The sequence below is a fragment of the Brugia malayi genome, assembly GCF_000002995.4.
Source record: "Brugia malayi strain FR3 genome assembly, contig: Bm_v4_Chr2_contig_001, whole genome shotgun sequence".
Lineage (NCBI taxonomy): Eukaryota > Metazoa > Nematoda > Chromadorea > Rhabditida > Onchocercidae > Brugia > Brugia malayi.
Genome location: NW_025062476.1, coordinates 1,316,295 through 1,557,160, shown reverse-complemented (window position 1 = coordinate 1,557,160; position 240,866 = coordinate 1,316,295). Strand labels below are relative to the sequence as shown.

General features: G+C 26.2%; 28 protein-coding genes, 2 non-coding genes and 2 further genes across 37 annotated transcripts; 14 read left to right on the top strand and 18 right to left on the bottom strand.

Annotated features, from left to right (window-relative positions):
* Positions 1-7,908: 7,908 nt before the first annotated feature.
* On the top strand, positions 7,909-8,058 carry Bm16862. Its single transcript, XR_006228122.1, has one exon. The product of XR_006228122.1 is annotated as a pre-microRNA Bm16862 (primary transcript).
* Bm15542 lies at positions 7,914-8,061 on the bottom strand. The gene has a single exon (XR_006227931.1). The product of XR_006227931.1 is annotated as a pre-microRNA Bm15542 (primary transcript).
* Positions 8,062-11,701: 3,640 nt separating this feature from the next.
* On the top strand, positions 11,702-17,188 carry Bm8857 (Protein kinase domain containing protein; the record flags this gene model as incomplete). Its single annotated transcript, XM_043078087.1, has 12 exons — positions 11,702-11,857; positions 12,261-12,516; positions 13,051-13,187; positions 13,481-13,576; positions 14,152-14,345; positions 14,561-14,644; positions 15,005-15,077; positions 15,253-15,382; positions 15,592-15,739; positions 15,958-16,101; positions 16,387-16,516; positions 16,952-17,188. 12 exons carry the CDS (start codon positions 11,702-11,704, stop codon positions 17,186-17,188), a joined length of 1,785 nt encoding a protein of 594 aa, XP_042934021.1.
* A 4,797-nt stretch (positions 17,189-21,985) lies between these two features.
* Positions 21,986-27,487, bottom strand: Bma-snt-1 (the record flags this gene model as incomplete). Of its 2 annotated transcripts, XM_043078085.1 has the most annotated exons (10): positions 21,986-22,177; positions 22,897-23,030; positions 23,185-23,302; positions 23,414-23,587; positions 23,749-23,916; positions 24,725-24,778; positions 25,040-25,114; positions 25,269-25,447; positions 25,958-26,070; positions 27,330-27,487. In XM_043078085.1, 10 exons carry the CDS (start codon positions 27,485-27,487, stop codon positions 21,986-21,988), a joined length of 1,365 nt encoding a protein of 454 aa, XP_042934019.1. The 2 variants fall into 2 exon arrangements, with proteins under 2 accessions (XP_042934019.1, XP_042934020.1); XM_043078086.1 differs by lacking the exons at positions 25,269-25,447; positions 25,958-26,070; positions 27,330-27,487 and having other exon boundaries at positions 25,040-25,081.
* A 7,798-nt stretch (positions 27,488-35,285) lies between these two features.
* Positions 35,286-36,820, bottom strand: Bm17474 (Uncharacterized protein; the record flags this gene model as incomplete). The annotated part of the gene is made up of 3 exons (XM_043078084.1): positions 35,286-35,425; positions 35,848-35,997; positions 36,697-36,820. 3 exons carry the CDS (start codon positions 36,818-36,820, stop codon positions 35,286-35,288), a joined length of 414 nt encoding a protein of 137 aa, XP_042934018.1.
* Positions 36,821-39,398: 2,578 nt separating this feature from the next.
* Bm1114 (Uncharacterized protein) lies at positions 39,399-44,264 on the bottom strand (the record flags this gene model as incomplete). Its single annotated transcript, XM_043078083.1, has 13 exons — positions 39,399-39,551; positions 39,889-39,977; positions 40,388-40,511; positions 40,992-41,114; positions 41,514-41,650; positions 41,739-41,855; positions 42,025-42,133; positions 42,475-42,584; positions 42,727-42,897; positions 43,173-43,271; positions 43,431-43,501; positions 43,776-43,920; positions 44,186-44,264. 13 exons carry the CDS (start codon positions 44,262-44,264, stop codon positions 39,399-39,401), a joined length of 1,527 nt encoding a protein of 508 aa, XP_042934017.1.
* A 3,424-nt stretch (positions 44,265-47,688) lies between these two features.
* Bma-ttr-31 (Uncharacterized protein) lies at positions 47,689-49,160 on the top strand (the record flags this gene model as incomplete). The annotated part of the gene is made up of 3 exons (XM_043078082.1): positions 47,689-47,866; positions 48,352-48,485; positions 49,023-49,160. The coding sequence occupies 3 exons, from the start codon at positions 47,689-47,691 to the stop codon at positions 49,158-49,160; spliced, it is 450 nt and encodes a 149-aa protein (XP_042934016.1).
* Positions 49,161-50,728: 1,568 nt separating this feature from the next.
* On the bottom strand, positions 50,729-62,018 carry Bma-cog-1 (Cell wall integrity and stress response component 2 precursor, putative; the record flags this gene model as incomplete). 2 transcript variants are annotated; one of them, XM_043078080.1, is made up of 8 exons in its annotated part: positions 50,729-50,872; positions 54,583-54,684; positions 54,977-55,149; positions 60,562-60,664; positions 60,854-61,040; positions 61,237-61,308; positions 61,507-61,781; positions 61,965-62,018. In XM_043078080.1, 8 exons carry the CDS (start codon positions 62,016-62,018, stop codon positions 50,729-50,731), a joined length of 1,110 nt encoding a protein of 369 aa, XP_042934014.1. The 2 variants fall into 2 exon arrangements, with proteins under 2 accessions (XP_042934014.1, XP_042934015.1); XM_043078081.1 differs by lacking the exons at positions 60,562-60,664; positions 60,854-61,040; positions 61,237-61,308; positions 61,507-61,781; positions 61,965-62,018 and having other exon boundaries at positions 54,977-55,045.
* A 21,018-nt stretch (positions 62,019-83,036) lies between these two features.
* On the bottom strand, positions 83,037-86,359 carry Bm9013 (Uncharacterized protein; the record flags this gene model as incomplete). Its single annotated transcript, XM_001896010.2, has 7 exons — positions 83,037-83,216; positions 83,411-83,530; positions 84,589-84,725; positions 84,898-84,994; positions 85,493-85,663; positions 85,780-85,840; positions 86,316-86,359. The coding sequence occupies 7 exons, from the start codon at positions 86,357-86,359 to the stop codon at positions 83,037-83,039; spliced, it is 810 nt and encodes a 269-aa protein (XP_001896045.2).
* Positions 86,360-88,813: 2,454 nt separating this feature from the next.
* Positions 88,814-93,987, bottom strand: Bm9012 (mbt repeat family protein; the record flags this gene model as incomplete). The annotated part of the gene is made up of 16 exons (XM_001896011.2): positions 88,814-88,963; positions 89,206-89,306; positions 89,501-89,554; positions 89,669-89,854; positions 90,193-90,396; positions 90,528-90,618; positions 90,704-90,774; positions 90,869-90,977; positions 91,140-91,279; positions 91,453-91,524; positions 91,793-92,048; positions 92,268-92,412; positions 92,674-92,803; positions 93,008-93,170; positions 93,258-93,353; positions 93,856-93,987. 16 exons carry the CDS (start codon positions 93,985-93,987, stop codon positions 88,814-88,816), a joined length of 2,100 nt encoding a protein of 699 aa, XP_001896046.2.
* A 1,745-nt stretch (positions 93,988-95,732) lies between these two features.
* Bm9011 (Uncharacterized protein) lies at positions 95,733-99,805 on the top strand (the record flags this gene model as incomplete). Its single annotated transcript, XM_001896012.2, has 10 exons — positions 95,733-95,793; positions 96,462-96,694; positions 96,861-97,005; positions 97,202-97,386; positions 97,737-97,971; positions 98,229-98,448; positions 98,594-98,726; positions 98,885-99,113; positions 99,429-99,473; positions 99,651-99,805. 10 exons carry the CDS (start codon positions 95,733-95,735, stop codon positions 99,803-99,805), a joined length of 1,641 nt encoding a protein of 546 aa, XP_001896047.2.
* A 3,889-nt stretch (positions 99,806-103,694) lies between these two features.
* Positions 103,695-107,315, top strand: Bma-lin-54 (Tesmin/TSO1-like CXC domain containing protein; the record flags this gene model as incomplete). Of its 2 annotated transcripts, none has more annotated exons than XM_043078079.1 (10): positions 103,695-103,814; positions 104,249-104,321; positions 104,479-104,573; positions 104,722-104,829; positions 105,155-105,244; positions 105,457-105,617; positions 105,828-106,030; positions 106,259-106,359; positions 106,696-106,907; positions 107,117-107,315. In XM_043078079.1, 10 exons carry the CDS (start codon positions 103,695-103,697, stop codon positions 107,313-107,315), a joined length of 1,362 nt encoding a protein of 453 aa, XP_042934013.1. The 2 variants fall into 2 exon arrangements, with proteins under 2 accessions (XP_042934013.1, XP_001896048.1); XM_001896013.1 differs by having other exon boundaries at positions 105,409-105,617.
* Positions 107,316-110,508: 3,193 nt separating this feature from the next.
* On the top strand, positions 110,509-119,771 carry Bma-ptr-6 (Patched family protein; the record flags this gene model as incomplete). 2 transcript variants are annotated; one of them, XM_043078078.1, is made up of 17 exons in its annotated part: positions 110,509-110,739; positions 111,092-111,334; positions 111,499-111,687; positions 112,764-112,898; positions 113,184-113,340; positions 113,607-113,756; positions 114,393-114,458; positions 114,801-114,985; positions 115,633-115,789; positions 116,103-116,265; positions 116,451-116,526; positions 116,615-116,737; positions 117,024-117,265; positions 117,798-117,996; positions 118,268-118,403; positions 118,921-119,106; positions 119,509-119,771. In XM_043078078.1, 17 exons carry the CDS (start codon positions 110,509-110,511, stop codon positions 119,769-119,771), a joined length of 2,901 nt encoding a protein of 966 aa, XP_042934012.1. The 2 variants fall into 2 exon arrangements, with proteins under 2 accessions (XP_042934012.1, XP_001896049.2); XM_001896014.2 differs by lacking the exons at positions 115,633-115,789; positions 116,103-116,265; positions 116,451-116,526.
* Bm14566 lies at positions 112,108-112,180 on the top strand. The gene has a single exon. It is a non-coding gene; the product is annotated as a tRNA-Lys (tRNA).
* On the bottom strand, positions 112,507-112,579 carry Bm14564. The gene has a single exon. It is a non-coding gene; the product is annotated as a tRNA-Val (tRNA).
* A 1,277-nt stretch (positions 119,772-121,048) lies between the features above and the next one.
* Bm17472 (Uncharacterized protein) lies at positions 121,049-123,368 on the bottom strand (the record flags this gene model as incomplete). The annotated part of the gene is made up of 5 exons (XM_001896015.1): positions 121,049-121,320; positions 121,559-121,825; positions 122,111-122,377; positions 122,644-122,874; positions 122,939-123,368. 5 exons carry the CDS (start codon positions 123,366-123,368, stop codon positions 121,049-121,051), a joined length of 1,467 nt encoding a protein of 488 aa, XP_001896050.1.
* A 4,699-nt stretch (positions 123,369-128,067) lies between these two features.
* Positions 128,068-131,187, bottom strand: Bm17471 (Uncharacterized protein; the record flags this gene model as incomplete). Its single annotated transcript, XM_043078077.1, has 5 exons — positions 128,068-128,339; positions 128,779-129,045; positions 129,349-129,615; positions 130,428-130,667; positions 130,731-131,187. The coding sequence occupies 5 exons, from the start codon at positions 131,185-131,187 to the stop codon at positions 128,068-128,070; spliced, it is 1,503 nt and encodes a 500-aa protein (XP_042934011.1).
* Positions 131,188-136,002: 4,815 nt separating this feature from the next.
* Bm17470 (Uncharacterized protein) lies at positions 136,003-138,287 on the top strand (the record flags this gene model as incomplete). Its single annotated transcript, XM_043078076.1, has 5 exons — positions 136,003-136,414; positions 136,479-136,718; positions 136,985-137,251; positions 137,537-137,803; positions 138,016-138,287. 5 exons carry the CDS (start codon positions 136,003-136,005, stop codon positions 138,285-138,287), a joined length of 1,458 nt encoding a protein of 485 aa, XP_042934010.1.
* Positions 138,288-141,395: 3,108 nt separating this feature from the next.
* Bm6337 lies at positions 141,396-143,526 on the bottom strand (the record flags this gene model as incomplete). The annotated part of the gene is made up of 5 exons (XM_043078075.1): positions 141,396-141,667; positions 141,896-142,162; positions 142,420-142,689; positions 142,956-143,186; positions 143,250-143,526. The coding sequence occupies 5 exons, from the start codon at positions 143,524-143,526 to the stop codon at positions 141,396-141,398; spliced, it is 1,317 nt and encodes a 438-aa protein (XP_042934009.1).
* A 2,680-nt stretch (positions 143,527-146,206) lies between these two features.
* Bm17469 (Uncharacterized protein) lies at positions 146,207-148,821 on the bottom strand (the record flags this gene model as incomplete). Its single annotated transcript, XM_043078074.1, has 5 exons — positions 146,207-146,478; positions 146,776-147,042; positions 147,453-147,719; positions 148,055-148,300; positions 148,365-148,821. 5 exons carry the CDS (start codon positions 148,819-148,821, stop codon positions 146,207-146,209), a joined length of 1,509 nt encoding a protein of 502 aa, XP_042934008.1.
* Positions 148,822-153,630: 4,809 nt separating this feature from the next.
* Positions 153,631-156,411, top strand: Bm17468 (Uncharacterized protein; the record flags this gene model as incomplete). Its single annotated transcript, XM_001897241.2, has 6 exons — positions 153,631-154,042; positions 154,106-154,279; positions 154,544-154,810; positions 155,099-155,365; positions 155,602-155,868; positions 156,140-156,411. The coding sequence occupies 6 exons, from the start codon at positions 153,631-153,633 to the stop codon at positions 156,409-156,411; spliced, it is 1,659 nt and encodes a 552-aa protein (XP_001897276.1).
* A 3,135-nt stretch (positions 156,412-159,546) lies between these two features.
* Positions 159,547-161,926, bottom strand: Bm17467 (Uncharacterized protein; the record flags this gene model as incomplete). Its single annotated transcript, XM_001896018.1, has 5 exons — positions 159,547-159,818; positions 160,047-160,313; positions 160,571-160,840; positions 161,176-161,415; positions 161,479-161,926. The coding sequence occupies 5 exons, from the start codon at positions 161,924-161,926 to the stop codon at positions 159,547-159,549; spliced, it is 1,497 nt and encodes a 498-aa protein (XP_001896053.1).
* Positions 161,927-164,528: 2,602 nt separating this feature from the next.
* Positions 164,529-167,236, bottom strand: Bm17466 (Uncharacterized protein; the record flags this gene model as incomplete). The annotated part of the gene is made up of 6 exons (XM_043078073.1): positions 164,529-164,800; positions 165,104-165,370; positions 165,609-165,875; positions 166,130-166,399; positions 166,666-166,896; positions 166,960-167,236. The coding sequence occupies 6 exons, from the start codon at positions 167,234-167,236 to the stop codon at positions 164,529-164,531; spliced, it is 1,584 nt and encodes a 527-aa protein (XP_042934007.1).
* A 5,644-nt stretch (positions 167,237-172,880) lies between these two features.
* Bm17465 (Uncharacterized protein) lies at positions 172,881-175,165 on the top strand (the record flags this gene model as incomplete). Its single annotated transcript, XM_043078072.1, has 5 exons — positions 172,881-173,292; positions 173,357-173,596; positions 173,863-174,129; positions 174,415-174,681; positions 174,894-175,165. 5 exons carry the CDS (start codon positions 172,881-172,883, stop codon positions 175,163-175,165), a joined length of 1,458 nt encoding a protein of 485 aa, XP_042934006.1.
* A 3,136-nt stretch (positions 175,166-178,301) lies between these two features.
* Bm17464 (Uncharacterized protein) lies at positions 178,302-180,910 on the bottom strand (the record flags this gene model as incomplete). The annotated part of the gene is made up of 5 exons (XM_043078071.1): positions 178,302-178,573; positions 178,871-179,137; positions 179,548-179,814; positions 180,150-180,389; positions 180,454-180,910. The coding sequence occupies 5 exons, from the start codon at positions 180,908-180,910 to the stop codon at positions 178,302-178,304; spliced, it is 1,503 nt and encodes a 500-aa protein (XP_042934005.1).
* Positions 180,911-185,723: 4,813 nt separating this feature from the next.
* On the top strand, positions 185,724-188,008 carry Bm17463 (Uncharacterized protein; the record flags this gene model as incomplete). Its single annotated transcript, XM_043078070.1, has 5 exons — positions 185,724-186,135; positions 186,200-186,439; positions 186,706-186,972; positions 187,258-187,524; positions 187,737-188,008. 5 exons carry the CDS (start codon positions 185,724-185,726, stop codon positions 188,006-188,008), a joined length of 1,458 nt encoding a protein of 485 aa, XP_042934004.1.
* Positions 188,009-191,144: 3,136 nt separating this feature from the next.
* On the bottom strand, positions 191,145-192,398 carry Bm10640 (Uncharacterized protein; the record flags this gene model as incomplete). 2 transcript variants are annotated; one of them, XM_043078068.1, is made up of 3 exons in its annotated part: positions 191,145-191,416; positions 191,683-191,922; positions 191,987-192,398. In XM_043078068.1, 3 exons carry the CDS (start codon positions 192,396-192,398, stop codon positions 191,145-191,147), a joined length of 924 nt encoding a protein of 307 aa, XP_042934002.1. The 2 variants fall into 2 exon arrangements, with proteins under 2 accessions (XP_042934002.1, XP_042934003.1); XM_043078069.1 differs by lacking the exon at positions 191,145-191,416 and having other exon boundaries at positions 191,648-191,922.
* Positions 192,399-199,974: 7,576 nt separating this feature from the next.
* On the bottom strand, positions 199,975-201,047 carry Bma-dct-9 (Uncharacterized protein; the record flags this gene model as incomplete). Its single annotated transcript, XM_001897236.2, has 3 exons — positions 199,975-200,084; positions 200,324-200,582; positions 200,904-201,047. 3 exons carry the CDS (start codon positions 201,045-201,047, stop codon positions 199,975-199,977), a joined length of 513 nt encoding a protein of 170 aa, XP_001897271.1.
* Positions 201,048-202,709: 1,662 nt separating this feature from the next.
* Bma-cars-1.2 (Uncharacterized protein) lies at positions 202,710-207,764 on the top strand (the record flags this gene model as incomplete). The annotated part of the gene is made up of 17 exons (XM_001897235.2): positions 202,710-202,758; positions 203,179-203,294; positions 203,381-203,547; positions 203,684-203,843; positions 203,977-204,161; positions 204,261-204,411; positions 204,646-204,786; positions 204,877-204,958; positions 205,057-205,178; positions 205,443-205,636; positions 205,739-205,844; positions 205,953-206,114; positions 206,382-206,509; positions 206,628-206,760; positions 206,876-207,025; positions 207,170-207,385; positions 207,720-207,764. 17 exons carry the CDS (start codon positions 202,710-202,712, stop codon positions 207,762-207,764), a joined length of 2,307 nt encoding a protein of 768 aa, XP_001897270.2.
* A 1,953-nt stretch (positions 207,765-209,717) lies between these two features.
* On the top strand, positions 209,718-211,605 carry Bma-tpi-1 (triosephosphate isomerase, putative; the record flags this gene model as incomplete). Its single annotated transcript, XM_001897234.2, has 5 exons — positions 209,718-209,768; positions 210,131-210,280; positions 210,445-210,663; positions 210,841-211,045; positions 211,487-211,605. 5 exons carry the CDS (start codon positions 209,718-209,720, stop codon positions 211,603-211,605), a joined length of 744 nt encoding a protein of 247 aa, XP_001897269.1.
* A 755-nt stretch (positions 211,606-212,360) lies between these two features.
* Positions 212,361-216,922, top strand: Bma-cyn-16 (cyclophilin-type peptidyl-prolyl cis-trans isomerase-16, Bmcyp-16; the record flags this gene model as incomplete). Its single annotated transcript, XM_043078067.1, has 11 exons — positions 212,361-212,402; positions 212,692-212,901; positions 213,155-213,298; positions 213,540-213,733; positions 214,432-214,501; positions 215,318-215,419; positions 215,561-215,727; positions 215,840-215,925; positions 216,207-216,316; positions 216,399-216,556; positions 216,778-216,922. The coding sequence occupies 11 exons, from the start codon at positions 212,361-212,363 to the stop codon at positions 216,920-216,922; spliced, it is 1,428 nt and encodes a 475-aa protein (XP_042934001.1).
* A 1,483-nt stretch (positions 216,923-218,405) lies between these two features.
* On the bottom strand, positions 218,406-228,915 carry Bma-ltd-1 (LIM domain containing protein; the record flags this gene model as incomplete). Its single annotated transcript, XM_043078066.1, has 15 exons — positions 218,406-218,487; positions 219,132-219,293; positions 219,666-219,823; positions 220,725-220,929; positions 221,520-221,602; positions 221,823-221,978; positions 223,326-223,416; positions 223,752-223,916; positions 224,329-224,418; positions 225,504-225,724; positions 226,953-227,042; positions 227,122-227,175; positions 227,407-227,523; positions 227,952-228,158; positions 228,745-228,915. 15 exons carry the CDS (start codon positions 228,913-228,915, stop codon positions 218,406-218,408), a joined length of 2,052 nt encoding a protein of 683 aa, XP_042934000.1.
* Between the last annotated feature and the right edge of the window lie 11,951 nt (positions 228,916-240,866).

Sequence of the window (240,866 nt, the reverse complement as noted above, 5' to 3'; positions counted from 1 at the left end):
GATAAAATGAAATTATCAAGTTGGGAAAAAATATTTTAAAAAAAAAAGTGACAAATATTTATAGATCTTTTAATTGGTACAAAATATTTATTTATTTTTTTCTTTTTAGCATTTAAAGTAAAATTAAAGGATTAAAATGGAAATTAAAAAGAGATAATATTATTTGAGCAATAAATAATTGATTTGATTTGATTAATTCAAAGTAATTTATGTTGAAAGTGCAATGATTGCAATAAAAAAATTAAAAAAAAAAAAAAAAAAAAAGAAAATTAGGAAAAAGTTAAAGAAGCGGAACATACGTTATCACTAAACTCTGCAATTTACCTTGAAAAACTGATTAAAAAAAAAAAAAAAAATGATTTATTACAGTTAATGATAAAACTATTGAACGAAGAAAAAGTAAGTAAATTAATTATATTCGTACGAGAAAAAAAAAATGAGGAAGTAATGATATTTCTGGTTTCAATTATTTTATCGATGGTATATCAGTGCGGAAATGATAAGATCAGAAATCAGCCAAATGATAGAAAGATTTTTAAATAATTTTAGAAGATATAAAACAAATGATTGAAGAGGGAACAATGATTATTAGTTTGATTGTTATTATCAGAACAGATAACAACAAAAAATAATTTATCAGATTATAAAATATGAAATTTCGATTGATTAAAAGAAAATATTAATTTGTATTTTTTAAAAATTTTTTTTAATTTAGTTTTCTATTATTACAATACAATATAATATGATTAGTAATAATAATAATGATAATAATAACAAAAGAGTTGGGAAAATATCTGAAAATTAATAGTAAAAACAATGACAATAATGATGGTGATAGTGATAATGATAATAGGTATGATAGTAATAATGATAGTGATAGTGATAATGATAATGAGTATACTGTTGCGAATAGAAAAAGTAAATAATATATGCAATAGTAATAAAACAATTATAATTCTTCAAGTTATTTGGTATGAAACTGAAACAGTCAAATCTCAGAAACTCAAAACATTTGATAAGTTATAAAAATAATATATTTATTCATATTAACATTAATTAGTATTAATTAATTAACAAATAACATAATTCAATAATAACAATAATGATAATGACAATGATATAATAATAATAATAATGATAATAATAATAATAATAATAATAATGGTAATAATAATAATAATAATATTAATAATAATGGTAATAATAATAAGAACAATGATAGTAATAATGACAGTGATAATGATAATGATAATGAGTTTACTGTTACGAATAGAAAAAGTAAATAATAGTAAAAAAAGAAAAAGTAATTAATATCGTTCAAATTGTTTTTTTTTTTTTCTAAAAGGAATTGTTTGTTTATTGTAAATATTTTTGCCATCTCACTGACATCTTCAATCATTTAATTTACACAAAATGTTAAAATCCATTAAATGTATTTCATGTTTTACCAAAAAATTTAAATATATTTCAAAACAATAAATTGTAAACAATAAACAATAAATTCTCTCACTGCTAAGAGAATTTATTAGAATTACAATGGAAATTCTCTGCAATCACTCTGCTACAGCTATTATTATGTGTGTTTCTTTAAATTTTCAAAAGCAAACGAAAATGAAAAATTCTATTATTTTGTATGAAAAAAGAAAGAGGAGAGAGAGAGAGAGGGAGAGGGAGAGAGAGAGAGAAAGAAAGAAAAAAAAAGTGAAATATTTGTTGATGAAGCATAAAGCAGATGTTTGTTTTATTTAAAGATTAAAAAATATCACATTTATCAATTTTCTACTTTTTTTTGTAAAATTATTTAGATTTTTTGTTAGTGAAAAAAAAAAAAACTTATGCAAATTTTTACAAATATAATAATTAAAGAATGAAATTTTAGATAAAATATAAAATATAAATAGTAGGAATAGCTATTAATTGAATTTTTTGTACAGATATGAAATAGATTTGATAAGAATGATATGATAAGATGAATTTAATTTATATTAGCAAAATTAGTTTTTTTTTTTTTTTTTCATGGATGATAAATTTAAGCAAGTAATAAAATGAAACTAAAAAAAGAAAAGAACTGATGAATAAAAGTGATAAAATTGAATATTTTAATTTAAATTTTTTTTCCATTGAACAAAATAAATCTAAAATTGAAATAAAAAAAATTAAAAATATAAAATTTTAAAAAATTTAAGGTGAAATAATCATAATAATTATTAAAAATTGCTTGTAAAGAAAAAAAAATTTTTTTTTTTTTTTTTTTTACACATATAATTTATTAAATGGTTCATTTTAATTTATTCATCGATTATTTCAAATAAAATCCTGAAAAATTGAAATTTTATATTTCTCTTTCTCTCTCTCTCTCTCTCTCTCCCTCGTTCAGTGATAAGCGTTATCTTTCATTTATTATTTTCTATGATAAATAATTTGTAATCATATAACATATATCAAACAGACGTAACGAAACGAACAGTTTATGGAATAGAAAGTTTGTTTTGAACAAAAAGCAAAAAGAAAGAGAGAGAGAGAGAGAGAGAGATGAACGATGAGATATCATTGATAGACAGATAATGTGTCACCATCTGTCCACATAAGTAGCCATTGGTCATTGGTCACATCAAACATCCTTCCGCATCATTACCTTTCTTCTTTCCACTACTTTTATTATTTCATTTATTTCTCTTCCAGACTATTCGATATTTCTTACTACTATTACTTATATGTTTGTCTGTATCTATGTTTACGTGTATGTTTGTTTACGTGTATGTGTGTATGTGTGTGTGTGTGTATGTGTGTATGTGTATGTTTATATAAGGAGAAATAAGAGGAATGGACGGTGTACACAGGTAGATAGGTGCATATCATCAGAATTGGCCATTTTATAAGATTGCCATCGTTTGCTAATATTTATTCTTTCAAATACTTTTCCAACAAACTTTTAAAATAATTTACTGAGAGAAAAAAAAAAAATTTAGATAAAAAACGATTTATTTCATTTCTGAAAATTTTTTTTTTCCTAAAATTTGAAATTAAAATTAAAATTTGAAGTTTATTATTTCACTAACACTTAAGTTAAATGATTGTCCTCGTTGTGTTTTCTATTGCTTTTTTACTTTTGGATTTGTTCAAAAAATAATATTTTCCTAAAATTTGAAGTTTATTATTTTATTCTAATTTGTTATCCATTTATTTCTTTTCAAAAAAATTTTTTTTTTCAAAATTTTGGAATTAAAACTTGAAGTTTAGTATTACTTTAATGATTATCTTTGTTATGTTTTCTATTGGTTTTTTTTTTTTTTGTTTGCTTTTTTGCTTTTGGATTTGTTAAAAAATAATATTTTACTCTAATTTATTATCATTTTCATTACTTTGAGTTAATTAAAAAATCATCATCGTTTGCTAATATTCATTCTTTCAAATACTTTCTAACAAACAGTAACAAACTTTTGAAATAATTTACGAGATGGAAAAAGAAAAATAAGATGAAAAGTTGATAGAAATCGATTATTTATTTCTTTTCAAAATTGTTTGTTTCTAAAATTTGAAATTAAAATTTGAACTTCGTTATTTTATTTTATTACTTTCATTACACTCAGTTAAATGACTATTAGAGATTGATTATCTACTTCTTTTCAGAATTGTTTTTTTTTTTTCTAAAATTTGAAATTAAAATTTAATATTTGTTATTTTAATTTATTATCATTTTCATTACTTTGAATTAACTGGTTATCTCTGGTTTTTGTTTTCTTCTGTTCTTTTTTTTTTTTTTAAAATTTTTTTGAAAATAATATACGTAATAATACTTTTTAAGCTTTAGTGAATATAATAAAATTCTTTTCAAAAGATTTAACAGAAATATTCTCGAATACATAGGTAGATTTAACAGAAATATTCTCGAATACATAGGTAAGTATAGATCAATTAATTTATAAGAATATTCTTAATGTTGACTGCAAATCCAATAAAAATTTCTTTTAAATTACTTTAAAATTTGAATTGAACTGATAGAAATTTAACAAAGAGAACAAATTTTACAATTTATAACGCTTAATATGATCGTTATGATACAAATTAAATTAAAATAATTAGTATTAATATTAATTGTTCATCTAATTATCTTAAACAATTAATTTGTCTAATTTTATTTTAAAAGTTTTTGTCCCAAATAGATTTTTTAGCAGATCATTACTAAATTACATTGAACAATTCAAATTAGTAATGAAGAAGAAAATGTGTCACTGTACGATGTTAATTAATGCAAATATAAAAGAGAGAGCAATGATGGACGTTCATTTGTTTGTTATCACTGTTAAGAAAGTAAGCGAGTTTTTATCATCGATAGATTAGTGATATTGTGATAACATTGCATTGATAATCAGAGGACATTCTGAATGATTCATGGATGGAAGACTTGGCCACTAAGAGAAGTTAGTATATTGTTTGATGTCATTGCATTGATAATCAGAGGACATTCTGAATGATTCATGGATGGAAGACTTGGCCACTAAGAGAAGTTAGTATATTGTTTGATGTCATTGCATTGATAATCAGAGGACATTCTGAATGATTCATGGATGGAAGACTTGGCCACTAAGAGAAGTTAGTATATTGTTTGATGTCATTGCATTGATAATCAGAGGACATTCTGAATGATTCATGGATGGAAGACTTGGCCACTAAAAGAAGTTAGTATATTGTTTGATGTCATTGCATTGATAATCAGAGGACATTCTGAATGATTCATGGATGGAAGACTTGGCCACTAAGAGAAGTTAGTATATTGTTTGATGTCATTGCATTGATAATCAGAGGACATTCTGAATGATTCATGGATGGAAGACTTGGCCACTAAAAAAAAAAAAAAAAAACTTCGAATAAATATTTTTTCAAAGTTCTTTCTTTATATATAAATTCATTTAGATGTTTTCCTCCATTTATTATCAGTAATTTTTTTAAAAACAATGTGATAAGAGCACTCACCAGATTTTTTGTTAATTTAATATATATATATATTTTACGTGTAAATAATACATATTACCTTTAATAGAACTGTAAGTAACGTACGTACGTGTAAACATTTTTATACAATTTAATTGTAAACAATTTATGTTCAATTAATTTATCTATGAATAAACTTCAATTGCATTTAAATGTTTCAATTATCGCCGAAATCGTTTTTTATGAGTTAATAGAAATATTTATGTCACCTCAAAATTTCTTTTTTCTTTTTTTTTGTTGTTATCGAAATTAAATTAAAGTGATAATTATCGAAATAATTACTGAAATAGTACCATTAATTAAGGTAATACTATTTCAAATATACATTTCATAGTTTTTGTATAAGAGAGAATTTATTAACAAAAAGTTTTTTTTTAATTTAGGAAATTAGCAAGAAAGAAAAAATTTTATGAAAAATAAGAAATACAAGAAAAAAGAAAAAGAGAAAATAAAGGAGGAAAATTGCTATGGAAAATAAAAAGTGAAATTTTAACATTTTCGTTTTGACATTTATACAAATCAGTTTTTTGCATATCATAAAAGTAAATTTTGATAATTTAAAAATCTATTAACTTAAATAATTTCAAAATGTTATTTAAGTAAATCTTTAACAAATGCAGCGATGATGCATTTTTCATAGTAATTCCAAAATTATCCATCAGAATTTAATTACCCAATTACTCAAATATTTGCATATTAAATTTCATAAATACTTAAAATTCACTATCCAACCTGATTATCTCTTCCTGATTCGTTGTGTTATTTTCAGGAATGAAAAATGAAACATTGGATAAAATTCAGAATACATAAATGATTAGTAACTGCAAATGATGGATCTAAAGAGTTTAGCTCGTTAAAAATGCTATTATTATAGGGTCATAGGTCACAAGGTCACTCAGATTAACAACTTTATCCTCTTTCTTTCGTTGTCACTCGAAATGCTAAAATTGATTGATTTCATCATATTCATAATTTATTATTTCAGAAATCAAAACGAGTTTGCATGCTATCTTTTCTTTTATGCTTTCCGGTTTTATAAATTTTTTGTGCAAATTATTTTCCGGTTTTCTGGATGGGATTTTCTCCTGGAATTCTTGTTTTATCACAACACTATCTCATTTCACTTTTCATTTTTATGATTATCGTCATTTTATATCACCAAAAATGCATTTATTTATTATCATTTTCTTTCCTCCTCCTCCCCCCCACCAAAAAAAAAAACTTACATTTCAAGAAATGAAATAATTCTCTCTCTCCCTCTCTTTAATTCCAAGCTTTCAAGAAATGAAATAATTCTCTCTCTCCCTCTCTTTAATTCCAAGCTTTCAAGAAATGAAATAATTCTCTCTCTCTCCCTTTTTTTAATTTAAGCTTTCAAGAAATGAAATAATTCTCTCTCTCTCTCTCTCTCTCTCTCTCTCTCTTTAATTCTAAGCTTTCAAGAAATGAAATAATTCTCTCTCTCTCTCCCTCTCTTTAATTCCAAGCTTTCAAGAAATGAAATAATTCTCTCTCTCTCTCTCCCTCTTTTTAATTCTAAGCTTTCAAGAAATGAAATAATTCTTTCTCTCTCTCCCTTTTTTTAATTTAAGCTTTCAAGAAATGAAATAATTCTCTCTCTCTCCCTTTTTTTAATTTAAGCTTTCAAGAAATGAAATAATTCTCCTCTCTCTCTCTCTCTCTCTCTCTCTCTCTCTTTAATTCTAAGCTAAACTATAAATTTGTGATTAATTTAGAACTGATAAATTAAGAATTAAATTTATAAAATAAGATCAAAATCAAAAAAAAAAATATGAATAAATATAATCCTATATGATTAATTTAAAACAAACATACTTTTTTTTTTTTTTTTTTTTGGCTAGTTAGCATTAAAAAAATTTGCATAAAAAAAAAAGAGGAAAAATGTAGATTGATAATGATTATTCATAAAATTTAATTTTTTTTTTTTCAATTATTATTAAATTTAAAAAAGAATCCTTCCTGTCATATTTTATTTATTATATTTTCTTTTTTTTTTATCACTGATTCATCCATTTTATTATCATTCCTTTAAACTATTCAAATATCAACATATCTCTCTATGTGCTATATAAAAGCGTTTGTTTAATTTTTATTGTTGAATTATTTATTTCTAAAATTTTACAATCAAAATTTCAACAATTTTTTTTTTGATTCATTCTAAAATTAAATAATTTATTTTTTCTTTACTCTTTTTTTTTTTTCAAGCAATTATTTGACAAACATATTGTCAAATGTTAGTAATAATTTGATGTTAAAAAGATAAATGAAATGTAAGAAACAGGAAAGTTAGGAATAATTTTTTTTTTTTTTTTTTATTTCAAATTATTTTTGCTAAATATTTCAAATGAATTTGAATGTTCGAACAAATTTTCAAATTTTATCACTATTACTTTTCTCGAGACTACTCAATCATTCGATGTTTCTTGTAATTTAAGTTATTGTTATTTTTAAATACAAAATAAGAATATAAAGTAAATATAAAGTAAGAAAGAGTCTTGAAATGATTTCTAATTGAATTTTTAAATATAAAGTAAGAAAAAGTCTTGAAATGATTTCTAATTGAATTTTTAAATATAAAGTAAGAATATAAAGTAAATATAAAGTAAGAAAAGAGTCATGAAATAATTTCTAATTGAAGCATTAATTTTAATTCATACATATAAAATTTGTCATTTTAGAGTTTAAATAATTTTTGTAATTTTTTTTTTTTTTATCAATAAATTAAACCAAAAACGATATTATTGGTATAAAAAAAGAATAAAGTTTATTTAGTTGACAAAATATTGTCACATGAGAAGGAGAAATCATTCAATTACAACATTTTTTATACCTTTACAATAAATAAATGAACACATTTTTTTTTTTTTGATTGCTAAAATCATTTCATTCGTCCTTTCTTTCCTTTTCCGTTTTTTTCTCCCTCTCCCTCTCTCTCTCTCTTATTTTTGCAAAAAAGTTATTCAAACTGTAAATTTAAACAATCATGAAAAATGTATAAACAAAATAGAGAGAGAGAGAGAGGGGGAGGGGGAGAGGGAGAAAAGGAGAAAGAGAGAAGACTTCCTCTCTTTTCACTTTTTACTGTCCACACACAAATTTGTCACCCCATTCTCCCGCTTTACCCAATTTTCTCTTCTTTGCTTGTTGATGATATTCTACAAAAATAGGTCAATTTGGTTTATTGTTTTATCTTTTGCTACTATTTCAAATTAACAAGTAATAATCTTCCTTATTTTTTAAAAAAAAAAAAAGAATTAACAGGTAATAAATAGATAATTAACAGGTAATAAATAGATAATTAACAGGTAATAAATAGATAATTAACCGTGTGTTTTTCTTTATTTTTTCTTTTTTGTTTTGTTTTTCAATTCTTTTTTTTTTTTTAGTGTTCTATTAAGAGTGGCAAAAGAATGAAATAGAAGAAAATGAGAAATAAATAAGTAAATTTTGGATTAAATTTTTCAAATCATTTCTAATTGTTTAATTTATGTTTATTTTCCTTTGTCAATATTTTATCTAATTTTTCTTCTTTTATTTCTTTCCTCTAATTACTCTTTCATTTTAATTGACACATTTGTTTTACATATTTTTGTATAAAAATGTTAATAATATCTTGTATTTTGTTTATTTTTCCATAATATAAAATAAAAATATCACATATAAAAAGTTATTGTTTTTCATTCTTTCTCTCTCTCTCTCTCTTTCTCTCTCTTTTATTTTTATTATTTATTATTACATTAAATTAGTTTACTGTCAACTATATATTGAATTTCTCAATTTCAAATATTAGTTTAATTTATGTACATTTTAACCTTTAAATTTTTAATCAATGAAATTCATTGATTACAAAATATAAACAAACTATTGAAATTGAATGATTTACAAACACAGTACCCCAACTTTTAATTATAAAATGATAATTGTGCAATGCTTTCCAGTAAACTAGTTTTCAGTAAACTTTCATCACTTCAATTCATTTTTTCCCTCCCTCCCTCCCTCCCTCCCTCTCTCCCACCTTTTTTTCATTATTATTATTACTACCAATACCAACTTTCCTTTTCCTATCCATTTTAATATTTCAAAAAAGTTTTAGATTAGATTAAAAAAAATTTTGAAATTATCGTTATCATTCTAATATTACACTTATTTTAGCATTTATTATGATAATTTATAAGCGAATAAAAAATTGAAAAATTAGCAAAGAATGATAAGCGAGCATAAATGATAACTAATTGTAATTTTTTTTTAATTGAAAGACAATCTAATAATCTTTTCATTATCATAATCATTTCACATTTATTGCATTAATTTTCACTGATTTATTGTGACATGTAAATGAGTTGCGGTATACGTCATTGATGTCATTGTCACGTAACATATCACGTGACATCAACTGATCATATCGTTATGTTTAGCTAAGGATAACTTATTCTTATCACAACTTATCACAATATCATCTCAATCGTAGGTTAGTTTACTTATCACAGTATTATCCCAACCATAGGTCAATTAACTTATCACAGTACCACCCCAATCACAGATTAATTTACTTATCACAGTATCACTTCAATCATAGGTTAATTAACTTATCACAATATCACTCCAATCATAGGTTAATTAACTTATCACAATATCACTTCAATCATAGGTTAATTAACTTATCACAGTATCACTTCAATCATAGGTTAATTAACTTATCACAGTATCACTTCAATCATAGGTTAATTAACTTATCACAGTATCACTTCAATCATAGGTTAATTAACTTATCACAGTATCACCCCAATCACAGATTAGTTTACTTATCACCTTATCATCCGTAACCTTTATCAAATCATACATTTCCATCTCTTTTCATCTAACATTCTTTCCAATCTTTTGTTCAATATCTTTACCAATGTCAGAGTGATTTTCCCTTCTTTTCTTCTCATCATTTCCTCTAAATGTTCCATTTCCAAATTGCATCAATGAATTAAATTTAAAAAAAAAAAAAAAAAAAAATTGAAATGAATTCGTCTTTTTTTTTCCTAAGGTATTTCTTTATGCTAGTAAAGATGACATTAATCTTCATTATATAATTTTTTTTCAAATATTTTAAACTTACTGCCAATATTAATAGAGTATGTATATCTTTCTACATTATATTGGCAATGCAATTTCAGGATGATTTCAGGATACATAACGTTTGTCTTTCATTAACGTACAACGTGATATTTCTTCCTTTATACTTTTCTATCTATAATCTATAATTTCTACCTTTTTCTTCACGCTTTCACGTATACGTCATTCAAAACGTGTCACGAAACACGCAATTGAATGTGTTCAAGACGAATCACGAAGCACGCAAGACGTGTCACGAAAACATGCAATTAGACATATTCAAGACGTGTCACGAAAACATGAAATTGGACATATTCAAGACGTGTTACGAAACACGCAATCGGACATATTCAAGACGTGTTACGAAACACGCAATCGGACGTATTCAAAACGTGTTGCGAAACACGCAATCGGACATATTCAAGACGTGTTACGAAACACGCAATCGGACGTATTCAAAACGTGTTGCGAAACACGCAATTGGACGTATTCAAGACGTGTTACGAAACACGCAATTGGATGTATTCAAGACGCATCACGAAGCACGCAAGACGTGTCACGAAAACATGCAATTAGACATATTCAAGACGTGTTACGAAACACGCAATCGGACGTATTCAAGACGTATTACGAAACACGCAACTGGACTGCGTTACATATTGTCTCATTTGGGATTGTGTAATGTTGCATTCATTTGAGATTATCTCATTTTGCGCGTTATATGGTATTGCGTCATATTGCATGTGATAAGTTCCGTTATCTCACGTTGCGCGTTATCCGTCATTTACGATTACGTGATCTAAGAATGCGTTGCGTAACTTTTTTTTTTTTTTGTGTGGGGGGGGGTAATATCACAGAGTATGATTTTTCATACGATTTATCACATAGAGTCATAGATTTATTTCATAAACATTTCAATTTTAACTAACATTTCATTTTTGATGAAAAAAATGCATACTTTTCTAATTTTGTCAGCGATAATTTCATCTTTCCTTCATAGATTTTTTATCATATTTGATAATGAGATGAAAAGTGATTAATTAAGAAAAAAAAAAAATTAAAATACAAATGATAAATTAAGCCTATTTTTATTAGCCTTTATATAGATTATTTTTGTAACCTTAATAGTATTTACGCTGATACAAAGTGAGAAAAGTTTGGAATTTTAGTAAAAATTAGAAATATATTAGCGAGAAAAAAGAAAAAGAAAAAAATTTGTCCTTTTTCGCCATCTGAATAATCATAAAACATTTAAAAAAAAAAAAAAAGCATTGAGTGTCATCTTTGTATCAAATCTAAATCATTGCTCTCCGTTCTAATCTCATTTTTCCATCTCTCTTTTTCTCATAAATGTGCTAATAATACATGAGAAAAAAAAAATTTATTCCGTTAAAATCAATGATTATAGTGAAAATTGTATCTATTCTCTTTGAGTGTATTATTGATGCATTGTTTTTTGCGCAATTTAATTTTCTCTTCATTAATTCTTTCTAATCATTAATTTCTCTTTCGTTTTGTTTATGCAATTAATTCGTCAATGCCATTTTTGGATGTAATTTATACTTAATGATCTAAAAAATTTCAGTATATGGCACCAAAATTGGAACAATTAGGCCCATGTACTTCAAATGGTAATCAAAATAATGAATGTACGGATGATACATCAGCTGCACAAATTTTGCCAGGTATTTTATACGAACCAAACAGTTTTCATCACTATATACCAACACTTTATCTTGGTAAGGTAAGTTAAATTTTTTCTTTCATACCATTAAAATTAAATGATACTTTTATAATATTTGTTAAAAAAAAAAAGAGTGAGAATCCTTCTCTACCTTATTTATAGTATAAAAAAAAAAAGTGAGTGCTTTATCTATTTAATTTACTACTATTATAATTATAATCTATTATTTTAATTTTTGTATTCTAAGAAATATAATTAGCAAACATTTTATCCATTACTTGCTATTCGTTTCTCTTTTTTTAAAAAACAAATCTTTCTTTTTTTTTTTTTTTTTTTTTTTTTATAATTATGCTACCATTTTGTTTTTAACTTTACTATTATTAGTTGAATCATTCGATAGAATGCAAAATTTGAATTTTATAAATGAAAACTTGCAAACGATGATGATTTGCACTATTTTGAGGGAGGTTTTGCGCGTTGTTATGCAGCAAAGGATTCATCAACTAAGATGGAAGTAGCACTAAAAATTGTTCCGAAAAGTCGTCTCACTAAGCATTCAAAACTGGAAAAGATGCGCAAAGAGATAGTAATCCATAAGTCATTGAACCATCCAAATGTGGTCAAATTTTTGAGTTTTTTCGAAGATAACATCAACGTCTATATGGTGCTTGAACTTTGTCACAACGGAACTCTCCTTTGTCGCATTCAAAATGCACCTGGTTTGTTGCCCTCTTTGATTTTTTCTTTTTTTTTTTTTTTTTTCTTTATAAAAGCAATAGAGAAAACTATTATTTCATATCATTTCATCCTGTATTTTGGAGTTAGTCAAACGATTTGATCTGAAATTCTAGCACATTCTAAACATTATTGAGTATTCACTTATTTTCATTATGATTTGAAAAAAGTTAAAGCAATGAGATGACCTAAAGAAACTGTTGTTATTAGTAGTCCAAATATTTGATCTCTGTAATTAATCATAGTACCGAGACGAAAGGAAAGAAATGCATCTTAATTGGAGAATAGATTTTTTTTGTGGAATTTTGAGATTCTGCAATCAAAGTTTGTTAGCTATAAAAGTTTTTTAATCTTCTTAGAATAATGTCATTAATAACATAAAATCGAAAAGTCATCGACAGTTGAGCTGTGCTGTCCAATTAATCTCACTTATTCAAACAAGGTAAACACATTTGCTCCTTACATCCTTTCTCGTTTTTCTTTTCCTCGTGTTTCTCATCTATATTTCATCGTTCTAGGAGGGCAATTGAGGGATAACAGTGCCCGATCGTATTTATTGCAAATTGTTGACGCTGTCACATATTTACATGAAGAAATTGGCATTTTACATCGTGATCTGAAGCCTGGCAATATTCTCCTTTGCAGTAATGATCAGGTAATTTATCATTTTACTAGTTTTTAATTTAAACATTTTTCGGATGTCATGTACTGAAAAAACCTTGCTTAGCTATTTCATCTACATTTTATGTCAAGTTTGATTCATGAACCGATTGTTTAAGGAAATGAACTTGTCTGTTCTGAAAGTCTCATTTTTTTTTTTTTCGAAGTTTTATTAGGAAGTTGGTTTGAGTTATTGGATCATAAATCTGCTTTTTCTCTTCTTCCTTCCCTGATGAAATTTCTTGCTTGTCCAAAAACTCAGTTTGGTTTCAGAAATTTAAATTACAGGTCAAATTGGCAGATTTTGGTTTGGCATTGAAATTAGATGATTTACCTTATTCCTCGATGAATGTTTGCGGGACACCAAATTATCTTTCACCTCAGGTATGCATCTGTTTTTTTTTTTTTATTTTAAAAGTATTGGCTTCTTTCTTTCGTTCCCTTTCTTTTGCAACATCTTTTGAAACTAATCAATGATATCATTTTTTATATGAGAATTTCTCCTCTATTCCATTCATTATCTTTTCTATACGAAGTTTGTTATCAATTTCTTCCTGTTTCTTATGTCACTTATCAGTTCCGCATTTTAAGAACAGTAAACGAACCTGAATTTTCTTTTTTTTTTTCTAATTTCAACAATGTCATCAAACATTTCCGGTAATTTTTTGTTTTTTTTTTTTTTCGATAGCATTACTATTTCTGGTCAACTTTGTGATCATGATTATTAAAGAGATGAGTGAGTTCATATTTCATACTTAAATCTCCAAATTAATGGATAATCTTCAGGACCATATCATCTCTATTAATGGTCAATATCATTATCATTAAGATGCGTTTTGTTCATTTGACGTTTAATGATCTTTTTAGTGAGACTTAAATTTATTGAAAATTCCATCAAATTAAAAAAAAAAAAAATCTGAGAAAAAAGATGAGATGAATGAAAAATATAAATTTTTCAGGTACTTAAACAAGAAGGCCATTCAAAAGAATCAGAAGCGTGGTCCATTGGTTGTATACTGTATTGCATGTTGGTCGGTAAACCGCCATTTGAGGCTGATACATTAGAAAAAACTTATGTCAAAATAGCATCCGGCGACTATTCTTTTCCGCTTAAACCGAAAATTTGCATTTGTGCCGAAGATCTCATTTCGAAGTAAATGATATACTGATATATATAGAGAGAGAGAGAGAAAGATACAGAGACAGTTTTCTTACTTATTGATATTTGCTTCGGTTTATATTTTTTTCGATAATTATTAGAGATTATTCAGATTATTGAATGATATTAGTGAAAAGTAAAAAAAAAAATCATTGAATCTTCTTGAAAAATCATCAAATGATTATCTTTTTTTTTTTTTCACTTTTCAGGTTGCTTACGTTAGATGCAATGGCTCGAATGAAAGTAACTGCTATCAAATCTCATCCATACTTTGGCAACAGAGATATTGCGGGGTTAGTTTGCTAACTTTAAAATTTGCATTAAAATTGACGGCGATAATTGGTGTAAGCTTTAATGTACTTTTCAATCGATGCCAAACTATCTTTTATCCGACTTTAAACAGCTGCTAGAAGAGAAAAGAGACTGGTTTTTGTTTCTATAAATTTTTTCTAAATGAAGCAAAATATGAATTTTGACTGGCAAAAAAGTCATATGTGATAGAAATAACACAAATAAGCGCTTAAAATGTTCTTGCATTAAAAGATAGCTAATTTTCTATTGAACGACTTTTATCTGCTACAATAAGATAGTTCAGGTTTTTCGGTTGGCAGTGGTCACTCGAATGCTTTTAATGTTAATAAAGAATATTTTAGAAAAAATGAACCATACTCAGCAAAAACGAAAGAGAATAACATATTTCAATTGTCTAAGAAAAATTTTAATCAAGTATGTTGCTACATGTTTTTGTTCTTTCCGATAGTTCCTAATTTTTCTAGCATAAATACTTTTGTATAAGACTATTAAAAGTAATTATGACTTTTCTCTAATAAGTCCTCATTTTGCAATTCTTATTTTGCCAATGGAATTCTTGATTTTTTCATTTTGTATTGAGAAATTGCAGGGATTTGGAGGAGGTTGCAGCATTGGTGATTCTGGAATTGGCTCCGAAGGATGCTTAAATGCTCGGTCACCACGATCGGTTTCTGATTGTAAAGTTTTGTACAAGCAATTGCTACTTGGCTATTACACTGGTATTATTATACTTATTGTCTAAGTACCACTGTGTATTTTTTTTTTCTTTTTTTGTTTTATACAAGTTATATGAAAAAAGTGATTAACATCATTTTTTAAAATTCTTTTACTTATACATATATGTCAGACTTAATTTTTCATATGCTCATAATAAATGTTGATATTCGACAAGAACTAATTTTTTCGACTATAATTAATTTTGTTTTAGTATCCGATGAAGTGTCTCATTTGCTAGATTTTCAATTGAATATGGTAAGCAAATGGATGGATTATACTAATAAATACGGTTTTAGTTGTACTCTCAGCGATGGTACTTATTGTACTCTTTTTATCGATAATTCTTCTCTTTCACGCAGGCATTTTTTTTTTTTACATTCTTATGACTAAAAGAATTCCATTAGTAATAAATCAAGTATAATCATTAAGATTTGATCATTCATATATTCATTAAGATAAGATCATTTCATATCATTTTTCACCAAACATCAGTATGAATATTGTGATAAAGATAGCTATATCTTAATGAATTCATTTGTTTTAATTTTTTCAGTTTTCAATTTTTTTTTTCTTTTAGGCGTGCTGCAGAAAATGAAGCTGGGCGTTATTTGATGATAAGTGATACAGGTCAGGATCCTTGGTCTTTTTTTGAATGGACTACTTTGCATACTATCAATAATGAACGACTGAAAAAAAAAATCCGTATTGTGGAACTTTTTAGGTTGCATTATTGTCATTTTTTTTTTCTTTTAGATAAATTTGTTGTGGAAATTTGTTAGAATAATACTAGTGAGGAAAAAAAATTGCCTTATCATATCAGAGGATTCAATATATTCATATCAAAAAGTATATTTCCCTCAATTAGTATTGATTTCATTCCATCTACATTTTATATTCTTATCACTTATCACTTGTTATGTTTCCATTCTTCTACTGATGAATCAGATGTTGATCAGTTTATCCTAACTTCGATATTTTCATTTTTTTTTTTTTTTATCACTTACAGTGATTATATGGATAAGGAGCTTCAGCCAGTATATGAACATAGCAATATTCGGCAACAGTTAGATGCTTTAGTTTATCAAAAACGACATGGTGGAGTGCTAGTGATGTTTCTTGCTTTAGGAACAATTCAGGTAAATTTTACAAATTACTTTTACACTGTTTATCGAAGTTTTATTAACTCTAAGATTAATTTGACATATGTAAGTAATACATAAACTAATTCTCTTTACTAAGCTACTTCTACTTCTATTTAGGAATAAACGAAGACTTATATAGTTTTTTTTTTTTTATTTGTGATAGAATTTTTTTTTCATGAAAGTGAATTTTCTTCCTAATTTTTCAAAAAAAATCTTAGTATTCATTTTTTTTTTCTTTTTTTTTAGCTTAATCATAAAAGCAAAGTAAGCTTATTAGATAAACATAACATTGATCATATTGATGATATACATTCGCATTTTACTATTTGTTCACAGTTAGAAAAATATAAGTTCTAACATTTTATTGTACTTTTTTCTTTTTTTCTATTATAATGTAAAAATAATAATTCATTTTTTTTTTTTTTCTAGATTAATTTTTTGGAATCACATGAAAAACTAGTCATTAATCGAGATGAGCATGGCCGTTTATTGCTTACGGTGATCGAACAATGTGTTGATTTTCATACATATCAGCTGCTTCCTTACGCCTCAACATCAAATCGCACAAACTGTCAAAAAGTTCAGCAACTGCTTAATAAAGCTTTTCGACTTTTGGAAGGCGAGAAAGCATTGTTGCAAGGATCTTACTGTGCTACCCAGTGTTAGCTTCAATTTTCTGAAACTATAACCGAGATTGATCTTTAGTGATAATCTCCCTGAATCTTTTCGAGATTGATCTTTAGTGATAATCTCCGTGAATCTTTTCGCTAGAAATATAGATGCAGTAATCGGAAACGAGTCTCTCTCTCTCTCTGTCTTATATACATATACCTTTCTCTGTCAAGCGTTTTCCATTTTCTGTTTTCACCTTTCAGTTCATTCTCGACTATTTTTGATTGCATCAGTAAGTGTTTTTCTTTGCTAAGGGATGGATTTACTACTGCTATCACGACCAAGAAAATTTTGTAGGATTTCCGGTGTTATTCAAGTTCGAAGTTTACAATTTCTCGCTTTATTATCACACTTTAATGTTAAGCCAAACATTAAGTTAAACTTCACTCATTTGTAGTTCTAAAGCACATTCAATTTTTGACCTTCCCTTTTGTGTTTACTTTTGTCCCTGCATATTCCTTTTTTTTTTTTTCTGGAATCATATTTTAGCATTATTTTATTGTACGAAAATTATTCCCTCTTTACAATAGATTCTTATTGTTTACCTTCCATTCTTTGTTATTATTTTGACTAGAATTATTGATTTCTTTCTTTAAATTTTTATGCAATCATGCATGCACAAATAGCTGCCATTCGAGATTTTGGACAATGTTTGATGAACGAGAATGACCGACGAATCGCAAAAGCTGAATCAACTTTTCTTGTTTTCTATTTTCCTCTGCGATTTTTGTTTTTTGTCGTTTTTCATGAATTTATTCAATTTCTTATTTTCATTCCATCCATTTTATATCACTATTCATTTCTATCCTTCTAATGACATTCCGATGTTTCCGTGTATCTTTTCTGTTCAGGGATTTTTCATAGATGTAAATATTGACTTAGTAGATGAGGTAATTTTAATATTTGAGAGATTTAAAAATAAAAAAGAAAAAAAAATGAGTGACAAGAACTGATTGAAATAAAATAACATTGAAAAGAACAGTTTTTTTTTTTTGGTTTCATAGCTATCCCGTGACCTTTATTCTCGATAAAGGTATACGGTATACACTGCAATAGAATCTTTTATAACTTCTTATCCCTTATTCCAAGCATCATTTCATATACGTGTATGACATTTGGTTACATACGTGGACTGCCTTCACTTTTTTTTTTTTTTTTGTGTTATTTTAACGTCTAACATAGATTTCTTTGTTTCTTCTGTTTTCATTTTTTTCAATTTTTTTTTTTTTTTGTTCTCATTTGTCTATTTTTTTTTCTTTTTTTTTTTGGTATTTAGTTTGGTTTATTCTGACGAATAAAAATACAGTTAAAATTCTTGGTATTATTACATATAAACAAATGCAAAGGCTTGAATAATATACATTTGTGACAGTCATTGAATATAGGAAATGTCGGTGACAATTATTAATCGTTTCATTTACAAAATAGCAAGCTTTGAAATTTTTTTTATGAATGAATGAATAATGAGATGATAAGATTTTAGGTTGAACAATGAATGAACTGATAAAGTCAATTTTAGCATATATGACAGGTCAATTTAGCATCTGTGACAGGTCAACTTTAGCATCTATGACAGGTCAACTTTAGCATCTATGACAGGTCAACTTTAGCATCTATGACAGGTCAACTTTAGCATCTATGACAGGTCAACTTTAGCATCTATGACAGGTCAACATTAGTATCTGTGACAGGTCAATTTAGCATCTATGACAGGTCAACATTAGCATCTGTGACAGGTCAATTTAGCATCTGTGACAGGTCAACTTTAGCATCTATGATAGGTCAATTTAGCATCTATAACTTTGCACCTATCAATGAATGATGTTAGATGCCTTTTTAAATGTTTTTTTAATTTGACATTATGACATATGGAATAGGTAAGTTTTGACATATATATATATATATGCATTTTAAATTAACCTAAATTCTATATTGATATCACTGATAGCTTAGCTAAAAAGTTGAAAATTTTATTTTCAGATGAATAATTAATGAATTTTATAATTTTACATTACTTTTAATTTAGTGTTATACAACTATTAATGTTATATAATATCAATAGCATCTTATTGTATAAATTTTATTTAGGTATTAAATAAATTAATGCATTTATACCTGAAAACATTTTAATAATTCAATTATTATTCTCAATTATTCTATCTTAAATTTCGAATTTTTCAATCAATTTCAAGCAGATAGCAAAGATTGCTCGAATTTCTAATTCTTTTATTTTATCATATCTAAGAATTAGTAAAGTAGTATTGTAATATTATGATATTGTAACGGAAATTTTGATAAGATAAAACTTCTTTCATTTAAATTTGATCCAAACAACCTAATATATTGTACCATTTTTTTTTTTTATTTTTTAAACGAGAAATTCTGCATAACAGAACTAATAATAAAAGTATTAAAAAGTAAAGTAATACTGAAAATAAAACTAATAATAAAAGTTATTAAAAAGTAAAGTATTACTATTATCTAGTATGAAAACAGAACTGATAATAAAAGTATTGAAAAGTAGAGTATTATTTAGAACTGATAATAAAAGTATTAAAAAGTAAAGTATTACTATTATCTAATATGAAAACAGAACTGATAATAAAAGTATTGAAAAGTGAAGTATTACTATTATCTTCTTCTTATTTATTGAAAAAAAAAATCGCAAATAACATTTGAATGTTTAATATACTTTTAGTCTAATAAACACAATTTTTATAGATCATTTGTTGAGAGTTGCTGCTATCATTGTTAATCGAAACAAATTTTATAGTAAATATAAATAAATTTACAATAGTGAGATTATTATTTGTTGTTGTATAAAATATTAGTATAATTATGATGCACAATAAATAATACATTGTTTACTATTTACAAAATGAAAATAAAATAAAATGGTAGGAAAAAAAAAAAAAAAGAAAGACAGACAGTATCAATACAAATTCTATGCAATTATTATAATTAATTAATTAGTTGATAACTATTGATAATAATAAAATTACTGATAATAGTTAATGCTACTAGAATTGGAAATGATAATAGAATGATAATAGCAAAAGGTTTATTTAGTTTTAAAAAACTTTAAGCTATATGATTGATTTCAGAGTTTATCAAAAAAAAAAAAAGAAGAAAAAAAACTTCGAAATAATTAACATCAAATAAATCATACAAATATTTGAAATTAAAAAAAAATACTACTGGTAAAAGCAACAATTTTTATAACTTTATTAAAATTTAAAAATTATTTCATATACAGTATTAAACAATGAAAACTTTTAGATATTAAACAAATAATTGAAATCATTTTTTTTTTTTTTTTTTTTAAACTTTTACTTCATCAAAATAAATACTTTATACCAATTTTTGTTGTGCTATTTTTGCAAATTTTATAAAAATATATCAGAAAGGATTTTTATGATAAAAAAAAAAAAAAAAACATAGCAATATTGATTAATTGAAATAAAAAAAAAAGTTTGGTAAAAATACTAATTTAAATATTTGAAATTTCAAAAAATCCGTTTTTTTTTCTTTCAAATATTTAATTTTACTTTCATTAATTTACTTTACAAATTTTCTGCACAAGATCAATCCTATAAGTTTTTCTTTACTTTACTTTACTTTACTTTACTTTACTTTACTTTACTTTATGATTATTGAAAGGAAGATATGTTAAAATTTAAAATAAATTGTTTCATGAATTTAAACTATGACATATTTGACTTAATGATGTCACATCAAGCAAATTAATAAAACTGTCTGTTGACATATATGTCACGTGTTTAGCTTCTATCTCATATGACATTTTCAAAATTTTTTAAAAAAAAAGAAAAAGGAAAGAGAAAAAAAAAAAATCTTTCTATCAGATTTCAAATAATTCTGTTAAAAAAATCAGTTTAAATTTACATTTTATATCCCTTCCTAAACTTTGTCAATAATTTATTTTTTAAATTTTTTGAGAAAAAAAAAAAAACCTTTTGACATGCTCTATTTTTTGTAAAATTTTAAAAAATTAACTTTTAAAGTAAGTTAAAAAAGGAAATTTGATATTAATATTTAACACATTTTTAAGAGAAAAAATTTTTCAGGAAGAGGTATAAGTAATAATTACAAATAATTGAAGGATAAAAATTTTTTAATATATAAATAGAATCTTATAATTGATCATTTCAAAAAAAAGAAAAATAGATGCAATTTGTAAAATAAAAAAGCAAAAAAATGAAAGGGTTAGAGGGAGAGAGAGAGAAAGAGAGAGAAAATGAAAAATAAAAAAGTTTTATTATCACAAAAACTTAAAGTGTATGAGAAGAGGAAAATAGGAATTTTTAACACAAATAATTTAACAGTTTGAACCCGAAATTTTCAAAACAATAATTTTTATTATTTTAATAAATGAATAATAAAATAATTAATTTTTCATAGTTATTTTAACAAATTTAGTGTGCAATATTAATTGATTTCTGCACAAATAAATAAATAAATTTTGTTTTTAAAGTTTAAAAAAAAAAATCAACCAACTATTCTATATATTATTTTATAAATGAAATTTTTCCGAAAATAATGAATGCATTATTAAAAAAAAAAAAATCGAATATGATTAATCGATTTGACACTAAAATATTTATATTTACAATTTCTACATGAATTATTGAAAATAGAATATTATTTTAGCATTTCCGGAAACACATTAAAACCAAAGAATTGTTGATTCTTTGAAAAGATGAAGAAGAAGAATTGTTCCGGAAGCGTTGTACCGGAAAAAAAAAAGACGATTACAAAAAGCTAAATCGAATTTTAAGATTTTTCAGGCTCTTCTACAGGTCCTAAAGTATGCCATTGAGCAATAGGTCTACGTGGACTGGCTAACATATCCATCCAATGTCGTAATTCGGCACCTGTTGCTGAACAGCCTAGTATACAACGGCCAATTGCATCATTAGAGCCAAGCTTATCATAATCCATCACAGTTATCATTAATGATACCTTCTGCAATAATTTTATTACTGCTAAAAATTTTTGATGAGATAGAGAGAGAAAGAAAGAGAAATTTTTTGATATTAATTTTAATTTAGATACTATCAAAAGATTTAAATTGAATAATATTTGAAAAGAAATAAATTGGATTGCCTAAATGTTATGAATAGTTTTTCAAAAAAGAAAAAAGAAATCTATTAGTGTTAAAATTTTGAATTGAATAGAAAAAATAAATGCATGAGAGAGAGAGAGAGAGAGAGAGGGAGATAGAAATTTTTTGAAACTAATTTTAATTTAGATATTATCAAAAAATTTAAATTGAATAATATTTAAAGAGAGATAGATTGAAGAGGAAAAAAAAAATGTAAGAAATAATATTGCTCAATTTTATGCGTAATTTTTTCATAACTATAATTTTTCAAAAAAAATTTTTTAATAATTTAAAAACAACAACAACAAAGCAATGTATTTAAATTTAACTTAGTTTATTTACATTTAACTTAGTTATATTTAAATTTAACTTAGTTATTTCAACTTTATACATACTTCATGGTATTATCAAATAATAGGTTAATATCTATTCGCATCCTTTTTTTTTTTTTCTTTTTTTCTAAATTAGAAATTAAAAAAAAAAAATCTAAAATAGAAATTAAAAAAAAATATATAAATTAGAAATCAAGAAATTAAAAATTTCCACTTATATAGTATTTATTTCAAGAGAATTTATCCACCTGAATTTGCTCGAATGGTACTTCAAATGAGAATGATTCATTGTAGTAAGGATTTAGAGTACATTTTTTAATGCTTGTTTTCTTCTTTTTCAATCTTTTTCCACCTTGTAGCAATACTATTTTCACATATGGATCTAAAATATATCTGAATTTAAACCATTTAAAATTATTAGCACAATTTAAATTATATCTTCAAATCATTTAATTCACACATTTTTCAATCATTTGAAAATTAGAAAATAAAACTGAAAATAAATGATTTATCACTTTTAAATGATATAAGCTTACCTGATAATCCACCAACATCCATTTTTTTCAAATTCTTTGCTTCCAAGATAACAACCGTAAGCTTACCAGCTGTTGGTACATACCTCAATGAAAAGCAAATATCGCCCAAACTTTTATCCTATAATAAAAAAAAAAAGTTAAATTTATACTAATATTTACTTAAATTATTAATATTCAAATAAAAAAATGTGTGATAAATGATAACTGATAAGAATAATGTAAAACAAACTGCTTCTTTATCATCAGGTGGTGGTGCAATATCTTTCCATTCCTCAATCACTTGGCCAAGATCTATTTTACCAAGTGGTATCAACACTTGGCCAATTTGATCATGTTTCGAGAAACGATCAAAATCATAAACAGCAAAAACCAATGTTTTTGATGCTATTTCAACAAATGGTACCTTAAAAATAACTAAGTAATAATTATCATTTCAAATTAATTTTATTTTAATTTGTTAATTTTTTTTTTTTTTTTTTTTTTTTTGCGAAAAGTAGGCTAAAAGTAAATTAATTTTGTTAATTTTATGAAAAAGAAACTAAAAAGTAAAACAAAATATAATACCTTGAATATAAATGTTTCATTAAAAACAGGATTGAGAGTTTTACGATGTACTTTCGTCTCCACTTTCTTCTTTTTTTCCGGTAAAAGATATAATTTCACATAAGGATCTGATGTTCCACTCATATCCATTCCTGGTAAATCCTCGGCTTGTATCACTGTCACAGCTAACTAAAAATTTCACATGGATATTAGTAATAGAATTTAAATTTAAATCAATAAAATATTTTTTTCTTTTTGGACTACAAAAATGAATTCACTATAATTATTAGTTTTTTTTTTTTTTTTTGAATTACTTTAAATAGAACAATATTTTATTTTTTTTTTTTGTAATAGCATTATTTAAAATGCATTTTGAAATTTAAAATTTAACTTATGTTTTGCACTGATATCAGTAATAGAATTTAAATTTAAATCAACAAAATGTTTTGTTTTTGGACTACAAAAATGGATTCACTATAATTATTAGTTTTTCTTTTTTGAATTATTTTAAATAAAATAATATTTTATTTTTTTTTTTTGTAATAGCATTATTTAAAATGCATTTTGAAATTTAAAATTTAACTTATGTTTTGCACTGATATTAGTAATAGAATTTAAATTTAAATCAACAAAATATTTTTTTTTTTTTGGACTACAAAAATGGATTCACTATAATTACTAGTTTTTTTTTGAATTATTTTAAATAAAATAATATTTTACATTTTTTGTAATAGCATTATTTGCATACCATTATATTTATCTAATTAAATGCATTTTGAAATTTAAAATTTAACTTATTTTTATTTAATGAAACTTAAATAGTATGAAAAATTTTTCAATGGTTAATTAGTAATCAAAAAAGATTGAATAGTATTGGATTAAAATTTATATGCAAAATATTTATAGCACTGACAGTTTCTATTAAAATTAGTTGTAAGTACAAATTATTTACATAAAATTTAATATCAGTTTATAAATTTAAAACTTTCAAAAATACCTGATTTTGTTGAAAGTCATAGTCGAGCTTATACTGTAATCTTCCAAGTTTTACCTGAATAGGTAAATAATAAAATAATTTGTATTATTTTGTAGAATTCTTTTGGTTTAAGCATCATTTCTCATTCTCGTCGAATGAAAAAAAAAAACTTTTCAGAGTAAAAAAAAAATTAATAATTTGTTTAAAAGAAATTATTCAAAGTTAGGAAAAATTATTTAACAAAAAAATTGATAATAATAAATGAAATGGAATGAAATGAAACTTAAACTAAACTAAAAAATCATTTAAAAAAAAAGTTTAAAAAAACTTAATTACTTCTTCTTTTTCCTCTGCTTGCTCTTTCTCATTTTGTTCCATATTTTCTTCCAATTGTTCTAAATCCGTTGTCAACTAAAATGGAAACATTTACTCAAATATTTCATTTAAAAAAAAAAAAAAAAAGGAAAAAAAATAGAAATAATTCAAAATTTAAACAAATACAGCAAAAAAGTTTATTTCAAATTTAATCTTTTATTAGTAAAAAATTGATAACAAAATTTTTTGCCTTATTTTTATCAATAGTGATAAGATCAGCGCCTTTTCCACCAAAAAATCCTTTCAATCCTTTTTGTTTTTTTTCGCCATGTCGTTTCTTTCCAAATAATTTGCGTATCAGAAAGAATGCACAGCACAAAATTAATGCAAGGCAAATTATGCCAAAAAAAACGAAAACCCATTCTGATACTAAAACAATTATTGAAATTTAAAAATTTAAAAAAAAAATATCTTACAAAAAAAAAAAAAAAAAAAAGAAAAGTAAAAAAGGTACACACAATTTTTATATTTTATTTCATTGGCAAACATTTTTTTTTCCTTATCAAAAAGCACAAATTTTGAATGTTTATCAACAATAATTTATATTATTTATAGGAAACAATAACAATTTATATGAATAATAATAATAATAATAATAATAATAATAATAATAATAATTCATTCTATTACTTATTTTATACCAGAAAAAAAAAAAAAAAAATTGTGCAAATATTTGAAATTAATTTAAAAGTGCAAAAGCTAAAGCTAAAGCTAACTTATATGTATGCCATTCTGCAGATGGTTCTAATCCATATGATAGCCTTAAGATATTTTCACTAATATTTCCAAAACTTTAAATTACTTTAATTTTTTATTCATTTATTTTTTATTCCCACATGTAAAGTAAAAATTAAAATATTAAAAAAAAAAAAAACGAACAACCAGTTTTTGCCATCATTTTTTTCCGAGTAATATCAGAAAGTGTTTTAGCTTTATCACCAACAAAATTTACCACCGCATCTTTTAATGATTCTTTATTTGTTGTTAATTGTCTGTAAAAATTATTTTTATTAATTATTTAAATTATCATTAAAGTAAATATATGATAAATGAGAATTGTTCAAAATACTTTCAAAAAAAAAAAAAATCTTTTTTTTTATTTACATATTAAAAAAAATTTTGTTAGCATAGATGAATTTTATGAATAATTCAATGAGAAAAAAAAAAAAAAGAATTTTAAATTATAATGTTGAGCAGATGCTCAATCATTATATGATTTTAATATTTGAATAACCTATTCAGAAAGATTTTTTGAACCAATAAAAATGTTTATTGATAATTCAAGTAAACAATATTTCTTATCTTTTATGATAAAGTGGTGTTGCGATTAGTATTATTAGAGAGTGGTAAATAATTTTTTTTTTAGCACTCATTGTTTTCAATTAATTATAGGTAGTTCATTTCATTTAGAAATAGGTGGAAGAATGAGTGAAAGGGAATATTGAAGTAGGGGTAAGGTAGGGGTTAATTTCGAGAGTGGAAGAGGATATTGAAATAACGGAAAGTAGGGTTAATTTCGAGAGTGGAAGAGGATATTGAAATAACGGAAGGTAGGGGTTAATTTCCGGGAGTGGAAGAGGAAATTTAAGTAAGGGCAAGGTAGGGGTTAATTTCGAGAGTGGAAGAGGATATTGAAATAACGGTAAGGTAGGGGTTAATTTCGAGAGTGGAAGAGGATATTGAAGTGACGGTAAGATAGGGGTTAATTTAGAGAGTGGAAGAGGATATTTAAGTAAGAAAGGATAAGGTGGAGGTTAATTTCGGGATTATACCTTTGAAATTCATGTTAAAATGAAATAGATTTTTAAACATAGTCGTTGTTTTTATGAGAACTTGTGAAATTTTTTTTAAATTAAATCTTCAATCAAAATCTTAAGGTTAAATGATTACTGTTTAAGTTTGGTAACATTAAGGAATCATGATAAAACTAGAAAGAGAGATACTGAAATGCAACATTATTGATTGACTTTTTTAAAATTATTTCAGATTAAAATTATTTTTTAAAATTATTTCAGAAAAGATTATAATATTACATCTTATTACATTGTTCTAAAATTGATTGAAAAAGCAATTTGAGCTTATAAAAATTTCAAAAAATATTGTGAAATATTTCAAATTTTCTCATATAACTTTTCAAATATTTCAAATATTCTCATATAATTAGGAATCATTTCTTTATTCCTTAATGGATCATCTTTTTTTTTTTTTTTTTTTGAAATTAAAATTTAAATTGAAAATAAGCTAAGCTTACGGAATCGTTCCTGTGCTTGTTCGAGCAGCTCTAGTAGATGCAATTGTCGTGGCGGTAATAGTCGATGATACTATCATCATCGGCTCATCAGATGGCTCATGCTCCATGCTAAGCTCATGGCTAAACTCTGATTCATCACTCAAATCGATCTTCACCATTTCCTTTTCTTAGTCCTTTTACTCATTCACCAGTATATTTTCTATATATTAATGTAATTTTAAAATTATTGAAAAAAAAAAAAAAAAAAAATCGATAAATCAAATTGTGTTCAATCAAATTTTAAAGTACAATTTAAAAATAAAATATTAATTAATAGTACCTTCTATTCATACATCAATATATTTTCTACATATAAATTTAATTGAACATATTTATAACTATAAAATTATTGAAATTTTAACTTTAAAAATGTAACTTTAAAATTTTTTTAAAAAAAAAATCGATAAATCAAATTGTGTTCAATCAAATTTTAAAGTAAAACTACAACAGCAATAGAATTTCATTATATTTCATGTCATTATTTATGGTTTTTTTTTTTTTTTGTTGTTGTTAATAAATTTAACAAAGAATTACCAAAGATTTTATCATTTCGTTTGATCGAGATCATAGCGAGATCAAAATTAATAAATGATTGGAATGTTAAATTTTTTTTTTTTTTTTTTAAATTTATTAATCAAATTTTTGATTATTTATTAATTTTATACTAAATTATCTCTAAACTGTTATTTCTTTTGTTATACTAATTCTACATTTGTTATTTATAATAAACTATATCAAATGTTATAAATTAATGTGAAATTTTAAAAAACAAAACAAAACAAAAGAGAGGGAGAGAGAGAGAAGAGGCGGAATAAATAAATTTTTTTGTGAGAGAAAAGGGAAAAGAAAACAATATACAGAGAGAGAAAGAGAGAGAGAGGGAGAGAGAGGGTAAGTGTTATTGGCCTATATTTAAAGGACTGATTGATTACATAAAACAAAAACAAAAAACAAAAAACAAAAAACAAAAAAGGAAGAAAATCATTTATTTGTTATACTGAAATTAATGAATGAAATGACGAATTCAAATTATTACTTTGTTAACAAAAAAAAAAAAAAAAAAAATGTCACATTAATTTATTTCATCAAAAACTAAAATAATTTCAGTCAATTTTCATTTAATTCATTTATTGATTTAATCTAACTTTTCATTTACTTATTTACAATTATTTAACCAAAATAATAGCATACAGTAGCAGAAATAATATTTTTAAAATAATATTACAAGATTAAAATGAACTTTTTTTTGTGAAAAAAAAAATTAATTGTAATAATTTCTTCTAATAGTAAAATATCAAATTGAAATGGTTTAAAGATTAGTTTTGAAATTAGTTTTATTTGCCACTTCAATGTATATTCAAATATATTCTGAATACAGTAATTATCTATTTCAAGTGAAATAAATGTTACAGAAAATATAAACTTATATAAATCTCTCTCTCCCTCTCTCCCTCTCCCTCTCTCTCCCTCTTCTCTCTCTCTCATAGTAAACAATGTAATCTAAGAATTTGAAATATATGTCAATAAATTAATCTTAGCTATATTAAAATTATGAATATGTATGCTTAAAAATGTGATATGATCGAATTATAAAATTTTAACAATACTTTTAGCTTTTTATAACTGATTGAAATGAACTTTAAATATTCAATTTCATATAAGAATTGAAAAAAAGAAATGAAAAGTATCTTTCAAAAAAAAAAAATTGAAATTATAATAAGAGATGATTACAATTTGATGCATTTTGTTTATTATTCAAAGAGAGAGAGAGAGAGAGAGGGAATATATCTCTGTATGATAATATTTTGAAGAGAAATTGAATTGAGCAATTTCAGTGATGTGAGTGAAAAATAAAAATAAAAAAAATAATGATCGAATATTTTCAATAAGCAAAATTTTTGCTTCATTTTATTTTTTCCCTTATTTTCATTGAAAAAGAAAAGAAAAGGAAAGAAAGAAAGTTATTGTTGAAATGTTAAGTTTAAAAAAAGTTTAAAATTAAATTTAGATGAAAAAAATGATAGAATTAATTGAACAATTTGGTAGTAATTATTAAAATTGCAAATTTATTCATATAAAATTTCTAAAAATTTTCAACTATAATTGTAAATGGTCGAGAAAAATTCTCACCTAATTTATAGCTGTGACAATTTTTTCTTTTTTAAACTATCTAAATGACATTATCAGATAATTATATGTAAAATTATTTGCTCATTTCAATGCTAAATGTAAACATTTATATCATTTTTCTAGAATATATCAATTAATGCTAATATTTCAGAAAGTTAATATCTAATTATTGTCTTAAATTTTTTGCTAAATTTAAAAAAAAAAATTTTTTTTTGCCTTTTTTTATGAAAAAAAAAAAAAAAAAAAATGTGATAAATTCATGGAAATCAGAATTGATTTCATAAATTTAATTTATGCAATCAAATTGAATTTGCAAGAAATATAGGCCAAAAACAGAGAAAATAATAAGTTAAAGCTTTAAATAAATAATAAGCCTAGATGATAGCACGTGTGCAATAGCTTAAATATAAAGCATTTGATCGGTAGAATATATAAAAGATTTAAACAATAAATTTATAGCAATGAAAAAGGATAGATGAAATAGAGATGAGAGATGCAAAAATATACATTTCTAGTTTGGCCATTAGTTTTGATAGTCTTCTCTCTAGCATTTATGAGCCTAGTCCTAGTTTCCTTTTGCTAGCACACAGACAAATAGAAGAGACTAATGCTGAATGTAGAGCAAACAAGCCTGAATACCCTTAACGATTACTAGGCTTTTTACTTTATAGATGAAAAATGCATTCATATTGACTAATCTTTCTTCATCTTTTTCTCTAGCTTTGGCCAAGCTATTTTCTGTCTTGCAATTTATAAAAATCGAAGTAAACGAGAGAAGCCAGAAAACCTAAGCTATTATGCAAAAAGAGCTGTACATCTGTAGCCAAGGCAAGCTTAGGCTTTTTAACCAGAGAGAATTGATGAAAGTTTAGATAAAAAGAAGAAGGAACAAAGAAAACGAAAAATTAGTTTTAGTTTTTTAATCAAAATGAAATAACGAAAAGAAATAAACGAAATTTTACAAAACTTTTTTTTTTTTTTTTTTTTGAGGACAAATGAGCACATAATGCATAGATTTTCTACAATCGATCCAAGCGGCATTGTTAAATATTTTCAAAATTCAGTAAACAAAAATGTTTGCATACTTATTGGACTCTTTTTTTTTTTTTTAAAACTGAAAGCAAAAAGAAAAAAAGAAAAGCGAAAAGAAATAACACTTTTAATAATAGCTATAGCAGAATGATTAAAGAGAATTTTGTTTTTAATTTCAATAAATTCTCCTAGTATGGATTGAAATATGTTTAAATTCTTTGATAAAATATGAAATAAATTTAATAGATTTTAAGATTTGAGTAAATTAAATGATTGATGATGTCAGTAATGATGGCAAAAGTTATTTGTAAACAAAAATAATTTCTTTTTAGAAAAAAAAAAAAAAAAAAAACAAGTTGAAGGAAGTTTTTTACTTTTTCTTTGAACGAACTTTTCTTACAATTATTTACTTTTTTCTATTCGCAATATTATACTCATTATCATTATCATTATCACTATGATTATCATTATTATTGTTATTATTTATTATTATAGTAATAAAAATACACGCAATTATCATTGCTAGAATAACTATAAAAATACAATTCTATTAACATCATCATCATCATCATCATCATCGTCATCATTGTTATTATAATTATGAAATTATAACTTAAGTTTGAGAAATGTTTGCACCTACAATAAAAAATAAGTAAAATTGCATGAGTGACGTAAATCTTTCACGTAATCTGAACGTACGTCGGTTGAGAGGTGCAATTTTGATTTATCTTAAACAAAAATCGATTATTGATAGACATGTAATAGCGATAAACTTACGAATTTAAAATTTAGAAAAATCTTACGAATTTAGGAAAGAAAATAAATTTAGTGTATTTCGATTAAATTAAAATCATAAGCTGTCAACAGCTAATTGTTATGAATTAATCATTAATAATAAAATAATTTGGATGAAGATAAGTGCTTCTAAATGAATAAATTAATGCAAATAAATTATAGGAAAAAATAAAATTTATAAAATTTTAATCTATAATTTTATCATTTTATTCCGAAAAAAAATTTAATTAGTAAATAGCTTTAATTACTAAAATATTTTCTTATCAAAAAAAAAAAAAAATTACTACAAAAATATTAACTATAATTTGTTGTTAATTCTGTTCCTCTTTGTAATGTATCAATAAAAAAGTGTCAAAATTTATTTTAATTTCATCTTACATCCATTTCACTTCTTTTCATAATTGTTATTGGATAAACTTTGCAAGAAAACAAATTGAAATTTTTGAAAATGCATTACATTTATTTTTATAGCAAACATAAAAACAATGCAATGAATTTCTCCATTTCATTGTAAAATTAAATCACTTAAAATTAAATATACATTTTCTTCTCTCATCCAAAAATTGATTAGTTAAATTTAACATGCCCATATCGATTTTTAAATTTTAGCTTTTTTTTTAGCTTTATAAAAAAATCAGATATATTGAGAATTTCTATTACTAATATTGGAAATTTCTTTAAATACTGCTGCAAAAAGCAATAAAAATTTCCATTTCAAAAAATATAAATTTTGAAATATAAAATATATCATTGATGAGCTAATTGAAAGAATATTAATTGTTAATGGAAATTTTAAATTGTAATTGAAAAATGAATGAATAATTTTGAAATTATGCCTTTTTCTTCTCTTTCATTTAACAAATTTCGAAGTTCGTTGTTAAATGCCATCAGTGATGTGAGCAATGATTATAAAAAATAAACACCAAATTTGCATAATTTGCCATTTAATTTAAAAAAAAAAAAATTATTAATTCCATTCACACAGTATTTTTATTATCACATTGTTATATTTGCTATCACATTTGTGATATAACTCTAATATCAGGTCAATATCTGTAATTGATATCTCATGACCTTTAGTAAGGAATGACCTTATCTGTTGTTTCCTGATCCATGAAATGTACTGACCTGAAAATCTATAAAGTCTTTTTTTTTTGGGAGAGAAAAAGTTGACTCATTATTTTGTCACAAATTTTTTTATTAAAATTATAGCCTGAAGTCGTCGTCAATAATAATAATTAATAATAATTAATAATAATAATTAATGATAATAAATAATTAATAATAATAGGAATTCAGATATGTTAAAAAAGCAATAAATCTTATTATTGTATGAAAAATAAGATATGAAACTTTTAAATAATACTATTTGATTCTGACTTACTTTTTTTTTTTTTAAATCGAAATTTTTTTATATATTTTTTGATAAGAAACTTTTTTAATTTGCATAAAATTTAACTATAATAGTGGGTAAACATATAAAATATATATTTATAAGTTTGAAATATGCATAGAGAGAGATTCACTCTTTGATAGAAAGAGAGATTCACTAGAAAGAGATTCACTCTATGACCTCTGACCTTGATCATTATCATAAAATTTCATTTTAACATTAATAGCTGCTTTATCATTACATATCAATAAACTTTTCATTGCAATACTTTGTTATCTTCCAATTTTTACGAATCGAAAAATAATAATAATAGTAGTAGTAGTAGTAGTAGCTCATAATTCATTTACAATTTTTATACTTTAAACTAAAATTTCGATTAAATTCAATCAACAAAGTTTTATTTTCATTCTAAAGATAATAACAAATTATTGTAATTTCTCTCTTAATAGTTACTTCTATTAAAAAAAGAGGGAGGAAAGATTACATTATTCAAATTTGAAATTTAGCAAAAGATTAATTATTCTCCCGGGAATTACCAGTGCATAATTTTAGACAGATCTTAGCTATCACTCGAAATGCTAGTTAAAATAACTTTTTTTTTCTTTTCTATCAAAATTAAAAAAAGAAATTGCAAAAGAATTTTTATTAAAAAAATATTTTATATATACAAATTGTTAAAGTGATAAAAAAAGAAAGAAAAAAAAATGACATAAAAATTTTTTATTTATAAAATATTTATGAATAAAATTTCTTTGTAATTTTGATACTTTTAATTAATTAAAAGAATTAAATTGGTGAAAAAAAAAAGTTTTTGAATTTATATGAAAAAAATTTTATTATCGAAATTATTGAAATTAAGTGGAAAAGTGTAACTTTTTGAGAAATCATTCGTAACAATAATAATAAAATTAATTTATTATGCAAAAAATTTTTTTTGTAGAAAAAAAAAAAAATGAACAAAATATTTTCTATTTGTCCATTTGTCTTTGATAAAATTTTAATTGTTTTAATTGGGAAAATCAAATTTATCACTTTGTTATCACCAAAATAACGATACTATCATCCAACAGTAGTTTATTCACAAAATATTTTACACTTTTTTTTTTTTCGGAATAGAATAAATAATATTAGAGTGTAATTCTGATGAAATGAAATACAGAATATATCAACACTTTATAATTAATAAAAGAAAATAATAAATTGTGAGATATGAAATAATTTTCTTAACAATAATATTTAGAAATTATTCCAAGGATAGAATAACAAATGAAAAAAAAAGTGAAATATTCCGGAAAATCGGAATATTAAATCAGTAAATCATATTATATCATAATACATTTTACAGGATAAAAATTTTTAAAATGCAAAATGTATTTGTAAATAATACTGCAAATTTGGAATTCTATATAATTTCGGAAATGTGTTCTATGGAAAAAAATCATTATATTATTTAGAGTGATTACAAATTATTCAATTAATTGCAAATCGTAATTAATTAAATTCGAATTAAAATCTAGTCACTCTATCAGTTACAAAAATTAAACTTAAATCTTTGGATGCGCATTTGTCATTTGCATAAATTCGAACATTCTTTTTCGAATAAAAGTTTTCAAATATAATAATTACAGATGAAAAATGAAATTAAAAAATTAATTATATTAACAAATTTTATTATTTTTAATATCAAAGAATTTGATTTGATCATAAAAATATTTATATGATTGATTGATTACGATGACAAGAAAAGTCATCGATCGTTCATTTTCATTTGAATAATTAAATTGCATAATATGAAATAAGAGAAGTAATAAGGAGAAATGAAATGGGAAAAAAAAAAGTGAAAAAGAATAAAAATGAAATTTTTAAAAAAAAATCAAAATTATTTCAAAAATTCCTAAATTCTCCTGAAAACTTCTTCTTATCATATTTATGCAATAAGTCAAAAAACAAAAAGAAAAATGAAAAAAAAAGTTATTTCAATAACTGATATAAATCAAATAAATATAAGTAAAAATTAAAAAAAAAAAAGAAATTAATTTTAGCAATTTAAAGTTTTACCTTTTTCTTTTTTTTTTTTTTCTATCAAAAATTTAACAAAGTTTAGCTAAATTATTCTTTGATAAGATTTCATTGTGTTAAATTTTGAATTAATTATTACGATTTCTTAAGAAAATCAAGAATGATCTTTATTTTTTTTTTCTTTTGATATTATATTCAAATATTTTTAAACTAATTGATAAACACGATGAAATCTTATTGGAGACAAAATATCCGACATCCTGCATTTATCAAATTTACTAAATTTCATTGTTGTTCTTATCACTTTCCTGATATTATTTTGAATGCAAAATGTTATCACTATAATGTTAATACTGATTGCAACGAATAAAAGAAACGTATTGTCAATAATGATCCATTGAGATCCATCCATTTGGTAAACAATTAAATCAGCAAAATAAATAAATAAATAAAAGTTGAAATTGTTTTCTGAGACCTTAGCAGGATTATTTTGATAAATATTACTCTTAATATAGTCGTCTTTCAATCAGAATAAGTTTCATCGTTTTTCATTTGCCATATTTATTTCTTTTGTTCGACTTTATTGAATTAATATTTAACATTGTTGTTAACACTGTCGATTTTGAATTTTGTGGAAGAATTGATTTCATCGTAGTATCATTATTTATGGATGAAATTTTTGATGAATCTGCAAAATATGTACATTTAGCTATGATCAATAAGCAAATATCGATAAATAACAAACAACAAAAAGCTTTAAGCATATGCAAATTTGTATAATTAAAGTCATCCTTCTACTCTATTTGCTAAAGTAATACTTACGGGTATCCTTCTACTCTATTTGCTAAAGTAATACTTACGGGTTATTTCATTCCTGGCAAAGTCATCCTTCTACTCTATTTGCTAAAGTAATACTTACAGGTATTTCATCTCTGGCAAAGTCATCCTTCTACTCTATTTGCTAAAGTAATACTTACAGGTATTTCATCTCTGGCAAAGTCATCCTTCTACTCTATTTGCTAAAGTAATACTTACGAGTTACTTCATTTCTGGCATTTTTTCCCTACCATTTCATTTTTCATAATTGTTTTAAATATTATTGAAACGAACCATTTAATTGTTGTTCATACATTTTTTCATTGATTTCATCAGAATGTTTTGTTGAAATACTTTTTATAAGTAAATTAATTAGCAAATTATTCCACATTTCATGCGGTTCTTTCTTCATCTCTAGTTTTCCATCAATAATTCGACGTCCATCTGCAAAAAAAAAAAAAAAAAATTTTCATTCATTTATCATTTGAATGAAAAATTGATAAATTGATCAGTTCTATTCGTTATCAATTAGATACTGATAATTCACGCTATCAATTAGATACTGATAATTTATGTTATTAATTAGATACTGATAATTTATGTTATTAATTAGATACTGATAATTTATGCTAATATTCTTTAATATATACATATAAAATGATTCGTATGTGATAACAAATCATTCGTTTTTTTTTTTCTTTTTTGCATTATTAATCATATTTAATTCGTTTAGCTTTTCAATCAAATTTAAATTAATATTATTTTTTTTTCTTTTTTTGCATTATTAATCATATTTAATTCGTTTTAGCTTTTCAATCAAATTTAAATTAATATTAAAGTTCCTTCGTCGAAAAATCACTTAATTTAGCTTTTCAATCAAATTTAAATTAATATTAAAGTTCCTTCGTCGAAAAATCACTTAATTTAGCTTTTCAATCAGATTTAAATTAATATTAAAGTTCCTTCGTCGAAAAATCACTTAATTTAGCTTTTCAATTAAATTTAAATTAGCATTAAAAAAAAATTCCTTCGTTTCATTTTTATTGTTATTAAAATGAAAAGAATTTTGAATAATTAAAAAAAAAAAACATTAAATTTCTTTTCAATTATGAATCATTTTAAAATGCATAAAAATATTTTAACCATTTCTATAGGAAACTGTTGGTTTATTCTTGCATTGTCCAAAAAATGTAAAACTATTGTGCGTTTTCTTTGGTTGTGCGTAGAAATCAACACATTCACTAGGTAAATTCACCAAACCCAACATTGTTCAATTGATCGATTTGTTATTTGTTGACAAGGATATAAAATATTTTCTAAAAATGTGAAATTTAAAAAAATATATCACAAATTTATTAAAATGAAATAGCAACAGAAATTTTAATATATATTGCAATGGAAAGAAAAGGAAGAGAATGAGAAAGATGAATAATTTCAAATGTTTTAAAAAATATATTTATTTGTATAAATTACTAAAATTACTTATTTGTATAAATTACTAATTACTAAATTATTTAGTATATACTAATTACTATATTACTTATTTGTATAAAATACTAAATACTAAATTATTTATTTGTATAAATTACTAATTAATAAATAATAATTGTCACATCTATCTAAATGAGAAAGATGAATAATTTCAAATGTTTTAAAAAATATATTTATTTGTATAAATTACTAAATTACTTACTTGTATGAATTACTAATTACTAAATTACTTATTTGTACAAATTACTAATTACCATATAAACCAACTTGAAAACTGTCAAATGCATAGAATATTGAAGTTTTTGCCTATAAGCTACAATAAATTAGTAATAATCATACTCTATAAATATATCAAGACTTCATCACTTATAAATGTTAACACTTTGATTTACAAGGATGGGTAAAAGTTTACCTTAGAAATATCAATCACAAATTACCTGCATCAATGGATTGATGGATTGAAAATAAGGAAGTAAAAATTGTGAAGTAGTGAAAGCAAACAAACAAAAAAAAAAAAATTACAATAATGATGAAAAGTTAAAGATTTTTGATGATAGAAATGTGAAAAAGAATAAACGATGATCAAAATGTATTAATCGTGTGCGACACAAAATTGTGTCACCAACCAACTTACTTTGTCATCGCTTTGTGTCACCAACTTACTTTATCATCAATTCTTTTTATAGTGCATTGAAAAAAAAAAAAAAAAAAGTATAACTGAGTGTCCGCTAAAGAACAGCCATTTATTTCTTCTCTAATCGAATTTGTATTGCGGAATCTCTGGAATGTATCTGCTTACCAACCACCTGTTTTCTTCTTTTGCTCTGAATTGAATTTGTTAAAAATAAAATAAGACGTCATCATCAAACACCTTTGCATGTTGGGTAAGGTAATAACATAATCATACAGTATTCCTTCCTTCATTATCAATTGACCGATCAATATAGTTCATCTGAAATTGAGTATTTAAAATGATGATAGAAAAGAAAGAAACAAAAGAAAAAAAAAATTGTATGAAATTTCAACCCTCTTTACATCTATCTTTCTATGTATGAAACACCATGCATTTCTTTCTTTTTTTTTTTTTTTGCTTTCTGAGCAAAATGTCATCAACTTAAACTATCCATAAAATTGAATACCAATTCAATTATTTCGCGAAAACTCGTTAATTAGGAATTTTTCTTTTCTTTTTTTTTTTTTTTTTTTTTTTGTCAAAAAAGAAACATATTTTCGTCCTTTTTCAAGAGGAATTTTTTTGAGCAAACAAAACAAAACAATCTATTCTCTTCTCTAGCTGTCGCATTCCTTTACCGTAACAATATTTATTTACCCTTTCTTTTCATTCTTGCTATAAAAATTTGACTAATTTTCATTTTCACTTTTTTCTTTTTTTTTTTTTTAAACAAAAATTTTTGCAAACGTATAATTTTATGGTTTAACACTTTGCAGGATTTATGAATTCATTTAAATTTATATCAAACTTTTAAATATTAAATTAAGCAAAATGTGTAATATATGACTGAGCACTCTCGACTTGTATATTCTAGTATATTATGAATGAGTCGAGAATAGTTTTGAGTATTCCCAATTTGTATTCATCGTATCTATTTTTTCAAATTTTCAGCTATGATTCTTGAAAACATCGATATATGACTATGGAAGAAGAGGAAAGAGAAGAAGAAAAGAAGAAAGGAAAGAAAAATTTTACTATTCATTTCATACGTCATCTTCTTTTTTGCTTTTTTGTAATGGAAATGAAAGTACAATTTTTTTCATCGTAATTAATTATATATTTTATTATTATTATTATTTGTTCATAAGCAATTGACCATCATAGTGTGAAATAATCCGTCTAAGCAAGGTGAAATTCAAGAATTCGAATTTGAATTTTTTTTTCAAAAATACCGATTTTTTAATTATTCCTAGTAGATAGTGGCATCATCAAAGTTTTATTTCACACAAATAAAGTAAGCAAAAAAACAAAACAAAAAACACTACCCGAAAGAATGAGAATACATAAATTAACTGCAAATGATAATAGGATAAATATAGCTGCCAATGATGAATCAATTTCATTTTTCATGCTAACACCATTTAGTGGAAGACAACTATCTGAAATTAATAATTCTCTGATATTAAAAATAAAAAATTTTGCAGGTGTATTAATTTTAAGAGACACTTCCAACAAAGTCCTAATATGCAACGTAACTAAAGTGAAAATTTCTCATTCATTCAGTCAAATTAAAGTTAATCTAAACGTAAATATTCCATCTTTGATTTTAATGATGAAAAAAGGATGTGCATTATGAATATCCATAGTTAAATTTGATAAACTAATATATGCTTCAATTCATTTAAATAATTTTAAATTCAACCACAAATTTCGCACCATATTTTGTAAGTGTGAAGTTATGATAAGGTTGAGATTGCTGTAAAGATTCTGCGTGACAAGATGAATGACGATAGGTGACAATACGAATTATACCATTTGCATTTGACGAGTAAATCTAAACATGGATATGCAAAAAATAAAAAAAAGAATAAAATTCATATGATTTATAAAGTAATGAAATATATTATAAAAGAGTAAACTTTAAAAATGCCACTCTATGTTCTAAGTAACATTAAGTTAGCATGAAAAAAAATAAAAACAACAAATGAGAAACGATAAATTTAGGATAATACTTCATTCGTTTATAGTCACCACAGTGTCACCTCCAAAAACGGAAAACATTCAGGAATATGAGGGAAAGAACTGTTCCCGAAATTTCGGGAATTTCAATCTTAACAAAAAAGCATCGAGTGTACAAAAATAAAACTAAAGTTTTAAATATGAATGCTTACATGACACAGAAGCTCGGAAGAGATCGATCTTCTGCTTACGATATATTGCATTCCGTTTTCTTGCCAGTGACCGATACAGAAGAATTTCTCTATAATGAAATATTTTAACAATTTAATTTAATTTTAACAAAATATGAATTTTTGTTTTTTTTTTTTTTTTTTTTTTTTTTTAACATTCTTGTATGCTGTGCTACATTTTATCTATCAATCACTAATCCGGAAAATTTTAATTTCAATAAAGCACTGACTGTATCAATTAGCATCTCAAAGAATTCCAATCAATTTAACAGTTTAATTCATTTCTTGAATTTCAAGTAGTTACATATATTCAATACCATAAGTTATGTGATTATGTACTGCATTACAATAATGAAACTCAATAATTTCTTAATTTTTTTCTGTTTTTAAAAATTTTTGGCAGAGGGAGAAAGAGAGAGAGAGAAAAAAAAAAGATGTAGCAATTTATGTTCAAATGATTTCAAAAATAAGAAATCTATACCGAATGAAGTATTACTACAATTGAGATGCATAATTAATTCATAATCATAAGTGCAACCAAATTGTGCAACAGAATTCGTACATGACTGAATGAAATGTTGTCGATTGAATGGACAACGAACTGTCTAAAATAATATATGTTATATGCAAATTAACAAAATATTTTAAATCTTTTTCATATCATATACTATACAAGGCGATAGCATGATCCAGTGATCAGATAGCATGATCCAGTGATCAGATAGCATGATCAAGTGATCAGGCAGTATAATCCAGTGATCAGACAGTATGATCCAGTGATCAGATAGTATGATCAAGTGATCAGGCAGTATAATCCAGTGATCAGACAGTATGATCCAGTGATCAGATAGTATGATCAAGTGATCAGGTAGTATAATCAAGTGATCAGATAATATGATCCAGTGGTCAGATAGCACGATCAAGTGATCAGATAGTATAATCAAATGATCAGATAGCGTGATCAAATGATCAGATAGCATGATCCAGTGATCTAGCATGATCCAGTGATAAATCAATCATTATTCTTTCAACAAGCACATATTTATATCCAATGTAATGACATTATTTATAATTATTTAAATAACCTTAGCATCCACAAGAGCCATTGTGTCAATAGAATATTCGTTGATAAATTTACATGATACAGGCATCTTCCTCATTACTTTATCATATGTAATTTCTATGATATTCTTATGTCTTCGTTTCATCTGCAATTATACATTCAATTTATTACTCTTCTCATTGAAGGAAATTACATTTGTAAGTTGCAAGATTAGACACTTACATCAAAATTATTTAATAATAAATAATTTTAATTTTCTTTTTCCAAGTTCGAATTCAAATACCAGCATCATTCCCTTTTCACTTCTATGAACGATGGGATAATATTTTTCATAGCACAACAAACAATTCATATCATCATAACGTAGCGACTCGGGGAATTCTAGCCAAACCAAGTGGAATTGATGATTGGTTATTACGCTGGTCTGTACTGGTTGTCATAGTGTGATGTATTGCTCCGGTCGCTATGAAAAAGCTCGTCTCTACGATTATATTGATAAGAAATGATAAGAAATAATTGATAAGGAATGAATTGATATTTATACTTCAATGCATTGATATGTGTTAGTGCATTGTTGTGTACTTTTATATACTACCATCTTGTAAACATTTCCAATATTTTCCATTTGTAAACATTGTGATATCGTATAATTCATTCCATTTATCACTTCGATCCATTTATCTAAATTCCCTATTCATTCATTAATAAGCTTGTAGCAGTGTTAGTGCTTAGATTCTATAGAAGAAACGAAAAACCGGAATGTGCTTACCGGAATAGAAATCATTTATTGAACCGGTTGTCATTGATATCCATTTATGCTTACTGGATGAATTATAGTTACGTCTCAGAAATGTTGGAAAGTGACATTGTGACTTGAAAGATGGACCTCAAGAAATCAAGAAATGTTCCAATTAATTTCCTTATCTTCAAATTTTACACTTATAATTTTGATATTTTTGAAGTTTTGATTTTAATTTTTTTTTCACTTAAAAAAAATTTAGAATTTTTTTAAAAGAATGAAACTAGAACAGCTAGAAAAGTACTAATTAAACTACCTTGATGATATTCAATTCTAGTTCCAGCATTTGTAAGATCTGTTAATTCATTGCAGCTAGAATCAGCTGATATACCCATACGACCACCAAATGTTGTTTTCTGATGTATCTAAAATAAATTTTTGCTAAATTATTTCAGATGAAAAAAGTTGAAACATTCCTGCATGAATTTTTGCTAATATTTAAAAAAAAAAAAAATATGAAAATATAAATAAGTAATTGCTTAATGCTATGATAAGATTTAATTTTAAATTTCAGTTTGAAAATGAACTGAAATTTTTTGATTAATTAATTTGCTCATTTCTCTTCCAAACAAAAATTCTTGATATGCTATCAATTAGTATTTTAATAATAAAAATTTCATTATTTTGATTGCAAATATTTTACAAACAATACTTTTTCAAAAATTTTTTTTTGAAAAAAAAAAAAAAAATAATCATAAATCATTACAAGACATCGAAAGATTATATTTGATCCTGTAATCGAAGAATTAATTATACGTACAGCAAAGAATTCAATTCCAAATGAATTCCAATGTGCTATGCATTCTAATTCATCTTCTAAAATACAAAGAATCATAAAAATTGAAAAATCAAAAATATTATTTGTTATTTTTATATCAATGCTTCTTTTTTTTTTTTTTTACTTAAAAATTATTAGCTAAATAATTTGCTTTAATATTATAATGCATTATTAACTTGCCATGACTTTCATGATTTGGTAATTCCGGACATGCTTCATACCGAAAACGATATTTTCCATGTTCTGAACAAATATTTACAGATGAAATTCTCGAAGTGCATGAACCATCTTGAATTGTATATGTAAAATTGAAAGGTGGCTCAAATGGACATTGTTCCGATTTTGCATCATCTGATAAATAATGATGATTAAGTGTCATCGAAGTAAATTTTAATAATAACTGAAAAATAAAAATAGAAAAAAAAAGTTTTTCTAAAACAAAAATTTATTTACATTCATCAATAATCATTTAGAATGAGGTAAAATTGGTATTAATTTGATATTTTAACATTAAATATTAATCATTATATTGTTGTGTAGTAAATGAATTCTTGTAAAAAAAAAAAAAGGAAAAAGTTAGCATTCAGAAATTATAATTGCAAAAATTTTTTAAATTTAAATGTTACTTCGAAAAAGCGTTTTCATCGGTGTATCACCACGAAATGCAAATCTGCAGATATTATCGATATTATCACTACTACTTTCATATTGCTTAATGCATTCACCTTTAATATTTATCATTTTAATAAAATTAATAAATGATAAATTAAGATTTCATTTATATTTAGTGATAAAGTAAAATTACTAACTGATAAAAATGATTTAAAAAAAAAAAAAAAAAAAAAAAAAAAAAAAAAAAAAAAAAAAAAAAAAACGAAACTTACTTTGTTTGTACTGTAAAATATTAGGATGTACATTAAAAATTGCAACACAACGATAGCAAATATCATCATTTCTGTAAAAAAAAAAATTTTTGTTCCAATCAATTATAAAAATTAAAATACAATTTTAATTAATTCTTTTTTTTAAATCAATTATCACTAAAAAAAGAAAAATAAAGAAACAAATTTGTAAAAGTTTTTAGAGGAATAAAAAAGAAATTAAAATATAAAATTTTAATTAATTCTTTTTTTTTTGACAATTTTTATTAGAAAAACAAAACAAAAAAAAAAAAAAAAAAAAAAAAGCAAAACTAAGCAATCAAAAATTGATTTATTAATAATACTAACAGTTCAAGTCGAAAAATATAATTGTATTGATTTGATGAGCTAACAATGCAATAACCCAAAGTATCCATCCAAGTTTCATTAAGCTGTAACAATGCTCTACGTCCATTCAGATGATAAGTTGCATTCCATTTCAAACGACATCCATCTAAAATATTATAAATCCTTCTATTATTCTCTCTCTCTCCCTCTCTCTCTCTCTCTTTCTTTCTCTCTTATAAAGTTATTTATGTAATAAACTTGGAACAAAAGCAATATAAAAAGCAAATCAATTCTTTTATTCCTATTTATCATTAATCTCTCAAATGATAACATATCAGTAATACGTGAAATCCGAGTAATCTAATAATTTCAATGCATTATTTATAAAATAAAATTAATAAATCAAATTATTTTCCCAAAGAAAAACTTACCATTTTTGATAATCAAAGTCAGGGAAGTGACAATAAAAATCAAAAGAAATATCAGAAATTGTAATTCATATGTGATCATATCTGATTAAGATGTTAGCATTGAATGAAAAAATACATAAAACCATATCAGTGATAAGTCTTGATAGTTTGTTATCATTATCAGTGAATATTGCTGACTAAAATTAGATTTGAATTTAATACAGAGGGTTTACAGCAAAGTGATGGTTGTGTATGATATTGTGATAAGATCAGAGAGATCTCAATATCCGACAGATAATAAACTCTTTTTTTTTTTCTCTCTTATAAACCATTGTATTATCATGCATCGATTATTTTTTTAAAAAAAAAGAAAAAAAAAAGTCTTTTCAATTTTATAAATAATTAATTTTTCAAGTTGAATTGTATGTGAGAAGTAATTAAATAGAGTAATTTTTGTCATTTTGAACAATTCATTAATGGAATTCAAAGAAAATAGTTTGAAACAAATATGAAAGTACAGAAAAATCATTTCATCGTGAAAATAAAATAAAGTAGCAAATAAAAAATAAAAAACGATGAAATTATCGGTTGACAGAGTGACAGTGAAAGGCAAAAAGGATATATGCGACACTATTATTCAAGGTCATCAGAATAGTACTTTAAAGTGATAAATTTCAATTTAGTTTTATTTGAATTTTTTATTATTATTGAATGAATAAACTATCTAATTAGCAGAATAAAATAAGTGAAAAATAGAGTGAAATGGTTAAAAGAGGAAAAAGACATATCTCGTTGATAGCACTAAAAAAAAAAAAAAGGAAGGAAAATGTGAAAAGGAAGAAGTCAATATTGACAAGAGCGCAAAGCACATGCGCCAATCGAAGAAGGATGAATGATGTTAAGGTACGAAGAGCTGAAAAATGTACTAAAAGATGACAATGACAAAGATAATATTGGTGACAATGATACTAACAAATGATTGATTGATAATTTACTAATCAAAAATTTAATTAATTAATTAATTAATTACAATTGATTAATTAATAAAGTTATGATGAATGGATAAAAACTTTAGTTGAAATTATTAATGAATTTTTTCAAGCATCGAATAGGATAAATTCGTATTCATAGTTTATTTATTGATCGACTAAATGCTTTAAAATTTTTACTATTTTAAATATTTTATGATTTATAATGAATATAATTGATGTGAAAAAAAAAAAAAAAAAAAAAAAAAAAGAACAAAAAACTGAATTATGGTCATATTAAGAAATAATATAATTGATAGAATTTATCAAAATTTTTTTCAAAATTCAAAACTTATCAAAATTTTTTATCAAGATTTGAAATTTTTAACAATATTTTTTAACAAAATTTTTGTTAAAAAAAAAACAATTTTTGCATCATCTATCAACTTTTTCTTTTCTTAATTTATTTTTGTTCTTTAATGTGGAAATAATTTTTGAAAATTATTTTAAATCAGAAGTCTTAATAATTCAGAACAGTTATAAGTAATACTTGTACTTATCATAAAATTTGAATTCTTCAACAAGAATTATTCATTTTCAACAAAAGAAGGACGCCAATTAATTTAATTCAATCATTTTCTTTTCAAAATTTTCAATACTTTTTATGCAAAAAGTTACAAACTTCTTTTCTTCTAATATTCCAATTTATCAATATAAATGGAAGAAAAAAAATTGATGTAATATGGAAATAAAAAATAAAAGTAAAAGTAATGAAATAAAAATAAAAAAGAAAAAAACAAACAAACAAACAAACAAACAAACGATACAATGAATAATAATGCCTAATCTAATTGAAAAATGATTGTAAAATGAAATGTTTTATAATGAATTTTGAGTAAAAATTCAAATTATTAGACAGATTAGATAAATTTCAAATTTTTTAAAATTTCAAAATTAGATAGATAAATTTCAAATTATTAGACTAAAATTGAGCAAAATTTCAAAATTAGACAAATCGATTTATTAGTTTTTTTTTTTTTTTTTTCTGGAAATTTATTGCTTTCAAATATTTTGATAAAGTGATAAATTTGAAAATTTTATTTTCTTCCCTTTAATTTCTTCTTATTGATTCAAAATTGATACATATATATTAATTTTTTTGCTCCTTTCTTCCTTTTTTTTTTTTTTTTTTAATTCTTCTTCTAAATGACAAAATGAGAATAACAACAGGTAATAACAGGTTTTTTCATCTTTTCCTGATTCATTCATAAGAGAGAAGTTTGATCACTTCGTTGGTCTATCTGTAACCGATTACTAGCAAAGGTAACGATTCATTCAACTTCCTCCCTCCCTCCCTCTCTCTCTCTCTCTCTCTCTCATATTAAACTTTCTTTGTATTTATATATATATTTTTCTATTTTGCTATTTTTTTATTTATTTAAAATGAGACTGAATTCATTTTATATGATGTTATTTATGTAAAATTCCAAACAAATTCATTAATAAATTATTTTACACTTTTTTTTTGCTCATATGTTTGTCATTTTAAATATTATGATTAAACTTTTTTTTTTAAAAAAAAAAAAAAACAAAAAGCAAAAGTTTATTTTAGCAGATTTCATGAACTATAAACGTTTTTCAATTTACTATTAGTTTTTCAATTTTACAAACTTAAAGAAATATTTGAAATTGTCATTTATGTGAGCAAAAACTTTACTATAAGAATAAAAATTTAATAAATAATTTTATTAATTTATTGACTTTTTATTTATAAAATCGCATATATATATTTATTAATTTAACTTTTTGTTTAAAAAATTGAATATATATATTTATTAATTTAACTTTTTTTTTATAAAATTGCATATATATATTAATTTAACTTTTTTTTAAAAAAATTGAACATATATTTATTAATTTAACTTTTTTTTTATAAAATTGCATATATATATTTATTAATTTAGCTTTTTCTTTATAAGATTGCATATATATATTTATTAATTTAACTTTTTGTTTAAAAATTGAATATATATATTTATTAATTTAACTTTTTTTTATAAATTGCATATATATATTAATTTAACTTTTTTTTAAAAAAATTGAACATATATTTATTAATTTAACTTTTTTTTATAAAATTGCATATATATATTTATTAATTTAGCTTTTTCTTTATAAGATTGCATATATATATTTATTAATTTAACTTTTTGTTTAAAAATTGAATATATATATTTATTAATTTAACTTTTTTTTATAAAATTGCATATATATATTAATTTAACTTTTTTTTAAAAAATTGAACATATATTTATTAATTTAACTTTTTTTTATAAAATTGCATATATATATTTATTAATTTAGCTTTTTCTTTATAAGATTGCATATATATATTTATTAATTTAACTTTTTGTTTAAAAAATTGAATATATATATTTATTAATTTAACTTTTTTTAAAAAAATTGAATATATATTTATTAATTTAACTTTTTGTTTATAAAATTGCATATATATATTTATATTTATGTGAAGTAATTTTATTTAAATATTTTAGTATGAATTCTTCCACTTTACTACTATTACTAGCACTACTACTAGTAGTATCATTACCTGTGGCAAAATTAGCTAGCTTATTTCATCCTGGTACCGAGCAAAGTGTAGCTGTAAAAGGTAAATTATTGTGCAACGGTGAACCAGCTGCTAATATAAAAGTTAAACTCTACGATGTTGATGGTTTGTTTTTTATTTTTAGAAAAATTTAAGTGAAATTTTAGTATAATTCAAAAAAAAAAAAAATAAACATTTGCTTCTTTCACTTTTCAATTTATTATGATAGCTTCCTTAACTTACTGGAAATATTCCTATTTATTCCAGTCTATTAATCATTCATAATTATTAATTTCTAAGTTTTATAAATTTAATATATTCGTAGGATTGATAATAATAATATATTTGGTTTGCAATTAAGCTGTTTTTTAATATTTTTAATTAATTAATTTCTTTTTTTTTTTTTTTTGTAATTCAGTATTTATTGTTTTTTATGAATATATTATAATTCAGTATTTGTGTTTTTTATGAAATTCAAATTCTAATATAATTTTTTTACATGAAATTTATAAAATTCAAATTTATGAATATTTTTTATTTTTGAAATTCTAATATTTTTTCTAATATTTATGTATACATATTTTTTAATATTTATAAAATTTAAATTGTAGTTGGCTTAGACGATCTAATGGCTCAAGGAAGAACTGATAAAAATGGTGAATTTTCATTAAATGGTACAGAAACTGAAATTACACCAATTGATCCTAAATTAAATATTTATCACAATTGCAATGATGGACATAAGGTTAAATATATTTTATTTAAAAAATTTTTCAAAAAAAAAAAAAACAAAAATTTTTCTTGAATTAATTATTTTATTAATATTTGATCTTTTAACTTTTCGAATTTACATCACTGATAATCTGGTGATCTTCTGATAATGCTTATCAGAAAGGAAATTTCTCGAAAATTTTATAAATCAAAAATGATCCCTTTAATTTGCCAAATAGTATATGCATAGATCACTTATTGATTGGTGAGTAATATTTTGTGGAAGTTTCAAATTCATAAGTTTGACACATTTTTTTTTTTTTGAATTGCCAAATATTTGATAAGCAAAATTTATATTTCACACTGTGATAATGCTAAAGAATATTGAAAAATGATAAGAAAAATGATTAAGTGAGAAATTGATGATTAAAATGATAACTTCTAGAAGATGATAATATTATTTCATTTAAATATACAAATGCCATAAGAAAGTATTCTCATTTATTTTAATAATTCTCTAAAAGTTTCTAGAAAGTATAAATTATTTGCGATAAATTTCAATTAATTGCAGGATTGTTCACGAAAAGTATCAATTAAAATTCCAAAAAGTTCCATTGTTGAAGGTGAGAAAGCAGGTGAAGCATTTGATATTGGTGTTCTTAATTTATCCAGTAAATTTCCTGGTGAAACACGTGACTGTATTAATTAATATTGTTTAGTTTTATTTCATAAAATAAGTTATCACATCAAATGATAACTATTTTAGTAAGGTTTGATTCAAATTATTCATCAAATAATGTTCATTTTTCAGGTTTTATTCATTATAAATTTCATCTTCTATTGTTAATTATGATTTTTGATCTTAAATTTAACAAAAAAGGATTCTTTTTTTTTTTGATACAAATACATCGTTTTAAATGTAAATATTACTTAATTCAACATTACCACTTCAATATTTTTTGACGATGTTAAAACAGAAAATTTGAGAATGAATTGTTACATTTTTGTTTTCCTGAAAACAACTGAACCCAGAAAATAACAGAAAATTTTAATACTGTTTTCAACTATTCATAACACAAAGACTTCTTTATTTCTAATTTTTTGTATATTTGAAACACCTGTAATAATAACACTAAAATAAATTTCTAATTTTTTGCATTACTTTCTTATTGCACAATTAAACTGTCACATTTCTTTTTTTTAGCAATTATTTTAAAGGTATATATAAATAAATAAATAAATATATATACCTGTTTATAAGATATCACGAAATTAAAATTATAAATAATGCCAGGCTGTAGATTTTTTTCAATAAGGCATACTTATGACAAAAAAGTGACAAAAAAAAAAATTCGTAAAATTTTAAAAGATTTTTTGTAAAATTGATTAAAGTTAGATGTGAAAAATTTTGCTCTGAATTTAATATATATTTTCTAGGTGTTTTCTTTTTCTTTCATTTTTACAATCAAATTCTATTTTATTGGAAGTGTAATTCATTCCCTACAGCTATAAGTGATAAATTAATTACTTTAAAACAAAAAAAAAAAAAAAAAAAGAAGCATAGCACAAAGAAAACATGAAAAAAGGTAAGCTCTTGAGCGTATAAAATTAAGAAAAAAAAATATTTTTGTATAGTAATTTTTTTTTTTTTTTTTTTTGTATATACAAAAAATGAATGGTAATTAAATTGAAAAAAATTTAGTAATGAAACGAAAATAATTTCATTTAACTTAGATATTTGCATTTGAATACAAAAAGAAAAAAAAAAACAGAAAAAGAAAACACAACCACGGATAGACCCACGTGAAATACGTAAATTCATTGAAATTTTTCATCAAATAAATCTAATAAAAACTTGACGATTGATTATAGAACACACAATTAAAGAATGATGATAATATGCAAATTAGCGATTAGCATCGAGATCAGAGATCATATACTACAATAATTCATTCATTTGATCAAATAAATCAGTATGAAATATTACTTTTTTTTTTTTTTTTTGTATGTATGTATGTTTGCATGTGTGTGTGTGTGTGTATGTGTGTATGTTTGTAGGACACATACAACCAAAAGATTATTTGACATGATGGGATATAATGAAAATGAGGGAATTGAACAAAAATGAAGAAATTGAAAGATTTTAAAATTAATTTTCCAAGTTAAAATTGATCTTTGTAATATTGAAAATACGAAATTTATTTGTTCAACTATCCACTGATTCATCTATCAAACAATTAAACGATGAAAAAAGTAAATTTGTAATAGATACGTGTTTCAACGTGACGGTGATAGAAACGATGCTAAACCACGTAGCTGCTGTGAACGTCCCGTCGAATCAAGCGTTTCACCTCGTTTCACTAATGCATTATCTGCTGCTTCTTTTTTCCGCCACTTTGTACGTCGATTTTGAAACCACACCTGAAATTGTAACCTCTATAAATTATGTCATTAAGATGTCAACAGTGATGTGTAAAACAGGTGGTAATTAATAACCAACCGAGTGGTACCAAAAAAAAAAAAACTAATCAAAAACGTTTTTCTAAAATTTTAAGTTATCTTTCAAACTGATAAAGTTTGTATGATTAGTTATCATCAAAGTACCATGATACTAAATAGTTGAGAAAAAAAAAAAGCACAAAATCAAAAATTTACAAAAAAAAGAATTTTAAAATTGATTTCCCAGTAATAATATTATAAATAAATGTAATACAGTTTTAAGTGATGATTTTATCTTTTTTTTAAAGTTTATTTTATGAAAGATGATAAATTTAAATGAAATGTGATGAAAAAAAAAAACGATCTAAGATGAGATGTAAGCATTTTTAATACTTCATTTTTTCTCTCTCCTCTCCTCCCTCTCTCTCGTTTTTTTTTTTTTTTTTTTCATTTTTAACTGAAAACATTTTCCTATCTTCAAAAAGTCTATTTGTGGAACGGCAAAAGATTACAATTACATTACCATCTAATGGGTAAGTCATCAAATTCAAAATTAAATTTTACTCATGAGACTCAAAATGGGAAACTATGAATAGCAATCTACAATTTCTTTTTTCTTCTTATTTTCTAATATTATTATTTTCATAATTCTCAATGTCTATGTATAAATAATTTTTAAAATTCAATCAAAAAAAAAAAAAAAAATTTTCAGATTTTTAAGTGAATTTAAATGAAAAATGAAAAATATTTCTATTAATTTTTTTTTTTTTTTTTACGGATTATAAAATATAATTATTATATATGTATGCTTATATCATTTCACTATCAAACATTTATTCCAACAAAATACTAATTTAAAATAGATCATAGCTTAAGATTAAATTTAAAAAAAAAAAAAAAAAAAAAGGAAAACTAATTTGGTCATATAATGTCTGTGTTTACCGTAATCCATAAGTGAGCATCATTTTACAGGGCTAATTGTTATTTATTAGTAATTCAGCCTTATTGCTTCAATTTGAATTAATTTTTTCTTTTTTGAAATTCAAAATGGATATATTTAAGAATAAATACTTCCATTTATAATCTATAATTAGACAAAAAAGCCATAAAAACTAACAAATTAAGAAATGATATTTGATATTTTATGCTATTCTATCTGCTTAATTTTCTATCAAGAAGAAATGAAATATTAAAATAATAAAAATTATTGTAAATCAAAAAAAAAAAAAAACAAATAAAATTAAATATTCAATCATTTATTTATTTACTTTTCTTTGCTAGTTTTTAAACTATATGGTATAGTGATTATATTGACATTATAAAATATTTGATAATATCAAATGATAAGATAAGCTAATTAATTGTAATTAATCAGCACAAAATTAAAATATTGAAAGATTAATTAATTCTAAGATAACATACAAAATAGCAATTGTCACATTGTTCATGAATAAACTTGTAAAGATTTTAAGGCGCAAAAATACTTCTCTCATTTATATGTATTTTCTTGCTCATCAAACCAATTTCACTTTTATAAAATTATTTTTCCTTTTATTCGAAAAAATTGAAAAATTTAAAAAAAAAAAAAAAAAAAAAAATTAATTGATTACTAGTAATTTAGCTTTAATGTGTTGGGAAAAAAAAAATTTCTTCAAAATTGAAATGAAAACTTTTTTTTAAGGTTGATTCTTTATTTTTTCTAAATTATTTAATCATTGTATGAAAATTTGCATAGCACATAAGTAATTCCCTCTTTTCTTTTGCTCATTTATCTCAATCCCTTCCCTTCCTTTCATTTCATTTGATTCATTTCATTTTATTCATTACTTTTCAGGATGTTGCAATAAAATACATATGTCCGTATATAACGGAAGAAAAGAAGAAAGAAGAAAGAAGAGAGAGAGAGAGAGAGAGGGAGAGAGGGAGGGAGAAAGGAATTGTCGGTGCTTTTCCTTTTTACCTTTATTTCTTCTATTCAAGCAACATAGCAAATTTAATAGATAACGTATCGCACAAACATCACACCAAAGAGGAGAAAGGGAAGATGATACGATGATTGAATGAATGAATGAATGATTAAATGAATGAATGAATGAATGAATGAATGAATGATTGAATGAATGAATGGTGAATGGAGCACCGAATTATGATCGAGTTGTTGATTGAATTGAATTGAACTGAATTTGCAATAAATTGTTCTATCTCTTTCGCATCTAAACAATCCCACTAACTGTTGAATATTATTGTTATATTATTATTATTATCGTATTATTATTACTGTTATTATTATTATTACTGTTACTATTACTATTATTATCATATTATTATTATTATTACTGTTACTATTACTATTATTATCATATTATTATTATTATTACTGTTATTATTACTATTATTATCATATTATTATTATTACTGTTATTGTTATTATTGCTATTATTGTTATTATTATATTATTATTATTATTATTATTATTATTAAATAATATCATTAGATAATTGTTAAATGTGTTTAAATCCCCTTTTTTTTTTCATGAAAATTATAATTCAATTTCATTATTTCAAACTAAAATTATTAGTGATATTGTTAAATTGATCAATAAAACTAGTAGCAACAACAAACTCTTTTCCATATTTTCAATTATTTGATTTATGATGAAAATTATGTAAATTTCAAATTTACCTCAAAGCATCTAAATGGGTTGAAAAAAAAATATATAAATAAATGAAATATGTCAATAGTATTTCGGTGCAAGAGAGGATAAATATTGAGAGGGAGAGAGAGAGAGAGAGACTGTTATTATTGGAAGTAAGTTATATTTTTCTTATAACCAAGCTAGGTTAACTTTTTTTTTTTAATATTTTTTAGAAATTAGTTTAACTTTTTAAACTAACTACACGGTTAGTTATCTTTCGGTTGTACATATTTGATTAAATCGTAAGTATTGAGCTAAAATTATAAAAACTAATGCTAATAATAATAAGTTAATAAAGACATTGTTATGTTACTCAAAAACTTGTTATCATCTTCAAGTTTTTTCAAGTTTTTGCAAATATTTTAAATCAAATATTATTTTCCAGCATGAAATTATAGAGATAACAAAATGTCGAGAGCTTATTGTATTATAATTAATCATTCTTTCATTGATATCTTCCGGCATATGATACTAATTTATGCAAGCATCTGTTTATGTATAGACAGATGTATTTATTAAGATGCAACAATTGATGGAATATAAATTTATGAAATTCACTTTCTTCTCGAAGATTAATCTATCATTTTTACATAATTTGTAAATTCTATCAATTCTTTTTCTTTCTAATACAGTTTCTTCACCATACATTTAATGAAACTTTTATCAATTAATAATATATTAGCTATGAGAGAGAGAGAGAGAGAGAGAGAGATGATATTAGGATTATTTGAATTAGATTAAAATGCTTTAAATAATTATTCATAATCCTATGGGAAAAAAAAAAAATTCATTTCAATGACAAAAATATTTCTATCTTATAGTCAATTTGGAACATATAATTATTGATAAGAGTTTCATTTCGTAAATATCAAATAAAAAAAATACAACTTTTTTTTTTATTGGTCAAAAAGAAAAAAGCTAAAAATGTTTGATCATTTTCATTTTGTGAAATTTAGCTATTAAATTAAAAATGGTATTAATGAAAAAATAGTCTTACTTTCACTTGACTTTCGCTCATGCTTAGCTCTTGAGCAAGTTGAGCTCGATCTGATCCGGCTAAATATTTCGTTTGCTCGAATTTCTTCTCTAGCATGAAAATCTTTAAAAAAAAAAAAAAAGAAAGAATAAATAAATAAGAAAATAAATTAGCATGGAGTATAATCAATCATTGTGAATTATATGCAAAAGCCTAGACTAATTATCTGATATACCTGAATGAATTAATGAAAGAATTAGACTAAACAAGGAAATAGAAAATGAAATTTTTGGAATTTATAAGAAGTATTTACGAGAGCAAAAATCAACATCGATCATTTACAATGATTTAAAAATTTTAAATGATTTAAAATTTTAATTTAAAAAGTTATCATAAAAGTATGAAAGAAACTCACCTGATGACCAGTAAATGTAGGCCTTGATTGTTTCTTATTCAATGATAATGAATTTGGTGATAAACACATGGAATTTGATACCGGAGTTGCTGGCAAACGAACAACATCGGATGCTGTAGAGCTGTTTGATGTTGTTGGAAGTTGAAAGAGGCCAAATGGACCTGGCCTAGTTACTGAAATTATTGAAAAATATGTTGGATTTAAGTTTGAAGTAATTTTACAATACTGTAAAACAATGTTGAAAAAAAAAAGAAATTAAAATTATATAGAATTTATATGAAATTTAAATAAACAAGTGAAAAGTTTATAGTTATAAATAAATTAAGATAACTGAATTGAAATTTTATAGATTCAAATTTGACTTTTTTATATGCCAAGAATTGGATATTGTAAATTTTATGTGCTCTTTTTTAGAAGTGATTAGTTTATTCACTTGTTGTTGTTTTCAAATAATTTACTTATAAATATATTAATATATATATATATAATTGTTAATTTTTGTAATATATAATTGGAAGTTAATTAATTTTGTTTTTTTATCAAAATAATTTGTTGCGCTATTAAATGTGAAATTTGATGCTTTGTTTAAATGATATACGACAACATTGATGACATATTGTGTGGAATGCTTTGATTGAGCCGAAAAATCATGTAATTAATTAATCTATTTTTAAACGAAGCAAATTACTCAATCCATAATGATAAAATATTTTGCGTTTGAATGATTGATTGATTGATTAATTGTTCTAAGCAACAAAATTAATTGCAAATGAGTTATTCGCAAAATTTCTTGCGTTAATTTAAAAGTAAACTTTAAAATTTATCACAAATTTAGCAAACATATGTTGCGTTTCCCTCAAAATCATTTAAATAATTATCTTCGATGAAATATGAGAATACAAAAGAGAAAGAATGCGCAATATTGCCATCATTTCCATTCCCTATCATCCATTAAAATATTCTTAAATCTAAAAGAGACCGCACGACGAATAGTCATAAGTCTGAAAGTCTGATCAAATAAAAATAGCATTCAAAAATGTGCAATAAAAATTATTTGCATCAATTATTTCTTTGCTTTTTGTAATTATTATGTGAATTCCGGATAATCAACCATTTACTTTTCTCATCCGGTTTATTTACTCATTTATACAGCAATAATTTGATATTTTACTTTTATCACATGTTAAATTAATCTCATCTTCAATCATTCGAATATGTTTATACTATATGCTATGCTAACTGATTTACATATTGATCAAACGATTTACTAATCTAATATATTTTCCGTTTTCACTAATAAAATCAAATTAAATTTAAAATGAATTTAAATTCGTTTTAAATTTTAATTTTAACATTTTAAATGTTAGTGTTAATTACAATCGACATCAATGTTCCATTTTGAACAAATTAAATAATCCATTTTATGTACGGGAAAGAAACGATTAGCAGGTTGTTTTTGTTAAAATAAATTTAAATTTCTGGAAGGATGCTGAAGATGACATAAATGTTAAATCGAAAAAAATAACGAGAAATATATGCAAATGAAATGAAATGAAATGAAATGCAATTAAATTATGAATGAATGAATGAATGAGAATAATTTTATTTACTTACTTACAATCATGTTTTTGACAGCCATTTTCATTTCCTAATTAATTGAGAACGATTAATAAAAAAATCATTTTTCTTTTTTTTTTTTTTTTTTAAATCATTATATCATATTACTAAATTTTTCTTTTCAAAAAAAGAAAAAGAACGAAAAGATTTAAAATAATTAACTTTAGCTATAAATTATTGATGAAATCATTGAAATAATTTGAAAAGCCTTTCATTACACAGTACTGTAACATGTTATTAATATTTTGCTCTTTTTCTTTCATTTTTTTTTTCTGTGAAAATTTTTATCAAAAATTTCCCATTGTTTTTTTTTTTTTTTTTAATTTTTGATTTATTTTAAAAGATCAAAAATTAAAAAGTAATATTTTGCTGAAAATATTTGTAAATTATTCAATATAGCTAACTATTTTTTCTTTTTTTTAATGGTCAAAATTTTTGACCATTATAAATTCCCTTTTCTGCTTCAATCTGGAAATTGTATATATGGAAACAAAAATTGAATGCCAATGTCATTTTTGTGATCAATTTTGCATGAAATCATTTCGATTATGCCATAAAAGAAAGCAGAAAAAGTTACACAGGTTGAAGTTACCCGCGGGTTGTCTAAGAGAAAGTCCCCTGCTGCTTTTGCCCTCTATTACTACTACTATTGCATCCATTAATTCTACATCATATCAAACATCATTAGATTTGTAAACGATCAATTTGCTCAAAAATCAAAAATCAAGCCCGCCATCATTCAAGTTGATTTTTGAAAACTAAAATTAATAATATCACCTAGCTTCGCTTATCAGCTAAATCAATTTAATCAATAGTTTAATTATAACTTATTACTAATTACTAATAATAATAATTTTTTCTTTTGGACTTCTTTTTTTTTTTCAGAAACTTTTATTTCCTCATATTTTCTAAATATTTTATAATTAGTGTTTTCAAAATGCAAAAATTAAAAAACAAGAATTATATGGAAAAAAAAAATGATCATTAAAATATTTTCCCTGACAATGACGAAAGCATATTTCTCATATTTTTTTTTTTTTTAAAAAAAAAAAAGATGTACAGAATTTATTAGATTGCTAAATTATTTTAGTTTTGAAAGCTTCAATTACAGAATATTGATGTGCACATTAAGGATGTAATATTTATAATTGCTGAGAAAAGTTCCGGAAATTGCCACCTTATAGAGAAAGCAGTAAATCATCATTATATATGCACAAAATAGTCAATTTTAATTAATTTTTAAACTTCAAGAGCAAAGACTCTTTTTTACCTTCCTAAATATATTTATTTTATCTATCATTAATAGTATTTCAAGACAAACATTATAATAAATGGATGAATTAAAAAAAAAAAAAAAAAAAAAAATGAAAGCACAGTAGCGAAATAAAAAAAAAAAAGAATTAAATATCTAAATTTGAAATTTAAAATAATTTTTTATATTAAATTTTGAAACGAATCTTACCAATCGATAAGTTTTTTTTTTCTTTTTTCTTTTCAAAATTAAAATAATTTCTGGATGGAATATTTTTCATATGTGTGTGTATTTTTTTTCTTTCATCCACTTAAAGCTAAAATGTAATATTGAATTTAAAAATGTGGAATTAGGCCAACCAATAATCATATATCAAATTATAATTTATCGAATATTCTCACCACAGATCTGATTGATATGCTTTTTTTTTTTTTAAGTATTGTCCATCAGGTGAGCCCATCAGATGATATTGAAATATTAAAGTAATCATTCCATCTACAATTTATTGCATCCATAAGAATTATTATCATTTCATAAAATTTTTTCATAATAAGCTCGTTTTCCTTTTTTTTTCTTTTTCTTTTTTACAGACTTTTTTAAAAATTAACAGTGAAATTATAATCAGTTAGTGGTTGTTAACGGTAATTTGTTGATTTGCAATAAGTCAATGAGCAATTGTAAACGGACGTAAATGATTTTCCCGCATCTGTCCTACCCTATTCTTACCTTTACCCCTACTCTACCCTACCCTTTGCACTGCTCTGTCTTTGTTCTACCCTACCCTACCCTATCTATCTTTCATCTTCTTAACGCATCTTTTCTTCTCCTTCGCTTTTTATTAAAAAAAAAAATTTTCACAATTTATTGTTAAATATTTCTTTCCCATCAGATAGATATATTGAAAAGAGTGTTGAAAGAAAATGAAAAACGATTAATAATATATGCTTTGCAAGCGAAAAAAAAAGTGAAAAGGTGAGAAATGTAAATAGCACATACGTTACGTCATGTCACGTCACGTCATATCACGTAATATTACGCTATATCATTCCCTCTTACACTCACTTTAATAACATTTCTACAATTTTATAAAAGTATCATCATCTGTTGTTACCAAAAATCTTATTGGGTCGACGGACAGACTCCATCTAAAAACACAACGAAAATATCACACTCATACAAAGAGAGAGAGAGAGGGAGAGAGGAAGAGAGAGAGAAGAATTACTGCGAGAAAGAGAGAAGAGAAAAGAAGAGAGAACAAACATACATACATAAAATATTTGATCAAAGTTTTCGGTGTACTGTATTTCAGTTAGCACTTGCATTCTGTAATGCTTTATAGGAATGATTGCTTATGAAAAAATTTAAATGAAATGAAAAGAGAACATCTCATTAAGTTAATTAAGTTAATGAGATGATAATTGAAAGAGAAAAAGTATAAAAGTTAGGTAGAATAATTCAATGATAGGTAAATTAATTCATTAATTGATAGAAAAATTATCATCTGAAATAGATGCAAATTTGATACATTTTGAAATTTTAACTTTGTTAATGAATTTATGCTTATAAGTAAATGTTTTGCAAAAATTTTCTCGTTTAACTTTTATGTAGATCAACGATTTCTTTGTATTTATCTATATTTTCAACACTTAGAAATATATTAAAAACTTAAAAAATTTTTTGAAATTTTATCAAAAAAAAAAAAAAAAAACTTTATTTATATGGTTTTCTTTCTTTTTTTTTTTTTTTTTCTAAGATACATTTAATATTGAATTATTGAACTATTTTAATTGTATCTTTTGCTAAAATTTAGCTTATAAACTGGGTTATACGTTTGTTTTACTACAGCCATTAATTTAAATATATGACAAGATATAATTACTTCTAATTATCTCCACATAAATTTTAGCTTCGCAGATCATTTACATCGCTTTATTTAGCATATATTTGACATTTTTTTTTTCTTCTCATTTTATCCTAATCATTAGAAAATTATTCAATTTTAAAAAGAGACACAATGAATTTGCAAAATAATTACTACGCATATTGGCTAATTAAAGAAGAAAGACAATTAGAATATATCAATTTTAGCAAATTAATTTTTAATGAATAATTTAGTAATGCTCATTCATCTATTTACAGCAAATATAAACATACCAAATTAACATATTTAATAATTTGATATATGTATCTACTCATCAAACTTAGTCATTCAGTTAGAAACATCTGCTGTCATCTTTTAACGATTCCATCATCATCATTCAAATCCTCTCTCACATTTCCTTTTTTCTTCTTTCTCCCTCTCTCTCTCTCTCTTTCTCTCATCTTTTATAAATTAAATTAAAAAGGTTTAGGTATTCAGAAGAAAATTTTCTCTTAAATATTCAGATTTTTAACTCTTCAAAAAAATGCTAATGAGCGATTAGGAAATCGATTAAATTGAAAACTTGCTGAGCACTAATCAAACTTTCAAACAGTTTAATTGCCAACACTTTGAAATCACAAATCAATTTTTCAAAATGCTAAATTTTGAAGAAAAGTTACGATAAGATTCTGAAGATGAAAAAATTCATTTCGAAGAACTTTTGTTTTGAAAAAAAAAAAAATGATTAAGATATATAAGGGATTGAAAACTTGCAGAAGTGGTTACTATTGAAATTTACTAAATAATTTATTTAAGATCCAGAAGAAAAAATGCAGATAAAAATGATAAATGTACCAGTATCGGATGGTGCTACCATGATATGCAGGGGATGGTGATGCGGTATCACTGGTGCAGCAGCTGTCATCGATGTACCAAGAATATATGATAAATAGGCGTTCTGAAATTAGTTTAATTTAAACTAATTAAATACAGCATAAAATGAAAGATGGGAATTTTTGTTATAAATTGTCAAATTAATAATTTCAAATATATAAAATTAATTGATTTCATAAAGGATAGTATAATACTATAACACTGTAGCCACAAAAATTATACATGAAATAAAAAGAAATTATTATTTATTAACTTGAATCTGTTGAACTTGTGATAAATCTTGTCCATCAGCGCCAACAGCAGCAGCGGCAATAGCATTAGCAAATGAATTTGAATCTATTAATGAATTAGCTGCATGAGGAATTGTAAAAGCTGATGGTCCAGCTGCGAAAAAATGTGGCCAAGTGACAGTACGTCCAAATTCAGCCAAATCAGTACATCTGAATTAGCTGTGAATGGAGGAAAAAAAAAAACAGAAAACTACTTTTGAGGAAGTCATTTTCAAATGTTTTCAGAGCAATATTACTTTAATTTTTGTTTATATTTGTTTATTTATTTATTTATTTTTGGTGGTAAAAGCTTTTGCTTTAGTGAAAGAGAAGAATTTTTAGTTAATTTTAATTTGATCAAACTAACCGACTGCCATCATCATCAGTGGAATGACAGCGACCAATTGCTCCATTATCATCATCACTTGCTGATGAACTGCTGCAAATGAAAAACGATATCTAATTGAATTATTATCATTTGTCAAATTTATAAATTTCTGGTTAAAAAAAAAAAAAAGGAAGAAAAAAATCCAAAATAAACAGCTAATATTTATCATTAAAAATGATAAAAAAATCAATACTGTAATAAAAAAAAAAAAAATATATTTAATTCAACTAATCTAAAATAATTTCAAACCTGGCACGACTGCTACTTGGTTCTTTCTTTTCCAACAATTTCGTTATACTATAAGCATTATTTTTATTTTTGATACTGGTAGTAGTGCTATTAGTTTTATCCTGATTGCTTGTACTTCGAAATCGTTTCATTTCACAAACTTCTTCCGATTGTTTATTTTCTGGACTGGATGGTGATGTTGATTTACGTTGACGAGTATGTTGCACTGTTGCTAATACTGATGAAGTTGATGATGATGCCGATGATGATGATGATGATAATGATGATGATGAACCCTAAAAAATTTTTAAATTTGAAACAAATTACGAATAATATTGAATTCTTTAAAATTTTCATAGTTTTACAAAAAAGAAAAGAAAAGAAAAAGAAAAAAAAAATTGTTATAATGAATTTATGTGTTATCATGATAATAAAATTGATAATAAAATTGATGATAAATTAAATTTTTAAATAATTACCAATGTTTTGGTTGCAACAACCGAACTTGTAGCATCCGAAAAAAATGAATTCATTGAATGATACTTGATGAAATATACTGAAAAAGGCAAGCAAGCGATTACTGTAGAGAAATTGTAAAGAAATATAATGTTAAACGTTCGTGATGGTAAACTATTGAAAACCTAATTAGAATCATAGATCACTAAATTACCGGAAAAGAGAAAGGGAGAGAGAGAGAGAGAGAGAGAAACTGTCAAATCGATTTTATTTCAGTAAGTCTCAAAATTAAAAATAATTTAAAAATTTCAAACAGGAATAAGAAATTAAAGTTTAATAATTAAACATAAACATTATTGATGAAGATGTCTAGTAGTTACATTTTAAATAGATAAATTTCAAATTCTTAAAAGCTACAGTACAGTTTATTTTAATAGGAGAATGCTGAAATAGTAATTAAAATTTAAAAAAAAAAAACGTTAAAAAAGTATGATTTGAATAAATTTTTTTCTTTTTTTTTTTTTTTTTAATCTCGTAGCTTTTAGTTTTTCTTTTAGTTTTGATTTTTTATAAAACTATCAGTATTTCAAGAAGAATTAAAGAAATCGTTTGGGAAATTTAATATACTTTTTTGGAATCTTACAGTTCATAAATCACTACTGTAAATGATTTCTGCATAAAAATTATTTCATAAATTATAAACATCATCAAATTCCTCATTTCTAGGATTTTAAATTAATGAAGAGTAATATGAAATCATATTTTTTTGTACTTTTCAAATACATAAAAAGATTTTGCAAGTGATAATTTCAAATTAGCAAAAATATCCGTCGGAGGTGGAAACAGTTTATTAAATTAATCAAAAGTGATAACAAAGTTTCTCGAAGAGTAAGTATCGATGAGAAAATTGTTCATTCATTTCCTATAATAAAAAGAAAAAAGAAAGAAACATGAAAATTTTGTCATATATTTAATCATTAATAAGAATTTACCCTTACTTTAAGTATGAATTAAATATAAAATATTATTATAATAAATGAGAAGATGAATTAAATAATGAGAAGGAATAAAAATAGGAACTAAAAATTTGAGTAAATGTTAAAATAACAATTAAGATGAAAACTTATAATGAATGATAATAATAATATATTTAAGAAATATTATCATTGAAAAATATCAGAAATATTCTCATTTCAAATTTAATTTTATTGAAATGCTAAAAATATACCAAATAAATTTCACAAAATTTATTCTTTATCATTTCAAATCATTTTAACAATATCAATGAATCGAATACAGATGAGATCAACAATTTTCATCTGTTTCAAAAAAATAAAAAATTAACAAAATAACATTTGAATGTAATAATAAGAGTAATTACAATTCAAAACTTTTCCATCTTACTTTACTTTACTTTTCTTCCATCTTACTTTATTTTACTTTACTTACTTTACTTTTCTTCCATCTTACTTTACCTTACTTTACTTTTCTTCCATCTTAATTTATTTTACTTTACTTTTCTTCCATCTTACTTTATTTTACTTTACCTACTTTACTTTTCTTCCATCTTACTTTACTTTACTTCTCTTCCATCTTACTTTACTTTACTTTACTTCTCTTCCATCTTACTTTACTTTACCTTATTTTACTTTACTTACTTTACTTTTCTTCCAACTTACTCTACTTTCTAAAAAAAAAAAAAGAAATTAGTTTCTATGAGCAAATATAAATTCAATGAATTGCTACATCTTTTCTATTTTCTCATCATGCAAAATGGGCGTTACTTTTTGATGAAGTAGCAGCAAAAAAAAAAAAAAAAAAAAAAAAAAGAGAAAAAAAACGAGGTATATGGTAAGTTGTTTCTGTTCATCAATAAATGACTTTTAAAAATGTATGATTACTCTCGAAAATGTATCATTTTTATCGATTGAATATTTGAATGAGCAAAAACAATTTTTCAAAACAAAAGAAAACAAAAATTCAAAATTTCACCAAATAATATTTCTTTCGAATTGAAAAAAAAATTTGATTTTAATGATAAAAAAAAAAAAAAATTGAAAAGAAAAAGTTTAAATTTTTAATTTAATCAAAACAAAAAAGAAAAAAAGAAAAATAATATTAAAGATTGAACAAAGAAGTGATAAATAGTAGTAATGATTGGCTTTATTTTTTATTTGTAATGGACACTTTTTTCTCACATTTTAGCTAAAAATAGAAAAAAAAAAAAAAAGATGGCATAGTCTTTTATTAAATAATTATTATTTTCCCATTGATACCAAAAAAAAAGGAAAAAAAAAAGAAAAATAAAAAAAGATAAGCAAATTTTTTATTGGTAAGTCTAAATCAAAATTTATCCATCCATTATCATTTTTCACCTGTAAGAGAACATAAAATAATGCAATTTAATGCTTATTGCAATATGACAATTTATTTTATTAAAATTTTCACATCAAAAAATAGCCATTAAAATATGCCAAGAGAAAAAGAAGCTTAGCTTCTTAAAAGTAATTGCTTAATGGATTCAAATTGACTAGGTGATAAACAGAATAAGCAGGTAAATGAAGATGAGAAAAGGGAGAGGGAGAGGGAGAAAAATGGAGAGAGGGATGACAAGTGCAACATTGAATAGATCAAATCTAATTGAATAAATTTATATTTTTATTAGGTAACAAAGAAAGGAATGATGAAAACGAAAAACGTTTGATGGAAAATAGTGAATGAAAAGCTTTATTATGGTAGGTAGTTATTGCTTTGTGTTAAATGAAAACACGAAGAAAGCAAAGCAATGAAAAGAAAGGGGAAAAGAAGGAAGAGAAAAATTAGAAGGGAAATGTATATTTCTTAAAAAAAAAAGAAAAAAAAAAAACGAAGACATTCTTATTAACAATTACTTTGTAAGTGATTTCTTTTTTTTTTTTTTTTTTTTTAAGATTTACTTTATTTTTTCCAAACTAATTGTTTAATTATTTTTTTTATTAATTTTCAACAGTAAAATAATATGTATGCATTTTAATTGCTTCCTGTTTTTTTGTTTTCTTTTTTGCATCATTTATCTTCTCTTTTTATGAAGTGTTTCTTGTGAAATATTTGTTTATCTAAATTTATACTTCTTTATATCTAATCTTTTCTAATTATAATATGAGCATATTTTGAATATTTAAAATGATTTGAAAAATAAAAATGAATTTAATAAATGCATTTTTATAGTAAAATGAAAGAAAAGTATCAATTTAATGTAAATATTCAAATTAGACAGAAATGATTGTATAATATAAATTGATAGATGAAATTTGCATATGATCGAATATGCATTATAAGATTAACTGTGTCCACTTCTCTAATTGTCAACACATCTATCATTTTCAATGAATTAAATTTAGTTATAAAAAAAGAAGAGAGATAATTAAAAGATAAGATCACATATAATTTAAATAATAGATTTTGTCACATTTTTAGCACTACTGTAATCAGTATACTGATATTTCAGATTAATTAATCACTATAATCCTGATATTTTCTTAGAAAAGAAAGAATAAAAAAAAAAAAACAAAAACACATATAATACTTTTATTGAAGAAAATTGAAGAAAAAAGTAGAAGCATATTTTTACAAGGAACAAATTGCGCCCATTAAATACTTTATCCTTAATTAATAAATTCAATGCAATATTTTGAAATTCAATGCAAAATCAATTTATTCAATATTTTGAGTAAACATAAAATCAATTTTTAGTGAAAAATAGATAAATGTTAATTTTAAAAATAACATTTTTCAATTTCCTCCTAGTGATGGCTGTATAATTTGACTTGAAAATGGTTCAATTTTGAATAAAAACATGAAAAAAAATTGAGAAATTTTATTAAAAAAACAAACAAACAGAAATGACAACAAAAATTTGCTTATCAATGTAAGCTATCTTTTGCCGGAAAGAAAAAGAAAAAAAAGATGAAAAAGACCGGATTAAATTCAACTGATACATTATGCAGTAGAGCAAAGCATTAATCAAATAAGCAACTCAGATTTTTCGGATTAATTTTTTCCAACAAAAGGAATTTTTGAAAAAGGATAATTATATTTCGAGGTATATTGCTAAGTGGATTATTATCTGTGTATGTGTGTGTGTGTATGTATGTGAATGTTTGTATGTTTGTGTATGTATATGTATGTATGTGTATGTCCTTCTACATACATTGATGAAATGATGGAACAAAATAAACTGTGAACAAATCAACTGGACAGCAAAATATAATCATTGTTGACAGTATGAACGATCGGCAAATCATCGTATTAAAAATTTTCATTTGTGTTAAAATTTTATGATTGGAAAAATTTAATTCCTTTTGCATCTTTTCGTCCCCCCTCTCCTGTCCCCCCTCTCCTGTCCCCTCTACCCCCTCCCCCTTTTGCTCAGTTATTTTGATGGAACTGGTCAAAATTGCACAGCATGCCAATAACAGCGCAGATAGCAATTAAAAATAAAAAAAACACTAATCAAATTCTTTTAACCTAAAATCAATTTATTTTTTTTTTTTTTTTTTTTTTAGTAATTTTTGATAATATTAATGATTGCTTTTATTATCACTATTATTATTATTATGATTATAATTATTTCTATACAATATTGTATTATTGAAAGGAAAGAATTTCTTTTTTTTTTAATTTAAAAGTTGATTAAATGCCATTATTGTTAACTCTTATAGAAATCAATTTTTGACATCAAAAATAATTTCTGATGAAAATTATATTATTGCACAGATGGAAAAAGTGCAAATTATTGATTCTTCGTATACTGTTTACTGATGCTTATGTCCTACGGAAATTAATCAGTAATCTGTGATAAAAATGATTACTGCATTTTAAATAATTTAATTATGCAAAAAAAAAAAAAAAATTACTTTTGTTAAAACTTACTTTAAAAATTTTTAAGTATAACTCAATATGAAATAAGCAATATAGCTGGTGACAAGAAAATTTTTGACTGGAAAAAAAAAAGAAAGAACACTGATCGAATGATAATAAGCTTTGAAGTACAATTAAGCAATTATTGATGAAATATTTTAGCTTGCATATTTTCAACATTATAATTTTATCACTACTTTGCTATATCTCATCACTAAATTTTATCATTTGACAAGAAGTTTGAGAATGATAAGGTGGAAATCATTTTGGAAAACATACATTTTAGCATTTTATCACTACTTTACAATATCTCATCACTAAATTTTATCATTTGACAAAAAGTTTGAGAATGATAAGGTGGAAATCATTTTGGAAAACATACATTTTAGCATTTTATCACTACTTTACAATATCTCATCACTAAATTTTATCATTTGACAAAAAGTTTGAGAATGATAAGATGAAAATTTGTGGAAATCATTTTGGAAAATGTACCATTTTAGCAAACGTCACCATCACAAATAGCAGCACCATTCATACAATTTGATGAGAATCGATTCCTAATGCAAATAATAATCGAAATATAACAGAATCGAATCTTCTACGACTTTTCAACAGGAGAAAGGGCACTGTTTACATATCATAACTTTAGTTTATCATATCAAATTTTTCTTCCTTCAACTACAGCATAACCTTTTCTTTTCCTATCACTTAGGAAATGCTTCATTTTAATTGCATTTATTTTATCAATTCAATCAGCAAAATTATGGATAATCAACAAAATTAAAAAAAAAAAAAATTTTTTTCTCTTTTTTCCTAAAATACTAGGATGAATAGATGAATAGCTTTTGAATATCTGATACTAATGAAAATAGAGGATATGATGGAATGTAGAAAGTTAACTTTTTTTTGCTTCGTCGTGAAGATCAAATGAATTAAAGCAACGTAACAATTAAATAAGAGATAAATTTGACAGATCATTTTCAATTTCTTTTTTAGAATATTCTTAATTAACCTTTATATTATAGCCAAAAGATACAAGCATTGACTGTAAGCCTAGATAAACTTAAAAAAATTAAATGATGAATAATTGTTACGATCTTGCTATATTAATTACTTTTAACTGATAACTTTTTTTAAGCACTTGTGCGAGGTTCTAGGCACAACCGATTATATTATCTTTCTTAGATAAATTCTAATACTAAAATAACTTTTAGATATGAAATATACCAAAATGAAGGAAGGAAGTCAAAATGAGATAAATGATACTATTGATCAGTTACAGCGAATTAAAAGTGTAGCAGATTTTGTTAAAAAAGAATCACAAAATAACCAATCGATCGATCAATTAATCAATCAATCGATAAATCATCAACCGTTTATTAAATATATCAAAAAAGAGCTCATCTTGAAATGGTGTAAAATTTTCAGATTGAATGTAAAATATGATATATTGAATTGAACCAGATAGGTTGACACGGACGATGACAATAATAATATTAATATCAGTTGATTATCACACCCTTATTGTTATTATTGTTGCTATTATTGTTATTGTTGTTGTTGTTGTTGTTGATGATAATGATAAGGTTGATAGCGATGTATGAAGAAGAAAGTATGCATCAACTTAGCACCACATAAAGGTGGAGCTTACTTTTTTCAGTGGAACCAATGAAAATGCTAAGCTTGTTGCATCACCGCTTCTCTCTCGATACCACCTTTCGAGAATCTGTATCTTCTCTCTCTCCCTCTCTCTCTCTCTCTTTTTTTTTATTGACAATAAGCACAGAATAAAAGCTATTGAATAATTTTTGATTTAAATTTCAAAAATCTTTGACAATCAGTCATGAAATTGAAGAAATTCCAAAAATAGTTTTATGAAATGAAAAATAAATTTCAAAAATTTTTAAAGACGATAAAATTTCACTTAATTTTTCATAAAGAAAAAAAAAAAGGGTAAAATCAATAATTCAGGAAGAAGATTTTATATCCGAATGAAGTAAGGAGAATAATGAGAAAACTTGCATAAACATTTTCTTCTTTACTGTTATTTTACCCGCAACAATTAATTCTACCCATAAATTTCAGTTTATAGGTATAAAGATTACATCTTCTCATCTTGAAATGGTGTAAAATTTTCAGATCATTTCTCAAAGTGCATAATAGTTTAATTTAATCTTTTTGTGAGCAAATTAGCTGCACTACTTAATTTTCTGTCTATTTCGTAGGCTTCTTAATTACTTAAATAATTACTAATTTAGAAAAAGTAAAAAAATATTATAGGGGAAATTCCAATTATCAATAATTGCCAAAAGTATGATCTTAATAAATATGTTAATTTTATTATTTTCACCTCAACTTTTGGTAAAATATTTTTCCGAATTGAACCTCCGAATTATAACAAGATTAAAATGATAATTAATGTAAGTGAAAAAGAAATTTAAAAAAAAAAATTTTTTTTCAATTCATTCCATAATTTTTGTTTAAAATATACAAAAAAAATTCAGTATTATGTTGACATATCTGAAAGATTGTTATAAAGTAATATGAAAGAAATGTTTGATTATTATTTTATCAATTTAAATTATTTTGCCAAAATTGAATCTAAACTTACAGCAAAATTCAAAATGACATGGAAATTAAAAAAAAAAAAAAAAGGAGGAAATTTCAATTTATTTTATAATTGCCAATAAGATTAACGCAGAAAACATAATCTAAGTTATAATTATCAGTATATTTTCTAATGATTAAATATTTTTGTTGTAATTAGTGAAATTCATTAAGAAAGTGTAACAATATCGCTGCTATTAAAAGTATGAAGTGATGATTTTAGCTAATTCAAATTAAAATTAAGCTAGCTAACAGATTTGAAATTTAAATTCAATTATCCATTAATACTTCACTCATCATTTTCAATTCTAATCAAATCACTTTTTTATGCACAAAATTTAGGAAAAAAGAATTTAATTTCCTTGATTAAAAATTTTTTCTCATTCGTTTTAAAATGCAAATTTTACAAAGTCAAGAAAAATCAATTGAATTTCATAGATATAAGGAAAAAAAAAAAACAATTATACAACAATATCTCTGCATTTATTGCTGTAAAAAATAATGATAATCACAATGAAACAATGATTTAATGAAAATTCATCACAAAATTTATTTCATTGTCAAGCTAATCTATCATGAAATTCAATTGAAATGATAATTCAAATATCCATAATTTAGTTTTACTTAATGTTATAAGATGCTATTCATTGTACTAAAAGAAATAGGATTAAAACATAGAAATGAATTGTAAACAAATTGGAAAAGAGCTGTAAATAACAAATAATTATCGGCTAGTACAATTTGTTGATAATTACGACAACTGCTCTTGAATTTATTGAAGAAATTTAAAATATTTTTGAAAAACTGCAACCATATTTTATCTATCAATGTTTAATTATTGAAAATCAATTTAATAACTTTTAACTTTTCTTTTTTTTTTTTTTTTTAATTTTTAGTACTGAAAAATGTATTACTCAAAAGAAATAACAATAATCAGTTTATGAAAGATGAAAAATAAATATACTTTTAATAACATTTCAAAAAATGCATTCTAAAAAAGGATTAATTACAATATCGATAGTTACTATTGCAATCAAATATTATCTAATGCTTCTTTTTCTTCTTCTTTTTTTGTCGTATGATTTTTTTGGTATTTTACCAAAACTTGTAATTTCATTAATGAAATTTTCGGATACCAAAAAGAAATGTGAACAGAAGAAAAGAATGTTAACTTTTTTTTAAAAAAATAAATAAACTAATTAATTACATTTGATGAGATTTATTTGTTGCTAGCAATAATAAAGCAAAACGAAGGAAGAAGACGACGAAAAGAAACTGAAATTGGAAGGATGGACAATTTAAGGAATGAAAAATTGCATGAAGCTATCTATATTAACTTGGCTATTAACAATAGCGTAATCAACACAAATCAACCAATCAACCATCCAATTGGTACCAATAAACATTTTATGATGATGATGATGATGGTGATGATGATGATGGTGATGATGAATAAGTTTCATAAATGCAAATCTATGAATGTATGAATACTTTGCATTCAATGATAATTGGATAAAATTTAAATGAACACTAATGAATGAATAAATGAATAATGAGCTATTTCTAATTTTCTAATTTAACACTTTAATAATGAATATTTCATTGAAAGGTTGAAATCGATGATATTTTGCTCATTGAAATTGAATAAGATTAATGAATGTGCTTAACTGATAAACTAATCATTAAATTAGCATCATTTAGTAAAATTTAATGTAAATGAGAATATGTTTAAATTTTTCAAATTAAAATCACACAAAACAAAAATCAATATGCTATCAAATGTATTGCAACTAATTAAAGTAATTAATTTGCAAAAAAAAAAAACAAAAAGAATTTGATAAAAAGAAAAAAAATTTTTGAAATTATTAATGTCTCTATAGCATTACTAATTGTTACAATTATTATAAATGACATTTTCATTTCTTTTTTTTTAATTTGTCAGAAGTTGATTTAATTATTTGTTATGCAAAAATGATGAATTAGGCAAATAAATTCTAAAATCTAACAGGCGGAGTTTACAAGGTTTGCAAAAAGGATAAAAGTGGAATAAAATGAGGGTAATACTACTACTTAATCCTATTCAAACTATTTGGGAATAATAATAATAATAGTAATAATGATGCAAAAAGGTTTACCGAACGTACACCTTCAAATTCGATTATTTTCATTTACATATTTTATTCATCAATGAACAATTGGAATAAAATAAAGGAAAGAAGAAGAAAAAAAAAAAAAAGAGAAAGAAAACACGATCCTCTGATTTGAATGATAATTACGGATTATCTCTTTGACCTATACATCATTTCTTCATTTTTATTTCATTTTATTTTTTCTAATATCAAAGAAAAAAAAGAGGAAAAAGTGAGATTAGTTAAGATGAAAAAAGGTATTATTTATTTTACCGACAGACTAAAAAATAACAATTGCATCAAACAATTACAATATGTAAATCTACTACGAGTAACATTATGATTTTCTTCTTAAGAAACATCTTATTATTTTTCTTTTTTTTTTTCTCACTTAACTTTTTTTTCTTTTTTTTTTTTGAATGCTATAAATTATCTGAAAAGGTTGTTGAACTGTCAAGTACTTTCTTCTACAAATCTCTTTTTTTTTTTTGTTGATTATCTATCGTATATGACTCCTTTTTTTTTTTCATTTATTTAATATAGCATTTTTTTTTTGTTGTTGTTAATTTTGACAATTATAAAATTAAAAATTAATCATTTTATAAAATGTACAAGATAAATTATGATTTAATTATTAAATTTAATATTTATATTTTAACAAACAAGCAAACAACATTAAATTTGGTAAAATTAGAAATACAAAAATAAAAAAATAATTTAAATTTAGAAGATATTTGAAAAAGATGAATATAAGCAAATTTATGTTATATGTTAATTCTTTAATAAATCAAATATACCTCTCATAACTGAGAGAGAGAGAGAGGGAGAGAGAGAGGGAAAGAGAGAGTAATAGGTGAAAATTGCAATAACGATTAGGATAACTTTATCGATGGCATATTCATTTTCATGCTGTGCTTCATGCACTACTAATTCAATCAAAATACTTTTTATATCCTACTGTGAAAATATTTGAAGATGTCAACTGTATGCAAATTAAAAATGAAAAATGAAATGATTTTTATTTTTGCTAAATAACATTAATTGTTTTTCATTCTTTCTCTCTTTTCTTTTTTGGTATATAAATTTATAAATTTAATATTAATATATTTTCAACATATTATCATTTTTTCATTTTTTTTGTAATTATTATCTATCGATCTATTCCTCTTATCTCTAATTTTCCTTCATTTATTCATTTATTCATTAAGCTGTGTTCACATTTCGGCACATTTTTTTTTTGTTAAGGTTAAGCGGTTTCCCGTCAGAAACAATTCTGATACCAAAATGCTCGTTAACAAATATTAGTTTCTTCTTTTGCGCTTTTTTCTCATCTATTATGTCATTCATTTTTTTTTTTTATTGCTCCACAAAAAATAAACAAAAAAAAAAGAAAAAAAAAGAAAAGAAAAGAAGCATTTTCGGGATCCTTCTGATGCAATCTAATGCTTTCGTTATTTCATATCAATTAGTGACTTTAAAAAAGAAAAAAAAAAACGAAAAAGCGAAACTCCTCTTTCCTTTTCCTTACTTTTTTTTTTCACTGTCTTTTTCTAGATGATAAATATATTAAAAAGACAATGTCACTACAAGCCTATCAAATGTCATAGATTATGTGTCAACAAGATAAGATCAGATTATCTTCATTACATGAAATTAATTTGTGATAATTTTAACAATGATCGATGTAAAATTGAAATTGAAACATGAATCGGAATGTAACAAAAGTTATAATAATAATAGTTATAATAAAAATAAAGTTACATTAATAAATCAAGATAAAGTTATGATAATAATAATAGTTATAATAAACAAAAGTTATAATAAAGATATGTTAGCGCAAAATCAATGTATGTAAATTTATTTGAAGCATAAATTGAATCTAATAATTCAAACAAAAACAGCTACATGGATAATAAATCAATTTAAAAAAAAAAAAAGGAATTTAAAAATACTGGAAATGTTAATTTATGCAAAAATGTATATGAATCTGATTAATTAAATCCTTCATCAGCATAATTTCATTTTCAAAAAGTGAAAAAAAAAAAAAAAAAAAAAACGAAATAACTTAACAATAACAAGTTCATTGTTCAATATAATTGATTTATTATTAAAAATAAAATATTTATAATTGAAAAAAAAAAAAAAAAAAAAAAAAAAAAAAACAAAATAAAATAAAATAAAAAAAAAATATTTTGTTATATTTCTGCTAAAATGAAATAAAAAATTATTATTATTATTATTATTTCTAAACTATGATAATAAATCTTATTTTAAGATTAACAATTGCTATAAGTTTTGTTATTATATTACTGCAATTCATTAAAGCAGTTGTCATTTATATGTCCTAATCTAATGAGATAACAACTGTTATCAAAAATTAATGTCATTATTATTATTATTTTTTTTTTTTTATTGTTGTACTAATTATTATTTTCTATTTGTATAAAATTAGTATACTGTGGCAAAAAAAAAAAAAAAAAAGGAAAAAGTATGTATTGAATTAACGAACGGAAACGAGTTTGGTTATATTTAATGGTAATGCAATCAGAAAATTTTCAATTTTAACAATAAACGATGATGATGGCACGCGTTTTGCTATGTCCTTGCTGTACTTCCAAGGTGACAAGTTACCGTATCAAATTGGTGACAAAATAAGAGAGAGAAAAAAAAAAAACGAAGAAAATCCATGTTACAGTCGATATTGTGACTATTTATATCTAGACATAAAAATCTTGTCTTAATTAAAAATAATTTCTAGTGAAGATTATTTATATTATTTTCTAGTAAAGATTATTTATATTACTTTCTAGTAAAGATTATTTATATTACTTTTTAGTAAAGACTATTTATATTACTTTCTAGTAAAGATTATTTATATTACTTTTTAGTAAAGATTATTTATATTACTTTTTAGTAAAGATTATTTATATTACTTTCTAGTAAAGATTATTTAGTAAAAATGAAAATTTCATAAATAGAAAAATATTAGTTATATCATATTAGTCATTCATTAATTTTATTTATTTTATCAGTAAGTTATTAAATTAAGCTTAAAATAAGTCTAACTTCATTTATGTAAAATATCATCAAAATGCTAAACCTTTATTTCTAATTTTATGTAATTAAATAATCAATAATTAAATGTGAAAAAAAAAAGGAAAAAAGAAAGGAAAATTGATATTGCTATTATCGGCTTAATGAAATTAATGCTATCGGAATGAGATAAAATTATGGCGCAATTAAAGTAGCGGTGAAAAGAAGAGAGGAAAAGAAGAAGTAAGGAAAGCATTGGAAGTGTAAAGTCACACCTTTACAATGTAACAAGAACAGATATCTAATCGGAATCTGTTGACCGCTGGAAGACATGTAATCAATTAAACCGACAAATGTTAATTAGCCGACTGATATAATCAGTTACTTTTTAATTCCTTTCAGTATAAATAATTTCTATCTTTAAACATACCGTAGTATTAGGTGTAACAAATGATGACAGTAATCCAGTACAGTTTCTAAGGATATGAATTTATAGTAAAAAAAATTAAATGGATTGAAAGAGTAAATTATTAATTAGTGATGTAAAACTTGCATTAATTTATCTTTTATATAAATAAAAATAAAATAAACTGTTTAATTATATAAGTAATATTTGCCTATAATACATATTAAAATTTAATATTTTAAAGCTCAAGGAAACTAACCAATATCCATATTTAAATGATAGTAATTCATGCAAAACGGACAAGTGATTTCCGGTGGACATTACTTTTAGCAATAAAATGTCGCCTCATTTTTTTTTTTTTCTATAACAACAACAAAAAAAAACAATGAAAAAAAAAAAGGAAATGAAAAAGTTGACATTAGAAACAAGAAGTTGGCATCAACTATTTGTCCGGTTGGACGGACGGAGACAAGGAGAGAAAGTTTATCCTGAAAAAAAAAAAAAAATGCGGTATTATATTTGAATGATTTGTTGTACTGATGTGATGGGCACCCGAGCGTGTAATGAGTATTCAGAAAGTGTCCTGCACTGTTCACAACATTACTACTACTATTGCCATTTAAAAGTTATATTCTCACTTTTTTCCCGAAAAATCTTTCCGGTTATAAAATTTCAATAAAACGCTGAAGGTAAACGCTGAAATAGTTCGATGCAATAATAGTAATAATAGTTGTAATAATGATAATAATAACAATAATAAATAATAATAACAATAATAATAGTAATAATAATTAATAATAATAATTAATAATAATAACAACTTCAATCCTTAATCGATGTAATATCACGCGAATGACGAATGAAAGTCCTGATCAGGTATATAAAATTAAAGGTATTGTTCAATTCATCCTATTTAAATATCACCAAAAGACCTGATCAGGTATATAAAATTAAAAGTATTGTTCAATTCATCCTATTTAAATATTACAAAAAAACCTGATCAGGTAACATTATGGTACTATGATGAATGTACATATATCAGAAGAGTGATTCGTTCTACAGATACTTAGTTACTACTCCCTATTAAAAGAAATGCTCCTAAAAAAAAACAAATTTATCGAATTTTCCTTCTTTCTACTATCTTTAACTCTTCTCACAATTTTTTTGATTTAATTAATTTTAAAACAGTATATTCGTAATTATCATTTTTGAAAAATAGAAGCCTCTAAGAACAATGAAACGATCGTTAGCAGCACTTTTTCAAAGCACTGTGTTGATTGATTTGAATGGAAATAGAAGAGAGAAAGTTGGTAATGAATCTCTGTAGAGAGAGAGAGAGAGAGAGGGAGAGGGAGAGAGAGAAAACGAATGATTGGAACCCCCCGTTGATGGGAATTTTGATGAAAATGTACTTAGAATTAGCTGTGATATCTGTTCTGTTCACCTTACTTTCATCTAATCAATTACTTACCTTTTTTCTTTTAGGTTGTAACTTTTTTATTTCCTCTCTGAACTTATTCAATTTTTAGATTCGGCAAGAAGTATGAAAAAAAGAAATGTTTGTTAAATTAAATTAGAAATTTACCACTTAGATAGTATTTGTTGACAAATCAAATTATGATAATAAGCAAGTTTAAAAAAGTTCAAAAACTTAGTTTTTTTTTTGATGTTTTTAGTCCATTTTTTTGTTGTAAAATTCATAAATTCAAATTAACAAACAATTTTAATACTGAGCAATTTGTAATTTTTATTTTGATTCAAAATATTATTGTTACAAATAATTTATAAAATTAAAAAAAAAAAAAAAAAAGAAGAACCAATATTCATATAATTAATTCATAATCGAATTTTAATTTATTTGCTAAAACGAATCTATTTGAGGGACAATACTGAAATAGGAGGAAAGTATCTTTCGATAGTTTGTTGCAAAACGAAAACAATTAATTTACAGCCTTTTGTTTGATTTTGTTTAGACCAAAGTTAAGAAATGTCAAATTATAATATCATCAATGAAAAGGATGGTAAAGGTTATTTGTTTATTAGGGAACGGAATTTTTTGGTTTTCAAACAAAAAGCAAAAAATAAAATCAAAAAAAAAAAGAAGGTGAAGCATCCCGTTACGAATAATAATTGATTAAAAAAAAAAAGAGGAATCTAAACAAGGAAAACAATAATGGGTTAAGAGGGGACAAATTTTGATAATGATTCCGAATTGATTCACCTCAAATTTCATTTCATCCTAAGAGAAATCCTTCTTTTTTTTTTTTTTTTTGCTTTACTTTGTTTTGCTTTTCTAATGAAAATGTTCCGGAAAAGTTTCCGGAACACTTTCATTGCACTAAAAATAAGACAAATATCAGAAAACGATATACCATCATCCATCATACAATTGAAAAATATTGGATGTTCAAATTACATTAGCACTTAGTAATTATAAATTATGATAATTAGTGAAACATAATTTCTATGCTGGTTCCGCATCGTATCCGTATCCGTCAGCGGAATTATCCTTTCTTCTTCTTTCTTTTTTTTTTTTGCAGCTAACAATTGATAGAAATGCATTGTTAAAAGAAATTCATTTTGCAACACAGTAATATTCTGATTTAAAAAAGAAAAAAAAAATTTTTTTTCCTTTGACTAATATATTTAAAATTTTTTTTTCATCAATCAATCAATATGTGATCTCCCATCATTGAAAGTGTCATCGACTTGTAATATATCAATCTATTTCTTGTCATCTGTTTATGATTAAATTATTTCGATGGAACATAAGAATACTTTACTTTAAGTGATCCAATAAAAGGATTTATACTTTACAGTATGCGTTACGAAAAAAAAAAAAAAAAAAAAAGACATTGATGAATTTGGAATATTTACGATAGAAGTTTTTGTTATTTTAACTGGAAAAATTTTCTTTCCTTCAAATAATTCAAGAGAAAGAAAATTTTGAATTACCCGATGAAAGGCTTAATAAAAAGAGTAATGAGCTTTAATTTCTTCTTTTTTGCAATAAATGGAAAAAATGTGATAGGCTATTTTTAATCAGTTGAAAAGGTGAAAAAAAAAAAAAAAAAATGGTAGTATCAAATTTAAGAAGAGTGCATAGGAAGTAGGACGATATGACTAATAAAACTGTCTGAAATTTAATTTTCTTTCTAGCACCCCAACTGATCACATCAATCAATCAACAACAGTACAACATGGCACAGGATTACGCCTCACCTCAGTGAGGTTGATTCATTTTAACATTTTCTCATTCAACAATGGAAATTCCACAATTTGTTATCTACAAATTCAACCACCAATGAATTTCATTTGCTTAATATGTAGCTATATCAAAAAGTTTGTATTGTAGAATAATAGCTAATTTTAATTCTATGAAATTACAATAAACATCATATCAAATAAGTAAGCTTAATTAGAATTTGCTAATTATCAGTAGACAAAATAATAAATTTAAAAATTAAATGATCTAGATGGAAACTGAACGATCTAGCTCGAATATCGAATATCAATGCTAGAAATATCAAAAGCATTCAATTATTTAATACATCTAAATTTAACTATTTAATTTATTTATTATTATACTTTTCACTAACTTTTTTTTTTTCTTCAGTGACAGTATAATTCTATTTAGTAGTTATGTTCAAATTATAAACTTTATGCTTTAACATTATTAAATCTATTTTTTTTTTATACTTAATGTTACAGGAAATGATATAATATTATTACTATTTTTTCTCACTTTCTAGAAAGCATCAAGATCAAGATTAATCGAATTAATTTACTGAGCGATTCACAATAAACTTATCAAAATAAAGACTTATCAAGAAAAAAATTTATCAATCTATCAATTAAAAAATAAAATTTTCAAATTCAAATCATTTACATTTAAAGAAAATAAGAAAATTTCAGGAAATGAAAAAAAATAAGAAGGAAAAAAAAAAAAAAAAGGAAATTGTAGTACTTCTTCCATTTATTATTTATTTTTTAGCTATTACTGTATAATGTTGAAATTGATACTGTAATACGATAACCAAAAAATAGTATAAAATAAAAAAAAAAAAAAAATGAGACTATATTATTGTTACAAAAATGTGTCCAATCAACTATTTCACACATTTATTCAAGCAAAACCATATATGTATTGGATACAGTCCATTAATTTCATGTGCAGGTGCAAACAATACATTTGCATATTTTTCCTTTTTTTTTTTTTTTTTTTTTTTTTGGTTTAAAAAAAAAAAATAATTATTTGAAGATGTCAAAGAAAATAGAATCGTAAAGAGAAATGAGTAGTATGATATGATCTATAAAGATAGGAAATATAAACATAATACACATTAACTATAAAATGTAATGAGACTTCTTGCAGGCACACACGTGTTTTCATCACATCACAAATAGCGGAAATTCAGCTCATCCTGTCATAATTTGAATTGTTGCTATTGCTATTGCTGTTGTATTTTATTATTAGCTAATCATTTGAATTGAATTTTTAAAAAAAAAAAAAAAAAAAATGAATAATTAGAAATGGATGAAAAAAGAAAAACATTTCCATACTTTATTTTCTTTTTTTTTTTTTTTTTTCAAATAATATAAGCATAATTTTTAAAAGCAAATAAAAAAAAAGTTTTTTTTTGTATTAAATATATCAATTGAAAGAATTGAAAATATTTGACAATTTTATCCACCCAAATATTATTGTGTAAAGAAAAGAAAAGAAAAGAAAAAAGCAAAAAAAAAACTTTTAACTTAATATTTTCAATAACATACAAAAGTATTTAAATTTTTTAAAAGTTAAAATTTTTTCTTATTTTTTCATAATCAGTAAAAATTGACTATTTTTGGAAATTGTTTAATGCTTACTATGATTAAAAGTCAAATGATTATCAGATGTAGAAATGATTTTTGTATCTGCTTTCATCGCATAATTGAAAATTTATACATTGGAACTTTTACTTAATCATCTTTAAACTTTCATTTTTTTTTTTTTTTTTTGTATTTCGAATGTTGCATAATCTGATTAAAATTTATCAAGAATGATAATTTTTGAAATTTAATAACTAGTTGATCATAGCCGATTATCTATTGTTTATTATTTTTTTTTTGATCTCTCTTATCAGCAATTGATTTATTTGTTATTCAAGTTTATAGGTTCAAAATTGAGAAAATTAAAGAAATACATTGATAAATTAATCGCTTTAATAAAAGGAAGTAACAGTGCTTTTATTCTTACATATATTGGAAAATGAAGATATTTTTTAATAGAATTATCAACAATTATTAGAATTGTGATAGTTATAATCTAAAAAAAAAAGAAAATTTTTTTTTTTTTTTTTCTAAAGAGAAAATGCGCATTTTGTGAGCGAAAAATGAGATGCTAAAATGATAGTTAAAACCATAGGGAATAATGATAATAATAATAGCTAATGATGAATGATCCTCTTTCAACAATAATAATAAATAATACAAAATTTTTATGAGGTGCAATTTATGATTGAAATGATGAGAGTTAAAAGTTATTCCATAAATTCTCATTTCTTCTCATTACATTCTTATATTGGTTATATAGTATGAAAGAAATGAGAAGATAGACAAGAAAAATATGGTGAAAAATTTTTCCTGGCCAGATGTGCCATTACCGCCCGCTATTGCCGTTGCTAATTGCCGCTACTGCTTACCGCTGTTGATTATTTTAACTTGAATTGATGAGAAAAAGAGAAATGCGAAAAAGAATGCTCAATTTATATGATTAGCTTTAAGGAATTCAGGAAAAAAAAAAAAGGAAGGAAGGAAGGAAGGAAGGAAAAAGGAAAAATTACGGCTGCAACGGAAAGCTCATCAAATAATGAATGACCTATTAGCACCAAAAATTACACTTCTTTTTTTTTTTTTTTTTCCTCTCCCTCCGATATGGGATGATAAACAAACAGTATGATGTTTATTTCATTAATGATAATGATCATATCCGACTTTTTATCCTCTCTCTCTCTTTCCTTCGTTCTTCTTTTACCTCTCATTTGATCATCATTCCTGAATATATTTCATCCGGATTAATTCTATGGCAAAATTTCCAAGCCTTTATATGTTTACAATTGTTTGTAAATAGTTCAATATTTCAAGAAAGTAATCACATCGAGAAAAAAAAATGGAAGAATATATAAATATAATTTTTCTTTTTTTTTTTCATATAAATCTCATTAAATAAAAGATAGTTAAATGATAACAAATTTTTGTTAAATTATTTCATTGCAAATCAAAAAAATGGATTAAATAATGTTAAAAGTAATATTTCTAGAAATGTTACTGTAATCTAAAAGTGCTCTTTTGTGTAAGATTGGAATGTATCGTAATGCAATAAAAATAATGCAAAAATGATATGGAACAAATAATAAGTATCATAAAATGCTGCAACAATTACAATGGCTAATAGCAATTAGTGTAGAAAAAAAAAAAGGAAGAAAAAAAAGAGAGAGAGAGAGAGAAAAAAAAAGAAAAAGCATCTTTTTAAGGTAAGATACATTGAGAATAATAGCAAATACTTATTATATTAATGGTATAACAATGGCCATCCTAATTGTGTCATTTCAATAATAGACGCCAAAAAGTCTAGCTAACATTTTATGATTGTATGGTATGATGTTATGGTACGGCAGAATAACGGATCCGGATATGCTAATTTGTATTGTATTGTAACAGAGAGAGCAAAAAAGAAAACGAAAAAATGAAGAAGAAGGAAGAAGGAAGAAGGAAAAGCTTGAAACTTTTAACAAAAGGATACGGCAATGTAAACGATTAGTAATAAGGAGAAAAAAAAAAAAATATTACCGATAAGATGATGATTTATCGAAATAGGAATGAATGTCATTTCAGTTAGTGCTATCGATAATAATATTAATTAATAAATGAAAAGCTAATGTTGATGGATAGAATAGAAATTGGTTGTTAGAATTATATGAGCTAGAAAAACAGAAAAACGGATGATAAAGTCGAGATCAGAAAAAGAAGAAAAAAAAAAGAAAAAAAACGGATGATAAAATTGAAAAGAGAAAAAACGGAAGATAAAATTCTGTATAGATTATTATTGTTTGTGCATCACAATGTATAAACAACAACAGATAAGCATAACATTTGCAAATGAGAAAAAAATAAGTTTAATGTTTATTTTCACTATAAGATTAAATTGATCGCATTTTTCTTGAAAGGTTTACTTCATTTTTATATTTCATTTTTTTATTTTTTGGAAATATTTCTAGCAAGAAGAAATTGAAAAGGAAAATAGAAAGTTAAAAGAGAAAGAGAAGAGAGAGAGAGAATAGATCACTTTTATGGATATCATCATTATTGCTAAAACATAAAAGGGAATGCAAAAATTTCGAGAATAAATAAAATAATAAGATAATTACGCAAATATTTGTTAAATTTTAATCTGTCCTAAGTAAAGAGTAGCAGAATAGATCTACAGTAAGACTAAAATGCATAAATAAAATACACCCTGTATTTGTTTTTTTATGTCAATTTCATGTTGATAAAATTAGTCATCGTGTAGTTCAACGATAGCTATAGCTATTTCAACAATATAAATTAACGAGAGAGAGAGAGAGAGAGAGAAAGAGAAAGAAAGAAAAAACAAATATTTCTAAGTTATATTTTTGAAGTAAAAAAAAAACAAGCCACAGTTTACGAAAATGTATTTTTTAGTGTTAGATGATGATGCACCAAAACTGATTTGAAATTCAATAGAGCAAACGAATAATCAAAATTTTATTCATTGCTTATTAATAAGTGAAAGATTAGGGACAAAAGATTAAAAATATCCATTTTCGGATCATCGATAGTTATGTGATCGATATAGTCCCAATCATTCCAATATTATTTAGCTAATATTTCATATGGATGATTTTATTATCGTTTTATCAATCTGTAAAAATTTTTATTTCAATTATTAATTTTATGATTTCCTACATAACAAATTTTTTTGAAAGAATTTTTTTTTTTAAATGAGCATATATTATTTAAACTAGTAAAATAGAAAATGTAAGGCTGAGTACCTCTAAAATTCGACGAAGTTTTTGAGCTTGATGAATCAAATTTGCAATATCCTTTTCATCGGTTAAACTTGTCGGTGCGATTATTTTGCATATCTTTCGTAAATCATCCAAATTTGTTATAACTTTGTTCAACTCATTAATTGCCTAGAAATGAGAATTTGAATACACAAATATTGATGCTCATATTTCTTTCAAATAGATTTAAAATTTAAATTTTTGTCAATTTATTATGTATGAAATAGTATATTGATGGTATCATACATTAAATTAAATAATTTTCGATTTAATATGAAGCAGGTAATTCTGAAAGAATGAAATTTGCGATAGAATTAACCAACAAGAGGAAGTGTTTTCAAATCTTCCACTGACCAACGTTCCTTTACCGGAGCTATCATTTTACGGCTTTGTAAACGGGCAAGTTTAGCTAACGTTAATATGTTAATATCGATGATACGACACTAAAATTGAGGAAAAATTATGATCTTGCTTTAATGGCTTAAAGTTAATTTCAATGTTCAATGTTAATTTGAAACATAATGAAATTTAATACGATGTACATTAACAAGAATTACTTTAACAATCTGAGTTTGAGCAAATATTGGTAATTTTAATTTCATCGTTTCAAAACATTTCAAGTTATACGTCAACTTCGTCAGTAAAAGCAAGATTTTAAATAGTCTTATGTTAAAGGCTGGTCAATTGATGCTGTCAATTAAATCTAACTTGAAATAGCAGATATTTTAGATATAACTAATTACGCAGTAATTACGGATACAGTAATTTTGGATATAGTAGGATACAGTAATTTTAAATATAGGGTCAAAAATCAATTTAAAAATTAATTGGAAGCTTTCAATTTGAGATCAATTTAATTTAAATTAATTGGATCAATTTAAAAATTAATTGGAAGCTTTCAATTTGAGATAAACTGATTTATAATAAACCATACTTCTTCCAAATACATAATGTAGCATAGCATCGAAGAATTTTTGTTACAAAAATATGAGTGCAGAAAAAACAAAAAATAAAAATATGAATGTAGACAAGCCAAGCATTTCAATGAAATATTTGTTTGGTTTTTTTTTATTTTTTTTTATTTTTTTTTTTTATTTTGCATTCATATTTTATACTTACATACTATTTCTTGTTAGCATCTATCAAGTCTATTGCTTATTTACTTGAAATTTAGAATGGAAGTTTTCCTGTTACTAAAGCCTAAAGCTCCTAAAAATTGATATTTCGTTGGATTTTTGAAAACTTTAAAATTTATAGGAATGTCAGATTTATTTGGCCAATAAATGATTTAATCAATAAGTGAATTCATTTTATGACTTTGTTAATCTTTTAATGATATATTTACACCTATTTCATATTATTATTTAATGATGCCAGATAAAACTATTTGATCATAAAGTTCTCAAAAATTTTAGAAAAGATTTTTTCAATTAACACAATTGCAAAGATAAGAATAAGTAATTATATATGAGTAAGAAATAAATTAACTTAAATGATAAACCTTCTCGAGTAAACTTTTATGCTCCTTACGATTATCATTTATACCACTTATCACTTTTATACTTTCCGAAAATTTACTCGCCACATTATTGATTGCTTTTTGCTGCTTCTGCAATTGAACTGATAGCTGATAAAGATCTGAAAGTATCAATTCCTTTAACACTCTCTCGGATATTATCAATATTTTATAAAAGGTTACTGATAAAATTTTTTTTTAGTAAAATTTCAAAAATTTCACATTCTTTAATTGTTCATCTCAGTATAAGCTGTACATTTTTTTATGCCAAATAAGAAAATTGAAGTTACCCACTGTTTTCAAGAGTATCGGTCTCAGTAATCCAAGACTTCGTGAAATTTTCCGTACAGCAACCGATTTCATTATTAACTTCATTAGTAATCTGATCAAACTAAAGAATTAAGATTTCTTTTTTCTTTCATTAAACTACCTGTTAAATTTCATGTTTACTACTGAATAAATCAATAAAATTGATTAGCATTATTTAATTCCAATTATCATGCAATATACAAAGAGAGGAGAATAACAAACATATTCAACTCTGAATTTGGGTTACGTATCATCAAAAAAAAAAAACAATCAAAACTTCAAATAAGTAGAATAAATTTAAATTTATTTATTTAGTAAAGAATAGTAACACAAAATATTATTAAGATCTCATAACTATGTGTAAGTAAGAAAGAAATCAAAGTAATATCCGGGTATATGTATAATCAGCATATCACTATGGGTATCAAATTATCAAAGTTATGAAGATCAAATTCCTATAGCAGCAAAGCAATTTAAATATACCATCAAATTTACACAATATGTTTAACATTTTAAATGTTTTTTTTTTTTTTTTTTTTTATAAACATTTTAAATTTTCAATCAATCAAGAATTAATTACAGTTTCTATAGTGGAATTAATTCGATCTGCTGCAGCATCGAGCTCTCTCATACAGACAACTGCTTGTCGGACGTTACGTGATCGCGTGGAATTCATAAGTTTCTCATAATACGATGCCACTGTTATCATTTTCCAGAGTTCTAGCTGCTTTGATCGCTTTTGAGACTTATCCTAAAATAAATTTCAATTCAATTCAATTCATCATGAAGCTACTTATTTTTGAAATTTTACACTCTCTATAAAAATGTTTCTTTTTCTCACTTGCTACTTCAAATTTCATCACTAACCGGATGTAACGTTTTTTTAAATTCGATTCTAACTATGCTTGGATCATAATCTCGAATATCGCTGAAATTTTTTGTTTTTTTTTTTTTTTTTTTTATGATAATAATATGCATAAAAAAAGTTTTTAAAATAAATGAAAGAAAAAATCATAATTGTAAATCGAATTCGGAGAATAATTTTACTGAAAATTTGAGAATTGTTGTATTAACAATTCTAATTTGACCTTTTCAGCTTCCTTTTTGAACTACTTTACTCAAATTTTGAAAAGCAATAGAAAAAAGAGTAAACTTAACATTCTATAAATTTAAAAAGAAAACAGAGCGAAACATAATCTCATACTCTCTTACTTTTAAAGCTAATCGAAATAAAATAAAATTTGATTAAAAATGACATAAATAGGAATGCTGATCATTAAATCTTAATTCTCTCCTAATTAAAAAAAACTCTAACATAAGGAATAAAAATAAAAATGAAAAAAAAAAAAATTAATGAGATACAGATAGGAACTAAAAATTAGAACATTAAATGATTGCAGTACCGCTTCTCACGAAGTGGCTGTAATGGTGCATTATGTGCTATCATATTAACAACCAATGCATATGTCTTCAAAATTTCTTTAAATTTATAAAATATATTCATTTTATTATGCATTTTCAATGCACACAAATTTGCATAAAATTTAGTTGAATAATTTGTTTTGATTTGTTAATTTTAAAATCTGAAACTGAATCAGTAATAGTAGATGAACCCATCCATCATAGCACTTTTTCATCACGTAAATTATGCTAAAATCATGAAAAGATACTTTGATATTATTTACATTTTCTTATCATTCATTTTTCTATTTTGGAAATTATTAAATTGAACGGAAGACACAACAATAATTTTCACTCAAAAGCAGAAAAAGTTAACTTTCAGCAAAAGACCATAAGCAATTTTGAAAAAAGCTACTCCTCCCTAAATCAAGCGATAGAAATTGCATTTTAAAATTTGTTTCATCTCAAAAATATGAAAAATCGATAACTTCTACCACCACCAAAAGTGCAATTATTTTTTTTTAAAACAGCACACTATCTCTGATAACTTGTTATACTTCTGAAAATCACATAACTTTACAACCAAAACAAATACACATAAAATGCGGCATACACCGAGTAAGTTAGATCACGATGACTGATAAAACTACTGGTCTTAGAAAAAAAAAAAAAAAAAAATTAGCTCCAGGATGATTATGTAGTTATCATATAAAACTTTGAAATGTAATGTAACGCTAGAGTTTCAAATGAAAATTTTTTAATGAATGAGAATCAATTGTGATTTGATAGTGTAGGGAAGGACATCAATGACAAATGATCACACTCACAATTCGAGAAATTTTGCTTACATAAATGAAAATTAGTGTGACGTTAATAGTAAGTAACATATTAGATGCAATTAATGTTGAACTGTTTATTTTGTGTTCATTCTTAATTTGTAGTGATTTTCAATAGTTGAAGACCGAGTCTATCGTAAAAAAAGTGATCTAATACGTCAAACACACATGTGCAGTTGGTTCTGTGTCATAGCAGTTGACATTCCATTGTGTTTCCATTATGCTTAGATATTATCTTACCATTATTTTACGATGATCGAGATATTTAGTAAATTTGAAAACCATATATATTATTATGTCAGATATGGAATTTAAATATTTCTCTAGAAACTGCTCTAAAAATTCTCGTGTTCGTGCCATTTCTTGGAAGCAAAAGACAAATAATACGGCTTAATACTGGACATCATTTGTTAAAATTTAATTTCATTGAATATCAACATATAATAAAAGTATTAACAAACAATTTATACTGATTCTGCAATAAGGATAACAAGAATGAAATCACTCAGGTCGTTCCTATCATAAAAGCCATCAAACCTGATGATTAAACCAAGTGAAAGAAAGAGTGAATGCTAGTGTGAAATAAACCCGACAACAAATGAATGAGTACTGTTCAGAGACAATGAAATAATACATAAAAGGATCTGAGCGTCATATAAGAAGGAAAAATAGAAGTGATAGGATGAAACCTTGGAGAATAAACCTGAAATTGTAATACATATATCAATATCAAATTTCTAACACTCGATCCACAAAATTAAAAAAAAAAAAAATACATAACATTTAAAAGAATAAATTAATACTTCATGGTTATGAGAAAACACAACACAAAAGATGAAAACTTCAAATAAAAAGAATGTTATCTCCAGAACCTTACAAAGATGGATTTATTGGTTCATGTGCTGCTCAAATTTCTACAAACAAACCAAATTATAACAGTTTAGATGAGCAGCAAAAGTTGAAATATAACAGTTTAAGTATGCAGAATACTGATTTCTCTTGAGAGCTGTGTGCACTATACATTCATTGTTCTAAATAAGTGGATCTCTTCAAGAAGTGAAAAGTTACGAGTTGACTATTGCACAAGCATATCAATTCTTCATTACTGATGATCATGAATCAGAATTAAAGATAGATGTGAAAGCACAGAAGAATAAATGCCTTTCAAATTTCAACTTCTCAAAAAATTGAGAAAACTGTAGATAAGGAAATAGTTAGCGATCTGACTTTGCATTTTAATTTCCAAAACACAAAGCCACAGAAAACCTTCAGTTACCTAATTTAGAAAAACAAAAATAGATATGAGGTCAAACCATTCGAGAGAATAAAACAGATGCAGCTCTACATCGACCATGTTAACTCTTAAATGTATAAAAGTCATAAGAGGAAAACAACAATTTTAAAAATTAATTGTTCTAGAAACAGCGGAGTAACCATGTTTTAGAAACATGTAACCATTTCTAGAAAAAAATCTGTTCTAGAAACATGGTTACTCCAGCTTCCTGACGGCTTGCCAAAATTAATCCATACATAACCAAATCGTTTAATTAACCTCCGAACATGAGGTATCTATTGTAAAACCAGATATGAGGTATCTTTCGTACTACAAAATGGAACAGAATCCTCCAATATAGACCAAAAATGACAATGGAAAAAGATAATACTTATTTTGTACTGTGATTAGTTGTTCGGCATGCTTTACGCTTTAGTGATTCAATATATGATACCATTTTCAAAGCCGGACCAAATGGCATTTCCAGATGACGTATTAGCAGCTCAGTTGTTAGCAGGATTAAAGCTTTGCCATCAATTTGCTGAAAAAAAAATTAATTACACCACTCATTCAACTTCGAAGCCATGTCATTATATCATTCTTAATAAATATACGTACCGTATAAAAGATAAGCAACGACTTACTGAGCTTATTTGTATAATAATTGAAATCCTGTCGTATAACAAATGAATTCATTTTTAAACAGATTTTAGCGAATAAAAAAATCGGTAATATATTCCAGATAGTAAATCTAATTTCTTCATAAGAAAAAAAAAAAATCACATTTTGCAAAAATTTCTCGGCAATATTTGCATCGAACATATTTTCAACTTCATTTGCAACACGCTGCATAGACCATTCTGTTAAATCCGAGTACTGGTGACCTAAGAAAAATTGGTGGCAATCTTTTTATAATTAGAGCATAACCAACCTATAGCTTTTTTCTTCTTTTTTTTTTTTTCTGATCGCACTTCATTTTTCAAAGTTATATAAGTGTCAAGATGTTTTAAACCGAGAATGATGATAAAATTTCACTTCCAAAATTTGTTAAACGAATGCTGTATGAAAACCAACTAACCTTCGTAGTCTTCAGAATCATCACTTTCAGTACCGTATTTCAGCACTCCACCACCTATAATAACAAAACTTCAAACTACGTACTAGCAGTTAAAATAAAAAAACAATCGGATTACACAGTACACAATTTTCTTTTGATAGAAAACAAAAATATCAAAAATACACTAACCTGCGGTGGTACTAACAACTACATCATCACTTTGACAAGAGCATAATGAGCAGCAGATCGGCTCCTCAGTCAAAAAATTGCGGCATACGTTTAATTTTGAAATAAAAGTATGCAAATAATCCCATGCAGAGGCAAGAGTCTTCACTGTTGGTATAGCGCGTACGTGGGTCACGTTATGGATTTCAGCTAAAATTTTTAATGCAAGGATAAAAAAAAAAAAGCAAAAAGAATAGGTGTAGCTAGCTATGAAACAATACAATGATTCCCAACTACCCAGTTGTTCTATGCAATTCTGATTAGGGAAGTGGAATAACTGTCAACCAAACTCAAAGAATACTCATGAATCATAATAATAATCCTATCACTGTTTTTTCTTTCTCCGACTTCTACTCATCTCTTCGTCTCTTCGATTCAGTTAACAGCAAGAATGTGAGCCTAGTGATTTCAACAATACCTATAGTCAAAATGTACAAATCACAGAGGGGAACTGGAAAAAAGTATAAAATTTCATTACATCATCTTACCAGTAATAGATAAAATCCTTATAGTTCCAGGATCGATTTTTTTAAATACAAACGAAGGATCAACAGCACAATTTACAATTTGTTGAATTGTTTCCCTTAAAATATGATGCACAGTGCCAGGCCCAAATTTCTCCGGCAATTTACGGACGAGTGAAGCGTTTAGAATGGGTGTACATCGACAACCTCGATTTAAGTAAACAATCACTGAAAAAATCTTAAATTTGCAATAAAAATAATAATAATAAAAGGAACAATTTCTGGACTTCAAAGAAATCACGAGATTTGCTCACAAGAAATAAAATTTTATGCTCAATTAAATAAACAACAATTTTAACTTTTTTGGACTTCTGGCTGCACATCAGTCGTTGAGAGCACAACATCTGGAGCAGCAAGTATGTTTTGTATACCATCTGGAGAAGAAACTGTCTGAAATATGACTCTTTGCGTTGATACACTTTAGAAAATCACAAAAATTAACCAAAGAAAATAACATTCAAGCTTCTAAAATTACTTTTCTAGATTGTTTGATAACTGGGTTTTCAGGTATGACTGGTGATGGTAGCGTTTTTCGTGCACGAGGTTCTGAAAAGTAGTTGCTAAATAAAATTAAATACAGGAATAATAAAACTATATTAAGAGTTTAGTAAATATTTGGAATGAATTTTTATAAATCAACCGATACGATTGTCTAGAATCGCAACTGCATCCGCTGCACTGGTCACTGCCTGTTGGCTCGATACACTACTTGCAGAACTTGCCTCAATTGTATGTGCTTGTTTAGCAATCTACAAAAAAAAAAAAACTTCATCGTTTAGAAAAATAAATAATAGCTTCTACTAGGAGAAAGTATAGTACTAAAAGAGGAACTCTGGCTCACAACATTTAATCTGCGCAAGTAAAATATCCAATATAGTGTGACAAACGAAAAGCTTTTTACTAATGAGCACCTGATCAATTATATCAAGTAAATGAGATGAGCAAGAACCATCCGAAGAGTTATGAGGAAGACTGCGAGCTGAAGAAATTCGTTTTCGCTTCCGATTTTGCGTTTTGTTGGTGTTGGTTGATTTCCTTTTGAGTATTTTTGCTAAAACTTATACCAAAATTGGGACTAATTTTGGTAATGTCCTTACATTAACATTGTTTATCTTTGATTAAATCCTTAATTTTACTATATATGGATACTGAATTTTTGATTGCTTCCACAATTTCTGCGTGAAAACTTTTACACTTAAAAATCAACGAAAGCAAAAGATATACATTTCCGCGAAGCAGTGACCTTCGGAGCTTTCGGTACCGTATCTTTTTGCACTATCCGTTGCAAAACTTTTCCTGTAAAAAATCATTAAGAAATAAACGATAACACTCCCAAATCATAACTCAATATCATAAATGTTTCCTTATGACCTAATGATCCGTTATGTCATGAATTATTGCACTAATCTATACTGACTACAATTAATAAAGTGACACTGTAAGATAAATGTAATTTTTTTAAGTTTAGGAAATTTCAATAACAAATAAAAAAAAAAAAAAAAAAACTATACAAAGTGATGCATATATGAACATTACTTCTCAACAATAAAAATCAAAAGTATACCTTTTACATAATTTGGTGGTTGCACTTCAAGTCCAGATTTAGCAGCCCACCCAACTGGAAAAATAAAGCGGCTATCATAACGTTCCTTACAGTCATAAGCTTTATTCCAGCCATCATAACTGATTGTTAAATAATCGCCTTTTACATCAATCACAGTTGCCGGACACGGCCGACCGTTAAAATTTTTACGATCAATCGCTTCACATTTCATGCCTACTTGAAATGTATTCTTCCTTGGATGATATTTGAATGGAATCTGTAATGACATTAAGATTGAATAACACATAACTTCAAATTTCATGTCCACTTGAAATGTATTCTTCTTTGAATAATATATAATGCATTCCCGACAGTGATTGTTAAAAATGTGAGGAAAGAACTCAAATGACAAATGCTGGGAACAATACCAACAACATCTGCTGAATTCATAAAAAGAGTCAGATTTGTATAGTTTACAAGATTTATAACTATATACCGGTTTAAAAGATTCTGGAGATGCTATTGGACTGCTGCCATCTGCATCAGGTTTTAACTGATTTTCGATGAATTTATGAAATGAAGCTAAATTATACATGAAACCAAATGGAGGTTGCAGAATTAACCCATTTCTTACGCAGTCTCTGAAATAAATCAAAAATTAGCAGAAATTACGCGATATATTTGTTACTATCAGCGATATATTTGTTATTGTTAGCGATAAACTCATCTCTAAACCATAACATGGTTTTCTCAACTGAATTTTTCACAGCACAGAACAAAACCTCTATGCCTAAAGTTCCTCCATTTTCTCCAAAAAGAACTAGATGTAGTCCTCATCAGTATGATATTTGCACAAAAACAGACCACTGATAAGAACTGAAGTAAGTAAAAAAGGCACTTACCCGACTGGTTTGATTCGTTCGTCATCGCATATAAGCCAATGATCATTACTTCCATCTTCTCCATCAAGTCGAAGACATACCCAAAGCGAATGAACCGCGACAATTGTCGCTAAGCATTGTACCTCCTTACCTTCAATTTCTTTTATAATTATGAGCAATTAAAAGTTTTTGCCATCTTCTATTTAACTTAACTTCATTATTAATTCAGTGTTGCTTTTCAGAGTCTTTTTTTAAACACAGTTATTAAAGCATCCTTTAAAAATTCGTAACTGAAAAATAGAAGGAAAAAAAATTCATTTTTCGAAGAATGGAAATAAAGAACAAGGAGTTTTACCTCTTGGATCTGGTACTTCTACTTTTTCGCCAACAGTGAAATTATTTTTAGGTGGTATAGGATCCTGGTAAAAGCAATCCTCCGGTGCTGCAATAGCTTCAGTTTCCTTCAGATATTCCTGCCAAGAAAACGTCATATCCGTTATATTTTTGGATGTATTTTCCTGAAAGACACTCAATTTCTCAATTTTCAAAATTTTATGGAATAATGAAATGATAATTGAAAATAAAACTGAAAACTTCATCCATACCCTTTGCGGTGATTGTGCACCATAAATATTTTTCTCGTCATCATTCTTTATAACGTTCTGTGAGTCTGGCGGAGAATTATCCAAAGCATCCTCATCCTGTGAGAATTTCCAAAGAATTTATAACATGAGAAATCTAACGTTCCAAATAAATACATCTTCGTATTCTTAACTTCTACACGACTATACAACTTATTTCACATTTCAGTATACTCCAATTATTTTTCTCAATTATCTTTCCGAACCTGTGATTAGTGGTGACAAATATTTAAAATGCTGAAAAAAAAAAAAAAGATTTGCGGCAGTAAACTTTCAGAGTTACTAATGACTTACTAAAAATCAGCTAATTTTGAATAACCTTATCAATTATACTTTGCCGCATAATATTCTACCAATTACCACTAAACAACTGTTGATATGGCAAGCATCAAGGTGACTAGATGAATAACCACAAGTACTAAAACATTTAGAGAAATAATTGATCATTACTACACAATTACTACAATTTTTATTGTTAATGAAAGAATAAAGCTCAATTAGCTGACTAATAACAGTGTAAATTATTATGAGAAAAAAAAGCTAGAATGAGTAATAAACATACTGCTGATGAGAATGGTGAATCGGTATGTTTATCATCAGAGATTATCAGCCTGCTTTCATCATCCACATCTTCATCCAGTTCCGTAATAAATATTTCTTGTTTACTGTTTTCTTCTCGGCTTATTTCTTCCATTATTCACCTAGAAATACTTAGCAGAATAGCAAACACTAAATGAATATCTGCTTCCCATAAATTCGGGCAACTCATTTGCTCCTTATTATCCAAGACAATTTATCAGCCTTCCTTGCACATCAGTCACGCATACCACGTTCCCTACACATGCCCACGTATCCGTATACTCTATCTCAACGAGAAAAATACCACGTAAAACGTCAAAATCTATTATGGTATGGAAAATGTGTACAAGAACAACTCAAACATAGTTCAGCTTCGCTTGCTGGCATACGTCACGTGTTCGAGGCAAAAGCAATTTATTACAAATTTGTTATTTTTGAATCCTACGAGAAGAAAAGATATAAATTGCAAAATATTGATAATATTATCAGCAAAAATAAGCAAAAAAAGTGATGAAACAAGTATAATACCAGGAATTAAATGATAAACAATGAAATCTCAGATAAAAAATAATACTAAATGACTAATATTTACATTGAAGCAAAATCATATCAAACAAGAAAAAAAGAAAATAGGGAAGTGAATTTGTTAGCCAATAAACTTCCAACAAACTCCTCCAAAAGATAAAAAATAAACAAATGTATTTAATTTTAGCATTTCCTAGCATTACTTATTATCATTTCCTTATGAAAGCTTTCAAAATAAAATGTCGCATTAAAGTTATTGTCACAATGTCGCATTAAAGTTATTGTCACATCCTATAAATGTATCAATTAAACTATTTGAATGTTCATTAAGCAAATGACCACTCATTAGTTTATTTGGGAAAAAAACGAATTATTTTGAAGACATTTTAGCAATTTACAAAATGATTTTACGATAGGTAAAAGATAGCATTCCATCTAACTATTGCATGCTATGAAATGCAGTTGTATTGCATTGCATGCTGCATGATTTCTTCTTACGTTTATTTCTCCATTTGTTTTTCCAACGAATTAATTATATTAATAGTTTCTTTTTTTTCAAAAAAGACACTGAAAAATTCATTTATATTACATATATATTTTAATTATTTATTTTTCATTCGATATTTCCATAAAAGAGAAACGATTGCATTTATTGTCGTTTTATTATTTAATGTCATACTATTTGCAGTAATCTTCAGTTCTACTTTCTGATCCTTTTACTGTCAAAAAGTAACCAAATTATACCGGTATATATGAGAAGTTTAATCGTTATATTGGAGTATCTTTAGTTAAACTTTTTTTTTTTATGTGTTTCTGCTAATCCAATTAAGGCAATTATTAGTTTATGCAAATTTTTTCATACTTTTTTAAATTATAGTTAAGTGAAATATTCATGAAAATTACGAATGTTCTCCTAGAAATCATTGAACTATGAACTGATGAAAGGAAAGACTGCTTTTTTTTTTTTTTTTTTTTTAAATTTATTAGTTTCATTGATATGATTTCAAAGAAGTATCGTTTAAATTAATACTAACTATATGAAAAAATTAATTATGATAAATTCATCTTTTGTCTTGCAATTGTTTGAAAATTATCACTAGCAGATCAATTAAATGACTGATTCCACTTCATAGTTAACATTTTTGATAAAAAAAAAAAAAAAATTGGTGGAAAAAATTTCATGCAAATTTTTTGCAAATATTATAAAAGTATCAAAATAAACAAATAATTATCAGTGTTTTTTCTATTGCAACTCTCATTATACCACTTGTTAACAGTAACAATAATAATAATAATAATAATAATAACAACAACGAGTAACTTAATTTGAAAAGAATGATTTCATTCGATAGTTGGAGATGTTTCATATTCGAACTGATTTTATTTACATTTACTGGTAATTTCATTTGGTAGCTTTCTATTTTTTTTTTTTTTTTTTTGATCTATATGGGTTTATTTTGAAAACTAACGAATTAATTTAGAGATAAAATTGAGAATGATAATTAAAAACGTTAAAACTCTTAAAAATTGTTTTTCAACCAAACTATCAAATTTTATCATCTTCAAAAAGAATGAAAAAGATTTTGCTCTGAATTCAAATATTAATGGATTTATCTGAGTATCTCAGTTATTTTTTAGCTGTGAAAATCATTTTAATAGAAATATTATATTAGATATTAAAATGAAAACTGGAAAGTACCTAAGTTATTCTGGATACTTCCTAATTACTCATAAGTGAAGAATTCGAGTGTTTATTTTTATATTTTTCAAAATGATTTGCAAACCAAATGGTTTCTTTTTTTTTAAAAAAAAGATGTAGATTTTTGAAATTTGCCCGTTGAAAAGCTTAATTTCTCCTATAAATTGATGCTTTATGTAAAATATGTAAAACATCGATTTAGCCTATTTTCAAAAAAAAAAATGATATTTATGCTAATTTTATTATTGTTTTTTCTTTTTTTTTTTTCGGTCTCTTTACGTTATAAAAACTAAAAAATAATAAAGTTATAAAAAAGTTTGAAATAGTTATAGTTATAAAGTTTAGAATAAATCAAAAGTTTTCAGTTCGATGGAATGAAAGTTTGAAGGGTTATGAAGCAGATTCATGGGGTACCGAATTTATTTTTATAATACCACAAAAAAGTAGCGAGTCGAATCAAGCTGCTTGCTATATTCATGCAATGGATAGGGAAAAAAATGTGACAGCAAATATTGAGTACAATATTTTAAGCATCAAAAATAATAAATCAGAAATTGAAAAGAAAAAAGACAAAGTGGTTCTTCGTTCTTTTTACCAAGTATTTCGCTTTTGCTTTTTAATCAATTTTACAAATTTTTTTTTTTACTCAATTTTTGGTTTTAAAATTCGACATATGTCAACTTGTAAACCAAACAAAGTTTCCGTGGAATTTTGGCGTTAATGTTTGAAATTAAAATCGAAAAAAAAAACAGATCATGTTGCAGTACAATTTTCACAATTTGGTAGTGAATAACGCAGTTGATGGATTGCATATGTTGGAAGATAATCGAATACATATTACTTCTTTAGACAAAATATCAATTATTGCCTATGTATCAGACGACAAATCGGCTATTGATTACTTCTTAGGTTACCTTTATCAATTTAAAATTACCTTTATCAGTTGTAGCTTAATTTAAAAGATTTTTTCAATTTTATGATTAGATACATTGTTAACTGAATTTGCTTCATAAATTTTGAATTGGATAATTTTGATAAGATATGATCAAACGTTTGACACTTATTTAGAATTACATTACACGTTTTTATACGTGTTACCTTTCAGTACATCCAGTTGGAATGGGAGGTAATTATTATGGATTCTCATTACCTGGACGTAGTACCATTACTTTATATTTTATACCACTTGGTGCAACAAACAAAACAATATCACAAAACCATGGTGTTCACAATGTTTCAATAAAATTGAGACAAAACAATAAAATAAAAACTGTAAAACAAAGTATGAAGGTATAGCAAACAAATTTGTCAACAAATAAAAAAAAAAAAAAAAAAAAAAAAAAAAACAAACCAGTTAAGATGGTTAAGTAAACAAATTTATTGGCATTTGAAATGATAAATATCATTAAAATTAGAAACTCTGCTTAAAATTTTTAAAATCACAAATATTAGAAATGAAATACTTTCATTTTGATAACAAAATATTTGAAATTTTTCATAGCTATTAATACATCATTGATTTAGAAAGATTACAATTATAATTTTTCTAAATCACGAAATACAATTAGCAATCTTGCTAATTCAAAAATGATTGAAAATAGGTATAATCTAAGTAAGATATGAATTTTTATTTTTTATAGGCAGGTTCATTATGGCAATATACAACATTTGTACAAGAGACAATATCAATATGGATTCATGATCAATTGAACAGTACCATTAGTGTAACAAAACGAGTAAGATCAAAAGTACGAACAAAATTGAATGATGAAACAGCTCGATTACTTATTATTGCTTTGGTTTGGAATGTTTCATTATTAGGTGTCAAGAAAACAGATTTTGGATGTTTCATGCCAACTCCAATGATTGTTGATCGTTCGTTCTTTTGAACCTACTTCGAAATGTATGCTAAAATTTCCATTGTGATGTGATAGAAAATTGAAATATTCGTTTGAATGCAAAAAAATTTACATATTTATAAAATTCGTTTTAATTCAATTTATCTTTTTAAGAAATATTTGAAATGTAACTATTCGAATATGATAGATTTTCAAAGATTGTAAGATAATCAATCCAATTTTATTATTTCATAGAGTAGAAATTAACAAATAATGATAGCAAATAATTTGCAGAATGCGCTGAATTAACAACTCCTGCTTATTATCCAATAAATAGTGCTTTTGTAAGCAATGCATTGTTTACATCGCCATCAGATTTGTGTCCGAAGGAAATGATTAATATCAGGACCACTATGACAGAATCTAACTTATTAACAATGGAATGGAATAAATCAGCAGAGAAAATTAGTTTAAAGGAAAAAGTTTCTAAGAAAATGTTTGCCATCACATCTGGGTATGTTCTTTTTTTTTTTTTTTTATTACTAAGTTTTCCATCATTCAAACATTTGTTACACTCCTTTTATCATTATAATTAAAATTCTTGTACATTAATCCGAGTTAAACTAAAGTTGGATTCATGCTTAAAATTGATATTTGAGGACAACAATCATGAATATAGTGCATTATGGAGGGAATGAAGGAATGTTTATTCATGAGATTCCCGCATATTCTCAATGGGTTAATGGTGATTCTCCAGTAGTGGTACCAGAAGGTTCAGAAGCTACTCTCTATGTATACTTTGCATTTCTTAACTAATTTTTCTACTTCCTCCAACTTAATTTCTATCTTTTTAACAAATATTTCACTTCCGGAATCTTTTCAGATAGTTAATCAATTACAGGTAGATGTACATACATACATACAGGTATAGATTATTTTTAAGATTTCAGGTTTTAGCAGATGACTACGGAAGGGAAGCAACAATGGAAGGTTTTGAATATCCTTATTTTGAAGCAATGGATGATGTGTCACCCGATTTTAGTCTCTTCTTATACACTCGCAAACTTAACCCTGGTATCTATCGTGTTGGCATCGATCAGGAATTGGGTGGCCGATATATTGCCATTCTTGTAGCTGAATTCAGTGAAGCTACCATTGGCTATGTTGCTGCTATCAATCGTATGTTTGATAGTTTTATTAAATTTGCTTTCCTGATGATACGAGAATTTGATATTCATTTCCTTTCCAAGAATTAAATGAAGGTTTTCTTTTTTTTTTTATCGTTTTGATCTATTTCTATAGCTCAAAAAAATAAAACTTTGTATAAAGAAATGAAATTGAAATTTTTGCTGGACTATTGTCTGAAAAGTCGAAATTAAAATTACAAATAGCTTAAGATTAGTGAAAATGAAGAATTATGAGTGATTTATATTTATGATTTATAAATTATTATTTCATTGCTCTTTCTGACATTTTTATCTGAAACGCTTTCAGTTCATAAAATTCCACCGCCAATATTTGTAAAATATTCTACTACCGGTAAGTATTAAATATTTAACGGAAGGAGATGATAAGAAGAGGAAATCAATAACATTAGTTATTGAAATCTTGATCATACAAAGTATTAATTACACTAATTACACTAAATTGAATTGCTATAAAGAAATTTCGGTTGGAAAGTGGAATTTTGTAAAGTAAAATAAATTTGCATTTCAGCCCATTTAACAACGACTAATTCTCCGACAACACCCTTGTTGGTTTCAACAATGACCACAGTAACAACAACTCGAGGTGCTTCTCTTAATGTACTTTCAAATAATTTGTTCGCAATTTGTTTCTGTCTGATAGCATACGTTGAAAGGAAACAATAACGATGTGATAATGATAATGGCAATGATAGCAAATTCGAATGATAAAAAATAATGGAGATGATATCGACTAGTAAATCTGATATTTTAAAACTTTGAATGTTGAATTTCTTACCTATATCGATAATGAACGATGATTATTATTATCTCAAAAGACATAACCCAATAAATAGTAGAACAGTCTTTAATTATAATTAAAGTTTATTGATAATTAAAGTCCCAAGTCATTTCATGCAAATTCATCTTTAATTTATTACTTTTACATAATATCGTTTAAATTATACTTTGAACAACTTTCTTAACCTAACTGTTTCAACGTCAGTTGGGTAAATGATTACTTACTTATTGATTCGTTCTGAAATCGTTATTTTCGAAAGAACGGTTCTTTTAAAAACATTTTAACAATTTACGAGATTATTTATGATAATTTAAAAACATTGAAAAAAAGATAATTTGCGAGATGTAAAGACAACAAAAAGAAAAGTGGTTGATTACAATAGCAAGTGACAGGTGGTTGTGGTAACAGGTGCTTACAGTAACAGCTGGTTGCGACAACAGGCGACCACAGTAACCGGTAGTTGTAACAACAGGTAGTTACAGTAACAGGTGGTTACGGTGACGAGTGGTTGCGACAAACAGGTGGTTGCGGCAACAAGTGGGAACAAAAAATGGAGTTAGTAAAAAAACATGCAAGGACAAAAGGACCAAAAATTTCCCACATAACACAAATTATTAAAAATGCGAGCTATGAGAATTATTAATTTAAAGAAATAAATCAGAATTAATTTTTTTTTTAAAAAAAAAGAATAAAAAAGTGAAAAGAAGTAATATTTAGGGAAAACTTCCATCAACTAAGATTTAATCAACACGAAGCATAAGATGAGTTAACTTTATAAGAATTATAAAAAAGATTTCGTAAAATGACAAAAAAAAAAAAAATATATGGCATGAAAATAGAATTTTTTTCAAGAAAAATATGCAAAAATGAAATCAGTGATAAAAAAAAAAGCTAATTCAACAGAAAATCAGGAAAAAGTCTCGAGCTATTGTAAAAAAGTAAAAATAGACCTGTTGCAAATAAAACTCCTAGCTGTTATTGCAAAAAAAAAAAAAAAACGAAAACAAATAATACTGAAAATTAAATAAGAAAGTAAATCATCGGAAACGAAAAATGAAAATATAACAAATGGAATAAATCCCGTAAATGATTTTGCCACTAATGGAACATAGGACAAAAGTATAAATAATAAAGAAGAAAGAAAGAAAAAGGCGACAAATATTTAATAATAATCTTTTCAATAATAATAGTTAGTAATAATTTATACAAATATTTAATAATAATCTTTTCAATAATAATAGTTAGCAATAATTTATACAAATATTTAATAATAATCTTTTCAATAATAATAGTTAGTAATAATTTATACAAATATTTAATAATAATCTTTTCAATAATAATAGTTAGTAATAATTTATACAAATATTTAATAATAATCTTTTCAATAATAATAGTTAGCAATAATTTATATAATTTTAAATCAAAATATGCTTATTAGTTTTATTACATATATGGCATGAAAATAAATGATTAGCCTATAAGCCACAATTAAAAAATCAGTAAACTTTAAGTATGAAAAAGAGAAAAATGTGGATGTATATAAATTAGAGAATACTAAAACGATTAAAAGATCAAAATCTCGACAGAAACTTACTTACTCAATTAGTCAGTAATACTTGCTGTGAATGATTTTACAAGAAGTAGAACAAAAAAATTTTCCAGAAGTATTTGATCATATCAAAGTAGCCAGAATATTCCAAGTGATCGCTAATGAGTAATAAAATATACATAAGTGAGGGAAAACAGCCAAAAATAAAAGAAGATGAGCAAAAAATATAACTTTAAAAAAAAAAGAAAATTAAAAAAAAAAAAAGGCATAGGAAATAAACTGCTTAAATAAATTAGGTGCAAAAAATAGAATCCTGAAGAAATAAATGTAAGCAAGAAAATCAGACAAATGAAAATAATTAAAAGCAAAAGAAGAAAAAGCATAGTTATTAGATGTAATTATTTATTAATTTCAATTATCATTTTGATTGCTTCAATTGCTATTAAAATTTCCAACACTAAAATAAACCATTTATATAAAATATAAATAATTACATAAATAAATAGAACGCATATTCAGAATGCAAGTAAAGAAGTTAATAAATGAACAAATAAATGTATCGCTGTAAAAACAAATAAGTAAATTGGTAATAATAAATAAGTAAATAAACAAACAAAAACATTGATAATGATAAATTGAAATAAATTCCTCAAATTAGCAAAAATGATTTAATTAATTTAAATTTTATCTGCAATTCATTGTAAATTTCAAATTTCCAAATATAATCATTGTAAATACCTTTATCTGAATTTATCTTTCATAGCTGTGTGATATAACAGTTTGCTTATTACTATTTAACATTTAACAATTAAATTTCAAAAAATTTTTCAAATGAATTTATTTTGCCTTCTTGAATTGCATATTTGATTAGTTAGTTATTAATGCTGTTTACTAATGCAAAGTTTAAGTTTTGTTCGCTATTTAGCTGTATCTCTTCGCCATTTTACATTTTAAATTAGCGCGGCTTGCTAGTTGATTCGATTTTTTGGGGTGCGGGAGAATGTTTCGAACATCGATTTTGATGTCAGTAAAATTTAGACGTACGTCTTCCATTGACGTCAAGTATGCTTAATTTTAGTTTAATTACGTAAGTTTACAATTAGCTATGTATTTATTGCAAGTTTGTTATCAGTTGTAATGCGTAGTTTTTTAGTTTGACGAATAGTTTTTGTCAAAATTTCAAATTTTATTCTATGCCATCATAACGTCGCTATAATTTTCTTATCTTCTTTCTTCAACGTTGAATACGTGAATATCAGACATTAGTTATAAATACGTTAGTTGTTAATACGTTATTTACGAGCGTGGACGCGTGATATTATACCACATGATCTTATTTCAAGCCACCGTCTTCAAATGCACTTTGATTAATTTTTTATGTTCCTTCACATTGACATTGTTTACTTCATTAAAGCAATGGTTATATTTGCGTTTGTTGTTCACACTCATACGTTCCTCTCTTACGTTCAGCAGTCACGTGATAACGCATTACACGCATTTATAAGTTATACACTACAATATGTTCTAGTATTTTTGATTTTGGTATATATAGAAAAGTTCATGTGTCATTTTTTTTTTTTTTTTCATTTTTAATGAGTGATAATACATATAGTCAGATTTTTATATTTAATATTCAAATACTACTGCTTTCCTATAGGTTAACATATTCATATTTTGTATTCTTTTATTTATTCATGTCGAAGTTCACGTCATGTCATGCTTTAGTTTACATATTGACGCTTATTGTTTATGTTTTGTTTTCGAAACTTCATGGTTGGAATCACCAAAACTGACGTATAACGTCTAAATATTGTGCAATAAGTTGAAACGATTGGCATATATAGTCGTTTTACTAGCACCTGTCAAGCAAAAAAGGTAAATTTTAGAAATTTCAATCTCACAAACCAGTAGTTGAGAATGTCAAGTTCCTTCTATGATTTGTAGTTTCATCGACGGTTAATTATGAGCAGTGACAATTTATAATTGATAAGCTAATCAGTACTTTAAGATTGATGCATAGCGTTGTGGCGTTGTGATTTGGAAAAGTATTATGAATGTATTATGATGTACACATTTTTGTCATCGTTCCATTTTGCAATTTAAACTTAATGAACTTTTATTTTGAATGAGGCTTTTTCCTCGATTGCTAGTATTAATATTTTTTTAATCGAATTATGATGGCAATAAATTTTTTGCAGATAAATTATTTTGTGATAACCGTAACGATGTCTAGTGGTAACAGACGACAAAAAGAGCTGCAAAAGCAGCAACAACAGCAAATAATTGTTCATGAAGAAATTGTTCAAGAAGAAGTGGTTGCGGATGAATTAGTCGATGATGCGCAGGTTGTATGGATTATGAGTTCACTTCCTTTGAACCGTATTTTTAAAAGATTTAGCTAATTTCAGGCAGATAATAATTTCATTTAATTGCGTTGAATTTTGGATCTGTGGGAAGTAAAATCTCAGAGAAAAGAATTAATTTCCTAAGTTACTAGGGTTGGTTGCTGCTAGATTAATAGATTCCTGAGCTAAGTCGAATATGTTTTAACAAGCGAGAATAGGCAGAACTGAGCTGTTAAGCTTTGAATTAAAAAAATTTGAAAATTTTCAAGTGCTATGCAATAAGTTTTTACGGAGGATTTTAAAATAATTTAATATGTTATGAAGCATAATATTTGAAAGGAATAGCGGTTGCAATTTGGAATTTGAATATAGCATCATTTGAAAAGATTTCCAACCAACATTTAAAATCTGATTAGCGGTTATTGATAATTTAGATATCGGAAGAAATCGTAGAAGAAGTTGACGTGGAAGGTGAAGTTGAGGATGATGTGGAATACCGATTGCAAGGTATTTATTGTTTTTTTTTTCTTTTTTTTTTTTTTTCGTGTATTCGCCTGAATAAGTGTGAAGAGTAACCTATCTTCACATAGTTATTTAATCAACTTTATTGCGACATTTTTTTTGATTAAATTGATTACTGTATCATCTAACAAACATTTTTTAGCTGATGGCTCCTACAGGGTGGTTTATCCGTCACGTGCAAGTAGTATTCCATCGGGAAGTAGACATTCTCCATATGACGATTCACAGCATGAGAGAGTATGTTTTCACTCATTGAAGGATAATACAAAATAAATTAATGTCACACGGTTACCATTTATGATTTCCTATAAATGAAGTATGTACATTAAATAAAGCCGTGTCATGCTGATAAACATACTATTAATTTTTTCTTGCACAATTTCAGCTAAGTGTTGGAGAAACAAGCGACAGTCAGTTGTGCGATTCGGAAGTAGGACAAGTTCAGAGAGGACGTGTTGTACCGGCACATGTTTTTGCCGTTCGAGGAAATAGGGTAGAATTCTTCATACTTTTGTTAAACTGTTCAGAACACTCCTACCTGTTTTTGTTGTACATTAAGCTATAATAAGTCAATATATATATATATATATATTTTTTTTTTTTTTTAATTTTAATATTCCATACTTTTGAATCCATACCATATTAAGCTTTAGAATGAATTAGGAATTCTCTATTAAAACGGACATGTGAAATATTGATTTTAAAGTAATTTTCTACTAGAATAGCATCTAAGAGAAAAAAGAAAAAAGGATTGTGTCCCTTTTTAGGTCAGTTCAGTTTTATTTTAAAATTGAATAGTTGATTCGAATGATTTACAGATATATCGTATTGATCGATCAGGTGGTTCAACCACTACGACACCGGTACGTACACTAAGTGAAACGAATCGTGGAGTTGTAGACCAAATTGTGAGTTTTATAATTCTGATATTTTTACTTGAGGATTTTTTGTAACTAAAAGATTAGCTATTTCGTAGAACTGAAATTTATAAATTATTAGGTCTTTTCAGGGGATCTCGTACTTTCAAATATTGATGTTCATATAAGATGTATTTTCCTGACTGTTCTTTTAGTGGATATATCCAGAAATCGCCACGTGTGCAGCCGGCACGTATTTTCAGAAAACAGAATCAGATTGGCGAGGACGTGAAGTGTCATCCAAATCAAGACCTCCACAAACTGGGCCTCTCAGTCCACCTTTGGCTTATCGGGCTGCTCAGGCTAGCGTTCAGCGTAATAGGGTATTCACTCCAGTGCTGGCAGCCAAGTTAGCTCCAAAGAAGTAACTTCTTTCTTCAAATTTGATTCTATTTCATGCTAATGATAACTTCTACTTTTTCCTAAGATTTTTAGTTTTGAGTCTTTAGTTATGCAGTGTGTTTTCGATGTATGGTTTTATCCAAGAAATAATATGGTTTATTTTATATCAAATTTATTTTAGATTTTTTTTTTTAAGGTTTGTTTTAGATTAATGCTTCTGTTTTATTTCCAGACGACCCCTTGGTTCAAAAAAACCATGTCATTGCACACGTTCAATGTGCCTGAAGTTATATTGTGATTGTTTCGCAAATGGAGAATTTTGTAATGATTGTGATTGCAAAGATTGCAAAAATACGATTGAATATGAAATTGAAAGGACACGCGCTATTAGGTTATCACTAGAACGCAACCCGAATGCATTCAAACCAAAAATCGGTAGTATTTCTACAGTTATATTGTGGAATTATAAGATATTTTCAAGATAGCAATGTTCGACATGCACAGTCGAATAGCTGTAGCTAGTGGAAAAATTTTAGTAAAGATAATTAGGTTTGTTACTGGGTAATGAAACATAATTTTCTTTTTTCTTTTTTTTTTTCTTCAACAAATTAAGTTTGATCTTGACAAAACTTATTGTTTAATGGAGTAATATTTTTTATTTAGGTGTTGCTACTAATAGGCAAGTGGAACCAGAACGGTTACACCAAAAAGGATGTCATTGCAAGAAATCGAATTGTTTGAAGAATTACTGCGAATGTTATGAAGTAAGTTTATGTTACTCATAAACTCACATTTATGTTGTTGTGTTGAAAAGAATGTTAGGTGGTATTGAATTCTGATTTGGTTGTTGACAGGCAAGAAGTTTCCTATTCTTTAAAATTAATATATTTAAAGGAAACAGTAACTCATTGTCAGATTCAAAGATTACTTATGACACTTTTCTAACATGACTGTACAAATCGTTTTACGAAAAATGACTTATTTAATGCTGCAAAAAATTGCCAGATTATCATCATTCGTATTAAGCAATACTATTGAGTTTTAAAATTGTCATATTTCTTTTTCTAGTAAATGATTTTGAAAATAAACATCAATTTTAGGCGAAAGTGCCTTGCACTGATCGATGCAAGTGTATATGTTGCCGAAACACAGAGTCCGATCGAGCAGCACGTTTAGCAAATACCAAATCAGCTACAGCATTAACTGATATTCGTTCTGTTGCTACTCTTGGTAATGCTGATTTTCATAAAGCAACGTTGTATAGCGATGAAGATAGTGATGATGAAGTTCAAGAGCCGAGTGATCCTAAAACGTAAGTGTGCATTAGCCGGTTAAAAAAGTTGATTTTGATTTTTGGTTCTAACTTCCAATATTACAAGAAATTGTATTATGCAAATAATGAAAGTGTATGATATTCTTCGCTTATTATTAAAAGTCTAATTTCCGTTTTAGATTTTTGCAACTTTCTCCATTTTTATTGTTCCAAAGATTTTTTGTAATTGATGATATTTCCGATTCTAGGTTACCTTGGTTTTATATGACAGATGAAGTGGTAGAAGCGGCAACGCTGTGCCTTGTAGCACAAGCCGAAGAAATTGAATCCAGCGGACAAGCAACTCAAGTAGAAATTGAGAAAGCAATTTTGAAAGAATTTGGTCGTTGCTTGGGGCAAGTTATTGAAAGTGCTTTGAAGAATTCAAAGAAAACCTTAGGAAGCTAACGATTTGACTTTTGATGGGAGCTTTTTTATGTATATGAATTTCATCTTGTTCATATTGCGCTTTTTGGATTACTTGTGTTTGTCTCTTAAACTATTGTCATAGTTTTTTTATTTTGAAAAAAATGTTTTCATTCCGGAAAATGTTGAAAGTAATGGTGTACATTTTTTAATTTTTCAAGCGATGTTGCTTGATTTCATGAAGGAATGATCGTTTTGAGATGCTAGCTTATTTCATTACGTGTCAGAAATCAAAGATGCCACATTCTGCACTAATGATATAATGTTTCTGACCTCTGCAGGTATTTAAAATTAAATATTAACAGGTTTAGAATCCAGTGAACTAGCAGAATTTATTTTGTAAAGTAATGCCGACATTAGTGTCCATTTTTATTGTTTTGAATTTGGACATTTTGTTATTTTGATAAATTTATTCTTTAGAATTTTTTTCTGTGCACGCCTTCATCTTTTACTCAATGACCTTTGGACTCTTCAAAATGGAGAACATATGTCGTAGGTGAAAATTGACTTCTCCATATCCCTTATTCACTTGCCACTTCTTCTAGAATTGATTTTATGCTTCCAGATCTTTGTTTATTTTCCGTACGAGCATCTTGTTATGCGGAAGTCGAAAGGTCATTTTCGTGATTGGTAGGATTCAAATTTCTTTTCATCTTGCATCTGTGTATTTGATTTATTCAAAAATTTATTAGCTTATAGTGAACAGTTCTCGTATCATTTATATTACATGATCAAGAGAGATATCATCATCCCTCTTGCATTAAACATAGATATTTTTTATAGCTAGAAATTTGTTATTACGAATCCTGCTAATTTGTTGTGATAAAAAATATTCTGATAAAGATGTAACTATCATCTGTCATTTCTTATTCACACTGATAAATTCAACGAATTATTTCTTCATACATTTGATTATGATGGCAATCTATGTGACATTTGCTTATGACAGCCATATCTCATATATGTAGTGGATGCATTTTTCACAGTGACTATAATTGATGGTTGGTTGCATCAATGATATCTAAATTGAATGAATTGTCATTATTACTTGTACTTACCTATCAATTTCTACCATTTTCAGAGTTAATTTTGGCTTGAAAGATTCCACAAAGTGAACAGTGTATAAAATTTTCTAAACATTTATCAAACATATTTGAATGGTTGAAATGTTTCTATCTTTGCATTTGTAAAAGATAGGAACATTTCAAATACAAGACTTTCGTTACATCTATGATACAAATTAGAAATTTTAATTTAATCTCACGTTCAAATAAATATTTTTAATTTCCATCATATCAGCCACATATATATTAGATAGATAGTGTGCTTACATAAGAATGCCAAAAGCGGATGGAGGATGAGGGGATCGAACCCTCGCCCTCTCGCATGCAAAGCGAGCGCTCTACCACTGAGCTAATCCCCCGCTCGGGCAGTTGGAACAAAAATAAAATTCACTTTAAAATTATCACTTTTCAGTGCAATTAATTATTTCTGGTTGAAAAATTGGAACGAACTGATTTCGAACTCTAATTTATTTTCTAATTTGTTTTAAGTTTTTTTTTTCTTATTATTTTAATCATTTTTTCAAATTATATTGCAAATTGATTCATTTTACTTCTCATTCCAATTCAAAGATTTATATAATTTGAAAAAGAAAAAGTTAATTTCTTGACATTCATATTCGTTTTTTTTTTTTTTTTTCGATTTATCTTTTTTATAAAAATTTATTTTAAAAAAAAGCAATCAATGAATTTAATATATTTGCGAATTGAAAAGTTTTTTTTTTTTGACAAAATTTATAATTTTTATTTTTCAATGCGATAATTTTTCACAATATGAAATTTATCGACGGAAGTTATCAGTATTCATCAGAATATTGGTAACTTCATCAGAATAAATATGAAAATTTTTTTTTCTTGAACTATAAAAATTTTAACATTTAAATCATGAATAATTCAAGAAGTATTTGCAAAATTGTTACTAATAGTATGATATCATTTAAAAAATTTTTGCAGATACTCAAAATATTTAAAATACTCTTTAAAAAAAAAATCAGAAGAAATTCTGAATGAATTAATCAATAATATTTAATTTAACATTACGCTGCAAAAATTAATGATAAATTGTAAATAAATATGCAAAACATTGTAATTTATCATTTTTTATAAAACGAATTTGGTATAATTTAAAAGTGAAAAAAGAAACGAAACCAAATGGTAAAAACCGACACAATTAATTAGTGATATTTTTTTTAACTAACATAACTTTATTGATTACTACTAATCTATCAAAAACTAGTTATTGCTAACAATTTCCTCCAATTTTTCAATTTCTTTTTTTTTTTCCTTCCTCATTCAAAAATCTCTTTCTTTCTTCCCCTCTCTCTCTCTCTCTCTGTTGCTTTATTTTTCTCCGGTACGAATACAAAAATAGTAATGCGGTTCGAATAAAAAGCAATAAATTGGAATGAATTGACAGAAGCAGAGCATTGAACTAGAATAACTTTATGTTATTATTGACGATGATTAATCCATCATCGTTTATTGCAAATATATTCGTTTGTTCAAAATTATTTCGCTAATATAAATTGCTTATATAAATGACTGATTTAAAAAAAAAAAAAAAGTAAGTTTAATTTAATTGCTCATTTATAATTTCGATTTTTTCAAATTTTCTATGTATAAATTGATAATTTCAAAAATATTTTAATTGTGGTTTTTTTTCTTTCCAAATATTACTTTAATAATGATAGTAATAATAATAATTAATAATAATAATAATAAGTGATAATTGAACTCAAAAAGACAAACTTCTGGAATTGTAAGATCTAATATATTAATTATAATATAATCTTTCTGGTATTTTTTTTTTTTTTTTGTTTTTCCTAGGTATTTCAGATGGTAATAAAATCAAATATAGTTTTTTTTTTTTTTTTTTTGATGAATGATACTTTTTTTACTATCTTTTTAATTTCCTCGTCATTTCATATTTAATTTTTGAAATCATTTGCATTAATTTTTATATTTTCTTATATTCGACATTATTATTTTTTTTTTTTAATTTTTTAAAACGAATATAATTTATCGTTTTAATATGTTAATATGAATATTAGAGCGAAAATATGAGTAATTAAGAATCGAAATGTAATTCATTTCAAATTAATGTTCCACTTTTGATGCGATATCATTTGCCAACATTGGATAAGAAACTTGCAAAACTATTTGCATGGTACACAAGTAATTATCTTGTTGATTACTATCCTATATTTATTGCTTTTCCAATTTTACTTACGACTATTCTTGGAATTAGTTTTATTTGGATTAATGAACTTACTTTACTTGATGCTCGAAAATTGTATACGCCAACATCAGCACCAGCATGGAAAGAGGAGAAAATTATGCGAGAAGTTAGTTAAAAATTGAGTGAAATTAAAATAATAATTTTTATTCTCTATATGAGAAATTAGCTAAATTTTATCACTCTGATAATAATAAAAATAATAATAATGAAATTAAAAAAAAAATTTGATTGTAACTAATTGAATTAGCTATTATAATTGTTTACTAAACATTGAAGAATAAAAATTTAATTTTTGAATAAAAATTAATAATGATAGCATATCTAAAATTTTTATAAATGAAAATGCTCATAAATTCATTTCTTCTTCTTCTTCTTATTATTATTATTTTAGGAAGAAAAAAGTAAATGAAGTGAATTTTTTATTATATTCAATAAATAAATAAAATAAACATTTACAGTTATGGCCTATACGTTTTAATGAATTTTTGCCTGAAAGAACATTTGAATGGAATCGTTTTTTGTATGTAGTTATACATGGGCGCAAATATCCCAATGGTACATTTCCAAATATTCTCAATGATTCATATTTGAATGAAATTGAATTATTGGAAAAAAGTATAGCAGAGAATGTATCATGTGTAATGAAAGATGAATGGCTCACTAATGTTACAGCAAATTTTGGTAGTAAATTTTATTTTCAGGTATTTATCGAATATCTTTTTCTTTTTTTTTTTTTTTTTAAGTGTGAAAAATAAACGATGAAAAATGAAACTTACATAAAAATTTTTGGAATTAATTATTTTTTGAAAAATTTTTTGAAATTTAAATTAATTAATTTAAATGAAAAATGTTGAAAATTTTTAAGAATTTATGTTTGAATTGGTATGGAGAATGTTATCGTCAAACAAATTTGATCAAATTACTTCAAAATCGTTATGAATTAGAAAAACATGGAATTACTATTACTTATCCTCGTGCTAATACCAATGGAACACCGCTCTATCTAGCATATAATATTGGTGGTGTACAGGTTGACGAAAATGATACAGTTAAGGTAATTTCTAAAATATTATTTAAAAAAAAAATACATTAATTGAACAGTTCAAAGTTTTTAAATTTTAGAAATTTTTTCATTCAAAATTTTAATTAATGATGAAATTAGCTTGTTGCTATTATTTGATTATTATATAGCATAATTAGGAAATTACTATTATTTTGTTTAATAAGTACTGCTAATTAATTATTCTACCCCAAGAGCCATCCATTTGCATCTTTTTTATTTCACCATGATCTATTATCTATTATCACTTTAATCACTCCATCGTTATCAATTATTATCATAATTTCTCACTAAAACAATGACAACAACAATGATAAGTAGCAATTAAGCAACTGCTTATCATTTCCGCCATCGCTGAAAAAAAATTTTTTTTTTTTTTGCAACCTAATTTTAATATTTTGAGGAAGTGTCAGAGCCTTCTTAGCTCAGTCGGTAGAGCATCAGACTTTTAATCTGAGGGTCGCGGGTTCGAGTCCCGCAGAGGGCTATGCGGTATCTTCCGCTTACCCACTTTTTCATTTTTTTTTTTTTGAATTTTTCAAAATGAATTGGAATTTTGGATGGACAGGGAAGCGGAAGAAATTGAGACCAGCGAGAGAAGGGAGAAAATGAAGAGAGAAGGAGAAAAAAGAAAATCGATAGATATGGGAAACCGAAATGACTGTGAGAGAGGGGGAGAGGGAAATGGTGTGAAAGAAGGTGGTAAACCGAAGAGGATTAGAGAATCATATTATGCAAACAATAGACATGTGAGAATTATTATTGAATGACTGTGACAATATAAAGCGAAGTAGTTTCTAGAAAAAGCGGGGCTGATCTCGGGCGGAATCGAACCGCCGACCTTCTGTGTGTTAGACAGATGTGATAACCGCTACACCACGAGACCTCCTTATGGTGACAGCTTTTCATTCATTTATATATTATAAATGAATGAAAATTAATTTTTCATTAAATTAAAAATTGATTTAATCTTTTTTCTTTTTTTTTTTTTTGTTAATCCAAAATTAGCAAAATTATATTTTTGAAAATATATTAAAAAAGAATAAAATATTTGAATTGAAGAATTACAGTCAGTGAAAGGTATGCGATTGTGGTATTTTTTACGTTTTGATCAGCCACAAATTGATGAAATGGCTATTGCTTGGGAGGATGCTGCAGCCAAATTTATCACAGACAATTTTGCCAATAATAATTCATTAATTGAGGTCATTTCATTATTTTCATCTAACTTCTCTCTCTCTCTCTTTTCTTTTTTTTAGTTTAAATTTTAGCAACTATATTTGAATAGTTTTATGATAATTTTGTTGCAGCTACATTTTATGTTTATTTTAATTTTATTTAATTTTAAAAAATTAATTTATTTTTTGCAGTGATATTTAATTTTGATTTTTTTGTTTTTCAAGTAATTTCATATAAATTTATTTACTAATTCAATCTTGTTTTTGGATAAATATTTGAAAAAAAAAAAAAAAAAAGAATAAAAATTTCAGATTCACATTCAGCATTCACGGACAATTGATTTAGGCTTAACACGTAATGCAAATCGATTAAAGCCTTATTTTATAGTTACAATTGTTGTTTTGATTCTTGTTAGCACTCTTAATTCAATGGAATGGAAATTTTGCAATGAGAATGGAAAAATTTTTGGTTCGTTTTTATGCTATTAGGAAACTGTAAATTTTACGTGATTAAATGATGTAGAATGATGATTAAAGTATATTGGATAAATTAAATCAATTTTAATTGCATTATCAATTTATCATATATATTTCGTATTGAAACAATTTAAAAACATTTTTCATATTATTTTTTGTTTCTTTTTTTGTATTTTTTTTTATAAAATATTTTTCATTTGCTTTTTTTTTAATTTATTTATTCAATTAATCCTGAAATTATTAAATCTATTATTTCAGTTCAAATTGATTGGCTTCGATCAAAGCCAATGCTTGCTATTTGTGGTGTGTTATCATCAACATTAGCAATTATAAGCGGTATTGGCTTGCTATTATGGTTTGGAATGTTTTTCGCTGAAATAACTCTTATAGCTCCATTTCTTGTGCTTTGTAAGATTTAATTTTGCTTTCAATATTTATCAGTGCTAATTTCAGGATAAAAGGGTATTTTTTCCCCTCAAAATTGATGCTAGTCGGGTAATTTACCAGGATTTTTAGAGATTATAATATAAAAATTCACTTTATATTGAGATATCAAAAAATTTAGGTGTAATAAATCAAATCTGTTATATGTTTAGTAATCTGAAATCGAATAACTTGAAAATTATACGCCATGTTAAACTTTAAGTAAGATAATAATACGAACATATTCAGTTAATAGATGATTATAATAATTTTAATTATAATATTTGATATACAATATAATTGATATATATATATAATTTTTGATGGAACTAATGACACTTAATATTATCCAAGAATGTATTCATTTTTGTATAATTTACATACAATAAAATATATGAAATATTTTAAAATTGTAAAATTTATTTATGATTTAAAAAAAGAAAAAATTATATTTTGAAATTATTAGTGATATTTAATAGGGACATGTGAAAAAAAAAATGAATGGTAATATTCAAGTTGAATTAATTACATCATATCAAGTATTCTAATTAGTATTATAATAAATAATTATTGAAGTGTTTTATTTTTATGAATTTTTCATAATCAATTCTTAATTTTAAGCTATTGGAGTAGATGATATGTTCATTACAGTGGGAGCATGGCATGATGCTGAAAAAATTTATCCTGGTAAATGTTTTATTTCTAATTTTTTTTTTTTTTTTTTTCAGGCGTTCTCATTTAATTCTTTTTTTAAATATTAAATTTAATTTTTTTTCTATATTAAATTAAATTTCTATTTATTGCTAAAATAGCATAAAATAAATACTAAATTTTTTAATTCTATTCTATGTTTACTTACTTAATATTATCATATATTTTAAATTGAAAGCTATCAATCTTTTTTTTTATTCTTTTCTTTTCTCTCTCTCTCTCTCTCTCTCTCTCTCTGTCTTATTTTTGATTGAAAATTTTAAACCATATGATAAATTCGAATATTTTTTTCTTTTTCTTTTTTTTTTTATTGTTAAGGAAATGATTATGCTAGCCTGAAAGCTCGTATGATAAATACATTATCAGAATCAGCAGTTGCTATATTTATTACCAGTTTTACGGATGTTTTATCATTTGCAATTGGTTGTTTTACGGATATTATTGCTGTACGTGGATTTTGCGCAATGACTTCAGCATGCATGTTTTTCACATTTTTTTATCAGGTTTTCAATTTTATTTTTTTAATTTTTTTATTTTTTCATATTTTAATTTATGCATAAATCTTGTTGCAGTACAAATAGCATATCATATCATATCATATCATCTATTCTTCTATTTATGTTTTTTTTTTATTTTAATTACATGAATATATTTGAAATATTTTTTTTTCTTTATTTTATATAATTTTAAATTAATACTTGTTGATTTTTCTTTTATAAATGCAAGTTGCATTCGTTTCACTAATATTGCTAGAATAGGATAATAATTAAAATATTGTTATTTTTTATTCATTATTAAAATACCATAAAATAAATACTGTATTTGCATTCATATTTTTTTTTTCACACTTTTTAATTCTATTATAATTTCACTTATTAATATTATCATATTTTTTAAAATGAAAACTTTCTACTTTTTTTTTACTTTTTTTTTCTCTCTCTCTCCCTCTCATTTCTGATTGAAAATTTTAAATGATCAATATTTATCGATTATGTTATTAATATTTGTTGATTATTTTATGTTAAAAAAAATTAATTACTATTAATGAGTTATTAGTGAATGATGAAAAGTTCATTTCATTGATAATTTTAATATTATTTTGAGAAATAAAAATGAAAAATGATTTAAAATTACTTATTTATCTATTAAGATTACTTTCTTTGCTGCAATGTTGGTTATTAGTGATAAAATACAAATGATTGAGCGGAATAATTGTATTCCATGTTTGAAAATTGCTGATCATATTGATAATTCAATGAAAGTTTGGAATTTCACTGAAAAAAATGCAATTGGAAATGAAAATAATAGTAAGTGAATTTGAGCGAAGTAATTGTTTGCTTCATCTTTTCAATTTATTTTTTTAAATTTAGTTCAGAAATAAGGAAGAAAGCATATACTAGATATTTAATTTGCATCAAAATTATATTTGAAATTTGAATTAACTTGTTAGAATTTGTTGTTTTTTTTTTTCGTTTAATTTTACTTATTATATTGCACATTTAGTTCCATTTTTTTTTTTTTCGGAAATTTCATTTTTTCATTTTTAACTTATCAAATACACCCTATTGTACAAAAAAAAAAAAAAAAAAAAAATAGTTTAAATGACATTTGATTTTTTAGAAAAGTTAGAAAATACAAAATGTTATGATAAAGAGATAATCACAAGTGATAATCATAAATCATATCGTAGTGGTAATGCTTACACGGAAATATTACCGGCGAAGACGAAAGGATCAAAAAAATTATCGTCTAAAGCTATGAGCGGAATGAGATTATTTTTTCGGTTCGTTTTATCTTTAATAAAAATAAAAATTTATAATTTAAAAGTAATAACAAAAATTCGGAAAAATTATTGTTTAATATTGCATCGATTATATGATTAATATAACGAATAATTTTAATATTTGAATTTTTATGAAATTTCAAATTTTTTTCAACATTTTTTGAAGAAATTTATTGTATTAACAGGAATATATATGTCCCAATTTTGTTAGACAAACGAACTAAATGTATCGTTCTGCTGCTATTTATCATTTATTTTATCGTAAGTATTTTTTATTTCCTACATTTCGTTTACGTTATACGAAACCAGATTTCCGGAGCAAATTCAGGTTGAAATTTTAAAATTTCAGCTAGCAATACATGGTATTATGGGCATGAAGCAAGGTTTAGATTATGATAAATTATTAATTGAAACGGATCCGATAGTTCGAACAATAGCTGTTGAGCTTGAATTATTTCATGGTGGTGATCAGGTACTTCCATATATTTTTTCAAATTTATCAAATTAACAATAATTAAATGATTTTTGGTGTGATAATTCTATGGCTTAATATCAAAGTCTGAATCTGAAAGAAATAAATAATCGATATATTGAGAAAATTTTTTGTAATTTCTAAAAAGAAATTACAATAACAACAACAAAAAGATATGTTTCAAAATTTTTGGTAAACATTTTTTGCATTGCTTTATATTTAAAGTTAATTAGTAAACTAATTAGTAAAATAAAAACATATTGAATTAATATTTGCTATTTCATAGATTAATATAGCTATCGTAAAAGCGCCCGATATGACAAAACCAATGAATCGTAAACGTGTAGATCAAATGGTTCATGAATTTGAGCATATGATTTTTGGAATTGGACCTAAGGCGACACAACTTTGGACTCGAGAATATCAGAAATATGCTAATATAACAGGTGCATACCTGTACAATGATCATCAATCCTGGGTGCAAGGAGTTTATCAGTGGTCACAACTTTTTGCATTTTATAAATTATGGTTAGTAAATCGAAAGTATCATTGTTAAATGTGAAAAAAATTTTTTTTTCCCCTATTTTATTTTTTCATTGGTGTAAATTAGCTGTTTGTTTAGCTAATGATTGTAGAAATTTGCTTAACATAGTGTGAGATTTTTTTATTTCTTTGTTATTGTTGTTGACAATTTCAACTTAAATCTGTTTGAATTTTAATTTTCGTTTTCTAATTTTGTTTCATTACAATAGAGGTTGATTATTAGATGAGGCTAGTTATAGTTATATTAAAAAAAAAAAGACTCAACTTATTTCTACTAATTTAACATAATTTTAAATAAATTCTTAAAATCATAAACGGCATTCATAACTGATAAATAAATTTTTAAAATTCATAATTCTTAAAATTTACTGATTAAACTTTATTTGTTATAACTCTTGCGCACTCTGTTTTTTCTATACACACATTCAATAATAATTTTTCTCACAATAATTATTTTTAAAAGGATTTATTGTTTTCTGGATACAGTTTTTGGACAAATCTCTAAAATATATTTCAGGGCACAAGATTTTGTTTGGGAAAATGAGAATGATCCGCAAAATTTAAGGATGAAATCATTCCGGTTTCGTATTGGTTTATCAGCACTTAATAATCCAAGCGATTTGATAATAGAATCTCGTACTCTTCGAGAAATTGCTTCAAAATATTCGGACATGGAAATTTATACGTATGAATATAGTCGGATGATTGCTGATCAAGTTTAATTTATCTATATTATTTTTTCCGGAAAATTTTGCGTTTTTAAGAATTTTTATGATTAGTTCGAATCTTTGACCTTTCATCTTTTTTTTTTTTTCAGTCAGATTTTTTTTTATTTTCATTTGCTTAAAATTTTTTTTACGGATTTTATAAAATACAAAATTTTATTACGATCGATTCAAAAATAAAGAAAAAGCAATTGACTTATTTTTGATTACCTTTTTTTTTTAAAAAAAAAAAAAAAAAGAAATATTAATTTTGAAATTGCAGTTAAATATTATTTTACCAAATACATTATTAAATGATAGCATTGCAATTATTGTATTAGTTATTATTTCACTACTATTTATTCCTAATCCAATATGCACATTTTGGATTTTTATTGCTATCATAACAATTGATATTGGTTGGTAACGTATTTACTAATCTCACATTCACTAATTAATGAATTTAACAAAATTTGTTAAATAATTTAATTAGAATTTTTTGCTTACTTTATTTAATTATAATTTAACTGACTGTTCTTACTATTTTTTAGTGCGTTACAATTACAAGATAAAAGTTTCCCAATAAAATATATATATGTCTGTCAAATGATTAATAAGTTAGTCACAATTTTATACAACTTTATTGCATGACAAATAGAAAATTAGTAATTTAATGCATGACAAATAGAAAATTAGTAATAAAAAAAAAAAAAAATTAGTAAACTCAATCAAAGTATTTTTTACTAAACAATAATTTAAATGAAATGATTTAACAGAATTAAATAAATTTTCGTGACTGAATTTTTCTCATAAATTTTAAATAATTTATCCTTCAAAATGAATGAATAAAATCATGCAGCAATCTATTTTACTAAATTATTATTTACTGGCAAGAAAAAAAAATGCAAAAAATTGACGAATAAAAGTGTTTTGCAGGTGTAATTGGTTTCTTATCATTATGGAATGTTAAGTTAGATCCGATATCAATGATAACTCTGATAATGGCAATTGGCTTTTCCATTGAATATTGCGCTCATATCACATATGCTTTTGTGAGTAATCCAAACAAAGTGACACCATTTGAACGTTGCATTGAAGCAATGGAAAAGTTAGCTTTCCCAAGTAAGCTCTCATTTTATGCAAATTATTATTTAAAAGGAAAAACTTTTTTAAATGAAATTCTTATTTAAAATCAAAAAGTAATATACTGTATATATGTATATAATTTTACAAATTTAAATTGTTATGAAAATTCTTTTTAAAAATGGAAGATTATATTTTCTATACATACATAATTCTACAAAACTTTAAATTGCTATGAAATTTTTATTTGAAAATGAAAGGTAAGATACTCTTTACACGCATATATTGCTTCAACTACTTTATTCTACAAAACATTAAATTGCTCTTTTATTCCTCGCTATATCTTATTGTTTGCTATTTTAATAAAGTATTGGATTTTATAGTTTCCTTTTATATTTATGATAATTATTTAAAAATAACAAATATTAATTATTATTACAGTTATATACGGCAGCATGTCAACAATATTTGGTGTTACAATTCTAGCATTCATCAATTCCTATATGATACTTGTATTTTTTAAAACAATTTTTCTAGTAATTATTATTGGTGTCTTTCATGCTCTTATTTTATTACCTATTATTTTATCAATAACTGCACCAATAATTGATCAAATTACTCAAAAATTTTGTGGTTTAGTTGAAAATTTGAATGAAAAAGACACTCATACTTCTATTCCTGAAATTGTCAATAATATTCATTAATTTATATATTTTACGAAGTTTTCAATACCAATTTCTGCTGTTATTTATTTCAATGTCTCTGTGCCTTCTTTGTAACTCTGTTAACGCAAACCATTTAATAAAATCCTATGATCTTGTAAATTTGCTATTTATATGTCAAATCACAAAACACACACACAAACAGATTTAAAAAGAAAGAATTTTTAAAGCTTAAAAAAAAAAAAGTGAGGGAAGTTGCTGATCAATTAATTTTAAATTGGATTATATCATTATTCATTAATAAAATTTAACAGATATTTCAAATTTAAATTTATAATAAGTCTTTTCTATCGGTTATAAATGAAATATACTACCTAAAAGTAATGCAAGCATGAAAACAGTCCGTGATAATCTTTAAGAATTTCCCTTTCATCTGCTTAATGTGTTATTATTGTTCTTGACTAAATATACGAGTTAAAATGGTTATTTTAACTAATTACAACATCATTTTTAGTTATCATTTTGAATCATTCAAAAATTATGACTAATTTGCTATTTGTGGCAAATGCTGAAATTTACCTTTCCAATTATTATTGATTTCACAAATAAACTCAAATAAAATTTGACACATTTTACCTTTATTCATTATAAGACTGCATGAAGTGAACAGTTCAAAGCAACCATTTCTTTATTACTATTTTAAAGAATAAATTACAATTGTTAAATTGCAAAAAAATTTATACGGGAAAATAATTTTCCATTAAATGCCATATGAAGTGAGTTTAAAGTCTTGTAACAAAATGAAATTATAAATTGTTAGCTGCATTCTGATACTTCGAAAACGTCTGATTGCTGCGCTCCTTTTCTTATGTTTGCGAAGAATGCCCAAATTGTATATCATTTTCTGGAACGAAAATTTTTACTTGTTTTGTAACGCCAAAAGAAATGATTAGCAGTTCATCGCAGCTTGGCTTTATAGATGAAATGATATGTTTTTCTGCATACTTTCCATGAATTAGAAAAACAAAGTAATTTGTCAAGAGTGGATGGAATATTCATTACTTTGCTAATATTTTCAATGTTTGTTGGTGTATATTGAAACGTCACTGTCACCACTGTCAAAACCTTTTTAAGAAGTTGATTCTTAGGTCATGAAAAGTTGCTACATTGAGAAAACGATATGAAAATACACAGTATCTAATGAGCGCATTAAACAAATTTTGTATTGTGACTCTGTGGCCACAAATGCTTCGCAACAAATTTTACATGCAGTCTATTTCAGCCTGATATATCTATTAAAATTCTGCTAAATTTATAAACTAACGAGATTTTTTTTGGCAGATCTTTTTGTGTTTTTGCAGTCCATTCCTGGTGGTGAAGAATTTGCCACAATCCTCGCACTGGGGATGAGGTTCATGCGTTTGTTTGTGTTTGCGAAATGACGATTCACTGCTGAATATTCGCCCACAATCGGGCGCTCTGCATTCATAGATGAGGGGTTGACCGTGTGTTTTTCTATGTGTCACATATTCGTTACGACTTTTCGGGACCACAGCACACCCGGGATAAAGACATTCGTAGCTTTTTCCAGCTAAAAAACTCTTATAATATTTGTTTTTGCAATTGCCATTCTGTTACAATGTTTGGCAACTAATTATGTAATCTGATTATTTATAAAAATATCACTCCTTAGCACATCTCATTTCAAATAATTTACATCAAATAATTTTCATCCTAGAAGCCAAATTTTCTGCGTGTTTTTTCTTGTACATGCATTCTATTTTAAGCTGTCATATACTTCTAAAATTCTGTTAAATTTGCAAACTAACGAGATTTTATTTGGCAGAGCTTCTTATGCCTAAATAGCACAATCATGCTATGGAAGAATTTGCCGCAACGCTCGCACTGAGGGTGAGGTTTATGCGTTTGCTTATGATAATAAAGTGTTGAATCATGGTTGAATGTCCGTCCACAACCAGGCACTCTGCATTCATAGATGAAAGGTTGACCGTGTACTTTCCTATGTGCTACATATTCTTTATAACTTTTCGTAACCGTAGCACATCCGGGATAAAGGCATTCATACCTTCGTTCGTCTGAATTGATATTTTATTATGGTGTTTAGCAGCTAATTAAGTAGTCTGATAAACCATAAAAATATTGCTGCTATGAAATAATCTTACCACATCTCGTTTCAAATAATTTAGATCACAAAAAGCTGTACAATTACCTTCACTTATAATTGAACAAAAAGTGTAATTGTAAGTTTTTCGTTTGTTTTGTAAGTTTTTCATTTGTCTCATCGCTCACAAATCATAGCACATTTTAAGCGTATTCCATTTCAGGTTGATATATGTGTTCTGTTAAATTTGCAAACTAACGAGATTTTGTTTCGCAGAGCCACTTGTGTTTTCGTAGTGCATTCCTATTGACGAGGAATTTGCCACAATCCTTGCACTGAGGACGAGGTTCATGCGTCTGTATGTGATTGTAAAATGATGATTCATGGTCAAATATTCGTCCACAACCGGACACTTTGCATTCATAGATGAAGGGCTGACTGTGTGTTTTCCTATGTGTTAGATATTCTTTGTGATTTTTCGTGGTTACAGTACACCCGCGATAATGACAAGTATAATTTTTCTTATCTGAAAAATTCTTGTCAAAGCATTTTGCAATCAGTAGTCCATTACACCATTTGGCACTTAAATAATGTGAGAAATCATATAAATATCATCGCTATAAAAAAATATCACATTGCATTTTGAATAACTTAGGTAAAAGGTAGTTCTTTACTTACCTTCTCATATTTTGAAGCCAAAGTCATACTTTGAATGTCACCTCTTCAATTTCATGCGAATAATGAAAGCAAAGAACAATTAGAACGAAAAGTTGTTATGCAATGTGTCATTACCTGTTTCTGATTCTTTATAGGCATTTTCCTTGTAATCGAGGATATTCAAGTAATCTGAGTACTTATTGTCGATGTTGCTCTGTTCACCAGTTGCGCTTTGACTGGAAGTGTCATCTGAGGAAAGAGCAAGTTGGTGAAAAATGGCACTTTGTTGTGAGCCAGGTAAGTGCATATATGTGATAATATCATCACTGTCGAGATTAAGTGAGGAAGAAGTTTCATTTTGAGCATCTAAATAACTCAAATTACAAGAAGTTGTGTTTATCTTTTCATATATCTAAAGCAAAAGTCTCACCTCTAATGGAAGGATATCGCACGTTATCATCACCCGTTTTTAATTCTTCGTTAGCATCTCTCCACACATTCCTGTATGAGTCCATATCTGAGCTAAGTGATAACTCCAAATTAGTGTGGCCAAAGGGATCATAGATATCGGAAAAGCCAAGATGAGGAGAATTTGTGATCTGATTAGTTTCAGATTTCGATTCTTCACTGCTTATATCCTCAGTTTCACTCAACTGAGCGAAATTAATGAACTGCGAAGGATCGGATGGAAATTCTGAGCTAAACAATGGCTCAAAATTGTTGTAATCGAAGATATCAAGGCTATCTGAGATGCCAGAAAAAGGGTCGAAATTAGGTAGATTGGAAGTTTCATTATCAGAAACGATGCATAGTAGAAGATTGAACCAAATGATTGGTGTCATAAATATATTGAAGAACATGGTGAAACACAATTTTGTGAGATGACAGAAATGCTCAAATGGAAGCTTTTTATTTCAGATCGCTTGGAATTAAAGACCAAAGGTTCAAATAGCTTTTAATTTGCATTGTGAAAAATTAAACACCAAAGGTGAAACAGTTTTAAATCCGCATTGTAAAGTTTATAAATGTTCTTTTGAAACCCGAAGGAAGCGCTGCAGTAGCGTGTTCTACCATTTCAGTAATACATGTACACTAGGTGACACCGCAAGAAATGGTATTCTGATGCATTTAATAAAATGCACTAATAATATTATACCACTAATAATGTCACTGACAGAATAGACGCATCACTTTAATTATTGGTTTTTTGAGATACATTTCACATACTGTTCCTGCTATTATGAGAAAGAATTTCAACATAAGCTGAAACGGTGTTTGATGTTTGAAAGAATGGGACAAATTTTAATAGTGTGTTTGATAAAATGGAGTAACATTTGCATAAAGGAAACTGATGAATAGCTGGAATTAAATGTTATTGAAATATTTAATCTGTGCAGCATATAATAATCCTGTCTACTTTGTTTAATGAAATATTGTATATTGAGTGGTAAATAAAATATTGATGGTGACATCAATTAACTGACACTGGAAATATATTGGTTTACTTCCGATGTTTATTTTTAGCTATTGCTTATCATCTTACTCACATATCGAATTCTATCATATGTACGATCGAACTGTAGTAGAAATTGATCATATCGAATTCTATCTCAACGTATGTAATAATTCACAATCGATCGAACTGTAGTAGAGATAATCCTCAGATCGGTCAGAAATGGAAAGTAACACAAAATGAATTAATAGGAGATATGTGAAAACTTTAGTGTGAATGGATAATGGTCAAAGCAGTGATAATTAATAATGATTCTCACTAACCAGAAGTTTAAAATATCACTCTAGACATAATCCTCACAGCGGTCAAGAATGGAAAGTAAAACACAGTGAATTGACACATTGGACCGCAAGCATCTTTTATATCGAAGGAATTAGCAAATCGATTAAAGTTAGAGGAAATCAAAAGAGACAATTTGTGAACAATTATAGATCAATATATAAGAAAAAGCATGCGTTGAAATAGACGAGTTATATTCACTGGCTTCTTAAGTTATAACTTCGTGTTGTAGTTTTGTTCACTTAAAAGAATGCACCGAGTGTTTATTATTATCCCATATTTGGAGATTTATTGCTTCGCTTTTAGAATGATGAAAATGAAGTGATAATAGCCAATGTTGGAAAAAGGTTTTTGCGATTAGAATAGCTTCCTCATAACAAAATGTACTCTATTCCTTGATTGAAAAATATTGGAGATGAAACTGAGCACAAAATAGCATGTTGCCGTTTCCAAAGAGTTTCATTTTAATTATAAATTTAAAGTGCTTCTTAAGTTCCCTTTTATTATCAATCCTAACCATCATTTAAAAAATATTAAATCTAAATTACATCAGAAAGAAATTGCTCTGTAAAATAAAACTTTATACTGACAACGTTAAAAGGAACTTAAGAAGCACTCACGAATTATAAAGAAATGAAGTCTGTCTTTAAGAGAGCTTTAGTGAATATAATAGAATTATTATCAAAAGATTCAACAAAAATATTCCCGAATACATAGGTAAGCATAGATGAACTAATTTAAGAAAATTTTTGATGTTGACTGCAGCTCTAATAAAGATTTCTCCAAAATAGCTTACAACTTGGACTAAAAGGGATTTAACAAAGAATAATTTTTTTTAAAAATTTTTTTTTTTCAATTTAAGAAATAAAAAAATTTCAAAAAAAAAATTTTTTTTCAAGAATAAAAATTTCAATTTACAGCGCTCAATATGGACCCATTGGAATACTTTCTTCTTGCTCTGATACAACTCAAATTATTTCTTCAAAACCTATATTGAAGGAGAATAATTCTTGAAGCCAGGAAAGAAGATAAAGAAGCATGGGAAGCACTAATACATAAATAGCCAACAAGGGTAAATGAGCTATCGTGATTCTCAATATATCGCTCAGTGCAAATGCAATCTACGTCTTCAGTGGTGCATCAATGAATGAATTATCTCTGTTCTGCTTTGTTTCTCACCCATCCCATAATCTGAACTACCCGCGGGTATCAAGCAGAAACAGTAGTGCTGCCTAAGTTTATCCTAAGTTTTCTCATATGCCACAGATTGTTACCTGGTTATGGAACATGACGAGCAATTATTTCTTTGATTTGGTTACAGTATCATATGCATTACTGAATATGCTTCTCTGCTTTTCCGGTTCAAGATGTCATCAAAAAGTATCGGTAGAACATTTCAGTGTCATTGAAATGGACGACAAATTATCCCATAATCTGCGTTTCTTTTTTTATCAAATAATATTTTGGTGCTACTCGACTTTTCAATCCATCCTGTTTTATTCCACAATTTGGATTCGGTTTAAGACTTGGTTGCATTGAAGTGGAAGAGATATGCTTGGACAATTGCTGTTGCAAACAATTCAGAGATCGATTCATAAGCAAGTGTGTGGAGGATCAAACTGAGATCTAAATAAATAGCCTTCAAAATAATTCATGTTTTTCCTATACGAACTCAAACTAATCTCCCACAGCTAAACAAGAAATATGAAATATTGTTGTAGAGAAGACGTCTACAGAGTGCGACAACGATGGTTCACGGGCGTCTTCGTCACAATCTAGGTACATGCAGATGCCATTTTGTTCCTTATATAAGTACCCTATTTAGTAGTATATCACTCCCTTCTTTTCTTTTATTCTTTTATGTGAATTCCTTTACATATAATTAAACCGATGGTATCCCATGTGTACGATTTCTTTTGTAGTAGTAATTTCATTAAAGTTAGATGTCAAAAATAAATTTATGAAGTGATTGCGTCTGTAATTGACATTTATCTTTCAATTCTGTCAGCTATTTTTTGCTGAAAGATTTACTAAAAACAATCAATGACAATATTATTATGCTCCTAGCATGTTTGTTTGTTGTAGGATGGCTACTTACTAATTTTTCTTTCATATTCATAGTAAAATATTTACAAAATAAGAAAAAAATGCTCGTGGACATTAAAAATTACAACAAATAATTGAAGAATGTTGGAAAGCATTGTATTATTATTATTTTGCAACCATGAAGAAATATATAAGGATAAATCATACTGTGGCAAATTCTTCAGCGGTAAGGTTACCAGTAAGTAAGGTTGCACTGAAAGCACCCACGAAGTATTACGGGAAATCACCTCATGAATTTCTTAAATTTATCAAAATTTTAAGCATGTTTGTCAACTTGCAGTATAATATGTAATTGGTATAACAATAGTTGTAGCAATAATTATTAGCAAAATTTGCTATTTTCTTCATTTCGTTGTTACAAAAATTTAGTTGTTTATGCGATCGATCTTTCATGATCAGTCAATGTAAAAATTAGAAATTATTAATGAAATATAGCTGATCTTTGGCTTACATACAATCTCTGAAATTTTTTGTTAAATGACATGATCACATTTTCAGTACTGATGCAGATCAATTTTTTTTTTTTTTGGATTGTTAATTGAAAATGAATTTTGTCCATGTGCCTTTTTTATTAATTTGCAGAGAGTAAACTGAGTAATTTCCACGATATATATGGCCTTAGGAACCCGCATGAAAAGAGACAAAAGCAGATCATTTGAACATCATTCAACAGATAAATACTATTTATTCTCCATCTAATTATATTGATCGCTTTTCAGTCAAGACAATTGCGCTATTTTTTATCTACATGCGTATTTTGTAGAACATAGATTTATTTAGTAATGAATTAAAAAACATAATTGTCTATTGTTATGAAGAACATCAAATGGATCTTTGTTTCATTATACTTAGTATTCGAGAAAAGAAAAATTTGTTCAACATGTTAAAGATTAGAGCTGCTTTCTTATGATAAGTGGAAAACAACTTTTTGCATATTGAATTTAAATAAATTAATAATGAACAATTATGATAAGTAAGTTAAAAATGCATCATCTCTCTTCCTTATAACAGCATTTCCATGTTTAAAACAACTTTGTGATGTCAACTTTTGTTATAAATTATTAGGTGAATACTTTTTTTCTCACTTGGGATGCTTTTTAATATTAGCTCTTTGTATCATAAATTGTTCATTTTAGTTGTGAACCCATTTGCTAATCATTTTTTACTAGTTCATGGAATAACAAATAAAGATAAAATAGGAAAAATTCCAATGATAAAATGAAATTATAAATTGGTAGCTGCATTCTGATACCTCAAAAACATCAAATTGCTACGCTCCTTTTCTTATTGTTTGCGAAGAATGCCCAAATTGTGTCTCATTTTCTGGAATGAAAATTTTTACTTGTTTTGTAACGCCAAAAGAAATGATTAGCAGTTCATGGCAGCTTGGCTTTATAGATGAAATGATATGTTTTTCTGCATACTTTCCACGAATTAGAAAAACAAAGCTAATTTGGCCAAGAGTGGATGGAATATTCATTACATTGCTAATATTTTCAGTGTTTGTTGATGTATATGGAAACGTCACTGTCACCACTGTCAACACCTTTTTAAGCAGTTGGTTCTTAGGTCACTCTGTGGTCACAAATGCTTCGCAACAAATTTTACATGCATTCTATTTCAGGCTGACATATCTATTAAAATTCTGCTAAATTTATAAACTAACGAGATTTTGTTTGGCAGATCTTTTTGTGGTTTTGCAGTCCATTCCTGTTGGTGAAGAATTTGCCACATCGCTCGCACTGAGGACGAGGTTCATGCGTCTGTATGTGATTGTAAAATGATGAATCATGGTCAAATATTCGTCCACAACCGGGCGCTCTGCACTCATAAATGTAGGGCAAACCGTGTGTTTTTTTATGTGTTATAAATTCTTTGCGACTTTTCGTTACCATAGCACATCCGGGGTTGAGACATTCGTAGTTTTTTCCGCCTAAAAAACTCTTATATTATTTGTTTCTGCAGTCGCCATTTTTTTGTTCATCGTAGCTTGGCTTTGTGGATGAAATGACATTCTTTTTTGCATACTTTCTACGAATTAGAAAAACAAAGTAATTTGGTGAAGAGCGAATGGAGCATTCGTTTCTCTGTTGATATTTTCAATGTTCGTAGATGTATATTGAAGCATCACTGTCACCACTGTCAACACCTTTTTAAGCATTTGGTTCTTAGATCATGGGCAACTACTACACATCGAGTAAGCGTTATAAAAGAAAATATGCGACATCTAACGAGCGCGTCAAATGAATTTTGTACTGTGACTCTGTGGTCACAAGTGCTTCGCGAAATAGAATGCATGTGAAACACATTTTACATGCATTCTATTTCAGGCTAACATATCTATTAAAATTCTGCTAAATTTATAAACTAACGAGATTTTGTTTGGCAGATCTTTTTATGTTTTTGCAGTCCATTCCTGGTGGTGAAGAATTTGCCACAATCCTCGCACTGGGGATGAGGTTCATGCGTTTGCTTGTGTTTCTGAAATGACGATTCACTGTTGAATATTCGCTCACAACCAGTCACTTTGCATTGAAAGATGAAGGGTTGACCGTGTGCTTTCCTATGTGCTATATATTCCTTGTAACTTTTCGTGACCATAGCACATCCGGGATAAAGGCATTCATAGCATCGTTCATCTGAAAATCTCACATATTTGTTTTTTCAATTGATATTTTATTATGGTTTTTGGCAGCTAATTGACTAGTGTGATAAACCATAAAAATATCACTCTCATGAAATAATCTTATCACATTCATTTCAAATAATTTAGATCACAAGAAGTTGCTTAATCATTTTCGAGTATAGTTACAACAAAATGTGTAATTGTGATTTTTCCATTGCATCAACACTCGCTGTCAGATATTTCATAATGGATTTCACAGGCACTCTATTCCAGGTTGACATATGTGTTTAAAATTTTGCTAGATTTGCAAACTAACGAGATTTTGTAGGGTAGCACTTCTTATGATAATTCAGTCCATTCCTGCTAACGAAAAGTTTGCCACAGCGCCCACACTGAGGATGAGGTTCATGCGTTTGTTTATGGTTGCAAAATGATGATCTATGGTCGAATGTTCGCCCACAACCGGGCGCTCTGCATTCATAGATGAAGGGCTGACTGTGTGTTTTTCTATGTGTCACATATTCGTTACGACTTTTCGGGATCACAGCACACCCGGGATAAAGACATTCGTAGCTTTTTCCACCTAAAAAACTCTTATAATATTTGTTTTTGCAATTGCCATTCTGTTACAATGTTTGGCAACTAATTATGTAATCTGATTATTTATAAAAATATCACTCCTTAGCACATCTCATTTCAAATAATTTACATCAAATAATTTTCATCCTAGAAGCCAAATTTTCTGCGTGTTTTTTCTTGTACATGCATTCTATTTTAAGCTGTCATATGCTTCTAAAATTCTGTTAAATTTGCAAACTAACGAGATTTTATTGGCAGAGCTTCTTATGCCTAAATAGTACATTCATGACTACTGAAGAATTTGCCGCAGCACTCGCACTGAGGATTAGATTCATGTGTTTGCTTGTGACTATGAAATGTTGAATCATGGTTGAATATTTGCCCACAACCAGGCACTTCGCATTCATTGATGAAGGGCTGACCTATGTGTCAGATATACTTTGTGATTTTTCGTGGTCACAGTAATTTTTCTTATTTGAAAAATTATTGTCAAAGCGTTTCATTGCAGTAAGTAGTCTAATACACCTTGGTACTTAAGTAATGTGAGGAATCATAAACATTTCAGGGCCATAAAATAATATCACATTGTATTTTAAATGGCTAAGGAAACTAGTAGTTGTTTTATCTTCTCACATATTTGCAGCAAAAATCACTTTTAATATCGTTTCTAAAAAGGTCTCACTTAGCAGGTAATTGTGAATTTTCTGCTGTGACGAAATTATTTTCGATTCGTTATTACTTCTACCTTCAATTTGGAGCTGCTGATGAAACTAAAGAAATATTAGGACGAAGAGTTGTTATGCAATGTGTCATTACCTGTTCCTGGTTCTTTATAGGTATTTTCCTTGTAATCGAGGATATTCAAGTAATCTGAGTACTTATTGTCGATGTTGCTCTGTTCAGCAGTTGCACTTTGACTGGAAGTGTCATCTGAGGAAAGAGTAAGCTGGTGAAAATAAATCGGAACGGCATTTTGTTGTGAGCCAGGTAAGTGCACATATGTGATAATATCATCGCTGTTGAGATTAAGTGAGGAAGAAGTTTCATTCTGAGCATCTAAATAACTCAAATTAGAAGAAGTTTATTTATCTTTAAATGTATCTAAAACAAAACTCTCACCTCTAATGGAAGGATATCGCAGGTTATCATTACTCATTTTTAATTCTTCATTAGCATCTCTCCAGAAACTCCTATATGAGTCCATATCTGAGCTAAGTGATAACTCCAAATTAGTGTGGCCGAAGGGATCATAGATATCGGAGAAACCAGGATGAGGAGAATTTGTGATCTGATTAGTTTCAGATTTCGATTCTTCACTTCCTACATCCTCAGTTTCACTAAACTGAGCGAAATCAATGAACTGTGAAGGATCGGATGGAAATTCTGAGCTAAACAATGGCTCGAAATTGAGGTAATCGAGAAATCCAAAGGTATCTGAGATGCCAGAATAAGTATTATTTGTAATAACTTCATTAGCAGTGTCGAAATTAGGTAGATGGAAAGTTTCATTATCAGAAGCGATGCATAGTAGAAGATTGAACCAAATGATGGGTGTCATAAATATATTGAAGAACATGGTGAAACACACAATTTTGTGAGATGACAGAAATGCTCAAATGGAAGCTTTTTATTTCAGATTGCTTGGATTTAAAGATCAAAGGTTTTTAATCGTTGTGAAAAGTTAAACACCAAAGGTGAAACAGTTTCAAATCTTCATTGTTTTTAATATTTTTTCCCTTTCATTCTGCTTTCCTCTCCACCATTTGTGGTTTAAAAGTTTATAAATGTTCTTTTGAAAGTCGATGGAAGTGCTGCAGTAGCGTGTTCTACCATTTCAGTAATACATGTACACTGGGTGACATCGTGAGATATGGGATTCTGATGCATTTAATATAAAATGGTTTGTTATACATACCACTAATAATATCACTGATAGAACTTCATTTGATCACTTGAAATTTGATAAATATTGCTTATTGACATACATCCATAACTATTCCTACTATTATAAAAAAAATTTCAACATAAGCTGAAGCGGTATTTGATATTTGAAAGGATGGAACAAATTTCAAAAAAAAGTTTGGTTGATAAAATGGAGTAACATTTGCATAAAGGAAACTGGTGAATAGCTGGAATTAAATGTTATTGAAATATTTAATCTGTGCAGTATATAATAATCCTGTCTACTTTGTTTAATTAAATATTGTATATTGAGTGGTAAATAAAATATTGAATGAATTATTTGCATGTTGTAAAAATTTTAGGTTTTAAATTTTGGTGACATCAATTAACTGACAAGTGGAAATATGTTGGCTTACTTCCTATATTTATTGATGGCTATTGCTTACCATCTTATTCACATTTTAATTGATCATATCTAACTCTGATTTATTAATTTATTGCTGAATTTGTGTTAAAAAAATTTTAATTCCGCATTTCAGTAATAAGTTATCATTTTAAATTAATATTTCAAATAAATTTTGTCATTATTATGAAAAGAATTTTGCCCCAAAAATTTCGACCGAAGGTATAGCGTTAGTGAAATTTCCCAATAAGTTCAGATTTATGTTATAATTCTTTAAATTTCAAATTTTTAAACTACCTAATTTTCCGGAATTTGGGTTTTTGATAAATTCACTGCTGAAATTAATTGAATATGATACAAAATATTTGCAAGGTACTAAAGCTAAAATGATATTAAAATTCAATTATGTGTTAGCGATTTTTTATTTATTGCCGTATTTGATAAAAAAGTTTTTAATTCTTTATTTTTATTTATTGTGTTTAAGTCAATATCGAAGTTCATAAAATCTACCTTTTTTAGAGATTATTGACGTATTTAAATCACGTCCCACTTAATAGTGTATCTCTTTTAAAGATTCTTAAAAAGTTTTATTTCAGATTAATTCCAATTCTTTGAAATTTATGTTAGTACACAAGTTTGCCTTTTTCTGTTTTTCAAATCAAAATTGACTTTCATTGACAATCATTAATAAATAAATTTATCAGGAAAGAATGATAAGTCTCTTTTAGCAATTTCGGGTACTGCATTGTAAACTCTGATAATAATATGCTTCCATAAATATTGATAACGAATTCCACACTACAAATAACTAATCGAGCTGTTAATTAGCTATAAAACATAATATTATTGATAAGGAAGACAAATCCTTTTCATCCATGCCTTTGCAATAAATTGATAAATTGAAGTTTTTTTATACTTTTTTATTTCAAACAGCCATTAATTGTGCAAAATTTCAAGGCTTATTAGCGCATTTAAATAATTGTAAGAATATGCAATTACAAAATTATTACTTCTATTACTTAATTTATACTACTTCAATCCCTCATTGTCGCAAACTCTATGATAATACTCATTTAAAATAATTCTTCGAGTAGCACTTGATGAAATAGCAAATCACAGTATTTAGTGTATTTTTTCCTGCTTAATAGTGAACATTAAAAGTGAGAGAAATTTTTTTTAAAAAAATGTTTAAAAATAAATTGATGATGACTTTTTGAAGTATTTTTCTAAAGCCTTTTAATCATTGCTAATTTATGATTGTTTTTGTTATTTACAAAGTTAACATTTGTAAACGACTTAAAATTTACATATTTCGTTGTATGCAAAATTCATCAGTCAATATTTTTATCCTTTAGTTTTATGTATTTTGAGAAGTTTTAGTTGAGAATTTTCAATCATTGTAAAATAATGATTAATTAATATAAATAGAAAATTAGTGAAATATATTAATAGAAAAAGTTGGAGTGATATAGTGATTAAATAAATTAGTTATGATAGCTTGAATTATGTGTGATAAATGTTTTAATAGTTTCCTAAAATTTGCGAGAGATAAACAGATTTAATAGAATTTAAAATTTTTTATCACAAATATGGCAATAAATAAAAAATCGCTAATACAGAATTGAATTTTAATATCATTTTAGCTTTAGTACTTGCAAATATTTTGTATCATATTCAATTAATTTCAGCAATGAATTTATTAAAAACCCGAACTCCGGAAAATTAGGTAATTTACAAATTTGAAATTTTGAAGAATTATAATATAAATTTGAATTTATTTGTGATTTTTCCCTGGCGCTATATCTTCAGCCAATATTTTGATGGCAAAATAATAATGTCATAAATTATTTGAAATATCAATTTAAAATGATAAATTATTACTGAAATATTGATTTAAAAATTTTTTATCACAAATTCAGCAATGAATCAATAAAATCCTGTAAATCGCTAATACAGAATTGAATTTTTATATCAATTTTAGCTTTAGTACTTTGCAAACTCTTAATGTGAAAAAGAATTTTATAATTATGTGGAATAATGCATAAATATTAAAAAAAGGAAATCGTCGGTAAATTTTTGAATCAAATAATCCAATAAAATATTAGTAGGAATATTGCCAATAGAGCAATACTCATAGAAGCAGCAAATAGGCTAACACTAATCATGACCCCATCTCTTCTTTTTCATTAGAATTATCATCGAATGGTTCTTTCCATAGGAGAAGGGGAAAACCTAGGCAGCACTACTGCTTTTGCTTTATATCCACGGGTAGTTCACATTAGGGATAAGAAGCAACCCGCGGCTAACTGTTCCCATTTTATAGTATACTGCTTTCTTGAAAGTCACATTAGCACTCATTATTATGTCATGCTGTCAACTATATTTGTTGCTCTCATGCTATCAACTATATTTGTTGACTATATTTGTTGCTCCTCTACCCTGGAGTTGAACTATTTTTTGGAGTTGATTTGAGATCGGACATTCACCGCAAAACGTTCATGTTAGATTTATTGAATTTTGTGCAATAATAATAATTCCACTTACACTTCAATAATAATAAGTCCAATATTCAATTAATGTCACAAGAAAAAGAATCATTAGTAAGTGATCCCAATTCTCGGGTAGTTGAAATATTTTCCTGGGACTATAGTATTAAGCAAATCAGTTCGTAGCCTTTTACTCATTAAACTTGTCACAAATCATAACCGACAATAGAACAGAACAGAAAAAGAAAAGATCTCTTATAAAAACATTTTTGTTTTGATTTGAGACCTGGATTTTACCGCAAAAGTTCATGCTAGATTTATCGAAATTAAATTTTGTGCTGATTAACTTGATTAAAAAAACTGATTAACTTTCGTAAAAAGGTTGTAACTGTCAATCAACTGACATTTAAAATCTAAAATTTCCATAATGTGCAAATAATTCAGTAGCAATATTTTTTTAAGAAACGCAATTAGGATTATTCAATACTGTATAGATTAAACATTTCATCACCTACTGATATTTGATTCCAACTATTCATCAATTTCCATTCATGCATTTTGATTTTGTGCAATTACTTCTATCACTTGCTTGAAAACTTCTTTACCTTGCTGATTCATTATTTGAGTTGCTGAATTAATTTGAAGAAAGGCAGAGATTAAAATGAAAAGAATGGTGTTTTAAACTTCTGGTTAGTTAGAATCATTATTAATTACCACTGCTTTGACCACCACCCATTCACACTAAAGTTTTCACATATCTCCTATCAATTCATTGTGTGTTACTTTCCATTTCTGACCGATCTGACCGAGGATTATGCCTACTACAGTTCGATCGATTGTGAATTATTGCATATGTTGAGATAGAATTGGATATGATCAATTAAAATATGAGTAAGATGGTAAACAATAGTTAAGAATAAACATCGGAAGTAAACCAATATATTTCCAGTTGTCAGTTAATTGATGTCACCAAAATTTAAAACCTAAAATTTTTACAACATGCAAATAATTCATTCAATATTTTATTTACCATTCAATATACAATATTTTATTAAACAAAGTAGACAGGATCATTATATACTGCACAGATTAAATATTTCAATGACATTTAATTCCAGCTATTCATTAGTTTCCTTTATGCAAATGTCAACCAAACTTTTTTTTTTGAAATTTGCTCCATCCTTTCAAATATCAAATACCGCTTCAGCTTATGTTGAAATTTTTTTTATAATAGTAGGAATAGTTATGGATGTATGTCAATAAGCAATATTTATCAAATTTCAAGTGATCCAATGAAGTTCTATCAGTGATATTATTAGTGATATGTATTTTATTAAATGCATCAGAATACCATTTCTTGTGGTGTCACCCAGTGTACATGTATTACTGAAATGGTAGAACACGCTACTGCAGCACTTCCATCGAGTTTCAAAAGAACATTTACAGACTTCATAAACTACCAATGGTGGAGAAGAAAGCGAGAATGAAAGGGAAAAAATATTAAAACAACTGTTTCACCTTTGGTCTTTAATTCCAAGCAATCTGAAATAAAAAGCTTCCATTTGAGCATTTCTGTCATCTCACAAAATTGTGTTTCACCATGTTCTTCAATAAATTTATGACACCCATCACTTGGTTCAATCTTCTACTATGCATCGCTTCTGATAATGAAACTTCCAATCTACCTAATATCGACCCTTTTTCTGGCATCTCAGATAGCCTTGATATCTTCGATTACAACAATTTTGAGCCATTGTTTAGCTCAGAATTTCCGTTGGATCCTTCGCAGTTCATTGATTTCGCTCAGTTGAGTGAAACTGAGAATATAAGAAGTGAAGAATCGGGATCTGAAACTAATAAGATCACAAATTCTCCTCATCCTGGCTTCTCCGATATCTATGGCCACACTAATTTGGAGTTATCAGATATGGACTCATATAGGAATCTGTGGAGAGATGCTAATGAAGAATTAAAAACGAGTGATGATAACGTGCGATATCCTTCCATTATAGGTGAGACTTTTGCTTTAGATATATGAAAAGATAAACACAACTTCTTGTAATTTGAGTTATTTAGATGCTCAGAATGAAACTTCTTCCTCACTTAATCTCAACAGCGATGATATTATCACATATATGCACTTACCTGGCTCACAACAAAATGCCGTTCCGGTTTATTTTCACCAGCTTACTCTTTCCTCAGATAACACTTCCAGTCAAAGTGCAACTGCTGAACAGAGCAACATCGACAATAAGCATTCAGATTACTTGAATATCCTCGATTACAAGGAAAATACCTATAAAGAATCAGAAACAGGTAATGACACATTGCATAACAACTTTTCGTTCTAATAGTTCTTTGCTTTCATTATTCGCATGAAATTGAAGAGGTGACATTCAAAGTATGACTTTGGCTTCAAAATATGAGAAGGTAAGTAAAGAACTACCTTTTACCTAAGTTATTCAAAATGCAATGTGATATTTTTTTATAGCGATGATATTTATATGATTTCTCACATTATTTAAGTGCCAAATGGTGTAATGGACTACTGATTGCAAAATGCTTTGACAAGAATTTTTCAGATAAGAAAAATTATACTTGTCATTATCGCGGGTGTACTGTGACCACGAAAAATCACAAAGAATATCTAACACATAGGAAAACACACAGTCAGCCCTTCATCTATGAATGCAAAGTGTCCGGTTGTGGGCGAATATTTGACCATGAATCATCATTTTACAATCACATACAGACGCATGAACCTCGTCCTCAGTGCAAGGATTGTGGCAAATTCCTCGTCAATAGGAATGCACTGCGTAAACACGAGTGGCTCTGCCAAAAAAAATCTCGTTAGTTTGTAAATTTAACAGAACACATATATCAACCTGAAATGGAATACGCATAAAATGTGCTATGATTTGTGAGCGATGAGACAAATGAAAAACTTACAAAACAAACGAAAAACTTACAATTACACTTTTTGTTCAATTATAAGTGAAGATAATTGTACAGCTTTTTGTGATCTAAATTATTTGAAACGAGATGTGGTAAGATTATTTCATAGCAACGATGTTTTTATGGTTTATCAGAATACTTAATTAGCTGCTAAACTCCATAATAAAATATCAATTCAGACGAACAAAGGTATGAATGCCTTTATCCCGGATGTGCTATGGTCACGAAAAGTCGTAACGAATATATAACACATAGGAAAACACACGGTCAGCCCTTCATCTATGAATGCAGAGTGGCCGGTTGTGGGCGAATATTCAACCATGATTCAACACTTCATACTCACAAGCAAACGCATGAATCTAATCCTCAGTGCGAGTGTTGCGGCAAATTCTTCAGTAGCATAAATGCACTATTTAGACATAGGAAACTCTGCCAAATAAAATCTCGTTAGTTTGAAAATTTAAAAGAATTTTAGAAGTATATGACAGCTTGAAATAGAATGCATGTACAAGAAAAAACACACAGAAAATTTGGCTTCTAGGATGAAAATTATTTGAAATGAGATGTGCTAAGGAGTGATAATCAGATTACATAATTAGTTGCCAAACATTGTAACAGAATGGCAATTGCAAAAACAAATATTATAAGAGTTTTTTAGGTGGAAAAAGCTACGAATGCCTCTATCCCGGGTGTGCTGTAATTGCGACAAGTCGCAAGGAATATATAACACATAGGAAAGCACACGGTCAGCCCTTCATCTATGAATGCAGAGCGCCCAGTTGTGGGCAAATATTCGACCATGGTTCATCATTTCGCTACCATAAGCAAACGCATGAATCTCGTCCTCAATGCAAGGGATGTGACAAATTCTTCACCAACAGGAATGGACTGCAAAAACACAAAAAGATCTGCCAAAAAAAATCTCGTTAGTTTATAAATTTAGCAGAATTTTAATAGATATATCAGCCTGAAATAGACTGCATGTAAAATTTGTTGCGAAGCATTTGTGGCCACAGAGTCACAATACAAAATTTGTTTAATGCGCTCATTAGATACTGTGTATTTTCATATCGTTTTCTCAATGTAGCAACTTTTCATGACCTAAGAATCAACTTCTTAAAAAAGGTTTTGACAGTGGTGACAGTGACGTTTCAATATACACCAACAAACATTGAAAATATTAGCAAAGTAATGAATATTCCATCCACTCTTGACAAATTACTTTGTTTTTCTAATTCATGGAAAGTATGCAGAAAAACATATCATTTCATCTATAAAGCCAAGCTGCGATGAACTGCTAATCATTTCTTTTGGCGTTACAAAACAAGTAAAAATTTTCGTTCCAGAAAATGTGACACAATTTGGGCATTCTTCGCAAACATAAGAAAAGGAGCGCAGCAATCAGATGTTTTCGAAGCATCAGAATGCAGTTACCAATTTATAAATTCATTTTGTTATTGGATTATTTAATATTTTATCATTATTCATTATTCCATGAATACCATAGGAATGCATAAATGTATAACTAACAGCGAAATTTGAAGGCAAGCAATTAAATGCGAGTTTTTTCAGACTGGATTAATTTCTTCTTTCTTTTAAACTCACGCAACAGTATTACAGAACCAAATGAATCAGGTTGATAAAATTTTAAATCTATTTTATATGGCATTTAATGGAAAATTATTTTCCCGTATAAATTTTTTTGCAATTTAACAATTGTAATTTATTCTTTAAAATAGTAATAAAGAAATGGTTGCTTTGAACTGTTCACTTCATGCAGTCTTATAATGAATAAAGGTAAAATGTGTCAAATTTTATTTAAGTTTATTTGTGAAATCAATAATAATTGGAAAGGTAAATTTCAACATTTGTCACAAAAGCAAATCAGTCATAATTTTTAAATGATTCAAAACAATTTTATGATTATTAAAAATAATATTGTAATTAGTTAAAATAACCACTTTAACCCGTATATTTAGTCAAGAACTTCTTAAAAATATTCCGGACTGTTTTCATGCTTGCATTACTTTTAGATAGTATATTTCATTTATAATTTTAGCTTTAGTACCTTGCAAAATATTTTGATGACATCATATTCAAATTATTTCAGCATAGAATTCATTAAAATGTGAATTTCAAAATGTTATAAAGTTGACAAAATTGAAATTTTATATAATGATAAAATAAATTTAACTTATTTGATATTTTCCCTGGTGTTATAGCTTCTGTCGATATGACCCTTCATTTTTCGTCATAGTTCTTTCCATAATATTATTGCCAATTGTTTGAATATAATTTATTTGAAAATATTGAAATGGTGACTTTCAAATTTAGAAATATTGCATTTAACAAAATTAAAAAAATAAATTTGGTTTTGTCAGATTGGTCTACCTGTATGCATTAATGTGATATAGCTGTTAATAAAATTCATTTCTGATTTCTTATAACACATAAAAGCTATGCTATCATAATTAATTTCTCTAAAGATTATATCACTTCAACTTCTTATGTATTTAGCTAACAATTTTAACTATTTATTGTAAATTAAGCATTATTTTCATTTGATTTTTTTTTTTTTATTTGAAGTTTTTTAAAATACAAATTTCAACAAATTTTGCATATAACGAAATAAATTTTAAATTATTTACAAATGTTAACTTTTGTAAATAATAAAAACAATGATGTAATAGAAGTTCTTTCATCATCTACCATTTATTTTGCACATTAAGACTTAGACTAAATTGCAACTAGCTTACTTTTTTTTCTTATAAAACTATTTCTTTGCTTAAAATCATCTCGTGTTGCCCAATTTTGCCACAAATTATTATTAAAATAATACTTCTAGTATGTTTTTTATTACCTTTTTGCATGATAAATCCTTTACTGAGCGTTGCATTTAATTGTCGCGGATTTTAATTTCGCGAAGCACTAAATAAATGTTAACAATGCTTAATATAGCAATCCATTGATGTCTTTTACAATTCATTGTACTGGTTTAATTGACTTTTGATCTCATATCAATTCATATGCTATGAGTATCTATCATGTAATGTCTATTGTAACTCATAGTAGCCAATTATCATAATGTCTAGACAAACCATTGTACTTTCTTTTGTAATAACTATTCAATTCATCGTGATATCCATTTTTAAACCTATTGTTAAAGTTACTTACTATCATACTTTGTACAAAAATGTCTAATTATAAACCATTCCTACATTTTAACATATATAATATAAGATAATTGTTACATAAGGTTCACTCTTGTTAAAAGATTGGGGATATGTGTAATTCATAGCCATGGACCGATGATTCCAATTTCAATTGTTCTCTATCAACGTTTTGTCCTATTACTTCTGCTAATAAAGAAATTGGTTTATATTTCTGTTACCTCACGCATTTACATTTACATCCAAGACAATCTCCTGCGATCAAACACCTCTTCCAATATTATTAATTAAGCAAATCAAAACCTTCCACAACATTAATTGCTTGCCCTCAAATTTTAGGTTTCATTGTCAATTATAATTTATGCATTTCTATGATATTCATGGGATAATAAATAACGATAAAATATTAAATAATCCAGTAACAAAATTAAATTATAAATTATTAGCTGCATTCTGATACTTCGAAAACGTCTGTTTGCTGCGCTCCTTTTCTTATGTTTGCGAAGAATGCCCAAATTGTATCTCATTTTCTGGAATGAAAATTTTTACTTGTTTTGTTACGCCAAAAGAAATGATTAGCAGTTCATGGCAGCTTGGCTTTATAGATGAAATGATATGTTTTTCTGCATACTTTCCACGAATTAGAAAAACAAAGCCAATTTGGCCAAGAGTGGATGGAATATTCATTACATTGCTAATATTTTCAGTGTTTGTTGATGTATATTGAAACGTCACTGTCACCACTGTCAACACCTCTTTAAGCAGTTGGTTCTTAGGTCACTCTGCGGTCACAAATGCTTCGCAACAAATTTTACATGCATTCTATTTCAGGCTGACATATCTATTAAAATTCTGCTAAATTTATAAACTAACGAGATTTTGTAGAGCAGCGCTTCTTATGATAATTCAGTCCATTCCTGCTAATGAAAAATTTGCCACAGCGCTCGCACTGAGGACGAGGTTCATGCGTCTGTATGTGATTGTAAAATGATGAATCATGGTCAAATATTCGTCCACAACCGGGCGCTCTGCACTCATAAATGTAGGGCAAACCGTGTGTTTTTTTATGTGTTATAAATTCTTTGCGACTTTTCGTTACCATAGCACATCCGGGGTTGAGACATTCGTAGTTTTTTCCGCCTAAAAAACTCTTATATTATTTGTTTCTGCAGTCGCCATTTTTTTTCATACAATGTTTGACAGCCAATTCTGTAATCTGATTATTTATAAAAACATCACTTCTTAGCACATCTCATTTCAAATAATTTACATCCTAGAAGCCAAATTTTCTGTGTATTTTTTCTTGTACATGCATTCTATTTTAAGCTGTCATATACTTCTAAAATGCTGTTAAATTTTCAAACTAACGAGATTTTATTTGGCAGAGTTTCCTATGTCTAAATAGTGCATTCATGCTACTGAAGAATTTGCTGCTATCCTCGCACTGAGAAAGAGGTTCATGCGTCTGTATGTGATTGTAAAATGATGATTCATGGTCGAATGTCCGCCCACAACCAGGCACTCTGCATTCATAGATGAAAGGTTGACCGTGTGTTTTCCTGTGTGTTAGATATTCGTTACGACTTTTCGTGACCATAGCGCATCCAGGATAAAGGCATTCATACCTTCGTTCGTCTCAATTGATATTTTCTTATGCGATAAACCATAAAGATATCATTCCCATGAAATAACTTACTTACCAGATTCCATTTCAAATAATTTAGATCACAAGAAATTGTTTAATTATTTCTGAGTATAGTTACAACAAAAGCAGTAATTGTGAATTTTTCGTTGTGTTGTCACTCAGCACTCACAAATGTTTCGTAGCACATTTCACACGCATTCCATTTCAGGATGATGCATGTGTTTGAAATTCTGTTAAATTTACATACTGAAAGATTTTTTTTGGCAGAGTCTCTTGTGTTTTCGCAGTGCATTCCTGTTGGTGAAGATTTTGTCACAATCCTCGCACTGAGGACGAGGTTCATGCGTCTGTATGTGATTGTAAAATGATGATTCATGGTCAAATATTCGTCCACAACCGGACACTTTGCATTCATAGATGAAGGGCTGACTGTGTGTTTTCCGATGTGTTAGATATTCTTTGTGATTTTTCGTGGTCACAGTACATCCCGGGTAATAACAAGTATAATTTTTTTTATCTGAAAAATTCTTGTCAAAGCATTTTGCAATCAGTAGTCCATTACACCATTTGGCACTTAAATAATGTGAGAAATCATATAAATATCATCGCTATAAAAAAATATCACATTGCATTTTGAATAACTTAGGTAAAAGGTAGTTCTTTACTTACCTTCTCATATTTTGAAGCCAAAGTCATACTTTGAATGTCACCTCTTCAATTTCATGCGAATAATGAAAGCAAAGAACAATTAGAACGAAAAGTTGTTATGCAATGTGTCATTACCTGTTTCTGATTCTTTATAGGCATTTTCCTTGTAATCGAGGATATTCAAGTAATCTGAGTACTTATTGTCGATGTTGCTCTGTTCACCAGTTGCGCTTTGACTGGAAGTGTCATCTGAGGAAAGAGCAAGTTGGTGAAAAATGGCACTTTGTTGTGAGCCAGGTAAGTGCATATATGTGATAATATCGTCGCTGTTGAGATTAAGTGAGGAAGAAGTTTCATTCTGAGCATCTAAATAACTCAAATTACAAGATGTTTATTTATCTTTAAATGTATCTAAAACAAAACTCTCACCTCTAATGGAAGGATATCGCAGGTTATCATTACTCATTTTTAATTCTTCATTAGCATCTCTCCAGAAACTCCTATATGTGTCCATATCTGAGCTAAGTGATAACTCCAAATTAGTGTGGCCAAAGGGATCATAGATATCGGAAAAGCCAAGATGAGGGGAATTTGTGATCTGATTAGTTTCAGATTTCGATTCTTCACTGCTTATATCCTCAGTTTCACTCAACTGAGCGAAATCAATGAACTGTGAAGGATCGGATGGAAATTCTGAGCTAAACATTGGCTCAAAATTGAGGTAATCGAGAAATTCAAAGGTATCTGAGATGTCAGAATAAGTATTATTTGTAATAACTTCATTAGCAGTGTCGAAATTAGGTAGATGGAAAGTTTCATTATCAGAAGCGATGCATAGTAGAAGATTGAACCAAGTGATGGGTGTCATAAATATATTGAAGAACATGGTGAAACACAATTTTGTGAGATGACAGAAATGCTGAAATGAAAGCTTTTTATTTCAGATTGCTTGGATTTAAAGATCAAAGGTTCAAATAGCTTTTAATTTGCATTGTGAAAAATTAAACACCAAAGCTGAAACAGTTTTAAATCCGCATTGTAAAGCTTATAAATGTTCTTTTGAAACTCGATGGAAGCGCTGCAGTAGCGTGTTCTACCATTTCAGTAATACATGTACACTGGGTGACACCACAAGAAATGGTATTCTGATGCATTTAAAATGGTTTGTTATACATACCACTAATAATATCACTGATAGAATTTCATTGGATAGACGCATCACTTTAAATTTGATAATTATTGGTTTTTGAGATACATTTCACATACTGTTCCTGCTATTATGAGAAAGAATTTCAACATAAGCTGAAACGGTGTTTGATGTTTGAAAGAATGGGACAAATTTTAATAGTGTGTTTGATAAAATGGAGTATCATTTGCATAAAAGAAACTGGTGAATAGCTGGAATTAAATGTCATTGAAATATTTAATCTGTGCAGTATTCAATAATCCTGTTTACTTTGTTTAATGCAATATTGTATATTGAGTGGTACATAAAATATTGAATGAATTATTTGCATATTGTAAAAATTTTAGGTTTTAAATTTTGGTGACATCAATTAACTAACAACTGGAAATATATTAGCCTGTTTACTGCCTCCATGAGTATTGTCTATTGGCAATATTGCTACTAATATTTTATTGGATTATTTGATTCAAAAATTTACCAATCATTTCCTTACTTTTTTTAATATTTATGCATTATTCTACATAAATATGAAATTCTTTTTCACATTAAGAGTTTGCAAGGTACTAAAGCTAAAATTGATATAAAAATTCAATTCTGTATTAGCGACTCGCAGAATTTTGTTGATCTACGATTTGTTTTTAAAAAATTTCAATTTCGCATCTCAATATTAATTTATCATTTTAAATTGATGTTTCAAATAATTTATGGTATTATTAGGGGAAGAATTTTGCCACCAAAATATCTATCGAAGACATGGCGCCAGGGAAGTTCCCAAATAAGTTCAAATTAATGTTATAATTCTTTAAAATTTCAGTATGGCAAACTTTCCAACACTTTAAATTTTGTATTTTTAATAAAAACTACTGTAATTAGCTGAATATGATATCATCAAATTATTTTGCAAGGTACTAAAGCTAAAATTGATATTAAAATTCAATTCTGTAATAGCGACTTACAAAACTTTTTTAATTCATAGCTGGATTTGTGATAAAAAATTTTTAAATCAATATTTCAATAATTTTAATTTGATTACCTCATTTAATTGCGAGACATTCTGGATAGAGTTAAAATCTCACCTGCAAATTTTAAAATTGTTTACACTTGTAATTAGGTTAATTATTTCTTCCATTAAATCTATTCTTCCCAAACAAATTTCAAGAAGCTATCAAGACATTTAATACGCATTATTTTTAAGCTATCATGATTAAATTCTCTGAAGACTATATCACTTCAATTTCTTATATATTTGAACATTATTTTCATTTGAATTTTTTTCATTTCAAATTTTTTGAAATACGTAATGCTAAATTAATGTTTATGAATGTTCAACAAGTTTTGCACACAACGAAATAAATTTTAAACTGTTTACAAATGTTAACTTTTGCAAGTAATAAAAGCTATGATGAAACAGTGATGTGATGGAAGTTCTTTCATTACACTATCTACCATTTATTTTGCACATCAAGATTTAGACTAAATTGCAACTAGCTTACTTTTTTTTCTTATAAAACCATTTTTTTTGCTTAAAATCTTCTCGTGTTACCCACTTTTGTTAAAAATTATTATTAAAAAAATACTCTATCAATTATTTTTTTTTTTTTTTTTGTTACCTTTTTGCATGATAAATTCTTTATTGAGCGTTGCATTTAATTGCTTGCCTTCAAAATTTAGATTTCATTGTCAATTTTATGTTTATGCATTTTTATGATATTCATGAGATAATAAATGACGATAAAATATTAAATATCCAATAACAAAATGAAATTATAAATTGGTAGCTGCATTCTGATGTCTCGAAAACGTCCGATTGCTACACTCCTTTTCTTATGCTTGCAAAGAATGTTCAAATTCTGTCACATTTTCTGAAATGAAAATTTTTACTTGTTTTGTAACGCCAAAAGAAATGATTAGCAGTTCATCGTAGCTTGGCTTTGTGGATGAAATGATATGTTTTTCTGCATACTTTCCACGAATTAGAAAAACAAAGCCAATTTGGCCAAGAGTGGATGGAATATTCATTACATTGCTAATATTTTCAGTGTTTGTTGATGTATATTGAAACGTCACTGTCACCACTGTCAACACCTCTTTAAGCAGTTGGTTCTTAGGTCACTCTGCGGTCACAAATGCTTCGCAACAAATTTTACATGCATTCTATTTCAGGCTGACATATCTATTAAAATTCTGCTAAATTTATAAACTAACGAGATTTTGTAGAGCAGCGCTTCTTATGATAATTCAGTCCATTCCTGCTAATGAAAAATTTGCCACAGCGCTCGCACTGAGGACGAGGTTCATGCGTTTGCTTATGATAATAAAGTGCTGAATCATGGTTGAATGTCCGCCCACAACCAGGCACTCTGCATTCATAGATGAAGGGCTGACCGTGTGTTTTCTTATGTGTTATATATTCCTTGTAACTGTTCGTGATCATAGTACATCCGAGATAACAGCATTCGTAGCATCGTTCATCTGAAAAACTCTTATATTTGTTTTTGCAATTGATATTTTATTACGGTGTTAATTGAGTAGTCCGATAAACCCTAAAAATATCACTCTCATGAAATAATCTTATCACATTCATTTCAAATAATTTAGATCACAAGAAGTTGCTTAATCATTTTCGAGTATAGTTACAACAAAATGTGTAATTGTGATTTTTCTATTGCATCAACACTCGTGGTCACAGATATTTCACAATGGATTTCACAGGCACTCTATTTCAGGTTGACGTATGTGTTTAAAATTTTGCTAGATTTGCAAACTAACGAGATTTTGTAGGGCAGCGCTTCTTATGATAACTCAGTACATTCTTGCTGACAAAGACTTTGCCACAGCACTCGCACTGAGGGTGAGGTTCATGTGTTCGTCTGTGGCTGTAAAATGTTGATCTATGGTCAAATGTTCGTCCACAACCGGGCACTTTGCATTCATAGATGAAGGGTTGACCGTGTGTTTTCTTATGTGTTGCATGTTCGTTGTAATTTTTCGTGATCACAGTACATCCGCGATAATGACAAGTATGATTTTTCTTATCTGAAAAATATTTTTTTTTTCGCAATTAGTAATCTATTACACCATTTGATAGTTGAAATAATGTAAGGAATCATAAAAATGTCATTGCCATAAGAAAATATCACATTGCATTTTGAATAAGTTAGGTAAAAAGTAGTTGTTAACTTATCTTCGCATATATTTGAAGCAAGAATCATACTTTTAATATTGTTCTCTTCAATTTTATGCCGCTAATGAAAGCAAAGAACCATTAGAGCGAAAAGTTGTTATGAAATATGTCATTACCTGTTTCTGATCCTTCAAAAAGTGTAATTGTAAATTTTCAGTTGTTTTGTCACTCAGCGCTCACAAATGTTTTATAGCAGATTTCACATGCATTCCATTTCAGGTTGATATATATGTTTGAAATTCTGTTAAATTTAAAAACTAACGAAATTTTATTTCGCAGAGTCTCTTGTGTTTTCGCAGTGCATTCCTGCTAGTGAAAAATTTGTCACAATACCCGCACCGAGGATGAAGTTCATGCGTTTCTATATGATTATAAAATGATGATTTATGGTCGAATGTTCGCCCACAATCGGGCACTTTGCATTCATAGATGAAGGGTTGACCGTGGGTTTTCCTATGTGTTAGATATTCTTTGCGAGTTTTCGTGATCACTGTACATCCCGGGTAATGACAAGTATAATCATTCTTATCTGGAAAATTTTTGTCAAACATTTATTTTTGCAATCAGTAGTTTATTACACTATTCAGTACTAAAGTAATGTAAGAAATCATAAAAATAAAATAATATCACATTGCATTTTAAATGGCTTAGATAATTAGTAGTTGCTTATTTATCTTCGCACATATTTGTAGCAAAAATTACTTTTAATATCTTCCCTAAAAAGGTCTCACTTAGCAGGTAATTGTGAATTTTCTGCTGTGATGAAATTATTTTCGATTCGTTATTACTTCTTTCTTCAATATCACGTTATTAATGAAGTAAGGAATTATTAGAACGGAACTTTGTTATGCAATTTGTCATTACCTGTTTCCAATCCTTTATAGGCATTTTCCCTATAATTGAGGATATTCAAGTTATCCGAGAAGTGCTTATTGTTGATGTTACACTGTTCAGCATTTCCATGTTGACCAGATGTGTCGCCTGAGGGAAGAGTAAGTTGATGAAAATGGGTTGGAACGGCACTTTGTTGTGGACCATGGACTAAGTGCATATATGTGATAATATCATCGCTGTTGAGATTAAGTGAGGAAGAAGTTTCATTCTGAGCATCTAAATAACTCAAATTACAAGAAGTTGTATTTATCTTTAAATGTATCTAAAACAAAACTCTCACCTCTAATGGAAGGATATCGCACGTTATCATCACTCGTTTTTAATTCTTCGTTAGCATCTCTCCACAGATTCCTGTATGAGTCCATATCTGAGCTAAGTAATAACTCAAAATTAGTGTGGCCGAAGGGATCATAGATATCGGAGAAACCAGGATGAGGAGAATTTGTGATCTGATTAGTTTCAGATTTCGATTCTTCACTTCCTACATCCTCAGTTTCACTAAACTGAGCGAAATCAATGAACTGTGAAGGATCGGATGGAAATTCTGAGCTAAACAATGGCTCGAAATTGAGGTAATCGAGAAATCCAAAGGTATCTGAGATGCCAGAATAAGTATTATTTGTAATAACTTCATTAGCAGTGTCGAAATTAGGTAGATGGAAAGTTTCATTATCAGAAGCGATGCATAGTAGAAGATTGAACCAAATGATGGGTGTCATAAATATATTGAAGAACATGGTGAAACACACAATTTTGTGAGATGACAGAAATGCTCAAATGGAAGCTTTTTATTTCAGATTGCTTGGATTTAAAGATCAAAGGTTTTTAATCGTTGTGAAAAGTTAAACACCAAAGGTGAAACAGTTTCAAATCCTCATTGTTTTTAATATTTTTTCCCTTTCATTCTGCTTTCCTCTCCACCATTTGTGGTTTAAAAGTTTATAAATGTTCTTTTGAAAGTCGATGGAAGTGCTGCAGTAGCGTGTTCTACCATTTCAGTAATACATGTACACTGGGTGACATCGTGAGATATGGGATTCTGATGCATTTAATATAAAATGGTTTGTTATACATACCACTAATAATATCACTGATAGAACTTCATTTGATCACTTGAAATTTGATAAATATTGCTTATTGACATACATCCATAACTATTCCTACTATTATAAAAAAAATTTCAACATAAGCTGAAGCGGTATTTGATATTTGAAAGGATGGAACAAATTTCAAAAAAAAGTTTGGTTGATAAAATGGAGTAACATTTGCATAAAGGAAACTGGTGAATAGCTGGAATTAAATGTTATTGAAATATTTAATCTGTGCAGTATATAATAATCCTGTCTACTTTGTTTAATTAAATATTGTATATTGAGTGGTAAATAAAATATTGAATGAATTATTTGCATGTTGTAAAAATTTTAGGTTTTAAATTTTGGTGACATCAATTAACTGACAAGTGGAAATATGTTGGCTTACTTCCTATATTTATTGATGGCTATTGCTTACCATCTTATTCACATTTTAATTGATCATATCTAACTCTGATTTATTAATTTATTGCTGAATTTGTGTTAAAAAAATTTTAATTCCGCATTTCAGTAATAAGTTATCATTTTAAATTAATATTTCAAATAAATTTTGTCATTATTATGAAAAGAATTTTGCCCCAAAAATTTCGACCGAAGGTATAGCGTTAGTGAAATTTCCCAATAAGTTCAGATTTATGTTATAATTCTTTAAATTTCAAATTTTTAAACTACCTAATTTTCCGGAATTTGGGTTTTTGATAAATTCACTGCTGAAATTAATTGAATATGATACAAAATATTTGCAAGGTACTAAAGCTAAAATGATATTAAAATTCAATTATGTGTTAGCGATTTTTTATTTATTGCCGTATTTGATAAAAAAGTTTTTAATTCTTTATTTTTATTTATTGTGTTTAAGTCAATATCGAAGTTCATAAAATCTACCTTTTTTAGAGATTATTGACGTATTTAAATCACGTCCCACTTAATAGTGTATCTCTTTTAAAGATTCTTAAAAAGTTTTATTTCAGATTAATTCCAATTCTTTGAAATTTATACACAAGTTTGCCTTTTTCTGTTTTTCAAATCAAAATTGACTTTCATTGACAATCATTAATAAATAAATTTATCAGGAAAGAATGATAAGTCTCTTTTAGCAATTTCGGGTACTGCATTGTAAACTCTGATAATAATATGCTTCCATAAATATTGATAACGAATTCCACACTACAAATAACTAATCGAGCTGTTAATTAGCTATAAAACATAATATTATTGATAAGGAAGACAAATCCTTTTCATCCATGCCTTTGCAATAAATTGATAAATTGAAGTTTTTTTATACTTTTTTATTTCAAACAGCCATTAATTGTGCAAAATTTCAAGGCTTATTAGCGCATTTAAATAATTGTAAGAATATGCAATTACAAAATTATTACTTCTGTTACTTAATTTATACTACTTCAATCCGTCATTGTCGCAAACTCTATGATAATACTCATTTAAAATAATTCTTCGAGTAGCACTTGATGAAATAGCAAATCACAGTATTTAGTGTATTTTTTCCTGCTTAATAGTGAACATTAAAAGTGAGAGAAATTTTTTTTAAAAAAATGTTTAAAAATAAATTGATGATGACTTTTTGAAGTATTTTTCTAAAGCCTTTTAATCATTGCTAATTTATGATTGTTTTTGTTATTTACAAAGTTAACATTTGTAAACGACTTAAAATTTACATATTTCGTTGTATGCAAAATTCATCAGTCAATATTTTTATCCTTTAGTTTTATGTATTTTGAGAAGTTTTAGTTGAGAATTTTCAATCATTGTAAAATAATGATTAATTAATATAAATAGAAAATTAGTGAAATATATTAATAGAAAAAGTTGGAGTGATATAGTGATTAAATAAATTAGTTATGATAGCTTGAATTATGTGTGATAAATGTTTTAATAGTTTCCTAAAATTTGCGAGAGATAAACAGATTTAATAGAATTTAAAATTTTTTATCACAAATATGGCAATAAATAAAAAATCGCTAATACAGAATTGAATTTTAATATCATTTTAGCTTTAGTACTTGCAAATATTTTGTATCATATTCAATTAATTTCAGCAATGAATTTATTAAAAACCCGAACTCCGGAAAATTAGGTAATTTACAAATTTGAAATTTTGAAGAATTATAATATAAATTTGAATTTATTTGTGATTTTTCCCTGGCGCTATATCTTCAGCCAATATTTTGATGGCAAAATAATAATGTCATAAATTATTTGAAATATCAATTTAAAATGATAAATTATTACTGAAATATTGATTTAAAAATTTTTTATCACAAATTCAGCAATGAATCAATAAAATCCTGTAAATCGCTAATACAGAATTGAATTTTTATATCAATTTTAGCTTTAGTACTTTGCAAACTCTTAATGTGAAAAAGAATTTTATAATTATGTGGAATAATGCATAAATATTAAAAAAAGGAAATCGTCGGTAAATTTTTGAATCAAATAATCCAATAAAATATTAGTAGGAATATTGCCAATAGAGCAATACTCATAGAAGCAGCAAATAGGCTAACACTAATCATGACCCCATCTCTTCTTTTTCATTAGAATTATCATCGAATGGTTCTTTCCATAGGAGAAGGGGAAAACCTAGGCAGCACTACTGCTTTTGCTTTATATCCACGGGTAGTTCACATTAGGGATAAGAAGCAACCCGCGGCTAACTGTTCCCATTTTATAGTATACTGCTTTCTTGAAAGTCACATTAGCACTCATTATTATGTCATGCTGTCAACTATATTTGTTGCTCTCATGCTATCAACTATATTTGTTGACTATATTTGTTGCTCCTCTACCCTGGAGTTGAACTATTTTTTGGAGTTGATTTGAGATCGGACATTCACCGCAAAACGTTCATGTTAGATTTATTGAATTTTGTGCAATAATAATAATTCCACTTACACTTCAATAATAATAAGTCCAATATTCAATTAATGTCACAAGAAAAAGAATCATTAGTAAGTGATCCCAATTCTCGGGTAGTTGAAATATTTTCCTGGGACTATAGTATTAAGCAAATCAGTTCGTAGCCTTTTACTCATTAAACTTGTCACAAATCATAACCGACAATAGAACAGAACAGAAAAAGAAAAGATCTCTTATAAAAACATTTTTGTTTTGATTTGAGACCTGGATTTTACCGCAAAAGTTCATGCTAGATTTATCGAAATTAAATTTTGTGCTGATTAACTTGATTAAAAAAACTGATTAACTTTCGTAAAAAGGTTGTAACTGTCAATCAACTGACATTTAAAATCTAAAATTTCCATAATGTGCAAATAATTCAGTAGCAATATTTTTTTAAGAAACGCAATTAGGATTATTCAATACTGTATAGATTAAACATTTCATCACCTACTGATATTTGATTCCAACTATTCATCAATTTCCATTCATGCATTTTGATTTTGTGCAATTACTTCTATCACTTGCTTGAAAACTTCTTTACCTTGCTGATTCATTATTTGAGTTGCTGAATTAATTTGAAGAAAGGCAGAGATTAAAATGAAAAGAATGGTGTTTTAAACTTCTGGTTAGTTAGAATCATTATTAATTACCACTGCATTGACCACCACCCATTCACACTAAAGTTTTCACATATCTCCTATCAATTCATTGTGTGTTACTTTCCATTTCTGACCGATCTGACCGAGGATTATGCCTACTACAGTTCGATCGATTGTGAATTATTGCATATGTTGAGATAGAATTGGATATGATCAATTAAAATATGAGTAAGATGGTAAACAATAGTTAAGAATAAACATCGGAAGTAAACCAATATATTTCCAGTTGTCAGTTAATTGATGTCACCAAAATTTAAAACCTAAAATTTTTACAACATGCAAATAATTCATTCAATATTTTATTTACCATTCAATATACAATATTTTATTAAACAAAGTAGACAGGATCATTATATACTGCACAGATTAAATATTTCAATGACATTTAATTCCAGCTATTCATTAGTTTCCTTTATGCAAATGTCAACCAAACTTTTTTTTTTGAAATTTGCTCCATCCTTTCAAATATCAAATACCGCTTCAGCTTATGTTGAAATTTTTTTTATAATAGTAGGAATAGTTATGGATGTATGTCAATAAGCAATATTTATCAAATTTCAAGTGATCCAATGAAGTTCTATCAGTGATATTATTAGTGATATGTATTTTATTAAATGCATCAGAATACCATTTCTTGTGGTGTCACCCAGTGTACATGTATTACTGAAATGGTAGAACACGCTACTGCAGCACTTCCATCGAGTTTCAAAAGAACATTTACAGACTTCATAAACTACCAATGGTGGAGAAGAAAGCGAGAATGAAAGGGAAAAAATATTAAAACAACTGTTTCACCTTTGGTCTTTAATTCCAAGCAATCTGAAATAAAAAGCTTCCATTTGAGCATTTCTGTCATCTCACAAAATTGTGTTTCACCATGTTCTTCAATAAATTTATGACACCCATCACTTGGTTCAATCTTCTACTATGCATCGCTTCTGATAATGAAACTTCCAATCTACCTAATATCGACCCTTTTTCTGGCATCTCAGATAGCCTTGATATCTTCGATTACAACAATTTTGAGCCATTGTTTAGCTCAGAATTTCCGTTGGATCCTTCGCAGTTCATTGATTTCGCTCAGTTGAGTGAAACTGAGAATATAAGAAGTGAAGAATCGGGATCTGAAACTAATCAGATCACAAATTCTCCTCATCCTGGCTTCTCCGATATCTATGGCCACACTAATTTGGAGTTATCAGATATGGACTCATACAGGAATCTGTGGAGAGATGCTAATGAAGAATTAAAAACGAGTGATGATAACGTGCGATATCCTTCCATTATAGGTGAGACTTTTGCTTTAGATATATGAAAAGATAAATAAACTTCTTGTAATTTGAGTTATTTAGATGCTCAGAATGAAACTTCTTCCTCACTTAATCTCAACAGCGACGATATTATCACATATATGCACTTACCTGGTCCACAACAAAGTGCCGTTCCAACCCATTTTCATCAACTTACTCTTCCCTCAGGCGACACATCTGGTCAACATGGAAATGCTGAACAAGAATCAGAAACAGGTAAATGACACATTGTATAACAACTTTTCGTTCTAATAGTTCTTTGCTTTCATTATTCGCATGAAATTGAAGAGGCGACATTCAAAGTATGACTTTGGCTTCAAAATATGAGAAAGTAAGTAAAGAACTACCTTTTACCTAAGTTATTCAAAATGCAATGTGATATTTTTATGACAATGACATTTTTATGATTCCAACATTATTTAAGTACCAAATGGTGTAATGGACTACTGATTGCAAAATGCTTTGACAAGAATTTTTCAGATAAGAAAAATTATACTTGTTATTACCCGGGATGTATAGTGACCACGAAAAATTTCAACGAACATGCAACACATAAGAAAACACACGGTCAACCCTTCATCTATGAATGCAAAGTGCCCGGTTGTGGACGAACATTTGACCATAGATCAACATTTTACAGCCACAGACAAACGCATGAACCTCATCCTCAGTGCGAGTGCTGTGGCAAAGTCTTTGTCAGCAAGAATGTACTGAGTTATCATAAGAAGCGCTGCCCTACAAGATCTCGTTAGTTTGCAAATCTAGCAAAATTTTAAACACATATGTCAACCTGGAATAGAGTGTCTGTGAAATCCATTATGAAATATCTGTGACAGCGAGTGTTGATGCAATGAAAAATTGAAAAATTCACAATTACACTTTTTGTTGTAACTATACTCAAAAACTATACAGTTAAGCAACTTCTTGTAATCTAAACTCATGGAATGTGATAAGATTATTTCATGGGAGTGATATTTTCTGGTTTATCACACTAGTCAATTAGCTGCCAAAAACCATAATAAAATATCAATTCAGACGAACGATGCTATGAATGCCTTTATCCCGAATGTGCTATGGTCACGAAAAGTTATAAAGAATATGTAACACATAGGAAAACACACGGTCAGCCCTTCATCTATGAATGCAGAGTGGCCGGTTGTGGGCGAACATTCAACCATGATTCAACATTTCACAGTCACAAGCAAACGCATGAATCTAATCCTCAGTGCGAGTGTTGCGGCAAATTCTTCAGTAGCATGAATGTACTATTTAAACATAGGAAACTCAGCCAAATAAAATCTCGTTAGTTTGAAAATTTAACAGAATTTTAGAAGTATATAACAGCTTAAAATAGAATGCATGTACAAGAAAAAATGCACAGAAAATTTTTAGAAAACATAGCTTCTAGTGATGTAAATTATTTGAAATGAGATGTGCTAAGGAGTGATATTTTTATAAATAATCAGATTACATAATTAGTTGCCAAACATTGTAACAGAATGGCAATTGCAAAAATAAATATTATAAGAGTTTTTTAGGTGGAAAAAGCTACGAATGCCTCTATCCCGGGTGTGCTGTGATTGCGACAAGTCGCAACGATTATGTGACACATAGAAAAACACACGGTCAACCCTTCGTCTATGAATGCAGAGCGCCCGGTTGTGGGCGAATATTCGACCATAAATCATCATTTTACAATCACATACAGATGCATGAACCTCATCCTCAGTGCGAGGGTTGTGACAAATTCTTCACCAACAGGAATGGACTGCAAAACCACAAAAAGATCTGCCAAACAAAATCTCGTTAGTTTATAAATTTAGCAGAATTTTAATAGATATGTCAGCCGGAAATAGAATGCATGTAAAATTTGTTGCGAAGCATTTGTGACCGCAGAGTGACCTAAGAACCAACTGCTTAAAGAGGTGTTGACAGTGGTGACAGTGACGTTTCAATATACATCAACAAACATTGAAAATATTAGCAAAGTAATGAATATTCCATCCACTCTTGACAAATTACTTTGTTTTTCTAATTCACGGAAAGTATGCAGAAAAACATATCATTTCATTTTAGGTGGAAAAAGCTACGAATGCCTCTATCCCGGGTGTGCTGTGATTGCGACAAGTCGCAAGGAATATATAACACATAGGAAAGCACACGGTCAGCCCTTCATCTATGAATGCAAAGCGCCCAGTTGTGGGCAAATATTCGACCATGGTTCATCATTTCGCTACCATAAGCAAACGCATGAATCTCGTCCTCAATGCAAGGGATGTGACAAATTCTTCACCAACAGGAATGGACTGCAAAAACACAAAAAGATCTGCCAAAAAAAATCTCGTTAGTTTATAAATTTAGCAGAATTTTAATAGATATATCAGCCTGAAATAGACTGCATGTAAAATTTGTTGCGAAGCATTTGTGGCCACAGAGTCACAATACAAAATTTGTTTAATGCGCTCATTAGATACTGTGTATTTTCATATCGTTTTCTCAATGTAGCAACTTTTCATGACCTAAGAATCAACTTCTTAAAAAAGGTTTTGACAGTGGTGACAGTGACGTTTCAATATACACCAACAAACATTGAAAATATTAGCAAAGTAATGAATATTCCATCCACTCTTGACAAATTACTTTGTTTTTCTAATTCATGGAAAGTATGCAGAAAAACATATCATTTCATCTATAAAGCCAAGCTGCGATGAACTGCTAATCATTTCTTTTGGCGTTACAAAACAAGTAAAAATTTTCGTTCCAGAAAATGTGACACAATTTGGGCATTCTTCGCAAACATAAGAAAAGGAGCGCAGCAATCAGATGTTTTCGAAGCATCAGAATGCAGTTACCAATTTATAAATTCATTTTGTTATTGGATTATTTAATATTTTATCATTATTCATTATTCCATGAATACCATAGGAATGCATAAATGTATAACTAACAGCGAAATTTGAAGGCAAGCAATTAAATGCGAGTTTTTTCAGACTGGATTAATTTCTTCTTTCTTTTAAACTCACGCAACAGTATTACAGAACCAAATGAATCAGGTTGATAAAATTTTAAATCTATTTTATATGGCATTTAATGGAAAATTATTTTCCCGTATAAATTTTTTTGCAATTTAACAATTGTAATTTATTCTTTAAAATAGTAATAAAGAAATGGTTGCTTTGAACTGTTCACTTCATGCAGTCTTATAATGAATAAAGGTAAAATGTGTCAAATTTTGTTTAAGTTTATTTGTGAAATCAATAATAATTGGAAAGGTAAATTTCAACATTTGTCACAAAAGCAAATCAGTCATAATTTTTAAATGATTCAAAACAATTTTATGATTATTAAAAATAATATTGTAATTAGTTAAAATAACCACTTTAACCCGTATATTTAGTCAAGAACTTCTTAAAAATATTCCGGACTGTTTTCATGCTTGCATTACTTTTAGATAGTATATTTCATTTATAATTTTAGCTTTAGTACCTTGCAAAATATTTTGATGACATCATATTCAAATTATTTCAGCATAGAATTCATTAAAATGTGAATTTCAAAATGTTATAAAGTTGACAAAATTGAAATTTTATATAATGATAAAATAAATTTAACTTATTTGATATTTTCCCTGGTGTTATAGCTTCTGTCGATATGACCCTTCATTTTTCGTCATAGTTCTTTCCATAATATTATTGCCAATTGTTTGAATATAATTTATTTGAAAATATTGAAATGGTGACTTTCAAATTTAGAAATATTGCATTTAACAAAATTAAAAAAATAAATTTGGTTTTGTCAGATTGGTCTACCTGTATGCATTAATGTGATATAGCTGTTAATAAAATTCATTTCTGATTTCTTATAACACATAAAAGCTATCAAGATATTTATTATACATTATTTTTATGCTATCATAATTAATTTCTCTAAAGATTATATCACTTCAACTTCTTATGTATTTAGCTAACAATTTTAACTATTTATTGTAAATTAAGCATTATTTTCATTTGATTTTTTTTTTTTATTTGAAGTTTTTTAAAATACAAATTTCAACAAATTTTGCATATAACGAAATAAATTTTAAATTATTTACAAATGTTAACTTTTGTAAATAATAAAAACAATGATGTAATAGAAGTTCTTTCATCATCTACCATTTATTTTGCACATTAAGACTTAGACTAAATTGCAACTAGCTTACTTTTTTTTCTTATAAAACTATTTCTTTGCTTAAAATCATCTCGTGTTGCCCAATTTTGCCACAAATTATTATTAAAATAATACTTCTAGTATGTTTTTTATTACCTTTTTGCATGATAAATCCTTTACTGAGCGTTGCATTTAATTGTCGCGGATTTTAATTTCGCGAAGCACTAAATAAATGTTAACAATGCTTAATATAGCAATCCATTGATATCTTTTACAATTCATTGTACTGGTTTAATTGACTTTTGATCTCATATCAATTCATATGCTATGAGTATCTATCATGTAATGTCTATTGTAACTCATAGTAGCCAATTATCATAATGTCTAGACAAACCATTGTACTTTCTTTTGTAATAACTATTCAATTCATCGTGATATCCATTTTTAAACCTATTGTTAAAGTTACTTACTATCATACTTTGTACAAAAATGTCTAATTATAAACCATTCCTACATTTTAACATATATAATATAAGATAATTGTTACATAAGGTTCACTCTTGTTAAAAGATTGGGGATATGTGTAATTCATAGCCAAGGACCGATGATTCCAATTTCAATTGTTCTCTATCAACGTTTTGTCCTATTACTTCTGCTAATAAAGAAATTGGTTTATATTTCTGTTACCTCACGCATTTACATTTACATCCAAGACAATCTCCTGCGATCAAACACCTCTTCCAATATTATTAATTAAGCAAATCAAAACCTTCCACAACATTAATTGCTTGCCCTCAAATTTTAGGTTTCATTGTCAATTATAATTTATGCATTTCTATGATATTCATGGGATAATAAATAACGATAAAATATTAAATAATCCAGTAACAAAATTAAATTATAAATTATTAGCTGCATTCTGATACTTCGAAAACGTCTGTTTGCTGCGCTCCTTTTCTTATGTTTGCGAAGAATGCCCAAATTGTATCTCATTTTCTGGAATGAAAATTTTTACTTGTTTTGTTACGCCAAAAGAAATGATTAGCAGTTCATGGCAGCTTGGCTTTATAGATGAAATGATATGTTTTTCTGCATACTTTCCACGAATTAGAAAAACAAAGCCAATTTGGCCAAGAGTGGATGGAATATTCATTACATTGCTAATATTTTCAGTGTTTGTTGATGTATATTGAAACGTCACTGTCACCACTGTCAACACCTCTTTAAGCAGTTGGTTCTTAGGTCACTCTGCGGTCACAAATGCTTCGCAACAAATTTTACATGCATTCTATTTCAGGCTGACATATCTATTAAAATTCTGCTAAATTTATAAACTAACGAGATTTTGTAGAGCAGCGCTTCTTATGATAATTCAGTCCATTCCTGCTAATGAAAAATTTGCCACAGCGCTCGCACTGAGGACGAGGTTCATGCGTCTGTATGTGATTGTAAAATGATGAATCATGGTCAAATATTCGTCCACAACCGGGCGCTCTGCACTCATAAATGTAGGGCAAACCGTGTGTTTTTTTATGTGTTATAAATTCTTTGCGACTTTTCGTTACCATAGCACATCCGGGGTTGAGACATTCGTAGTTTTTTCCGCCTAAAAAACTCTTATATTATTTGTTTCTGCAGTCGCCATTTTTTTTCATACAATGTTTGACAGCCAATTCTGTAATCTGATTATTTATAAAAACATCACTTCTTAGCACATCTCATTTCAAATAATTTACATCCTAGAAGCCAAATTTTCTGTGTATTTTTTCTTGTACATGCATTCTATTTTAAGCTGTCATATACTTCTAAAATGCTGTTAAATTTTCAAACTAACGAGATTTTATTTGGCAGAGTTTCCTATGTCTAAATAGTGCATTCATGCTACTGAAGAATTTGCTGCTATCCTCGCACTGAGAAAGAGGTTCATGCGTCTGTATGTGATTGTAAAATGTTGATTCACGGTCGAATGTCCGCCCACAACCAGGCACTCTGCATTCATAGATGAAAGGTTGACCGTGGGTTTTCCTGTGTGTTACATATTCTTTGCGAGCTTTCGTGACCATAGCACATCCAGGATAAAGGCATTCATACCTTCGTTCGTCTGAATTGATATTTCCTTATGCGATAAACCATAAAGATATCATTCCCATGAAATAACTTACTTACCAGATTCCATTTCAAATAATTTAGATCACAAGAAATTGTTTAATTATTTCTGAGTATAGTTACAACAAAAACAGTAATTGTGAATTTTTCGTTGTGTTGTCACTCAGCACTCACAAATGTTTCGTATCATATTTCACACGCATTCCATTTCAGGATGATACATGTATTTGAAATTCTGTTAAATTTACATACTGAAAGATTTTTTTTGGCAGAGTCTCTTGTGTTTTCGCAGTGCATTCCTGTTGACGACGAATTTGCCACAATCCTCGCACTGAGGACGAAGTTCATGCGTTTCTATGTGGGTATAAAATGATGATCTATGGTCGAATGTTCGCCCACAACCGGGCACTCTGCATTCATAGATGAAGGGTTGACCGTGGGTTTTCCTGTGTGTTAGATATTCTTTGCGAGCTTTCGTGATCACTGTACATCCCGGGTAACGACAAGTATAATCATTCTTATCTGGAAAATTTTTGTCAAACATTTACTTTTGCAATCAGTAGTTTATTACACTATTCAGTACTTAAGTAATGTAAGAAATCATAAAAATAAAATAATATCACATAGCATTTTAAATGGCTTAGATAATTAGTAGTTGTTTATTTATCTTCGCACATATTTGTAGCAAAAATCACTTTTAATATCTTCCCTAAAAAGGTCTCACTTAGCAGGTAATTGTGAATTTTCTGCTGTGATGAAATTATTTTCGATTCGTTATTACTTCTTTCTTCAATATCACGTTATTAATGAAGTAAGGAATTATTAGAACGGAACTTTGTTATGCAATTTGTCATTACCTGTTTCTAATCCTTTATAGGCATTTTCCCTATAATTGAGGATATTCAAGTTATCTGAGTGCTTATTGTCGATGTTGCTCTGTTCAGCAGTTGCACTTTGACTGGAAGTGTCATCTGAGGAAAGAGTAAGCTGGTGAAAATAAATCGGAACGGCATTTTGTTGTGAGCCAGGTAAGTGCACATATGTGATAATATCATCGCTGTTGAGATTAAGTGAGGAAGAAGTTTCATTCTGAGCATCTAAATAACTCAAATTAGAAGAAGTTTATTTATTTTAAAATGTATCTAAAACAAAAGTCTCACTTCTAATGGAAGGATATCGCACGTTATCATCACCCGTTTTTAATTCTTCGTTAGCATCTCTCCACACATTCCTGTATGAGTCCATATCTGAGCTAAGTGATAACTCAAAATTAGTGTGGCCATAGATATCGGAGAAGCCAGGATGAGGAGAATTTGTGATCTGATTAGTTTCAGATTTCGATTCTTCACTGCTTATATCCTCAGTTTCACTCAAGTGAGCGAAATCAATGAACTGCGAAGGATCGGATGGAAATTCTGAGCTAAATGATGGCTCAAAATTAAGGTAATCGAGAAATCCAAAAGTATTTGAGATGCCAGAATAAGTATTATTTGTAATAACTTCATCAGCAGTGTCGAAATTAGGTAGATGGAAAGTTTCATTATCAGAAGTGATGCATAGTAGAAGATTGAACCAAATGATTGCTGTCATAAATATATTGAAGAACATGGTGAAACACAATTTTGTGAGATGACAGAAATGCTCAAATGGATGCTTTTTATTTCAGATTGCTTGGAATTAAAGACCAAAGGTTCAAATAGCTTTTAATTTGCATTGTGAAAAATTAAACACCAAAGCTGAAACAGTTTTAAATCCGCATTGTAAAGCTTATAAATGTTCTTTTGAAACTCGATGGAAGCGCTGCAGTAGCGTGTTCTACCATTTCAGTAATACATGTACACTGGGTGACACCACAAGAAATGGTATTCTGATGCATTTAAAATGGTTTGTTATACATACCACTAATAATATCACTGATAGAATTTCATTGGATAGACGCATCACTTTAAATTTGATAATTATTGGTTTTTGAGATACATTTCACATACTGTTCCTGCTATTATGAGAAAGAATTTCAACATAAGCTGAAACGGTGTTTGATGTTTGAAAGAATGGGACAAATTTTAATAGTGTGTTTGATAAAATGGAGTATCATTTGCATAAAAGAAACTGGTGAATAGCTGGAATTAAATGTCATTGAAATATTTAATCTGTGCAGTATTCAATAATCCTGTTTACTTTGTTTAATGCAATATTGTATATTGAGTGGTACATAAAATATTGAATGAATTATTTGCATATTGTAAAAATTTTAGGTTTTAAATTTTGGTGACATCAATTAACTAACAACTGGAAATATATTAGCCTGTTTACTGCCTCCATGAGTATTGTCTATTGGCAATATTGCTACTAATATTTTATTGGATTATTTGATTCAAAAATTTACCAATCATTTCCTTACTTTTTTTAATATTTATGCATTATTCTACATAAATATGAAATTCTTTTTCACATTAAGAGTTTGCAAGGTACTAAAGCTAAAATTGATATAAAAATTCAATTCTGTATTAGCGACTCGCAGAATTTTGTTGATCTACGATTTGTTTTTAAAAAATTTCAATTTCGCATCTCAATATTAATTTATCATTTTAAATTGATGTTTCAAATAATTTATGGTATTATTAGGGGAAGAATTTTGCCACCAAAATATCTATCGAAGACATGGCGCCAGGGAAGTTCCCAAATAAGTTCAAATTAATGTTATAATTCTTTAAAATTTCAGTATGGCAAACTTTCCAACACTTTAAATTTTGTATTTTTAATAAAAACTACTGTAATTAGCTGAATATGATATCATCAAATTATTTTGCAAGGTACTAAAGCTAAAATTGATATTAAAATTCAATTCTGTAATAGCGACTTACAAAACTTTTTTAATTCATAGCTGGATTTGTGATAAAAAATTTTTAAATCAATATTTCAATAATTTTAATTTGATTACCTCATTTAATTGCGAGACATTCTGGATAGAGTTAAAATCTCACCTGCAAATTTTAAAATTGTTTACACTTGTAATTAGGTTAATTATTTCTTCCATTAAATCTATTCTTCCCAAACAAATTTCAAGAAGCTATCAAGACATTTAATACGCATTATTTTTAAGCTATCATGATTAAATTCTCTGAAGACTATATCACTTCAATTTCTTATATATTTGAACATTATTTTCATTTGAATTTTTTTCATTTCAAATTTTTTGAAATACGTAATGCTAAATTAATGTTTATGAATGTTCAACAAGTTTTGCACACAACGAAATAAATTTTAAACTGTTTACAAATGTTAACTTTTGCAAGTAATAAAAGCTATGATGAAACAGTGATGTGATGGAAGTTCTTTCATTACACTATCTACCATTTATTTTGCACATCAAGATTTAGACTAAATTGCAACTAGCTTACTTTTTTTTCTTATAAAACCATTTTTTTTGCTTAAAATCTTCTCGTGTTACCCACTTTTGTTAAAAACTATTATTAAAAAAATACTCTATCAATTATTTTTTTTTTTTTTTTTGTTACCTTTTTGCATGATAAATCCTTTATTGAGCGTTGCATTTAATTGCTTGCCTTCAAATTTTAGATTTCATTGTCAATTATATGTTTATGCATTTTTATGATATTCATGAGATAATAAATGACGATAAAATATTAAATATCCAATAACAAAATGAAATTATAAATTGGTAGCTGCATTCTGATGTCTCGAAAACGTCCGATTGCTACACTCCTTTTCTTATGCTTGCAAAGAATGTTCAAATTCTGTCACATTTTCTGAAATGAAAATTTTTACTTGTTTTGTAACGCCAAAAGAAATGATTAGCAGTTCATCGTAGCTTGGCTTTGTGGATGAAATGATATGTTTTTCTGCATACTTTCCATGAATTAGAAAAACAAAGTAATTTGGTGAAGAGCGAATGGAGCATTCGTTTCTCTGTTGATATTTTCAATGTTCGTTGATGTATATTGAAGCATCACTGTCACCACTGTCAACACCTTTTTAAGCATTTGGTTCTTAGATCATGGGCAACTACTACACATCGAGTAAGCGGTATAAAAGAAAATATGCGACATCTAACGAGCGCGTCAAATGAATTTTGTACTGTGACTCTGTGGTCACAAGTGCTTCGCGAAATAGAATGCATGTGAAACACATTTTACATGCATTCTATTTCAGGCTAACATATCTATTAAAATTCTGCTAAATTTATAAACTAACGAGATTTTGTAGGGCAGCGCTTCTTATGATAATTCAGTCCATTCCTGCTAATGAAAAATTTGCCACAGCGCTCGCACTGAGGACGAGGTTCATGCGTCTGTATGTGATTGTAAAATGATGAATCACGGTCGAATATTCGTCCACAATCAGGCACTCTGCATTCATAGATGAAGGGTTGACCGTGTGTTTTCCTATGTGCTATATATTCCTTGTAACTTTTCGTGACCATAGCACATCCGGGATAAAGGCATTCATAGCATCGTTCATCTGAAAATCTCACATATTTGTTTTTTCAATTGATATTTTATTATGGTTTTTGGCAGCTAATTGACTAGTGTGATAAACCATAAAAATATCACTCTCATGAAATAATCTTATCACATTCATTTCAAATAATTTAGATCACAAGAAGTTGCTTAATCATTTTCGAGTATAGTTACAACAAAATGTGTAATTGTGATTTTTCCATTGCATCAACACTCGCTGTCAGATATTTCATAATGGATTTCACAGGCACTCTATTCCAGGTTGACATATGTGTTTAAAATTTTGCTAGATTTGCAAACTAACGAGATTTTGTAGGGCAGCACTTCTTATGATAATTCAGTCCATTCCTGCTAACGAAAAGTTTGCCACAGCGCCCACACTGAGGATGAGGTTCATGCGTTTGTTTATGGTTGCAAAATGATGATCTATGGTCGAATGTTCGCCCACAACCGGGCGCTCTGCATTCATAGATGAAGGGCTGACTGTGTGTTTTTCTATGTGTCACATATTCGTTACGACTTTTCGGGATCACAGCACACCCGGGATAAAGACATTCGTAGCTTTTTCCACCTAAAAAACTCTTATAATATTTGTTTTTGCAATTGCCATTCTGTTACAATGTTTGGCAACTAATTATGTAATCTGATTATTTATAAAAATATCACTCCTTAGCACATCTCATTTCAAATAATTTACATCAAATAATTTTCATCCTAGAAGCCAAATTTTCTGTGTATTTTTTCTTGTACATGCATTCTATTTTAAGCTGTCATATACTTCTAAAATGCTGTTAAATTTTCAAACTAACGAGATTTTATCTGGCAGAGTTTCTTATGTCTAAATAGTGCATTCATGCTACTAAAGAATTTGCCGAAATCCTCGCACTGAGAAAGAGGTTCATGCGTCTGTATGTGATTGTAAAATGATGATTCATGGTCGAATGTCCGCCCACAACCAGGCACTCTGCATTCATAGATGAAAGGTTGACCGTGGGTTTTCCTGTGTGTTACATATTCTTTGCGAGCTTTCGTGACCATAGCACATCCAGGATAAAGGCATTCATACCTTCGTTCGTCTGAATTGATATTTCCTTATGCGATAAACCATAAAGATATCATTCCCATGAAATAAACTTACCAGATTCCATTTCAAATAATTTAGATCACAAGAAATTGTTTAATTATTTCTGAGTATAGTTACAACAAAAACAGTAATTGTGAATTTTTCGTTGTGTTGTCACTCAGCACTCACAAATGTTTCGTATCATATTTCACACGCATTCCATTTCAGGATGATACATGTATTTGAAATTCTGTTAAATTTACATACTGAAAGATTTTTTTTGGCAGAGTCTCTTGTGTTTTCGCAGTGCATTCCTGTTGGTGAAGATTTTGTCACAATCCTCGCACTGAGGACGAGGTTCATGCGTCTGTATGTGATTGTAAAATGATGATTCATGGTCAAATATTCGTCCACAACCGGACACTTTGCATTCATAGATGAAGGGCTGACTGTGTGTTTTCCGATGTGTTAGATATTCTTTGTGATTTTTCGTGGTCACAGTACATCCCGGGTAATAACAAGTATAATTTTTTTTATCTGAAAAATTCTTGTCAAAGCATTTTGCAATCAGTAGTCCATTACACCATTTGGCACTTAAATAATGTGAGAAATCATATAAATATCATCGCTATAAAAAAATATCACATTGCATTTTGAATAACTTAGGTAAAAGGTAGTTCTTTACTTACCTTCTCATATTTTGAAGCCAAAGTCATACTTTGAATGTCACCTCTTCAATTTCATGCGAATAATGAAAGCAAAGAACAATTAGAACGAAAAGTTGTTATGCAATGTGTCATTACCTGTTTCTGATTCTTTATAGGCATTTTCCTTGTAATCGAGGATATTCAAGTAATCTGAGTACTTATTGTCGATGTTGCTCTGTTCACCAGTTGCGCTTTGACTGGAAGTGTCATCTGAGGAAAGAGCAAGTTGGTGAAAAATGGCACTTTGTTGTGAGCCAGGTAAGTGCATATATGTGATAATATCGTCGCTGTTGAGATTAAGTGAGGAAGAAGTTTCATTCTGAGCATCTAAATAACTCAAATTACAAGATGTTTATTTATCTTTAAATGTATCTAAAACAAAACTCTCACCTCTAATGGAAGGATATCGCAGGTTATCATTACTCATTTTTAATTCTTCATTAGCATCTCTCCAGAAACTCCTATATGTGTCCATATCTGAGCTAAGTGATAACTCCAAATTAGTGTGGCCAAAGGGATCATAGATATCGGAAAAGCCAAGATGAGGGGAATTTGTGATCTGATTAGTTTCAGATTTCGATTCTTCACTGCTTATATCCTCAGTTTCACTCAACTGAGCGAAATCAATGAACTGTGAAGGATCGGATGGAAATTCTGAGCTAAACATTGGCTCAAAATTGAGGTAATCGAGAAATTCAAAGGTATCTGAGATGTCAGAATAAGTATTATTTGTAATAACTTCATTAGCAGTGTCGAAATTAGGTAGATGGAAAGTTTCATTATCAGAAGCGATGCATAGTAGAAGATTGAACCAAGTGATGGGTGTCATAAATATATTGAAGAACATGGTGAAACACAATTTTGTGAGATGACAGAAATGCTGAAATGAAAGCTTTTTATTTCAGATTGCTTGGATTTAAAGATCAAAGGTTTTTAATCGTTATGAAAAGTTAAACATCAAAGGTGAAACAGTTTCAAATCCTCATTGTTTTTAATATTTTTTCCCTTTCATTCTTGCTTTCCTCTCCACCATTTGTGGTTTATAAAGTTTATAAATGTTCTTTTGAAACTCGATGGAAGTGCTGCAGTAGCGTGTTCTACCATTTCAGTAATACGTGTACACTGAGTGACATCGTAAAATAAGGGATTCTGATGCATTTAATAAAATACATACCACTAATAATATCACTGATAGAACTTCATTGGATCACTTGAAATTTGATAAATATTGCTTATTGACATACATCCATAACTATTCCTACTATTATAAAAAAATTTCAACATAAGCTGAAGCGGTATTTGATATTTGAAAGGATGGAGCAAATTTCAAAAAAAAAAGTTTGGTTGACATTTGCATAAAGGAAACTAATGAATAGCTGGAATTAAATGTCATTGAAATATTTAATCTGTGCAGTATATAATGATCCTGTCTACTTTGTTTAATAAAATATTGTATATTGAATGGTAAATAAAATATTGAATGAATTATTTGCATGTTGTAAAAATTTTAGGTTTTAAATTTTGGTGACATCAATTAACTGACAACTGGAAATATATTGGTTTACTTCCGATGTTTATTCTTAACTATTGTTTACCATCTTACTCATATTTTAATTGATCATATCCAATTCTATCTCAACATATGCAATAATTCACAATCGATCGAACTGTAGTAGGCATAATCCTCGGTCAGATCGGTCAGAAATGGAAAGTAACACACAATGAATTGATAGGAGATATGTGAAAACTTTAGTGTGAATGGGTGATGGTCAAAGCAGTGGTAATTAATAATGATAAAATATATATAATGGTTTGTTATACATACCACTAATAAAATGGTTTGTTATACATACCACTAATAATATCACTGGTAGAACTTCATTTGATCACTTGAAATTTGATAAATATTGCTTATTGACATACATCCATAACTATTCCTACTATTATAAAAAAAATTTCAACATAAGCTGAAGCGGTATTTGATATTTGAAAGGATGGAACAAATTTCAAAAAAAAGTTTGGTTGATAAAATGGAGTAACATTTGCATAAAGGAAACTGGTGAATAGCTGGAATTAAATGTTATTGAAATATTTAATCTGTGCAGTATATAATAATCCTGTCTACTTTGTTTAATTAAATATTGTATATTGAGTGGTAAATAAAATATTGAATGAATTATTTGCATGTTGTAAAAATTTTAGGTTTTAAATTTTGGTGACATCAATTAACTGACAAGTGGAAATATGTTGGCTTACTTCCTATATTTATTGATGGCTATTGCTTACCATCTTATTCACATTTTAATTGATCATATCTAACTCTGATTTATTAATTTATTGCTGAATTTGTGTTAAAAAAATTTTAATTCCGCATTTCAGTAATAAGTTATCATTTTAAATTAATATTTCAAATAAATTTTGTCATTACTATGAAAAGAAAATTTCGACCGAAGGTATAGCGTTAGTGAAATTTCCCAATAAGTTCAGATTTATGTTATAATTCTTTAAATTTCAAATTTTTAAACTACCTAATTTTCCGGAATTTGGGTTTTTGATAAATTCACTGCTGAAATTAATTGAATATGATACAAAATATTTGCAAGGTACTAAAGCTAAAATGATATTAAAATTCAATTATGTGTTAGCGATTTTTTATTTATTGCCGTATTTGATAAAAAAGTTTTTAATTCTTTATTTTTATTTATTGTGTTTAAGTCAATATCGAAGTTCATAAAATCTACCTCTTTTAGAGATTATTGACGTATTTAAATCACGTCCCACTTAATAGTGTATCTCTTTTAAAGATTCTTAAAAAGTTTTATTTCAGATTAATTCCAATTCTTTGAAATTTATACACAAGTTTGCCTTTTTCTGTTTTTCAAATCAAAATTGACTTTCATTGACAATCATTAATAAATAAATTTATCAGGAAAGAATGATAAGTCTCTTTTAGCAATTTCGGGTACTGCATTGTAAACTCTGATAATAATATGCTTCCATAAATATTGATAACGAATTCCACACTACAAATAACTAATCGAGCTGTTAATTAGCTATAAAACATAATATTATTGATAAGGAAGACAAATCCTTTTCATCCATGCCTTTGCAATAAATTGATAAATTGAAGTTTTTTTATACTTTTTTATTTCAAACAGCCATTAATTGTGCAAAATTTCAAGGCTTATTAGCGCATTTAAATAATTGTAAGAATATGCAATTACAAAATTATTACTTCTGTTACTTAATTTATACTACTTCAATCCGTCATTGTCGCAAACTCTATGATAATACTCATTTAAAATAATTCTTCGAGTAGCACTTGATGAAATAGCAAATCACAGTATTTAGTGTATTTTTTCCTGCTTAATAGTGAACATTAAAAGTGAGAGAAATTTTTTTTAAAAAAATGTTTAAAAATAAATTGATGATGACTTTTTGAAGTATTTTTCTAAAGCCTTTTAATCATTGCTAATTTATGATTGTTTTTGTTATTTACAAAGTTAACATTTGTAAACGACTTAAAATTTACATATTTCGTTGTATGCAAAATTCATCAGTCAATATTTTTATCCTTTAGTTTTATGTATTTTGAGAAGTTTTAGTTGAGAATTTTCAATCATTGTAAAATAATGATTAATTAATATAAATAGAAAATTAGTGAAATATATTAATAGAAAAAGTTGGAGTGATATAGTGATTAAATAAATTAGTTATGATAGCTTGAATTATGTGTGATAAATGTTTTAATAGTTTCCTAAAATTTGCGAGAGATAAACAGATTTAATAGAATTTAAAATTTTTTATCACAAATATGGCAATAAATAAAAAATCGCTAATACAGAATTGAATTTTAATATCATTTTAGCTTTAGTACTTGCAAATATTTTGTATCATATTCAATTAATTTCAGCAATGAATTTATTAAAAACCCGAACTCCGGAAAATTAGGTAATTTACAAATTTGAAATTTTGAAGAATTATAATATAAATTTGAATTTATTTGTGATTTTTCCCTGGCGCTATATCTTCAGCCAATATTTTGATGGCAAAATAATAATGTCATAAATTATTTGAAATATCAATTTAAAATGATAAATTATTACTGAAATATTGATTTAAAAATTTTTTATCACAAATTCAGCAATGAATCAATAAAATCCTGTAAATCGCTAATACAGAATTGAATTTTTATATCAATTTTAGCTTTAGTACTTTGCAAACTCTTAATGTGAAAAAGAATTTTATAATTATGTGGAATAATGCATAAATATTAAAAAAAGGAAATCGTCGGTAAATTTTTGAATCAAATAATCCAATAAAATATTAGTAGGAATATTGCCAATAGAGCAATACTCATAGAAGCAGCAAATAGGCTAACACTAATCATGACCCCATCTCTTCTTTTTCATTAGAATTATCATCGAATGGTTCTTTCCATAGGAGAAGGGGAAAACCTAGGCAGCACTACTGCTTTTGCTTTATATCCACGGGTAGTTCACATTAGGGATAAGAAGCAACCCGCGGCTAACTGTTCCCATTTTATAGTATACTGCTTTCTTGAAAGTCACATTAGCACTCATTATTATGTCATGCTGTCAACTATATTTGTTGCTCTCATGCTATCAACTATATTTGTTGACTATATTTGTTGCTCCTCTACCCTGGAGTTGAACTATTTTTTGGAGTTGATTTGAGATCGGACATTCACCGCAAAACGTTCATGTTAGATTTATTGAATTTTGTGCAATAATAATAATTCCACTTACACTTCAATAATAATAAGTCCAATATTCAATTAATGTCACAAGAAAAAGAATCATTAGTAAGTGATCCCAATTCTCGGGTAGTTGAAATATTTTCCTGGGACTATAGTATTAAGCAAATCAGTTCGTAGCCTTTTACTCATTAAACTTGTCACAAATCATAACCGACAATAGAACAGAACAGAAAAAGAAAAGATCTCTTATAAAAACATTTTTGTTTTGATTTGAGACCTGGATTTTACCGCAAAAGTTCATGCTAGATTTATCGAAATTAAATTTTGTGCTGATTAACTTGATTAAAAAAACTGATTAACTTTCGTAAAAAGGTTGTAACTGTCAATCAACTGACATTTAAAATCTAAAATTTCCATAATGTGCAAATAATTCAGTAGCAATATTTTTTTAAGAAACGCAATTAGGATTATTCAATACTGTATAGATTAAACATTTCATCACCTACTGATATTTGATTCCAACTATTCATCAATTTCCATTCATGCATTTTGATTTTGTGCAATTACTTCTATCACTTGCTTGAAAACTTCTTTACCTTGCTGATTCATTATTTGAGTTGCTGAATTAATTTGAAGAAAGGCAGAGATTAAAATGAAAAGAATGGTGTTTTAAACTTCTGGTTAGTTAGAATCATTATTAATTACCACTGCATTGACCACCACCCATTCACACTAAAGTTTTCACATATCTCCTATCAATTCATTGTGTGTTACTTTCCATTTCTGACCGATCTGACCGAGGATTATGCCTACTACAGTTCGATCGATTGTGAATTATTGCATATGTTGTGATAGAATTGGATATGATCAATTAAAATATGAGTAAGATGGTAAACAATAGTTAAGAATAAACATCGGAAGTAAACCAATATATTTCCAGTTGTCAGTTAATTGATGTCACCAAAATTTAAAACCTAAAATTTTTACAACATGCAAATAATTCATTCAATATTTTATTTACCATTCAATATACAATATTTTATTAAACAAAGTAGACAGGATCATTATATACTGCACAGATTAAATATTTCAATGACATTTAATTCCAGCTATTCATTAGTTTCCTTTATGCAAATGTCAACCAAACTTTTTTTTTTGAAATTTGCTCCATCCTTTCAAATATCAAATACCGCTTCAGCTTATGTTGAAATTTTTTTTATAATAGTAGGAATAGTTATGGATGTATGTCAATAAGCAATATTTATCAAATTTCAAGTGATCCAATGAAGTTCTATCAGTGATATTATTAGTGATATGTATTTTATTAAATGCATCAGAATACCATTTCTTGTGGTGTCACCCAGTGTACATGTATTACTGAAATGGTAGAACACGCTACTGCAGCACTTCCATCGAGTTTCAAAAGAACATTTACAGACTTCATAAACTACCAATGGTGGAGAAGAAAGCGAGAATGAAAGGGAAAAAATATTAAAACAACTGTTTCACCTTTGGTCTTTAATTCCAAGCAATCTGAAATAAAAAGCTTCCATTTGAGCATTTCTGTCATCTCACAAAATTGTGTTTCACCATGTTCTTCAATAAATTTATGACACCCATCACTTGGTTCAATCTTCTACTATGCATCGCTTCTGATAATGAAACTTCCAATCTACCTAATATCGACCCTTTTTCTGGCATCTCAGATAGCCTTGATATCTTCGATTACAACAATTTTGAGCCATTGTTTAGCTCAGAATTTCCGTTGGATCCTTCGCAGTTCATTGATTTCGCTCAGTTGAGTGAAACTGAGAATATAAGAAGTGAAGAATCGGGATCTGAAACTAATCAGATCACAAATTCTCCTCATCCTGGCTTCTCCGATATCTATGGCCACACTAATTTGGAGTTATCAGATATGGACTCATACAGGAATCTGTGGAGAGATGCTAATGAAGAATTAAAAACGAGTGATGATAACGTGCGATATCCTTCCATTATAGGTGAGACTTTTGCTTTAGATATATGAAAAGATAAACACAACTTCTTGTAATTTGAGTTATTTAGATGCTCAGAATGAAACTTCTTCCTCACTTAATCTCAACAGCGATGATATTATCACATATATGCACTTACCTGGCTCACAACAAAATGCCGTTCCGATTTATTTTCACCAGCTTACTCTTTCCTCAGATAACACTTCCAGTCAAAGTGCAACTGCTGAACAGAGCAACATCGACAATAAGCATTCAGATTACTTGAATATCCTCGATTACAAGGAAAATACCTATAAAGAATCAGAAACAGGTAATGACACATTGCATAACAACTTTTCGTTCTAATAGTTCTTTGCTTTCATTATTCGCATGAAATTGAAGAGGTGACATTCAAAGTATGACTTTGGCTTCAAAATATGAGAAGGTAAGTAAAGAACTACCTTTTACCTAAGTTATTCAAAATGCAATGTGATATTTTTTTATAGCGATGATATTTATATGATTTCTCACATTATTTAAGTGCCAAATGGTGTAATGGACTACTGATTGCAAAATGCTTTGACAAGAATTTTTCAGATAAGAAAAATTATACTTGTCATTATCGCGGGTGTACTGTGACCACGAAAAATCACAAAGAATATCTAACACATAGGAAAACACACAGTCAGCCCTTCATCTATGAATGCAAAGTGTCCGGTTGTGGGCGAATATTTGACCATGAATCATCATTTTACAATCACATACAGACGCATGAACCTCGTCCTCAGTGCAAGGATTGTGGCAAATTCCTCGTCAATAGGAATGCACTGCGTAAACACGAGTGGCTCTGCCAAAAAAAATCTCGTTAGTTTGTAAATTTAACAGAACACATATATCAACCTGAAATGGAATACGCATAAAATGTGCTATGATTTGTGAGCGATGAGACAAATGAAAAACTTACAAAACAAACGAAAAACTTACAATTACACTTTTTGTTCAATTATAAGTGAAGATAATTGTACAGCTTTTTGTGATCTAAATTATTTGAAACGAGATGTGGTAAGATTATTTCATAGCAACGATGTTTTTATGGTTTATCAGAATACTTAATTAGCTGCTAAACTCCATAATAAAATATCAATTCAGACGAACAAAGGTATGAATGCCTTTATCCCGGATGTGCTATGGTCACGAAAAGTCGTAACGAATATATAACACATAGGAAAACACACGGTCAGCCCTTCATCTATGAATGCAGAGTGGCCGGTTGTGGGCGAATATTCAACCATGATTCAACACTTCATACTCACAAGCAAACGCATGAATCTAATCCTCAGTGCGAGTGTTGCGGCAAATTCTTCAGTAGCATAAATGCACTATTTAGACATAGGAAACTCTGCCAAATAAAATCTCGTTAGTTTGAAAATTTAAAAGAATTTTAGAAGTATATGACAGCTTGAAATAGAATGCATGTACAAGAAAAAACACACAGAAAATTTGGCTTCTAGGATGAAAATTATTTGAAATGAGATGTGCTAAGGAGTGATAATCAGATTACATAATTAGTTGCCAAACATTGTAACAGAATGGCAATTGCAAAAACAAATATTATAAGAGTTTTTTAGGTGGAAAAAGCTACGAATGCCTCTATCCCGGGTGTGCTGTGATTGCGACAAGTCGCAAGGAATATATAACACATAGGAAAGCACACGGTCAGCCCTTCATCTATGAATGCAAAGCGCCCAGTTGTGGGCAAATATTCGACCATGGTTCATCATTTCGCTACCATAAGCAAACGCATGAATCTCGTCCTCAATGCAAGGGATGTGACAAATTCTTCACCAACAGGAATGGACTGCAAAAACACAAAAAGATCTGCCAAAAAAAATCTCGTTAGTTTATAAATTTAGCAGAATTTTAATAGATATATCAGCCTGAAATAGACTGCATGTAAAATTTGTTGCGAAGCATTTGTGGCCACAGAGTCACAATACAAAATTTGTTTAATGCGCTCATTAGATACTGTGTATTTTCATATCGTTTTCTCAATGTAGCAACTTTTCATGACCTAAGAATCAACTTCTTAAAAAAGGTTTTGACAGTGGTGACAGTGACGTTTCAATATACACCAACAAACATTGAAAATATTAGCAAAGTAATGAATATTCCATCCACTCTTGACAAATTACTTTGTTTTTCTAATTCATGGAAAGTATGCAGAAAAACATATCATTTCATCTATAAAGCCAAGCTGCGATGAACTGCTAATCATTTCTTTTGGCGTTACAAAACAAGTAAAAATTTTCGTTCCAGAAAATGTGACACAATTTGGGCATTCTTCGCAAACATAAGAAAAGGAGCGCAGCAATCAGATGTTTTCGAAGCATCAGAATGCAGTTACCAATTTATAAATTCATTTTGTTATTGGATTATTTAATATTTTATCATTATTCATTATTCCATGAATACCATAGGAATGCATAAATGTATAACTAACAGCGAAATTTGAAGGCAAGCAATTAAATGCGAGTTTTTTCAGACTGGATTAATTTCTTCTTTCTTTTAAACTCACGCAACAGTATTACAGAACCAAATGAATCAGGTTGATAAAATTTTAAATCTATTTTATATGGCATTTAATGGAAAATTATTTTCCCGTATAAATTTTTTTGCAATTTAACAATTGTAATTTATTCTTTAAAATAGTAATAAAGAAATGGTTGCTTTGAACTGTTCACTTCATGCAGTCTTATAATGAATAAAGGTAAAATGTGTCAAATTTTATTTAAGTTTATTTGTGAAATCAATAATAATTGGAAAGGTAAATTTCAACATTTGTCACAAAAGCAAATCAGTCATAATTTTTAAATGATTCAAAACAATTTTATGATTATTAAAAATAATATTGTAATTAGTTAAAATAACCACTTTAACCCGTATATTTAGTCAAGAACTTCTTAAAAATATTCCGGACTGTTTTCATGCTTGCATTACTTTTAGATAGTATATTTCATTTATAATTTTAGCTTTAGTACCTTGCAAAATATTTTGATGACATCATATTCAAATTATTTCAGCATAGAATTCATTAAAATGTGAATTTCAAAATGTTATAAAGTTGACAAAATTGAAATTTTATATAATGATAAAATAAATTTAACTTATTTGATATTTTCCCTGGTGTTATAGCTTCTGTCGATATGACCCTCCATTTTTCGTCATAGTTCTTTCCATAATATTATTGCCAATTGTTTGAATATAATTTATTTGAAAATATTGAAATGGTGACTTTCAAATTTAGAAATATTGCATTTAACAAAATTAAAAAAATAAATTTGGTTTTGTCAGATTGGTCTACCTGTATGCATTAATGTGATATAGCTGTTAATAAAATTCATTTCTGATTTCTTATAACACATAAAAGCTATCAAGATATTTATTATACATTATTTTTATGCTATCATGATTAATTTCTCTAAAGATTATATCACTTCAACTTTTTATGTATTTAGCTAACAATTTTAACTATTTATTGTAAATTAAGCATTATTTTCATTTGATTTTTTTTTTTTTATTTGAAGTTTTTTAAAATACAAATTTCAACAAATTTTGCATATAACGAAATAAATTTTAAATTATTTACAAATGTTAACTTTTGTAAATAATAAAAACAATGATGTAATAGAAGTTCTTTCATCATCTACCATTTATTTTGCACATTAAGACTTAGACTAAATTGCAACTAGCTTACTTTTTTTTCTTATAAAACTATTTCTTTGCTTAAAATCATCTCGTGTTGCCCAATTTTGCCACAAATTATTATTAAAATAATACTTCTAGTATGTTTTTTATTACCTTTTTGCATGATAAATCCTTTACTGAGCGTTGCATTTAATTGTCGCGGATTTTAATTTCGCGAAGCACTAAATAAATGTTAACAATGCTTAATATAGCAATCCATTGATGTCTTTTACAATTCATTGTACTGGTTTAATTGACTTTTGATCTCATATCAATTCATATGCTATGAGTATCTATCATGTAATGTCTATTGTAACTCATAGTAGCCAATTATCATAATGTCTAGACAAACCATTGTACTTTCTTTTGTAATAACTATTCAATTCATCGTGATATCCATTTTTAAACCTATTGTTAAAGTTACTTACTATCATACTTTGTACAAAAATGTCTAATTATAAACCATTCCTACATTTTAACATATATAATATAAGATAATTGTTACATAAGGTTCACTCTTGTTAAAAGATTGGGGATATGTGTAATTCATAGCCATGGACCGATGATTCCAATTTCAATTGTTCTCTATCAACGTTTTGTCCTATTACTTCTGCTAATAAAGAAATTGGTTTATATTTCTGTTACCTCACGCATTTACATTTACATCCAAGACAATCTCCTGCGATCAAACACCTCTTCCAATATTATTAATTAAGCAAATCAAAACCTTCCACAACATTAATTGCTTGCCCTCAAATTTTAGGTTTCATTGTCAATTATAATTTATGCATTTCTATGATATTCATGGGATAATAAATAACGATAAAATATTAAATAATCCAGTAACAAAATTAAATTATAAATTATTAGCTGCATTCTGATACTTCGAAAACGTCTGTTTGCTGCGCTCCTTTTCTTATGTTTGCGAAGAATGCCCAAATTGTATCTCATTTTCTGGAATGAAAATTTTTACTTGTTTTGTTACGCCAAAAGAAATGATTAGCAGTTCATGGCAGCTTGGCTTTATAGATGAAATGATATGTTTTTCTGCATACTTTCCACGAATTAGAAAAACAAAGCCAATTTGGCCAAGAGTGGATGGAATATTCATTACATTGCTAATATTTTCAGTGTTTGTTGATGTATATTGAAACGTCACTGTCACCACTGTCAACACCTCTTTAAGCAGTTGGTTCTTAGGTCACTCTGCGGTCACAAATGCTTCGCAACAAATTTTACATGCATTCTATTTCAGGCTGACATATCTATTAAAATTCTGCTAAATTTATAAACTAACGAGATTTTGTAGAGCAGCGCTTCTTATGATAATTCAGTCCATTCCTGCTAATGAAAAATTTGCCACAGCGCTCGCACTGAGGACGAGGTTCATGCGTTTGCTTATGATAATAAAGTGCTGAATCATGGTTGAATGTCCGCCCACAACCAGGCACTCTGCATTCATAGATGAAGGGCTGACCGTGTGTTTTCTTATGTGTTATATATTCCTTGTAACTGTTCGTGATCATAGTACATCCGAGATAACAGCATTCGTAGCATCGTTCATCTGAAAAACTCTTATATTTGTTTTTGCAATTGATATTTTATTACGGTGTTAATTGAGTAGTCCGATAAACCCTAAAAATATCACTCTCATGAAATAATCTTATCACATTCATTTCAAATAATTTAGATCACAAGAAGTTGCTTAATCATTTTCGAGTATAGTTACAACAAAATGTGTAATTGTGATTTTTCTATTGCATCAACACTCGTGGTCACAGATATTTCACAATGGATTTCACAGGCACTCTATTTCAGGTTGACGTATGTGTTTAAAATTTTGCTAGATTTGCAAACTAACGAGATTTTGTAGGGCAGCGCTTCTTATGATAACTCAGTACATTCTTGCTGACAAAGACTTTGCCACAGCACTCGCACTGAGGGTGAGGTTCATGTGTTCGTCTGTGGCTGTAAAATGTTGATCTATGGTCAAATGTTCGTCCACAACCGGGCACTTTGCATTCATAGATGAAGGGTTGACCGTGTGTTTTCTTATGTGTTGCATGTTCGTTGTAATTTTTCGTGATCACAGTACATCCGCGATAATGACAAGTATGATTTTTCTTATCTGAAAAATATTTTTTTTTTCGCAATTAGTAATCTATTACACCATTTGATAGTTGAAATAATGTAAGGAATCATAAAAATGTCATTGCCATAAGAAAATATCACATTGCATTTTGAATAAGTTAGGTAAAAAGTAGTTGTTAACTTATCTTCGCATATATTTGAAGCAAGAATCATACTTTTAATATTGTTCTCTTCAATTTTATGCCGCTAATGAAAGCAAAGAACCATTAGAGCGAAAAGTTGTTATGAAATATGTCATTACCTGTTTCTGATCCTTCAAAAAGTGTAATTGTAAATTTTCAGTTGTTTTGTCACTCAGCGCTCACAAATGTTTTATAGCAGATTTCACATGCATTCCATTTCAGGTTGATATATATGTTTGAAATTCTGTTAAATTTAAAAACTAACGAAATTTTATTTCGCAGAGTCTCTTGTGTTTTCGCAGTGCATTCCTGCTAGTGAAAAATTTGTCACAATACCCGCACCGAGGATGAAGTTCATGCGTTTCTATATGATTATAAAATGATGATTTATGGTCGAATGTTCGCCCACAATCGGGCACTTTGCATTCATAGATGAAGGGTTGACCGTGGGTTTTCCTATGTGTTAGATATTCTTTGCGAGTTTTCGTGATCACTGTACATCCCGGGTAATGACAAGTATAATCATTCTTATCTGGAAAATTTTTGTCAAACATTTATTTTTGCAATCAGTAGTTTATTACACTATTCAGTACTAAAGTAATGTAAGAAATCATAAAAATAAAATAATATCACATTGCATTTTAAATGGCTTAGATAATTAGTAGTTGTTTATTTATCTTCGCACATATTTGTAGCAAAAATTACTTTTAATATCTTCCCTAAAAAGGTCTCACTTAGCAGGTAATTGTGAATTTTCTGCTGTGATGAAATTATTTTCGATTCGTTATTACTTCTTTCTTCAATATCACGTTATTAATGAAGTAAGGAATTATTAGAACGGAACTTTGTTATGCAATTTGTCATTACCTGTTTCCAATCCTTTATAGGCATTTTCCCTATAATTGAGGATATTCAAGTAATCTGAGTACTTATTGTCGATGTTGCTCTGTTCAGCAGTTGCACTTTGACTGGAAGTGTCATCTGAGGAAAGAGTAAGCTGGTGAAAATAAATCGGAACGGCACTTTGTTGTGAGCCAGGTAAGTGCACATATGTGATAATATCATCGCTGTTGAGATTAAGTGAGGAAGAAGTTTCATTCTGAGCATCTAAATAACTCAAATTACAAGAAGTTGTGTTTATCTTTAAATGTATCTAAAACAAAACTCTCACCTCTAATGGAAGGATATCGCAGGTTATCATTACTCATTTTTAATTCTTCATTAGCATCTCTCCAGAAACTCCTATATGTGTCCATATCTGAGCTAAGTGATAACTCCAAATTAGTGTGGCCAAAGGGATCATAGATATCGGAAAAGCCAAGATGAGAAGAATTTGTGATCTGATTAGTTTCAGATTTCGATTCTTCACTGCTTATATCCTCAGTTTCACTCAACTGAGCGAAATCAATGAACTGCGAAGGATCCAACGGAAATTCTGAGCTAAATAATGGCTCAAAATTGAGGTAATCGAGAAATCCAAAAGTATTTGAGATGCCAGAATAAGTATTATTTGTAATAACTTCATTAGCAGTATCGAAATTAGGTAGATGGAAAGTTTCATTATCAGAAGCGATGCATAGTAGAAGATTGAACCAAATGATGGGTGTCATAAATATATTGAAGAACATGGTGAAACACACAATTTTGTGAGATGACAGAAATGCTCAAATGGAAGCTTTTTATTTCAGATTGCTTGGATTTAAAGATCAAAGGTTTTTAATCGTTATGAAAAGTTAAACATCAAAGGTGAAACAGTTTCAAATCCTCATTGTTTTTAATATTTTTTCCCTTTCATTCTGCTTTCCTCTCCACCATTTGTGGTTTAAAAGTTTATAAATGTTCTTTTGAAAGTCGATGGAAGTGCTGCAGTAGCGTGTTCTACCATTTCAGTAATACGTGTACACTGGGTGACATCGTGAGATATGGGATTCTGATGCATTTAATAAAATGGTTTGTTATACATACCACTAATAATATCACTGATAGAACTTCATTTGATCACTTGAAATTTGATAAATATTGCTTATTGACATACATCCATAACTATTCCTACTATTATAAAAAAAATTTCAACATAAGCTGAAGCGGTATTTGATATTTGAAAGGATGGAACAAATTTCAAAAAAAAGTTTGGTTGATAAAATGGAGTAACATTTGCATAAAGGAAACTGGTGAATAGCTGGAATTAAATGTTATTGAAATATTTAATCTGTGCAGTATATAATAATCCTGTCTACTTTGTTTAATTAAATATTGTATATTGAGTGGTAAATAAAATATTGAATGAATTATTTGCATGTTGTAAAAATTTTAGGTTTTAAATTTTGGTGACATCAATTAACTGACAAGTGGAAATATGTTGGCTTACTTCCTATATTTATTGATGGCTATTGCTTACCATCTTATTCACATTTTAATTGATCATATCTAACTCTGATTTATTAATTTATTGCTGAATTTGTGTTGAAAAAATTTTAATTCCGCATTTCAGTAATAAGTTATCATTTTAAATTAATATTTCAAATAAATTTTGTCATTATTATGAAAAGAATTTTGCCCCAAAAATTTCGACCGAAGGTATAGCGTTAGTGAAATTTCCCAATAAGTTCAGATTTATGTTATAATTCTTTAAATTTCAAATTTTTAAATTACCTAATTTTCCGGAATTTGGGTTTTTGATAAATTCACTGCTGAAATTAATTGAATATGATACAAAATATTTGCAAGGTACTAAAGCTAAAATGATATTAAAATTCAATTATGTGTTAGCGATTTTTTATTTATTGCCGTATTTGATAAAAAAGTTTTTAATTCTTTATTTTTATTTATTGTGTTTAAGTCAATATCGAAGTTCATAAAATCTACCTCTTTTAGAGATTATTGACGTATTTAAATCACGTCCCACTTAATAGTGTATCTCTTTTAAAGATTCTTAAAAAGTTTTATTTCAGATTAATTCCAATTCTTTGAAATTTATGTTAGTACACAAGTTTGCCTTTTTCTGTTTTTCAAATCAAAATTGACTTTCATTGACAATCATTAATAAATAAATTTATCAGGAAAGAATGATAAGTCTCTTTTAGCAATTTCGGGTACTGCATTGTAAACTCTGATAATAATATGCTTCCATAAATATTGATAACGAATTCCACACTACAAATAACTAATCGAGCTGTTAATTAGCTATAAAACATAATATTATTGATAAGGAAGACAAATCCTTTTCATTCATGCCTTTGCAATAAATTGATAAATTGAAGTTTTTTTATACTTTTTTATTTCAAACAGCCATTAATTGTGCAAAATTTCAAGGCTTATTAGCGCATTTAAATAATTGTAAGAATATGCAATTACAAAATTATTACTTCTGTTACTTAATTTATACTACTTCAATCCGTCATTGTTGCAAACTCTATGATAATACTCATTTAAAATAATTCTTCGAGTAGCACTTGATGAAATAGCAAATCACAGTATTTAGTGTATTTTTTCCTGCTTAATAGTGAACATTAAAAGTGAGAGAAATTTTTTTTAAAAAAATGTTTAAAAATAAATTGATGATGACTTTTTGAAGTATTTTTCTAAAGCCTTTTAATCATTGCTAATTTATGATTGTTTTTGTTATTTACAAAGTTAACATTTGTAAACGACTTAAAATTTACATATTTCGTTGTATGCAAAATTCATCAGTCAATATTTTTATCCTTTAGTTTTATGTATTTTGAGAAGTTTTAGTTGAGAATTTTCAATCATTGTAAAATAATGATTAATTAATATAAATAGAAAATTAGTGAAATATATTAATAGAAAAAGTTGGAGTGATATAGTGATTAAATAAATTAGTTATGATAGCTTGAATTATGTGTGATAAATGTTTTAATAGTTTCCTAAAATTTGCGAGAGATAAACAGATTTAATAGAATTTAAAATTTTTTATCACAAATATGGCAATAAATAAAAAATCGCTAATACAGAATTGAATTTTAATATCATTTTAGCTTTAGTACTTGCAAATATTTTGTATCATATTCAATTAATTTCAGCAATGAATTTATTAAAAACCCGAACTCCGGAAAATTAGGTAATTTACAAATTTGAAATTTTGAAGAATTATAATATAAATTTGAATTTATTTGTGATTTTTCCCTGGCGCTATATCTTCAGCCAATATTTTGATGGCAAAATAATAATGTCATAAATTATTTGAAATATCAATTTAAAATGATAAATTATTACTGAAATATTGATTTAAAAATTTTTTATCACAAATTCAGCAATGAATCAATAAAATCCTGTAAATCGCTAATACAGAATTGAATTTTTATATCAATTTTAGCTTTAGTACTTTGCAAACTCTTAATGTGAAAAAGAATTTTATAATTATGTGGAATAATGCATAAATATTAAAAAAAGGAAATCGTCGGTAAATTTTTGAATCAAATAATCCAATAAAATATTAGTAGGAATATTGCCAATAGAGCAATACTCATAGAAGCAGTAAATAGGCTAACACTAATCATGACCCCATCTCTTCTTTTTCATTAGAATTATCATCGAATGGTTCTTTCCATAGGAGAAGGGGAAAACCTAGGCAGCACTACTGCTTTTGCTTTATATCCACGGGTAGTTCACATTAGGGATAAGAAGCAACCCGCGGCTAACTGTTCCCATTTTATAGTATACTGCTTTCTTGAAAGTCACATTAGCACTCATTATTATGTCATGCTGTCAACTATATTTGTTGCTCTCATGCTATCAACTATATTTGTTGACTATATTTGTTGCTCCTCTACCCTGGAGTTGAACTATTTTTTGGAGTTGATTTGAGACCGGACATTCACCGCAAAACGTTCATGTTAGATTTATTGAATTTTGTGCAATAATAATAATTCCACTTACACTTCAATAATAATAAGTCCAATATTCAATTAATGTCACAAGAAAAAGAATCATTAGTAAGTGATCCCAATTCTCGGGTAGTTGAAATATTTTCCTGGGACTATAGTATTAAGCAAATCAGTTCGTAGCCTTTTACTCATTAAACTTGTCACAAATCATTACCGACAATAGAACAGAACAGAAAAAGAAAAGATCTCTTATAAAAACATTTTTGTTTTGATTTGAGACCTGGATTTTACCGCAAAAGTTCATGCTAGATTTATCGAAATTAAATTTTGTGCTGATTAACTTGATTAAAAAAACTGATTAACTTTCGTAAAAAGGTTGTAACTGTCAATCAACTGACATTTAAAATCTAAAATTTCCATAATGTGCAAATAATTCAGTAGCAATATTTTTTTAAGAAACGCAATTAGGATTATTCAATACTGTATAGATTAAACATTTCATCACCTACTGATATTTGATTCCAACTATTCATCAATTTCCATTCATGCATTTTGATTTTGTGCAATTACTTCTATCACTTGCTTGAAAACTTCTTTACCTTGCTGATTCATTATTTGAGTTGCTGAATTAATTTGAAGAAAGGCAGAGATTAAAATGAAAAGAATGGTGTTTTAAACTTCTGGTTAGTTAGAATCATTATTAATTACCACTGCATTGACCACCACCCATTCACACTAAAGTTTTCACATATCTCCTATCAATTCATTGTGTGTTACTTTCCATTTCTGACCGATCTGACCGAGGATTATGCCTACTACAGTTCGATCGATTGTGAATTATTGCATATGTTGTGATAGAATTGGATATGATCAATTAAAATATGAGTAAGATGGTAAACAATAGTTAAGAATAAACATCGGAAGTAAACCAATATATTTCCAGTTGTCAGTTAATTGATGTCACCAAAATTTAAAACCTAAAATTTTTACAACATGCAAATAATTCATTCAATATTTTATTTACCATTCAATATACAATATTTTATTAAACAAAGTAGACAGGATCATTATATACTGCACAGATTAAATATTTCAATGACATTTAATTCCAGCTATTCATTAGTTTCCTTTATGCAAATGTCAACCAAACTTTTTTTTTTGAAATTTGCTCCATCCTTTCAAATATCAAATACCGCTTCAGCTTATGTTGAAATTTTTTTTATAATAGTAGGAATAGTTATGGATGTATGTCAATAAGCAATATTTATCAAATTTCAAGTGATCCAATGAAGTTCTATCAGTGATATTATTAGTGATATGTATTTTATTAAATGCATCAGAATACCATTTCTTGTGGTGTCACCCAGTGTACATGTATTACTGAAATGGTAGAACACGCTACTGCAGCACTTCCATCGAGTTTCAAAAGAACATTTACAGACTTCATAAACTACCAATGGTGGAGAAGAAAGCGAGAATGAAAGGGAAAAAATATTAAAACAACTGTTTCACCTTTGGTCTTTAATTCCAAGCAATCTGAAATAAAAAGCTTCCATTTGAGCATTTCTGTCATCTCACAAAATTGTGTTTCACCATGTTCTTCAATAAATTTATGACACCCATCACTTGGTTCAATCTTCTACTATGCATCGCTTCTGATAATGAAACTTCCAATCTACCTAATATCGACCCTTTTTCTGGCATCTCAGATAGCCTTGATATCTTCGATTACAACAATTTTGAGCCATTGTTTAGCTCAGAATTTCCGTTGGATCCTTCGCAGTTCATTGATTTCGCTCAGTTGAGTGAAACTGAGAATATAAGAAGTGAAGAATCGGGATCTGAAACTAATCAGATCACAAATTCTCCTCATCCTGGCTTCTCCGATATCTATGGCCACACTAATTTGGAGTTATCAGATATGGACTCATACAGGAATCTGTGGAGAGATGCTAATGAAGAATTAAAAACGAGTGATGATAACGTGCGATATCCTTCCATTATAGGTGAGACTTTTGCTTTAGATATATGAAAAGATAAACACAACTTCTTGTAATTTGAGTTATTTAGATGCTCAGAATGAAACTTCTTCCTCACTTAATCTCAACAGCGATGATATTATCACATATATGCACTTACCTGGCTCACAACAAAATGCCGTTCCGATTTATTTTCACCAGCTTACTCTTTCCTCAGATAACACTTCCAGTCAAAGTGCAACTGCTGAACAGAGCAACATCGACAATAAGCATTCAGATTACTTGAATATCCTCGATTACAAGGAAAATACCTATAAAGAATCAGAAACAGGTAATGACACATTGCATAACAACTTTTCGTTCTAATAGTTCTTTGCTTTCATTATTCGCATGAAATTGAAGAGGTGACATTCAAAGTATGACTTTGGCTTCAAAATATGAGAAGGTAAGTAAAGAACTACCTTTTACCTAAGTTATTCAAAATGCAATGTGATATTTTTTTATAGCGATGATATTTATATGATTTCTCACATTATTTAAGTGCCAAATGGTGTAATGGACTACTGATTGCAAAATGCTTTGACAAGAATTTTTCAGATAAGAAAAATTATACTTGTCATTATCGCGGGTGTACTGTGACCACGAAAAATCACAAAGAATATCTAACACATAGGAAAACACACAGTCAGCCCTTCATCTATGAATGCAAAGTGTCCGGTTGTGGGCGAATATTTGACCATGAATCATCATTTTACAATCACATACAGACGCATGAACCTCGTCCTCAGTGCAAGGATTGTGGCAAATTCCTCGTCAATAGGAATGCACTGCGTAAACACGAGTGGCTCTGCCAAAAAAAATCTCGTTAGTTTGTAAATTTAACAGAACACATATATCAACCTGAAATGGAATACGCATAAAATGTGCTATGATTTGTGAGCGATGAGACAAATGAAAAACTTACAAAACAAACGAAAAACTTACAATTACACTTTTTGTTCAATTATAAGTGAAGATAATTGTACAGCTTTTTGTGATCTAAATTATTTGAAACGAGATGTGGTAAGATTATTTCATAGCAACGATGTTTTTATGGTTTATCAGAATACTTAATTAGCTGCTAAACTCCATAATAAAATATCAATTCAGACGAACAAAGGTATGAATGCCTTTATCCCGGATGTGCTATGGTCACGAAAAGTCGTAACGAATATATAACACATAGGAAAACACACGGTCAGCCCTTCATCTATGAATGCAGAGTGGCCGGTTGTGGGCGAATATTCAACCATGATTCAACACTTCATACTCACAAGCAAACGCATGAATCTAATCCTCAGTGCGAGTGTTGCGGCAAATTCTTCAGTAGCATAAATGCACTATTTAGACATAGGAAACTCTGCCAAATAAAATCTCGTTAGTTTGAAAATTTAAAAGAATTTTAGAAGTATATGACAGCTTGAAATAGAATGCATGTACAAGAAAAAACACACAGAAAATTTGGCTTCTAGGATGAAAATTATTTGAAATGAGATGTGCTAAGGAGTGATAATCAGATTACATAATTAGTTGCCAAACATTGTAACAGAATGGCAATTGCAAAAACAAATATTATAAGAGTTTTTTAGGTGGAAAAAGCTACGAATGCCTCTATCCCGGGTGTGCTGTGATTGCGACAAGTCGCAAGGAATATATAACACATAGGAAAGCACACGGTCAGCCCTTCATCTATGAATGCAAAGCGCCCAGTTGTGGGCAAATATTCGACCATGGTTCATCATTTCGCTACCATAAGCAAACGCATGAATCTCGTCCTCAATGCAAGGGATGTGACAAATTCTTCACCAACAGGAATGGACTGCAAAAACACAAAAAGATCTGCCAAAAAAAATCTCGTTAGTTTATAAATTTAGCAGAATTTTAATAGATATATCAGCCTGAAATAGACTGCATGTAAAATTTGTTGCGAAGCATTTGTGGCCACAGAGTCACAATACAAAATTTGTTTAATGCGCTCATTAGATACTGTGTATTTTCATATCGTTTTCTCAATGTAGCAACTTTTCATGACCTAAGAATCAACTTCTTAAAAAAGGTTTTGACAGTGGTGACAGTGACGTTTCAATATACACCAACAAACATTGAAAATATTAGCAAAGTAATGAATATTCCATCCACTCTTGACAAATTACTTTGTTTTTCTAATTCATGGAAAGTATGCAGAAAAACATATCATTTCATCTATAAAGCCAAGCTGCGATGAACTGCTAATCATTTCTTTTGGCGTTACAAAACAAGTAAAAATTTTCGTTCCAGAAAATGTGACACAATTTGGGCATTCTTCGCAAACATAAGAAAAGGAGCGCAGCAATCAGATGTTTTCGAAGCATCAGAATGCAGTTACCAATTTATAAATTCATTTTGTTATTGGATTATTTAATATTTTATCATTATTCATTATTCCATGAATACCATAGGAATGCATAAATGTATAACTAACAGCGAAATTTGAAGGCAAGCAATTAAATGCGAGTTTTTTCAGACTGGATTAATTTCTTCTTTCTTTTAAACTCACGCAACAGTATTACAGAACCAAATGAATCAGGTTGATAAAATTTTAAATCTATTTTATATGGCATTTAATGGAAAATTATTTTCCCGTATAAATTTTTTTGCAATTTAACAATTGTAATTTATTCTTTAAAATAGTAATAAAGAAATGGTTGCTTTGAACTGTTCACTTCATGCAGTCTTATAATGAATAAAGGTAAAATGTGTCAAATTTTGTTTAAGTTTATTTGTGAAATCAATAATAATTGGAAAGGTAAATTTCAACATTTGTCACAAAAGCAAATCAGTCATAATTTTTAAATGATTCAAAACAATTTTATGATTATTAAAAATAATATTGTAATTAGTTAAAATAACCACTTTAACCCGTATATTTAGTCAAGAACTTCTTAAAAATATTCCGGACTGTTTTCATGCTTGCATTACTTTTAGATAGTATATTTCATTTATAATTTTAGCTTTAGTACCTTGCAAAATATTTTGATGACATCATATTCAAATTATTTCAGCATAGAATTCATTAAAATGTGAATTTCAAAATGTTATAAAGTTGACAAAATTGAAATTTTATATAATGATAAAATAAATTTAACTTATTTGATATTTTCCCTGGTGTTATAGCTTCTGTCGATATGACCCTTCATTTTTCGTCATAGTTCTTTCCATAATATTATTGCCAATTGTTTGAATATAATTTATTTGAAAATATTGAAATGGTGACTTTCAAATTTAGAAATATTGCATTTAACAAAATTAAAAAAATAAATTTGGTTTTGTCAGATTGGTCTACCTGTATGCATTAATGTGATATAGCTGTTAATAAAATTCATTTCTGATTTCTTATAACACATAAAAGCTATCAAGATATTTATTATACATTATTTTTATGCTATCATAATTAATTTCTCTAAAGATTATATCACTTCAACTTCTTATGTATTTAGCTAACAATTTTAACTATTTATTGTAAATTAAGCATTATTTTCATTTGATTTTTTTTTTTTTATTTGAAGTTTTTTAAAATACAAATTTCAACAAATTTTGCATATAACGAAATAAATTTTAAATTATTTACAAATGTTAACTTTTGTAAATAATAAAAACAATGATGTAATAGAAGTTCTTTCATCATCTACCATTTATTTTGCACATTAAGACTTAGACTAAATTGCAACTAGCTTACTTTTTTTTCTTATAAAACTATTTCTTTGCTTAAAATCATCTCGTGTTGCCCAATTTTGCCACAAATTATTATTAAAATAATACTTCTAGTATGTTTTTTATTACCTTTTTGCATGATAAATCCTTTACTGAGCGTTGCATTTAATTGTCGCGGATTTTAATTTCGCGAAGCACTAAATAAATGTTAACAATGCTTAATATAGCAATCCATTGATGTCTTTTACAATTCATTGTACTGGTTTAATTGACTTTTGATCTCATATCAATTCATATGCTATGAGTATCTATCATGTAATGTCTATTGTAACTCATAGTAGCCAATTATCATAATGTCTAGACAAACCATTGTACTTTCTTTTGTAATATCTATTCAATTCATCGTGATATCCATTTTTAAACCTATTGTTAAAGTTACTTACTATCATACTTTGTACAAAAATGTCTAATTATAAACCATTCCTACATTTTAACATATATAATATAAGATAATTGTTACATAAGGTTCACCCTTGTTAAAGGATTGGGGATATGTGTAATTCATAGCCAAGGACCGATGATTCCAATTTCAATTGTTCTCTATCAACGTTTTGTCCTATTACTTCTGCTAATAAAGAAATTGGTTTATATTTCTGTTACCTCACGCATTTACATTTACATCCAAGACAATCTCCTGCGATCAAACACCTCTTCCAATATTATTAATTAAGCAAATCAAAACCTTCCACAACATTAATTGCTTGCCCTCAAATTTTAGGTTTCATTGTCAATTATAATTTATGCATTTCTATGATATTCATGGGATAATAAATAACGATAAAATATTAAATAATCCAGTAACAAAATTAAATTATAAATTATTAGCTGCATTCTGATACTTCGAAAACGTCTGTTTGCTGCGCTCCTTTTCTTATGTTTGCGAAGAATGCCCAAATTGTATCTCATTTTCTGGAATGAAAATTTTTACTTGTTTTGTTACGCCAAAAGAAATGATTAGCAGTTCATGGCAGCTTGGCTTTATAGATGAAATGATATGTTTTTCTGCATACTTTCCACGAATTAGAAAAACAAAGCCAATTTGGCCAAGAGTGGATGGAATATTCATTACATTGCTAATATTTTCAGTGTTTGTTGATGTATATTGAAACGTCACTGTCACCACTGTCAACACCTCTTTAAGCAGTTGGTTCTTAGGTCACTCTGCGGTCACAAATGCTTCGCAACAAATTTTACATGCATTCTATTTCAGGCTGACATATCTATTAAAATTCTGCTAAATTTATAAACTAACGAGATTTTGTAGGGCAGCGCTTCTTATGATAATTCAGTCCATTCCTGTTAATGAAAAATTTGCCACAGCGCTCGCACTGAGGACGAGGTTCATGCGTCTGTATGTGATTGTAAAATGTTGATTCATGGTCAAATATTCGCCCACAACCGGACACTTTGCATTCATAGATGAAGGGCTGACTGTGTGTTTTCCTATGTGTTAGATATTCTTTGTGATTTTTCGTGGTCACAGTACACCCGCGATAATGACAAGTATAATTTTTCTTATCTGAAAAATTCTTGTCAAAGCATTTTGCAATCAGTAGTCCATTACACCATTTGGCACTTAAATAATGTGAGAAATCATATAAATATCATCGCTATAAAAAAATATCACATTGCATTTTGAATAACTTAGGTAAAAGGTAGTTCTTTACTTACCTTCTCATATTTTGAAGCCAAAGTCATACTTTGAATGTCACCTCTTCAATTTCATGCGAATAATGAAAGCAAAGAACTATTAGAACGAAAAGTTGTTATGCAATGTGTCATTACCTGTTTCTGATTCTTTATAGGTATTTTCCTTGTAATCGAGGATATTCAAGTAATCTGAATGCTTATTGTCGATGTTGCTCTGTTCAGCAGTTGCACTTTGACTGGAAGTGTTATCTGAGGAAAGAGTAAGCTGGTGAAAATAAATCGGAACGGCATTTTGTTGTGAGCCAGGTAAGTGCATATATGTGATAATATCATCGCTGTTGAGATTAAGTGAGGAAGAAGTTTCATTCTGAGCATCTAAATAACTCAAATTACAAGAAGTTGTGTTTATCTTTTCATATATCTAAAGCAAAAGTCTCACCTATAATGGAAGGATATCGCACGTTATCATCACTCGTTTTTAATTCTTCATTAGCATCTCTCCACAGATTCCTATATGAGTCCATATCTGATAACTCCAAATTAGTGTGGCCATAGATATCGGAGAAGCCAGGATGAGGAGAATTTGTGATCTGATTAGTTTCAGATCCCGATTCTTCACTTCTTATATTCTCAGTTTCACTCAACTGAGCGAAATCAATGAACTGCGAAGGATCCAACGGAAATTCTGAGCTAAACAATGGCTCAAAATTGTTGTAATCGAAGATATCAAGGCTATCTGAGATGCCAGAAAAAGGGTCGATATTAGGTAGATTGGAAGTTTCATTATCAGAAGCGATGCATAGTAGAAGATTGAACCAAGTGATGGGTGTCATAAATTTATTGAAGAACATGGTGAAACACAATTTTGTGAGATGACAGAAATGCTCAAATGGAAGCTTTTTATTTCAGATTGCTTGGAATTAAAGACCAAAGGTGAAACAGTTGTTTTAATATTTTTTCCCTTTCATTCTCGCTTTCTTCTCCACCATTGGTAGTTTATGAAGTCTGTAAATGTTCTTTTGAAACTCGATGGAAGTGCTGCAGTAGCGTGTTCTACCATTTCAGTAATACATGTACACTGGGTGACACCACAAGAAATGGTATTCTGATGCATTTAATAAAATACATATCACTAATAATATCACTGATAGAACTTCATTGGATCACTTGAAATTTGATAAATATTGCTTATTGACATACATCCATAACTATTCCTACTATTATAAAAAAAATTTCAACATAAGCTGAAGCGGTATTTGATATTTGAAAGGATGGAGCAAATTTCAAAAAAAAAAGTTTGGTTGACATTTGCATAAAGGAAACTAATGAATAGCTGGAATTAAATGTCATTGAAATATTTAATCTGTGCAGTATATAATAATCCTGTCTACTTTGTTTAATTAAATATTGTATATTGAGTGGTACATGAAATATTAAATGAATTATTTGCACGTTGTAAAATTTTAGGTTTTAAATTTTGGTGACATCAATTAGCCAACAACTGGAAATATATTGGTTTACTTTTGATGCTTATTCTACTAATATTTTGTTGGATTGTTTGATTCAAAAATTTACCGATCATTTCCTTACTTTTTTTCAGTATTTATGCATTATTCAACATAATATAAAAGTCTTTTTCACATCAAACGATTTCCTCACATGTCTTTTTATTTCTATTTCCAGAATCCCAATTTTTAATTTTGAATTAATTGAAACCTATTTTGGATAGCTTGTATTAATCAAATATTTTATTATTGCAACACATTTCATAGCTTTCAGTAATTATTTATGTTTAATATTTCTCATTCGCAGTTTGTTTTTTGATCTTCCGGTCAGAAATCGCCCAATATTCAGAACTGCAGCCTTTTTCTTTCGAAATATTTAATAAAGCAATTCAAAATTGCTTTATTTTCCTTTCTCCATTCATTTTCTTGGTAAATTTCCACTGCGCAATTAGTAAACTTATCGATTTTGATGACTTTCAAAGAAATGGTACAGTGAGAGCTTACATTTGTTCCTTAGTTTCATTTCATCGTTTGAAATTTGAAGTAAACAAAGCTTTTCAAATTCACATTAAAATTTTGTTTACTAATTTAACTGAAACTCACTAAATTTTAGCCATTTAAAGATTTCTTAAAGCAGTTCGATTTCTCCATTTGTCTCTTTTTCATATTTTGTTCAATTATTTGTGTTTATTATTCCTTCAGTGTGTAAAATGTGTCTTTTCACTCAGTTTTGCATTGCTTAGAGTTTTGTTGACAATTACTTTCAAAATAAACTTTAGAAGGTATACCATGAAACGCTATTTAATAATTAAACAGGCTATCGGAAGGTCATCTGAAAATCCTTATGAAGAATTGAATCAATCTGTGAAAAATTATACAATATAATTAATGCAAAAACGACAACCAGTGACGGAGGCAGTAATCAGCTGGCAGTTGACAAAGCATATCTATCAACCAATTAACTTAACATAATTAGTTTAATGCAATTTTAAATAAAAATTTAATTTTACATATATGAAATTACAAAGCAAAGTGCGTTGACTGTAACATTACTTGAAAATGCTGAAATTAGCAAATTGAATGGATGAATAATTGGTTATCAAAGTCATAAATTTCTTTCTTACCTGGTCAATGACTCAACGAATTAAATTGCCCCACTTAATATACATAATATTTGCTATTATATATATATATATATATATATATATAATATATTTAATAAAAAAATATGATGTCATCAAATTATTTTGAAGCTACTAAAGTTAAAATTGATATAAAAATTCAATTTTGTACTAGCAATTCACAAAATTTTATTGACTTATTGATAGATTTATAATAAACAATTTAAAATCAATATTTCAATAATAAAAACAATATCTCAATAATTGTCATTTTAAATTGATATTTTAAATAAATAATGATATTATTATGAGAAGAATTTTGCTCCCAAATTACCGACCGAAGGTATGGCGCCTGAGAAAAACCCATAAAAAATCCCATACCCCATCTCCAAAGTTCAAAATTATGTTATAATTCTTTAAAATTTCAATTTTGTAAAAACCTAATATTTCGAAAATTGCATTTTTAATAAATTCACTACTGAAATTAATTGAATATGATGTCAACAAAATATTTTGCAAGGTATCAAAGCTAATATTGATATTAAAATTCAATTCTGTATTAGTGATTCACAGAAATTTATTGATTCATGATTTGTGTTAAAAAATTTGAATTTCGCATTTCAATAATTAGTTATCATCCTAAATTGATATTTCAAATAAATAATGATGTTATTGTGAGAAGAATTTTGCCCCCAAAATATCGACCGAAGGTATAGCACCAGAGAAAATCCCCAATAAGTTCAAATTTATATTATAATTCTTTAAAATTTCAAATTTGTAAACTTCAAAACCATGATTAATTAAAATTTTCATTAATTTCGCTACTGAAATATTGTTAAAACTTTAATAATAAAGTTTTTTTTTTTTTAAATTTTATTTCATTATTATTACTGTGAAGCCGAACATGACCAGCACCCAAAAAATGCATATAAAATAATCAATAAAGCTGAAAATATCTGTTTTTTTTTAACGAATTAATAAACATAAATAATTTTAACACTCAAATAAAATAAAATTTAACATTCTTAGAACTTATTTATTGGTTTAAAATATAAAGAATCTTACAATTTGTAAGATTTTCAAAAAAAAAAAAAACAAAGATAAAATTTTATTAAAAACTAATTTTAATTGCAAAAATAAATTAAAATCATGACTTTTTAAAAATTTTATTGATTTCGCTGCTGAAGTATTGTTAAAAATTTTAATAATTAGGTTTTTTTTAAAGTTTATTTTGTTATTATTGCTGCGAAGTAAGCAAACGGAATATGACCAGCACCCAAAAAATACATATAAAATAATGAATAAAGGTGAAAAAAAATATTTTTTTAATATACAAAAAATCTCACTAATTATAAGATTTTTTGTATATTTAATAAGGAAATAAGTTCTGATAATGTCAAATTTTATTTTATTTAAGTGTTAAAATTATTTATGTTTATTAATTCGTTAAAAAAAAAAACAGATATTTTCAACTTTATTGATTATTTATATGCATTCTTTGCGGGATGGTCATGTTCGGTTTGGTCACTTCACAGTAATAATAATGAAATAAAATTTAGAAAAAACTTTATTATTAAAGTTTTAACAATATTTTAGTAGCGAAATTAATAAAATTTTTAATTGGTCACGGCCCTAATTATGTTTTTTTTTTTTTTTTTTTTTTTTCGAGAGAGAAGAGATTAAGAGGTATTAAAATTTCTCAAAGTATTTATTTTGTATTTCATAATAAATGATCAGAAACAAAGTATATAGTGACTTTTTAGAATGTTTTTACTCTGCTATACATCTGTATAGTAATCTCTTTCTAATTCTTAAATTTCTTTGAATCAAGGATAAATGTTAAATTTGTGTAATAATTGGTAAAGTTTTCCTCCTATGTGTTTACGCTAAATTGTATAAATTTTTTTAATATTTTGAAATTGTTTTTCATCAAATCCATATCCCCATTTTAAATTGAAAATTTTAAATAGAATTGCCTTTTTAATTGCATTTTCTTTTCGTATCTCAAAAATACTTATAATCCAATAAAACTTGTGAATGAAAAATGATTCATATAATCTTTCATCTTCTCCTTAATTCTTCCATACATATAAATGGCTATCATTGAGTTTATTAAACGTTGTATCTATTTCACTCAAAGGAATTTACAATTCAGCTTCACTTTTACAAAAAGTAATCATATTTCTCAAAGTATTTGAAAAAATTGAACTTGAAAAGATTTAAAGAGCTAAATCATGTGTGGTGAAATTTAGTCGAGATTGATTAAGCAAAATTTGATTTCTTTTTTTGTTTGTGGTAATTTAAGTTGTTCGAGAATTGCGTGTGTATGCCACATGCTTCTTTTTGTGAATGTTTCTTTTTTATTTCACTAGTTTTATTGCTTAATGTTAACATATCGTTTAATTGATAAAATTTTTTACTCTTTTCTTTGATTGTATACAAAAATATTTCAGTGTTTTGTTTATCATTTCAACTAGAAGTATTCATTGCATCTTTATTAGTTTTTTTGTTTTCTTTTTTCTTTCACTGTTATCATGAAAACTTGGTATTTTAGAAAATTTAGTTGATGGAGTTACTTCTTGAGAATTTCAAAGCTGAAGTTTTCGATTATCCAATAATGGATTATTGTAAGAATGCTATGCGAATTATAAATCGAAACCCCGATGCATAATTATTTTAAATTTGTGCTATCTTAAACATGTCAAAAATTTTAAATTTTCTAAAAGAATTGAAAACTTTCTAAGATTTCTCAATTTTTTCTCCTCTCATCAATGAATGCATTAATTTGAAAAGAGGAAAAAAGAATAAGAGAAATTCATGATATCATATTCATTTGCATTACTGTATTATTTGAAAGCAAAAGAGATTAGTAATAGGACGAATTTGAAAAGTTTTAAAATTTTCAAAAGAAACAATAATATTTTACAGGAAGAAAATACTAACCATATTTCAAATAGAAAAAAGAAAAACAAAAAAGCAAGAAGAAAAACTAGAAAAGAGAAAATAATATGAATAGTTTTACCATTGAAAATAATAATAATATTATAACCGCTGATTGATCAAAAATCAAAAAAAAAAGAAAAGAATGATCAAAAAGAAAAGAATAAGCATTCAATTTAGTTAGAAACTAATTCTAAGAAATTAGAGGAAATATTAGTGATGTAAGTAAAAAAGAGAAAAAACGAAAAAACTTTTAAAATCTTTATATTATTGATAAGGGTGATAAAATGAATGTAAATTAAACAAAATGAAGGATAAAATTCTACTTTTCTGATAATGCCTATATGAAGTAAAAAGCTCTTTTAAATAGAAAAAATTTTTTGTTTTAAAATTAAAAATAAAAAAATAAATTAAATTGAAAAAATTTCAATCAAAATTATCAATAGCGTATAATGAGGAAAAATTATTAAACTTGAAGAAAGTGATTGTTTTAGTAAAAATCAATGGAAAAATATGATTTTAGACATTTAAAGCATATTTCTATATAATTTAAATTTATGTTTCCTTTGCGGACACCTGCTCGTCATCAGAGGGTAGAGTAATGAGGGAGGATCGTAGCATGCTAATATTATTGTATACTTAACCCTAGACACAGCCCTTGTTATGGGGAAAAGAGCTTGCGTGCCCTTATGTGCCCCCGTTGAAGTTGCAAACTATGCTGGCAATGGCATATACTTCCGATAGGATTTCTTAAAATAGAAAGATTTCAATTTGAAGGTTTAAATCAAATGTGTGAATGGGTAGGATGGCATTATTAGCTTTCGGGCAATTAACCTAGAAGAATTCAGTCTATCAACTCTGACTTCAAAACTGGGCAAATGATACTATCCGTCCAAGAAAATCTACGATCCGAGGATTTTACTGCCATCCTCCAAGTTTGCTTGGTCTAAGAGATGAACTTCGAAAAAAAAGCAGCCTTATCAGGTTTATCTTCACGTTCGATCCGGTTAGCTAACCGTGGTTAACCGGTTCTTTTTATTACGGTCAAACCAAAACAAAGGAAAAAGCATATAGTTGCACCCAAAAATGTTTCCAAACTGATTGTTTCAGGTTGAAACATGAAACTGCGCTCGTACTGCAAATAATGGTTGTCGCGAATGTCCTTCTACTCCAATTGTTCATCACTACATGATGACATTGCTGTTCACAGTGAATTCGTTGCATCAAAAGGTAACCACAAAGTATGCTCTTCTGGTCGGACAAACCGGAAACAGAATTTTACCCTTAAGGAATTAGTTTCATGACTAAAAAGTAAATCGATTTCAAGCTTATTCATTTTCCAATAGATCATTTGTAATCTCTTTACATCTTCCATTACATAATAAACAACACTGTTGTCTTTCTAAGTATTTACACTTCAACTTGTCAAAGTAATAATTATATAGAAAACTATATAATATTTATAGCGACTTTCTTTGTTCCAACCAAAAAATCCCACAAATAATAAAGTCGTAATCAATGGCAACTTTAATTTTAGAGTAGGAAAGTACTTTGAAGGTTGGAAAAAAAAAAAAAAAAAGAAAAGAATACTAGATAAACATGATGCTAAAAATTGTAAAGATCATAAATGTCATTTTTTTTTTTTTGTACGAAAAACTAGTTTAATGATAATTTAAATGCATCTTTGATCTAAACAAGCAAGATATCGTCTATATTTTAGTGCGCCAAAGAAGAATTCATAATATTTGTCATACTGAAAGTAATAGCTAGTGTAGAATGTCAAATGGATAACCACTTTTTGTGATGCAAAGTCAATCTTCATTTTTCCACTTTCAAATCAAACTTAAAAGAGGTGACATTCCAAGGAAAGTTTAAAAGTCAGCAATTTTGAAATTACTATATTTTGAGACAATTTCCTTCCAAATAACCTTCAAGTCAAACTTGTAAAGAAGATTGTGTTTTTATATTTATATCTTCTTAAGCATACTACTCCAAAGAGTCACAGTAGACTTCAACAAAGAAAATACTGTTTACTCGATATTATACTGATAGTAACTTATTTAACCTTAATCAAAATTCTAAACTATCATATCTGAAAACTGCTTTTTTGCGGACAAAGCCGCTTTGTTGCTACTTGCAGCATATACTGCTTTACAGAAGTTGTAAAGCTTTTTAAGATACAATTCAATTAAAAGAAGACAGAAATTCTACAGCAGCTCTCACTACAGGTATATTATCATCATCTTCATATTACTTTAAGCGAAATTAAGCCAACATCAGTCCACGAGTTTAGCTATCTAAAAAGCATCATCTTGCCGAGATCGACCAAGAGATTGATGACAGATTAGCAAAGGCATTCAGAAAACTCCATAATGGAATTATAAACACCTGCTACTTACTTAGGACATTGATACGCTTAGGATCAAATCTTGAAAAAGATTAACACTTTATCTAAATTTCGCTAGTATGATGAATCCACTATTGTCTACCGCAATAAAAGTTATCAATAAAAGATACAAGTATTTCATTAATTGATTCCTCAATCTTGAACATATCGACATCATCAGTGATCCATTTTAGACTCAAATCGAGAAGCTTAGAGATAAAAATATTAACCCTAATTCTATTATCATCTTTGAAAATACACATAAGATCTGTTTCGAGATGAGCTAGAAAGAATCATGCCATGCCAATTCACGAAGAAAAATCATATAAATTAATCATATTTTTATTTTTGTTTTCTTTTTTGTCAAGATTATCAAATATATTGAAGTGGTCAGCTATAAATTTCTTTAATATATTCAAATTGTAGTAAATTACTGAAATTCAATTACATTGCAATTCTTATGCACTGATACAATTTATGTTTCGGTACTTGTTTCCGAACTATTATTATCTACTATTTTCGGCAATAATATATTAAGCTTGGTATACATTCGTGTCAATGGTGGTGTTGCTTTGAATATCATCGCTGTAATTGGAACCATAAATTTAGCAGTTAATTTTAAACAAATATACAGAAAATTATTAAAAAAATAGAAATTTGCATAATTAGATGAAAAAAAAAAACAAAAAAAACAAAAATTATTGGAATGATAATGATGAATTAGAATAGTTAGTTGAAATTTTGTAATTTTAGTTTGAACTTTTTTAATTCAAAGTTTTGCTAATCAAAATATTTTTTCCTAATTTAATTACAATTTTACTTACTTGAAGTTGCACTAGCTTCATTTTTATTCTTCGGTTTACATGTATTCATAGGAACGGTTAAATTCTCGACAACCACTTTATGACGACGACCAGCATATTCAGCGGGATCACGAGGCCAAAAATCTGAGGTAGGTATCAATATGTATACTTCATCTTCCTCATTTGGTTCCAAATATCCATGACATTTAGAAAAACGAGGAAATGAGCGTTCTCGCGTTCGTATACGATATACGATGGGTATTGGATCACTATTTTTTATCTGTATAAAATTTTTGAAATTTTTACAAAATTAGACTTACAAAATACCAATGAAAAAAAAAAATCATAAATTTCAAATAAACTATCATAATGTTATGAGTTTTAAATTAAATTTTAAATTTAAACGTTGAAAAAAAAAAAAACACTCCAAATTAAAACGGAAAAAAAAGTATTTAAAATCATACAAGCACACATTACAGTACTTCTTTTTTTTTTTCTTTTTGATAACAAAATTAAAAATTTTGGGAACAAAAATTAAAAATTATTGAAAAATTCAATAACAAACACAACTTTTTAAATTAAAATCTTACAAATAATTTACCTTGAAGGAAGTATATTGAGGAATTTGATAATTATCAATAGCTGTAAAAATGATCCACGATGGTATTAATTGAACTTCAAAATCTGGCGTATCACCTGCTGTTTTACTTTCTAAGCTATTACTTTCATCTAATCCGTCGAACATTTCAGATTAACAAATTTAGTAACTCTCAAAAAAATTTTACTAATCAAAAATAATACAATTGTTGCTTAATTGCTTGATTAATTCACTGAATCACTTAGTTACAGTCGTAAAAAAAGAAATTAATCAAAATGACTAACTATTTAAAATTTTCTTCTCTTTAAAATATAATTTGAATGAATTAATCGATTGAAATTTATAGAAGGAAATAGAAATAATTGAAATTTCCTAAAAATACAATAAATTTGCATAACATTAGTTGAGCAGTTCATTCAATAGATGAATAGCATAGAAAATAACATAGAAATGAAAGAGAGCAGGAAAGAAATGAAGAAATTTCATGTATTTGTTAAATTTTAATATGAAATTTTATAAAATTTTTATGCGAAAATTATTACTTTCGAAGAAATTTTTTAAATTTGACATTTCATTAATGCATTTTTTATCGAATTTGACATCCAGAATTTCTAGAATCAGGAGAAAGAAACCGGAAAATCACTTTCAATAAAAAAAAAAATATGTGGACGAGTCGCATTATTGTGCACAATGAGATCCATCGTATCAGTATTATATCAGTAGCGAATACGACGTTGATTTGAGGTAATTAATAATGTGTTTTAGATTTCAGGTAGTCATTAATATAATTTAGATTTCAGGTAATCATTAATATAATTTAGATTTCAGGTAATCATTAATATAACGTACATTTCAGGTAATCAATAATATAATTTAGATTTCAGGTAATCATCAATATAACTTAGATTTCAGGTAATCATTAATATAACTTAGATTTCAGGTAATCATTAATATAACTTACATTTCAGGTAATCAATAATATAATTTAGATTTCAGGTAATCAATAAGGCTATTGTTGATTATTCGTTTAAGATGATATGATATGATGTCGTATGATTAATTGAGAAATATCAGTTGGGAATAAATTTGAGGTACAATTATTTCATTACTATTATTATTATTATTACGAGTTTTTCCTAGTTACTACTGAATATATTTTACTGGCTATTATTATTGTTATTATTATAGTAATTTAGATAGTATTAAACTGGTAAAAAGGGGAAGAAAATCTTTGCGAAATTAATTGAAACAAATACGTTTCGTTACATCAACGTCCTGTTGCTTTCAACCAATCGAATTCAGCTGCTATTTGGACAGTTAGCAGCAAAAATTACTGTTACAAATAGCTGTAAGTTAATTTATTACTTTATAATAGTCACTTTTTCCATTGAATTTTCTGCTTGTTTTCTAGTTCAATACTATTTTAGCAGATGGGATATTATGTAAAGAAGGTAGGTAAATTAATGATTTTTGTCATCAAAATGCAGATGACTAAATTTAGTCATGATTAAATTTTTTTTTTTGTCATTTTTATAGTTTTATTCGCAATTTTTTACTACCTTTAAATGATACTTGTAATACATTATCTGTTATTTGAAATATAGAATAACATAATTTTAGTTAAGCAATCTGTCACCAGTCACTAATCTATATGTGATTAATACGATGATTGCTTAGACAAATATGTCATGTAAACTATTAATGAGTTGCTTAATTATCTTCGGCTTACATCCGCTAATTAGGCCATTAATTATTGAAATTATAATTGCGCAACTTTTTGTAGGCTACATAAAACTAAACAGTGGAAACATGACTATGGTTGATGGAACCGAAGCAGTTAGTTCTGTGATCGATAGTGGTTTGTTTGTCCTTCTATATTACTGAAATCTGAAACACATTTGTGCATATTTTTTTTTATTTCTCATGATATACATTTTATGAGCAAGAGATAACGGATGTGTTTTGATAAAACAAATATTTTGACCATACTTTTCAACTGTATGATGAAAAATTAATCGTATAAATATAATATAAAGGAAACATGACTATGGTTAAAATAAATACAGTGAAATAAATCCAGAATAGTAATTGATTTTGTAGGAGAGCTTTGGAAATAAGATTAGGAAAGGATGGTATATTGTTATGATTTTTCATTTTGCGATTTTATAGCTACTGTTTTGTTGGAGAAGTTTCTTCGCTTTAATTAATTCAAATTGCTGGCATAAATTTTTAGTGGTATATTGATGATTTGGAAAAAATTAACTTATAATGCTTGTAGGAAGACGTCCACAAAAAACATGGAAGCCTCCGGCAGCAGGGACACCTCCTCAGCTTTGTTTGTACAATAGCTTTACACGGAAAAAGGAACTTTTTGTGCCATTAAATCCTAAGCAGGTAGTAAAAAAAAATAACTAGTTGCTATTTCCATAATTTTTTTTTTTCGTTTCTGCTTCTTTGAATTTTATTGAGATAAAATTAAGGTGAAATGGTATATTTGTGGACCAACAGTTTATGATTCTTCACATATTGGACATGCTCGAGCCTATCTTTCTTTTGACATTCTTCGACGTGTTTTGCAAGATTATTTTGGTTATGATATACAGTATATAATGAATATAACTGATATTGATGATAAAATTATTAAGAGGTAAATTGTTATTTGGAAATGATATTTTTTGTGGCTTGATGAACTTTACAGTGTGCAGATGTGAATGTTGCGGTGAAAAAGCTATAGTGTTCGTTGTTGCAATCAGAATCTACAATTAAGTAAAATACGATTTCAGGGCTCGTCAACTTTATCTGTTAGAAAATTATACTTCTGGAAAATTTGGTGAACTTTCGATGACAAAGGTCATCAAGGATACTTTGTCAGCATTGGATAAATTCAAGAATAAGTGTATAGATGAAACTGATCCAGATAAAAAGAATATGTTGGCTGATATGGTAAATTATGTTATGCTATATTGAGTGAAAAACAAAAAATTAAATTTCTTTACATCATGTGGAAAACGAATCAAGATAATCAGAAATATTTTATTAAAGTAATGTTTCTTAGAAAATTAGTGCAACTTTACAGTGTGCAAGTGTGAATGTTGCGGTGAAAAAGTTAGAGTGTTCGTTGCTGCAATCAGAACAACAAGAAACAGAGAAGTCAAAGAATGAATTGCTGCATGCTGCAAAAGATGTGCTATCTGACTGGCTGGATTCACTTTACAAGCACACCGTGAATGACTTAGCTGTTTTTGATCGTCTTGCTAAAAAGTTAGTACTTTTATCTTTTTTTTTTCCATTTCTATCTTTTTTTGTTTTAAAATATTTTCCAAAAAAAAAAAAAAAAAAAGAATGGTTGGTCTAATTTAGATATGAAAATGAGTTTCTCTGTGATATGGCTTCCCTGAATGTGCTACCACCGACTGTTTTAACTCGTGTTTCGGAATACATTCCTGAAATTATTGCATATGTAGAAAAAATAATAAATAATGGTTATGGATACGTTACCAAAGATGGTTCGGTTCGTTTTTGTGTTGAAATACTTTTTTTAGTAATTGACTTGTCCTTTTGTTTATTCATTATTTGTTTTCGTAGTTATCATAATTATTTTCACTCTTCCCTTCTCTTTTTCTTCGTTTCTTCCCCTTTCCTTTTTTCTTTCTCTCTCCCGCTGTCTCTTTCCTCTTCCTCTACTGCTGTCTGACAAGAATTTTCTTTTACCTTTCTTTTTAAGTTTGTTTTTATAAAATTTCAGGTTTATTTTGACACAGTGAAATTTGATAATAGTGAGAAGCATAGTTATTGCAAATTGGTACCAGAAGCATTTGCTGATAATGAACAACTGATGAAAAATATGCGGGAAAGTGAAGGAGATTTGAGTATGGGCAATTTGGAAGTTCGTTTTAATGATTTAAAATTTTAGCATATATTCTGTAAATTGCTATGAAATCTATATAGTATGATGATGAATTATTTCACTTTTCAGAATAAAAGAAATGTGACTGACTTTGCGTTGTGGAAAGCTTCGAAAGACGGTGAACCTTACTGGAATAGTCCTTGGGGAAAAGGTAAGAATTTGAAAATTTTAATGCATTTAAATACCTTTTCATATGTTTATTTCAATACTCGTAATGCTTTCATTACCATATAATATGCTTTGTTTTAGGTAGACCTGGTTGGCATATCGAGTGTTCAGCAATGAGTTCGAAAATCTGTGGTACTTCTTTAGATATTCATGCTGGTGGTTTTGATTTGAAATTTCCACATCATGATAACGAAATAGCACAGGTAATTGAGAATTAATCGTGCTTTGCAAGGTTTTTATTTTTATTTCATTTGTTTTCAAATTTTTATTGATCGTTATCTTATAATCATCTCATGATCCGATTTTTTCTTCGACATCTAGAGAATTTACAAATAGTTGAAAAGTTTTTTCAGTGAGAGATTTTAAAGTGATTTGGAATTTTTAATCCTATGAAGACAGATGGAAGTTGCGGAGTTGCAGTAGTTTAGATTATGGTCAATTCAAATGTCTATCATCATATCTTTCAGGTCGAAGCTTATTATGATATTGAGAACTGGGTCAACTATTTTTTGCACTGTGGTTCACTTCGAATTGCTGGTTTAAAAATGTCCAAAAGCCTTAAAAATTTTATAACGATTCGCGAAGCATTGAAACATTATTCTGCTCGACAGTTAAGGATATTATTTTTAATGCATAATTGGAATGATGTTCTTGATTACAGGTTAGATTGATTTTAAGATTTTGTGTATTCAGTCAGTCCTACTAAATTTGAGTCTTTTTATTCGTTTATTTTTTCATAAATTCGAGTAAATTCGAGTTTTAGTGCTGCTTCAATGGAAAGAGCTTTGCAGTTTGAAAAAATCAGCAACGAATTTTTCTTACTTGTTAAGGATTATTTGCGAAAATATTATAAACCGAACAATAGTGAGGTAGGTGTGGTTAATTTGCATTTTTACACGAAAAAAAGAGGACAGTATTTGAAATATTGGGATTTTTTTCTTTTTTTAAAGTTTTTTAAAGTTCAATTTTTTTTTTAGAGTTATCAAAAATATAATGACGAAGAACTACTCTTGGTCAATAATTTCTGTAAAATCAAAACTGAGATAAACATTGCACTGTGTGATTCGGTCGATACACGAACAGTTGTTGAAAAGTTACGAGAATTGATTGCTATAGGAAATGCTTACTTCATTGAAATGGTTAATATTTTGTTGGTTGCACATTTGGGAAAATTTTTATATATCAGTTCTTCATTCATTTTAAGCTTAAGTGAAGTATCATCGATCATAAAATATTAAATAGTATCTATAAGAGTACTGTTTGTCAAATCTAATTATGTTAACAGACAAACTTTATGCATTGAAAAAATGGAGGATATTTAATTGCAAAATATTGCAGAAATCAGTTGATCAAAGACTTGACACCTTTTATTTGTCAAAATTTTGTTTCAATCTTTTTATTTTTAGGAGAAAAAAGAAGACAGTGTTCCAAATTGCTTGTTGTTACGAAATATTGCATTATACATGACATCTTTGCTCAAAATATTCGGAGTTATACCCCAAAATGTTGAAATTGGTTTCCCAATAGAACATAAGTTTGTTTCATTTGTTTTTTTTTTTTTTGATATGGATTTATAGTTTTTGTTTCTTTAGTTATCATCTAATCTTATTTTTGTCTGTTTTCATGGAATTTTCGTTCTTTTTTCCATTTAGTGGAATATCGAATCATGATATTTCTATAACATCCAAAGAAGAAATGCTTATGCCATATTTAACAGCGCTTGTCGATTTCCGTGAAAATGTTCGAAAGGTGGCTCGTGAGCAAAAAATCATTGGAATTCTAGAAGTAGGCTTTGAATTTTTATTTGTTTAACTAGGAAAATTTATAACTTGAAATTGCAAAGAAGTTTGTTTTCTATGCTTTACTAAAATTATGGTAAAATATATCATTTTTGTCATAGGAATGCGATAAGTTACGAGATGAAGTTCTACCGGAATTAGGTGTACGACTTGAGGATCGAAATGAGCAAACATGTGTCAAACTTGTTGACAGAGAAACTCTGTTGCGAGAGCAAGAACAAAAGAAGGCTATTGAAGCTGCAAAAGAAGAGGTTCCTGCAAAGTTTTTTAATATTGTAGAATGTATAAACAATTTTAATTTTTGGCTTTAAATTTATTTCGATTTGTTATGCTTGAAATTTTGAAAATTATTTGAGCACTTAACATGTTGAATTATTTCCGTATACTACTTCCAGGAAAAATATCGGAAACAATACGAAAAAGCAGAAAAAGAAGCATCAAAGCGTATACCACCTTGGGAAATGTTTAAGCAAGGTAAAGAAGCTGGAAAATTTCTGAAATACGATGATAAAGGAATACCGACGCATCTTGCTAACGGTGAAGAAATCTCGAAGAAGCAACGAAAGAAGTTGGAGAAATTATACGACATACAGCAGAAGAATTATGAACAGGTTTGTTTCTTTATGACTTTCATGAAGTAGGCAAAAATGCATCTGTTCATTCTCGACGCACACTTTCCTTATTTTTACTTGTATCTGAAAATTTATATATCATCTTGACGGTTTTGGGAAACACGAAAAACGATGCAGTTATTATTGCTTTTTTTCTTTTTTTTTTCCACTGCGCTGTTGTCTTGGCAACAGTTGCTTACCTATTCGATAACATTAACTGCTTATTTAGTTGATCATTTTGTTTGATTTCCGATTTAGATTTGCCTAGTATTTTTTTTTTTTTTTTTGGAGTTATAACACAGAAAAAGTTTATTTACTTAATTATTAGTTTTAGGTTGCTCATGAATTAGTTTCAAATGAAGTGGCTACGTCAGAATAACACCGACACAAAATTTTGTAAAGTGTAATTGCTCATTGTGGAAAATTTTCCTGTTTTATTCAAAGAATTTTTGGTGTTTTTATGCCTTCAATTTATAGTTCGAAGTAGTGGATGTTTATCTTGGAGTATGAAATTCATGCAGAAAAATATGAAAGCATAAGCTGAAGGTGCATTTTGGAATAAAAAGTTTTATTCTAAATTTATGTTGACATAATTTTTAGGGATAACTACCGTTTTCTTCTTTTGTTTTAGCTATTTGTTTCCATACGGTTGAAGAACTTTGTTTCGTTGTTTTTTATTTTTCTTGGGTTGTCAAAAATAAAATAAAATTTTTGATGAAGTTAGTTCGTAATTATTAAGTGGTTTTGCATAACTACGCTCAAATCTTCCTGAACGTAAGCAGTTTTTTCTCTCCTTTTATTCTTTTACTTTATTTATTTTTATTTTTGATAAAAAACGTATTAGTGGTGTCATACGAAATGCTTAATCACATAGAGGAGGATAATTAGCAAATGAATTCAACTTAATGTTCTGTTTAGAATTAATTAATCATTTCTACGCAGTTATTTTTTAATCTTTGTTAAGAATAGGAAAATTATACTACTGGACTGGAGTAAGTCATCAGACCAAGCTATGTTTTACCTAAATCATGATAAATGATTACTGCTGATATGGTAATGTAAATTTGATAATTCATACTAATATATATATATATATATATATATTGCGATATAATAATCTCATTTAATCATTCAATTTCAGAAAATTTGCGGAAATACTGGTAAGTTGAAATGTTCAAGACTATGAATTAAAAGCAAATTATGAAAGGAATAATTATGTTTCACTTTAATACTGTTTTTTTTTTTTTTTTTTTTTTTATATATATCAGTGCTCGCATATTTACTATGATTTATGTAAATTTTTCCTTGAAAATTTAACCAAGTTGTTGAAATATTTGAAAAATTTTTTTTCTTCCCGTAAGTTGTCCCAAGTATGCTGAAAAGTCTGATTTAACCCTGCTCACCTGGAATATCTTGTAGGTTATTATCAGAAAAATAAGAATATTTATGAATATATTTTATTTGCTTATGTATGTATTTAGTTTTATATGTATATTTCTATCTTAGAAATCAGTAGTAATATATTTAAATGGATGAATATTATATCATAGTAAATTTTTCACATTAATTTTTTTAATGGAATGTTTGCTTAGTATATAATTTGCAGTCATTAAATTTTTTCTATTTTTCATAGCAAATTTGAATAAGGCTTTTTCAGTCTTTTTTGTGAATTTTTTAATTTAATTTTTTTTTTTCCTATTTTGGTTAATAATATTGTTGTGGAATTTTGCTAGTTCTTCAATATCTGCCATTATTACATCTTTCAAGAAATTTTTAAATTTCAAAATTGTTGCCCATATTTACTATAATTTTTGTGTGACTTTTAAAATTCTTTTTTTTTTTTTCTCTCTCTCTCTCTCTCTCTCAATTTTTGCAAAACGAAACAACTGTTATGGTTCATAAATCAGTAGTTTTTTTTTTTTTCTTTTTTTTGGATTGACCTTGAATTTAAAGTGAATTGATTTATTTCTTTTTATTTGGTTTAAAGTGAAATTGATTTATTCCCAATAGCTATGTGATATTTGTGCTTATGTAGTTTTTCAATTTTTGTCATGGAAATTGAATTACACTTTCATCCATACTTTCTATTAATTGTTTCAACAGACATTTAAAACTGCTTAGAACTGACAACTAACATTTTAGAATATTGAAAAGAAAAAAAAAAAAGAAAAATGTTGGATTCTTTTATTGCATAACAGTCTCTTTATTTCTGTTTGTTTCATTGATGTTTTTTCTTTTATGAATTTTCGATTCTTATTTTTCACATATAATTTGCGACTTTCCAACGACTTGTGCACCTGAATGGGATTAATATAATATTTTTAGATTTACAATGTCGCGAAAATTTCTTGTTGGTGGAAATTGGAAAATGAATGGCAATAAGGTTTTTTTATTTTCAAATAAGCTATTTTATTAAAACTAATATTGATTAGAGTTATTTATTTGCTTGATGTGAAGGTTGCTTTTTCACAAATTTTAATATTTGAAATTTAACAAAGAAGGAAGAAATTATTTGATAAATATTTTTTAATCATTTCAAATGAGCTCTTTCGAAAATACACATAAGAGCATAATTATATGGATAATTTATAGGCTTGATTATATAATTCTTTAATGATAAACGTGATGGAAATTCTGTTTTTTGACAATGGAAATTTTCTTCGAATATGCTCTTTCATATATTACCAATTTGGTAATACTTTTGTCTACATTTAGAAGTAAACGAATGAATGGTTTAATTTCTAGGCCAGTGTTGATAATATTATCAAATTTTTGAATGATGGAGCCGTGGTACCAAATGTGGATGTTGTCGTTGCACCACCTGCACCTTATTTATCATATGTTAAGGAGAAAGTTAAGAATGGCATTGAAGTATCAGCACAAAATTGCTATAAGGTGAAACAAAAGAAAAAGGACTTACTTATTGCTATTTGTATATTCTTTTCGAAGCATTTTTCGACATTTCAAATTTAGTTCACAATTACAAGTAAACAAATTTGAAGGATGGACAAAATTTTTGTAAAAAATTAGAAAAAAAACTTTATCATTATTCTTTTCAGGTTGAAAAAGGTGCATTTACTGGTGAAATTTCTCCAGCAATGATCAAAGATTTAGGACTGCATTGGGTTATTTTGGGACATTCCGAACGACGTCATATTTTTGGTGAATCGGATGAGCTAATTGCGGAAAAAGTTTTGCATGCAGTCGACAGTGGTCTACAAACAATCTTTTGTTGTGGTGAAAAATTGGATGAGCGAGAAGCTGGAAAAACAAAAGCTGTTAGCTAATGCATTTCTCTGAACTTAGGCTATTAGGTTTACGCATCATTTTTTTATATCATATGCGATAAATCAGTATAAAATTATTTAAAATTAACACTTTATAGTTGTAAATCTTTTGCGCCAAATTACAGTTATTAATCAAATTAATGAAGTCGTTGCATTGCAGTATTTTAGGTGAACTTTCGACAGCTTCAAGCGGTCATTGATAAGAAGGCGAACTGGAATAAAATTGTAATAGCTTATGAACCTGTCTGGGCAATTGGTACTGGTAAAACAGCTTCACCAGAACAAGCTCAAGAAGTACATGGTTGGATTCGAGAATTCCTGAAAGAAAAAGTGTCTGCGGATGTAGCTCAGAAAACGCGTATTCTTTATGGAGGTAAACACTATCGCCTAATTGTTTTTTTGCAAAATGCTTGCGATAATTTTTATACAAGTTTTTAATTTCTATCTTGCTTTCTTACGCCAAATGAATTTAGTAAATTTATATCTAGATATTAGGCTTTGAACTTTATATGAATTGTGGACTTAATAAGTAAAAATGCATGAAACTACTCATTAAAACACTGTAATTGCTTTTTTACTCCTGTCTTAGGAATAGTTGATTAGAGGAATATCAATTTATAGTACTGGAATATGTGGAAGGTAATTCTAAGATTCCATATAGTATTCGTAGTTAATTTTTACTTTCCTTTTTCTTATTTATTTTTTTTTTTAATTTTGCTTGGCTTTACCTTGTTTTATAGTTCTGCTTTATTTGTTGCACAAATTTATGATCTGTACAGTAAACTGAAGTTATACTTTTCATGTGAATTTTTAGGATCGGTAACAGCTGAAAATGCGGCTGAGCTAGCGAAAAAGCCGGATATTGATGGTTTCTTGGTTGGTGGAGCTTCATTGAAGCCTGATTTCATCAAAATTATTCATGCACGTGATTAATTTAGTAGCCATACGAATGTTCATGACGCTTAATAGTATTTATCATCCATCTTTCTTGAATATTTAATAATAACTGTAGAATTTGTTTTATATAAGTAATAATTTCCCTAATTTATTTGTGGTTTAATTTATAGTATATTAATTCTGGCAGCTAAAAAGATTTTTTTGATTTCTTTGTTTATTAATATAATTGTAGTAATATTTGATTAAATAAAGAAATTTTTCTCACTATCAACTGTTATTACTACATCTATTATGTCTCAATCGTTTGAATAAATATCAAACTTACTTTCAAAAATTCATTTTTGTTTACATATCTTATCTAAATAATAGGCTTAAAGTTAGTGTTTAATTTGTTTGAATATGTTCCTTCAACCTTATATATGCATGTAGGTCATTCAACAAACAAACATTATATTTCAATAGAAAAAAAGAAAAAAAAGAAAGCGATTAAATAATGTACCTTCAAAATTTCAACTTGTCATTCTGGATTTAATTGGGAAGTTCACTTTATTTTAATTGTTGTTTTGTCGTTTTTAATGTTTGGGATGGTACGTATTGAATAATCTTTTGTGATATTTGTATGTTTTATTACTTATATAAGGTTTATTATTCGTATTGCTCTCACAGCAAAATTAATTAGTTAAAGAAGAAAAAAAAAAAGAAAAAACTGTTTATAAATAATTTGTAAACATAAATTTAATGTTGCTAATATGGTAACAGTTTATGAGTAAATGAATTTTCAGGTGATTACAATGAGTAATATATATGTTAATGAGCCAGCAACAAGCGGCAAGGTATATTGTGAAATTTTTGAAATTTCTTAACTTGAAATAGAGAGAGAATAACAAAATCACTTTTTCCTTATGAAATTTTTAGCAATATCATCGTTTGAAATTTTAACATTATTTAGAAATGTATAGAAGAAAAGAGTAATGTAATAAGTCAATTGTGATATAATTATAAATAAGCTAAATAAGCAATGTTATGAAGGTAACTTTTGAAATTGTTGATCCTTAAAGTTTTCACTAAAGCATTTAATTTTTTTTTTTTTTTCGCATTTATAATAAAATTAATTTTTGTTAGATTTGTATGAAAACAACAGTTGGTGACATCGATATCGAATTATGGTCAAAAGAATGTCCATTAGCATGCCGAAATTTCATTCAGTTATGCATGGAAGGCTACTATAATGGTACAATATTTCATCGAGTAATTCGAGATTTTATCGTTCAAGGAGGTGATCCAACTGGTACTGGTGAAGGAGGTGAAAGTATTTACAATACTTCATTTAAGGTATTTGTATAAAATTAATCAAATTATAAGTTATAGTACAATTTAAGAATATTTTATAGAAATCCTCTATATTTATCTGTATTAATCAGGTATTTGTATTTATGGAAAAGAAATCCTAAAAACATCTATTAAAATTTTTTAATTTTTACTTAATTTTTTCATTATAATCTGTGATTTGATTAGCAAATGTTTTAAATTGATGCTTAAATAATACTTCTCTTTTTGCTTATTTATATAGAAAATATTCTTTCAGAATGAATTTCATCAACGATTGAAGTTTAATCGTCGTGGCCTTGTTGGAATGGCCAGTGGAAATGATGGCATGAATGGTTCACAGTTTTTTTTCACTTTAAATGCTACACCAGATCTCGACAAAAAACATACACTTTTCGGAAAAGTTTATTTTTTTTTCTTGTACAATCAGAAAAGCTGTATTCAAGTTTTTTTTTTTAAAAAAAAAAAAAAATTATATATTTTAAAATTTTATACTTAGAATTCAATGAAAGTATGAAGAAACAGTTGAAGAAAAACAGTGTGAAAGTTAAAATGCAAAAAAATAAAATGTGAAATGTTTTAAATTGAATTATAATTTTAAGTTGAAAGTTCAATTCTATTAATGCATAATATTTATATTAAAGATTGTTGGTAATACACTGTTCAATATGTTACGTTTGGGTGAATGTGAAATAGGCGATGATGATAAGCCGCTTACAAAACAAAAAATTTTACAAGTGGAAATATTGAGTAATCCGTTCAATGATATTATACCACGAGAAAAGAAGAAAGATAAAAAGAGGAAGGAAAAAGTTCGCGAAAAAAAAGATGCTAAAAAGTGAATTTTTTGTTATAAATGAAGTTATTATGAAAATTAAACTTTTCTTTAGTAAAATGTCTTTTAAAGAATGAGAATGATCTTGTAAGTTTCAGTAATTGGACATTAATGAAGAAGGTAAAATTAGGAAATTGATAAGACGAATTGAATAATATTGGTAATGAAGTTTATTTAAAGCTGTACAATATTTAAGTAATTTTTTTCACTACATTGTTTTCAATTCATTTTATATTTTAGTCATAAATAAATAAGCTTAAAGGAATAAAGCACTGTTCGATAATGGAGTAATACTCAAGTTTTAAAATGACCAAAAAAAAAAAAAAAAAATCGGTAGTTAAGAGAAACATTTCAAATGCAAAGAAAAGAAAGTTTAATTTCTATTTAATTTTTAGCAAATTTCTGTACGTTTAATTGTTCAGATAAATTATAATTAAGATAATAACTGTAACGGAATAAAAAAAGAAAAATGAAGTTATAATTTTTTGCAGTCACATATAGCTGACTACCGTGAAATTGTTAAAAGATTAAATAATTTATAATTGCAAATCTTCCTCTTTTTTTTGCCTTAACCTATTTGCGTTTTTTTTTTTTGGAAAATGTTTGAAATTTAATTTTAATTTGTTTACTTTTTTATTTCTTTCGCTTTGATCTTCATAAACTAAACTATAAGATTAATAGTCTTTTTCTTTTTTTTTCAGAAATCTTACCCTTCTTTCATTTGGTAATGAAGCTGAAGAAGATGAAATAGAATTGCAGGAAGCGAATGAGGTTGGTTATTTTTTCAGTATTAATTTACTAAATAATTAAATCAGAATTTTAACCAATTTTTGCTTCTTTATTCTTCTCACTTTTGAATTTGATGTAATATTGATTATTGATATTTGTTGAAATGATAAAGTAAATGATTTTTTATTGTATCTTGCGATTTGTATTATTGTCCCATTTCGTAAGTACTAATGCAAATTTAAATCTAGGATAATGCGATCCATATTTTTGTGTTTTAAAAATGTCTTCATGATTTTTTAATATTCTAAAATCTATCATTCGGTTTTCAAATTCCCAGTCGAAATTGGTTGGTTGATTAGCTGCAATATATTAATGATACTACTATTATTATTATTATAAGTTAAAGGGAGTAAATCTATTAAATAATATTATAGACACTTATTAGAATATTACTAGCATCATTATTAATAGGCTTTAAAATTAGAATACGAAGAAATTTCCAAATTTATTAGAAGAATGAAAGAAAATTAAAATTATGTATGATGATTTTAATCAAGTAAATCAAATAAAACAAACAAAATATTGGGAGAGATGAAGAGATGTCTTGTTTTGTTTTTTAATTCTACTTTTATACAGATTTATTAATCTGACTGTTTTGTATAAAACAGTAGGATTTCATATTACATCGGAAATTAATTCAACTATTTAAAAAGATTTCTTTTTTAAGTGATTAATTGATTATATTATCGCATTTTCAACTTTTGTATCTTCATTTTTAAATGATATAATATAATATGCAATGATATATTTATATTCATATCTCTTGCAACTTTTCAATGTTTCTAATTTTTTTTTCAGAAATTAAAATGTAAAAGTAAAAGTGCACATGATATATTAACTGATGAAACGCTCAGTAAAGAATTAGCTATACCAATGGAAGAACTTATCGATTCATCAGGTGTACGTCAAATCTAATATTATTTCTTTTTTTTTTTTTTTTTTTGTTTTTGATATCATTTTTTTCAATCTTCACTATATAAAAATAAAACTGATAATTGTATTTTTTTTTTTTTTCTTTTCTTTTTTTTAAAAAAAATTTAGACATCAAATATCGAAGACAGTGAAGAAAGAGAAGCACGAATGGAACGAATTAGGGAAAAACTTAAAAAACGTAAACGTAAAGCTGTTGATAATGATCAAAACGATGAGGAAGAAGATTTTGATGAAATGATTAAGCAAGAGATGAATGATCGTCAAAAGCAAGAACTGTGAGTTAAAATTTTCCCATATTTTTTTGACGATATAATTTCTGATTTATGATGGATATATAATTCGTTATTTTCTTATAGTAATATTAACTATTTCAATTAATTATTTCAGTGAAAAAATCACTGCAGAAGTAAGATTAGTGCAGAAAGATTTGAAAGCAATGCTCAAGCCAAAGCAAGAAAAAGAAGAAATAGAAGGTTATTAAATTTTATTTAGCATGTTATTTTCCATAGGTTATTTGTTATTTTCATAACTATTCGTAATTTTTATTCGATATTTTAAAATGTAGACATTAATTTGTCGCTTTCTTTGAATTTCAAATGAAATTATTGGATCAATTATCGAATTTTAATGGTTTTTTAATACAATTTTCAATTTCAAATGAATGTTAAAAAGAGAGTGGAAATGAAAGTGGAAATTTTAGTTCTAAGAAGATTTTTTTTTTTGCTAAAGCTGTTTTTCTTTTTTTTTTTTTAAGAGGAAAAACTACTAACGGAGGCGACAAAGAAACATCTCGAAATGAAACAAAAGTTTAGAGAAAATGCAAAAGTTAAGCTTAAGTCGAAGGATCCACGACGGCAAGATGAGGCAAGAAATTGTTAACATTTCTGAAAACCTCTAATTTATGTAAACAAAATGGTCGAGATTTTATTTACGAAATTATTTTCAGACTATGTCGATGCTTGAAAAGATTTTAGCAGAACACGAAGGTATGAAATCAGTTATCCCTGTAAAGGCACGGCAAGAAGAAGAGAAAAAAGAAGAGCCTGAAGTTTCAGTTGGGAAACTTAATTACGATAGTGAAGTAGACTTAGATACAGCAGAAATGTAAGTTGTTAATAACAACAACAAAAAAAAAAAAAAGCGTCGAGAAAATTGCAAACACATACGAGAAATCTGGTTGTTTAGTGATTATATTTGTTGATAAAGCCTTAAATGAATAAAAACAAACTTTAGCTAATGAAATTTTGTTAAATAAAAATTTCAGGTTTGTTTTTCAGTTAATTTATATCAAATGCTACTTATGATGATAATGAATTTTGTTTAAGCTTGGTACATAAGTTTGTTGCACCTGAGGAAGATAGCAAAGTAAGCAAAGCGAAAGATGCAAATTTACGAGAAGAAAGTGAAGATTGGTATGATATTACGGATCCGCGAAATAAAATAAATCAACGGAGGAGAGGAGTCTTGTAGTTTATTTGAAAATGTTGTAGACATGAATTTTTTAATTCAGATGTTTGTTTGTGTGATTTATTATGATGATTTTATTTTTGTTTTCTTTCATTATTTTAATTGCAGGCTGATAAAGAGGAATTTTGATTCTATAATTCATATTGTCATATTTTACAATAAGCGTATCTTTTATTCCATTTATTATAATTATTAAAAATCACGAAAAAAAAAATAGTAATCATAAATGTTTTAAAAAGCATTAAAATATTGAAGTATGCAAATTCAGTCAAAAATATTTGATTGAAAAAAAAAAAAAAAAAAGAGAAAAGGATGCATGATAATGGGCACAGAAATGGATAAAATGAAAAATATCATTTGTGATTGATAAAAATTGATGCAAAAAATTTCATAATTAAATTATCGAATCACAGCAAAAACATATTTATGTAGAAAAAAAAATCATAAATTGATGAAAGAAAAGAAAATTTTTGCTTCAATTTTACAGATAAAAAATAGTTTCATCAAATATAATAGAAAAATGTTTCTTTTATCACAGAAAAATATAATTTTATAATTTCATTTATACAATATGTCATCCTCCTTTGTTTTCTCTTTCTTTTTTTTTTTTTGTCTAAACATTTCGATTTAATCAAGAAAAGAAATTTCTTTTTCTTTCTCAGGAACGAAATAGATTAGAATTTTATCCTTTTTTATTTTATTAACTTCATATTTTAACAACAACAAATTGTTCCTTCCTTTCTTTAATTAGTTTAAAATTTATTTTTATCCTCTTTTCTTTTTATTATTTAATGCATTTATTTTGTTAAATTCTTTTTTTCATTATTTCATTCGCATTTTCTTTTTCGTTATTTTCTTTTCTCAAATAAAAATGTAATTTGATTAAAAAAGTTTGTCCTTCTTAACAATGATTAATTAATTTGATTGATTGGTGATGATGATGATGATGATGGTGATAAAAATGATAATGTAATAACTGATAAAATGTGATGGAAAAATTAAAGACTAGAAGAACATAATCAAAGCAAAACATCATTTAAAAAAAAAAGGGAAAAGTTAAGAAAGAAAAATGGGAAAAAAAAACATACACATATTTTAATAATAATTAGTAAATAATATTAGGTAGAAAATATAATATCAGTAAATGTAATTTGCAATAAATACACATTTCTCACCTAAAATAATTCTTTAGTTTTCTACTTTAGTCTTTTTTTTTTTTTAACTTTTAATTATATTTAGCATTAAGAAAAATACTTTCCTCCTAAATTAATTAGTAATTAGTGCAAAAATAAATAATTAAATTAATGATTCATGAAGAGAAAAAGCTGTAAGAAATGAAATGTATATACATATGTTTGCTTATGCTAAACAATTGATAATTATTATTAAATGATTATTAATCAAATTAATTTTTACAAAACAAAAAGAAAAAAAAAATGCGAGAAAAATTTGATAATATTATTTTCGTTGAAAAAAAAAAAAACAATCACATTCGTACATTAATAAGATATTTACAGCAATGTGTTAATAATTGTTTGCCACCATTTGGTATTGTCGATGAATTTTCCCTTAAACAAAATACTCAATTAATTAATTAATTAATAACTGATAATTAATGATAATTATATAATAAAAATTATAAATTTGATGGGATTTTTTTTTTTTTTTTTTGAAAAAATGATACATTAGATAAGTAATATAAATGATAATTAATAAAAAACTATAACATAATAAATAAAAAAATATATTTGTAATAAAAATAAATAATAAGCAAAAAATTAATTAGCAATTTGTAATAAGTAAATTACTATTTTATTCATTTATTTGCAATAAAGAAATAAATTAATTAATATACAAGATGAAGAAATAAAAATAAAAAAAATAAAAATCCTAGTTTTTCCTTTGAATGATAAATTTTGCTATGAAATTAATACATTGATAAAATATACAAGATGAAGAAATAAAAATAAAAAAAATAAAAATCCTAGTTTTTCCTTTGAATGATAAATTTTGCTATGAAATTAATACATTGATAAAATTAAATAATAGAATGTAAATTAAGATAAAGTAGTGTAGTAAGTAGATTTTTTAAATGAAATATAAATTAAACATTAATTTAATTAGTGTGATATAAATAAAATTTTGAAATTTAATCAAATAAAATGTATGGAATTTGTTTTTCTTTTCTTTTTTTTTTTTTTCTTTTTTTCACCTTGTGTAAATGTCAAGACCGTATTGTCCATCTTCATAAAAGTCAACTTGAATCCTGACAATGTCACCACGGATTAATGTTTGACAATGACCTTGAAGATTACGATCATCCACTCTGTTCTTGTGTAATGATGCTACAAATTCTGCCAGCGGTTTCATCATTCTTAATAATAACATTATTATTATTATTATTATTATTATTTATAGGATTACACCAGCAATAATGTTAACAATAGGAACAATAAGTGGTAATAATAATAATTAATGACAACTAATAATAAGAATAATAGAAATAACGATAATGAAAAATAGTAATAACGACGACAATAATAATAATAATGATAAAAGATTTTTTTATATGCATGAAATTTGAAATATTACTTCAATATTGAAAATTATTTTTAAAATGAATTATTTTTCTAAATGATAATCATTTTTATCGTTTTAAATTTTGCACTAATTTAAAGAAAAAAAAAACCCAACTATGTTGCATAATATTTTAAAAAATAAAAATAAAAGAAGAAATAGTTTTAACCTAAAATTAATTTCAAGTATTCGACCACAATTAATAATTGCATCTTCATGTGTTAATGGTATTAAACCAAATAAGCGATACGCTTTTGCTGGACCCCATTCACCGCTTGCGCATTCAGGTAATGGTACCATAATTACATTTAATTTCTCACAAGTAATCTGCAAATTTTAATTAATTATTTACAAGGAAAAAAAAGTGTAATGTGATATGATTATTGATTAGTTATATGATATGATTATTGATTAATTATATGATATGATTATTGATTAGTTATATGATATGATTATTGATTAATTATATGATATGATTATTGATTAATTATATGATATGATTATTGATTAATTATATGATATGATTATTGATTAATTATATGATATGATTATTGATTAAGTATATGATATGATTATTAATTATTTATATGACGTGACTATTTATAAGTATTATATTATCACAATGATTTTTTTTCTTCTTTTTCTTTTAATTCTTTTTTTCTCAATAATTAGAAATTGTTTTTGGCTACGATAATTAAATTATAGAATCAAATAGCATTATTAATTATTACATGTTAATTTATACAAAGTTAGAATTTTTATGGACAATGTTGCCAATAATTAATAATAATTATAATTATTAAATAATAAATTAAAAAAAAAAGGCAAAAAAGCAAATAGGAACGAAGAATTAATTGAGGAATTTGCAAATGAATCAAAATGAAATATACTGTTTACAAATAAGCAAAATAAAATAAATTATTGACAACTAGTCTAGAGTATTATGAATAAATTTTAAAATAATAAATGTAATTAAATATTTTGTCAATTAATCTTTAATAATAATAATAACATTGATTAATTAATAATGATAATAAATAATGATAACAATAATAAATAATAAGAGTAATAATAATAAATAATATTTAATAATAATAACAATAATAATGACTATAAGAACAAAAATAATAATAATTAGTAATAACAATAAAAATAATAATAATTAACAAATGACAATAACAATAAATAACAACAGTAATAATAACAATGATGGTAATGACAAATTAACCTTAAATTTGCAAATACTCTTAAATTTAATCGGTTGACCGGTCAGATAATGTCCAGGTGACACAGCATTTGCAAAAATATCCAGCAGTAATGACCGTGTCGATGGACAATGGACACGAAATATAGCTGAGTCACCGATAACGGATTGCATAACGAAACGTTTCAAATTATAACCATTCATTTCAACGTCATCACCATCAAAAAATCTATCAAAAAATGGAAAAAAATATATATTTTAATTAAATTATGATCAGTTTTTATTGATTGATCAGCTGACTGACTGATTGATTGATTGATTTTTTTCTTTAATTATTGCAATTATTCAACAATTTTATAAAAATTTCCGCATTTTCATGCATAGTGTATGAAACTTATGACAACAAAATTTCTTGGTAAATAATAAATGAAAATGATTGAAAGGTAAATTTTATTTCAGCTTATGATTAACATATCAGTTAATTATTAATAATACAAATGAAGTAGATTAATTATTTCTAAAAAAAAATGAAGAATAATTTAAAATTTAAATATTTTTCCTCTTTTTTTTGAAATTTATTTAGTTTTTTCTTTTTGTTTCTCTTAATTTCATTATATTGTTGACTTAGTAAATTTAAATCATTTTTTTTTCTAGCTAAAATAAATTTTATTTATTATAGTTAATGAATTTTTATTGCAAATAATTTGATTTCTACATATTTTTATCAATCTAATTACTCTAATTATCACTCTATTTATCACCAATGTCAAATTCTTAGCTAAATTTTAATTTCTTCAAAAAAAAAAGATTTTTTTTAACCTAAGATTATAGTGGAATATCAATGAATTTAGAGCTTCATTTGACATAGTAATCGAAATTGTTGCTGCACCACTTCGATCTGCCTAAAAAATAAAAAAAAAAAAAGAAAATTTTATTTAATTTTTATCTTTCAATTTTTTTGTTCTCTTTGCCAGCATTATTTTTGATAATAAACAATTAATAAAATGTAATTCTAAAATTTTTATTGTTTAAAGAAAATATATTTTTTTTTTAAAAAAAAAAAAAACTTTTCGCTATTAAAATTTTAAAAAAAAAAAAAAAAATTATTGCATAAATTTTTACCTTAACAATAGCTTGTAATTTAGTATCAGTAAAACTTAAACCATAACGAAAGAAAAGTGAGCGTACAAATGGTAACGCTTCAAATTGCTGTAGTGTTATGGGATTTTTTAATAATTGCCATTCAGATTCTTGCGGAAAAAATTCATAAATAAATTCCTGAAAATAATTAATTCAATAATTTCATTTTCATTAATTATAAAATATCTAATTAATTTTTGCACTATATTTACATATAGTAATATAATGTGATATTATTAATATTATTTAAATTTCTAATTTTACATTTTATACAAACATAAGTGTTTACTTATTCTCAAAAAAAAAAAAGTTTCAATAATTAACAAAAATTGCTTTTTCGAAAATAAAAATTTAACATTTAATAATAAATCCATCAAATAATAGAAATAAATTTCCAGTCAAAATGAAAAATGAAAAAAAAAAAAGAAAAAAAAATTGTTTTATTAAATCATTTACAAAAAATAACAAAATAAATTGTGAAAAAAGATCAAAAAAAAAAATAAATTAATTAAACAAAATTATAAAATATTTACTCTATAATGAAATAATAATACTGCATGCAATAAGTTGAAGAAAAATTTTATAAAATTTTAACATATAGCAAAATGTCAGAAAAAATGAAACACACTGAGATTCTTTTATAAAAATTATAAATGAATTAAGAAAAAATATTTTTTTTTTCCTCTTTTTTTTGAAAAATTGATCTATCTTTTTAATTAAATAATAAAAGAAATGAATTCAAAAAATAAAAAATAAAAAGTAAAATTAATTATTCAAATTATTTCTTTCTCTTTATTTTATTTTATTTTTTTTTTTTGAAGTTAATAAAAATATTATATGTAAAGAAATGACAAGAAGAAAAATTTTTGTCAAATTCAAATTAAAATTTAAAAAAAAAAAATTACATTATTTTTTCACGATAGATAAGAGAGAAATTCTTGTAGTACAAATCATTAAAAAGAAGATCGATAAGGTCATTTCATTTTTAAGTAAGTTAAGAAATTTCAAAAAAAAAAAAAAAGGGAAACAAAATTTTTCGTTCCGACAAATTTCAAATAATTTTTCTAATATATTATCATATCCTTGAAAATAAAATATTTTAAATATTTTCTACAAAAAAAAAAAATCTTTTTTACCATATATTTAAATTATATTCATTTGGAAGACTTTCAAAAAAAAAGAAAATAACTATTTTTATTCATAATTTATTTTTTTTTTTGTTTAAAATGCAAAAAAAAAAAAAAAGATAATTATACTATAAAATCGAATAAGAACGTTTTTATCTTTTTTTTTTAACACAAATTATTTATACAAAATATAATTTATGAAAACAAAAAATTTTAATTAGATTAAATGCAAATTTTTAGAAAAGAATTGAAAAAAAATTATTTTAAAATATTAAAATGTAATTTATTTTTGCTTTTTAAAATATCACAAAATTTTAGTGGAAAAAAAAAGAATCAAAAATTTAATTAATTTATATACCTGAGGATCAGTCATGAAATAATGATCATCGTATTCATAACGTAAGCTATCACCTTTACTACTTGTTCGTGTACTTCCCTCTTTTGCATTTCTATAAAAAAAAAAATTTTTTTTCTTTCTTTTGAAAAACTAATAAATTAACAGTTCAGATTAATTTTAATTGAATTAAATTGAAATACAAAAAAAAAAAAAAAAAAAAAAAAAAGAAAATAAACAACTAAATCAATTATTAAAATAAATTAATAAAAGTTTTATTATCAAACTTTTCTTGAAATTTTTTAATAAACAAAATTTTTTGTTCAAATTTTTCCTTCATTTTAATCTAACCACATTTTTAAACAATTATTTTTCATTTAATTAAATCTGGTAAACCCCCTCCCCCGCTTCGTTCCAAAAAAAAGCAATAAAAAAAAAACAGAAACTTACACTAAATGCCTTGCACCCCAATTACATTGTACAAAACGCCATGAACCACTTAAATAAACAGCATTCCAAGTATTCCGGAATCGGTTATCCTCAAATCGATAACCGGGTTGATAACCGGCTGATTTACTATAACCTTTGATAACAACACAATGTAATCCGGCATAACTGCAAATTACAAAAACATTTTCATACATTTTCTCATTTTGGTTCCTCTTTTTCCTTTGTTTACTTTCATTAAACTTTAATTTACACAAATAATAATGGAAAAAGAATTGTGATATTAAAAAAAATCTTTTCAAAAAAAAGCAACAAAAAAAAAAATAAATAAAACAAATAAATTCAAAAAAAGCAACAAAAAAAAAATAAATAAAACAAATAAAATTCAAAAAAAAGCAACAAAAAAAATAAATAAATAAAAACAAATAAAAGATTTTAAAAATTTATTAATTTTGCAATGAAAAATTGAAATTCAATTAAAATTATCATAAAAAACTAATCAATCGGAATAATTTTATTAATAATTAAAATGAAATTAGAGCAAAAAAAAAATAAAAAATAAATGATCTAATCAAATCACCTGCATAATCGTTTGAATAAAACATGATAACTTTCTGTGCCATATTTAATTCCACGTAATAAACCCATTGGTGTATTACTATCCAAATGACTATCAAATTGCATTACATTTAATTTTTAATTGTAATCCATCGATAAATTGCTCTAAAAAAATGAAAAAAACTTTTCTCTCAAATTTCACATAATTAAATTTTCATTGAAAAAGAAAGGAAAAAAAAAAAAAAAACATGAGAATGAAGTATAATTTAAATATGATTAGTTATAACTCATACAATACGATGGAAATGTTATTTAATCAATAATAATTAGATTTGTCAAAAATTTTTCATAAAATTTCAAAAAATTCAAACAAGCATAACACATTAATAAATTTACTATCATTAAAAAAATATCTAATAAATGACATTTAAAATCGAAATATCTAATAAATGACATTTAAAATCACATTTTAATCATTTTTTTTTTCTCCTTTTAAATTACACATCCATTTGAAATGCTTATTTTTTGAGTAATTTTAAATAAAGATAAGAAAAATTATAAATTTATTGCTTTGTTTGAAGAAAAAAATTGCTCATTAAATTTAGAAGAAAATTTTTATAGTATATTTTGAATTAAAAATTTTCAAAATAAAAAAAAAAAAAGATTAAAAAGAAAACTTTTATAGAATTTTGTGGTTTGAAGAAAAAAGTTTTCTTTTTAACTTTTAATACATTTTCTTTTGCTATTCAAATCATTATTAAGTTGCTAAAAGAAAAGAAATAATAAAAAATTTCATTTCGTTTTCTAGAATCTAAATATTTACAATTTCTAATTAGTTTTCTAATTGATTATATTTCATTTATTTCAATTAAATTATTAATTATTGATTAAATACATTACATATGTAAGTTATGAGCATTTATTTTTAAATAAATTTATTCACTATCATTAAAAAATTTTCAATTTTTTTTCAAGCATAATTTTGTAGCTAAAAAAATAAAAAATTATTTAAATAACAATTTAAAAAAAAAAAAAGAAAAAGAAAAAAGTTCCACATATGTATTTATTTTTCTTTACTAAAAGAAAAAAAAAAAAAAAAAAAGGTTACATTTTAATATTTTTAGTAAAATATTTATTTTTTTTCTCTTTTCCTTTTTTTTTTATTTTTAATTTATAAAATATTTAATTAAATTTTACCTTGCTTTTTCAATATCATTTCGTGCATTAGCTGTTAATGTTCGAATTAATTCTGTAAATGTGGTAATTTCAGATTGTGCCATCGTTATTGCTATCTCATCGATTGTTTCAAATATCATTGTATTGGTGTAAATTTCACGTTTACTGCAAATTGGCGGTTGTGGTGGTGGCGGTGTTGTCGGATATGATGGTGAACCTATATATGAGGAATCATCACATTCCTGAAAGAAAAAGAAGGAATAATTTATGAAAATTTTAAAAATTTAAATTTGAAATTTTTTGCTGAAATCTAACATTGAAATATATGGCAAAAAAAAAAAAAAAAAAAAAAAAGATAAAAATAAAAGTTTGAGTGATAAAATTGATAAAAATTAAAACTTTTAAAAAAAGATTGTATTTTTCTTTTTCTTTTTTTTTTTTTTGTTTGTTTGAAACTTTCAGAAAAACAAAGAAAAATTTGTAGAAATTTCAAAAATTTAAATTTGAAAGTTGTTGATAAATAATATATGACAAAAAGAAAATAGTTGAGAATGGAAATTTAAATTGTAGTGATAAAATTTGAAAAAATTAAAATTTCAAATAAAATTTGTAAAAAAGGATTGACTCTTCTTTTGAAATCAAACATGGCTAACAATGAAATAAATGCATTAAATTATGATTATAAAATCATTATTTTGCATCTATGATTGATTATTTTGAACTTTTAAATTGAAAAATTTAAATTATTAATCGAATTATTAATGTACTTTAGAATAAACTTATAATTAGATTACTTTTTTTTTTCAAAAGTTATGTAAAATTATTATATAATTTTGAAAAACGTAACGTTTTGTAATAATCATTTATCCATCATTAACAGATGGCTTAGTTTAACAACTAAAATCGGAAATGATAATTTTGATAAATTTAAAAAATTGATTTAGAATTTAAGAAATTAATTTAGAATTGTTCTTTTTTTTAAAAAAACTTCAATATGTATTTTTTTTTTGCAATGAATACAAATTTTATATGAAACTTAGCAAATTTAATTCAACAAAATTTAATTTTGGACAATATTTCAAATGATGAGTTTAATTATTTAATAATTTGAACTAAATATTACAAAATTGATTTACAATTATCATTTTCGACAATTGTATTATAGTATTACTTATCAAAAATTTAAAATATTTAAATGTCATTAAATTTGTCATACATTCGTCTTATTTTGAACAAAATCAAATAGTATTTCAATTTTTAATCATTTGCCTAATTTGAATTAAACATTAGAGAGATTAATTTAGCAGTTATTACTTTTAATAGTGATATTTTTTATTTTTTTTTTTGTATTTTAAATATTCAAAAATGTAAATTTTTCTTTCATTTCTTTCATCTTTGCCGAAAATTTACTTTCAAATTTATTTTTTAAAAATTCTTTTAAAATTTCAATTTGCTTTCTTAAAATCTTACCACACGTGCTTGCTTAAATAAGTCCAACATTTCTTTAGCTTGTCGATCAAGTAATTCAGCCGTCTGTAAGCGTTCACGTTCCTTACGTTGCTGATGTAAAGTTTCCAATTTTTTGTCACGTTTTTATCGTCAAATGCCTAATCAAATCCTCTTTATTCCTACTACCTACTTGGCCTTTTTCATATTTTCGAGCAAAATCAGCCAATGCTTGCTCCCATTCTTCCTAAAACAATCATTCTTGCATTTATTTATTATTTTTTTTTTACATTCTAAACTAAAATTTAAACAATTATTAATCAAAATAATAAAAAAGAATTTTTTTTTCCTTAAAATTTGAAATAATTTTAACAGTTAATTACAACGTATTTTTGCTTGTTTTATTTTAAAGGAATTAAAATTTTGAAAGTTAATTAAAATTTTTGAATTAATTTTGAATTGATCATAAAATACTTACTTTAGTTTCCTTTTCAAATTGATCATATTCTCGTTTCTTATTTTCATCAAATGCTTCATACAATTTATCCTCATCTTTACGATGAATTAATTCCAGTCGAGTTTGTGCATCGTAATCCTTAAATTATCATCTAGTCTCAATTTATTTTTATTTTTGTTATTAAATTTAAATAAATTTAAAAAAGGTATCAGCAAAAAAAATTTATTTCTAAAAATCAACTTTTCATATTTGTCATGCATTGAATATTTGTTAAAATTTTATTTGTTTTCCAGTACCACAAAAACAAAAAAAAAAAAAAAAAAAACTAAAAGAAACACAATTAATAAATATCATTTCAAAATTGACAAAAGTTAAACCTAAAAAAAAGGAACTATTCAAATTTTGAGAATTTGAAAAATTTACCTTATATTAAACTTATTTAAAAATAAATTGTGAAAAAAAATTTTGTTTAAAAAATAGTAAATTATATAAGTTTCATTATTATTTATTATTATTGTTATTTTATTGTTACTATTATTATTATTTACAATTATTATTAGATTTACCACAACATATCGTGCACCGGCATGTTTAATTTTTGGATATGGTTTTGAAACTTGTGTAGCTTTAATTGCATGAGCAATTTTTAAATCATTTAAGCCAGCATCACGACGGAAGCCGTTGCTACGATGCGTTCCGTTGCTGTAACCATTGCGCACCGGCGGTAAATCATGCGGACCAGCTATTGGTACATGACTGTTACAATAAATTTCCTAGAAAAAGAAAGCAATTAAAAAAAAAAATAATTAATTATTTAATGCTATATTCTAATTTAATGAAAAGAGAAAATATCATTTAAAAAAAAAAAATGCTAGTGAAATATATTTTTAAGTAAATGAATCGATTAATCATTAATTGCTATCTTCTAAATAAGAAATTATCATAAAGTAAAAATAATGATGAAATATTAAAATAAATCAAACAATTTAATATTTTTTATTTTCCAATAGAATAAAGAAAAAAAAAAACATTATGAGAAAAGCTAATAAAATATGTTTAAATAAACCAATCAATCAATCTATCTAATTTGTCAATTGATCAGTCAATCAATCAATCACTTAATCAATCTATTCATTAATCAACCAACTAATTAATCAATTTGTCAATCAATCAATTAATAATTGTTATTTTCTAATAATATAGTAATTTTTACTTTTTTTTTTCTTAATCTCTTTTCTAATTTTTCTCATTTTATAATTAATTTTTATACTAAAAAAAAAAAAAAAAAAAAAAAAAACTCATTTTGATTAATAAATAAAATTTTTGATTAATAAATAAAATTAAAAAAGAAAAAAAAACCTGATCATTAATATCATTTCGATTATTGCAATATGTTTTTAATGCTAAACGTGTCCCACAAATGTAACATTTAAAACATCCTTGATGAAAAAATGTTGAATCCTTTAATGGACCAACTTTATCAGTTGGATAAACAGGTTTTGAACACCGATGACAAAGCTCTTTCACCATCTGCTTTGTCCAAAATAATTAGACAAATATTTGAATTGAGCAGAAAATATAACAAAAAATAATAATAATAATAAAAAGTGATTAGAAATTTAGAAGAGAATTTGAAATATTGAACAAATTATCAAATGTTATCAAATTTTAGTTTATTTGATAACAAAATATTTTATCCTTTTCTTTTATTTTGCTTTTTCTTCTTTTTTTTCTTTTTTTGCTTTATTATTTATTGTTGAGATAAAAATTTGCAATAATTGCAAAATTTTTTCGTCACAGATTAGCCAATCCTGAAAAAATAAAAAGTAAGAAAAGATAAAAACATTATTATGCAATTATTAATATTATTATCGCTTTATCATTATTAATTTCCAGATATGATAATGATTTATGGAAGCAAAAAGAAAAAAAAATGTATATATTTGTAATTATACTTATAAGCATTTATAAAATAATTATTATTTTTCTAAATTAATACATTCCTAATTAATGCATGACTAAAGCTATATTTAATTTTGACTGCAATTATTAAAAACTGATATGCACATTTTATTAAATTTAAAAATGTTTTTGTTTTCTTTTTACTCATACATTAGATATAATAATTGTACAAAATATATAAATTTTTAAGAGGAAAAAAAAAGAAAAAGTGAAATAGAATGAAATAATATAAGAAAAAAGAAAATCTAATAAGTTTTAAAATTTCATAAAATATAGGGTATACAATTTTTACTGTTATTATTATTACTTTACATTTGAATAATAAAAAAAATGAAAATACGAAAAGTTTATATGTGCACATTCATTATTTTTTCATTTCTACTTTTGATAATTACAATTTTGACCTCTTTTTATAACAAATATTATAAATGATATTTTTTGAAATTCAAAATTTAATGAGAAAATTGATAGAAAAACGGATATTTTTTAAGTATAAAAATGATAAATCTGTATTGTGCTTCCAAATTAAAGATAATGAAAATAAAAATTGAGATAAATTAATAAAAAAGAAGAAAAAATGAAAATAAAAATTGAGATGAAATAAATTAAATCAATTATAAAATGTATTAGTACTAGATTAAAGCAAAATATGTGATTTGATAAGATTATCACTAATTGATGATAATAGCATAAGTTTGAAATATAACAATTTTAGAATTAAAATTTCTTCTATTTTTTGTTTTCTCATTGTTTCTTCCTTATTCATTTCAGATTTAGTCAATCTGATAAGTGATAACAATGATTGCATTTCAGATATATTTTAAAAATGAGAAAAATAAAGTGATAAGAAAATGATGATAAGAAATGATTGCAAAAATTTTATATATTTTTCACATATTCACATACATTCAATAATTAATTATGCAAAATATAATCTGAACAACAGAAAATGATTCATTAAAAGTTTCATTATTAATTATTAATTATCATTATGTTATCATTAAATTAAAATAATGATAAAATAATATGATAAAATTTGCATAACGCTATTAATAATTGTGTAAAATTGACAATTATTAGTAAAAACCTTTTTTTTTTTCAAATAAAAATACAATATACTTTGATCAATAATTTTAAGCAATTTGTATAATAAAAAAAGGAAGAACGAATAAATAATTTTTTCCTTTTTTTTTTGTAAAAGAAAAATTTTATGTTTGTTATTGTTGGCATGTGTAAACATATGTTTTACTTACGAATAATAATAATTATGACAGATATCGATGTGATAATATCAACGTTATCATCATCTGCATTACATATTTTAAACTTTATCAGTAAAATTTTGTTTTTACTTATTTGTTTATAATTACATAGGAGCAGTAATTAATTAATATTATATTATTAATATTAATAGCAATAATAATATAATTAAAGTTAACAAGTGAATGTGATATTAAATTATAATTTGCATATTTTAATAATGATTTTGTATTTGCATATTTAACAATGGTAATAATAATAATAATAATAATAATAATAATAATAATAATAATAATGATAATAGCATTTATAATAAATGAATTAAAATTTAGCAAGTTGGAAAAAATTAGTGAATTAGAACAGATTTGAAATTCAAGAATTAATTTTACTAATCTTTATTAAAATCAAATTTTTTCTAAAAAAAAAATTACGAATTTCTATTGTGTTTATCAAAATTGTCCTTTTTTAAAAAAATAAAATGTGAAATTACACTGTAAATAAAATATGAAAAATTATCAAGTAAATAATAAATGTTATCTAAGGAAAATCGAAAATTTTATTCTTATGAAAACACAAATTTTAAAATTTATTAAAAAGCAATAGTATATAATTAATAAGTAGCAAATATGTATATATATATATATATTTTTTTTTTTGTTATATTTCAAATTATAGAAGAGTAAAAAAATATTCGCATTTTGAATTAAAAGAAAAAAAAAGAGAAAATAAATCATATAAGACAATATTAATAATTTTAAAACAATTAAAACAATAATTGAAATTTAAAATAATAATGTATATTCGATTATTCATTTCTTTCATTTAATTTATATATTTTGTACTGTAATTACATAATTAATAAATAATTATTATTATATTACATAGTAATCATCATTTTCACATTTATTATAATATTTTGAAATTGAAAATTTTAATATAAAATAATTAAAATTAAAACTTCCAAATAATAAAATAACCGAAATACATTTTATCTATATGATTATAAGGAAAAAAAAATTTTTTTGCTTTCATATTTTAATCATAAAAAAAAAAGAATGAAAAAATGACAATTTTAATTTTAGCATCAAATACAAATAAAGCAAGCCAACATCGTATCACCAACAATCATCCATTATCATATTTTCCATACCAGGTAGTACCAACTGGTAAATTTCGGGAGAAGGAAGAAGGCGGAGAAGGGAACAATCATATATATATAACTGTTACCCATGGGAAAAATTTTTTTTTTTTTTTAGAGATGTGGAAAAATTGTTATTTGTCTTTTACTTGAACAAACATTGAATATTTCTAGCACACGTCACATGCTAATTTCATTTTAATTCTTTCATTTTTCCATTATAATATTTCAAAATTGTAAAGAATTAAAATTTTTTATTTAAAAACTAATTCCAATATTTTGTAAATTTTTAGATGAATTAAGAATGATAATTTACTTTAATATTGCGGTTTAACTTAATTTTTTTTTAGCAAAAATAAAATTAAAGCAAATTTAGTCGATTATAGAGATTGGTAGTATAAGCCAAAATATTAATGAGAAAATCAGGTCAAAATATATATGAAAACATTTGAAGGAGCTTCGACTGATCAAATTTTTGAAGTCTTTAAAAATTTTTAATAAAAATTAATTAGGTGAGAAAATTGAAAAGTTTTTCAAAATTCAAATTTTGAAATAAAAGAAGATGAGATTTGCTATCTATTGAATATTTATATTTTATCATATTAAACATTCCACTGATATTATTCAATTCTATGAATACTTTCATCCAATCATTTTCTAAATTTCTTTTTTTTTTTATCTAATTATATAAGTAGTTTCAGTAATTCTTTTCCGAAGATTTTTTTCTATTTTTATAGAAAAATCGGAATATAAGTGAATAATAGTAATAATTTTGTTGTCTGCTAGTTATTTCGTTATTATTATTAATATTGCTTTTATTGTTATTATTATTATTTTGGCACCATAATGATGCTTAGTATAATAATAATGCTTGATAAAATGAATAAATTTATTAATCCTAATTATAATTTTGAAGTAGCAAAACTTCATTATAAATTAAAATTACCAATAATCATATCGAACCGGCTTAAATGGCACAAAATTACAGCAAAGAATTATTCGAAATCAAATATTTTTATCTCTAAAAAAATAAAAAAAAAGTGTGAATAAAGAAATATGTATATAAGAAGCAAGTTTTATTTCAAATAATTTATTTATTTGATTTCGTACTGTTAAAAAAATTATTTGTTGATATTATCAATTGAATTTATATTCTTTTTTAATTCGAAAAAAAAAGGAAAATTAAAAGAAATTAAAAAAAAACGAAAAAGATAAAAAGTATACTGGAAAAAAAAGTACATTGTTTTATTTTCTTGTCCATTGCAACTGTTCTTACTGTACTGTTACGCTATGCTTACCGTAATATGGTAGGCGTACGGTATTACAGTAAGCCGATTATGGTAGCGGCTAAAAAATGGAATAAAGTAAAAGAATTTGAATCTTTTTTTTTTTTTTTGGAAAAGTGCAAAAAAAAAAATAGATTTAATGATTTTGAAAATTTTTAAAAAATTTCATTACTAAATTAATTGTAGCATTATAACTGAAGAAATAATCAATCTTTACTACTCATATATTTCATATCATTTTTCTTCTCTCTAAAAATTTACCACTTTTAGCTCAATACTCGAAATTCCCGCTTCTCTGCTTCATTATTTATTGCCAATTTCTTTTCTTGTTTGCAATGGATGTAGCAGAAATGAACATAAGAGAGAGATTAAAATTTGAAAAAAACTGGTTTTCCTTCTTTTCATCATATCTTCTTATTCCTCTTTCCATTAATACTACTCTATTACTACTACTAATACTATCCTTACTGCTTCCTTTTAACTATCTGAAATTTATTTCAAAAAAAAAAAAAAAAAGAGAGAATAGCTTAGATGAGCTAATTATATTTGTGAAGATATAACTAAAACAATATAAATACGTGTTGAAATGCTCCATTCTCCTTACTTTTTATTTTTGTATTATAAATTTCAATAAATTATAAGTACGTTTTAAATTTGATAATTTCATTCATTTCTTAATCTTTCATTAATATCCCTATTTTCAATTCAATTTTAGATAAATTATTGCTCATATAAATTGTATAGATAAATTATGAGTTGAAAAAATAAAATTTAATAGTGGACGATAAAAGCTATTTGATAATGGTTAATTAATCGATATGAGGCAATTAAAAAGTAAGTAAAGCAGTATGATCAGAAAAACTTAGAATTATTGGAAATTTTTTGGCTGTTGTAGATAGAATAAGCAAATAAATGAGGTATAAAAGCAGAAAAAAAAAATGTAAAAATAAAAAATCAGTAAATAAAAATAATAATAGTAAAAAAAAGGTCAATGAAAGCGATAGATTAGCAAATAAGCTTATAAGATTACATAACAATCGTAAAAATTTACGTTAGCTTAATTTTGAATTGCAATTAAATCACAATTATTTGGATAAGATTGAAATTATCACAAGTTTCATCGCATTTTAACCATTTTCTCATTAAACCAAAAAGTAGAAAAGTAATTGAAAACGAAAAAAATAAAATAAAATCTCAGTTTGATCAAACTAAGAAAGTACAACAATTATTTTTAAATCGAGAAAAAAAAAAAAAAACGATTACAATTTCTCATCATTCTTCTCATCTTCTCTCTCTTTTTTTTCTCTCCCTCTTGAATGCTAATTTCTATTAGTTTCTCCCCCTTTTCTGATTAAGCCAAAAATAATTAATATTTTATTTTATTCATAATTATTCTTTTAATTAGAGTAATCAGCAAGACTGTTATTATTGATATTGAATTACAATTATAAAATGTTTTAATACAAAATAATAGCAATGCTAGTATCGAATAAAAATAATTTCATTGAAGATAACAATTATTAATGGTGTTGATAATCACAGTAACATGAATATATCGATAATAATAATAGTAATCATAATTCATCATTATACCGTTTATTTTTGTCTTAATCATGATAATCATAAATAGTCAATATTATAATTATAAATTCAGAAACAGTAATCATCAATAATTCTAATCAGTATTATATCAGTGATAATACTTTATCATAGCAAATTCATCAACAAGTGGCAAAATGAGTAGAGGTGATAGTAATAGCAGAAATAGTGATAGCAGTAATAAAATCATTAATATTAATAGTAATGATAATGACAATAATAGTATAACAAGAATAATAATTAATGATAATAAGCAATAATGTTAAATAGAGAAAATAATTTTTAAGTAATAATACTAATAATAAAGTAGTAATTACAATGTTTAATAATTTTGATGTTAATTGCAATATAAATTATATTATATTATATTATAATGAATGGATGCCAAAAATTAACAATGAATTATTTTATTTTATTATTTTAGAAATTACATTTTTCTTATAACTTAGATGCATACAAAAAGGTATCAAAAGCATATCAATAATAATCGAAACAAAATTCGATTGAAATATTTAAAAACTAATTTAAATGCTTCTAAAAATTATTGATTGAATTAAGAAAAAATCAAATCAATGAAAAAGAGACGAATAGTTCAAAAAAAAAAAAAAAAAAAAAACATTAGGAAAGTTTTTTCAATGCAGTTGTTTTAGCAATTTATGATAAAAGAAATGAAAGTATTTTTTTTTTTTTGAAGAAAATTTAAAAACAATTTGGTTTTTTTATTTTTAAAAAAAAATTCTGAAATATTTTATGAATGAATTTTTCTAAATACATCATTTAAATCTAAATAGATCATTTAAATAATGGTAATGTTAAAATGATGTCAAATTATAGAGGATAGGATTATTGCATATCCTGAAAGTTGAATGTAAACCCGGAAAAGAGAATATTGTGAAGTAACCGGTTTAGAAATTAATCCTAACTTGTTGAACTTGACAAAATTCTTGCGAACAATTATAAAATTGATGATAAAACTGGCTTATTATAGATTCGAATTAATGATAATGATTGATATGTGATAACAGACGAACAATTTATATTACATTGCAACATTATTGAAAAAAAAAAGTACAAATCAAAATTGTAAAATAAATATTTTAAAAGAGGAAAATTTAGTCAAAAAAAAAAAAAGGAATGGATTTTTAAAAAAAAAAAAAAAAAAGTTTTCTGTTAAAATAATCACAAAATTAATTAATTTGAAAACTGAAAAAAAAAATCAAAAACTAAAATACTATTTCTTTTTTTTTTTTTTTTTTGAATCTAGTTTTTTTGTTTTCAAAATGAATTAATTTTATTGAAAGAGAGAAGAAAATTTTGCTAAACAAAAAAAAATTACTGTAAAATTTTTGTCAAAAAAAAAAAAAAATTTTACAGTAATTTTCTTCTTTTTAGCAAAGGAAATAAGAAAAAAAAAAAAAAAGGAGGAAGCTTTAACGCTATCATTTTCCATACATTTGCATTACAATTTTCTCATTTTAAAATAAAATTCATTTTTTTTTTTTTTTTTTTAAATTCCTAAAATATTCGTATGTGATAATTTGATAGATTGTTTTTTTCTTATGAACAAAATTTTCCAAATGATCGACTTGCTATGCTTTTGTAGTGATAGATGATTGCGCATTAGAAAGTTTCTCTTTTTTTTTTTTTTTTTTCGCGCATTTGAATTTGAATGAAAAAAGAATTTTTAAAAATGAACAAAAGTTAAACAAAAATTTTGTCATAAATGTCAACTTTTTTTTTTTTTTTCATCGGATTAATGATGAATCAATGAATTTAAATAGCAATGATTAAAGAGTTGAATAATAGCAAAGTGAAATTATTATTTGATAAAAATTGGAAATTAAAATAAAAATTAAATTAGAAGAAAAATTAGAATCAAATTGGTAAATAGCAGTAAGTATTGCTTAATAGCTAAAAAAAAAAAAATTAGTTAAATTGGAAATGTTTTAATTTAAAATTTCATAATTATACTTATTGAAAAAATTAATGAATAAATTTAAAAAAAAAAAAAAAAAAAATAGGCTCAATATTATTTGATAAGAAATTTACTGTTTAATTTTATATATAAATATTGCTGTGAAGCACAAAATTTTTAATTATAATATATTTTTATTCGAATCAAATGTTTATTTAATTCTTTTTCTACTTACAATCAAATGAAATAAAACAGAAAACTTTTAAAGGTTAATTTTAATTTTTAAAATCTAATAATTTCTTTTTTTTAAAAAAAAGGTTTTAAAGGTATAACTGTAGCGAAATAAAAAATGAAATATCAGTAAGATTAAAATATTTGATTATCAAATTATTTATCATCAATAATTTTGAGATTTATCAAATGATAAAAAGATAGATAATAGTTATATTATTGAATTTAGTTTACATAATAGCCTATTTTACGGTTGGCACACATTAGAACGATAAATGCTTACCTAAGCAATAAATTTTGTGAAACATTTTTGTGAAAAAGAAAAAAAAAGAAAAAAAAAGAAAGGAAAAAGAAATTATTAAATAAATAAATATGATTTCTAATACAAAATTAATAATAAAAATTGTGCTTAAATTATTTTCCAATTGTTAAAATAACAATATATTTAATAAATAAATCTCATAGTATTTTTTTTTTCTTTAAAGCAAAAAAAATTTTGTAATTATAATTATTTTTATTTCTTAAAACTTTTCAATTTTCTTAAAATTAATAAAATATACTATATTTATTTCTAAAACAGTTAAAATTAAATACAAATAAAAAAAAAAAAAAAAGAGGAAAAGCTTTGTTTAAATAATTTACATATTTATTATTTATCAAAATTTTTTGCTTTATTAAAAAATTACAAAAAGTATAAATATTTGGAGTAAATTTAATTCAAAAAAATTTTATCATAAAATAAGAAAATTGAAATTAATAATTAATAACAATTTCTCAGTATTTATTTCAGTGATTGATGTTAAGGGTAGTGCTTTTTTTTTTAATTAAAAAGCAAAAATTAAAAGTAAAAAAGTTTTTTTAATTAAAAAAACTTTTTTACTTCTATTTTTTAATACTAAATCTTTAAATTAGTGAAGTTTTTATTTTATTCATACTATAAAGAAATTTTTTTGAAATTTTTTTTGTTTTTTCTTCAGAATTCATCAGATATTTGATATTTAAGCATTTTTTAATTAAGTGAAATAAATTTTTTTTTTTTTTTTTTTTTTGTGGTAGAATACTTTAATATGAAATGTGTAAATTAATTTCACATTCATATGTTAAATATTAGAAAAAATAAATAAAATTTGTCCATAAAAAATGAAAAAAAATTTTTTGAAATTATTTTTTTTTTTTATATTCAAAGAAATATTTGTCAATTAATTTGAATAGGAAGAAAAAGGTGAAGAAGAAGAAAGGTTATTATGAGATGATTTAAATAAAAAAGAAAAATATGTTAAGTAGTTATTGTAAAAAATAATAAAGAAAGAGAGAGAGAGAGAGGGAGAGGGATAAAAAGTAAGGATGTTAATTTATAAAAGGAAAGACGAAAAAAAAAGAAAGGAAATATTATAAAATGTTGCTAAAAGTACTGTATCAGTAATTTCTATAATAGACAAAAAAAAAAAAAAGTGAAGCAGAAATTATGATTCAAATTAAATTTATTAAATTATTTAAAAATTTTTTAATTGCATTAAAATATTTCTTCCTGTAATTATTTTATTAATATGTAGTTAATTAATTAATTAATTTCATTATTTAACTAATCATTTTAAAATTTTCATTATCAAAATTTTTCATTTAAAAAAATTTTATTTTTGATTTCTTTTTGTTTTTTAAATAAAAATTTTGCGAAAAAAAAAAAAAAAAAAAAAAACAAATTAATTAAGGATGAAAATTTGTGATAAAATTCGAACATTTATGCTTGTAAATCAAATTAAACAATTAAAAATTATCGCAGAAAGAAAAAAAAAAAATTTTAGCGAAGAAAGGATGAAATAATGTGATGAAAAAAAGAAACGAAAGATAAAACTGAAAACAAAAAATAAAATAAAATTTCTTTTTTTTTTTTTAAAGAAAAAAATAAAACAAAAAAAAAAAAGACGGAAATAATATTTTTTTTTTGTATTATTTTATTTAAAATTTAAAGAAAAAATATCATCAATTTAAAAAATTTTTACCAACTTTTTTATTTTATTTATGCATTTTTCAAAAAAGATAAGCAATGAAAATAAAATATTGGAATGACTGAAACTATCAGTTAATGAAATCATTTTATCAGTTAATCAAATCATTTTAATGTTTTACAGATTATCTGATTTTGTAAAGAGAAATTATGCAAATTTAAATGACACATTGATTTAAAATTATAACAAAAACGATGTAAACGTAAGATTTTTTCCTTGTTTTAATTTAAAAATAAAAATTTTTAACAAATATTTTATAAATTGTTCATTAATTACAAAAAAAAAAAGCAATTACATTTATCAAAGAAACTTTTTTCAAATATTAAATTTTATGTTCCAAAAAAAATTTTTTTCAAAAAATGTTTTAAAAAAATCATTTTTTTTTTCTATCTAATAATATAGTAAATTTGTGGAAATATTTTATCAGTTATAAAAGATTAAAAGTAGTCATTAATTTGTTTATAATGTAATCAAACTAATGTTTTTTTAATAGATATTTTGAGAGTAAAAATTTTTAATTTAAACTGAAATAATTAATTTTTTAACAAAATTAATGAAATGTTAGAGTGATAAGAAAAAAATCTGACAAATTGTCCATGTTAACATTGCTATTAACAAATTATAATTTTAATGAATTAATTTAAAAAAAAAAAAAATTATTTGCTATTAACAAATTATAATTTTAATGAATTAATTTAAAAAAAAAAAAAATATTTAAAATTTTTTTTACCAATAAATGACATATATCAAAACAAAAAAAAAAAAAAAAAAGAAAATTTTGGTACGAAATTTAGTAATAAAAAAGAAATTTCCTTTTTTCTCTTTTTTTTTTTGCTATCATTGAGAAAAGCAAGTTTTTGAGAAGAATAAAAAAAAAAAAGAATTATAAAAACTTGCTTTAAAATTTATTTAATTTTTTTTTTTTTTTTTTATTTGAAAATTTATTGTACTTTTTCTTTTGCTAATGTAAACAAACAATAATTGTTATCTTTAAGTAAATATGTGAATAAAGTGACAAAGTGACAAAAAAAAAATGACGAATAAAACGAAAACATTTATGAATATTGAAGGAAAAAGAAAAAAAATTTTTTGTAAACTATATATAAGATTAAAAAAAAAAAAAAAGAAATTAAATAAGTAATTAGCATTTAAAAAATTTTTTTACTTAAAATAGAAATTGTTATTAATAATATTTCTATGCAAGAAAAATGCTAAAAGATTGCTATAAAATATTGAAAAAAAAAAAAGAATAAATGAAATGTTTTAATGAAATGCTTATTAAAAGGCAAAAAGTCTTTTTCTTCTTTTTAAATTAATGTTTGATTGTATTTTCATCAAAATTCAGTCTAACTTAAATTTTACATTATTGAACAAATTGATTGACACTTTAAACAACTTTAAAATACTTTAAGTTATTGTTTTAAATTCTTTATGAAAACAATACTAATTAGCAAACTAATTAGCAAATTAATACGTCTATTACTAATTAAAATTTATATTTAAAAATAAAATTTTGTTATTAATAATATGAAATAGAAATTGTTATTAATATTGAACAAATTGAAGAGAGTTTAATTTTTAAGATTGAATTTAATTATCATATCCATTTCATTCATTTTTTTTTCTTCAATTTTATATAAAATAAATTGTTTTTTTTCTTTTAAAAAAAGTGTAAAAAGATTTAAAAAAAAAAAGTGAGATGGATTAATTCAAAAAAATTTTTGAAATATAATGTGTGAACATAATTGAAATGATTAAAGGTTATCAACAATGTTTGTTACTGATTGTTGTTTTCTTTTTTGAAAAACCAATTCAACCTTCAATTTTGGAATGAAAATTTTTATGAAAATAATAATTGAGAAAAGAAAAGATAGAAAAGAATTTTTTTATTATAATGTTAAATTTCATTTTTTTTTTTTTTTTTCTTTTTTGACTACTTGAAATTTAGCTCTACATTAATGATAGAAATAATTTTGCAAAGAAAAAAAAAAAAAACTATCAAAGAATGAATTCTTTCGATTTTTTTTTCATTTTTTTTTTTTTTTTTTTGGAAAATATTCGAAATAATAAAACTAATGCAATTA